This window comes from Gopherus evgoodei, chromosome 2, assembly GCF_007399415.2.
Source record: "Gopherus evgoodei ecotype Sinaloan lineage chromosome 2, rGopEvg1_v1.p, whole genome shotgun sequence".
Taxonomy (NCBI): Eukaryota; Metazoa; Chordata; order Testudines; family Testudinidae; genus Gopherus; species Gopherus evgoodei.
This window is the reverse complement of record NC_044323.1, coordinates 158,609,290-158,896,017: the sequence shown is the minus strand read 5'-3', so window position 1 is coordinate 158,896,017 and position 286,728 is coordinate 158,609,290. Positions and strand designations below refer to the sequence as shown.

Below are 286,728 nucleotides of genomic sequence, written 5' to 3'. Positions count from 1 at the left end.
CAACTGTGTATTTTCTCTGGAGGGTCATGTCCAGAAGGTCTAGCACTGATAGGGCCCCAGCCTCCTCTGCACTAGGATAGAGTCTAGCAGGAGACTCACCAATAGGGTGAATACTATTAATGACATTTTCTGAAAAGAGAAGTGAAACTCCAGGGTAATGGAAAAGCAGAGGCCTGAGGAGTTGATCAGTGACTGATTTTTAGTGGGTGCTCACAGACTTGAAAGCCAAAAGAAAGACTCAACTCTACTCACCCCAACTCAGGCAACGCACTGGATCAGCATCTGAAATTCATTCACTCAGCTCTGGCCCAGTCCTTGGAGAACAACACCTTTGTGTGCTACTGAGAACATGCAAAGGGGCAGCAAATCCCACCACATATGCTCAGATTATCCTGTACCTTAGGGGCTTGGGTGAGGTGGCCAAATTCAGGTGAGACGCATTGTCAATTTAATCTCCAGTAGATCCAGCTCTGAATGCTGCTCTGTGAGCAGTTGCTCCAGGTGAGGAACCTAGAGCTCCCAGCTGTCTTTCCAGCAGGGCAGTGCTCGTTATTAATTATTTGTTTTTAATTAGTGCACTAGGTGCTCTGGCTTCATTGGCACCAAGTTGTCTGGAGAAAATAAGAATATTGCTCCAGACTGAAATGATCTATCTAATGCTTAGGTAGTGTTTGAAATAATTACATAGCAACAACGTGAGCTCAGATTTCCTAAAGCTCTTTTGTTCACCCAAGTGCATAATCCCGGATGTACTGAGTAATAGATATGGCAAACACGCACATGCACACAAACACTGTCTCCTTGTCATCCAGAAACATGCACAGACAGCTGCATCACACCAGCGCCCTCCAGCAAATGCACACGAATGCCCTCACAGTGGCATACTCACCCCTACACAAACACCCTCTTGCATGCACACACTCCCACGTGCAGGGAGATACCTCACACACACACACACAGTCACATGGATACAGATTTGCTCATACTGCTCCACAGACACACATGTTCACACGAGTGAATACCCCCATGTGCACACACCTATCAATACTCACATATGCACATCCTTCCACACACAGGCACATATGCACTGTGTCATAGAGATACCTCAGACACATGCACAAACCTTCTTCCACGGACACGGACATGTGCATGTACGCTCTCACCCACGTACACACAGACCACCCAAACACACACTGCAGCTGTTACACAAATCCTCATGCATACACACAAATACACATGAACCCTTCACCACACATGTCCTCTATGCATACACACCCCTCCTCACACACACACAAGCCTATCAACATACACGTCCCCACAGGTACACATATATTCTTGGGCACACACAAACACCCCCTTCCATACCTGCCAGGAGAGCTCCCACCACCAGCAGAGCCGTGTGCCTGTTAGTAAGTGAAGCCATGCTCTCCTCACCTTCCCTTCCTGCTCCTTCTCCTCATGCTCCTTTTTCAGGCTCAGTTTCCTTTTCCCTCCCTTTAAAGGGCTAGGAGCCAGGCCCTTGCTGCCGGATATGCTGAGTGATGCACCCTGACACCCTATCCGGCGGTGACCTTGTCAAGGAGCTGGGCTTTATGTGAGCGAGCATTCTGCATGGTGCCCGCAGTGTACACACTAATGGTTGTTTGCAGGGAAGGAGGTGAGGGGGGGGGGAGCTCAACCACTCTGGCTGCCCTTGGTCTCTGTCTCTCTTTCTGTCCCTCTCTTTTCTCTGCTCTCTCTGGAGTTCCGGCTAAATTGGCTTCAAACCCCGAGGGCCCGAAAGTCAGCTTAGCTTCCCCCTGCTCTTAATGGGAGAAAACCCCAGGGCAATGCTCAAGACACTTGCTTTTCATCACCCCTCACAGATGCTGAGAGAGCCTGAACCAGGAGGCCAGCTTGGAGCAGGGACAGGCTGACTTTCATCTGGAGACTGAAGAGACCTTGAGACTTTTGCCGGTGACTTTCATGCAGTAGGAATGTGCTCAGCCCAGCCTGTCAGGCTTCTGGCTGATGCATTAGCCTGGTATTTGGGAGCCCTGGAGTCAAGTCCCGTGTTCTGCAACCTGTGTGAACTTGGGCGCATCACTTAGAAATCAGCGTAAGTTAGGAGCCTAAATGCCTTTGAGGGTCTCTCCTCAGTTCCCACTGCCTTTCCTCTCGGGGGGATTGTGAGGAGAGAAGCATTACAGATTGTGAGGTGCTGAAATGCTATGGCAGGGATCAGCAACCTTTGGCCTGTGGCCTGCCATCCAATCGTGGCTCCCACTGGCTGCAGTTCACCACTCCAGGCCAATGGGGGTGGCAGAAAGACATGTCCACCACATCCCTTGGCCCATGCCACTTCCTGCCTCCCCCATTGGCCTGGCGTGGCGAACCGCAGCCAGTGGGAGCCGAGATCGGATGAACCTGTGGACGCAGCAGGTAAATAAACCTGCCCGGCCTGCCAAAGTGCTTACCCTGGCGGACCATGGGCCAAAGGTTGCCGACCTCTGTGCTATGGCAACATGGGGCAGTGTGTGTGGGCGGTTATACATATCACAGATAGGAAGAGGGTCGGAGAACCCAGTGCAAAGTGGGGTTTCAATGCTGACACTGGGGGAGATCCTTGGCAGAGGGCCAGATCCTCAGCAGGTGTAAATCATTGTCATTATATGGAAGTTTGCACAGCTTAGCCTGTAGCTCTGACTCCTTATCAGTGATCATTAGTTATACAGAGCTGCAGCTGTGCACGGGGCTTGGCAGCAGATACATCAAGCGAAATCCTTGCCCTGAAGAGCTCAGGGTAAAGGTACCAGCAGGCATGATACAGGTTACCAAAAGTGACAGCTGGGCATCCATGTTGCTGGGCCTTGGAGACGTAAGAGTGGCGAAGGTCTCCGGAATATTCTGTGTTCCATACTTTGAACCTCTGAGTTACCCCCTTCAAAATCAACATCAAAGAGGAGGGATGTAAAGGGAATTCTATTCTGTCTCCACAGAGGCAGAAGTTTCTGAAAAGGGCCAGAATTAATCTCTGGAGCCACCCCATTGCAGTCACACTAGAGATGTTTCATTTCTATTCCAATATGAATCCAGTCAGCAGACTTGCCACATGGCCTTATACCAACTGAGGAGAAAGCATGGTCTAGTGGTTAGACCTGGGCCCTGGGACTCAGGACACTGGAGTTCTATATTCCGCTGTGGGAAGGTTTAGTTTTAAGGGTTAGAACAGAGAGACGGTTCTGTGGATGCCTGGATCCTACTCCCTTCTCTGGAAGGGAATATGAGCTAGTGGTTAGAGGAGGAGACCAGACATCAGGACACCTGGGGTGTATTCCCATTTAACTTGTTGCTTGACTTCATGCGAGTTACTCTCTCAGTCAGTGCATCAATTTCCCCAGCTAGAATCTGGGGCTAGTGAGCCTCACCTCCCATTCATTCATTCATGTTTATAAAGTGCTTTGAGATCCTGGGATAAAGAGGGCTAGACAAAACCCAAGAATTATCATCTGTATTCATGCTTGGGCCTTTTTGTGGTCCTCATCAGCATCAAGGACTGGAAAGTCTAACGGGAGTACCACAACGTGATGAGCAATTCACCTGCTGGAGTCTGGTGTGTGTGACATTGTCCTAGGATGGGATGCCTTCTCCAGCACAACTCCACCCCTTCCCTCCCACAGGTACCTCCTCTGCCCCAGCTTCCCAGTCAGTGGCCAGATCTCAGGCGCCACCTGCTCCCACATGTAACAAGTTGTTCTCACCTCACCCCTGGAGTCTTGAAGGCAGCTAGCAGCACGCTTGGTATTCCGAGAGCAGAGCTCACACAGAGCAAAAATTGATCCTGCTGGATCAGGGAGGGTGAAATTCTTCAACAGCCGCTGCCTTCTTAGAAGGAGAAGGGAAATAATTCAGAAATCGCTGGCAAGCCCCTTACGTGCCCTTGAAGACTCATCCCCAGAAGCTGTGGCAGGGGAATCATGCTTACCAGCTAGGATGCCAGCAAGGAGGATTAACACATCCCTGTCCGTTAAGGTCAATAACGTTGAGCTGTTACTTGGCAATAAAGAGCCCTTGCCAGGTGTGTGGGAACAATGTGTACAGTGGGGGTGCTGAGAGCCATTGACCCACACTGTAAACGCTGTACGTGATGGGAACCGCTTCAAGCCAGGGGATGTGGCAGCACCCCCAGCACTTCTAGTTCCAGCATTTATGGCCCCTGCTAGGCCCCTGCTCCAGAGAACCTCGGAGACCTGTGTTGGGGGGAGCATGACTGCGGGGGCCATCAGGAGAGGGGAGGTGGGGAAAGACATGCCCAGCAAATAGAAATGCAGCTGGCTGGAGTCTAGGGAAACTAGATGGAACCACTGACTGGTCAGCTGAGTTCTCTGGCTAGGTTAGTGAACAGAACTTTCCTGCCTGCTTCTCAGGCCAGGCATTTTCTAGGAAATAGCATCCTTGCAGCAAGTAGGCTTCGCTGCACTGTCACGGACCATGGTTTGTTGCAATCCACCCTTACAGCTAACCCCTGCTCAGTATGTTAAGCTAAACCAATGGGGCTGTTTCCAAGTGCAGAGAACAGGGACCTGGAAGGCGAGAGTTAGGTAAGTTCCCAGGATGGAAATACTACCCAGAGCTTTGTATAACTGTGACGCATTAACATGCTTTCACCTCTGGCATCCTGGGCAATGTAGCCAAGGTCATCAACAGGTATGAGTTTGCTAGAGTTCAGCCCATTCCTTTGCAAACCAGCTGGGATTTTCAAAGGAGCCTGAGAGTTTGATGCCCAGATCCCAGTGAACTTCAGTGTGATGTGGGCACCTACGTGCCTTTGAACATCCCAGCCTTTGGGCTCTGTCAGTTCCCATTGCTAGTAGAGTTGTGCAATGGGGAGCCAGGGCTGGAGTCACAGGAATTGCTCTAGGGCAGGAATGAGGTGCATCAGCACAGCTTGGGGTAGGGAGCCACTGCTGGAGTAGCAGAGGGTTCGGCAAGCCAGGATTGAGGTGTGTTGGCAGAGCCACAGCTGGAGGTTCCAAAAGTGAAATAGCCTTGGCAGCTGCAGGCCACGACTGAGGTGCATTAGCAGAGACAGCCAGAAGACTCCAGGATTGGAATAGCAGGACAAGACTGGGGTGCATGGACAGAGCTTCTGGAATAGCTTGAGCAGCGCTTGCCCGGGATGTGCTCAACTCTGATCAGCACTATCCAGTATTCATGAACATTAACACTAGGCAATTCCCATACATGAAAAACTTTGTTAGGCTGATCACACTAGCAGTAACTTAAAGGTAAAAATCCTTCTGAGAACACTGCTGTTAGAAGAATAATACCCACTATAAGGGGAGGAAATTTGGAGATCAACTCACAATAAACTCAAACATCTGAAAGAAAGAAACAGCCTCTAGATAAATCCAAGACAACTCATTTTAATTGTCTGCCACTTTCCATTCTCCGGCTAGTGTCTGGCAAAAAGCACGTTAGACACATTTTCTAACTGATGAGCGATGCTTGTCTTAATTCACAAATAGCTTCTCTGACTAATTGCAACATAGATGGAAATTTTCTCCTTTCCCCATTGGCAAGACCTGTAGAGAGTGTGGTCACATTGTGACCTCTATTTCTGCAAGGAAAAAAGCTAGAGATATAAGGCCAGATTTACAAAGGTATTTGGGTACCTAAAGATGCAGATAGCTGCTTACTGGGATTGACAAAAGCATCTAAACTGGGTACATACCTAATTTCCATTGAAGCCAACATGAGTTAGGCACCTAATTTGCTTAAATCTGTTTGTAAATACCACTAGGTGCCTTTCCATGTCTTTAGATTCCTAAATACATCACTAAACTGTAAGTAGGTCCTGGTCCCAGCCAGCTGCACCAGCATGACCCTAGTGTGGACAGCAGAGCTGGTCAAAAACTAGTTGCTGAAAAATGGCTCTTTGGCCAAAATGAAAATTGTCATGGAAAACTGTTCATTTCGGTTGAAAATATTTTGGTTTCTAGTGAAAACCCAAGAAACCAAAAATTGATTTTATTTTTGGGGTGGGATGGTGGAATTAGGGTTTTCTGTACAAAGGCTTGGGTTTGGGTTTTCAAAAAAATTTTACTTTTTTAACTGAACACCAAAAGTTTTTACCAAAAATAATTTGTAAATATTTTTTTAAAAAAATTGGTATGGTTTGGTTTTGAATTATTGTTGCTATGGTTGAAAAAAAAAGTCAAGGGAAAGAAAAATAAAATTAATTCCCCACCAAAAATTAGCTGGCATTTTTTTGACTGGCTTTAGCGGACAGTCAAAGCTGCTATGAACCATAATTTGCTCTGGCTCAACTTCCCTTGGCTTCAGTCAGTGCAAATAGCAGTTCTGCCTGGCTGCACAAGGGCTTCCACTGGTCCAGCTATCTGGCTGGTTGAAACTGGCCTAATAATGGAAAGTGAATTGCAGCCTTAACTGTGGAGTTGCTCCCATCACTCCATAGGGTCGGTTAATGCTTCCTAGAGTTTGGTAGGTGTATCTATGTACCTGCGATTGCTTTGAGTTTTGTTCACAATATATGAGGCTGGCCTACTGTAGTTTGATTGCATATTATGCCTTCCATCAATGGTCCCCCAGAGCCAAAGAAGCTCACCTTTCGTCTTAGCTGCTGCAATAGGAGACCCACTTTTCAAAAGGGCTCAGGGCAATGGGTGGCTGTTGAGTGCTGCTGAGAAGTTTTGAAAATTTGGCCCTGATTGTGAGCGCTGAACCTTTGAAACTATAGCCCTGAGCTCTTTTGGTATAGTTGGCCCATGGAAGAGAATGAGGACTTCCATGGTCTTTAATAGACTTGACAGAAGAGGGATTATTATCAAGACTAGCAAACTCAGCACTAGAATAACCAAGTGAATCAGGTAAGCCCTGATTCCCAGAGTAATGGGTTCTTCTTCAGATCCCACCATCCTGGGGCCAGCCAGCTCCATAGTTATCAAATGCAGCACTTCTGGCTGCGTGATCTTGCGCTTGGCAAGCTGAAAGGGGATGTGAGTTCCTTCCAGGCCCAGCCCCCGTGCTGCACCCCCAAACAATGCTCCCCATTTAGCTAGCCCGGACTAGAATGATAGGCACGGGGGCTCATAGCAGCAGGACATGGACACTGTGCTTGGGGTGACACCAAGTGACATGCTCGTAAGGAAAAGGTTAACCTCGCAGCTTCTTCTCAGAGCATTGGCAACTCCGGCTGTCCAGAGAAATCAGGGCTGGCTCCTGGAAGACCCACATCAGATCTGAGCAGATCTTTTTGCTGGAGGACACGTTTATGAAGGAGTGACAAGAATCCCCATGCAAACGGCTGGGCATGGCGGACAGAGACCTTAAGGCAGCTTTTGACTTTGTAACTGGAAACATGGACTCCCTCCTCTCCAGGGGATGGGTGTCCCAGGCTGTCTCTTTAAATTGATTCGGGTTATTCTTTCGCTAGCACAACACAGGGGCTCGGTGGGCTTGAGAGTGAGTGTGTGAAGGTGGCACATGTAGAGGATTGAGGGTGAAAATACAGGTGCATGAATCTATGTTTCACTGAATATATGCACATGTTCATATATCAGTGGGTGAGTGCCCATGAGTCTGGGTGTCTACGTTAGCGTGTGTGTGTTACAGCCAGTGTGGGCTGGAGGAATCCAGGAGAGCATGCATGTATTCAAACATGGGGGCCGTCTGGGTCTGCAAGGGGGGAGTGCTGAGTGTGAGCATGGACAGGAGTGAGTGTGTATGGGAAAGCGAGTGAGGGGTGTAAAGTTTGTGTGTAGGTGGGGGGGGATGTGTATAACTGAGTGCTGGGGGTTCATGTGTGTGAGCGTGTGTGAAAGCATGAATGAGGGGCATGCCTTTGTGTGGGGTGTTCGTGTGAGCGTGTGGACACGTATGGAGGCTTATGTGTGATGGAGGGGTTGTGAGTGTGGGGAGTCAGCTTGTGTGATGCTGAGGACACGGACACACACACTTGCAAGCTGGATTTGAACTGAGGCTAAGCACTTTCCTGAGCACACTGGTGGGCAGGGCTGGCTTTAGCAAGTGTGGGGCCCGACTTGTGGAGCTTGTACTCATCAGGCGGCACTCCGAGTCTTCAGCCAGGGGGTAGGGGCACAGGACTGGCCACGCTCCGGCCGGGGGAGCCGGGCTGCGGGACTCATCATGCTCTGGCCAGGGCTGTGGGGCCGTGGGACTCGCTGCACTCTGGCCGGGGGAGTGGGGCCGTGGGACTCGCCGTGGTCCAGCGAGGGGAGCAGGGCCACGGGACTCGACGCACTCCAGCCAGTGTTATGGGGCCACGGGACTTGCAGCGCTCTGGCCGGGGCCGTGGTGCTGCAGGACTCACTGCACTCCGGCTAGGGGAGTGGGGCCACGGGACTCGCCATGCTCCAGCCGGGGGAACGGGACTTGCCGTGATCTAGCTGGGGGAGTGGGGCCATGGGACTTGTCGTGCTCTGGCTGGGCAAGGGGCTGTCTTAAGCACGGGGCGTGGGCCGTGATTTGAGGGACTCAGCCTAAAGCCGGCCCTGCTGGTGGGGTGGAGGGGGTGAGAAAGCTGAAGACAGATAAGCTCCACTCTCCCCAGAGAATGACGACATGCAAACTCCAGCCCAGCCCCTTTAACTGACTAATACCAGCTGATAAGCAGAGGCAGAACTCCACTTATTTGTACGTATTCAACTACGGAACCCAAAGGCTAGTGTGATGGACGGGAGTGGCTGGCAGCAGGCAGGAGACACCTTGCCAGCAGTCGGAGCAAAGAGCCCTCTTGCACATTACAAACAGTTACGGCTCATCTGTACAACTGCTGGCCCCAAGTCTGCCTCCCCAGCCCAATGCCTGTGCCTCCTCGCCCCGCACCCACTGCAGAGAGATGGGAACAGGCACTGCCATGGCACTGAGCGTAGAAGGCGGCAGTGGGGCTGAGGAGACACCTGCACCCTGGACATACTTCAGGCTGTAATAATCTTTCCATGTGACTCAGAGCAGCTGAGAGCAGGCCAGGCACATCCTGAAGCATGCAGTCAGGCACCACAACACACCAAGCCAGAAGGTCAGGGCAAGGCTGAGCTGAACAACAAGGCAACAGAGAAATAATAAATCACCGCAGGGAAAGGGAGAAAGGAGCTGCGTTCTGAGCAGCGGTGGAGAACCAGTGAGGTGGTGGCTGCAGAGGAGAAGGCTCATGCCCCAGCCAATTAGCAAAAACAGTGTTCTTGGGTTAAAACAGGATCTTTGCCTACATAGTGTCACCAGAAACAGAGAAAGAGCCAGCACAATCTCAAGAAGCATTTTAACAACGCAGAAGTGTTTTATTGCAATTGCCCTCAGATCAACCAATATTTGTATCATTGCATACATATACATGGGGGCCAGATCGTCAGTGGATGTCCATCGGGGTAGCTTCCTTGACTTCAGTTACACCAGCTGGCCCATGTAGCATATTTGTGCATTTTACTAAACCTGTTTCAGCAGTGGAAATCAGTGGCCTCCACTGCAAAAGTTTCCCAGGGTCACATCAGTTCGAATTAGAAGAGGAAGCCTGGCACAGGCAAAGAAGGAGGATCTTATTTGCCCAGCTATTTGCCCAACTCACCCAGCTTCTTATTTGCCAACTTACCCATCGACGTACCTATGTCTAACACACCTTTTGCCATAGCCACAGCATGCCAAGGAAATGCAAAGCAATGGCAGAGTCAATTCTCCTTGTGGCCGACACCACGTCCCAAGGGAAGGGAAGAGGAGATGAAGGAAGGTGGAGAGGAGTGAACAGGGAAGGAGAACTTTAAAAGTTCCTCAATAACCAGAGACAGAGTGAGACAAGAAAGTGAAAGGAGGGGACATGTTCAAGGGCAAACACATTCCAGCATCTGGAACAGATGCTCTCAGAAACACGAATGGAGCAACAGTACATAAAAAGAGGGTGTGGGTGTGGGTCGGTGGGTGTCCATACATCTCTCTCTTTCTCTCAGGTGGATTGAAAGATATGCTTTGAGGGCAGGCAGCAGCTCCTAGGAGAGTGGAAAGCTTGACGCTTCTCCTGGCAGCTCTGCCATTTTGTCCACAAAGTGGGATGAAGGGACCTGAGTTCAGAGAGGCTATGGAAGCCAGACAGCACAGAAATGCTGACTCTTCTCTCTCTGTCTCTCTCTCTGTCTCACATGCCCTCATGGAAAATGCCTATAGAATGTCACAGAAAATAGTCTCCCTGCCATCTGGGTTTGGAGGCATCCTACAGAACTTAATGAAGCATCCCTTTCCCTGCTAATCAAATTCTGCAAGATGGTCCAAGCAATCTGTATGAAGGGGCTCACCTCTCGAGGGACATACATCTGGCCTGATTCTCACAGATACACAGGTCAGTTTACACCACTCCGGCTGTGTGAAAAGGCCTTCAAACGGGCATGAAGTGTATCAACACTCACCTTCAGTCCCTCTTTACACTGCCAGTGTGGGGTGAACTGCCTTAGCATCCATGATATTCCACCCATAGAATTTCTACTGCACCCTCTTGTTTTCATCCCTGTTACATTCTATGGGGCTTTCCCATATGGGGCTTACTCTCTATTTCAGAAAGGCAGGGACTCAACAGAGTTAAAAGAGTTGTCAATGGCTAAGGCCAGAAGGAACCGGGGCCACTGTCTAGAAGCACCTCCTGCGTAAGGCAAGCCCTGCAATGCCATCCGCTTTACTTGGGCAATTTAGGGAGCTGTAATTGCAGCTGGATCTGGCACAGAGTTGGAAGGGGATGCTCCTCAGGGGCACTGGCTTGTTCTCCCCTTGGCGAGGACAACAACTGAGCCACAGAACAGGAAACGTGCACTATATGTTTAAAGCCAGAGGGGCTGGCAGGCTTAGGAAGTCGCTGGAAGAGGCAGTAACAGAGTGGCCTGCCCCTTTAAGGGACAGAGGCAGCTACAGAGGCACAGGTGTTACCTATAAAGAGTCTGGCTGTGATTAAGGAGAGGGAGTCGGGAGCAGCAGGAAGGTCTCTGAGAGGGGAGGTAGCTGGAGCTACTGGGAGGCTTGCAGAGGTGGGCCCAACATTTGTCCTTTTTTGCCATGCATCACCCAGCCTCCCTCCCCATTCTGGCCCTGTCCATGGTACTGAATGATGGAGCTGGGCCAAGCCCTGTTACAGACCCAGGTTTTATTTCATGCAATTCTCTCCAGCCATAGATTCTATTCCAATCTGTTTTCAAGATACCCGACAGTGCTGGGTCACCCATTCCACGTTATACATTTAACAGTTGTAACAATACATGAATTCAAGCCCCCATCTCTAACTGGGAAACTTGGGAGATCTTAGAACAGCTGTTTCCCCAGAATCATGAACTGCTAAGGCATAGTCCTGCTGGCTCAGCAGATGAAGAGCCCTTCTCCCCCAACCCACTGTGGGACCAGCAGAGAGACTTGCTGATGATGTTCATCCATCGTTGTTGATGAAGACCTCGACGTCTCATTTGTTCGATAACTGGGCTCTGTGCGCCGAAGATGACTGATCAGTCCGATTCGGGCGTGGAACATCCTGTCACACGTCGGGCAGACATGTGATGGCACTGTCGATGATGTGCTGGCAGCTCTGGACTTGCGCAGCTCACAGCCTCAAAGGTATTACTGCCTGTGTAAATGAGGCTGCACCGTGCTGGACAGTTCAGTGCGAGAGTTTCCCATTATCATAACCTAGTCCCAGATTTGGACCTTAGCATCCAAAATATGGGGGTTAGCATGAAAACCTCCAAGCTTAGTTACCAGCTTGGACCTGGTAAAGCTGCCACCACCCAAAAAATTAGAGTGTTTTGGGGCACTCTGGTCCCCCCAAAACCCTTCCCTGGGGACCCCAAGACCCAAATCCCTTGAGTCTCACAACAAAGGGAAATAAACCATTTCCCTTCCCCCCTCCAGGTGTTTCCTCCCTGGGTTCCTGGAGAGATGCACAGAAGCAAGCTCCGTGAATCTAAACAGAGGGATTCCTTCTTCCCCGTTTCCAGCCTTGGAAAACAGAAGCTAATCTCTCTTCCCCCCTCACCCAGAGGGAATGCAAAGTCAGGCTAGTAAATCTAACACACACAGATTTCCCCCTGACTTCTTACTCCCACCAATTCCCTGGTGAGCACAGACTCAGTTCCCTGGAGTTCCCCCCTAAAGAAAAACTCCAACAGGTCTTAAAAAGAAAGCTTTATGTAAAAAGAAAGAAAAATACATAAAAAATGGTCTCTCTGTATTAAGGTGACAAATACAGGGTCATTTGCTTAAAAGAAATATGAATAAACAGCCTTATTAAAAAAGAATACAATTCAAAACACTCCAGCAACTATACCCAGGTAAATACAAAAGAAAAAAACAATAACCCCTATTGTATTATGATCTCTGTACTCACAACTTGGAAACAGAAGATTAGAAAGCAGGAAATAGAGCAATCCTTCCCATAGCTGAGAGGGAGATAGGCAGAAGACAAAGAACAAAGGACTCACACACAAACTTCCCTCCACCCAGACCTGAAAAAGTCTGGTTTCCTGATTGGTCCTCTGGTCAGGTGTTTCAGATTACTTCTTTCCAGGTGCAAGAGACGTTAACCCTTAGCTATCTGTTTATGACACCCATATGGTGATGTTAATCTTGAGGGATTTCAGAGAGGTCTTCAGCGTGCCCTTGAACCGCTTCTTTTGTCCTCCATGGGAGCGCTTTCCCTGGGTGAGTTCTCCATAAAAGAGCTGTTTAGGAATGCGCTCATCTGACATTCTCACAACATGTCCGGCCCATCTGGTCTGGGCTCTCATCAGCAGTGTGTGAACTGACGGTAGACTGGCTCTGGAAAGGACTTCAGTATCGGGCACTTTGTCCTGCCATCTGATTTTTAGAAGCTTTCACAGACAGGAAATGTGGAAGTGATTGAGCCTTCGTGCATGACTCCGGTAGACAGTCCACGTCTAGCAGGCGTACAGCAGAGTTGGAAGCACCACTGCTCGGTAGACCTTCAGCTTCGTTAGTAGGCTGATCCCTTGACGTTCCCAGATGTTGGAGAGCAATCGGCCAAATGCAGAGCTGGCTTTAGCAATTCTGCTGTTTACTTCATCATCGATTGACACTGCTCGGGAAAGGGTACTGCCCAGCTACGTGAAGTGGTCCACTGCCTGAAGTCTCTGTCCATTTACAGTGATGAATGGTTCTGAGTACGGAGCATGGGGAGCTGGCTGGTGCGTGACCTCAGTCTTCTTGGTGTTAATGGTGAGAACAAAGTTGTTACATGCAGATGAAAACTTGTCCATACTGGCTTGCATTTCTGGTTCTGTACTAGCATTCAGAGCACAATCATCGGCAAAGAGAAAGTCTCGAAGTACTGTTTCCTTCACCTTGGTGATGGCACGCAGTCACCTCAGACTGAATAGTTTCCCGTCAGTTCTGTACTTCAGGCCTACTCCATCAGTGCAGTGTTGAAAGGTATCAGTCACAGTGGCAGAGAATATCATGCTGAACAAAGTGGGTGCTAAAACACACCCTTGCTTGACGCCGTTGGTGACTGGGAAGGCCTCGGATGTTTCACCGTCATCCAGGACACGAGTCATCATACCGTGATGAAATTGACGTACCATTCATATCAATCTGTCTGGACAGCCAAATTTCGACATGATCCTCCACAGGCCCTGGCGACTGACAGAGTCAAACGCTTTCACAAGGTCCACAAAAGTGGTGTAGAGTTCACGATTCTGCTCTTGACATTTCTCCTGTAGCTGACGCGCAGCGAAGATCATGTCAATTGTCCCATGTCCCTTGCGAAAGCCGCACTGTGATTCTGGCAGTAAGCCCTGCTCCAGGTGAGTGATCAATCGGTTCAACAGAACCCGTGCAAGAACTTTCCCCGCTGTAGAGAGCAGCGAAATTTCATGGTGGTTGTCGCATACCTGGCGATTGCCCTTCCTCTTATAGAGGTGCACGATGGACGTGTCTCTAAATTCCTGTGGAATAGATCCCTGCTTCCAGAAAGACTGAAACAGCTCAATGAGTTTCTGTAGCAGCACGGGTCCACCGACTTTGTACACCTCTGCTGGTATGGCATCTGACCCTGGGGCTTTGCCACTTGACAGCTGGTTGATGACTTTCTTCACTTCGTCCTCTTCTGGTGAAGCATCCATGGAGTCATTAACTGCAACCTGGGGCATCTCATCAATGGCCTCATCATTGATAACTATGGGGCAGTTGAGAACTGCTTCAAAATGTTCAGCCCATCTCTGGAGAATCTGTGTCTTCTCTGTAAGGAGCACAGTGCCATCAGAGTTCAGGAGGGGAAAGCTCCCAGAAGACTGTGGACCATAGAGTGTGTTGATGGCTTCATAGAATTGATTATTGTCGTTCCTGTCTGCATATGCCTGTATTTCATCTGCTTTGGCACTCAACCACAAGTCCCACATTTTGCACAGTCGATTCTGTACTGTTCTGCGAGCATTGATGAAGGCGATCTTCTTTGCTGCTGAGGATGGGTTGTTCTGATATGCGCAATGCAGGCAGTGCTTCTCAGCAAGTAAGGTCTGGATTTCTGCATCATTTTTGTCAAACCAGTCTTGCAGCCTGCATATGGAGGTCCCCAATACCTTCGATGCAGCTTTATGGACAGTGTTGCGGAATCACTCCCAATCTTTCTCAGCATCATCCTCAATACGAAGATCAGCAAGCTCATTCTCTAGGTCTTCCGCTAGATTTTCAGTAATGCGGCTGTTCTTCAGCTTCAACACATTGATCCTTTTAAGGGCCTTACAGCCTTGTGGTCATCTCTTCGGCATAATACGGAGCTTCATTTTGGATACTATGAGCCTGTGATCCATCCAATAGTCAGTGCCACACATAGCTTTTGTTACCCTGACATCTTGTCTGTCCCTTCTCCTGATGATGACATAGTCAATCAGGTGCCAGTGCTTGGAACAGGGATGCATCCATGAAGTCCTGTTACAGGTAGGGAGGCGGAAGACCGTGTTGGTGATCAGAAGGTCATGTGATGCACAGGTTTCCAGCAGTAACAGGCCATTGCTGTTACACTTTCCCACTCCATTTTTCCCCGATGACTCCTTCCTAGGCTGCGGCATCGCATCCGACTCTTGCGTTAAAATCACCAAGCAGGATCAGCTTGTCTGTGTGGTACACTGATGATAGCAAAGCATCTAGTTCTTCGTAGAATTTATCCTTCACATCCTCTGGATTGGTCACTGTGGAAGCGTATGCGCTGATCAAAGTAGCTTGTTTTCCTTTATGAAGCGGGAGCTGCATTGTCATGAGTCGGTCATTCACACCCTTGGGGAGACTGGCAAGTTTCCGAACAAGATGATTCTTGATGGCAAAGCCAACTCCAAATTTGTGACGCTCATCACTGCTGCGGCCACTCCAGAAGAACGTATAGCCTCCTCCTGACTCGGACAGCTGTCCTTCATTAGCAAGGCGAGTTTCGCTAAGGGCTGCAATGTCAATGTTGTAGCGTGCGAGCTCTCTGGCGACAACTGCTGTTCTTCTCTTCGGTCGGTCTGCCATGATGTTGTCCAGTAGTGTGAACACATTTCATGTGCCAATAGTGATCGGTGTCACTCTAAGTTTTGTTTTTGTTTGACCGCTTTTATGGGATCCCTGCCAGCTGCGGTATGTTGGCCAGGGTAAGGTGAAACAGACAATGTTTAGGGCACCTTTTCTAGCCCCCTCCTCATTCTACGGAGGTGAGCAGTGCAATCCTGAATGGGGCTGCTCAGTCGCTCAGGAAGACGCCGAGCTCCACTGCTTCACTTCCCAGTTCCTATCTGTATCCAGTGGCAGGGCAAGAGTCGAGATGGCTGGAGATAGGGCCGGGCGCAGTGGATGACCAGGATGCCTACATGTCTTGTCGTACTCTGAGCGTTCCACAACGCTTGCTGTCACCGCCTTCCTGACCCGTTGAACCAGTGAGGTTTCCTCTGCTCAGTCAGCTGGATCCAGTCTTCACATGCAATGGGTAGACAGGCCCTAACTCACTGAGGGTCTCAGACCCGTCAGCTACCCTCACCTGGTTTAGCCCGCCAGTCGAGACAGTTTCTGGGGTGTGGTTGCTGTCACATGCTGACAGCTACCTGGAGCCACAGATGAGAGCTGAGTGTCAAGTGGAGACCAAAGTGGATGAGCTACTCCTAAGAGTACAACTGCTTCCCCATCAGAGGTACTACCCCTCCCTGATAACCCCATAAACCCCGAGAGAGACCTGCTGCTGCAAATGAAATAGCATCCAAGCTCAGAATCAAGAGAGGAGAGGAGAGTGTAATGATGTGTGGGTGGACAAGTATGGCAGTGTGTACACTTGGGGAGGGGAGCTGGGGGAGACACATGAGTGGACAGGCAAGGCAGAGGGGCCAGGGTACAGAGAGAGAGAGCAGGAGGGGAAGGCATGGCATCCATCTATCAATCCACATTTAGCATGCGCTAAGTTTCAGAGGGAGGAACAGCTCATGCTGGTGACAGGTTTGTGCAAGATGAGTTATATAAGCCGCACGGAACCAGAGTCAGCAGTAATGAGACGCTTGTGAAATCTTGCACCGATCTGTGTCGGTGCCCTAATCACAGGCGACAGCTGGGCTCTGCGGCTGGTTTGAGATGATAATATTAATGTCAGTAAGCATCAAGCAGCGGATGGGCCCTTTAAAGGGGGGATTACACTCCTTCTGGTAAAAAGGAAACAGCCCTAATCTTTGCTTTGCCACTTTGTGGAGGATCCTGGGGGCTGTGTAGGGAAGGCCCAGCAGAAGCGGCTTCAGATGGCTTGTTGTTTGTGCAGCAGTGACCTGGAAGTAGTTGGCACCATACATGCACATGTGTGTTCATGAACAAGGCTATATGCCTATGTACCCAGAGCATGGGCACATCTCCATAAATCTGCACACATGGACCCATTTGTATATGCATGCACATATATACAGACTTCTGTACCCATACACACACATGAATAGGCATCTCCACAGACACAGGCACATCCACTGATTAACACATGCATACATTTACACACCCATGTGCACACATGGTCATGAACACATCCATATATGTACATGTGACTATGTATTCTCACAGGCATGCATGAACACATCTATTTCCACACACAGCCACTGACTTATAATAAATACAATAATAATAACAAATACATAGATCTTTATACACACACATATTAATACATCTATATGGATACATAACCACCCAGAAAGGCCCCTCCACACTCACTCGGGCGTATCTGTATGCACACACCCATCCATGCACTTAGGCACTAGTGAACATGAATCCATAACCCCCCATCTCAAACTACCCTTGTACACCAATTTACAGCTACATCGGATGGTGGTGAAGGCTGAGCGATAGATGCACACACAAACACACCCCTACACTCTCATGCACACATCCACACACACCCCAGCTCTCTCGGTTTCTCGCTCTCACACATGCACACAGCTAAAAGCTGTTCTAAATTCCAGTCAAGTGCCAATGGGGGTAGCGGGGGAAACCTGTCCTCAGAATAATTAAAGCAAACACCTGACTTTGAGGGTCTCATTGCCTGCTGCTCTTTTATCTGGGTCCCTGATTTCTGTCATTTCACCTCCCCTAACCCACCCCCGTTCTATTTCTCAGGCAATACCCAAGGAAACCACAGTCCCCAGCACACTGGCCTTGGAACAGTGATGTGAAGCCGGCTCCCTCTGGGGTCAGACAGGGAAGGGCCTGGTGGAGACTTGGGCTGTGAAAAAAGACCGAGTTTGGGATTGAAGCTCCCTTTATAATTCAGGCAGCTTGCTCCTTTCTCTGGGAGCGGCTGCCAATCCAGAGTTTATTCGCATGCAATCTGTTCTCAGCTGGGATGCTAGGGAAGGGGGAAGCCAACAGACACAAACAAACAAACAAACAAGAGTAGGGGATGAGATGCTGCAGATCAGGAGGCAGGTTTGCATCGCCTGGAGGGGAAGGAGATAGCAGGGGCTGAGAGAGAGTAAAGAAAACACCACTCGCTCTGATAAAAAACAGCTCTTCGAGGTCACGTTTTTCTTATTTATTCCTCAAGGAGGCATCCTCCCCGCATGGCTCACAGCCCCTGCGCAACCACTGGCCCTTCTGGCCCAGGTGGATTCCATAGGAAAGTCACCCCCACCGCCATGACAATTCCGGCCTCGACATATTGCCACAGAGGAGAACCTGTTATTATTAACACCTACATTCCCGTAGTGCTGAGAGGTCTCAGTCAGGCCAGGATCTCCTTGTGCTAGGTGCTTGTCACTGGGTGACTGGCTCTTTAAGGGGCACAGGGTCCAGCCTCATCTGTGATGTATCAGTGGAGACTGATCAGCTAGGTATCAGGTGATTCTAACAGCCAGCAAGTAGACCAGATAGGGAGAAAGATGCAGGGAATAGGAAGATGGCGGGGGGCCTCCATGGGTAAGTCTACACTGCGATAAAAGACCTACAGCATGGCCCTGGTTGGCCCAGGCCAGCTTACTCAGACTCATGGGGTTCAGGCTGCGGGACTAGAAAATGGCAGGGTAGATGTTCGGGATCTGGCTGGAGTCCCTGCCCAGGCTCTGTAACCCCACAAGGAGGGACGGTTTCAGAGCCCAGTCTCCAGCCCAAGCCTGAACATCTACATCACAATTAAATAGCCCCTTAGCCCAAGCCCCTCGAGCACGTGTCAGCTGGCACGGGCCAGCCGCAGGTGCCTAATTGCAACTTAGGCACACCTAGGGAAGTGTCACTTGGAGAAGTGTTACTGTGGGTCTCTGGGTCAAGTCAGAGGGAGAAGATTTGCAGCCCTTCCTGGGATGGGGTGACAGCCAGCCGCCTACAGTGCTGTGCAAACATACAGTAAATGATTGATCCTGCCCCCAAAAGCTCAGTCTATCTCCCCTTGTTCCAATCTATGCACTGCCCACTGCTGTTCAACTAAATGATTTCACGTGGCTGGCACTTTGAGTCCTCATTCACACCTGTGAAGAGTGGCTGTGAAATGCTGCCATTCTGATCTGGCAGGGCTTGATGCCTGCTTGGCACAGGTGCAAGTGAAAAGCAGGAGAGAAGCCAGTCCTTACTCTGCCTGGCTCAGCCTGCAGAACATGGACATTGCTACAGTGCTCCAAGGCACCCCGCACCAACATGACACTGAACAGTCCGGCAGGACCCACAGGAGCACTTCCAAATGTGCTTTCATTACCAAGCACACGTACTGGTGAGTTATAACTGTGACGTTGCACCCCATAAGGCTTTATGGGAATATGCTTATGAATGTAAATATGACGTAACTGGAATATGTTTTAGGCTATATATGCCATGTAACATATCTCTGTAAATATTATGATCTACTGAATCTATTCATCCTCTTTGTATGCATGTGTTGATGTTGTATTCGAAGTTATGAATATTGGCTGTGTCCTTGCTTGATTTTAAGTAACCTTAGTAAAGCATTTGGTCAGCTTCTTGAGAAAGGAATGTGCAAATTAAGTGCCCAGTCAAGAAACACTTAACGGACAATGGATCTTGGAAGGCTCCAATCCACATAAGAAGTCTACTTAAGGACGTTCAAGGTAGCATGTGAACCATGGCGGCTACTTGTGAGTTCTGAGTCATGCATGGACATGTGACTTGCCCATGTGACTTCAAAACTCCATCTTGTACCTGGGATTCTACACAGGGGGAGGGAGGGGTATCACCCATAAGAGAAAATCTATTTAAACCCCTGGGAGACTCCTCCATTTGGTCTTCAGCTGGCTCAAGAGATAGCCTCTCTACCCCCAAAGATACCTGAAAGAAACTGGAACAAAGGACAATAACTACAGGGGGTGTGACTGATTGCTGGACCAAGACTAGAAGGAGACTAGTCTGTAAAAGGAAGCTTACTGGAGCCCTTCTAACCGTGAGGTTTTATCTGTATTCAGTTTTCTTACTGTATTAGGCATAGACTTGCATGTTCTAATTTATTTTGCATGGTAATTCGCTTTGTTCTGTCTGTTACTACTTGGAACCACTTCAATCCTACTTTCTGTATTTAATAAAATCATTTTTTACTTATTAATTAACCCAGAGTATGTATTAATACCTGGGGGGGGCAAACAGCTGTGCATATCTCTCTATCAGTGTTATAGAGGGCGAACAATTTATGAGTTTACCCTGTATAACCTTTACACTGGGTAAAATGGATTTATTTGGGGTTTAGACCCCATTGGGAGTTCAGTGTCTGTATGTTAAAGACAGGAACACTTCTTCAGCTGCTTTCAGTTAAGCTTGCAGTTTGTGGGACGTGCTCAGACCTGTGTCTGTGTTTGTGGCCAGCGAGCATGGCTGGCACAACCAGGCAGGGTTCTGGAGTCCCAAGCTGGCAGGGAAAGCAGGGGCAGAAGTAGTCTCGGTACATCAGTTGGCAGCCCCAAAGGGGTTTCTGTGATTCAACACGTCACAATACAGTCCCTTGGAGAAACGGACATAGAGTGGTATCTGCCATGCACATCACACACTCATGCCACTTCAGAGCAGGCTGCAGCAGGTGGGTTTGGGCCTGGCCCTCAGGAGGCATGAGATGCAGTCCCTGGGTGGTGGCATTTCTATAAGCCATAGCAATGAAAGGCCCATGGAAGAAAATCACATGGAGAGGTTCCCTTGCCACAAGTAGGGAGGATCTGCTGTGCAGAGGCCAGTGAGACCACTGCAGACAGGAGAGGTTAGACGAGACTAAGGAAAGTGCTTCCCTGAAGGGTGGGCATGCTGGTGTGTTTGGGATCAATAACCCAGGAGGTAGAGAGTGCATTGACTATGAAATTTGCTGATGACAATAATCTGGGGGAAGCACGGAGGAAGCAGCCAGCACAAAGGCGAAAGGGTCATAAAATTCAAGCAGAGCCAGCACAGGAGGTGGGTAAGCAGCAGTGGATAATGGGACTTTGGGGGACAGAAAATAGATGATGGCTGCAGTAATGCTCAATAGGCTACAGCATACTCCAAAGGGCTTGAGGGGAGAGCTGGGAGAAAGGCACTTAGTGGCTAGGACAGACAATCAAATCCTTCGTAATGGATACGAAAATAGAGAAAAGGGACGCCAGCCCTTTATGAGAGGCCAGAGAACGCGACCCCACTGGGGATGCTAGCCAGAGGTCAGATACAGATCTGGTTTTCTGGGAAAGAGAAGTCAAAGAGGAATCTTATCATGGAAATGATCGTGTCCTTCTATAGCCCTTATATCCCGTAGGATCCCAAGAGGCTGTATGGACCAAGGACCAATACAAAGCTGTCATAAGCCCACTGAATCCTACTGGCTGTATCTCTACAGGGATCACAGCACACATCCCTCTGTGAAAATACCTGCCTCTGGGGCAGGAGATGAATTTGATTGAAACTGCAGGAGCAAGGGAGGTTAAGGAGGCAGAAAGTGTTACCCAGCAGCAAATTCAAGGGGACTAAAGAGGAGACTTATTTGAGATGATGTCAATCGAACAAACGACAAAAGGGGCAGGTTCTTAAGGCCTAGAAGGGACGTGTGTCTGTATGGGGACGGAGTGGTATTCAGATAGTAGCATACAGCCAGCTATGGACACACACTCTATTTCCAATGAGAGAAATCAGATCAGATCTGATTCTAAACAGAACTGAGACCCATCAAAAACCCAGCACCATAACAGGCTCTAATCCTAAAGATTCAGAAAGGGACTGGATAGTTATATGGGTACCAAGGGTATCCAGTTATCATAACTACTGACACTGAACATGTTGGAAAGGATATTAACTAGGGCTTCAAGGCCAAGCTAATCTCCGATTATTAGAGATCAGGAGAATTATGTGGGGGCAAATTGTCCCACATTGGCTACTGCGGGGTTCTTACACCTTCCTCTGATACATCTGGTGCTGGGCGCTGACAAAGACAAGATCCTGGGATAAGTGGCCACTGGGTCTAACCCAGTCTGGCAAGTCCTATGGTCCTTACAGCCCTCCCTTGTTGGCGATCAGAGGCCCAGGAGTGAATGGAGACCGACTGCCCCTCCCGCCCCTAGAGGTGTTCACTCCAGGTCAGGGTGGGAACAGCATGTGTGTGGGAAGATTGCCCTGGTGCTCCCTGGACAGAGGTCTGCAATCTGCAGGGCTGTCAATACAGCTCCGCTCAAAGGCATGAAGTTCACACATACCAGCAGCAGCAGCCTTTGTCAACAGCATAGTCTCCCCCGGGGGTAACCAGGAGCCGCAGATGGGTGTGCAGCTCTGGAGGGGGTTCGGTGTCTCCTCACGCTGCTAGAATCACAGCCATCTTGCTGATTAGGGGGGTACATGCACTCTGCAGCCTCCTAATCTGCTGCACCGCATTCAAGCCCACTCTCCCCATCTGTGACACGTGCTCAGGTTTATGCTAAACCTGCCCGCCAGCCACTCTGTCAGTGTGTACAGAGGGATTGTGTGTCAGATGCACTGAGGATCATTCAAGTGACGGCGAGGAGAGCAGCCACCAGGTGTGAGCAACAGGCTTAGTGACACCTGGCTCCGCTGATCCCCTGCGGAGCAGAAGGAGCACGCAGGACACCCACCTCTCCTCTTGCAGAGAGTGGCGAAGTCTACAGACGTGGGTGGAGACTGAGGCTGACATGAGCACTTCAGGGCCCAAACTCGTGGCAGCTGTGATGTTTCTGGAGAAAGACAAATGCAGCCAGAATCCCGCACCCCTCTAATGAGGCCACCCCCTGCCCAGGGCTGAGAGACTCAGCAAAAGATGGGCCGTGTTTCTGATGTTTCAGAGGGTCCCTCTAGGAAAGCATCATTCTCTATTACCCAAAATCCCCCAAGGCCTGCCCAGCCCCAGCATTGCACACTCTGTTGCCCAGAAGTCCTCAGGGTCCTACCCCAGACCAGAGCCATGTTCTCTGTTTGTACAGCACCTAGTACAATAGGGTCCTGGTCAGCGACTAGAGCTCCTGAGTGCTATGGTAATAAAAATAATAATAATAAATAACAGTACCCAGAATCCAGCTGGGCCCTATTTGGCACCAGCACCATTCTCTGTTACCCAGAATCCCTCGGGTCCTTACCCAGCCACAGCCCCGTATCCTCTGTTACACAAAAGAACTGTTTGATATCTCCTAGGCCCTGCTATATATAGAGGGAGGAGATGGGATGCTGAAAGCAGAGAGAGTAAGAACTCCATTTAGATCATCCCTGGCCTGCCCTGCAGGCTGCTGTATCTGCCATGGTTCCCCAGGCACTTGGGATCTCTCCCTCTCAGGAATTGCTGTGTAAATCCAAAGAGCAGCTTAAGAACAACAGCACCAGTGCTACAGATTCATCTCCCCGGGGTCAAAGGCAGTGGGGAGGGAGACTGGCTTCTAGTAACAAAGATCACTGGAACAATAATTGCACATAGTGTTGCCAGAGGAGAATGTGAGGTGGTCTCTGAATCTTGCCAGCAATTGCTTAGCAAAAGCAACCTAGTTGGACATGATCCAGCAGGGCACGAGACAATGCTGTGTATGTGAGGGGTGGGAACATCATGCAGGTGAAGGGAAGGGAACTGCAGACCATGAGCCACAGCCACTGCTGGTGTAAATTAGCCTTGCTCCACTGAAATTTGGGCCTGACCTGAGAGGTAAGGTGGGGTAGAGTCACACACTGCCTTGGGAAAGAGAGTTTCCATTTCCTATGTCAGGAACAGAAGAACCAGGGGAGGGATATGGGTGGAGGCGGAGGTGTGGTTTGAGCTACAGGCAGTTGCATTTTGGATGGACAGGAGGGAAGCAGTAAGGTGTCAGGGCAGCAAGGACAGACGGTCCCCAGGGACGGTCCAGTTACACTGTTGCACATGGCACAGGCAGAAGGGGTCCCTGGAGTCTGCAAGCGGTCAGAAGCCATTAATAGGTTAGTACTTAGCCATGCTAAGATGCAGCCCTTAAGCCCAAAAGGTCAAGCCAGCCCTGCTTCACTCCATAAATCCAGCAGAGTGCTTGCTAAGAGGACAGTTTTGCTTCACCTCCATTATTACTTCCTTATGCATAAATACACTGTATTTAAAGCCATGAATCAAACTTCCTGGCTGGGTCAGCAGGAAAAAGGGACTGCTGTCAGCTCTCATTCTTAGCAGGGGCCCAGGCACTAGTGCTCTGGCCTGGGCTCTTAAAGGGACAGGCTGATGCGGCCCCACTCTGACTATAAGGGGCTTTTTGTCCCTCTCTCAGCCCATTCTCCCTTCCCCTCTTGCCTCACGAGCCAATCCCCTCTCCATATCCCTAATTCCATCCCTCTCCCACTCTTTTTCCCTTCACCCCTTATTCCCACTCCCCCTTCTATCCATTTCTCCATCTCCCATCCATTCCCCTCCCACCTCATTACCTTCTCACCCACATGTCCCCTCCTCGCCCCCCTTTCACCCATTGTCAGAGCAGTTCTCAATGTCCATCACCCTCCCCAGTGCCAATGAAGCAGAGACCTTCCCCTACCATTTCAGACTTTCCTCATTCAGGGGCTCATTCAAACCCGCTATCCTCTCTGGTCAGATTCTTCTGGGTGACAGCACATGGCTGGAAAAGGTCACCATGGCTGCCACAAACTCAGGCTCCCCCGCCACCCCCAGCTCACTCACCGTCGCCTCCCCAATTAGCTTGTCACACTGACATTCTCCCTCTTTCCGTGCACTGCCCAGAGAACTAAAGGTCAAACAATCACAGTGCTAACGCAGTGGGGGACAACTCCGATGCACTGTGGACGGGGGGTGAGTTCAGGGAGTAGTGGAGGGAAATGGAGGGGAAGAGGAGGTGACACAAGTGATTATCCAGTTAAAGCCGGGAACGGGGAATGATTCTCAGTCAGTGGAGCCAGACCCTGAGTGGAACCTCCACATTCTGCAAATTCCAGTGCAGCCTTCAGGCTGCTCTGCAGGGAAGGATTTCATGGCTACATTGAATTTTCAGATTCCCTGCTTGTCCTGCTCTCTCCATCCCTCCCAATGCTCCCTGCCCAAGATAGTATCATCCTGCTTGGAGGAACAGCTCAGAAAGCAGTGTCTAGCACTTGTCCCCTCCCTGACCTCTTGGCTTCAATGGGTTTTATTAGCTGGAAAAGCAAATTATTGCCTGGTGAAACTAAGGGAATTTGAAACCTTCTTCAACCACAGCACTGAGGCAATGGATAAGCTCCCCCAGCACCACTCCCATGCACACCAGAGCAGAAATGCATCAGCAGAGCATGGTGGGGATTCCAGGACTGAAATAGCAGGAAGGGGAGATTCAAAAGCTGTGCCAGAGGAGCCCAGGACTGGAACAGCACAGAGTAAAGCAGGTTGAAATTCAGGGGCATTGGTAGAGCTGGGAGTCCCAGGATGGAAGTTGCAGGGATGAGTGGAATTGAGGGGTCAGAACAGAGCTGTGCAAAGGGCAGCCCAGGACTGGAATACCAGGTAGGGCTGCAGGCTGAGGTTGAAGGATCTTTGCAGAGTTGTTTGAATGGAGTCTCAGGGGGCCCACAGGGTGAGACTGAGGTGCATTGCTAGAGTAGTTGGGGGACCCAGGAGTGAAGTAGCAAGAGTGTCGCAAGTGAGGCATCATCAGAGGCATTGGCAAAGGTAGGGTACAAGCACTGAAGTAGCAGGGAAAGTGCTAGACCAGGATTGAAGTGCATTAGTAGTACCAGGGGCCAGGAAAAGCTGAAACGGTCCTTGCATAAAGTACTAAATTCATTGACAAATGCATAGAGAAAGGAATATATTGATCTTTCCCTGTCTGGTGGGAAAGGAACAGGCATTTGGCCACTCCCACATAAGGCCAGCTGGAAACATATGAGCTAGCCCTTCCGCTGCAGAGTCTGCCCAGTACCATGTCACAATGTGGGAAGACCACCAGGTGACCAGCTCTGTCCATCGGTTAGTTCACATGAACGCTCACTCGCCTAATGTGATTGCAGCTTGACTGGGTTGTGAGAACTGGTTGCTGGAGGGACGTCTACACTCCATTAAAAGACCTGCAGCATGACCGCAGCTGGCCTGGGTCAGCTGACTCAGGCACATGGGGCTCATGCTGCAGGGCTGTAAAACTGCAGTGTAAATATTTGGGCTGGGGCTGGAGCCTGGGCTCTGAGATCCACCCATCTCATGAGATCTCAGAGACCAGACTCCAGCCCCAGCCCATAAATTTACATTGCATTTTTACAGCCCTTCAACTCAGCCCTGCGAACCCAAGTCAGCTGTCCCAAGCTCTGAGACTCAGTGCCACAGGTTTGTTTATTGCAGTGCAGACATACCCTAGGGAGTCAGGAAACCTGGCTTCTAATCCATGACTCTGCCACTGATGCACTGCATAACCTTGGGCAAGCCCCCTTCCTGTGCCTCAGTTTCCCCATCTGTGCAAGGATTTGATACCACTTTGTTAAAAGCTTTTTGGGATACTTGGTTGATAGTGGAATGTGCTGAGTGATGCCAGCCCTGGACTCCCCACCACTCCTGCTCTGCAGAGGATGTTGTTGAGTCCTGGGCTCCCATCGCTCTGCATTCCACTGATGTTTGGATGCCCCTTGCCTCCCTCCATCTGCTGTTGATTAGGAATCAGGATGTATTCACACTTTCCGTCACCTGCTACCTCTACAGTATGGAGCATTACCCATTCTGATTGATTATTCTTCCACCTTTTTTTCCTCCCCCTTTTTTTGCCTTCATTGATGGAGTGGTCAATTTCCCCCAGAATCTCCACGCTGCACTCTCTGGCTCCTGTTCTCCTTGGCGGGCCATGACCATTAATACTGAGGGATTCACAGTCTAGAAACAATAGCGAGAGAGAGAGATGAGCAGCTAATGATGAGTGCAAATTCAAAACACAAACCAAGCAGTGCTTCTCCCCTCCCCCTCTTGACAATGACACGCTGTGTGTATGTCCAAAACTAGACAGCATGCAGACAGAGCAGAGCCGTGCTGGATTTATCTATTTCTGGAGCACCGTGGCTTCTGGGGCTGAGGGCAGTTATGAATTGCAATTATGGAGACAAGTTTCATTATAATTATTTGGATTACAACAGCGCCCGGGGTACCCATCCCAGATCAGGGTCCCGTTCTACTAAGCACTGCACAAATATAGAGCCAGAGATGGTCCCTGCCCCAAAGAGCTTCTAAATAGACAAAGGACGGGAAACTGAGGCACAGAACAGGACAGTTACTTGCCAAACTAATGAAAGATTGTTTGGATTGCTGTAACTCTGTGTGTGTGTGTGTGTGTGTGTGTGTGTGTGTGTGTGTGTGTGTGTGTGTGTGTGTGTGTGTGTGTGTGTGTGTGTGTGTAAAATTGGATTGCCCATCAAACGAGATTGGAGCCTTGGAACTGTAACTGAAGAAACATTCTAACTTCATTGTGTTCAAGGATGGGAAATCCACAGACCCAGTCTGCGTTTAGTCAACAGAAGAAAAACCCATGCTGTGATGGAGACACTAGCCAGGTTGGTTTCTGGGGAAGACCGCTACAAGAGTGGATCCAGGAAGCGATCCTGTATCTCTGAACTGTTTTGGATTCTAACAGGGTGGAATACTGAATAAATGGTCAGAAATCCCCAGAATTACACTAGGTAACCCTGATTACTACACCTCTCAACACTTTGCATTTACAAATTTGGACTCATCTGTTAATGTATTTTACCTGCTTTAACCTCTCAATAACTCTCATTTCTTTTTCTTAGCTAATAAACCATTAGTCAGTTTACTAGAGAAATTGGCTTCAGCGTTATCTTTGGGATCTAGAGTACCAGTTTTACCTCGGGTAAGTGACCAATCCTTTGGGACTAGGAGTAACCTAATGCAAGATGATTTTTTTGGCTTAATAACCTTTCAGCACAAAATCCAGTTTGTCTGGGTGGCAAGGTTGGTTGGAGAACCTAAGGCGGGGATGGGCAAACTTTTTGCCTTCAGGGTCATATCGGGTTTCAAAAATTGTATGGAGGGCCAGTTAGGGGAGGCCCTCACCCCCTATCCGACCCCCCCTGCTTCTCGCCCTCTGAGGCCCCACCCTAGAACCCGTGCCCCATCCACTGCTCCCTGTCCCCTGCCCACCCCTGGACTCCCAGCCCCTGACTGCCCTCCCAGCGCCTCATCCAACCCCTCCTCTCCTTCCTGACTGCCCCCCCCAGGGCCCCTGCCCCCATTCAATCCCCCTGTTCCCTGCCTTCTGACCGCCCTGACCCCTATCCATCCCCTCACCCCCTGACCACCACCCCGAACTCCCCTGCCTTCTATCCAATACCCCCACCCCCCGCTCCCTGCCCCCTTACCGCACTGCCTGGAGCACCGGTGGCTGGCGGCACTATAACCACGCAACCCAGAGCACCAGGACTGACAGCCATGCTGCCTAACTGGAGCCAGCCACGCCACTGTGCAGCATAGAGCACTGGATCAGGCCGCAGCTCTGCAACTGTGCTGCCTGGCAAGAGCTCGAAGCCCCACCGCCCAGAGCATTGCACCAGCGGCGTAGAGAGCTGAGACTGCAGGGGAGGGGGAACAGCAGGGTGGGTTGGGGGCTAGTCTCCTGAGCCAGGAGCTCAGAGGCCAAGCAGGAGGGTCCCACGGGCCGGATGTGGCCTGCAGGTCATAGTTTGCCCACCTCTGACCTAAGGAAACTGTTTGTAAAATGAATATAGTGATCCAGGGATGCACATGTGTTACTGGCATGCTGAAATCTAATTATAGAACATACCACCAGTTTGGGGTGCCTGCCCTGAGACTGGCACTTTCAGTTGTGAGCTATTCCATACAGTGTGACACACCCTAATTAGAAGACACATTCTCTGCTCTTCCTAAAAATCTATTTATGTGCTTATCTGGCCCCTATCACCATATTATCTGAGCACCTCACACTCTGTGACGTATTTATCTCGCCCCCAGCCCAGAAGGCCAGGCAGGGGTATTCTTCCCATTTTACATATGGAGAACTGAGGCCCAGATCTGCAAAGGCTCCTAACTTCCACTGATTTGCTTCAGTGACTCACCCGTGGTGGCAGAGCAGGGAATCAAGCAAGCTTTGCCGAGTCCCAGGCAAGCACCAAACCACGGGGCCATCCTTCCTCACCTTGGCAGCTAAACCCCTAAGATCACCAGAAGGGACGCCAGGGACCTAGAAGAACACACACCTCTGCCCATAGCAGTTGCCTTCACATGCTAGATGCCCCCTCAGTTCGGAAGCAAGGCCCAAGCCTGCCCCATAACTGGCTCCCTGACCTGCCATCTCCTACCAGCTTAATCCATGGGTCTCCTCCCTTCTTTTGACCCCTGGGAAACTGAGTGATGGTGGAAGATGCAGAAAGTGCCATCTATACAGGACCGCAGTGAATAAAGAATCCCTCTTGAGGACAATGAAGCCCTGGGAAAGGACTGTTACGAAGCCAGGCTGTGGACAGCCCCCTACTGCTCTACCCCAAACCCACACCACTCTCCCGGCTCTGAGCCATCCCCTCAATCATCTCTGAGGTTCACCTTCGTGAGGCGGGGAAGCGGGGAATTTATGGCAGGAGAGCCAGCTGTTGGGGGAAAGGGCTCCGCCGCTGCAGTCTTTTCAACAGCTGTAACAGCTTCTGCTGTCTTTTAATGCACCAATATTTCTTTGAGATTACACTCAGTCACTGCTTTCCCCATTATCACTCAAATGCATATTTGGGATTGCAACAAAGACAGGTCATTCCCATTACAGTGCGGAGGCAGCCTGGACTCTGTCCACAGCCCCTGGGATCCAGGGGCTGTCAAGGAGGTGTGAAGACATGGGAGAGGAGGCAAGGGGACCAGGCAACAGAACAGCCTTTCCACAAAAATCCATGAAGGCAAATCATGAGTTCTTGGGGGAGCCAAGCAATTCTGCGTCATTGCTGACCCAAAGCCTTCTGCTGACCCTGCCTCCCAACATCTGTCTAGGTTCTTCCGTGGCACCCCAACCAGAGTCTGCCTCAAACTTCTCCTTTTCCTCTCACATTCATTCCTCTTCTCTTTTTTTCTGCTCTTGTTCTTTCATCATCTCCTCTCTGCCTCTCCCTCATCTCGAGTGCCCCATTCTCTCTCTTCTCATTCTGCCCTCGCAGCCTGAAGTTCTGCCTTTCCTTCTCTCACTCCCTCCTTCCCATCCACCCTCTCTCTGGCTCTCTCTTTCTCACTCGCTCATTCACGCTCTGTCTCTTCTCTTTCAGTTCCCCACTCTCTCTCTCTCTCTCTGACCCTTCTTCCCCCACTCTTTCATCCCCTCTCCTTTTCTTTGCCATTGGCCCTCTCAAGCACTTCTGTAACTCCACCCAACTGAAGGGGAGAGCAGGAGGCCCTATGCATGCTACCAGTGCCATCTTGTCTCTCTTCCCTCGTGACATGGGCTATGGTCCTCACAGCCAGCCACCTGCACAGCGCCTTTCACTAGTGACACAGTGGGGCAAGCATCTGCTGACAAGTCCCATCCCACTTCCCACCGCAGAAATCCCCTTGGTTGTTTCCATCCTTGCGGATGCTTGTCCACCTCTTTGAAGGACAGAAGAAGATATTATAGAAGAGCAGGAAGTTCTATGGGTCAAAACTGCCTTATGGGGCAGCTAGGACAGGACTGCAGGGAGTAGGACATGGGTGTGTTGGGCAGAGTCGTGCATCTGAGGGGCTGCAACTGAAATAACGGGGAGTGTGATACGGCAGGATGGTGGTGCATGGGCAGAGCTGTGTGGGTGGGAACCCAGGGCTGGAGGAGAAGGGGTGGAGTGACAGAGCTGGGCAGAGGGGGCATTTGTACAGTTGCTTCGGAGAGGCCAGGACTGGAATAACGGGCTGGAACTGAGGGGCATGAAAAGAGTGGTGTGGGAAGCTCAGGACTGGGATAGCAGGGCGGGGCCCGAAGCAGGATTGTGAAGCACAAGCAGAGCAGTAAAGGGAAAGTTTGTATAGCACCAGCCTGGCTCTAACCTGCACTATCCATCCTTATATTTAGCTGGAAAGACGGGAGGGGCCCTTACAAGACAAAAAACACTTCTGCCCCTTACCCCCATGACTCAGGCACATTGATTCACCTGGTCTCTACCCAGCTGGAGGGGAAAGGAAAGAGGTGCTGGAAGGGGAGAATGGGTTATGATCATGACCTGTGTCCCCTCCTGCGGATCATGGCAGAAGAGTCTGCCAGGGAAGAGGCCAGTGGCAGGGGATTCCATTGTCTCTGGAGACCGCTCCCCTTCCCTCTCTGCAGCCAGCATGATGGAGCTACAAGAAAACACGCCAGGGAAACAGAAGATAAAAAGCAGCCGCAGCAGCAAGGGCTAAATAAAGACACATGGCTCTGCAGATTTACCAGGCTGCTACAGGCGCACTCGGCAGTCACAAGTGCCTGGCACAGTGGACTGCAGACAGGTACTGGCTGGGCGCTCGGTTGCCTGTCACGCGAGCACGCAGGGAAGGAGTTGAGTCTATTAGTGCCGGGGTGCTTTGCACTGCGTCTCTGGCCACGTCAGCACACGTATGATGGTGGGGAGGGAAAGGAGAGCGTTGAGTGAGCTTATTCCCCCCCCCGACTCCCCACCAAACATCAATCGAGCGCTTGTCTGAGGCATCTCCCAGAGCTGAAATGAGACAAGTGCCTTTGATCTGAAATCAATGGAGGGCGGCATGTCTGAGGTGACAGAACATCAGTCAGGGACTCGCCTCGTCGTGGGTCACAGGAGAGAAGCATTCTTCTCTCCCCTGGCAAATGGCTTCCCAGCCCCATCCTGGGGGAAAGCACCAGGATTACAGGATCTGGTGCTTACCTGAGAGGGGTAGGGGTGGCTTAGTGTGACGAACTGGGAAAGTTCTTAATGTTTTCTCTGAGTACTGTGTTGGTGCCTCAGTGTCCCCATGTCAGTTCTTAAGTCTCTGGCAGAGCCAAGGGCCAGTGCACCTAAATGCCTGACACTCTATCTCTTAGCAACTGATGGCCTGGGCCCCTCCCCTGCAAAGGTGCCAGCTGAAGGTGTTGGAGACAAAGGGATCAGGTGACCTCCTGGCCCGGGAAAGGAGCTGAGCAGAGAGGAGGGGCTGGGAGGGGTTGTTAGTCTGGAGCTGGCTGGGGTCGAGGGTGGAGGGCAGACCTGGGGGTCTGGCTCACTGCCCCCCAGAATGGACCCAGCCGAGGGGTCCGGTTCGCTGTATCTACAAGCTCTGTTTTAGACCCTGTTCCTGTCATCGAATAAACCTCTGTTTTACTGGCTGGCTGAGAGTCACGTCTGACTGCAAAGTGGGGGTGCAGGACCCGGTGGCTTCCCCAGGACCCCGCTGGAGTGGACTCGCTGTGGGAAGCGCACGGAGGGGCAGAGGATGCTGAATGCTCCAAGGAGAGACCCAGGAGGTGAAGCTGTGTGAGCTTCTTGCCCTGAACAAGTCTGCTCCAAGGGAAAGGAGGCTCCCCAAAGTCCTGACTGGCTTGTTGGGGAGCAGTTCCAGAGCATCGCCCGGGGACTCCGTGACACTTAGAAAAGGGAACGCTGTGCCAGTGAGAAGTGCCCTGGAGAGGGAAGCCTTTGTTCAGTGAAGGGCAGCACCAGGGTCTGTTCTCCCCTCCATTCCCTGCTCCACCAATGTGCCTCGCTCACCCTGGGGACCTCTGAGTCCTGGGTTTCTGGTCCCTGCTCCACCACAGCCTCCTGCAGGACCTTTGTCTGCCCTGTGCCTTACTCCTCATCCGGGGGTAACAACGCGTCCCTGCCTCCCGGGGGTGGCGGGAGTGACAGTGAGGGGCTTAGATACATGGGGTGACAGAGGAGTTAGTTCAATGCCCACGGCCCAGCCAGTCCGCAGTCTCTCCGCTGATGCTGCTGGCAATGTAGGTCAGTTAGTGCCAACTATGCTGGAGGATTTTGTGGCACGGGCTCTTGTTTGCGGAGAGCTAGACTGAGATGGACTTAACAGGATTGAAAACAAAGGACTGGACATTTATATGGATAACAAGAACATCCAGGGTTACAGCAGTAAGGGTTTAAAAAACCTGCAAGACAGAGACTCCAAGGAGGTAACTGGCTGATATCAGTGGAGCTGGGCTGATTTACTCCAGCTGAAGACCCGAGTCCAAGTCTTGTGGACGGGGTATAACACTCGTTCTTCAGGGATCCAGCCATTAAGGGGAGCTAGGAAGAAACTTCCCCAATGGGCAGATTCTCTTACTGCTTCTGCAGGGCAACTTGTACCTTCCTCTGAAGCAGCTGGCACTGGCCCCTGCTGGAGACATGACCAGAGGGACATCTACTCGGACCCACTGTGGCAGTCCCCTTGCCCAGCATTAGTGCCCGTCAGACCAGGCCCTATTGTGCTGGGCAGCATACGGACAACTGAGATGAATATGGCTGATTAGCTTACAATCTACACAAACAAGGCAGGCAACAATCGGCAGACAAGGCTCCATCACTCGGCCCCACACTCAGGCCAAGCAGTTACAGGATGGTGGCTGAGTCCCATTGCAAGTTGCTCTCCTACCAGCACAGATCGCAGCTGACATGGCTGCATCCTAGCACAGATCCCCACCTTCCACAGATCTCAGCCACATGCCAAGCAAAACTACAAGTGCTTTACCACCCCAGCCAGCAGGCCAAGACCCTGCAGCACAGCCTTGACAGCGACCACTCCTGCTTACTATCAACCTGGGCTGGATTCATGCGAGCAACCTAGAAGCTAGGGATCCTATGTCTCAATTGCACTTCCTGACACACACACACACACACACACACACACCAAGCTATCCCTGCCCCCACGCTTTGAGCATTTGTCAGGGAGAAGCCCCATTTCCTCAGACCTCGCTCACCCACTTGAGGCAAAACATGACATTTTTTGTGCAGAAAATAGACAGTCACGGTCACAGATTTTAATTAAAAATTAACCGTAGCCAGCGACTCCTGGACAAAATTATTAAGTCACCAGGAATCAACTCTGCTGACAGAGACTGTAATTAAGAACTGGATATTCCTCCTCCTGCAGCCCCTGCCTGGGCCCTAGCAGAAAGCAAAAGTTCTCTGTGGAATGTTAATGCCCACACACCGGAGCAGCTGGGACCCACAGCCCGAGGGAAGCTTATACCAGGTACAGGTTCATGTGCTAAACCCAAGTAGATACCTGTGGAAGTTTACAAGATCCCAGCATCTCTCTGGGACACACATGGGGCAGCTGTTGCAGGAATACAGTACCTGCAGGATCTGTATGCTGGTAGAGTATCTTCACCTACTTCAATCCTGCATTTGTGGTCATTCCAACTCAAGGGCATCACTAAGGGGGTTTCAATAGCTCAGGTGAATCCTCTCCCCCTATGCAGGTACCTTGAGGGCTTATCAAACCAAGGGCATTCAAACCCATCTCACAGACAAGGCAAGGAACTTGCCCAACAGCACAACAGGAGATATCACTCAGGTCCTCTGACTCTTAATCCACTGCCCTAGCTCCTGGAGCGTATGGCAACCCACCTGCACTGTCTCACCATTGCCAGAGCTGTGCTGAGGGGGCTCCAGAAATGGGGAGCCCAGGGTTAGAATGGCGAGAGCGGCAGGTCAGGAGTTAGCATGGATGGCTGGTGGGGAGGGGGTTGTACAGGACTGGAATAGCAGTCAAGGGAATGTTTGAAGACACCAGCAGGTTGAGAGGATTGTTTGAACCATACCTCCCATAGTAGAGTGGCCCTACTGGAGCTGGGATCACAGTTATGCCAGCCAGCCCACCAACCGCCTAATTAACTGATTAATTCAGCTGGGCATGGGGGCCAGCTCTCCCCACTTTCCATGGTTTGGGGCAGCAGTGGATCTTTGCTGCTGGACAGAGGCCAGCCCAATTTCCCAGTCGCACCCACAGCACCACAAGTCAGCCTGGAAAGGTACAGGCTTTGCTTCTTGTGACTCTTTACACCGCAATGAAGCCTCTTCCCTTTCTTCCAAGCAGGGCAGCTCCCCTCTGCCTGGAAATGTCAGAGCGCACAATCCCATGACTTACTGCTAGAGCCTGCCTCTCAGTATCTTCACCCTCATGCACATGGCACCCTGACACAGGGCTTAGCTAGCAACAGGCCACTTCATTACACCAGCTAGAATGTCAAAGAACAACCACGCTGCTTAAAAGCCAGCGCCTGCTGTAGTCATCTCGGCCTTTTGCTTCTCTGAAACCCCAGCACAACTGAGGGCTTGGACAACGGGAATCGCGGTGAAATGAAGCTGAGGCTGAAAAGAGTTGGATGCATCTGCACTGGGTCGCTATCCCTGTGGAAAAGGTTAAATAGAGAGAGATGGGGCAGATGGCATTAATGAGCGTTTAGCAGGGACAGTGAGCGAGGGAGCAATGGCAAGTCTGTGAGAGAATCCCAAGCCTCAGCAGCGGTCACCTTGTAGAAAAGCCTTATTGAATTTAATAGAGAGCCAGTCCCTCTCTAGAGGTCTGTGGATCTTCCTAGACACCCGAATAAAGAATCCTACCCCTGCTCTAGATTTCTATAGGCTGCTCCAACACAACCCCAGTAGACAGGATCTCATTCTCTCCTGAGTTCTCTGGGATCTGGGAGTTATTTCCGTAGCTTTTGAGACAGGGGCTGGGTCTTCCCAAATGTTTGTGCAATGCCTAGCAGAATGGGGCCCCAGCTGCCACCACAATACACACTAAGAAATCTAGAACCCTATCACGTTTCCGTAGGACTCAGCTGGTTCCAGTCTTACTACATTCCCTGAGACTTTCCCATAAGGGTCTAGCCTTGATGCACAAATAGATTTTACACCTATGCTGGGAAGTCTCATCATGAAACCACAATGCCAGTGTCAACTGAAACCCCTTATTAAGTAGCATGCCCCCACTACAGTAATTACTCTTATTTATAGCCAAGTATTTGCAGCTCGCCCTCAGTAAAACTACAGTCTACTCCGCCTCCCAGTTACAGTCACTGATATAGAGAGCAGCTGCTAGTTATACCCCCCAAAAGATTAATTGGCTCTGATTTGAGCCACATGATTTAAACAGCCCATCCCTGCAAGCGAGAGTCAGGGACTGACATTACAATCCAGGATAATGCTGCCTCCTCTATCTAGACTAAATGTTAGTGCCAGGGACCATCCCTTGTGATGTGTTTGTACAGCACCCAGTGCCATGGGGCTCTGACCTCGGCGAGGTCTCCAACACCAGTATTGGACCAGTGGGGAGGTTTGTGCCCAGATCAGAATTCCCCCAAAGCAGCCCATCGCTGCAAGTGAGAATCAGCGATCAACATTACAAACAGTAGCAGTTTGGTATCTGCGATGGCTCAATGCATCAAGAAGGATGCTCTGTGGGTAGCTGAACCCATCACCCAAAGACATGGATACAGTTTTCTGCCTACACACTAGCCATTTGAGAAGCAATGGCAGCATTTCACAGAGGAAACAGCTTCAGACCATATTAACACCCATCCACGTAATTGGAATGATTAAAGAAATAGAAAGGCACTTTGGGCTTCCAGCTTTTCCGTAACTGTGCATGCCAAAGTGCTTGCAAATGGCTCAGGCCCACACAAACCCCCTGGTCACAGCCAGAGCAAGGAGGAAAATGCCTTGCATTCTCTCTGTACAATCAGCCCAGTCCTGCAATAAAAGGGAACAAAGATGGAATGATCCTGCTTCTGCTCAAACACAACTTCACTGGGAGAAACAATGGCCCAGAGTCACTGGGAGCCTTGCCTGAGTGGTGACTAACTGAGGAGCTCAAGATTTTACCCTTAGGCTATAAGCTGCTTGGGTCAAGAAGATCTTCCCTTCTTATTTGTCTGTGAATTATGGTGCGCCGCAACGGTGCTCTGCACGTAATCCTGTAGCTCCAGTTAGTGGCATGTCCTTCATAGGAAGGGTGTCTTCAAAATATTGACAGAGTTAATGTGTGGAAAGATTGAAAAAGGCAAAGGAATTGCTGAGAGAGAGAGAGATTCAGACCTATCAGCACCGCCACCTCACTGACCTCCTCCAAATCCCTCCCTAAAACTCCTTTGCTGGGATGCCTGCAAGAACCCTGACAATGGTTATGCAGCTGGTGTGCTGTGACCACTGCCCATCTTGCTGACCTGTTGTCATAAACAGATAGCTAAGGGTTAATGTCTCTTTCACCTGGAAAGGAGTAACCTGAAACACCTGACCAGAGCACCAATCAGGAAACAAGACTTTTTCAAATCTGGGTGGAGGGAAGTTTGTGTGTGAGTCCTTTGTTCTGGTCTTGTGCCTGTCTCTCTCTCGGCTATGAGAGGATTTCTGTCTCTTGCTTTCTAATCTTCTGTTTCCAAGTTGTAAGTACAAATATAGTAAGGCAGTAAAGTTTATATTGTTTTCTTTTGTATTTACATGTGTGTAGTTGCTGGAATGTTTTGAATTGTATTCTTTTTGAATAAGGCTGTTTATTCATATTTCTTTTAAGCAATTGACCCTGTATTTGTCACCTTAATACAGAGAGACCATTTTTATGTATTTTTTCTTTCTTTTTATATAAAGCTTTCTTTTAAGACTTTTTGGAATTTTTCTTTAGTGGAGAACTCCAGGGAATTGAGTCTGCGCTCACCAGGGAATTGGTGGGAGGAAGAAGTCAGGGGGAAATCTGTGTGTGTTAGATTTACTAGCCTGACTTTGTATTCCCTCTGGGTGAAGAGGGAAGTACTTGTGTTTCCAGGACTGGAAACAGGTAGGGTGGCGTCCCTCTGTTTAGATTCACGGAGCTTGCTTCTGTGTATCTCTCCAGGAACCCAGGGAGGGAACACCTGGAGGGGGGAAGGGAAATGGTTTATTCCCCTTTGTTGTGAGACTCAAGGGATTTGGGTCTTGGGGTCCCCAGGGAAGGTTTTTGGGGGGACCAGAGTGCCCCAAAACACTCTAATTTTTTGGGTGGTGGCAGCTTTACCAGGTCCAAGCTGGTAACTAAGCTTGGAGGTTTTCATGCTAACACCCATATTTTGGACGCTAAGGTCCACATCTGGGAATAGGTTATGACACCTGTATGGTCTCATTATATCTAAGGCCTGGTCTGCACTATGATTTTAGGTCGAATTTAGCAGTGTTACCTCGATTTAAGTCTGGACCCGTCCACACGACTAAGCCCTTTTTTTCAACTCAAAGAGCTCTTTAAATTAATTTCTTTACTCCACCTCAGACAAGGGAAAGGGAATTAGAGCTGAAATCAGCCTTGCTGGGTTGAATTTGGGGTAGTGTGCATGCAATTTGACAGTATTGGCCTCCAGGAGCTATCCCAGAGCGCTCCATTGTGACCGCTCTGGTCAGCGCTCTCAACTCAGATGCACTGGCCAGGTAGACAGGAGAAGGCCCGTGAATTTTTGGATTTTATTTCCTGTTTGGCCAGTGTGGCGAGCTGATCAGCACAGGTGACCACACAGAATTCATGCAGAGCTCATCAGCATGATGTGCACATTGCCAGGGCACATTGCCCGGCCCGTACTTTGTGAGAAGTCTATGTCCATGTCTATGTCCTCATCACACTCGTCACCGCGCTGCCGTCGCCTCCTCTCCTGGTTTTGCTTTTGCAGCTTCTGGTTCTGCACTGAAAAAAGGCACAAAACAATTGTCTGCCATTGCTCTGACGGAGGGAGGGACAACTGATGATATGGCTTACAGGGAATTAAAATCAACAAAAGGGGTGGCTTTGCATCAAAGAGAAACACAAACAACTGTCACACAGAATGGCCCCCTCAAAGATTGAACTCAGAACCCTGGGTTTAGCAGGCCATTGATTTCCACTAAAACTAATGGGGTCAATTTCTTGTTTTGATCCAGTCCATCTATCTTTTACATCTTCGGCTGGCAGCAGACGGTGCAGTATGACTGCTAGCCATTGTCATCTCCTGGGTGCTCGGCTAAAAGAGCACTCAGGAGTATGATGATGATGGCTACCAATCGTAATGCACTGTCTGCTGTCAAAAGGCAATGAGCTGCTGCTGTGTAGCAATGCAGTCCCATGTCTGCCAGCACCCAGGAGACATATGTTAACGGTGAGCTGAGCGGGCTCCATGCTTGCCGTGGTATGGCATCTGCTCAGGTAACCTCAAAAAAAAAAAGGCACGAAACCATTGTCTGCCATTGCTTTCATGGGGGGGCGAGGGGGGCCTGACAACATGTACCCAGCACCACCCACAACACTGTTTTTGCCCCATCAGACATTGGGATCTCAACCCAGAATTCCAATGGGCAGTGGAGACTGCAGGAACTGTGGGATAGCTACCCATGGTTTCACCGCTCTGGAAGTCGACACGAGCCTCAGTACTGTGGATGCAGTCTGCCGACTTAATGCACTTAGAGCATTTTGTGTGGGGACACACACAATTGACTGTATAAAAATGATTTCTAAAAAAATGACTTCTATAAATTCGACCTAATTTCGTAGTGTAGACTAACCCTAAGATAACTATCTGGCCTCCAACACTGGAGCATCTGAGCTCCTCACCAGCTTTAAAGCATGTATCCTCTGTGACAGGCTGAATCATGGAAACCCTCATGGGAGCTACTACCTGATGTGCCAATACTACTTCTATCCCTGCCTTCCCTGCCAGCTCAGGACCCCAGCACCCTGTCTTGCTGAGCCAGACACTCCCATCTGCTCCCACAAAGACCCAGCGTCTGAATTTCCTGCTCCAAAGTTGCAGGTTTACCTGAAAGCAGCTAACAGAAGGGTTCCTGTCTTTAGCACTCAGATACCCAACTCTCAATGGGTTCTAAACCCCAAATAAATCCATTTTACCCTGTATAAAGCTTATGCAGGGTAAACTCATAAATTGTTCGCCCTCTATAACACTGATAGAGAGATATGCACAGTTGTTTGCGCCCCCCAGTATTAATACATATTCTGAGTTAACTAATAAGTAAAAAAGTGATTTTATTAAATACAGAAAGTAGGATTTAAGTCAGGGGTTCTCAAACTTTTGTACTGGTGACCACTTTCATATAGCAAGTCTCTAAGTGCGACCACCCCCCCTTATAAATTAAAAACACTTCAATATATTTAACACCATTATAAATGTTGGAGGAAAAGCAGGGTTTGGGGTGAAGGCTGACAGCTCATGACCCCTAATGTAATAACCTAGCAACCTCTTGAGGGGTCCCAACCCCCAGTTTGAGAACCCCCGATTTAAGTGGTTCCAAGTAGTAACAGACAGAACCAAGTAAGTCACGAAGCAAAATAAAATAAAATGTGCAAATCTATGTCTAATCAAACTGAATACAGATAAGATCCTCCCCAGTTCCAGAATGCTCCCTTTTACAGGCTAATCTCCTTTTAGCCTGGGTCCAGCAATCACTCACATCCCTTGCATACTGTCCTTTGTTCCAGTTTCTTTCAAGTATCCTGGGAGCTAGAGAAGCTCTCTCTTTAGCCAACTGAAGACAAAATGGATGGGTCTCCCAGGGGTTTAAATAGACTTTCTCTTGTGGGTGGAAACCCCTTCCTCACTCCTATGCAAAGTCCAGCCCCAAGATGGAGTTTGGGCAAGTCACAGATCAATGCATGACTCACAGTTTTTACAGGTAGCATCCATTGTTTACATGCTACCTTGAACGTCCTCTGCTAGACTTCTTATGTGGATTGGAGCACTCCAAGATCCATTGTCCTTAAAGTGTTTCTTGATTAGGTACTTAATTTCAACATTCCTTTCTCCAGGAACAGACCAAATGCTCTACTAAGGTTATTTAGAAATCAAGCCAGTACACAGCCAACATTCATAACATTCATAACTTCAAATACAAAAATGATACATGCATACAAATAAGATTAATACATTCAGTAGATCATAACCTTTCCGGAGATATGTTACATGGCATATGTAGCTGTAACGTGCTTGGATGCTCTGCAAGAACAAGGCCCACACACACTGTCAGTTATTTGGCTTTAATGAAGGTAAAGTGACACATCCGCAATGGGGACTCCGAGCATTGCTGTCACTTTGGTGGGGAACCCAGCACTGAAGCTAAGCTCGGCCTGGGTTGAAGTCCAAAGGCGGGACCGGGAGCATACAGCTATATAGACACAATACAAAAGCAACTCATACATATGCAAAAAGGGACTTCCCACAGGCTAGGTCCGCCCCTTGGCCAAAGGCCAGGGACTGTCCACGGGCGGTGTAGGCCCTCTGGCCTAAGGCCATACAAACTAGTTTCAACCAGTTAAAAGTAAGTTATAACTGGCATGCCGTGTCCTACAATGACCAGCTACTTAGCAAGCAGGGGCTTTCCACAAGGCCGCCGAGAAAGCGGAAATACCCTAGCTAGGCCGTGACACAGTCTTCCGCAGTCCCCTACAGTAGCATAAAACACATTCTAAGCATATTTCCATAAAGCCTTATGGGAGGTACCGTCACATCTTCCCTGTGCGGTAGGGCTGTGCTACTGTCCCCTTTCAACAGGCACAGACAGACAAAATGACTTTCCCAGGCTCACACCGGAGGCCTCTAGTAAAGCCAAGCATTGAACCCGGGTAGCCCGAGTCCCATGCAGCATCTGAACACCGGACCACCCTTCCTTTGCATCATTTCCTTCCGATCTCCCCTTCTGTTGCCTCTTGTCTTAGATTATCTACTCCGTATGGATCATCCGTTGTTCTCTTTGTACAGCCCTCAGCACAATGGGATCCTGGTCCATGCTGCAGGCTCCTAGGCTCTACTGCAGTACAAATAATCAACAACAACAACAACTGTAGATGCCAGGAGGAGCCTCAGGACTTAGATCTGGATTTCAAACCCCCTCAAAAGACAGGGATGTTTGGATCAGGCTCATCTCTCATTCTCAGATGAGATTTGGAAAAAGTTTGAGGAGGTGGAAGAATGGGGAGGAGGATTGGTCCAGTCAGCTGGAACTGTAGAGAAGGCTCTTGCACCAGCCAGGGAAGATCACATATATGCAGCTGGCACGTGCAAAGGCAGCAAGTGGACGGAACAAATGGACAAAAGACAGCAGCCGCCCCAGGAAAAGCATTCACTGGAAGGGCAGGGACTATGTGTCTAGCTCTTTTGCACCAGCACATGGTGCAGCGAGTGACATGGAAGGCATAAACAAGATGCTCACAGATTGTGCAATCATGGGCTAATCAGGAGAGCCCCTACTCCACTAATCAGCCTCTGTGATTGCCCTTTCGCCTTTCCAGGAAGTGTGATAGGAAGAGACAGCTGCTGCTGCCACTCTACCTCTCTGCAACTCTCACGCAGCCACCTGTGTGCAGCGGCAGTCAGATGCTGGCTTCTCCGGGGGATTTGAACCCAGGGCTGGGGAGAAGGAATCAAACTGTTCAGACATTTGCTGGCTTAAAGTTAGCCAAGGCATTTAGAGAGGTGATGGTGATTGTGAAAACCTCCAAACTTCCCTCCACCCCAGACAGGCTCAAATCTCATTCCACCTCTCAGCTTGGGAACTGTGCAGCTGGCACCTTGCTGGGGATATTTATAGCTGGACGGGACACAGCCAGGGCCGGCGCTTCCATTAGGCGACCTTAGATGGTCACCTAGGGCTCCAGGATTAAAGGGGGTGACATTTTGTGGGCTCCCCACGGCATGCGCGGGAGCTTCCGGTTCCGCTTCTGTCGCACAGCCGAAGAAGGATCTTCTGCCGACGTGCCGCGGAAAACAGCGGCAGGCAATTGAACAGCTCAATGACTGCCGCTGTCACCTGCGGCATTTCAGCGGAGGGTCCTTCGGCGGTGCAATGGGAGCGGAACTGGAAGCTCCCGCGCGCCCCGTGGGGAGCGCACAAAATGCCACCCCCCGAATTCTGCCTAGGGCACCAGAAACTCTGGTGCCGCTCCAGGACACAGCAGTAGAATATGTGCCTTGGGAGGCAACCCTATATTGGCCTCAGGGAGAGGGACTGGATGTTCTTCTGGTAGGGGGACCAAATGTCCCAATTTCATAGGGACAGTCCCTATTTTTGGGTCTTCTTCTTATATAGCCTCCTATTACCCCCCACCTCTTTCCTGATTTTTCACACTTGCGGTCTGGCCACCCTATCTTCTGGGTCTTTTCTACCTCATACACCTCCGATTCTTAGAGACACACATGCACCCACATTCCAATGCAGAGCTCCACCCTAGCACAGACAGCCACAAAAAATAAAACCTCCTCCTACACAGTGGATATCTGCTCCCTAAATTATGGGACAACTCAGGCCATGTGTATCACAACACTGCTGAGCCATCAGGAACCAGCTAGAGACCAGACTCACGTTGCCAGTCGCCCTACCAGGACTGGAAAAACCCAGAGATGAGCAAGCGTCTGCAGCAGTCACCATTTGCTATGCCAGTCCCCTCCCATCCCGGCTGCAGCTTGGATGCCTCAGCTGATGGAAGTCAATGCACTTTACCTGGTTTGAGCGACTCCCGCCTGCCCATCTCCCCAATCACTTGTTGATGCATGAGAAGAACATTAGTGCAAGTACTTTTTTTTTAATATAAATATGCGATCATTGCCTATTACGCTGAGCGAGCTGAAAACCCTGCACAGTAATTACAACTAATTGCTCCTCCTCTCTGGAAAGTATCTCTCTCCCGTCTGATGGCTGGAGACAGTTTCTCTGATGATACCCAATTGCCAATCTATTCAGACTGACATTTTGACAGTGCCCGCAACATCAAAAATAGACAAGATAAAGACCAGAGACCTGCTCTCCCCACACAGACACATACTCCACATCTGATACTGCAGCTGCCATATCCACTTTGGAGAGATTCAAGAGGTTGCTGTTGGTGTTCCTGGGCCTGCTGGTGCCAAGAGTCCCTGCCTCACACACGCAGCCCGCACCTGCTTGAGTTACCCCCACACCTCAGGATGAGATCATCTGAGATGAATCTTTTGAGTTCCTTAGGACAGGAACTCTCTCATTGTGCACAGTAGGGCCCCACTGTCAGCAGAGGGGTCTAGATTCTACCACTGCTTCTTTTCCCCTGTTCTGTCCATACAGGGTGGAGACTGAGAGGCCAAGACTGCCCTGAGGCCCCCGCCCCCACCCACTGGCCGAGCTATAGGAGAGACTGGCAGTAAGCTGAAGGTATGTGCTGGGCAGTGTTGTCCAGGAGGTAGCATAGCCTAATAGTCTGAGAACAACGCAGGGTATCAGGGACTCCTGAGTTCTAGTCCTGCTTCTTAACATTGCTGCCAAGTGGCTTTGCCTCAGTTTCCCTATCTAGAGTATGGGAATGATCTTTACCTACCTCACTGGAAGAATTAATTGGCTAAAATGCTAAGAGGTTACTGAAACAGGACTGGGATTCAGAAGGCCTGGTTTTTATTCCAGGCTCTGCCATATAACCTTGGGCAAGTCATGCTCTGTGCCTCAGTTTCCCCATCTGGAAAAGGTGGTTAGTGTTGCCCACCAACCTCCCTGTGGGAGGGGAGGGTTTTGTGAGACTGGAATAATTAGTGTTTGTAAAACTCTGAGAACCCCAGTTAAAGGCACCACCAAAGTAGTAATGATTTAGGCAATAGCCATCATTTCCATCAGCAGCTCCCATCTGGGTAGGTGGAGAGAAGCACATGCTTCCGAGCCCAAAGGGAAGTGCTCCTGTTAGACCCCCAACAGGAAACAACCCCATATATGAGAGCATCTCCTCACAGAGGCACTTTGGGATACTCATCAAACATCAGTTCTTGAACCTTCCCTGGCCCCAGTTGCTCCCTTGCTAAGAGCTAATAGGAAAAGGGAGATTAAAGATTTCTCATCATTTTTTCCTGGAAGAAAAGAACCAAACACTTCAGAGAATTGCAGCATTTCCTGACTGTACCTAAAGCATTCTCCTGAGCCAGCTGGCCGGTAGCCCGCTTCTAACTCAGAGCTTTCTCTTGTGGTGCACACAGAACCCTTTCCAGAGGGCACAGAAATCCAGTTCTGGTACTTTTCTTTCCAGGATCTGCACTCAAAGGCCAAGCCTCCAGGGCACCGAATTCAGTTCCTCCACCAGGTCCTAAGTTCAAGGCAGAAATCCACTGATGAAATGGTTGACCTGGTTGCAGTTAAAATGCACACTCCTTTGCATACTCACGCATGTTCCCTTGCACACTGATTTCTTTTCCCTTCTATGTACTGCTGACCAAGAAGAAGCAAATGAATCCCTGGTGCACATGCACTGAAGTCTTTGGAGTAACACCGGTGACCAACTTGATGCTACGAGTTGCATGTCACTCCCGACTCTGAGCCATCCCTTCATACCAGCTGCAGAGCCAAACACTTCCCCAAATTCTCCCTCCCCATCCTTCAGCACACGCGTTCGCTTAGCCAGTTTGCCTGAACTTCCTCCAAACTCAGTTCACATCCCCTCTGATGCTGAGTGAAGCAGCAAAAAACAACCTGCAGTCTGATTTTCTGGGTTATCCAAGTGAGATTAATGAAAGGTGGTGACTGGTCCTATTTCCCTATCAAAAATCTTCCATGGCCTTTATCCATGTAATATCTGAGCACCTCATAGTCTCTCTAGTGTATGTCTCCTGTATTATCCCCATTGTACAGATAGAGAACTGAGGAACAGAGAGGCGAAGGGATTTACCCAAGTCCACACAGGGAATCAGTGGCAGAGACGATAATCAAACCCTGGTTTCCTGAGTCCCAGTCCACTTACTAGACCATCCCTTCAATCTGGAAGCAGTGGTTGGGGTGAGGGGGACACAGAGGGATGGATGAAAAGTAACAAAGGCAAAGACACCTGTGTCTTGTAGCAATTCCTCTAGGACATGACAGTGGATTCCCACCTCCTTCAAGAGCAAGAAATGGTGGGTCCCTGTCAGGTACACAATACCTTGTCTTGTCTTTGTAAATAATACTTGGGAATCTCTCTAGGGACTTCCATGCAAGCATCTCAGAGAGATGTTTATGGTTAAGGCACAAGACTTAGTCTGGAGGCCTGGATTCTATTGCCACAGTCCCGTTGTGTGTCCTGGGAAAGCCATTAAGAGCCAGAGAGCTCCACACTCAGAACCTCACACTTCTGAAAACCTGGCCCTAAAGGCCAAACTGAAGTCAATGGGGTTTCACAGGGCATAAATCAATGCAGGGTCTGGCCCTTATCCTCTTTGTGTCTCTACTTCCTCACCCATACAACAGGGCCACTGCATTCAGCAGGGCATTTATGAGGCTCGATTCACTGTTTGCAACGTGCTTTGAGATCGTCAGATGAAAGGGGCTGGAGAAGAGCCGACAATCAGCACTTAGATCCTAGAGTGATGAGCCCTACAGAAAAAACCTAAGATCAATAACTGGACTGGTTCAGCCTCACCATACTCCTGTGACTTAAATGTCCCTGTGGGGAAACTGAGGCACAAGGCACAGCAGTGCCTTGCCTCCAAGGTCCCACAGCAAGTCAGTGGCAGAAGCAGAATAGATCTCAGGGGTCACCAGAACCCACAGCTCACACTGCTACACCAGGGCCCATTCCCATCGCTGGTTGGGAGGTTCCATGCTGCCATGGAAACGACCCAGGTCTGATTCCCCAAGGTGATTTCTCACTCGGTGCTGGAGAGACCTGAGAGCATGTCTAAGGCACAATCCTTTCCCTGGAAGATAGGGGAGCCATTCATTGCTCTACAGTGACCCCCACCATCAGGTTCCCCACACAGCCCTGCTCAACAGGAGTCCATCCCAGCCCTGGGGATGCTGCCAAGGGAACAGAGGGGGAATTCATAGTGATCCCATAAAGCCAGCAAGTAGCCCAGCCTGCTGCCTCCCCTGCCCTTAGCAAATTGCACCAGGAGAGGAACAGATTCTTCCCAGGCAAGTTTGAGCAGCGCCCCTTGCAGAGGCGTAGCAGGGCCCTTCACCACTCATGCGTTTCACGGCATCTCCACTCCCGTCTTTCTCCCCTCCCTGCCCTCCAGTCCCCTGCAAGAGCTCCCTGATTAGGCTGCAGCGTGATGCATTAATCATTCCCATTGCATGTTGAGCCATCTGGCTGATATTGGCCCTCCTGCCACACCACAGAGGATTGTTAACACAAAGCATATGCTTTGTTAGAAATTAATAATAATTTTAGGCTCTCACCAGCTGCTGGTAATTGGCTCCCCTTTCACACAGATAACTGAGAGCAGCAGGGTGGAAACTCAGCCTCTTCCTGGCTCCCTTTCTAATGAGATGAGTGTGCAGCCCTGGGAAGGAGGCCGTTCTATAGAGGGGAGTGTGATAGAGGCAGGGTAATAGGTTTTTAACAATTGTATACATGCATCCGGCGCTCCGACGGGCGAGAGGAGCAGGGAGACAGGAGCAGCGTGCAGGCCGGCAGTGTGCAGGGGAATTTTAATGCTGCATTAGTATAGCTGCTTCCACCACCCTGTTTATCTGCTGGGCTGCTACCTTTAGAGAGAGGAAAGTTGGGGGGACAGCAGCAGAAGGGATGGGGAAAATAAATGGCATGAACACACGTTTAAGACCCCCAATTGATTTTGAAAGGCCACAGGGCAGATTCCGTGACTGCTAGTTGTCAGAGACATTCTAGCCAGGAACCACTCTCCCCACCTCTCTCCCAAACCTCTATGTGCAAAGCATTACTATCAGTAGCATTGCATGGGGGGCTATGCCCAGGGGCCGCTGGTGGTTCAGGAGACACGTGCATTGCTCTGCAACCTCTCTAGGAGTTCAGTGAAAACCTGAATCCCAGTCAAAATCTCCCCCTCCACACATGGAAAACCCTGACATAAGCCTGTGCTTGCTGAAAAGCCAAGTCTGGTCCGATTTGTGCTGGCTCTGAGGCTCCATTTTGCAAAGGGTGACCCTCAATGGCTACTTTTATTCCCACTGCCTGCACAAGATCTGCCTTTTGTTAGCCCTGCCAGCACTTGTAAATGCAATTCCCCATTTGCATGCACAGTTGTCTGTTTTGCATGTGTGAAAAGGCCCACTCACAAATGCAAACATGGCCTTTCCAGGCACCATTCTGGCAGCATCTGAGAGCACTGATCCATCACAGTATGGGTCAAGGTTTCAGAGTTGCAGCTGTGGTAGACTGTATCTGCAAAAAGAACAGGAGTAATCCTGTTCTTTTAGTATGGTTACAAACTGAATACAGGAAAAAATCAGCTCCTCCTTTCACTCTCTGCCCCTGTCAAGTCCTGAGCCCACGAATCCATGTTGATACTATAAGAATCAACAAGCCTGATTCTCCCCTCACACCGGTGTAAATCTGGATTAGCCCCATTGAAGAGAATAACAGTGGCGCAGATCCAGCGAGAAGAGGAGAATCACACAATGACCCCAGTGCTGACCTGCCACATCTCGCTCTGTAAAGGGACAGCTCCTTTAGTTGTAATTGACTTCAAAGGGAAAAGCTTTAAGGAGCGAGGATTTTGCCGTGCCTCTCACAATGAGACACTCAAAGTCTCATTCGTACTGATTTGGAAATCACCCTGGTATCAACTGCCATGGCTGACAGTCCTGCTGACATCACGGTGATGGATGCGTTAGAAATAACTAGCTAGATAGCTAGACCCACACACAGCTAGGGGCACACCCATCATTTCACTCCATTGCTTTGGTTACTTGCATTATCATTAGCTCCCATAAAGGAAACACAGAACCGTGATTGGGGTCGGAAATGGACCCATTTTAGAAGCCTCATTTACAATGTAATTACTGCTGTCAGCAGCAGATGAACACTGAGAATATATTTTTACTTTTTCTGGCTTACACATCATGGTCTAGGCAGGTGGGTGTAAATGGAGGCTGTTAGAGATATTTATATTCCATTGCTGACAAGTTCTGAACACGGGGGAACTATACGCTATATTATTTTTGTAAAAACAGTGCACATTAAGCAAATGGAAACATACCCAGCATATCTGCCACAACAGAGCCACACACGAGCCAGGTTTTCCAAAGAGCTCAGGCTACCTTTTAGGCACCTCAAGGAAGGCCAGATTTCCCAGGGGGCTCAGCACCCACCATTATGTTACAGCAGCACTCTACCCCAGTATTGCTGTAAATAGTTACTGGGTAATGGGGCCAATAGATGTCTCTCAAAAATAGATAGCGTCGTTTCTGTGTTCCGCAGGACCAACCAAAAGTAGGGGGTAAATGGCTTTCTCTGGCGGCTCTTTACCTCAATTCTTAACTATGCACAGAAGCCTTTTGAAAAACTGGCCAGATTCTGATGAGTGGCATGGCCTTCCAGCCAAGAGATGCCTACATTTAGAAAGTTGGTGCTTACCTCTGAAGTACACTGGGATTTTGCACAACAATTGCACTCATATAGCTCCTTGCTTCCACAACACTCTAATGTACAAAGTTTTCACAGCACCCTATGGAACCCCTTACACTCCTGTTTTACAGATGGAGAAACTGAGACACAGAGGAGCTGACTTGACCAAGGCCAAACAGTGATCGTAAACAGAACCCAAGGACCCTGACTCCTGAACTTCATCTCTAACAGATGTAAGACATTGTTTCCCTGAGCCTGCTTAGCAGAGGTTACAGAATAAGCCTTCCAAGCCATGCAAGCAAGAGGTCTGTGAGGGCAGCCTCTTATAAAATGGTGCCACAGGGATCCATCCTGGACTAGCAGGAGTGGTGGGCTAATGGGCCTCTTCCCTCCCTGACTTGTGTGTGTCTGTGGAGCCCCGTTTCTGTACCTGTTTGTGCTAGTCTGGTGTGCTGAGCTCACTGAAGAACCATTCCGCAGAACAACAAGGAGTCCGGTGGCACCTTAAAGACTAACAGATTTATTTGGGCATAAGCTTTTGTGGGTAAAAAAACCTCACTTCTTCAGATGCAAGTGAAGTTTTTTACCCATGAAAGCTTATGCCCAAATAGTCTTTAAGGTGCCACCGGACTCCTTGTTGTTTTTGTGGGTACAGACTAACACGGCAACCCCTCTTATACTTGACATTCTGTGGAAGGAGTGTCCTGCGAAGGGTAGCTTTGCTGGCACCAGCACTTTTCGCTGCAGTTCATATTCCCAGGGATAAGTCAACGTCAGTGGCTTGGGCTGGCTCTTCCATTAGCATTGCACTCTGAGTTTATCACTCACGCACGCTGGGTGATAACTTGGTAGCGTTTCAGCCTGGGAGCAGAACAGGAAGCAAAACTCCATCTGGAGGGAGAGTGAGCTTCAGAGACAGCCCAGGAGCAAAGGGCTCTGGGACCCCGGTGTCTTACCCACAGAGGCCACGAATCAGTGACATCCATGAGAGACAAGGGGGCTAATGTCCTGGATAAGAATTTCAGGACTGGGCCTAGTGTTTCTTTGCCACTTGCTCCAGGAGAAGCATGGCAATGCCTTTGGCACTGCTGGTTTGCAAAGACATGGGTGAAGTCACGAGGAATGCCTGGACTTTCCCAAGCCAACAGCTGCACACCTTACCCAGAATGAACAGGGTTGGGCAGGAGGCAGGACGGCTTCAGATGATATAAAAATATCTTGGCCAAAACTGGGATCTTCTGCAAAGTAAGAGAATCACAGAAATCAGGAGGATGGAGAAAATCTTGGAGGGATCTAACCAATGCAGAATTGTTCTCCCTGATGTGTTCCCTATGGGTTCATCCAGTCCAGAGTCAAACAGACCTCACTGCAAATCTTTCCTGTTATTCAAGCCTACATTTTCCTCCACTTAATCCCATCCCATTACACTGGGTTATATCCAGGAGGCCAACCCTGTACAATCCCCTCCTTGTTGGTGTATATACCACTCTAAATGCTTGAAGGCGGTTATTGTATTTCCCCCTTAGTCATCATTAGGGTCAGGCTTATACCTTTAATGGTATTTCCATAATGAAAGTGTAGGAGGTTTGTGCAATATCCAGAGAGCTGAAATACTCTCCCGGGCTCCATCCAACACTGCTTTAATACAGCGTATTGTTATTTGATCCTTCGTCAAATATTCAGCAATAGGACAACAACTCGAAAGAAATTCCAGACTAACAGAGCAGTGAAATATGGAAACAATTAGCTGAGAACTCCCTTTATCCCCAAATGATGTTAAATCAGGGCAAGACCACCAACAGTGCAGTCAGTCGCCATTCCCATGCCCTGTTACGCTTAAGATGAACTGGACCGGAACCGGGAAGAACGTGGCTTCTTGGAATGGGTGTAACATACCGCAGACCAAAATTCTGCTTTCCTTCCTCGGGCATGTATTCTCATTGACTGCTGTGAGAGTAAGGCAAGCAAGATGCGCCTCTCATTCTGAGCATTGCATTGAGGTCCCTCTCCAGCTTCTTGCATTCCTAGGGTGGACTGTGCTCTCGGTTACATATGGAGTAACTCCACTAAAGTCAGTAGAGCTATCACAGATCTACAATAGGGCAACAGAGATCAGAATCTGGCCCCTGCCTTCAATTGCTTTGCAGTGATGCTGTGCATGGTTAGAGTCTGATCTCTTACATGGCTGCAAGTCATGGCTTTGGCAAAGCCTAGGGAGCCACAGCAGTGTAAGACAGCATAGGCAGCGAGTTATATGGGCTCGTGGTGCCCCTGCTCCACCAATATTCAGGAACATGGTCCTGGCTCCACCAATGTTTGAGCTTATATTTTCAGAGCCGTCCCGTCCATAGGACAGACTGGGACAACCAAGTTGCTCACTGCTGCAGATGCCAGGCCCCCTGCTAACCTCCCAGGCCACCCTGGATCCCACGTCCCCCTGAACATGGGGCCTCCCAAAGCACTGGGCTCAGGGTGGGACAGCTCTGCATGGACCCATTCTGGGCACCACCAAAAATTTTACAAAGCTGGTGCCCCTGTAAGACAGGGGTGCGTGAAGGCAGAAGCAGGCCCCCCAGTGTGTTTCACCCTCAAAAGTGGTTGCATTTCAGCAGTGAGTAAAGCAATCTCTTTATCTATTGCAGACTGTAAGTCTATAAATACCTTGAAGACTTTAGATCTGTTCAGGTATGTTGTTGCTTTTCATTATCCCCACTTCAGGCTTCGGGGGGCGGAGCAGAAGACTAGCCTAAGAAACAAGGGCAGATTCTGCTTTTACACTGGCGTCAGCCTGGAGCGACTCTGCTAGAAACATGCTGTAATAAATGACGTGTTCCCCCAACTGGGTCACACTAGGAACATTTAGCAGATTCCCTGGGAAAAAAATAATAGCTGACTCCTAGTATTTTTCCTTCCTTTCTCATCTTGTTGAAAAATAAAAAATGTATTTTTTCAGTCTGAGCTGCTTCGGCACTACAATCCAATAGAGAAAGCACTGGGGGAAACTTGCAGTAGACGAGGTCAAACAAATGGACAACAGTCTCTGCACATAGGGCTGGAGGGTCTTTTCCTTGAAACAAACCTTGGGAAGAGGAGCAAAAGGACATGCATGAAGCAGCAGCAGCAGCCAGTAGGATAGTAGAGGATGGGTTGGAAATGGAAGGGTATGAAATCACTCTGGGGTATTCACTAGCACACCAGCAGCCAGGGAAGCTAAGGCCTGCATCAGGCAGTGTTGCCAACTCTTGCAATTTTATCTCACAATATTTGGTACTTTTCTTAAAGTCACATGATTGCACTTCTCCCCCTGTCCCCCAAGGAGGTTTGTAGCCCTTCATGATCATGGAAGCAGTACGTCTTGTGACAGACTCAAACCAGTGGGGTACAGGAGTCTGGTCCTATTGGCATCCAGCGGGGGTGGGCAGGCGAAGCCCGCCCACTTCTCAAGGACCTCCCCCCAGCCTAAGGGGAGGACCCACAGGTCTGGGACAACTAATGAAAAACAGGATCGGGAGTGAGGTCCTAGGGCTAAACTAAGGGAACCTGATGGGGACACCGAGCAGAGAATCCTGGACAACGCCTACTGCTCCTCGAAGGCGTCAAGGGAGCCAGTGGACGCTGCCCAGAGGAACTCTGCCCAGATGCGTGAACAGACGGAGGAACGGAAATAGGCCCTACAGTCGCAGGAAATCTCACCGGCCAACCTCCTCTCCCTGGTGTTGGCCCTGGCCAAACTGGCCATCTACAAGAGGAGGTTGAGAAGGAGATCCCGCGACTTTGTGGGGCCACAGATGGGGAGCATGTAGATAAAAAGGTGAGGGGAAAAGTGCAACCAAAAACGCAAGAAAATATGCAAGAGGAGCCGGAACAGGGGCTGCAACCTGGTGCACTCCAAATAAATGTGCGCCAAGGTCTCCTTCTCACCACAGAAAGGGCAGGTGCTAGGGACAGGGGTGAACCGCGCCAAGTACACGCCCGTGCTCACGGCCCCGTGAAGGAGCCGCCAGCTGATATCCCCAGTGGGCCTCGGGACCAGGGCAGAGTACAAGCTCGCCCACCGGGGCTCCTCACCCTCAAGAGGTGGCAGGAGGTCCCGCCATTTGGTATCGGGGCAGGACGCAAGGGTGAGGTAGTGAAGGGTGTGGAGCACGAGCGTGTACAGATGTTTCCGTGGCACGGTCTGGAACAGAACCAGCTGCAGATCATGCAGCCAGCTGGCAGTGAAAGGGTGAGGGGGCCGATTGGGTCCACGGGGCAAGGGGCCGATAAAAATGTCCACGGGGCCTGGGGTGGAGGGTGGGCGGGGCGTGTCCTCTCGCAGGACCCGGTCGAGGTAAGCCCGAGCAGCAGGCAGTAAAGCGGCCTTCACCTCCTGAAGTACACGCTGGGGAGTACGAGGTCTGGAGAGCCCCATGCGCTGAGCGAGCGTCAGGGGATCCAGCCAGTCTCCCCGGTCATAGTCCAGGAGGTCTCCGACCTTGGTGACTCCCGCCAAGACCAGCCTCTGGCGCACCACAGGGGACTTTGCCACCTGCACACAAAGCTGGGGATTGTGTAGCAGGGGCTCCGCGAGGAGGCCGGCCCCCAAGGTGGCCGCCACAGACCTGGTCGTTGAAAAGAGTTTCCAGGTCCGGAGGAGTTCTTGGTAGAAGACCAGCAGCCTGGAGAGGTCTCGCGGAAGACCCCTCGGATGGAGGTAAAAGAGCTGCCGTTCGTATCGGAGCCCTCGGAAGCGACGGAGGAAGGCGTGCTCCAATATGCTCCACGCCGGACTACCTGCACCGTACAGGAGCCTCTGCAGGGCCTGGAGGCGGAAGACACGGACCTGAGTGCGTAGGCATTTCAGGCCCTGCCCCCCCTCCTCCAGGGGCAGGTGGAGGATCCCTGCAGAGACCCAGTGCGTCCCTGGCCAAAAGAACTCTAGAATCGCCTTCCGGAGGTTGGCCAGGAAATACGGGGCCGGGACCAGGGTGTTGAGCCGGTACCAGAGCATGGACAGCACCAGTTGATTAAGCACCAGTGCCCTGCCCAGAAGGGAGAGGCACCGGAGTAGTCCTGTCCATTTCTGGAGCCACTCCGTCACCCTGCCCTCCAAACCGTGCCAGTTCTCCGGCGGAGACGGATGCGTGACAGAAAGGTAAACGCTGAGATAGAGCAGCGGACCCGCGCTCCACCGGATGGCCTGAAGCGTGGGTGGGAGGGAGCTCGCCAGCCACCCGTCCTCGACCACCAGGCCAGAGCTCTTGACCCAGTTGACCCGGGCGGAGGAGGCCGCCGAGTACACAGCCTGGCAAGCCTCCACCCGCGCCAAGTTGCCCGGGTCCTGGACCACAAGGAGCACATCGTCAGCGTATGCCGACAGCACCAGCCGCAGCCCCAGCTCCTGAAGCACCAACCCCATCAACCTCTTGCGGAGGAGACAGAGGAAGGGCTCGATCACCAGAGTGTACAGCTGGCCCGAGAGGGGGCACCCCTGTCGCACTCCCTGCCCAAAGCTGACCGGCTCGGTCAGGTTCCAGTTGAGCCTGACCAGACACTCCGCAGAAGCGTACAGCACCTGGAGAAAACCCACAAACAGGGGTCCGAAGCCGAACGCTTGCAGAGTGCCCAGGAGATACCTGTGATCCATCCTGTCGAATGCCTTCTCCTGATCCAGGGGCAAGAGGGTGAACGACAGACCATCCCTACACCCCAATTCCAGAAGGTCCCGGACCAGATACAAGTTATCAAAGATGGTGCGGCCCGGGACGATGTAGGTCTGGTCTGGATGGACCACGTGTCATAAACAGATAGCTAAGGGTTAACGTCTCTTTCACCTGGAAAGAAGTATCTGAAGCACCTGACCAGAGGACCAATCAGGAAACAGGATTTTTTCAACTCTGGGTGGAGGGAAGTTTGTGTGCGAGTCCTTTGTTCTTGGGTCTTCTGCCTGTATGCTCTCTCGGCTATGAGAAGTGATTTCTGTTTCCTGCTTTCTAATCTTCTGTTTCCAAGTTGTGAGTACAATATACTAAGACAGTAAGGTTTCCATTGTTTTTCTTTTTGTATTTACATGTCTATAGTTGCTGGAGTGCTTTGAACTGTATTCTTTTTGAATAAGGCTGTTTATTCAATATTCTTTTAAGCAATTGACCCTGTATTTGTCACCTTGATACAGAGAGACCATTTTTATGTACATTTTTATGTACATTTTTAAGACCTGTTGGAGTTTTTCTTTAGTGGGGAACTCCAGGGAATTGAATCTGCACCTCACCAGGGAATTGGTGGGAGGAAGAAGTCAGGGGGAAATCTGTGTGTGTTAGATTTACTAGCCTGATTTTGCATTCCCTCTGGGTGAAGAGGGAAGTAATTCTGTTTTCCAGGACTGGGAACGGGGAGGGTGGAGTCCCTCTGTTTAGATTCACGGAGCTTGCTTCTGTGTGTCTCTCCAGGAACACCTGGAGGGGGGAAGGGAAAAGGTTTATTTCCCTTTGTTGTGAGACTCAAGGGATTTGGGTCTTGGGGTCCCCAGGGAAGGTTTTGGGGGACCAGAGTGCCCCAAAACACTCTAATTTTTTGGGTGGTGGCAGCTTTACCAGGTCCAAGCTGGTAACTAAGCTTGGAGGTTTTCATGCTAACCCCCATATTTTGGACACTAAGGTCCAAATCTGGGACTAGGTTATGATACCACGTCCGCCAGCACGGACCCTAGTCGCATCGAGATGGCCTTCGCAACAATTTTGTAGTCTGTGCTGAGGAGCGAGATGGGACGCCAATTCCGTAAGTCGCGGAGGTCCCCCCTCTTCGGCAATAAGGCGAGAATGGCTCGCCTGCACGAGAGAGGTAGGACCCCGCTCTTCAAAGACTCGGCCCAGACGGTGACCAGGTCTGGGCCGAGGACGTCCCAGAACACATGGTAGAACTCCACGGTCAGCCTATCCAAGCCCGGAGATTTATTGGTGGGCATGCGATGGAGGGCTTCCGAGAACTCGGCCAGAGTGAGAGGCAGCTCTAGCCGGTCCCGGTCACCCGTGCTGACCGTCGGGAGTCCGTCCCAGAGCACTCTGCAAGCGTTAGGATCGGTCGGATCCGGGGAGAAAAGAGTCGCGTAGAAGGCCCTGGCCCTCTCGCACATCTCCGCCGGATCCGTGAGGGGGGTGCCATCCTCCGCCAGGAGGCAGGTGACGTGCTTCTTGGCCCCCCTCCTTTTCTCCAGGACGTAGAAGAAGCGGGAGCCGCAATCCATCTCCCGAAGGAGGTGGATGCGGGATCGAACAAAAGCACCCAGGGCCCGATGGTCTTCAAGGGCCCGGAGCTCCTCCCGCTTCTCCCGGCACACTCCACAGAGGGATGGATCCTCGGGGCTGGCGGCCAGACGCCTCTCCAGCTCCAAGACCTCCCGCTCCAACTGTCCTATCGCCGCATCCCTCCGTCGGCTGGCGCCCCAGGTGTAGTCACGGCAGAAGAGCCGGGCGCGCACCTTCCCCACATCCCACCACCGCTGCGCCGAGGAAAAGGCACGCCTCTGCCCTCGCCAGGCCAGCCAGAACTCCCGGAAGGACGCCACGAAGCCCGCATCCTCCAGCAAACTGTTATTAAAGTGCCAATAGGCTGGCCCCGGCCTCTCCGCGCAGAGAGAGGCCGTCACGGTGGCAAGGTGGTGATCCGAAAAGGGGGCCGGCCGAACGCTGGAGGAGTGGGCCCGTGAAAGGTGGAAACGTGACAGGTAAATACGGTCCAGCTGGGAGTGGCGCGACCGATGGGCCTCCACCCGGACGAAGGTGAACGTCGAGACGTCGTCCGGGTGGTGGTCATGCCAGACGTCCACCGGGGAGTGGCGTTCGACGATCTCCCGGAGGACGTCCGTGGCAGCCGGGCACTGCTCGGTCCCCGAGCGGTCCCATTCCTCGAGGGTGGTGTTAAAGTCCCCTCCCAGGACCAGGCACTCACGAGGATCCAGGGAGCTGAGGAAGGCGGACGCCTCCTGATAAAAACGCAGCCTCTCCGGGCCCGATGTCGGGGCGTAAACCTTGACAAGATTAACCACAAGCCCCTCCATGCGGACCCAGAGGTGCAGCAGGAGACCCGGCACAGCCTCGGTGACCCCCAGCACCTCGGGCCGTAGGTCGGGGGAGAACAGGGTCGCCACTCCAGCTGCGCAAACCGAGAAGTGGCTAAAGTAGACCCCATCGTCCCACTCCAGCCGCCAGCTAGCTTCAGCGGCCGTATCCGTATGGGTCTCCTGCAGGAAAACCACAGAGTACCCCCCCTCCCGGAGGAAGGAGAGCACCTGGCTCCTGCGGAGACCCATCCTACAGCCTCGGGTGTTTAAAGTGGCAAGGATGATCGGCGCCATGAGGAGGGCTGGGGGGGATCCTCGCCAGCAGACACGCCCATGACCTCCGGCAGGCCGCGCAGCAATCCGTGGCCTACCCCATAGGTGAGTAAAGAGTCACGGAAGACACGGACCCGCTGGTAGGCCACAGCGGCCTGTTTCCCGGTCCCCTTACCCTCCCCCATGAGGGCCCTCGCAGCCCGGAGGACCTGATGGAAATCCCCCCACTGCTGGAGCGCAAGATGGACTTTGTTCCGGGAGCCACGGACGTCCTCAAGGAACTCCCACAGCTCCTCCCTCAGCACATAGGGGGGCGGGGTCACTGATCGATGACTGTCCCCCAGTGGGGCCCCCGTCACAGCCCCGTGGCCCACCGAGGCAGGCAGGCAGGGGGCAGACCCCCAACGTGGCAGCAGATGGGCCGATGCCAAGCGACCCGCCCCTCTCCCAGATTCAAGAAGGGGCGGTGGAAGGAGGACAGCAGCCCCTGGGGGGTAAGGACAGGAAAGAACTAGTGAAGCCGCTTCCTGGGGGGTATTCCCAGGGGCAGCACTGGCATCACAGGAGGTGGGGGGGACAAGGACAGGGCTAACGGGAGTAGGGCGGGGATCAGGGAGAGAAGTCGGGAAGGAGGTAGAGGGAGGATCCGGAGCCTCTATATTTGAGCTGCCAGATGGTGGGTCCTCCTGGCCAGGCTCAGGGATCTGGAAAGTGGGAAGGGGACCCCTAACGATGCCGGGCTCAGCCACTGTGGCACGTGCGGCAGCCTCGGCATCCAGAGATAGATGTTGGTCAATGGGGCCCCACTGAGGAAGGAGGGCGGGTCCTCCACACCCAAGAGGGACACCCCTTGGGAAGCGGGGCTCGGCAGCGAGGCACTGGCCATCACCCCAAGGGGCTCGGCAGCCATCAACAGAGTGCCAACCGCAGCCAGGTCGATGGAAGATTCCAGGGGACCCTCAGAGGTGGGAGCAGAAGCAGTGGTCAGGGGAAGGGAACTCAGGGACGGGGGGCCGTGGTGAGGTCGCCCAGATCGAGGCCCGCCGGCAGGGGTCGTCCTCCCCCTGCGTGACCGTGGTCAAACCAAGGGCCTCAATCTCCTCGTAGATGGGAGGGAGATCACCGTCCACCACCCCAGGGCCCTCCCTGCCAGCACCCGAGGCGATACCCACCGTGGCGCTCGCAGAGGCGTCGAGTGGGAAGGGGGCGAGAGAGGCTCCCCTCAGGGGCTTCCAAGGGAAGGGACCCCGGAGGAGGGATGGTGCCACCCTCCGGTGCTGCCACGGCGTCCCCAGCCGGCACCACAAAACGGGAGTCATCACGGGGCAAGGCGGAAGACTCGTCATTGGTGCCCCCCTTCCTACTCTTCCGGGGGGCCTCTGAATCCGAAGGATGTAAGGCAACTCGAGCCTTCCACTTGCCCCGCTTCCCCTGCACTAAGGACCAGCCCTCCATGGCATCATCCAGCAGCTGGCTAACAGGGGTCGGGTCGGGGGGCAAGGGCAATAGCTCAGGGACTCGGGGAGGCAGTGGTGGAACAGCAGAAACCGGGGAGGATTCCCTGTGGGACGAGCCCTCTCCCACGTCCGGCGGTAGCTCCGCCACACCCTCCTCTACAGAGGTGGACCGAGAAAAAGGAGGAGGGACAGCTTCGGGTGCTGGGCAGCCCGGGGTACCGGCGATGACAGGGCTGGCGCCTTGCCGGGGCTCAGGGGTCCCGGATGCTCCTCCATGCTGGGCCAAGGGGCAGTCCCTCTGGACGTGCCCCATCGCTCTGCAGAGGTAGCACGGGCCTCCTCCGTTGAGTAATGCACCCGGTAGTGGGCTCCCTAGTAGGGGACCAGAAAGGACCCCTCGAGCGCCTCTCCGCCACGCGCCGCCGGCGGCAGTTGAAGCTGCAGTTGCCGGCGGAACGAGAGAACATGACGGAGGGCGGAGTCCTTGCAGCCCAAGGGGAGAGGGCTGATGACGGAGATAGGGCGTCCCAGGGCAGAAAGGGCGGGCAGCAGGGCAGCATTGGGCAGGAAGGGAGGGACGGAGGTCAAGATTAAGCAGACCCCCAGATCTTCCAACGGCTCCAGGGGGACGAACACGCGCCCCACAGCCAGGCCTGTCTCTACAGCCTCTTGGGCGGCGGCCTCCAATGCCAGGAAGAAGACCACCTTCCCGTACATTTTGGAGGCCGCCATGATGGCCGTGGGCCCCACCACCCTCGCCAACGCCCACACGTAGGTCTCCACGTGGGTCGAGGCGGGCACCAGGAGGCAACGAACGCTGTGCTTCCTGGTCAAAGTGGGAAAGGGGCCCCGGCCGCTGTAGATGTTGGTGGAAGCGGTGGTCAGAGGAGCAGCGGCAGGCGGGGGGGCCGCCGCCACCTGGGCATACGCCCTGGGGGCCGGGGGAGGAACACCTGCAGAGCTGGTGGAGGGAACAGTGGGGAGGGATGCAGCAGCCGGTAGTGGGGCTGCGGCAGCAGGGGCAGTCTCTGCCATGGAGGGCCTGGCCTTTTTAGCGGGGCCCTTACCCTTCTTCCCACCCCGACCCTTCCCACCGGCTGGGGGGGCTCGCCCCGAATCAGAAGGGGCGAGAGACGTGGCAGCAACGGAGGTCTCCCCAGTACTCGCCACCGCCCGTGCCCCAGCAGGGGCGGTGGTAGGTGGATCAGCAGCGGCGGACGAGGTAGTGGCTTGGGCAGGGGACACAGGGGCAGGTGGAGGAGGGGCAGTGGGAGCATCGCGAGGGGTCTCCCTCGCCGCGTCCCCCACCATAACGAGAGTGGGGAGGGGCACAAACAGCGAGGGGAGGGGAAGGAGAGGAGGCGGCCACCCCTCCTCGCTAGGCTGCAGGCAGGGGAGGAGGGCGCCAGAAAGGGAAGGCTAAAGGGGCGTAGGGAGCAACCAAGGACCTAGGGGCGGTAGGGCTTCAGGGCACCAACGCAGAGGGGAGTTCTGGCTCCTCTAGTCGCACTAGGGGATCAAGGGGGACAAGGGCAGAGGGGGGGTGCAGTGAACAAGGGGAAACCAAATGGGGAAGGGCACAAGCGCATGGGAGGGGGCGTGGGTGCACGAGGGGAGGGACCAATCAGGGCTGGGGGAGCACAGAGTGGGAGGGAAAAAGGGCAAGCTGGGAATGCGGTAGAGGGACCACAGGGACAGCTGCAGGGCTGGGGTAGGACTATCAGGGCCGCAGAGGGAAATAGGCGGGGCGGACAAATGTGGCAAAGGAAAGGGGTCAGTCCAGTGGGAGGGGGAGGTGGTGCGCCCACAGGCTCTTGTGCCAAAAAGTCAATGGTTGGCTGCTGCTGCTGCAGGCCCAAATGATGGAAGTGGGTGTGGTGAGCCAGGCGAGCAGCTCAGTCCCAAAGGCAGGAGGCTGAAGCAGAAGGAAAACAGCCAGCGGCGGTGGTGGAGGGGGCAACGATGGTGGTGGGGGCGAAGGGGGACACGGATGGACCGGGGGCAGGCTCCACGCCACACCCTCGGCGTCCCAACAGACATAGTCCAAACCCCCACCACAAGAGCACAGTTCGAAAAAGACTCAGTCCAGGAATGCCCCCTCCACAGTGGTCTTCACGCGGTCTCCAGCAGCGGGTGGTCCTCTTCTCCTTCCTCTCCTCCTCCGGGCACCAACAGCTCCCTAGCAGCAGCCACAGTAGCCCCAGCAGCTCCAGGTGGTTGTGGTCTGGTGTCCAGGCAGGAGGGACCCCTCTCAGATAGTGGTGTTCTCAGCAACAAGAGCCGGGGTCCCTCACTCCCCCACTTTCTGGGAAGCAGGCCAGCAGCCCCCCCCAAGGGGCTGTAGGTGGAGTAACAGCAGTAACTGAGGTGGGGGGGGAACCACTAGCCAGCCAGCAAACAGACAGCAGAGAGAGGGACTGGTGGTGGTGTCTAGCCCAGCCAGGGGAGCAGCAGGAGCAGCAGTAGAAACAGCAGCAGCAGCAAGGGCCAAGGGCCCAGTGCCCAGCAGGAACAGCAGCAGCCCTCTCCCTCCTTCCTCTACAGCAGAGTGGCAAACAGAGAGCCACTACTGGCCTCAGGAGAAGCAGGCTTCTGCTCCCTGAGTGACCAGAGCAGGGGCTGCACTAGAATAATCAGGAACCTGCTAGAACCAATTAAGGCAGACAGGCTGATTAGAACACCTGCAGCCAATCAAGGCAGGCTAATCAGGGCACCTGGGTTTAAAAAGGAGCTCACTCCAGTCAGGCAAGGAGGAGCCAGAGGAGAGGAAGCGCATGTGAGGAGCTGGGAGCAAGAGGCACAAGGAGCTGAGAGTGAGAGGCTGTGCTGCTGGAGGACTAAGAAGTACAAGCGTTATCAGACACCAGGAGGAAGGTCCTGTGGTGAAGATAAACAAGGTGGTTGGAGGAGGCCATGGGGAAGTAGCCCAGGGAGTTGTAGCTGTCATGCAGCTGTTACAAGAGGCACTATAGACAGCTGCAATCCATGGGGCCCTGGGCTGGAACCTGGATTAGAGGGTGGGCCCGGGTTCCCCCCAAACCTCCCAACTCCTGATCAGACACAGGAGAAGTTGACCCAGACTGTGGGGGAGAGCACTGAGGTGAGCAAATCTGCCAATAAGCGCAGGACCCACCAAGGTAGAGGAGGAACTTTGTCCCAGTCTCCATGGCATCTTGGAGCAAGCCTCCCACCCCAGGTCCACAGACTTAGGCCAGCAGCGCTTGTGCCAGCATGCTGAACAGCTGTGTAGACGTTGTGGCTCTGGCTGGAGCTCAGGGGCCCACACCTAGGGGAGCATACACTGGAGAGCCCAGCTCCATCCTGAATCACACCTTCTACACAGCTCTCTTTAGCAAGCTAGTGCAAGCCCCACCAGCACGTGTCTGTAACTAAACCCCAGAAGCCCTCATGGATGTTTATTATTTTTAACGCATCAGTTTTGAAAACCTGAGATTGCCACTGCTGCTGGCTGCCTGGCTGAAACACATACCGTCTTCCTTGCTTGTGGAGGGGGAGGATTTTGAATCTGTGCTAGGATTTCTATGGTTTCCCCCTGCCCTCGGCTTAATTCCAGCCAAGTGGGTTATTTAGCAGCAGGAGAAGGTTTGGTTCCTAGAGGGATGATCTGCCAGAGATACTGCAGCAATGGGCACAGAAGAAGCAGATGCGAGGGGACAGTTCTCATAGGTGAAGGGAGTAAAAGGCCACTAGGTTACAGGATTAGGCCAAACAAGGCAAAGAACTCCTATAGTTTGTTTCCTCCCTACCCTACCCAGACCCTAGTGACAGAGACCCACTATATACCCAGAACCCTAGAGACACCGACTTCCTTTCTAGGCACGGTTATCATACGAAATACATATGCAGGCTGAGATTTTCAAGGATGACTAGTGATTTTGGCTGCCTAACTCGAGCCACATTCTGGGGCCTGGTTTTCAGAGGGCAGGTACTCAGCACTTACTGAATATCAAACCCCTTTACGGCATCGCCATTGGAGCAAATGCCCCAAGGCACCCCAAATCACGAGTCCTTCTTGAAAATCTTGGCCTTAGCTCTTGGGGGTTCAGGATGCAGCCAGTTGTTCGGTCCTTGCAAGTCCTTGGGAGTTGAAGATTAGGCCACAGAGTCATTGGGAAGGTAATTTCCCCATTGACAGCAATGAATACTTTACACTGCTTGTGCGCCCTCCAAGGATCTCAGAGCAATTTGCAGGCGTTAACTAATTACATTTCACACACTCCCTGAGAGGATGGGAAGGGACCACATCACCCACTGCTGAGGTGGAACACAGCAGCTGTTTAACAGGGCACGGTAGCTGCAGAGGAAGAAGCAAAGAAGAATCCCATATCCCATTAAAACTTCAGGGGGGAAATCTGAGTCACAGTATAACCCTCCTCGGTGGAATCTGGCCAGGACAAGAGCACTAAGACCACCTCTGGTTTATGTCTCTCATGAAAAGGGAACAACTCCACCCCACCCACCCCCAAAACACCATGCTGGGGGAACTAATTTGATACTGTCCCAGAGGGTAGATCTTAAATAGGTTCCTAGCCACATCCTTGCTAAGTTCTAGCCCTGCTTAGCTAATAGGCGCTGCTAGGATTCGCAGCACATCTACAGGGATCAGATGCATCTGAACTAGATTGTAAGGGCAGAGCAGTATCATCCTTTGCACCCAGCCCAGCACCCGATACGTTAGAAAAACAAAACTTCCCTGCACATTTTCCAACTTAAAAATCACAGCATGGGGGGGTGAGACTTGCTAACCACAAGATATCACTGAGGTTAAGAGCTTAGGAGGATTGAAGAAAGGATTAAATGCTTGTAAGGTTAATAAGATCACCTGCAACTGCACCATTGGTGATGCACATTTATAACGGGCATAAACCTTCCTGCTTCAGGGCAAGAGGCAGCCACTGACAGGCAGAGGTCAGGAAGAAACTGCCCCTCTGGCCAGGTTATTCCAGAGCTGTCTATTAGGTGAAGTTTCTTCACTATTTGTCTAAAGCAGCTAGGGCTGGACAGTGTCAGAGACAGGATTCTGGGTTAGATGGAGCCCTGCTCTGATCCAGCCTGGCAGCTCCTAGGTCTGCGTGCTCGTGTACCTCTAACCAGGGCTTGGGAGAGGAGGTCATTACTGCATTTGGGTGCAACTCCTTGTTTTACCTGACCTGGCTGTAGCAAGCGCGGAGGGATTTCCTAACTTCTTCCAGAATCAGAGCATGTGGCAAAAGGCATCTTAGCAACAGCAGCCAGACTTGTTTCTTTAACCCCAATACCGCTGGATGTCTCACACCACTAATTCCCTCTGCTTGTGCCCTTCATGCAGAGGGATGTGGCTCTGGGTCCCCTGGTTATCCCCCGCTCTCGCTGCTCCCTCGCTGATTAACAACCTTTCTATTTCCAGTGCTGACCTCACTCCCCCTAATTGATTCCCAAAGAGCTGATTGCCTGGATTACCAGCTATCCACATATCAATCAGAGCATTACTTAATGTCCTCTCATCAGTCCTGGGCCCTGATCTTATCCGACTTCAGCCCCACTGATTGGTAACCTTGGGGCTCCAGCAATCAGGAGGTATAGGAGTGCTCCTTTTACATTGTCAAAGGAATGTCTCCCTTTCATGGGGAGCGCAGGGGGATGTGAATTGGAGAGAGCATTCTAGAAGCTGCTGTAAAGTTTCTCTGTTTGTCTTAAGTTCCAGGATGCAGGTGGTTCACATTCCTCTCCCCTGTGCTTGAGGAGCCATGACACACCCTTACCAATCACTACAGTACAGTCTGCCCTTGTGGCTCAGAAACACCCGCTCGAAGGGAAGAGACACGGGAGGGAAAGCGGCACCAGGAAGAATCAATTTGGCCATGTAGCAGAGTCTGCTGAGGCCACCGGTCTCAGGAAGCCATTGCCAGTCACCCTGCTGGCAAGTTGCTAGGAAGAGGATGGGCTGACATGCTTATTAAAGGGATACAGCCAGCCCAAGCTGGGACCTTCCCTTGTCTCCTGCTGCAAAAATACAGTGACCTAATGACAGGACCCACCATCACTATCTGGGCAGGGGATAACTCAGAGTGACCAGGACCATTCATTTTACATTGCAGATGGAAAGAGCCGTTAGTTCCCATCTAATCTAGCCCATGCCCCACCTCCAGGAGGGCCAGCACAGGATTGTTCTCCAGGTGTTAGCTCAGACCAGTTTCAAATTATCCAAGAGATGAGTCTTCCACCCCATTTCTTGTACAGTAACATCTAGCTACCCCAACCAAGGTCAGGACCCCCCTGTGCCACATAGCAAGATATGGTCCTGTCCCAAAGAGCTCACAGTCTAACTAGACAAGACAGACAAAGGATTATTAGCCCCACTCTACAGATAGGAAACAGAGATGAGATGAGTCTTGCTTAAGGTCACACAGAGAGTCCAGGGTAGAGCTAGGAATAGCATCCAGGTCTAAGAAGTCCTCCCCCTGTGTCTTATCCCCTCAGTTTTACCCTCTAGAAATGTCTGTAATGCAAACTGTGCTACTCCTTGGAAAAACAGTGCAGGTGACTTTCCAAGCCCAGCCAGCTCCTCACCTCAGGCCCCCATCTAAAGAGCTAGCCAAGCCCCTAGAGAGAGATGACAGCAGATGAGAGAGTGAAGAACCTGTTCCATCTGCAGGCTGAATAGTGGATGCTAGGGAAGGTGCCTACATTACCCTGTGTCCCTAAGTCTTTACAGCAGCTGCCCTGGATCAATAGGTGTTTGTCAGTGACCGAATAATCACACCTCCCAGAGGCTGCTAAATGAGCAGAGGAGGCTGAGGGATCAATGAGAAATGAAGGAAATATGGCTGAGGACGCAGCCTCCTTTCTGAGGAAACTCTTGTCTGGTTTTTATGGAGCTTTGGTAATTGCCAATTAATTTAAGCGAAGCTGATGTAAAGCAGGGACAGGAAATCAGAAAGCACCTGCGTAGGACGCTGAGCACTGGATTGGCATGTTGTGCAAGCTTATGCTGGGTACTGCCAGTCTTATTGACTGAAGACTGGCTTTGCCCAGGAAGCAGAATTCACCCCATACAGATGGGGCAGCATGAGGACCATGCTCCATTTCATGCCCCAAAGAGCTTCAGAGGGACGTATGTGGTGCATGGGCCTTGTGCTAGGGGCACGTCACCAGGAGAGAGTTCTGCAGCCTCCCGGAACTTGGGGAAATGCCCTGTGGGCACGTCCAATGTTTTGCTTTTGGGGTTAGTCTCAGAAGCACCTAGATCCCACTCCAGTCTAGCCGTCTGCACATACATTTCCAGGGGAGACGGAAACCCCACAGAGAAAGAGCCCAAGGCCACACAGAGGCATCAGGTATATTGTTATTTAGACAGACTCAAGTCTGCCTCATCCCAGCATATCTTCCTCCATCCCATCACATCTCTCCCTTACATGCCTTCACCCTTCATCCCACCACATCAGTCCATGTCCACGCCATCCCTTTTCCTGTCTTCTCGTCCTCTGCCCATCCATTTTGTTACTTCTCCATATTTTACTGGGCTAGCAAACAGCATCTGGTGGCCCAGGGAGGTTCAGAGAGTTCAAGGTGCCAGCCTTTCGCTTCAAAGAGGCCCGGTGACAAACACGAATGGCTTTGTGAACCTCTCCACAGCAGGGGGTCCCACTTCACAAAGCCTGGACCCAATGTGCCACAATAAGCAGTTTCCACGTGACATCCTGGTGATGGATGGTACAGAAATACATAGGAAAACCAGACTGGATAGAAAGAAGAGCTGAGTGAGAGAGTCTGCAGGCTGGGACAGAGGGGCCTCAGCAGAGCTGGAAGTGTGGGGACAGATTGCCCAGGGCTGGAAGAGCAAGGGGTGCTGCAGGTCAGGATTTGTATGAACCAAAAGAGTTGTCTGTGGGGAGCCCAGAATTGAAGTAGTAGACAGTGCTGCATGACTGAGGTCGATCAGCAGCTACACATGGGAGGCACTGGGCCCAATGGGCCAGAAGTGCCACAAATCCAGAAGGTGAGCCATGCTCCAAGCCCTGTGGCAGGCCACAACTTGGACAAAGAGCCTGGGCATTTGCTGACTGGCAGGTTTCCCGTGCAGGCCGCTCCAATGCATTGGGAGCTGCCGTGCCTTCCCTAACAAGGCTGTGATTGAGCTGCTGCCCTCGCCTTCCCGAGCGCCATCATCAGCACTGAATCCCAACAGGAACTCATTAAGATGTATCTATTAAAAGACGCAGCAAGCAGAAAATGCCTCCCCACAGGTTTCCCAGCCCCAAAGAGCCGCCTCTAACAGGCTCGTGTGTTGCTGTCAGAAAGTTTGTCAGAGCACAGATGAGTTTGGTTGGGCTTCACAGGCTGCGGAGTAGGGAGGTGTTGCTATATATCACAAGAGCTACTGCATACTAGTCTCGCGGGCTCTTTGATCCATTCCCCCTCTACTCCTACTCATTCATTGACTCTGCCACTCCCCTTCTCCCCTTCCTCCTCCCTTCTGTCTCTCTTCTACCATCCCTCATTCATTCCTTCTCCCGCCCTAGCCATCCCCGGATCTCTCTTCCTCCATCTTCCGCCCTTGGCTGCCCGTTCCCCCGGCTCATGCTGACAACATGGTCCCCTGGGAGAGGGAAGGGGCCGGCGAGATGGAAGAGTTCCTAGGGGCCTGTTCCCACTGCAGGATGAAGCCAATGACGGTGAATAGTTTCCTGCAGCAGAAGAGCCCAGGCCCTGGAGTGCATCATGGCTAGGAACCCTTTGGAAGAGTTCAATACCAAGTCACTTGGATACAAATATAGGAGCTTCTCGAATGCTGCTTCTTCTGATCGGCATCTAGGACTGGTTCCTTATGAATTGGGAAGCTGCCTACTTCCCTCTTATATGGGATGCATGCATGTTCAAAGTCAGGGAGCAAGCCTACACTGAGACGAGTGGGGCTACGGGAACTTGCTAAGGGGTAAGTTTGACATAGGGCTGCTCTGGTAGTTTGATGCTAGTCTGAGCTGTAGGAGCTCTGGGATAAAGTCCCTGTTCTATTCCAAACCAAAGTGTGTGCGACTACCCTGAGGGGTGCCAGACAAGTGACCTAGGTAGATAGCTTGTAGGGAGTAATATCTGAGAGGGGTGCTCTCTCTTCCTTGTTCGGTGGGGTTGCAGTAGGGGTGAATTTGGTGCTTAAGGGGGTCTAAGAAATGCTTGTGCCACTATAACTTCGATCTAGATACTTTCTGAGCAGGTGCTATTAAAAGGCCCTTGCGCTCACCAGAAACGGGCCCTCTTCAATATAGCCCTGATTTCCCTTCACACTAGCTGAGCTAGGGATATCCCTAATGCAGCGGGGCGGCTCTGCCCAGATCCACAGCTGGTTCTGTGCTGTTTCTGCAGCACCCCCAAGTCCAGGACATTCTGTTGTGGGCTCAGAGTTGTTCTCACCACCACAGTATCTGAGTAGGGGAGGCAAAGCTACTTCCCCTCTCTCCCAAGGCGGCAATGGAGTTGAGCAGATGGGTTACCAGCCTGAGAGTCAAAAGACCTGGGTTCTATTGGGGGGATCTGCTCTTGTTCTGTGTGACCCTGCGCAAAGTGCTTCCTCTCCATGTCCTTTGATGGACAATGCTAGAGATATATGAACGATTGCCATTAGAAGCATCCAAAGAGTTTGGAGCTTTTCCAGCTATCCCTTCCCCCAGGAGAGTAGGAGGGATTCTTTCCAGGCTAGAGCCCTCTTGCAAGATTCCCAGCACTTCCCCCAATTAGCAGAGTCTGGGCTGGGTTGGTGCTAGGAGCTGGGCTTGCCCCATGCAGACCTTACGGAGGGCAGAGAGGAGGAAGCCAAGATGCAGAACCTGGGGTTTACCAGGGAAGCACACAGGTGGCGTTTGTTTTTATTGTCTGCTTCTCCCCTTCATCCCTGCCCCCCAGCCAAACTGGTGGAAAGGATGCGATCATGGGGCAGAATGCAAAGAGCCTACCTGCAGAGGCTTCCCCCTGAGATCCCCCCATTACACTCGGATAAGCTTCCTAGCAGCAAACCTTGTTCCACAGAACCAGCTTTGCCCTCACTGGAGTCCCCGTGGCAAAGGGAGGTGACGGTAGGTTCCAAAAGTGGGGGACACCACTCAAAGCACAGGCCCCTGGGTTCTACTCCAGATTGTGCTACTAACTTGGAGCTGTGGCTCTGTGCCTCACTTTCCCCATCTGTAAAAGGAAAGGATCACAACACTTGCGTGGCCCATGGGGATGGTGTGAAACTTGACTTGTGTGTGATGCACTTGATGATCCATTGAGGAAATGGCACAGGGAAGGGATAGCATCAGCATTTGTCACTTCCAGCCCCAGTGGAGAGCTGTGGATACCAGTGCTGACCTGCAGTGGGCTCAGAGTGCAGGCTATGGAAGGAGGTGTCATAGACTCAGTTTAAGGCCAGAAGGGACCAGCTTTTCTGATCTCCTGTAGATCACAGACCATTCAGTTTCACCCATTTACCCCTGTACCAAGCCCAATAACGTGTGTGTGGCTATAGCATCTCTTCCACAAAAGCACCCAGTCTTGATATGAAGACATCAAGATCTGGAGAATCCATCAGCTCCCTTGGTAGCTTGTCCCAATGGCTAATCATCCTCACGTGTGTCTTGTTTCCAGTTGGAATGTGGCTGGCTTTAGCCTGCAGCCATTGATTTCTGTTCTGCCTTACTCTGCTCGATTAAAGAGGTCTACAATAGCTGCTATTTTCTTCCCAGGAAGTTACTTACACACTGTAATCAAGTCACCAGTCAATCTTCCTTTGGATAGGCTGTACAGATCGAGCTCTTTGAGTCTCTCACTGTACAGCATTTTCTCCAGCCCTCGAATCATTCCATGGCTCTTTCCTGCACCCTCTCCAATTTTTCAACATCCTTTTAAAAATGTGGACACCACCATTCCAGTCTCAGTCTCATCAGTGCTGTATACGGAGGTAAAATCACTTCCCTCCTCCTCTATACATCCAAGAACTGCATCAGCCCTTTTTGCTGTAGCATCACATTGGGAGCTCATTTAGTTGCTTGTCCACTATGACCCCTGGATCCTTTCCAGAATCGCTGCTTCCCAGTATACAGTCCCCAGATCTATAGGCACAGCCTGGGTTTCTTGTTCTGAGATCTACTGCTTTGCATTTGTCTGTATTAAAACACATTTTGTATGACTGCCCTGTCCTCATCATTACTTACCACTCTGCCAGGCTTTGTGTTGTCTGCACATTTTATCAGCAGCAATTTTATGTTTACTTCCAGATCATTGAAGAAAATGTTGAATGGCCTCTGGGCTGATATCAGTCCCTGAGGCAGCCTAGGGCTATCCAGATAACCTGGACTGGATTTCTGTGCCCACCTGAAATGGGCTCAGGTTGCAGCCCAGGTGAGGAGGAGAGGAACCTGGACTGGAGGGGAAGCTTGATATCTGGAAGGAAGCTGTGGATGGTTCCAGTAGCCCTACTGATCAGCAGAGCCACCAACCAGTTCCTCCCTCCCAGTGGGTTAATGTGGGCCAGTAGGGAACAATTAACCTTAGCTGCTGCACCTGGAGGGGAGTCAGGACTAGAGAGGGCCTAATAGCCAATAAAGCCCAGCTGTGGGATAGAACTGGGCTATCATGAGAAAGCAAGTGCAGAGAGAGCTCTGCATGACTCCAGAGATGCAAAGGGAGTTAGCTACAGACAAGGAGGATATCCAGGGGGAGAGTAAGCCCTGGGGAGTCTGGCAAGAGGCTGAGAAGGGTGAAGTAGCTATGGGGAGCAGAGGCATTTCCAGTGGTAAACCAGAGACAGACCAGGGGACAGAGAGGGAGGAGCCCAGGGAAATAGCTGGGAACGAGCATACCTAGGTTGCTAATCATAGGGTCCCGGGGCTGGAACCCAGAGCAGCCTCTGGGATAGTGGGCCTGGAGACAGGGAGTGGAAGGCTGACGGAGACAGCACTGGACCGCTTGCAATGGGACTTGAAGAGAGAATCCAGGCCCTTCCACTTGGGTCACATTTCTGAATGGTGTGCTCCTCTCCTCCCCGATGACATAAATCGCAGGGTATTTTAGGGGCTTGTCATTTAGCACCTCTAATGCTTCCTGGGTAACAATGTTATGGCCTCTGTGGCAGGCCACTAATGCAGTTTGCAGCTGTGCCGTGGCTCCTGGGATTCAGCCGCCAAGCGGGGCGCACACTGTAAATGAGGAGATTCCTAATGCAAGGAGACAGTAATGAGAAGAGCGGCTGCCATGATGAGGTAGCTGGGCTGTCAGAGGGGAAGGGGAATATGCTAATACCTAGCACCTTGTGCCTGACAGGTGACAGGGAGACAGCAGCTCCCACTGAGCTCTGTGTTCCTGCTTCCTCAAAGCCTCCTGCCCAGGGCAGGATGCCTGAGGAACCACTTCTCCCTCAGGCCCCATCCTTATGACTTGGCCCTGGGACGTCATGCTGCCTTCTAGACCCATGCCCTGCTTCCCCAGCTCAGCCCTGGCCTGCAACATTACTGGAGACCCCCTGCTCCCCCATTTCTCCCTATGTTTTGCTCCCCTCAGCCCTGCCCTGTGCTTTCCGTGTTGTAGGAGTGCTGAACTGTAGGGATGTACTGTGTCCTTGTCCTACCATACCACACAATATGAAGGAATAACGTCAGCAGGACCCCTGGGGATTCATCGTCCAAAGGGACATTCCTCCGGGTTTGTTTACTGCCCTCTGCCTTGAGGGCCCTTGCCAAAGAAAGTGACCCTTACAGCTTAGAACAAATCTCTGTTTTGATTAGCTGACCTCCTAAATGATTTATAATCAGCATAATACAATAACAGAGAACTCCCTAATCAGATTAAGCCTCTCTGCTCCGTCTGGGGCTTGGGTTTTAATCTCTTCCTCTTCTCTGCCATTGATTTTATTTTCAGGCTCCCATTCCCTCCCAGCCCCTCGCTGAGGCCCCAATTAAAGTGCTCTCCATCCAGCAGGTATACTCTACATGGCTTTATCAACCACACTGCATGGGAGCAGGCCAGATGCTAATGCAGAGTTTAATTCAGTGGTGAAGGTGGCTCCAGTTGCTTCCCAATAGATGAAGCAGCAATGGACTAAAATATAAACCTTGCTTTAGATCGTAAGGCAACCTCTACCTGAGGGGTTGGAAGAGAGCTTGCCCTGATTTGCAGTCCCCCACTATCCTATCCTAGCCCCTGCCTCCCCCCCACTCCACCAGTGCATTGTAATCCCAACCCACAGCCTCACTACTATCCAGACTTGGGCTCCCCACAGCCACCGCAGCATCCCCTGCCCTTCTTTCTAGGTACCCCATGTAAAGTCATAGCAACAAGGGGTGAGGTTCTGCTGGCACTAGAACCCAGGTTGACAGGCTGATCGACTCTTTCATGCTGCTACATGGCAGCCATGATGGAGCTGTCTGCATTATCACACAGATAAACACCACTGGAGGTACCACCTTGGAAGCCTGGACTGACAGCTTCCCTTGTGGCCCCTGATTGGTCCAGGAGCCCTATTTAAGCCCAGGAAGAGTTCCAGAAAATGTCTATGACCTCTGACCATTGGCTCTGACTCCTTGTTCCTGACTTCAGCTCTGCCCTTCAGAGCTGTTCCTGGCTGACACTGCTCTGACCATTAGACATGACTGTCCACAGCTCAGTTGTGGCACAAGGTCTCTTTTCTGGCATGTGCACATCTTGCTGGCCTGTTAGCATTATTATTATTTATTTATTTGTGCTATTGTAGGGTCCAGGGCACCACTGAGTTAAGCACTGAACAAACAGATGGTCTCTGTCCCAAGGAGCTTGCAAGCTCAGATGAGAAATTGGGTGGATACAGACAGACAGGGGAGTCCAAGCAAACAAAGAGACAATATTAGTCAGGGTCTGCATCTGCACGTGAAGCTAATTTATTATTCAAAACATATGCAAATTTCTTCAGAAATTACCACATCCTCTCCCTCTTGGAGAAATTTACCCTAAGACAAGGAACTAGCATCCTACTTATACCCTCTTCCAGAATCTAAGCAGTTCATAGGTCCTGCACTGGTTCCTCCACACAGGTGGGGTGATGCGAGGGAATCTCACCATCTGGGAATTTATCGCAATCAGCTTGCTGTGAATATTTAAAATGTGGACTGCCGTGTTGGTGAGTTGCATGTCACATGACATCTTTTTTTCTGTCCCCTGACTGGAGGATTTAGGTAGCTAAGCAACAGCATGCAAATAGTGAATTTTGAATAGGACAACCGAATGAACAAATTTGCTTTGGGTGAATTCAAAATTTGCTTTGGGTGAATATCGAGGGCTTAAAATGTACTGTTCATGAGGATTCTACCCACTAATGCCCAAGGACTTGCACATTTGGTGACATTTTGAGGTCCCTTCAACCCTACATATGTATGATTCTATATAATTGCTATCTATTCTACAGGTTTTATCCTGCCGCCCATCACAGTGGTATCTGAGTGCCTTCCATATAAAATCGAGAGTAACAGCAATGTGCCTAGTCAAGTTTGTTGAGCTTTTAGCATTTCTCCCTCTTGGGGGGTAGAAATATCTCTGCTTGGGGTATTTTTGTGGTTTGATTGAATGGTTTATTACTAATTTCACTAGGTTTATTAAATGTATTTATTTGGGAGTGAGGGTAGAGAGTAGATGGGGTGTCAATGGGATGAATTGCTATGGTGGAAAGCTTTTCCAAAGAGGAAGGTTTCAATTCAAACAAATAGCTGGAGATCTTGTTCTCCACCATTTACTCGGATGCTCTTGGGTGACAGGGAAAATTTGCCCTTCCTCCTGAACTAAGAACCCTGAATCCTGCATCAGGGCCTACACTTGGGCCTGATTTCCAGTGACACTAAGGCTCTTGGGTAGAAATGGTGCCTTGAGGGTCCCTCCAGCCATTGTAGAGCCCTGAAGTTGCATCAATGAGATCCCAGCCAGTGGCAGAATGTGGAGAAGGCAAAGGTAACTTACAGCTCTGCCTCCCCTTCCCACCCCTTTATCCTCCATCCCTGTCCCAAGCAGAGGCACAGAATCACTAGGAATCAGACTCTTCATTTCTTATCTATTCTAGGACCACTCCCGAAGAGGGAATTGGACAGGGAGTATAAATGCAATCAGCTGTTGGCAGATCCCTCTGAGCAACTATAGAAACAGTGAGCTGGGCCCATCGCCCAGGGACCTAGCGCTGACAGCTATCTCTTTGTGGCATAAATATATGGCTTTCACTCTGGCTCAGTCATGCTCTTAAATAATTAAGCCAAGGAGTTGTGAATTAAGCATGAAATACTTTTTTATAACAAAGAAGCCGTGCAGCTGGTTTTAAATTGGGACTTTTCTTAGGCGGATTACACAGGAGCTACACTTGCAGACAATATTATGCTAACTTTCTTTGGGGGAATGGGGTGGGAAGAGAACAACTTATGCATCAATCACACAGGTGGGGTGGAGGCTGGGGGAAATGGAATCACAGCACTGTTTAATCTGTATTGTATACAGATATGCTATCCACATATGCTCACTCATATGTTGCTTGTACAAACATGGAGCTTAGCACCCCAGTCTCTGGATTCCTACTCCAGAGAGCTGAGTTCTACTCCCAGCTCTGCTACTGTGTGACCTTGGGCGTCTCTTTTCCCCTCCAACCCCTCTGTCTTGTCTACGTAATTTATAAGCTCTTTGGAGCAGGAGCTGCCCCTTACAGCACCCACCATAGCAGACCATTGACTTGCCTGGACCCTCAAGGTATCCCCATAACATAAAAAGAAAGGTGATAGCTGTGGCCACAAGTTAGTAGAGCTCACTGCAGGATCAGGCCACATGCAGGGTGACCAGACATCCCGATAAAATCGGGACTGTCCCAATTTTGAGGAGTTTGTCCAGCGTCCCGAGCAGAGTACGGTCAGGAAGCCATTTGTCCCAATATTTTGTTTCCTGGTCTTCGGCAGCGATTTGGCGGAGAGTCCTTCAGTCGCGGACGGTCTTCGGTGGTATTTTGGCGGTGGCTGCTTCTGTCTTTGGCAGCAAGGTTTATTACCCACTGCTGAAATACCGCTGAAGACTGGCCATGACTGAAGGGCTCTCCGACGAATTGCTGCTGAACTCCCGAACGGGTGAGTGTAAAAAAAAAAAAAAAAAGCCCCCCTGCAGCGGTCCCAATATTTTCCCCTTAACATCTGGTCACCCTAACCCCAGTGACAATTTGCCAGGTGCTAAACCTTTCTAGTCCTTCATGTGGATTTGGTCCACCAATCCATTTCCCTTCTTCTAACAGGCCAAACCCTGAAGCAGCTCAGACTCCTGCCTTTTTTCCTTCTTTTTCCCACCTGGCAGAGCAAACTTTTTCCTCCTCCTTCAAGTTGCTGAATTTTCCCAAAAGAATGTTACCTTGACCTGAGCCTCAGAGCAGGTAAGAAAAGGATTTTTAACCTTAGGATCCCCTCACTTGGACCCCCACCCCATCTCCTTAAGCTTCCATCACAGACCAGTGACAGTTTTCTTCGACACAAAGATGTCCTGGCTTTAACGTCTTAGGGGCAAACCCTGAAGTCAGTTTGCACCAACAGAGGATCTGACCCTTGAGATATCAAGACTAAAGCCAGGAGTCCTATCCCAATGGAAAAAAAAGATTCCCAGCTCCTGGGTGGTCCAGCTTTTAGCCCTGGGATGACTCAAGATAAGACTATAAAACAGTGACATATTTAGGAATTGAAAAGCTAAGGACACAATTGACAGGTCTAATTAGCAGCCTCTCCCCCGGCCCCTATTTCCACCTCAAAAATTGTCAGCATCCCATCTGTCTTGCAATAAGAGCACAAGTGAGTCAGGAAAGTTCCATCTCTGCCTATCACTTCACGAGAGAGGATTGGATCCAGGAGTGAGTCCGGTCCCTGGTTCCTATTTTGGGACAGTAGAGGCACTGGATACAGGAGTCTCTAAGTTGCATTCCTGTGGGAAATCACAGGCCTTGGTAAAACGTCACCTGTGGTTGACCTAAAGCAGCTGGACTCCTGCCACATCAGGTTCTGTACAAAGAGTTTAAATCAGGTTTTTTTAAATTGTTGGTTTGTCCACTCTGCTCTTTCCACCCTGAACCTGGCCAAGGGGACACCTTACTTTGCTGGCATAGAGGGTGTTGGAGGACATGAGGTGACCATCTGGGGAGATGTGCACGGGGAAGATGACATGGCTCAGAGGGCTGGAGACTGCCCCCTTTCTCCTGCATGGCTAATGCTTCTGGCAGAGGAGTCAATGGGCCTTCTCTCTCCAAGGGACTCGGCCAGTTCCTGCAAGGGCACCCTGACCTGCTCTGCTCTGTGGTGAGACTGTAGCCAGCACAGCTGATGAGACAACAACTGTAGTTTCCTTCCTACATTCAGACTGGTAGCTGAACATGTAGGCTTGTCTCAGAATATGCTTCAGGGTCGAACCCATTTCCCTGCTGCAGGGCCACCAGGGCACCCCCAACTGTGTCCTCTAGCCATAGGAGATGGCCTCAGGCAACAGGCGAGATAAGAGCATTGTAGCTTTCCTGCTGCATGTAACAGTAAGCTCTCTGAAACAGGGATTGTCTGTATTCTTCTGTGTGTGTGCAGCGTCTAGCACAGAGGTGGGGAAAGTATGGCCCACGGGACCTTCCTGCCCAGCCCCTGAGCTCCTGGCCTGGGAGGCTCGCCCCTGGCCCCTCCCCCACAGCCTCAGCTTGCTCCGCTGCCAGCGCAATGCTCTGGGCAGTGGAGCTGCGAGCTCTTGGGGCAGCGCAGCTGCAGAGCCTGGCCTGACCCGGTGCTCTGAGTTGTGCAGTGGTGTGGCTGGCTCCCAACGGACGGTGCGGGTGCCTGTCCTGGTGCTCTGGGCAGCATGGAAAGGGGGAAGGGAGTAGGGGAGTTGGATAGAGGGCAGAGGAATTCAGGGTGGTGGTCAGAGAGCAGGGATGTGGATGGTGGTCAGGGGGAACAGGGGAGTTGAATGGGGGTAGGGGCCCCGGGGGGACAGTCAAGAGAGGAGGGAATGGATGGGGTGACGGGGGGGCAGTCAGCGGTGGGAGTTCCAGGGCCAGTCAGGGGACAGGGAACAGGGGGGTGGATGGGTCAGGAGTCCCGGGGGGGCTGTCAGGAGGCAAGAAGCAGGGGGGATCAGATAGGGTGTGGGGGTGGGCTATTTGGGGAGGCACAGCCCTCCTACCCCACCCCTTCGCCCCCACACAACTTTGATGATTAACATCAAACCTTGCTTGTTCCTGCCCTCTTATTCCACACCCAGTACCCACATATACACACACCATAAGCTGTCCCTATGGATTTGTGACAAACAGCAGGGTGGAAGGGCCTGTGAGCATGTCCATGTAAGTGGAACAAATGAGTGTGTGAGTGTGAAAAGGTCTGTGTGTGGCAATTATGGGTATTACAGGATATGGCAAGTGTGCGAGCGCTTGGAGAAGGTGTGGGACTTAGTGTGCAAGGTGTGAGTAGGTGAGCAAAATTGGCTAAGCAAGGAAAAGCCAAGATGCCTTCCAGCTCCATGTAGTTATCTCTGCTCTGTTTGATTAGTGGATTCCCACTGGCTCTGTTAATAGCTTAGCTGGCATTGTACAAATCTCATTAGGCCCACAGGATCTTTATGGCTTTGGACCAAGCACAGTCCGGAAGGCGTTTCCATTTCTTCTGTTAATGAAGAAAAACAACAGCGGAAACTCTCAGAGGAGAAGCACAGTTTGTACATTACACCTGCCAGGAATACGCTGGGGAGAGAAGACGAGCCTGTGAGATGGGCAAAGAGAGGCCTGTGTTAATAGCAATTAATAATAAATAGCCATCATAATTAATGTGAAGTGATAATAGAATATGCTCGGGAGATTAATTAATTACTGATTAATGGTTAATAGCAGAACACCATCACTGTCCCTGTAGCCTAGTCTTACAAACTGAGGATCATTCCTGTTATTAATTTGTATTACAAGGACCCCAGATGCTGTTGTCCTGGGTGCCTCACCAACACAGAACAAAGACAGTCCCTGCCCCAAGGAGTTTACACTACAAGATGAGACAACCAGCGGACTGGGGAGGCACTTTTCCACATGGAAAGCAGGGGCCACAGCACCCCAGTTGCCTAACCATTGTCTTGCTTTTCCAATAAAGCTGCTCGCAAGGAGGTTGGTTATGAGGGTGACAGCAGACAGACGTCACAATTGAGCCGTATCTCTGTTAGGAAACAGACCGAGCCCAGCCACTCAGTCTACACAGGTCACCTGCTCTCAGTTTTTGCTCCCAGCCTACTGCTGGATTTGAACACGTGACTGCCCTTCCCCAGACCCTCCACAGCACCATGCTGTTTTTTTCCTATGGCTTGCTAGAGCCAGGATCTCCCCTTGCTTTGCTTCCCACCACCTGCTGTCCTTGGGTGAGAGAGCAGAGCTCTTGCTTTATAACCCAAATCATATGTCCTCTGGCCAGGACTCCGCAGGCAGAACCAATGTGGTAATTAGCACAGATTATTCCTTGTCCCCATAGAAACAGGACCATGGCGGGGGAGGGTGCGTCAGAGGAAAGAGCATTTCCAAAATTCAGCCTGGCCCCTCCTCAGCCTTGACACAAGCATCCCCAGTGACTCTAAGCTGCCTTCCCAACCTGAGGAAAGCCCAGTCACCCTGTCTCATGTTGCCGAGTGACTAGCAGAATACGAAGGCTGCATCGAGCGTCTGTGTTATTCTGCAGTGCTTAGATACCACCATGATAGGGTACCTTGGATATATCTTAGATGGATAGATGGCCTAATCAATAGAGGATAGATGGCAGGGAGATATATAAGTTGCTTAGAGCTGAGGACTGAGAGGTAGGGCTTCTGGGTTCTACCCTAGCACAGAGGCTGATTCCATGCATAAACTTGGCTGAGATTTCTTTTACTTAGGTTGTAAGCTCTGGGTAAGGAATTGTCTAGTTCATTGTGCTAGGTGCTGTGCAAACCCATGTCCTGGTCTCAACGGGGGTGTCTAGGTGCTATTGCAATGCAAATAATAAATCAGCCACTAACAGGCTGGTTTGAAAATGCCTCAGTTTCTCCATCTGTTCAGTGGAGGCAACTGTAAGAGACCCAGTTCACAGCAAGGTGCTTTGAGAGCCCCCAATGCACAGTACTAGAGAAGGACAACGGATGATCACTCTCTGCCTCTGCTAAGGCTCCCTGGTATATGTCAAGCATTTAACAGGCCCATAGGGGATGCTAGGCAGGAGAAATCAGAGATAGCATCTGTTTATTCTCTTGTCAATGTTTGAGTTAAGGAGCCTTATTGTCATTGTCTGTGAGTTTGTTAGTGCACTAATCTACAAGGTGAATTAGTCCATCCAGCACATGCTGCATCACTTCAGTGAGGTCCACATCTGGGGTGAAATCCTGACCCCATTGAAATTGGCAGGAGATTTGCCTTTGACTCTATGGAGCAAGGATTTTCATGCACAGAGTGGAACTAAAGCGACATTCTACGTCAGTTTTAAATTCCCTTCCCTGCGCTCTGATCACTAACAACAACTGGGCATCTAACCCTAGTAGAAAGAGTTTGATTTTCCTCTTGCTCTCAGCAGATTTTCACCTTGCGCCTCTCAGAGTCCTTTACACCTTTACAGCGCACAATGACTGTAAAGTCCTGATCTATCAATGGTGGCATTTCACACCCACGGCACGCTGGTGTAAATTATTGCACTGTATGCAAGGCAGTGGAGAATTAGGCCCGTTTATTTCAGTGGAGTTACACCGGTGTAAACCAGGGTTAAGCGGAAGCATAATCTGGCCAATGAGTCTAAATTTACTCTTCATGTGTGACTCTGTGGTTTGTTCAGCTGGGCCAATGCAGCTGGATGTGTCAGTTTCGTTTCCCAGTTCTCTGACACTGGCCTGTTAGGATTGTTGGAGTTTCCCACACAGCAGGGGAAGGCTTCTAAATCCTCTACAAAAGTTCTGTTTTCATTGCCCCCTTTACAGCCCTCCACCCAAACATGTCTCTGATTATTAGCCTTCATACAACTTTTCCTTTAAATAAAATAAAACTGGGGTCTGAACTAAACATACTTCTACAGCTGTGTACACATTCAGACATTAACCCAGTGAATATTCATTGCTCTGTCTACTCTAGAATTGTGACTGTGTTTTATCTGATTTCCAGTGAACTGTAGTTACAAAAGACCTTTGTAAATGCTGGTCTAGACATTCACAAAGATTCGTTCCTGCATGCAGGAGTTCACAGAGCATCTGGACTAGCATTTACATCACGCAGCGAACGCCAGTTAGCCACCAATTAACTGGAGTGACAACAGCACCACAGACTCCAGTCTGGGCAAACCGAGGTGCTACTGTGAAGAGGGCCATATAAGCAGATATTTGGCAGGTGAGGAAACAGAGGCACCAGTCGGGGTTTGGGGATTTGCCTAAGGTACCACAGCAAATGGGTGGCAGAGAGTAGAACTGAAGCTCCTGGGCATATTCCCCCAGGCCCAGCTGCTTCTCGACCTGTGTGGCAGTATCATAATTAATGAGCAGTGTCCCCATGCAGAGCGAGAGAGTGAAATATGCCTTTCATGCTACTGCAGCTAAAACTCGCTCTGAGTCCCTGGCAATCCATAGGCAGCTGCTCCACCAGCTGAGTCAGAAAGGGGAGGAGGAGCTGGTCTCAACTGGATGTCGTTCTCTGCGTAACTCGCATGTACCACAAAGGGGGAAAGGGCTTGATCACATTCTCCCAGCGTACTCGGATCAAGGGCTAGCCTCCTTGTGGCTGGTGAGCCTGGCACTCGCTGGCTTTGCCCTGCAGCTGGCAAGAGAACTTGAGGTGGCAAGTGCTGGGCACTGACCTGTGCTGGGGATGAGTTCTCGGGGATATGCGTATGAGATGGTGGATGGGACGCAAGCTCTTGCCATGGGAATGTACTGAGCTGCATGGAGGAGAAGCAGTGGAAGAATTATCACAGAGAAGTGAGCATGCCTGTTGGACAAAACACAGTACCTTCTCCATGCTCTGTGCTGCTCCTGTCTGTGTGTGTGGTGGGGGTCCCCAGGGTCTTCTCTATCGACTGGATATAGGGGAAGGACCTAATCATAGCAATCCCAGGCTGTTCTCTGCTCCTCCTATCTCTGTGGAGACCTTTAGTGCCTCACGGATCCTTCAGTGCCTGCTGCATGTGAGGGAGGAAGCCCTGGCTGCTCTCCAATCCCTTCCATAACCCATCATTATTTTTGAGTATTTACTAATATAACTGGATATTCTCCATATTTCTATAAAAGACCAAGAAAGGGGCCCTCTTCTGCAGAAGGAAACCAGGTCAACCTGCAGGGGTTGGAGAGGACTTCCAGACAACAAGATCCTGTTGCCTGCAGAGAAAGCCTGGCCTCAGGCAACTTATTACTCTTCCACAGTCCCCCGGCACACATTCTTGAGGCCAGATTTGCAAGAGCTCAGCTCCTACTTAGGCACCAAATGGAAGGCCAGATTTTCACATGAGTCCAGGACATTGGATGCAGGTTGAGCACTAACCTCTTTGAAAATTTGATCCAAAGTGTCACAATGGGAGCTGCTGGGTGCAGGTTGGGAAATCTGGCCTTTGTTTAGATACCTAAATAGGGAGTCGGGCTCCCTTGAAACTCTGGCGCTTAATAAAAGGTGCATTTCCCTGTTCTGATCTGGGTTGTTTCCTGCCCGCCACCACCCAGGTTTCTCCTCCACAAGACCATGATTGTTGGGGCTATATTTGTTTTCCAGCCCATTCGATCCAGCTTTGGATAGATTGATACGAAGCTTTAATCAGTGTAATATATAAATCACGTAATTTGCCTTATTAAAACTCTGCACTCTGGATTCTCAGGATCTAGGAAATTAACTTGAGCACCTCAAAGTTTATTTGATTGGAAGAGATTATAAATAATGTAAGCCTTTTTTAAAATCCTGGCTAGGGGATGGAGGAGGATATGCATTTCAGTTTCATTACTACCCACTGGCTGATATCAACGTTGGCGAATTCCTGTGATTCATTGGCTGTGCTCCCTTTAATTATTGTTGACGGGGCCCACTTGCTTATGAGGCAGCGTGGTCTAGCAGTCGGAATGGAATGATGGGCCCCAAAAGCGACTGAAGGCTCTGACACCAACACGCCATGGGCACATCCCTTGTCTGTCTCTGTGCCTTAGGTTAGTCTTGCGGTCACCAGATCAGGATTCAGGAGACTGGGGTTCCATTTCCTATTCTGCTACAGACTTCCGGCATCACCAGGGGCAAGCCACTGCATCTCTCTGGGCCTCTGCTTCCCCATCTGTAAAGCAAGGGTGATAATCCACCCTCTGTCATCTTTACAGTGTGAGCTCAGGGGCAGGGCTGTCTCTCACTCTGCACCTGTAGTGCACCTAGCACAATGGGGCCCTGATCTCCACTGAGGCCTCTAAGTGCTAATGGAAAACAAATAATTAAAAAAATGTTTCTCCTCTCTTTGCCTCAGCTTTCCCACAAGTAAAATGAGGATAATGTTCCTCAGCCTCCTTTGTGAAGTATTTTGAGATCCACCACTGAGTGCCAAGCATGATTAATTACTCCCTCCCCTCTGGGACAAGGCACCAGCTGCTCAGAGGCTCAATTTCAGATCTTCTTGACTCGGAAGATACTGGTTCCTACCGTCCTCCAAACTGCATGGCTGCTGTCCTTCCTCATCTGCTCTTTCCACTTTGGGTTTTTCAACCCAAACGGCCACAACAGTAAAAATGCTACAGCTCAGCCAGCCTGACTCACTGGGTCCCTGAAACAGTGTAGGCCAAGGAAATTGACTCCCTAGGGCTGGACAAAGCATTGAGTTATCAGCATTCAGCACCACAGCTCACAGATGCTGCAGCCTCTACCTGAGGGTGATGATACTGAGCGTACGTCTACACTATGGGATTATTCCGATTTTATATAAACCGGTTTTATAAAACAGATTGTATAAAGTCGAGTGCAAGCTGCCACACTAAGCACATTAATTCGGCGGTGTGCGTCCATGGTCCGAGGCTAGCGTCGATTTCCGGAGCATTGCACTGTGGGTAGCTATTCCGTAGCTATCCCATAGTTCCTGTAGTCTCCCTCGCCCCTTAGAATTCTAGGTTGAGAGCCCAGTGGCTGATGGGGCAAAAATCATTGTCGCGGGTGGTTCTGGATAAATGTCGTCAGTCATTCCTTCTTCCGGGAAAGCAACGGCAGACAATCATTTCGTGCCCTTTTTCCCTGGATTGCCCTGGCAGACACCATAGCACGGCAACCATGGAGCCCGTTCAGCTTTTTTTTTTACAGTCACCGTATGTGTACTGGATGCCGCGGACAGAGGCAATACTCCAGTGCTACACAGCAGCATTCATTTGCTTTTGCATGATAGCAGAGATGGTTACCAGTTGTTCTGTACCATCTGCTGTCAGTGTAATTTGGCAATGAGATGATGGTTATCTGTCGTTCTGTACTGTCTGCTGCTATCATGGGTGCCCCTGGCTGAGATCGGCTGGGGGCACAAAAGCAAAACTGGGAATGACTCCCCAAGTCAACCCTTCCTTTATGGTTTCTAAAAATAGAGTCAGTCCTGCCTAGAATATGGGGCAAATGTACTAGAGAAGCAGTGTATCAGAGAGTACAGCTGCTCTGTGTCAGATCCTGCAGAAATGATGAGCTACATGCCATTCACGGGGGATGCCCCTGCAACAACCCCACCCGTTGCTTCCCTCCTCCCCCAACCTGCCTGGGCTACCGTGGCAGTGTCCCCCCCATTTGTGCCATGAAGTAATAAAGAATGCAGGAATAAGAAACACTGAGTTTTTAGTGACATAAAATGAGGGGGAGGCAGCCTCCTGGTGCTATGATAGTCCAGGCAGGACATTAAGCAGTGTGGGGGAGAGAAGCCCAGCATCCCACTGCTATGATAGTCCAGGCAGTACAGAATCTTTTCTTTTCACATGAAAGGGAGGAGACTGATTGAAGCTCAGCCCCCAGTTGCTATGATGAAGACCAGGAGTCATTCCTATTTTCACCCAGGCACCCCCAACTAGCCTCACCTGAAGCCAGCCAGGAGCACTCACAGGTTGATAAGGACAGTTACCAGTCCTACTGTACCATCTACCACTGGGGAGGGGAAAGAAGCAGATACTGCTCTTCGCTGCTGCAGCATCACGTCTATCAGCAGCATTCAGTAGACATAGGGTGACACTGAAAAAAGTCAAGAAACGATTTCTTTCCCTTTTCTTTCACGGTTGGGGGGGAGGGAGTAAATTGACGAGCTATTCCCTGAACCACACTGGACAATGTGTTTGACCCTACAGGCATTGGGAGCTCAGCCAAGAATGCAAATACTTTTCGGAGACTGCTGTGGACTGTGGGATAGCTGGAGTCCTCAGTACCTCCTCCCTCCCTCCATGAGCATCCGTTTGAGTCTCTGGCTTCCCGTTACGCTTGTCACACAGCACTGTGTAGCCTGTAGATTTTTTTTTCAAACGCTTTGGCATTTTGTCTTCTGTACTGGAGCTCTGATAGAACAGATTTGTCTCCCCATACAGCGATCAGATTCAGTATCTCCCGTACGGTCCATGCTGGAGCTCTTTTTGGATTTGGGACTGCATTGCCACCTGTGCTGATCAGAGCTCCACGCTGGGCAAACAGGAAATGAAAATCAAAATTTCGCGGGGCTTTTCCTGTTTACCTCGCCACTGCATCCGAGCTGAGATTGCTGTCCAGAGTGGTCACAGTGGTGCACTGTGGGATACCACCCGGAGGCCAATACCGTCGATTTGTGGCCACACTAACCCTAATCCAATATGGTAATACCGATTTTAGCGCTATTCCTCTCGTTGGGGAGGAGTACAGAAACTGATTTAAAGAGCCCTTTATATCGATATAAAGGGCCTCGTAGTGTGGACGGGTACAGCGTTAAATCAATTTAACGCTGCTAAAATCGGTTTAAACGCGTAGTGTAGACCAGGCCGGAATTTCCTTGTGTGGTGGGGGTCAAGAGGAATCACTCATTAGTGTCTGGAAAGCCTTTGTGATCCTCAGATGGAAGGAGCTGTTGGAATGTAATGAATTATTACTCACCTACCAGCCTTATGCCAGGTCTTGGCTCCTCCATGTCCTGTCCTTATAGAGAATAGTCTTGGTTGCTATAAGCTGATAGTTGAACTTCTCCAAGCCAGCTGAGCCTCTCGCTCTTTCATCCAGTCATAGCACCGTACAGGAGCGATCCTGCTAGGCATGGGCCAAGAATCCCTTTAGAAAGCCAAGGTGGCCATCAGAGGCTGAAAGGGGGAGACTGCCCCCTAGAGTCCGTTAGCAAGAACTTCAGGCCCTACATGTGGGATCCTGTTTCTATTATGATGAGAAATTGAATCTGGAACTGGTGAGGAGAGATAAGAAAACGTGTAACAAAGGTGTGGAGAGTGAATGCGAGCTCTCGGAGCCCAAGGAACAGAATGGAAAGTTGGGGACCTGCTGATTTCTATAATTTTACCAAATAAACAAAAGAACCTTTGAGGGGGGTAAGTGGTGGTAAATGGCCGTGCTGCTGTGAGGTGCATCAGGCAGTGTAAGGAGCTGGGGCCAGGGTCTCAAGTAAAGAGGGAAGGGACTGAGGACAGAGCTTTGGAGACCTTGAGGGAGGAACAGCAATGAAATCCGGCAGCAAGGCTGCTGCCAACACCATGGGTTAAAGTCTGGATATGGCCAGAAAAGAGCCTGTACCAGAGGCCTCTTTAGATGATCTTTGTCAGATGCCTGCACATTCTCAGCCAAGCAGCTTGCTGGGCAAGCCAGACTCTCCCCTGCCTCTCTCACTACAAGCACTGTCCACTTAGGCCAAACTTTGGAATCTTTATTACCAGTGAGGATGTGAGAGGCAGAAGGAACCGTATTAGATTTTCAGAATCCAGGTTACCTGGTATTTAGAAATAATCCCCTTTTAATTTTTACAAGAGCACTGAGAGAGTGAAATATGGAGCATCGTACAATAGCTTTTCTGCTGAGTGTACCTGCAGCCCATTCCAGGGGGGCATCGAACTCCAGTACCTACTCTTTTTAGCTGGTGGGAATGAACGGAAAGCTGATGTTCTTCTCCATGTCTGCTATTAGCTTGCGCTGGCTTTATGTGCTTGATAGCTTGGAACTTAGCGCGCTGGTTTTGTAAGCCAAGAGTCATGAGTTCAATTTGCAGCGAGACCCAATTATTGTAAGTGCTTAAATTCTGGAGTGATGGACACCACCAGAAGGATCTGGGTGGGTGGCTTCTCATTATCAAAATAGAGGCAGAGGGGGTTGTAACTAGCTAAATCCCTGGAGTGGGACTCAGAAAATTTGGATTCAATTCCCTGCCTGTGTTGCTTCAGGCACCTTGCTTAGGCCTGGCCTACACTAGAGAGTCATACTGCATTAAGGTTACATATGGGTAGCCATGTTAGTCTGTATCAGCAAAAATAACAAGGAGTCCTTGTGGCACCATATAGACCAAGGATAGGCAATCTATGGCATATATGCCGAAGGCGGCACGCGAGCTGATTTTCAGTGGCACTCACACTGCCCGGGTCCTGACCACTGGTCCGGGGGCTCTGCATTTTCATTTAATTTTTAATGAAACTTCTTAAACACTTAAAAAATCTTATTTACCTTATATACAACAATAGTTTAGTTATATATTATAGACTTGTAGAAAGACATTTTAACATTTTTAGAAGGTATTACTGGCACGCAAAACCTTAAATTAGAGTGAATAAATGAAGACTCGGCACACCACTTCTGAAAGGTTGCCGACCCCTGATATAGACTAATAAATGTTTTGGGAATAAGCTTTCATGGGCTAAAACCCACTTCATCAGATGCATGGAGTGGAAAATACAGTAGGCAGGTATAAATACACAGCACATGAAAAGATGGGAGTTGCCTTACCAAGTTAATCACTACAAAAATAATTTTCTCTCTGTTGATACTCACACCTTCTTGTCAACTGTTGGGAATGGGCCACATCCACCCTAACTGAATTGGCCTCGTTAGCACTGACCCCCTACTCAGTAAGGCAACTCCCATATTTTCATGTGCTTTATATTTATACCTGTTACTGTATTTTCCACTCTATGCATCTGATGAAGTGGGTTTTAGCCCACGAAAGCTTATGCCCAAATAAAATTGTTAGTCTCTAAGGTGCCACAAGGATTTCTCATTGCTTATATTGCATTAACTATATCAGTAGAGCTATATATATATATCAGCTCTACCTAACATAGTTATACTGGTATAATTTTCAAGTGTAGACCACGTCTTAATCTTTCTGTGCCTCGCTTCCACATCTGTCAATGGAGATAATAATCTTTCCTTTGTTCTTCCCTTTGTCTGTCTTGTCTACTTAAACTGTAAGTGCCAGATCCTCAAAGGTATTTAGATGTCTAGCTCCCATTGATTTCAGTGGGAACGAGGCACCTAAATACCTCTGAGGATCTGGGCCTGAGCTCCCCAGGAAGGGCTATCTCTTACGATCTTCATGTTCAGCCCCAGCAGAATGGGACCCGAATCTCAGATGAGGCTTCCAGGTGCTGCTGCGACACAACCAGTGATGAAGGCTGAATCCCCTTTGCCAGCTCCAGGGCAATCCCCGTTCAGATTATTTTCCCTGACACGAATGGCTTCTGGCTACGACTCCAGTCTGAGATGAGATTAGAGACAGACTGTGAAGCAAACCCAAGCACATTACTGCTCCTTTAATTGGTTAAAAACAAAAGCCACCCCAAAAAAAATGTTTTTCAACTTGAATTTAAAGAAAAAAAATTGTTTTCCCTAAAGCCCCTTGAAGTTGTGGCACTTGGACGGAAGCAAGGTCTCCTGCTGCGCTGCTCATACACCTGTGAAACAAGCCACTAAAATAACCATGACAATAAAGCAGAGGGTTTCATTTATAATTCAGAGGCAGCTGGAAAGTGGTTTAAAAAAAACTGGCTGAGACAGTAAAAATTGTGTCTCTTTATGTGAATGCGCTTGCAACAAGAGGTCTCCATGTAACGAGTGTGACCTTCAGTAGAACGAGCTATCCCCAGCCACCATCACGGGCCCCGCTAGAGGCCTCTGCTCATGAGAACAGACCCATTTCCAACCAGCATGTTAAAAATACTCTGCTGTGATCTCTCGGAGCCTGACCCAAAAGCCTTTGAAGCCAAAAGGGGAAAAAAGACAACGTCAATGAAGCAATGCTGATTTACACCAACTGAGGATGGAGCCTCTAATGCAGAGGTAGTGTGGCTCAATGGCTAGGACTGGTAATTCAGAAAGCCTGGCTTATATCCCTCACTTTGTCACTGACCTGCTGCATGACCTTGGGCCAGTCACTTGAACCAAGATCCTCAAAGGCATTTAGACACTTAACTCCTGCTGATTTCAGTGAGAATTAGCTGCCTAAATACCTCTGTGCGTCTGGGCCATCCTGTCTCTCTGCTTTTATTTCCTCCTCCTTTATTACTCTCTTGTCTGTTTAGATTGCAAGCTCTTCATGGACTGGTTCTTGCTATGTGTATGTACAGCATCTAGTGCAATGGAGCCCTGATCCCAGCTGGGGTCTCTGGGTGTGAGTGGAATAGAAAGAATAACAGTGGGAGACTTTCAATAGACTTTGTCTCAAACAGGCCCTTAGCCAAATAATATAAAAAGCTAATGTTGTTTGCAGTGGTGTTGTAGCCATATTGGTCCCAGGAAATGAGAGAGACAAGGTAGGTGAAGTAATATCTTCTCCAGACCTGCAGAAGAGCTCTAGATAAGCTCAAAAGTTTGTCCCTTCCACCAGCAGAAATTGGTCCAATAAAAGATATTACCTCCCCCACCTTGTCTTTTTCGTACAAGCTTTTGGTGTCCCTAGCCTCTGTTTGCCAGAAGTTGGGAATGGGTGGCAGCGGATGGATCACTTGATGATGACCTGTTCTGTTCATTCCCTCTGGGGCACCTGGCACCGTCCACTGTCAGAAGACAAGATACTGGACTAGATGGACCTTTGGTCTGACCCAGTATGGCCGTTCTTATGTTCTAAGTCTTTCTGGGCTGGGCTAAACACTGACTATGGTAAGGAGATGAGGAAGAGCTGTAGGGTAGAAATACCTCAGAGGGAGAGGAGTTATTTAGGGCAGGGGGAGGGAGGGAGGAGGATGTTATTAGGGGCCATGGGAGAGGAAAAAATTAGACTGGGAAAACCTCATGCCCGTGAGATCAGTTGTGATACTTGATCCTACAAAACTGCACTAATTGTGAGCTCAGCGGGTGAGACGTGAGTGAAAGTTCATGGAATGTCATAACAACCTCGAGTGACAAATGTTGGTGGGGAAAGTTGCAAAGTGAGACAGAGTGAATTAGTCCAAACCAAAAGGCCTCCTGTTATATATAATTCAAGAACAGTGTTGCTCAGATCATCCCTGGTAAACAAGACCCGCGGGAGACCTAAAATCAGTTAACCAAAATTTGTGGTGGACAAAATAATGAGTGGATGGGCTGTTCCACCCACCATTCCCTTCTGGGGTTATTAAATTTTGGGGGGGGGATACAGAACAGCAGACTGGGGCTACTGCTACACTGGATGAAGAGGAAGGAGCAAGCTTCACCATCATGGCTGCTACTCTCACTGTCTCCTGGGACCCAGCACCTTCTTCATCCTAATCCTGAGAGATGTCCTGACCAGACCAGGCCAGAGAGAGGGAGCCAGATGACATCTCCACCTCCACTAGCTCCAGCTAAAACCTGAGCACCACTTGGGAGGACTGGACACTTATCATCGCCTTCAATACCAACTAAAAGATTATCAAACGATGGGAGTGAGGGAGTTTCTTTCTAAAAACTCTCTCCAGCTACAGGTGAAGGGAACAAGGGCTGTTGTTAAAATGAAAGCCTGATTCATTTCAAATGCTTTCGCTCTTTTTCCTTCTTTTCTACATCTTTAATAAAAGATTGATGTGATAGTTAACTGTGTGTTTGCCAGGGTGCTAAGCAGGCTGAGCTCTCTATACTGAACTCTGAACCTTGTTTGAAACTGGTTAATGTTGGGCAGGGACTGGGTTATGTTAACACCTTTGGCTCTTTGAGCCCATATATTCCACCCAAAATTAAGATAACAGATCTCTCAGGCTGTGGGGTCTTCTTCCCAGGGAAGGCACTTAAAGCTAGAACATACTGAAGTGGTCACAGGGAGATGGATTGGGTGATCATTCTATCTAGCCTATGCTAGGTATTTCTATAGGTATTTCTAAAGGCCTCTAAATGCCGCTTGGATAGGCAGGTCATAATGGTCTCTCCGTTTGCTGACCCTGCAGTGAAACAATGAGCACTGTTGATGTCAATGGCGCTGAACTGGTTTACACCAGCTGAGGATCTGACCTCACTAAGGTAATAGTTGGGTTTGTTCCCATAGACCACTGGAGTTACACGAGCCCCACTTTAACCCAAGAGAAAGAGTAACCCTGTGGACTGAGAGGTGGTAACTCCTGCCTTTGAAGGCTCTGCCCCTGAGTCAGTGTCTAATCATCGGCAAGCCACAGCTCGGCTCTGTGCCTCAGTTTCCCCATCAGTAGAAGGGAGCTCATAAAACTGACCTAGCTCCAGATGGTTGAGGATGAATTAGTTAAGGTGTATGCAATGTAAAGTGTTACAAACATGCCAAATACCATTTTTCTAACAGGATCTGTAAACTACACAAGAGCTGGGCTCCCCAGATGCCTGTCCGCTCTGGCCTGCAGCCAGCCAGGCTAAAGCACATCACAGATCCTTGGAAAGAGAAGGTTTGGCTGAATAATGGATCAAAACAGACAAAGAAACCAAAACTTTAGAAGGAAAAAACACAAAGAAAATTGCAGAGGATTAGAGAACAAACTGGGGGCGGTGGAGGAAGCTGAGTTAAAAACACAAACAATGGAGTGTAAATAGGAAGGCAGGTGTCCCCCGGGAGCACACAATGCAATAAACTCTGAGCACTGCTGACTTCAAAACCATTGTGTCATTAATGTATTTGGGGGAAGTGGAGGCAGCAACTGTGCTTAGCTCAGAAGGGCTGCAGATGGGAGCTTAAAGTAGTGGGCTGGAGAAGGGTCCAGGGCTCAGGACTCCTGGGTTCTATTTCCACTTTGGGGAGGAGAGATTGATGTCTAGTGGTTAGAGCAGGGAGTATCTGGGAGTTAGAACTTCTAGGTTCCATTCACAGCTCTGAGAGCAAAGTGTTATCATGGAGTCAGAGCTCCCAGGTCAGTTACAAAACATCACTCATCAGCAATGTTTCTTTAACTCTGTGGTTGCTGGTACACACCCAACTCCTAATAAAAATGGGCATGTGAGTACTGTACAGATAGACCACATGCTCCAGTGTGAGGCAGATGTGGGTGGAAGGCTCTAATAAGGCTAGGGAGCTTTTCTGTTGACACACCCTGTTCGCAGGTTTTAGAAACCTGCACAATCCTGCTGGGTCACGGTGCCAGGGGCATCTTTTTACCTCCACCAGTGTATAAGAGAGTGGATGGGACCTTCTGCTCAGAGCAAACCAGAGGTAGATGCAGGGACCCATAAGACTAGCTGGGCTTGAGGGGACATCTCTGTGCAGGGTTTATGCTGGGTTGCAGTTTGAGAAAGCCAAATCCTGGAAATGGGTACATCTGACCTTAGCCAGGGTGTGAGGTCTCTGTCTGGCTGCTTGGCATTGCCAGGGGAGTTGGGGAGAGATGCTGCTTCTCAGGTGGAGATTTGGGGGGAAAAACAGCAGTGTCTGGGCGTATTCCTGCTCCCTTTCTGTTTGTTTCCTGGCAAGCTCCCATTCCCTTGCTCTCTTCTGGTCCCCTCCCATAGAGCCCTGCATTAGATGAGGTTTTCACCCTCAATCCTACCTCTGTCTCTATCACCGTTTCCCCCTACTGATCAGCCCATTATGGAGACGGGATCAGACTCCAAGCTCCAGTCTGCAGAGGGCCATCCCCGCTGGCCCACATCCAGGGCCTTGTGTCACACCTGCACTCAGCTGCACTGGCTGCTAACCACTGATGCTCCTCACCCACGGATCCAGCACCATTGACCCATGCTGCCCTTTTAAAGGGAACAGAAATATCCATTCCAATCAGGTTTCATGGATTTTTCCCCCTCCCTCCTTTCTTTTCTCCTGTATGTTCTTTTTCAGAACCTCATGTTTAATCATGTTATCTGAAACACTGCTGCAAAGGCAGTTTCTGCCCTGTTCCCCTTCCCAATGGCGCTAGAGACCTGGCTGAGCATCGTACCACGGGCCAACACTGCCCTCCAGTGGGAGAGAGGCAGGCTGGCTGCCCATATGCTGTCAGCTGAGAAATAAACCTACATCTTAGATGCTCCTGGGCCGAGGTGGGTTGAAGACGGTGGGATTAGTGCCGAAGCCCGGGCAGGTTTGCTTTGCCTGGCTCTCCCCTTTCAGAGGCAGTGAGACAGTCTACTTTGGGGATGAACCCTCCAGGGAGTGGAGCAATGGGGATGCACCCCCTGGGGCAGCTGGCAATCCGGTCCACAGTTGTAATGTCACAGATGAATTATGCCTGGCACCACCTGGGCCAGTGACTCACCAGAGCATCCCTATTGCTGCCACCGCATCTGCCCCCTCCCCAGTTGTCAGTGAACAAGTAGAGTTGGCCCGGCTGGCCTGCTCCATCTGAGTCAGTGTCCCAGCCAAGCTGCCCTGCCTGTGTCAATGGCACGCGTGAGATGTGCCATTGAAATTGCTCTACAGAGACCAATATCACACCTGCCCCTCTGCAGCATGGCCAGTGTCACCAATGGGCTATCCTGCCTGAACCATTGTCTCAGCTTGATGTCCCACTTCTTCAACCAATGTCACACCTGAATCTCCTGCTTGGCCCTAAGCTTTCATCTCCTCCCTTGAGCTCATAAGGACACTGCATATGTCACAGGAAGATGGGATCAGGTGTGCTGGGGAAGGAAGGTTCATAGATTCTCCTTAGATCATCTCTGAGCTCTGCGATACCACAGGCGGTTACATTTCACCCAGTTATACCTGTATTGATCCCCGTAACTCGTGTTGGACTAGAGCTTAACTTCCAGAATGGCATCCCATCTGGATTTGACGACATGAAGAAACAAAGGATCCACCACCGATAATGCTGGGCTAGAGAAACTGATGTAATGGGGAAAGAAGCCACAGGTCACTTCAGCAGCTGATTTAAATGCTGTTTTTAATAGAGATGCCCAGGAATCTCTTCTGGGGATGGGAGAGTAACTCAGACCCTTTGGGACAGCATTATTAGTACTCTCTATATTAACTGCCCTCAAAGTGCTGAGTGCTGTCACACAATACACAGCAACGCATGACCCCTGCCCTAAATCTATAGAGCCTAGGCTAAGGGAGAGGGCACTTGAATTCTATTGTCCCCCCCTCCTGGACAGCCAGGCCCGAACAGGCTTTCAGTCACTAGTGAGATGAGTTTGACAGACTCAGCTTTCACCTTAAGGGACAGCTGAAGAGCAAAGGCTCTTGGAAATGTCCGCTCCAGCCATCTCCAGGGCTAGAGAGCTGGCACAACCGGGGGCCAACACAGACAGTCCTTTCTCTTGTTCTCTCTCCTCTTCCCCCTCCTCCCTTTTACTGCACATTCTTCTTCTTGTTCATGAACCTCAGGGCCACATTGTCGTATTCAGTTTCCCCAATCCAGTCTCTCCCTTGCCTGGCAAGTGGGTGCAGGGTGGGCACGGCCATCTTGGGCACAGAGTAGTCATCCCGCTGGGGGTTGTAGGGGTACTCGTGACCCACTGGGTCCTCTGCAGTGGCCTGTAGCTTCCAGGCCTCCCCTTTGACCTCCTCAGGCTCATCGTACACGGTGTGAGCAGACAGGCCCTCAGGGTCATCATAAATGTGCTCTGGCTTGGTCTGAGTGGGTGGCTGGCTCCTCTTCCTCACGCCCGCTTCATCTATGCTGTCATACAGTGGGTACGGGACCTCTGGCTCCTCAAAGCCCCAGAGAAAGGTGCCAAACTCTGTGGCCATCAGGGACTTGGTGATGGTGTCGAAGGGCACGGCATATTCAGACTCAGGTGCCTCTTTTGCCTCTTTTGCCTGAGCCACCACCTTCCTCGCCTGCTGCAGGGTCTTGGCTCTGCCCTGCAGGGGCAGCCGTAGGGAGTCATGTGGCTCCGCGTAGGGCAACTCGGAGTCAGCAGGGGAGATAAAACTGCTTGTGGGCTCCCCAGACAGGGGGAAGCTGTTGGTGGGCTTCACTGATTTGCCTTTGGCTGGCTTCTCCTCCAAGCTAGACTCCAGGGAGAGGCATTTGGTGCTGGCCATGTGGTGCAGCAGGGATCCCCCAGCTGAGACCCTCTCCTCGCCATCCCTGGCTCGGCTCACAGTCCTCACAGGAACGGGAACCCTGAGGGCATCGTCAGCAGGGCCGACCCACCGCGGCTCTTCTACTCCAAGGCCCCTCTGTACGTTGATGGCTGACTCAATGACCTGGAAGATCTCGTTGCCCTGCGTGGTCTCAAACTCAAAGTTGCCTTCTCCAGAAGTGCATCTTCGACCAGCTTCAAAGGAGAAGGTCACCTAGCAGGGGTGCAAAGCCCAGCAGGGTCATATCCCCAGCACTGTGTGGGTACAGCAGCCCCTGCCACATTGAGGATAACAACATACTACAGCTGCTAACTAACTCTCCTTGCTCTCAAGTGCAAAAGGCCTGTGCTAGCGATTGAAGGCTCTAGAATCAAACCCAGCTGATGACTCATACTGAGGGCTGTTATACCCACTCCCCACATGGCAGTATTTGTGCCCCATGGATAATTTTCTCATCTAGCTAACCCAAGAAAACTCTCCTTGCCTGCCTTGATGTGACCTATGCAAGAGGGACAAGGATGTCCTGACACAAAAGGGGGCTCAGTCTCCCTGCAGGAGCTCTGGCTTGTGCAAGGGGGATGTCACAGCTGCTCCAGTCCCTGCCTCCTCCAGCAGGACAGTGCACATGTATTATCTTGGAGAAGCTCATAAACTACCCCAGTTTTAGCAGGGTGCTGGCTGTGGGGAGAGCTTCCAGCTCCCAGTAGGTGAGGCTCTAATGAGCAGGGCAGGAGCGCTAGCTGTGGGAAGCACTCACCTCCCAGGTACTGGCAGAAGGGGCTGCAGCAAATGGCATGTGAGTGCCAGCTGACAGCTACTCTTGGCCCAGTCCTTCTGACAGAAGGACGCTTGACTTTTAACAGACTTCCTGCTCCGATAGCCCCCATCCCCACCCTTCACATCAGAGGAGCTGTTCCCTCCCTCTGGGTCTGCATTTACCTTATCCCGTCCAAATCTCCGCAGGAACTTATATGGCCAGGTATAGAGCACGCCCCCCGTCTGCAAGTCCTGAAGCTCCAGGGCCTCATCCTCAGCTCGGAGGATGAAGCTGCCCCAGAGGCGGCAGCGCTCGGTGGCCTCCGTGGCCCTCACGGTCACTTGGAACTCCTTAGTGGCCGCGGCTGCAAAGGAACACATGCTAGAGGTGATCCTGCTGGCCACGCTGCAGCTCACAGCCCTTCCACATGGCACCTCGTGAATTTTTCATGAATACATGAGCTCCCCAGGTCTCCCTCACACTGTCAGCCCTGCTGCTGGGAGCCTGCGGCTCAACAGCACGTACCCCAGCAAGCCTGTCATCTGCTAATGTAGCAACGCAGAGGTGGGGGGAGTGCAGTTACCATCAGGCCTGGCTGTGTCCTACATAACCAGCGTGGAGTAGGACATGCCACAGACAATGCAGCTGAGCGCTCAGCCTGAGAGGGATCCAGTACGGCCCAAGTCCATATGGGCCAGTGGCACCATCATACAATGGTTAGACTGGGGATGATGGCATGTGGCATGGTAGGTGGCTTTCCCCACAGGGGGTGAGGGGCAGGTGAGAGGCTAAAGATCAGGGAATCTCCAGCCTTCTTGAGAGCTGATGGGTGTTAGTGAGGTGCTGCCAGGAGTTTCCCTCAGACTCAAGGAGGCTTTGGGACCAATTTATCTGCCTCTGTCTCATCCCTGGGGCTCCTCAAAACCCTCCTAAAAGGCAAATGCTTTTCCCTTGGGATGCACAGCACACGAAAGCTTATGCTCAAATAAATTTGTTAGTCTCTAAGGTGCCACAAGTACTCCTGTTCTTTTTTCAGAAATGTCCCAGAAACTTCCCCTCTCCCCGGGAGGAGGGGCGGAGAACCCCCACAACCCCTGGATTCCCCTGCAAGATCTTCACACGCAGTCACACATGCGCTCCCCGTCCCAGACGCAGACTCATAGTCGTGCACAGACAGACATGCATATGCAGACAGCCTCTTTCACACACAAACCCACTTCCCCCATTTCGAACCGCCCAAGCTGAACGCTACAGTGTGCTCGCCTATCAGCTCCCTGCAGTTTGCTTGCTTGGCATCACAGCTCTGTCCCGTGGCTGTGGATTGGAGACAGCACTGGCATTTCAGTGGGAGATCAGCTGACTCGATTCCTCATCTCCTGTAGCACCCAGGATCTTGGGATGTTGGTAAAGGGCTTTCCAAGAGCCCTTTGTTAAGAGATCAACAGTGCATCAGTGAGGGGATGTGCCCCTAGTCGGAGAACCAGGCCTGCTATCTCTGAACTCCTCCATGCAGCACGCCCACGGATGTAAATTCCCTTCTCTTCCCCCTACTGCACCCTCCTCACACTGGCCCCACGGTGTGACACAGCTGGCACAATGCAAGGTGAACTTTCCTCGAGATGAGCCCACCACATCCTTCCTGTTCCTGCCAGAGCTCCCTCAGCTTAGCAAGTGGAGCCAAGAGATGCAAAAGCTTCCGCTGCCAAGCCACATCCCCCTCCTGCTCAGCACAGGTGCTGTAACAACCACGAGGCCTCACCGGGGCCCTTGTGTCCCCCAGCTCTGCCGGAAGCAGAACATGGAGCATGTCACTTCAGCCGCCTGAAAGGTCCACAGAGCTGGGATCTGCAAGGGCTGTGCCCAGCCTTGCACTCACCGAGATCTTCCAGCAGCCACCATGGGAGCCAAACTCTGATCCAAATGCACCTGAGATTCACATTGTGCTTTCAGCTGCGTGACATAGGCACATGGATGGCAGACTTCCAAAAAGCCCGCAGTGCTGTGATAAGGGGTGCGGGTGACTCAGGAAAGGATGCTTTCTCGGGGTCAGTGCCCTCTGCTCTCGTGTGATGACGGAGGTGATGCGGCAGAGAATAACGTCAGTGACTCAGCAGGGGACACTCTCCCCTTGGAGTCAGTGCTGACTCCATTACCCCAGAAGGATTGGAGGAGGGGTGCGGGAGCTGTCCAATCTGTCTGGACCACACTCACCACCTGAGCATGGGATCTGTTAGAGAGGAGAAGGCTGATTCTTGCCTCCCCCTGGCGCTTTGTGCCATCGTTCACAGCTGGGCACAGTGGGTGCCAGTCTGGAATTCTCCACTCACACCAGAGCTCACGTTTGGCACTCACTTTGCCCAAGTGTAAATGACTCCACCAGGTGAAAGACAGAGGAAAAGCAGACCTATCCTCCATCTTTCAGAGGTGCACAAACCCCAGGTCCTGAGCCCAGGGCACTTCCCCCAAGGACAGGGATATTCTAACCCAGTGTCCTGTCCAAATTCCAGTTTGGCCAATTACATCCTCCATCTCCCTACATGCTCCCTGCAATTTCAGCTGGATCCTGCTTCTTCTCCCCTTCCTGTCCTAAGCTGCCGGGAAGGGTTCCTGGGCCCTATTTACCAGCTGCCAGGTTCCACCCTGGAGGCAGCAGCATTTCAGCGGTTCTTAGGTGATCGGTTTGCAAAGAGCTTTGTGAGGGAAAATCCTAGGCATAGTATTTATTCTTATTACGAAGCCAGCTCCCCACTGAGAATGCAGGTCAGCCTCTCCCCAGGCCATGCCGGATGCCAGCAGTCTTGGGACACGACTTGCACCCCCACTCCATGTAAAACAGCCCTCTGTAGCCAGGCACAGTCCAGCCAGCAGATCTCCCCTGCCGCCCTGCCAAACCAGCAAGACCATTCCCACTTCCCTAGCACCTCACTTGCCCCGAGTTCAGCTCAAGGCAGGCCTGTCTCCTTCAGTAGTTTGCCAAGTGCGATGCAGCTCAGCACAATCTCCCTGTGGCTTATCTGCTCCCTGCAACACGTCCCTTGGCCCTCTCTGAGAGAGGGAGGTGAGTGTACTGCCTTCTCACTGGCTGATAGGAGAGCAGATCAGCACCCTCCAACGGCAGGGACAGGCTATCCCATTCTCCTTTAGAGGGTGGATAAAAAACCGTGACTCACCATCTGAAGAAGCCTGAGACAGACACAGGCTGGAGATGGGACCAAGGGAAAGATGCAGGCTGGATCAAGACACTGGGCCAGACTCACCCCTGGATTTACATCAGTCATGAATTTGGCCCTTTGCTCTCAATTCTCTGCCAATGCTGTTGTTTAATACTGCAGACAAAAGGCTTCCTTGAGTGTGTGTGTGTGTGTGTGTGTGTGTGAGAGAGAGAGAGAGAGAGAGAGAGAGAGACTGCACCTGCTCACACGTATGTATATGCATGTGAGTGTGCCCATGCAAGTGAGTTTGTGTGTGCGTTTGCATGTGAGCATCCCCAGGTATATATTTCCAGGTGGGAAGGTGTGCAAATGTGCAACTGTGTGCATACACATGAGCATGTGAGTTAGCCAGTGTGCTTGGCATGCCTGTCCTCAAGACAGGAGCAATGCCCTGGAGTGGGGGTGATTTTCCTTTGCCAGCCACCCTATGGGTTCCTGTAAGGCAGGGACTGTGCTCTGGGAGGATTAGTCTCTGCTCCTTTCCCAGCAGCCCATGGAGCCTTCCACTCCCCTGAAAGGGTCCCAGATCCATTACTCAGGTTGCCTGTGACCTGAAGAGGTTGCTATGTTGATGATCGAGCAGGATGTTTGCAACAGGCCTACATCCACAGGTCAGTTGGTAAACTAAGCCCAAGCCAAGTATGTGTGACACCAGCTTTATTAGCTCCCCACATGCCTTCCTAGCAGCACTCAGATGGCAGTGAGACACAGAGATGAAGGCAGAGGGAGAAAGTGCCCCTTCTGGCCCCTGCATTTCAACCCTTTCCCTATATAAACATTCCCAATCAGAACACTTGGCCCTCAGATAGGCCCTTTCCTCTGAGGATCCACAAGCTCTGTGCAGCGCTGACTCAGTCACATTACCCTCCTTGCACAAATGGGGAAAGTGAGGCACAGAGAAGTGACTGATCTGCGGTCATCCTGCAAGTCAGCAGCATAGCCAGAGCCTCAATTTCCCTTTCCACGTGGCTGCGAGCTGTCTCATTCCCCCACCCCATGCTCCTCTCCCTTCACTCAGATCACCCAGCCCAGCTGGGCTACTTGGCATGCAGGGTTGATAGCCTGTTCCCGGGGCATCCTGGGAGTGGATGCATGGGCTCTGTGCCTTCAGTCACTCCTCAGACCAGGAGTGCAGGGTTGAGGGGCTCTCATGGGAAATGGTGCAAGACCGACAAGGGTTCTAAGAGCTCTGGACAGTTGTGAAGGGCCGGTTATCAGCATGAGGCACAGTTCTACCAAACCACAAAGCAGGAAGTGCAGGAGGGCTATTTATGAAGCTGATTTTCCATTACACTTCTTGCAAAGAGCAGGGCTGAGTTATTGTTGCAGCCATGTTGCGTTTCAAAATTAGCAGCATCGCTTACCTGGCTCATGGGCTAAGGCTCCAGGTTTAATCTTTAACTTAGCACAATGGGCTCCTGGTCTGTGACTAGGGCTCCTAGGCAACACAAATAATAATAGCCAAGTGATACCGACAAAGGTCTCCTCTGAGCTCACCATTATATTCCCTTCCTTCCTACTTGGGTACAGTGCAGTGCTCTAGCGAGACCGGGGTGGTGGGCCAGGGAATTTCTCCTTCCCGATGTCTGTAGCTGCCTTCCCTCTATCTGTCAGGGTGCAGCTTTGCACACAAGTTCAGCATCACCCCTTTAGTTAAAATAGTGCAATTTTGTGGCCTGGGAAAACTCCCTTTGCTCTCCCACTCCTGGCGGCTCATGGCTCAGAGTGGCTGGGACCCACCACCCTGCATGCAATCTGGTACACGAGTGCAAAGTGAGTGTGAGCATCTGCTACTATGACTGGGTAGGACCAGACCTCCAGCTAGCAGAGAAGAGGAAGTCAAGGGGACTGTGCTGATTTAAACTATATGAGGTTTTGTTGCCATGGCCTGAGACACGCCTGCAAGAACTGTGTTCAGAAACAGTGATCAGGAAGAACGACATGTGTGAATGGGTCTCCAGCACCATTGCTGCTAAAGCAATTCAGATACAGTCTCCCTGGCCTTGGCAAATCCCAGGACTGTGCTCTGAGAACCGTGCTATGGATTCTCTGAACATGGCTGTAATTGTGGCTTCAAATGTGGACACAACCCTGATTCTCTGCAACTAGTTCTGCAACAGTTTCGGGTGTGTTCCCAGTTCGCTGAGGGGCACTTGGACCCAGAGGCTGGCTGCAGGCTTCTGGTGTCTAATGAAGTCACGTTCCCCCATGTGAAGAGTGTCACAAGCAAAAGCTTGATGCCCAAGGGAAGAGGGTGAAGTAGGAGGCAGAAACAGGTTAGGAGACCCCAGAGGATAAAGGTCCCCCAAAAGCCCAAACATGTCACAGGGTGTGAGACTTGGGGAGCATTGCTATATTCAGCCTCATCATTATGTCAATTTGCTGCTTGGTTATGAGTCAGTGGCATGGTGGTGGTAATGTGAATGAGGTGACGCTGATGGTCCCTAGATCTCTAGGCTGCTGGTTTTAGCCCCAGTTAGGTCAACTACCCAAGTAGCAGGAAGTTGTTACTCCATGAGAGCTGGTCAGTAGAGGAGTCTATTTAGAAATGGGACCTGGTGGGTTTAAAAGGCAAAATTTGCCAACATGTGCACTAGGGGGCAGGTCTGGCTGCTGATAGCCTGGAAACTGTGGGGTTAATGTGGGGCAATGCCACTGAGTCTGCCAGTATGCAGGGGAGAGCAAGGAAAAAAGGGGCGTGTGGCAGCCAAGCTGGGGCTGGTGGTGAGAGATAAGGAGCTGATCCAAAGCTCACAGAAATCAATGAGAATCTTTCTATTGATTTCAATGAGCTTTGACTTAGGGCCCTAGGGCTCTGGGATATTAAGCTCCCACCTGTGCATGTGACTGTCCCCCAAAGTAAGTATGGGGCTGGCAGGCAAAGGAGAGGGCATGTCCCTTTTTGGAAAGAGGAGGCATGATCCTACATTTCCCAGCAGCCCCAGCAAGAGCTATCAGAGAGGTCTGCTCTTCTGTAAGCACCCAGCAGGCTCAGGGATCGTGGCTGAGTCACACTTGACTGTGGTTTCGGGTTCCACCAAGGCAAGGAGTTATTACTCCATCACCCTCCTGCTGCCCCCGCCCTCTTCCTTGCTTCCCCTCAGAAAGAAGCAAGCAAATCCACTTGAATCACTTTGCTGGGGGCTTCATCTCTGCTGTGCCATGCCTCTGCCCCTGCTGCGCCCACTCCACCCATCTGGCTGGCTGGTTGGCTTTCGCCACACATCACCTGTCTCTCTACAGACAACATATTCATCCTTTTACCCACACCATGCACATTCAACTATTAGTCTATCCGATTTCTCTCCCTCTCTCTCTCTCTCTCACACACACACACAAAACTGCATCTATTTACCTGCCTGTTCATAGCGGCTCCATCCATGTCTCTAGGTATCTCATCTTCTAGCCTATGAGTTCTACGGAAGTGAACAGACAGGTCCAGTCTCCAGTGCCTGCTGACCCAGCACCTTCCACCAGAACTAGATGCACTTCAAACACACATGCACGCACGCACAAGCAGAGCCAGGCTCTCTCATTCCCACTCTACCTTTGGCCCTGGAGCTGTACAGGGAGTTCTCCTCCATGGATAGCGAAACTGAGTGGCTGTCCTTCCCCACTGCTGCCTTCCGTTCATCCCTGCTCCTCTGGAACCCGCAGGGAAGAGAAAAGGATGAGTGTGGGGCAGCCCAAGTCCAGCTATGCTGATCTGCGCCCATGTGGAGTCTCCTCCCCAGTGCTGAGATCCAGATGCCAGAGCTGATAGAGAGGGTGTCCCCCTTCCTGCAACCTCATCTCCCAGTGCCTGGGGCTCTTTGTTGAACTGCCAAGGCTCCTCTCGCTCCCTAGACCAACAGGGGTTTGGAGACCCTGTGAAGGACACAGGGGATACCAGAGCTGGCCTGAGAGAGCACCCTGAGGACTCTGAGAAACACTTCAACGTATGCCAGACCTCAGTACTAATGGGCAAATCTGGGCCATCCATTCTCCATGGTACCCTCCAACACGCACCTCCATGGAAACCCCCGCTCTTGGAGTCCCTGATCTCTCCAGGGCCCCCTTCCCCTTAGATCCTTGGTGCCCTATCTTTCCAAGTCCCCCACCCCCTGAACAGCCTCCTCCAGATCGTTTGCACCCCCTCACTCCTAAGGACCCCTCCATATGCCCCCATCGCTTTCCACCACCACAGGGAGCACGCCAGCACTCTCACCGCGAAGGCCAGATCGCAGAGGGTGAGGACCCAGTTGGCCACCTCGGTGCTTTCAGCTGCCAGCAGGTAGCGCTTGTCCATCGTCTCCAGGATGAAGGGGACAGTCTCCTTGGGGCTGCTGGTGTCCCCATTAGCCTCAGCCACATGCACACAGTTACTCAACTTGATGAGTTTCTTGCCACTCTCAGCCTTCTTGGGCTTCTCGGAAGTAGGAGGACTGGAGCCCTCAAAGAGCTCCAGATGGGCACAGGAGCAGGCGCTCTCCCGGTGCAGCACTGCCCAGAACTTCCTCCATTTCTGACCGGGGGGAAGGAAGCAAAAGGAACAGAAACATGCGGGTGTTAGTCAGCTCTGCCTTTGGGTTCCTAGGAAGTTTTGCTTCCTGACTCTCATGCACTAGCCCAAGGCTGCAATGTCTGGGCTGTAAATGGTCTCCCGCGGACAGCTGGTTTGTTTTACATGGAAAACGAAAGCCATTCCCATGTCTTCATGGCAAAAAAACAGTTGTGTTTTTACACCAAGACAGACCTAGAGCCATGGACTATTTTCACTGCAATCAGAGGTGTGTTTGCGTTGATAGCTAGCTCGATGCAAACTCTAGGGGAGACAAGCCACCCGCAGTTTTTACCTTGGTGTAACTAGTGGAGTTTAACCTTATATCAGCATACCTGGGTTTAAGCTCCATCACAGTAAAAACTGCAGTGCCTTCTCTCCACTAGAGTTTATCAAAGCAAACACATCTCTTATTGCAGGGATGACATGGTCCGTGTCTCCGCCCTGGGGTGCTGTTTTAAAAAGGGCCATGAGGGTAACAATTTCAAAAGCACCTGTGCCTTAGGAGGCCAAGTTCCACTGCAACAAGTCAACAGGATTTGGGCTCCTAAGTCACTTAGATCCAGATCCTCAAAGGCATTTAGACACTTAACTCCCATTCTGTGACTTAGAGGCTTCTGAAAATTTTCCTTGAGTCTTTACTTTTGATTGGCTCCTATCATAACCTTAGTCCCAGATTTGGACCTTAGCGTCCAAAATATGGGGGTTAGCATGAAAACCTCCAAGCTTAGTTACCAGCTTGGACCTGGTACTTGCTGCCACCACCCAAAAAATTAGAGTGTTTTGGGGCACTCTGGTCCCCCTGAAAAACCTTCCCTGGGGACCCCAAGACCCAAATCCCTTGAGTCTCACAACAAAGGGAAATAATCCTTTTTCCCTTCCCCCCTCCAGGTGCTCCTGGAGAGATACACAGACACAAGCTCTGTGAACCTACCCTCTCCGTTCCCAATCCTGGAAACAAAAAGGACTTTCCTATTCCCCCAGAGGGAATGCAAAATCAGGCTAGCCAATTCAACACACACCGATCTCCCCTGATTTCTTCCTCCCACCAATTCCCTGGTGAGTACAGACTCAATTTCCCTGAAGTAAAGAAAAACTCCAACAGGTCTTAAAAGAAAGCTTTATATAAAAAAAAGAAAGAAAAAATACATACAAATAGTCTCTCTGTATTAAGATGACACAATACAGGGCAATTTCTTAAAAGAATATTGAATAAACAGCCTTATTCAAAAAGAATACAAATCAAAGCACTCCAGCACTTATATTCATGCAAATACCAAAGAAAAGAAACCATATAACTTACTATCTGATCTCTTTGTCCTTACACATAGAAACAGAAGACTAGAAAGTAGAACTACTTCTCCAAAGCTCAGAGAAAGCAGGCAGCCAGAAAACAAAGACCTCAGACACACAATTCCCTCCACCCAAAGTTGAAAAAATCTGGTTTCCTGATTGGTCCTCTGGTCAGGTGCTTTAGGTGAAAGAGACATTAACCCTTAGCTATCTGTTTATGACAGCTCCTGTAAACATCCCAGACAACCCACAAAGACACTGAGACTCAGGATGCATCTACACTACCCGCGGAAGCGAGCCTCCCAGCCCCGGGTGACAGATTTGGGCTTGTGCATCTCACATTAAAAATACCTAGGTTGAGGCTGCAGAGGTCTGAAACCTAGGGAGGGAGGTTGGCAGCAGAGCCCAAGCTCCAGCTCCAGCTGCAACTTCAAACTACTGTCTCCTGTCTTCACAGCTATTCTTAGCACTGAAGCACAAACTCTGTGAGCCTGAGTCTGCTGACCCAGGCTTGGGAGCTTGCTTCTTTGTTGGTTGCTGGCTGTGTAGCGGTACCCTCAAAGGGCTGGTCTAAACACACATATGCTAGACAAAAAACACCAACACTGGTTTTCATTCAAACCTTTTGTTGTGTTGGTGCAGGTTACATTAGCTTGAAGGGCCAGAGACTCCACAAAGTCTGCTAGAGACTTCACTAGCGCTCTTGATTTTATGTGGAAGGAGCTCAGATACTGTAGTGATGTGCAGCAGGATAAAATCCTTTGATAGATAGATTAGATTAGATAGAGGGAGTGTATGGAGATAGATAGATAGATAGACAGATAGATAGATAGATACTCTTAACCTGGACTCAGAATGGCTGTACAGATAGCTATGTGTACATGCCCTGAAATGGCTCTGTCAGAAATACTATTGCCAAATTGACCCGCTGAACTGCTGCCAAGACAGCAATTTCGCCCTGCAAATCATAGAATATCATAGAATCATAGACTATCAGGGCTAGAAGGGATCTCAGGAGGTCATCTAGTCCAATCCCCTGCTCAAAGCAGGACCAATCCCCAGACAGATTTTTGCCCCAGATCCCTGCCATTTGCCAATGTCCTTGCTAAGGGCCAAGACCTGAGTCTACTGAAGTGAATGATGACAGAGCTGTAGTTGAGTTCAAAGGCAACAAACTTGCCCCAGCAGGATTTCTGACCCAAACTGTAAGAGTTAATGGATTAAGTGTTTTTAAGTAATTACCTCCATTCTGAGATATTAGGAAGGGAATAGGGTATGTGTGTTCATTCATAAACAGCCTCCTCTCAGCTGCCTTACTTTTAGGTTCTGCAATTTAAATATCCAGTGTTGATAAGAAATTGCTATTCTTTCAGAAGTGTCCTCATCTCATAGTTTTTATTATGAAAGATTATCCTCTCTAGACAATATAACTACCCAGAAAACAAATTCTGTTTTACAAAAATTTTCTAGGTTTTGAAATCTGTTTTCATGCTGAGGAGGAATAAAAATTAGACCTTTTGAAATTTCTTGGGACAAAATATGAGCTAGAGAGAAACCCACCCCAGAACAGCCAGCAGTGAGGGCACTCACCTGAGCTGTGGGATATACAGGTTCAACTGACTACTCTAAATAATGCTAAGCAGGGACTTGAACCTGAATTTTTCACATCCTAGGAGGGTTTCCTAACTACCACCTGTAGTGTCAGTCTTGCTCTTGGTTTGGTCCAATGAATATTTAGCTATACAAAGTAAAACAGTCCAAACAGAAAAGTGACTGTAGTCTGAATCAGGCAGAGTGCCCATGATGTCTCTCTCTCTCATTTTTTTTATCAGAAATTCCCTTCTGAACTTGACAAAAGCTGTATTAAAAAGTCTGTTTCTGAAAAGTTTAAATTTCAGTGAATTTCTATTTTTGACATGATGTTTGGGCTCATATTTCCTATATTTAGTCTTGGTCTAGAAGCGAGGGTTTCTGGAAAGCAGCTTCCTTGCTTACGGCCCAATTGATGCCTAAGTGCATGACCTAAAGGATCCTGAAGTGAAATGGACTCTTGCCATTGACTATCATGGGCTTTGGATCAGATCCTAGATTGTTTCCAATTCTGTAAAAACAGGCAGACGTCACTGCATCAGGGATGCTTGCGTCATGATTTTGAAGCTAGCTCAAAAACCAGAATAGCTGAAGACTTCCTTTTTGTTACAAAATGAACGTTTAGATTCTGGAGAATAAGTAGGCAGAAGGAAATAGGGTCCAATTTACCTTCCCACTGTGCACTAGCTGAATCAAAGCCCTCACTTTAACTGAGGAGAACCTGACCTTTCTGTGTTCGTGGCTCTAGAGTGATGCCAAGGACAATCAGCAACGTGCATATGTGGTGCACCAAACAGCTTCTCCATCTCCACAGTGTCGCCACAGGCTATTTGCTTGGGTTAAACTTTCATGGGGGGACAGCTGTCACAGGTCAAAGACGATGGTTAGCTGGTATCCTGCCTGCTCTGCTCTAATGTGTTACAACATCACACTCATCTTCCTTGGGAGGGGAGAGGGGGCCAGGATGCTCTGTCTAGCCCAGCCTTGGTGGTGGAGGAGTGTTTCACTGAGTAGGCGGAGAGCTATTGACAGTGACAGAAATAGCAAGGGTTGCAAACATTCATTTGGTTATCTGCTAAGAAGATATGCTCCATCTGTGTTCGTGGCCTGTTAGCTAGGCTCTCACACACAGATCACACACGCAGCACTGACATTTGCAGACGGGGGAGTTACTATTCAATTTCACGTGTACATCTAGCACTGGTGATTGGAATCTGCTGCTTAGCCACGAAACTGAAGCCAAAGCCAGGCAACCTTCCGGACCCTGGCCTAGAGCTGTTGCCAATTTTGGCTCAACATATTCCTGAAGGTTTCATCACATGAGCTAATCTTTAATTAAAGATTCATATTTAATTCCTGGAGACAATCCTGGAGGGCTGGCAACCCTAGGGAGCAACTTGGAAATAGTAGAGGAACTCCAGCCCCCCCTTTAGGCTGCCCACCCCCAGAGGGCTAGTCAGTACCATGATTGTTTTGTGCAATGCAGACTCTTGAGGGCAGGGATCTGGACTGAGATCCTTTCTCTCTGGTGCCCGCAGGCAGCACACGGAAATGCCTTTCGGTTACCACCAACATTGGCTACGTTGATCAGCTGACCAACAGGAGAAAGAACCTGTTTCTGTAAACAACCCCGTGAGTCCTCCCATCTCTAAATGTGGTACAGGGGCCTAACTCCCTTCTCCTTCACGCTGGAGTAAATCAGGAGTCACTCCACAGTTACACCAGTGCAAGAGAAAGGGGAATCTGAGGTTTCTAACCATGGTGCAAAGGAGCATTTCCAAAGAAAAGGTCTGGGGGAAACAATCACCTCTCACTGTTCATTGTAGGCTAAATACTCAGCTGGTGTTAATCAGTGAAGCCCAGGGAGATTAGGCCAGCTGATACCAACGATGATCTGGCCCTAAGTCTTTCTTTGAAAGCTAGGCCTGGGCCTAGGAGCCAACACCTGCACCTGGTTCTGAACTTCCCAGAGTCTAGGGGGATGTTGGACCCAGGAGTCCATTTAGGGCCCATCTCTATTAACAGTGCATCTCCTGCATGCCAGGGCTCATGCCCAGGTATCTAAGGGTACGTCTACCCTGCAATAAAAGACTGTGGCACGGCTGCAGCTGGCCCGGGTCAGCAGACTCAGGATGCAGGGCTCAGACTTCGGAACTACAAAATTGCAGTATAGATGTTCCATGAGACCTCCAGCCCAAGCATGTACACTGCTTTCAGCCCCGCATGTCCAAGTCAGCTGACCCCAGCTCTGAGACTCAGTGCAGTGCGGGGTTTTACGGCAGTGTGGACATATCTTTGGGGGTCTCATTGTGAGTTTCCCCTGACAGCTCAGTTCCCACAGGATATGGTAGGCAGTGCTCTGGGGTTTGAACTCCCATTTTGGTCTGGCTGCAGCATTTCCAGAGGAACTTTCCCAAGAACTAGCATGTGCTGCAAGAAGGTGAAAACTAACTGTGCAGACTTCTGCTTTCAGGGGAGCTCTTTGCAACCTGAGCCCAGCCTGGATCCTTGCAACTGGATCATCTTGAGATCTGCCCAGAAATTGGGCAGGAAGTACGAATGCTCCTAAAATGCTGCAAAGAAGCAGGGGAACAGAGCCAGAGTGGGGGGAGAGCTAGGGGCGCACCTGCAGCAGAGCAGGTGGGTGTGAGCAGGGATGCTGAGCACAGGGGAGGTCCTGTGACACCGTAGATCAGAACTGAGCTGAGGAAGCAGGGGTCTCCTGCAACGTAGGAGCAAGCAGGGAGCGCAGTGTGTCTGGGTGGGGAAACTCCTGCTGCAGTTGCAAAACAGCGGTGCTGGTTTTTTTAAAGCCCAGCCAATGTTTATGCCAATCACTGTCAGGTCCCTGGTAAGTTGCCTGTGTCAGTGCCATGAAGACAAATCCCTGCTGCCCTCCTCTTCCCCTTCCCCAGCGTAGATTGTCCCCATCTCTGTACTGTGAATCTCAGGCCCTATATGCCTTGAGCCAAGGGACAATGAAAGCCAGAGACCTCAGCTTCTGCCTATGCCAGGGCTCTTCTGGAGGGGTGTGACTCATTCCTGGGAGTCACCGAGCATAATGAGGGATTTCTACAAGAGGGAGGAAGATCTGGTGAGCTGTAGCCTGTGCCCAGTTGAGTCACCAAGGCAGCAGATGGGTAGCAGAAGGGGGGATGCTGGAGGGGGCACGTCGCAGTAGGATCAGTGGAGTGAAACTAGGCAAGGGACTGTTTAGGCAGAACATCCGGGGGTTCTTAATGGGGTGGAGAGTGTGAAGCAGGGACTCATCTCCCCAGAGAGGCCCATACATAGGGCATTTAAACCCCTAGGAAACCATCTGGCTCTCTAACCCCACTGCCATTCCCAGCCCGGGTACAGCATAGCAACGAGGCCCTGCCAGGGATAAGGGGCCAACCCTGCAAACCGTCCTGCTTTGCAATAAGGCAAGATGGCGAACTAGGGGCACAGAGGCAGGCGCTGTCTGAGTCCAGGATGGAGGAAGCCCAGGCCCCAGGCAGGGCGTGGGAGACCCCACTCAAGAGCAGCTAGAGGCTTCAGGAACCAGCCTCCAGCCCCGGCAGAGATGCCCAAGTCGGTCCTTACCTTCCCGAAGGTTTGCTGCTGCTGGAGGTACAATAACCCCTGTTTTACAACCATCTCATCCATCTTCTATCAAGGAGCATCCTCTTGCTCTGTTACACGCACTTTCCTCTCCCAACTCTCTCCTCTATCTCTCTCGATCTTTCATACCTCCCACCTCTGACCCATGCTTAGCACCTCTTCCTCACCCAGCCCACCCCACTTCTAGCTCCGGCTCCCTACCCTTGAGTTTAACTCATTCCCTCCCCAGAGCCTTCCTGCTTCTGCCTGCAGGGCTGGGTTTGTTCCTGATCTCACTTCATGAGCATGTGACGTGTGGCCGGGTTGTTGTTTTTTTTCCTAAACATATATGTTTCACACTTCAACTTCCTGTATTTGCGATCTTACCAAAAAGGGCAGCTAAAGACGCTGTTGTTGAGCGCTGCTATGTCCACAGACAGACTGCATACTAACACACTGACATACAGTCAGACTGTACATGCAAACACAGAGATACACACACTGACTCAGAGAGACTGTATGCACTGACAGAGACACACAGACACTGACAAACTGAGGCTGTACGCACTGATACACAGAGACACACAGACACTGACAAACTGAGGCTGTACGCACTGACACACAGACACACACACTGACACACTGAGGCTATACGCACTGACACACAGAGACACACAGACACTGACACACTGAGACTGTATGCACTGACACACAGACACACTGAGGCTGTACGCACTGACACACAGAGACACATAGACACAGACACACTGAGGCTGTACTTACTGACACACAGAGACACACAGAGACTGACACACTGAGGCTGTACACACTGGCACACAGACACTAACACATTGAGACTGTATGCACTGACACACAGAGACACACAGACACGGACACACTGAGGCTGTACGCACTGGCACACAGAAGCACACAGACACTGGCACACTGAGGCTGTACGCACTGACACAGATACACACAGACACTGACACACTGAGGCTGTACGCACTGACACACAGAGACACACAGACACTGACACACTGAGGCTGTATGCACTGGCACACAGAGACACACACACTGACACACTGAGGCTGTACGCACTGACACACAGAGACACACAGACACTGACAAACTGAGGCTATACGCACTGATACACAGAGACACACAGACACTGACAAACTGAGGCTGTACGCACTGATACACAGAGACACACAGACACTGACACACTGAGGCTGTACGCACTGGCACACAGAGACACACAGACACTGACACACTGAGACTGTATGCACTGACACACAGACACACTGAGGCTGTACGCACTGACACACAGAGACACATAGACACTGACACACTGAGGCTGTACACACTGGCACACAGACACTAACACACTGAGACTGTATGCACTGACACACAGACACACTGAGGCTGTACTTACTGACACACAGAGACACACAGAGACTGACACACTGAGGCTGTACACACTGGCACACAGACACTAACACACTGAGACTGTATGCACTGACACACAGAGACACACAGACACGGACACACTGAGGCTGTACGCACTGGCACACAGAAGCACACAGACACTGGCACACTGAGGCTGTACGCACTGACACACAGATACACACAGACACTGACACACTGAGGCTGTACGCACTGACACACAGAGACACACAGACACTGACACACTGAGGCTGTACGCACTGGCACACAGAGACACACACACTGACACACTGAGGCTGTACGCACTGACACACAGAGACACACAGACACTGACACACTGAGGCTGTACGCACTGGCACACAGACACACACACTGACACACTGAGGCTGTACTCACTGGCACACAGAGACACACAGACACTGACACACTGAGACTGTATGCACTGACACACAGAGACACACAGAGGCTGTACGCACTGGCACACAGAAGCACACAGACACTGATATGCTGAGACTGTATGCACTGACACACAGACACTGACACACTGCACCTGCCTCATGCTTTACTTATGAGCTTTAAAGAAACAGCCATCTTGTCCTTGATGCCCGCTCCCCAGAGCAGGTAAATGAGGTGGTTCCAGGGAAATGGGGCAACAGGCAGTCATGCAAAGCAGGAGACAGCAAATGTCCTGGTGCTGAGAGACACTGGCTTCACTTCCTAGAGGCTGGATGACTGTCTTTAACCACAGAGCAGAGCCAGTCAAGCAGTGGCAGGCTAAGCTCATGAGCCTACAGGCAGTGTAGCCAGTCTTTGATATTGGGGGACAGTGGAAACAGGTCACTTACATTTGATGCAATGGAACAAGATTTAACTTGGTGCTGTGTGCTGCTGCTCTGGGAATCCCGGGCTCAAACAGTGTGTGTGAGGGGATCCTGCACCCTCAGAGAATGGGGCTGGAACACATTAGTTACAAGAGAGACCCTAGGGGAGAAAGTGCACACATTAGCTAACTGCATGGGCTTCCCTGCACCCTATTGGCAAATGGGGCTGCAGGGCCGTCCTTAGTATTTATGGTGCCCTAGGCGGGATTATTAAACTGGTGCCCCTGTGCCTGTCTTGCTCTTAGCAACACAAACATAAGCTTACACTAGTGGAAAACTTGCCACATGCATGTTATTAAAACCAGTTTAACTTAGTTAAGCACATTGTAATGCTGATGGACTAGCACTGAAGAAGTAGCACTATAGAAAAAAATTCTGATTTGACAGAATGATGCAAATAATATAATTTTTTTAATTTGTCAACATTTTATTGGAAATTTCTGTGAAGAGGTATTGAAACAAGGATTTGTTTTTAATTAAAAGCAATCTTTCTGGCTTTTTTGGCTGCAAAATCAGTAATAATGTCATTGTATGACAAAGACAAAGTGATGTCTTGTTTGATTGCAAGAATAGCAAGACCAGTCAAGTGTTCCTGACCCCTTGTAGAGTGAAGATAGTTTTTAATGAGCTTTAGTTTTCAGAAAATCCGTTCTCCTGACGCCACTCTTACAGGAATTGTCAGTAGAATACGAGTGGCAATGTACACATTAGAATATATGTCAACAAGTTTGCTGGTATGAGTAAACTGTACAATGTCCATCATCAACTTTGCATGTGGCAGCATTGATGACAGTGTCCTCAATTCTCCATACAGTTCAAGTTCATTTAAATCAAAATGATCGCTGTGCTTCAGGAGGCTCTCAGTGCACCTGCGTACTGGCCAGCAGACAAGCATCCGCCGAAATGCCACCGAATTTCGGTGACATTTCGGCGGATGCTCGTTCACTGCCACAGTCCTTCATCTGGCACCCGCCAGACAAAAAAGGTTGGGGACCACTGCTCTAGGTTCTTGCACTTTGTCATTAGTTGCTCTTGTTTTCCTATTTCGTTGAATTTAGTCCTGCTCAGCCCGCTACCAGCTGAGTGAATGGAACCCCAGGCCGACAGCAAGTTGAGTGGCTCAGTCGGGGTCTCAGCCGCCAGCTTGCTCAGCCCGCTGCCAGCCTGGGGTTCCTTGGGGGTCCCCAGGCCAGCAGCAGGCGCTGAGTGGGGCTGGTGGCCGGGACTCCGGGTGGCAATGGGGCAGCAACCGGAACCCCAGGGCAGCAGCGGGCTGAGCCACTCAGCCCACCACTGTGTGCTATCAAAAATCAGCTCGCTCGCCACCTTTGGCACATGTGCCATAGGTTGCTGACCCCTGCTCTATATACTAGTAAGGAGATGAGCATATTACAGTTGTTGGAGGGCTCTATTTAGCAGTAACAGGGCTATAGGAAAGCCAGTCAATATTTTTTGTTTCTCTGATGAAAACTGGCCCACTCCCTTCCCCATACCAAACTAGTCACAAATAATTATCAACAACTTAATTTTCTGTTTTTTTTTGCTAAGATACTGATTTAAAAAAAAATATTGAAATTAAATTCAGGATTGTTAGCAAGCATTTTTGGCAAACAAATTTGTTAAATGACAATCTAAATGGCAATGCAGTAGTATTTTCATGCTTGGCTCACCCCCAGCCTGCTGGTCCAACAGCTGCAGTAGAGGAGGAGATAGGTGGAAAACTGCAGGACCCCAAAATCCACCTCTTGGGATGCAGAGTGGCAACAGCAGCACCAAACCCTCAGGTCTGTTCACACACCAATGGGCACCACTGCCAGCCCAACGGACCATGGCTTTGTCTTATATAGGTACCAGTTACTCCCACCTAGGGTGACCAGACAGCAAATGTGAAAAATCGGGATGGGGTGGGAGGGAATAGGAGCCTATATAAGAAAAAGACCCAAAAATCGAGACTGTCCCTATAAAATCGGGACATCTGGTCACCCTACAGGTGAGTTCCTTCCTCCACCCCTTCCCAGAGACCCCAGCAGCTAATCCCCTTCCTCAGACTATGCTGCATTTGGCTCTCTCTAGGACCCAGCAGCCCTGCTCTTACATGCTCCACTGCTTCCCATCTGTCGGGGCTCCCAGCAGAGTGGTGCCCCCAGACCTAGTCGTGCCCTAGGCGGCTGCCTGTTCTGCCTATGGCTAAGGACGGCCCTGTGGGGCTGGCTTGGCCCCTCTGGAGAAGTAAGGGAGGGTCTGAGCAGAAGCAGCTGGCATGCGCTTTGCATGAACTAAGCACCCTTCCTACCTGCAAGTGTAGGTCTACATCTGTCGGAGCACCCTCTAGTGGCCAATTCACCCCTCCCGTGTTCTCTTTGTGTCTGACAATAATAATCATAATAATAATAATGACTGTCACTTGTATTTGAATACAACTGCGACTGGAAATCGGTTTCCATGTGTTGGGTTCAGGAAATGCGTCAAGGCAAGTTGGTATCTATGTTCCCTCCTACTGTCAGGCAAGATGGAGCGATGACATTCTGTTGCATGTTCTGCTTCCTTCATAGCAGAGTACCAAGCTCACCTGTCATGGCCTGTATCCTCCCAGGTCACTAAGTATGTGCTGCTTGATGCAACCCTTGTAGCAGAGTTTGGGATGGCCAATCTTCTTACTGCCTTTTTGAAATGCACTGTACAGAACTCTCTTAGGCAGTCGATGGTTCCGACCCAAGTCATTTTCCTCCGTGCTGACATTGTTGCCAGCCGTAGTACTTCATTGTTGGTGATTTTCCCAGGTCATTTGATTCCCATTATGCTGCATAGATGGTGTCGTGGCAGGCAGTTAAGTTTTTGGATATGGCACCAATCAAGGGGACAGATCTCTAACGAGACTGACAATAATGTTGCATAATGTTATATAGCGTTTTTCACCTGTAAGTAACCTATAATACATTGCAAACAAGATGTCCAAGAATCACTTAGCCCACCCCCCACCTCCTCCCACTGAAACACAGCCACCTCTGAGGCAGGAGGCAGCAGCTATGTAATATGGCATCATTACACAGAAATTTTAGGACAGCAAGTGAAGAAGAATTCAAACCCAGTTGAAACAGCCAGGGGGATTTAAAGAAGCAGAATAGAATAACAGATTTGGTCAGAACACCAGGGTTAATGCAAAAGGCCTTATTCTGATTTCAGTTACATCAGTGTAAATCTGGAATGGCTCCATCAAGTTCAGTGGAGCTATTCTGTATTTGCCCTGGTGTAACTGAGGTCAAAGTCTGGCTCCGTGACTCTTAGGGAAAGTGCCATGAGATCTTTAACAGCCCTAACTGCTCAGAACTTCCATCTGAAGATGCCCCAATGATTATTCCATACAGCCCCCACACACACAGCTTTGTTTCTGCAAACAAATTCCAGAGGCGCTGTATTTTACAGGGACAAGAAAACTAACACTGAAATCACCCTACTTGGAGACAGCACACTGAAGGCACTTTGGTTTATTTAGAGAGAGGCTCAGAGATGCTGTTTCTCTTTCCATGGTTTCACTGGTAAACTGAGCACCCTATGAATAGGATCCATATTTCACCAGATGGCTCAGCCAGAGATATCAGAGACATGACATTCCAGATGTCTGTGGACTATCCAACCTGCATCCCTTCCCTGGCATATTGAGCATCCTCAGAATATCCGAGTGGAATCTCTTCCCCATGCTGGGCACCTGGGGGACCAAAGATTTGTACCATTTTGTTAGCAGATTGCACAGCCAGATGCTATCTGAGCTGTATGCTTTTGCTGGCAGATTGGGCAGCTGAGGTAAACTCATCCCATGCCATTGGATTGACACATTAGGCATCTGGTGAATATATCTGGTTCCTTGTTGCTTCAACCACACTGGGGGCATCTGTAATATTTCTGAGCCACACTGATTCTCTGGAAGCATGGGAAACTGGGAAGTATGTGGTCCACATTCCCTCAACATCCGGATGGCTACCCAGCGACTATCAGACCAGAAGCGCTTCATCAGTATATTGCTAAATCCCAAGAATATCTGATCTATACTCCCTTTATTGGGACACAGGGAAGCCTGAATACTGAACATTCCAATTTTCTATCTGCTGGGGTGAAGGAAAGGACTTGCACTGCAGACCTGATGCTTCTTTGGCATATTTCATTTTAACTTGAAACATAGATCGAGCCGCGGGACAAGAGACCATCACCATCAGGCCTGAATCCCAAAGCTTGGTTACAGATCCAAATCTTAGCTTTCCCAAAATTTGAGGATGTGTGAATCCAGTGTCCCCGCTGGGTCCATTGCAGCCTTCAGATCCAGATCCATACGCAAACGTCTCTAACGTTTGGGTAGGTTTGACTCCAGGGTAGCTGTTTGAGCCCATTTCTAGGTAACCTAAACAAAATTAAACCAATCATATTTTATTGTTTCAATCACTTTATTTCTAATAATAATTACAATAATTTTTGCATGATGGTAGAGACCACAATGTGCTCAGTCTACAGAAAAATATAATCCCCGCTGAAATGGGGCACTAACACTTGAAGGTCATGTGAAAGGCTAGTTACTCTGTTCTAGGTATTTGGAATAACAGAAGTAGTCATTGGGCAAGAGGAAAAGGGTTTTGGGGAGCAATCACAAGTGGGAGAGGGAAAGTGGATGGCCATCCCAGACCACTGTCCCTTTAAGCCCAGCTGTGGGTCACACAAAGGCCATAATCTTGATTTGTTGCCATCCTTCCAGAGCTTCCTCCATGAGGCACAGCAGAGGCAGCACACCTGCTCCTGTCCTGCCTGGGGGGTCCTGAGTTGGGATGAAGGGCTGGGGAAAGAGGAGATGGTGCCTGAGATAGGGAAGTGTTATCCAGAGTTTCCAATGAGTTCAGACCAGTGCAAGGGTCTTTGCAAGGGACATTTCATATCTGGGGCTTTTCAGGGGGGCACCAGGCTGTAACTCACACCATCACGCCCTCTTCCCCAAGAACGTGGAAGGGGCCATGATTGCCCAAGAAGTACCTGTGTGGGAGCACCTTGTGCTCATCCTAATATTGTACAGGGGATTTACTGCAAAGACCTTTGGCAAGCGAGCATTCATATACTCTCGCCGTTAGAGCAAGGAACTGGGACCCAGGACTCCTGGGTTCATAGAAAAGACCTATGCAGGATTCTTCCCTATTGCCTGATTTCTAGAGTTTAGTCCTAAATGTCCCAAGTGATGGAGCTCCCAAACCATCTTATAGATCTCACCATTGGGAAGGCTGTCCTGATATTCCCTTTCCTAGTACCATTACTTGTATTCCAAGTTCTTTGGGGCAGGGACTCTCTTTGCTATATACAATGGGACTGCAGGGTATCAGGCTACTGCAAAATAAATAACTAGAATTCCATTCCTCTTAGTTAATCCTCTGTGTCACTATAAATAAGGCTCCTCCTTTCTGGGAGTTCACAGCCTTCCGATATTGTCAGGCTGTTAGCACATCCCCTTTCAGTCATTGCTTAGCTAAACCAGACGGATTTAGCTCTTTTAATCTTTCCTCATCTCCTTGATCATCCTTGTCATTATTCTCTGAACTCCTTCCAGTCTGTCGATGTGCATCTGGGAATGTGGTACCCAGGACTGAACACGATATTCCAGATGTGATTACACCAGAGACATCAGATGCCAGAATTTGCAGCAAGCCTCAGCATCCACAGCTGGGTCCAAGTTTTCAGAAGAGCTTCAGCACCTGCTTAAGCACCTAATTAAAGGGCAAGCTTTTCTGACAATGAAACCTGGCCCACAGAGAGGGACTAATGTCTCTCTGCTCATGACTGCATGACCTTGGGCAAGTCACTTACTTGCCTTCCCTGTAACTCAGTTTCCCCATCTGTAAAATGAAGACAATGATATGCTCCTGTGAGGCTGAATCAGCAAATGTTTGCAATGGGCCCTGATGGAAGGCACCGGAGCCAGGCAAAGTGTTATCACTGCAAGAAACCACAGGAGATCACGTTCCCTCACCAGCTGGACATAACTAGGAATGAAATCCTTTGGAATCATTTAAAATATACATGAGACCCAGGCTCTTCTCTAACCAGAAACAGGCTGTTATTTAAACCCTCGCTGCAGATAGGATATAAACCGTTACAGGTCTCATAGGAAGCATCTTTCACAGCTAATCATTTTCTTTCCTTGAGTGCTTGCAAACCAGATACAGCCTCCTTTCAACTAGGTGCTCCACTCTCCAGTCTGTTCTGTTCCCTCACTCCTACCCCCATCCCTTCCACCCTCTGCATCCTCTGGCAAGAGGAGAGCCCAGGCTGCATTAGTATCCTGCAGCTGCTGGGACAGGCTTGCGTACAGTCCTGCTTCCGATGCACTGCAGGGGGGTGCAGAGAACCTGTGCATCTGCCTAAGGTTCCCCTGAAATGCATCCAGCTCCAATCTTCTCCCTCGTTTCCCCCTGATTAGGTTAGAGGGAAATCATGCCAACTGTACTCCCCAGCACTGCATGCACATCATTTTTTGTTCCCCTACAACTCAGCCCTTACCATCCCTGGAGCACCTTTACAACTGTAACCTCAGCAGCACTCCTCTGTTCCCCAGCAGAATGTGGAGCATTAAAATGAAGGCCCTGAGTGACATTCACCTGTGTACAGAAGGTGAGAGAAAGCCTGTGCTTCTCTTAAGCACGGCCCTCATGCTGGACCTTTGCACAGCAGGGACCAAGTGGGACTGAAGCGATGAGCAGGCTTTGTATTGACCCCGCTACACAGAGTGCAATTTCACTCCTCTGTGGAAGGGTTACGAGTGCAAACACCCGATCCTCCCTTACTGCAAGAGCACCACATTGCACAGTAGCTCTCCAGAGCTCTTTAGAGGACAGCTGTGTTACTGCAGCATTTGGTAGCAGTAAGGGCATCTAGTCAATGTCCATTTGGATCCTTCAGTTGAACGGCCCCTTTGATCTCTTTGAACACCACTGCCTCAATGAAGAGTACGGGGTTAGGGCATGCTAGGATGGGGCACTTCCTAACCCTCAAGAGTCCATTTACCCATTCCCCAGGCAAGCCAGTGGCAGGACAGTCAGCTTCAGAGCTTCTTGCCCATATCCTAATGTCCTTCATGAGAGATCTGGCCCATGGCTGTTGGCATCCAGGATCTGGGGCATCTCAGCACCAGCCAGAGGAAGCTGGAAAAGCCCTGCCCTCCAGGCTCATCTGCTTCCCCTGTCCTGTCATGAGCCATTCTGATTTCTGCAGCAGTCAGTCAGCCGGGGGCAGGATGGCACTACGTTAGTAATAATCAGAGTAATCCTCCTCTTCCTTGCTGGCTATGGGAGCCTCTTCTCCTGGGTTCGCTGGGGAGCTAAACAGGGCAGGGGGAGCAGCTTCTGCAGCAGAACACAGAGGGCAGGAGAGAGGGATAAAGGAAAGGGAGAGGCAGGATCAGTGAAAGGGATAAGAGAAGCCCAGGTGAACTCTGTAGCAATTGTTCCAGTTTCTGCCTCTGCCCATAGTGTAGCATCTTGGGAGGGTGTTTCTGACCTAGGCCTTTCCCCACTGAATGCCATGCAGCAGACCTGAGACTGGCCCCTGCCTCTGGCTCACAGGGGAGCTCTGCAGACTATCTGCACATGGGCTGGCAAATCCTGAATCTCTCTCCCCGCCCCACCTCTCTTCCTCTGGAATGAGTGGGACAGGGGCCCAGCCTCAGATCTTATAATTTCCCCTCCAGTTTCCCCTAAAAATGGGGACAGAGTCAAGGATTTCATTGCAAAAGACCTTCCCTCCCTCCCAATCTCCCTTTCTCCCTCTTTCTGTCCCCCTTCCCTTCATCCTCAATTGCCTTCATCTCCCTCCCCCCTCCTCCTTTCTCCTTGTGTCTACCTTGTCATAAACAGATAGATAAGGGTTAATGTCTCTTTCACCTGGAAAGGAGTAACCTGAAACACCTGACCAGAGGACCAATCAGGAAACAAGACTTTTTCAAATCTGGGTGGAGGGAAGTTTTGGGTGTGAATTCTTTGTTCTTTGTCTTGTGTCTGACCCTCTCAGCTATGAGAGTGATTTTTCTATCTCCAGCTTTTTAATCTTCTGTTTCCAAGTTGTAAGTACAAAGATAGGAAGACCATAGGTTTATATTGTTTTATTTTGTATTTACATGTGTGTAGTTGCTGGAATGTGTTAAATTGTATTCTTTTTGGATAAGGCTGTTTATTCATTTTTTCCTTTTAAGCAAATGACCCTGTATTTGTCACCTTAATACAGAGAGACCATTTTTATGTCCTTTTCTTTCTTTTTATATAAAGCTTTCTTTTTAAGACCTGTTGGAGTTTTTCTTTAGGGGGGACTCCAGGGAATTGAGTCTGCAGCTCACCAGGGAATTGGTGGGAGGAAGAAGTCAGGGGGAAAATCTCTTTGTGTTAGATTTACTAAGTCTGACTTTGCATACCCTCTGGGTGAAAGGGGGGTGGGATTAGACCTCTCCGTACTTCTGTTTCCAGGACTGGAAATAGGGAGGGTGGAGTCCCTCTGTTTAGATTCACGGAGCTTGCTTCTGTGTATCTCTCCAGGAACCCAGGGAGGGAACACCTGGAAGGGAGGGGGGGGAAATGGTTTACTCCCCTTTGTTGTAAGACTCAAGGAATTTGGGTCTTGGGGTCCCCAGGGAAGGGTTTTGGGGGGACCAGAGTGCCCCAAAACACTCTAATTTTTTGGGTGGTGGCAGGTTTACCAGGTCCAAGCTGGTAACTAAGCTTGGAGGTTTTCATGCTAACACCCATATTTTGGACGCTAAGGTCCAAATCTGGGAAATATGTTATGACATACCTCTCCCCTCTCCAGCAACTCTGCTGGCGTAACACGGTGTTTTCCAGTGAATACATAAAATCTCCAGACTGAATCCCACTTGATGGTTACATGGATGCAACTCAGTTTAAGTCAGCAAAGCTACCCAGGTATAACCAAGGGCAGCTTAAACCTGCCCTGGCATACGAAGCCATGACAACCAACATTTCATTGCAGCCAGGCCTGCCTTTGATTCTCTGGGTCAAGGATGGAGCTTGGGCCCTTCAGGAGGCCTCATACTGAGAGTGCGAGACTGTTTCTTTTGTCTCTTGTTTCCTTGCATGCACACAAAGCAGGCAGGGACACAGGTACCTGCACTGGTGACAAGAAGAGTAGCTTTGGCAGTGGCATTGCCCAGCTTGTTGTGTGCAATGCAGAAGTAGGTGCCTCCGTCCGCCTTCCTCACCCCTTCAATCTGCAGACAGCTGGACAGCTCATATCTCAAAGGGCCACCTCTGGACTGAGAGCAGGAAGAGAGTTAGGGCAAATGAGTTCCACAGTCGATCGCCAAACTGGGCCGGTCAGAAAAATGCACATACCCAGAGGGCCTCCAAGATCTCACTGAGCATGGAAGAGACTCACTGAGATGGAGATAAGTGTGTGATGCACCTGGAGAGAGGTGCATGTAAGGGTCACTCATGAGGGCCGAGCTGAGTTGGGTTCATTCACCTGAGTGGAGCTAAGTCAGGGTCATTCTCCTGCATGGAGCTGCCTCAAGGACCCTCACCTGGGTGGAGCTGAGCTGGGAGACCCTTTGCCTAGGCGGGTCTATGACGGTGTCACTCACCTGGATGGAGATGTGAGGATCATCTCCAGGTAGACCAAATTCTTCTTCATCCTTCCTCCATTCCACGAGGGCCATGGGGTAGGCAAAGACCTCACACATGAAGATCACATCATGGCCCGACACATTCACCTGGTCCTGGGGATGGTGCTTGATCTGGGGAACTGCGCAGAATCCAGACAAAAGGCCAAGGATTTTAGAAGCTCAGGAAGTCAGAACCTAATCCGCCTCCATCACCAGACAGAAATGAACCTCCCTTAACAAGAATCATACAGGCCGCTGCAGTTAGCATGGCAGAGATTTAAACAATCAAAGCATCTTATTAAGCAGCAGCTACTCCTATCCTATCTAGCCACCACTCTGCCTGGTCAGCCTACACAGCTAGGAGACAACACAAGTCACCTTATATTGTAACGAGTGCGGCAATGAACCACACCTTCTGCCTGATTCCAGTCCACCGTATCAGAGGAAACAAACAATGTGAGAAATACACTGAATTCATTGTTGATTTTAGGTGTCACTGATGGGTCTGAGCCACAGAGTTCGGATTCGGATGCAGGTTGGAATTTCCCTGAAATCTAGGAGCGATCAGATCTGCGATTTGGCTTTTGGCCCATCTCTAGCCATTAATAATAATCACTACCATTAGCTTGCATTTCTCTAGAGCCTTTCATCCCAAAGGAGCCCTGTGTTATAGGCAACTCTTACACACAGAAGAAGCCCCAGGGAAGCCAATGGTAAAACTTGCATGTGTAAGGGCTACTGCTGGTGTGAGTAAGGGTTGCAGAATTGGGCCTTCTGTCTCTAATCACCACATATGATACATATGGAGCAAATACACATGTGGCACATACATAACCACATTTTAAAGTGCCATATCTCCAGGTGGGGTAAAGCAACACTGCTGCATTGACTTATCTCAGATGAGGATCTGGCCCCATATACTTATGTACAGTACATATGTATGTTATGTACTTATGGTACACACAGATATACCCAGTACATACATTCACATATGGTACATACATATAGTACTAATACAATATACCTATGGTACATGCACATATACAATAACATGGTACATAAGACACTGTGTACATATATCCATATGGTACTTGCATACAATATGTATATATACAAAGAATACATATAGACCATATATATGGTACACATGCACGGTACATACATAAATCATAACTGCAGTGCAGCTGCCTTTGGATGGGATGATGAATGGATGTGTTTGTTTTTAATGTACACATGCACCTGAATATTCTCTCTGCCCAACTTCCTTTCATTATAAATCAGCACCTGAAGGAATCCGGCTCTGGCTTTTAAGGCACGCCTGGGAGGGGGTTGGGGAGCTAGCTCACAGGGAAGCCCAGTGCACAAGGAAACTCGATTTGCAGGACAGCTCTGAAAGCCCTTTAGGGCATTCAAGTCCCCTGATCTCTTGTATGGATTGATCAAGGAAGGAGGTGAAAGGGTTTGCTGGCAGAAAGAGATTGAGATGCTCCACCTGCTCAATAACAGCCTTGCTGAGAGACCCAGAATGCTAAAGACTTCCCTGAAGGGCCCTCCCAGCCATCCAAGCTGTCCGATGATAGACACCTGGCCAATGAAATCTGCCCATGGCTTGGAGGATTAGATACCTCCTGTGCCATTCTTCACCTCACCCCAGGTATGCTGGAAAAGTGGCTGGATCTCTCGTCTATCCCTGGGCCACTTCTCCCTCCCAGTCTCTCTCCAAGCAGCAGAGGGCAAACAAGGAGGTGGGCCATTACCTGCTAGGCAGGGCCTATTGCTGGTGATGCTGAGGTTCCGCCCCTCTCTCTCACGCACGGCCTCCTGGAACTTGCAGATGTTCTGGTAGGTGATGTGATCGGAGCCACACACAGCCGCCTGGGACCTGCACACACATTGTGGCTCAGGGATCCCCCCATAGCCTATCTCCTGAATGTCCAGCTGGCACTCTAGATTCTCTCCGCACCGCCCATAGAAGGTGCCACTGCCATCCAGGTCGCAGAGCTGCCCCTCAGCATTCCCGCACTCCAAGCAGCAGCCACAGTGGTCACACACCAAGCCTGCTGAGCAGGTTGTGGCTCTAGGGCACAGCTGTGGCACACACTGACACTGTCCTTCTGCACCCTCTTCTGCCCATGTGAGTCCGGTGGGATGCGGCAAGCAGGAGGCTCCATGGAAGGACCAAGCCAGACCCATCACCAGCAGTAGCAACATCCTGCAGATTATCTCTGGGTGCCTCTTCTTCCCTGCAAGGAACAGGGCACCAAGTCTCTTCTGACCCACTGGGAAGCGTGAGCTGGGTTCAGATGGAGCCCCATGTCCCGATCCTCTAGTTTCCACTCAAAGCCGAACACTAATAACTCCAGCAGCATGAGCTGCCCTCCTCTCCCCGCCCTCTTCTCACACTCCCATGGCAGGCAGGCTCTGGTTTCGATCAACAGACAGGACAGAGCAAGAGGAAAGAGGAGGTCTTTGGAGGGATCCAATCCAGCCCTGGCTGGGCTCCTCCAGAAACCATCTGTGTCCCACAGATGCTTCCCATTAAGAGTTGCATTGCAAAGGAAGATAAATGCAAAAGGATCTTGCCTTGTCTTTGTCGTTGGCTGGGTGGGTTTGTGAGGAGGAAGCACATAGAAAGGCCTGCTTTCTCCTCGGTCTCTCCTCCTCTCCAGTTCTCTCCATTTAGCTTTTTGCTCTTTCACCCTCACTCGTATCCTGTCATCCTCTTTATCTATAAATTTATGGCAATAAGCGCTATATATAGATAAAGCTCCTTGTAGACTTTGTCTGGGTTTTTCAGCCATCCTATAGACTTCTCTAGCAGGGACAGAATTAGCTATTCAGTCCTAGCAGAGGGATTCACAGCACCTATAGAAAGGTGATCTATTCAGTTCTTGTGGGGCTTTCCCCTAAGGGTTCTCTGTAAGGGTATGCCTACCCTTGGAGCTGGGGGCGGAATTCCCACCCTAAAGAGACATGCTCACGCTAGCTCTGAAAAGAGAGTGTAGCCAACGTGGATGAGCAGCTGGACAGGCTAGCTGCCCCAAGTATGCGCCTAGGGGCTGGGCTGGGGATGTACTCGGGGCAGCTAATCCATCCTGCCACCCATGCTGCCATGGCTACACTCTGTTTTTAGCGTTCTAGCCATATGAGAGCTCACACAAGTGTGTCTCCCAGCTCCAAGTGAGGCCAGACCCTAAAAGTATTGCCGCATTCTCCTGTAAGCTCCCAAAACATGTAAGTCTCCTACCTGTCTCATTCTAGTATAAATCAGGAGCAGTGCCACTGGGATCAAGGGAGTTACACTGGTGTAAGGGAGATCAGGACTAGGCATCAGCTCTTGCATTAGTGACAGAATGTGGCTGGTGAAACACTGGAGTATTTTAAAAAAGCAGTGGGGTTTTCTCTTTCTGTCTCCACCCTTTATGTTTCTCCTCTCACCCTCCTCTCTTTCCTTCAGATCTCTTCCTTCTCCCTCACACTCCTATGGCCTGATTGTGATTCACTACCACACTGATTAGTACCTTACTCCACAAGCAGTGTCACTGGCTCCAAAGGGGCTATTCCTGGCTCAAGGTATTCCTTGTGCATAAGGGCAACCTGTTTTCTTTCTTTTCTCCAATCTCCTTCCTCACTGATTCTTTCTTTCTCAGCTGTCCCTATTTTGCTGAGATCTCCCCGAGCTCCAGGAGTCTCCGTAGCCCATCTTGTCTTTGCAGATGCTAAGCCCAAGGTTGATCCACTGCTGCATGCAGTCGCAGAGCAATCCTGGACCTTCCACCTTCAAACACAGCCCAGCATAGTCCCTGCAGGGAAGGGAGAAAAATCCTCCCTCCGCTTATATTTGTCTCTGCTGATAAGTTGTGCAGGTGGCACCCTCAGAGACAGCAGGTGTGATTGTGACAGCTTGCTTGATGGACACTAGCAAGCAGCTGTTCTTCCTTTCCTGGGGGCAGCACTGTGTGTTCAGCCCCTGGCCTCCATTCTAGCTTTTGTTTGGAATGAGACTTGATAATTGAGGCCAGACTCCTTCCTGCTGAGCTGCTCAGATCAGAGGGGAAATTTACTTGCCCTTCACTTTGCTTTGACTTTCCCAGATTCCTTTTCAAGTTCCTGCTGGCCCCAGATCAAGGTCATTTGGGCAGTTTGAGTGATCATAGAGCTCTTTCAAGAAGGAAAGACAGCTGGATGTGGGGCTGTTCTGTTCTTTGGAGAAGTTTCCAGGAAGAAAGCGTAGGGAAAGGAGATAAAAAAATTGGTGGAAGGGAACTACTCTCTGTGTCAGTTGAGGCAAGGATTGTAGGCACAGGCATGCTGGGTGGTATAGAAGTTAAAGGTGTTGAGATCTTTCATTGTTGGTGGGCTATGTTCAGAGCTAGGAATATTTCTGGGGCTGGCAAGAATGCAAAAGGTCAGAGCTTATTGTTGAGGGGGTACCACAGACCACATGTGAGATCTACAAGCTCTGATGATCAAAGTCTTCATCTCACCTTTGCCCACATACATCATATACCTATACTCACTGCTTCCAAGCTCCTATTCTGCCCACGCATGCCTTGTAAACTGACATGAGACAGAAAAGAGATACCAGGAAGGAAGTTAAAATAGAGATGCAACTACTGCTGTCTATTTGCAGGGTGCCTGCCGCGATGGGTCTATAAATGCCATGCAATGAAGAGCAAATAGAAAGCATTTCAAACCAAAAAAGCCAGCCAGACAAATAAAGCACATGGCTATATAGCAAAATCATACCACAACCCAGCAACAAAAGGACTGACTCTCAACTCTGTAGAAGGAGGGGAAGGGGTGAAATTCTGATCCTTTGCTGTACCTCTGAGTTGTGTATGTGGCATCTGGATATTGTGTTGATGGGATAGATAGATAAATAGATAATCTGTTCCTAGGACATGAGGCTAGGATTTGTTTTGTTTGCCTTTTGCTTTAAAAATGTAAGACTTAGCTAAAGCTGCATGCAGCTCAGAGTTGGGGGCTACAGGGCCATACATACTGTAGGGTAAAGCCGACATTTTCAGCAATGGCCTCTGATCTGGAATGCCGATGTGAAATACCTCCCGGACTCCAGTTTTGATGAGTACCCACAGCTCTGACTCAAATGATTGTGGGTTGTAAAGACTCAGTCCCTCTGCAGCTCAGGCCCAAGATGTCTCAGGCTAGGCACCCAAAATTAGTCACCTAAACTTAGAGGCTGTGTGTGAAAATTTGGCTGCAAGCAGCCACTCCCCAACATCTTCCCTGAGCTCCTTTCCCCAGCGAGTCCTGTGCTGGCACCATGGGCTTCTGCACTCTTGAACATGGTCGCCTGGAATTTCCTGATGTTAATTCATTTATCGGGAACCATATAATTTTCTACATATTGTTGCATCTTGGTCACTGCATGAGACAGTGCCTCTATTCAAAAGTACAAAGGTTGGTTTAAAAGTAATACAATATATATAGTACATAATCAGCAATAACCCAAATATGATTAATACATTTAACAATACAATTTAGATATTAGCAGCCAAGCATTTGGTTACATCACTCATGGAATGTTATACAGGGAGTTGGTTCTGGAAAGCAAATATATGAATGAGTGAAGATTGTTCCACAGTAACTGAGAATTTAGGATATGTTGTCCGTTAGAAAATACAATCCATCAGGGAAGTGTTTCCATCCACCGCTGTCATCTATTCCTTCCCCAGGTGAGAATGTTGACTGAACAATACAAACATCTTGCGTCATAGCCGATATTCAATCTGGAACCATGAGGGGGCACCAAAGTTTACATCATCCCTGTCTGTGGAGTCATGATTTGCTTGAAACTAGCGAATGTGTGTGTGTTGGGCAAGGGGGAAATGGGGAGGAGAATAGGGCAAATTAAAAAGTAAAAATCCCCTTTCCTTCCATGCATGCAGTCTCTGGTGCTGATAAAGATCCTGAAATGCTTGGCATGGTGATGCCATGTGCTTAAATGAATAGACAGAGAGATGATGTCAGCCAGTCTAGGTTCACAACCAGAATGGCAGAGGTAATGTCTCTTGGATTTATAATGACTTCATAAACGAAACAGCCCGGTGATCACGTCTGATTTTAGTAGAGGAACCGTTCTTAGGGGTGTAGATGTATGGTACTATATAAATAAACAGCAACCAACAAAACAACAATAATACTAGAGATGTTTCTGTATAAATGAATATGTAGTTTGGACTGGAAATTGCCAGTCACAATTAAGGTGGGTCCTGCAAGTCAGGACAGAGGAGCAGTGTAGGTCTGAATAGCAAGGAATTGTACTGTATAGCTTGGTAAAGTGCATTAAACAAATTGTGGTATGAAGGATTGGAATAGTGTGTGTGGAAGGTACAGATCAGAGTGCAAATATTTCAATGTTGCTGAGTGAAGAAGCAAGGGAATAGGATAGTACATAGGTGAGGACTGAGGTACATTACAAGAGCCATGTATGTGAGGAGGGTGTCTCAGCTCTGGGCTGGGGTAGGCAGTGCAGTGCATGTTCAGATACAGTGGTACAGCAGTACCCCAGGCACACACCCGGTGGGGAGTGCAGGACAGAGCCAGATGCAGTAGCAGGGCAGTGCCCCTGGCACGGGGCAGGGGGAGGGTCCAGGGCAGGTCCAGATGCAGTGTCAGGGCAGTGCCCCCAGCACGGAGCTAGCTGGGGATGCAATGCATGGTCAGATGCAGTTGAGGATGCTGTGCACAGTCAGATGCAGTGGCAGAGCAGTGACACTGGCACACGGCTGGGGGGGGTGCAGGACAAGGCCAAATGCAGTGGGAGGGCAGTCCTCCTGGCACGAGGCAGGTGGGCAGCACAGTGCAGGACCAGATGCAGTAGCAGAGCAGTGACCCTGGCACACAGCTGGGGTGGCGGTGGACAAGGCCAGATGCAGTGGCAGGGCATTGTCCCCAGATGCAGTGCCCGGTCAGATGCAGTGCTAGGACAGTGCTCCCGGCACAGGGCAAGCGGAGGGTGCAGGGCAGGCTGCCCCTTTGGCTCACAGCCAGGTCCCGGCCTGTTGCTCCGGCGCTGCCTTTCCAGTGCGTGGCCCCTTTAAGAGCCATGTAAACAAAGCCTAGTCCCCGTCCCTCCCCCCGCGCCTCTCTTAGCCGCCGACGTTACTGCGTCGCTTACGCCGCCGCAGCAGACTGCGCCATTCTCTAAACCCCACCGCCCCAGGGCTGGCGGCGGGGTCCTTTACGTAAAGTGCGGGAGCTGGAAGGTGCAGCGCGCAGGCGCGGCGGCCCGGCCGGGGGGAGGAGAGAGGAGCATGAATGGAGCAAAATGGCGGATCATGTGCAGGTGAGGAGGGAGCGCGCGGGGGAGGGGACAGCCGGGCAGCTCGGCTCCGGGCCGGAGGCGGGGGAGACCGGCCCGCGGGAGCTGCTGGGGCTGAGGGGCCCGGCTCCCTCCGGGGCAGCGGGCACCTCCGGGGGTGTGGCTCGGATCTGGGTTGCGGGGCCCCGCTGCGAGCGGAGCCCCCCCCGCGCCCCGTCAGGCGTGGCGCCCCCAGCGTGGGGCGCCGGTGCCAGCACTGTGTGTGGGGCGGGTTACGGGCAGCCCAGGAGACTGAGCACCTCCCCCTAGGCCCGGGCCGCCTCCTGCTAGGGCAGCTCTCCTCGGATAAAGGGGGGGGGCTTCCCCCCCCCAGTCTGGGGCACCTGGAAGTCAAGGGGGGCATAGACCCCCCCCCCCCCGACTGAGTGGTGCTTGTGCATTGCTACCCCCGACGCGCGCACACACGTGCTCTGTGCAGACTGGTGGGAGCCAGGGGAGAGGCCTTGCAGACCAAGGGGCAGCTGGGTGCTGGGCCCTTCAGGAGCAAGGGGTGCCTGAGCACAGACTACACCCAAGGCAGCAGCTGGTGGGGAGAGCATGGGCTGCATTATGTTACCTGCATGCAGCTTTTGCTCACTTGAGTTTCCCAGGTGCCAGCAATTAGCAGCAGCCCAAGAGTGGTGGGAAACAGGCTAGGGTGGGCAGCAGCATTGGAGGGAGCCTATCACTGCAAAGCTGGTGGCGAGAAGGGGAATTTGAGGCACAGTTGTCCAGGATTGGAGCCTTCAATCTGCCATCAGCTACTACAGCTGGGCACTTTACTCCAGGAAATAATGCCTGAAAGCACTGTAGAGTCAGCGTTACCTAGAGTACCTGGTCACTCTTAGCATCAGAGGGCTTTGAAGGTCTTCCTGGGTTATTTTATAGGCAGAGACGATTGGAAACTTTTGCCTGTACTCTGCTAAGCCCTTCTGGTGGTCATCCACTTTCGTGTTAAGCCTAGTAAGGGGCTGCCAACCCCAAAGTGAGAAGAACTGAGGGAGCTTCAAAATTGACATGGCAGAAGTCTTGGCTTTGGGTCTGACACCATGGCCTGGATTATTTGTCTCCCATAACCAGGTAAATAAAATATCTGCTGATGTGACGTTCATATGGTTTGAGACAGTCGGATTCTGGGCCCTATTGCCAGGATCCGTGGGGTGAAATTAAGAAAGGGAAAATGCAGCTAGAATATCAGAAAGAAACTTTCTGCCTTTGATATATGCCATATGGTGGTATGGTCTTGCAAGGGAAGCAGTGAAAATACCTTTATTTGTATGTTGTACGGATTGGACGAGTCTCTGAGATGTGTCAGCAGTCGAGAACAATGGCCAGGGATTGGAGGAGCTGACCTGATAGTTAACTTTCCATCTTGAACTTCAGTGATACTTTATTGAAGGGCATAGCAGTGGTTGGTAGTGGTAGTGTTAACTAACATCAAGGTTTTTTTAACTGGATCAGTGGTCCCCAACCTTTTTCGTCTGGCAGGCGCCAGATGAAGGACCATGGCAGAGGTCTAGCATCTGCTGAAATGCTGCTGAAATTCGGTGGCATTTCGGCAGTGACGCCTCTCAATGATGCTGCTTGTCAGTGGCAAGAGGCATCATCCAGAGGCAATGCCACCAAATTTTGGTGGCATTTTGGCGGATGCTCGACCGCCGGCCAGGACGCAGGTGCACCGCATTGGGGACCCCTGAACTAGATGGTATTGGTGATCTTTTTCTGAAGGCTTTCAAAGCAAGCTTTAAAGTGGCTATTATTAAACATTTCATTAAGAGACATTGTCAAATTAAAAATTGTATGTAAAGTTATCGTCTATCACTAATAACATCATAAGGTATTAAAAATGAAAGCTTCAAAATTCCATTTCACATGATATGTGTGTCCTTCAGTTTTTTTATTTCTCTTTGCTTGGACATCTAAAATCAATGTAGTCAGTTTCACTTTTATGTAAGAGTCAGTTTCTTTTTCAGGGTCTTACTTTTGCAGTGTTTACATTTGAAACACTAAATGGGAACTATTTATTTAAAAACAACTGTTTCAGTTGGATTCAAAATAACAGCTTGTGGAGATAAATTTTGTAAGATCTCTAAATGTAAACTTTGAGCCAAATCTAAGTTGATAGTGTCCCTGTTAACAATTTATACAGCCACACTTTCATGAAGAACATTGTAAAGGACTCATCCTGGAATTAGAAATATTGCAGCAGAATGATAGTATAGAGGAAATAATGTTTTCCCAATATAGTGATGATTTAATTTGTGATTATATGTATGATATCAGAATACAAAAAAAAGTTTTTATAGTTACTTATTATTCAGGTAACTGTTAAATATATTCTGCATCTGGTACCTCTGTGAACCACAAGGGTGAGTAGTTTATTAACTCAGAATATAGCCCGTGTAATTCTCGGGTTGAGTATAATCTTGTGAGGTTGAAATAATCTTATCAAATGCAGCCAAGATAATCTGTTGGGGATTGCTGTGTTACTAAACAATTTACGTGCCATAAAAACACTGGAGAATGGCTGTATTCTTTGCTTTGTCATTAGTGACACATCAGCTTCACAACTTAACGTGACTTTACAGATAGACTCACAGAATCCGGTGACACAGTGTCTCTTGCTATCCTTGTCGTTTTAAAACAGGCTTTTTCTTTTTTAAATATTGGGTCAAGCAAATGGAATTTGGGGCCTCAAGAACATAATTCATATTGCTAGCTTTGGGTGCACTAGTTAAACTTTAACATAAGAAGCTTGAAGATGTTCCACTCCAATGGAGATTTATTGCAAGTACTGTTAACCTGTCACTAAGCTACAGGAGACTTATCAGAAGGCATCAGTGCAATCTTTACAACTAGTGCTAATGAACAAGTTACGTATCTGTAATGGAGTTTTTTATTTTTGTCTTTTTATTTTGCTTTGAGACAAAAAAGTATAGCACTACCTCTAAAGAGGCTCTTCTAGCTTCCTTCAAAACTGCCTCAGGATTTCTGGATTTTTATGGCTAGGGGAAAATCACTGATTAGATGAGTGGATTCAATTCCTGTTTGTTATAGTGGTTTTTTGTTTTGTTTTGTTTTAAACAAAACAAACCAACACACTATTTCTAATGCTGATCCAGTTGTTTGGATATTTTGTGAGTAGGCTGTCTGGGGCTCTGTTATAAACTATGCTTGTTTAAAAAAAACTGGAACACCCCTGATACAGGGAGACATTGAATATAAGTTTGGATGAGTGAGCATATAACTTGAGACTTGATTCTGTTTTGGATAATAGGGTGTTTCAGATAACTGATATCTAGATGATATAGTATATAAGACTAGCAGCAGAATGGCCATATTTTGTCAAACTTCCAGTCCAGTTATTAAATATTGACTCCACAGAGTTACTGTCATTAGAACTTGCATGTTATACTTAACAAAGTACAAAAGTGTAGATTTATTTATAATTATTATGAGTTATGGAGTTTACAATATGATGCAAGTTGATGAAAGTGGAAGCAGAGTTGAGTTCTTCGAGACCACAGCTGAAGGACTATAGCATCATGTTATGTAGCTTTTTAAAAGATGGAACTCTATGAATGTAGAAAATCCCACTTCTTTTCTGAGTGCAATCCACGTAGTCAAAGCCAGTTGGGATAGTTTTCTGCTGGACAGCTCTTCAGAATTACTGTGCAGGGTCTAGGAATGAAAAGGACTGTAACAGAGAATTCTATATCATTGTGTGTGGCTCTGGACAGCTGTGCGGTCCTAAGACGACTGGTATAGATGCTCTTCCCTTCCTGTCTTTGATTAAGTTAATGTTTCTACCTGCTTTTTTCACTCTGTGAATGTCATTCCAACTGCAATATCTGCGATGGAAACAGGAGATGAAGGAGATATCATTAGAAAAAAATTTGTGGGGAAAGTAGTGATAAGTTTTTTCTTCTCCTTGGAAACAGATTTACTATACAGTATTTCTCTTTCTTAGATCTAGGATTTGATGTCATACTGTAACCTAAAATGGGTAAACTTATTGGGAGATACCTGATGAGTTGGAATATGCTTTTAGGGAAACTGTTGATGGTAGGGCAAGGGTAACAACGTGCTTCTGTGACTTTGTGTGCTGAGTTATACCTGAAGATTCCCCTGGACCTGAATATAAGACCTAATTACATCAATTAAAAATTGTTGCCTCACTTTTATCGGTGATCATGTTATTTTTACCTGTTCTGAGTAACCTGACTTGTAGGTTTATCCTGCAAGATCTTTTGAAATGTAACAGGCCAGGTGCTGTAGGAGTACCTTCATAGATACAGTATGTAGTCTGAGAGAACTTAAGTGACTGCTTGCATATGAAAAACCTAGGTTCAAGTGATATGGCAAAAGTAAAGGGATGTTAGCCATCTGATTGTAACTTCTAATTAAACTGGCAGCAGTTAATTCAAATCAGCAAACTTCCAACTCAGAAGAAGCCTATATTTGTGCCGTAAGATCGATTCAGATGTGGAGCCAGGTCCTTGAAGTTCTTTGGTGGGAAGCAAATGAAGAGGCAGGATGAAATATTTTCTTTCATTGTAAATTAAAGCCCTCTCACCTCAGAGCTATTGTATTGGAAACAGTGGAAAAATGTGGTTGGAGACATTCTAATAACATCTGTCCTTGGATGAATGGAGAAGCAGAGTTAAGAATGGAAAACTTGAGACTGAAATCAAGAGAAATGACAGTTTTTCCCATAAATATATTGGCATGTAGTGCATATAACCTGAAGCATGAAATTGAAATAAGTGTTTAAAAAAAAACAAAAAATACCTGTGTGCATGCATGCTAATAGCCTCTTATGTGTGATTCTTAGGGTACTGTTTGTTTGTGTTTTTTTAATGAATGTCTTGCAGGGCCAATCCCCTGCCACTCCCAAACCCTAATACATCAACAAAATTCAGGAGCTATTTCTGTATTCCAAAAGGACATTGTCTTGGATCAAACACAAAATCATTTGGCTCTGGGAACAAGTAACACATTTTGCCCCAAGGGAAACCCTGAAGACTAGATGTGTATTTCCTATTTGCTATCTCTGTAGCCTCATGTTTGCTTGGTAAAAGAATCACAATTTAGCCCACTGCCCAACTATAAATTTGCGTAGAATACTGCATTGTTTGTTTTTGTTTTTAGTCCATGCTTTTATTTTACCGTTGGCATGTCATTGGGCTGTCTGACAGCTCTTGTGAAGGACTTTTCCCAGAATAGTCTGAGATCTGCTCAAGAACCAGGGGAAAAATACACAGTGCAACTTAAAATAGTGTTACCAGCTTTTCTTTCACAAACTAGATTTTTATTTTACTGTCCAGCCACAGAGCAACAGAATTACTGAATAACTTGTGGCAAGTGGATCAGAATGGCTTTTTAAACGGAACCCAGGAATACATGGATTTAGATACATAAATTTTTGGTATTGTGATTATCGTCATTTCAATGTCAAAAGTCTGAAAGTAAAACAAGGGGAAGCTCAAGCTCCAGCTCCTTTTCAGCTTGGGGGATGAAATCACTGCAGTTGGTTAGCTGTTTCCATTCTTCCTCTTAGCCTGCCCAGGTGGCTTGTCTTATAGAATGTGCTACTCTTCTAGGAAGCAGGTAAAACACCTTTTGTAAGAGACTGCTGATCTCAGAGGCACCACATATAAAGGCATGTACTCCCTCTATCCTCTATTCAGAGATGATTGTGTCATGAAACAGTTATGTCTGAGAGGAGAGTGGAGGAAAATGTGTTGGCTTCTTCAAAGTTTTTCACACTCATTAGTAACTCGTTGAGACAAAAAGGATTTCAGTGAAATCCTATCCTCCATCAAAATCAGTGGGAGGTTTTACCACTGATTTCAAAGGGTTCAGAATCTTGCCCTCAGTTCCTAGGTAGGAATACCTTCTGTAGTTCATCTAAAGATTTCAAAGCACTTTACAAGATTAAGTCTTGCCTCCCTTCCCCCCCATGACATTGAGGCCCATATTACAGAGAAAAAAGGCACAGTGTAGTGAAATGACAAGGTCATACAATGAGTGTCAGAGTTGAGACTAGGGCTACGTCCAGACTACCCGCCGTATCGGCGGGTTAAAATCGATTGCTCGGGGATCGATATATCACGTCTCATCTAGACGCGAGATATCGATCCCCGAGTGCGCTTATATCGATTCCGGAACTCCATCAACCCCAACGGAGTTGCGGAATCGACAGGGAGAGCCGCGAACATCGATCCCGCGCGGTGAGGATGGGTGAGTAATCCGATCTTAGATATTCGACTTCAGCTACGTTATTCACGTAGCTGAAGTTGTGTATCTAAGATCGATTTCCCTCCATAGTGTGGACCAGCCCTTAGCTGTGTCTGTGATGTGATGGGCGATCACTCGTTACCGAGTATGCTCATCTTCCATGAGAGTAATGGGTCCTCAGGTGGCTAATAAGGCCAATCCTGCATCTACGCTGCCATTTTCAGTGCTAAAACTTTAGTCGTTCAGAAGTGTGAAAAAACACCCCCCTGAGCGACAGAAGTTTTAGCACTGAAAAGCGCCAGTATAGACAACGATGGCTCCCGGCGATACAGCTACCACTGCTCATTAGGGGTCTTTTTTTAAATCACTGGGAGAGCTCTCCCCCAGCGATAAAGCTTGTCTACACTGCCCATGTCACAGCATGACTGCGCTGTAATGTGGGCAGTATAAACATACCCTAGAACGCAGGAGTCTGGGACTCCTAGCCCCCGTTCTAACAGACTGTGTTCCCTCCAATACTAACACCAGTAGAGAAGTATTAAGAGAACGCTGAACCCTCTGTAATACAGCAAATCACTTCCTTTACTGTTCATATTGTCCTGTTGCCCTTGGTTTTGGGCAGTGTCTTGCTATGAACTGCAGTTGGTCTGATGCTCAGACCAACTATAGCAAAGTACAAAAAAGTCCAGACTTAAGAGGTAAAATGTTGTTTGCTGTTTTGATTCAGCTGTGTGATTCAAGGAGACACTTGTAAATCATTTGTGATGCTCTTTGAGACTAAATCGTTTGTGTGTCTTAGTTGCCTGCATTTCCTTTTCAAGTCAACAGAAGGGAATACTTAACCTTAGAACTTTGAATTTAGCCATGTATGCTGTGGACAGGGGCTATGCAATTCTCCAAACACAGCTTAGCCAGTACAGATCTGGAGGATCTATACAGTTCTCACTGTACCTCATGCTTGACCTCCAACAGGCTCTCTGCGTTTCCCTATGCCATCTAACTGTGGCACTGTTAGATTTTTTTTTTTTGTCTAAATTAAATGGTGGTTTTGTGCTTTGAGGGAAATAATTCTTGAAGAATTGCATAATTGTGACCCCAATCAGACTTGAATAAGATCTTTAGAGGCAGTGTAGTAGGGCCATTGTATAAAGTACTAAGTTAATCCAGCAAATGTGGCTGTACAGTGCAACCATAAATATGTGCTCCCTGTACTGGCCTTCACTGAAACATGCAAAGTGAACCCATATAGTGGTGCCTCATAAATGGTTATGGTAGTACATTCTGAGGTTTGGTTGTGTTAAATGGATATTTAGTATGCAGTTACAGGTGCTTGCTGGCTATGTTTTTATTTGTTAATGCTCACCGTGTTCATGATTGCCTACGGGGCTTAAGCAAGCTTGTTATGAAGAAAATATTACTCAGGGAGTTGGAATATAGTACAAGGATAACTCCACCTGTGTCTTTTGGCTTGCATTATTCTGAGTGCATGTGGTACTCCTGGGGGAACTCTGCATCTCTACACATGTGCAGAATTCATGGGCCCTGCAGATTTCTTTGCTTCCCCGCAGAAAAATGACTTCTGTTGGGGAAGCAAAGGTAAGCCACAAGAGTGGTCATGCGCCCCTGCCCGGCAATGCAGGAAGATCGGTTTGGGTGTCCAGAGCAGCCGGTAGAGACGTAAATCACCACCAGAGGGTATGGAGGGGGAGCTGGGTAGTCGTGTGTGTGAGAGAGAGAGAGATGCTGTCCCTCTTGCTCACTATTGCAACACATTTGGCATGGAGGGGCAGGACTTTGGGGTGTTTCTGAGGAGGGCGCAGGGCAAGCTCCATCCCCTCAGGCAGAGCAGTGTGTAGCACTCTGCCTGCTTAGTGAATTGTTCCTATTGTTCTTAGAGAATTCCCCCCAGGAGTATAAAATGGGTGTAAAAATGTTAAGGCTCCTTTACATTGCGAGTGGATAGTTGTAAAGGACAGTGTGGCCTTATAAATGCTTATGGTGCTTTAGTGATTAGAACTGGTCTACATTTTTGAACTGAGAAAATTTCCTATCAAAATATGCTCCATGAACTGTTTGCTACTGACCTTTTTGGAGATGGTCAGGAGCCAATATAAATTGTGAGTTTGAGTCCCCAAGCCTCGTTTGCTCTTCAGTTGTGTATGATGTAACACGAAATGTATGGCTGCATATATTTGTTGACTAAACTAGAAGTAAAGGGTCAATACTAGCTACATTACTTTTAGATGGGGGGGCAGTCCTCCAATGCTCCCCACTCCCATTCTCCATCCATTGTATTGTAGTTCAAATATGTTACCAAAATAAATTGAAACCAGTGTGATTATATTGCTTTATTTTGACAAAATATGCAGAATTTTTCAGAATTATTAATTTTTTGGTGCAGAATTCCCCCAGGAGTAATGTGGTGAGAGATCCTCAGATTTGCATGAAGATAGGTGATAAGATTTCTGGTTGTTGCTTTTCTCTGCCCCACCCCTCCTCCTCAAGTGCACACTGGTCCCTAGAACTTTTGGTGAAAGGTAGTTAGTAACCACTCACTTAGAAAGCATCTCTGCCAATGTCAGGACTGCAGCTTGATATGGAAGCAAACGTTATATCTGAAGTCTGTTCCATGCTCCCTATAACTAATGTGGTAATTTTGTGAAATATTGTGGGGCTGTGTTTGTCCCTTCGTTATCAGAACCAGGGCATCAGCCTCACATTTAAATAGTCTGTTTCAAAACATGAATCTTTCACGTGATTTGACAGTGGACTTGATTTTTGGGTTAAGTTGGGCATCCTTAAGTCCGATTGTCCCCAGTGGGAACTGAAGCTCATTAGCACCTTGCTGGAGGCATTCAGTACCTTTCAGGATTGGGCCCAAGAACCTTTCTCTCCTCCCTCCCCCCCCATGGTAAAGCATTTTGGGAAGTAAAGGTAGGGTTCTGCATCTGCTCTTTAAGGCACTCAGCCCCTTCACTGTGCTGTGAATGTGTATATAGAATGGGGATAGCAATTGTACCTGCTCAGTTTTTTTTAGAAAGAAGATAATCAGTTACTGCATTTTAGAAAAATGAGTTGATGTCACAGAGTAAAAAGTGGGCTTGAGGGTCATTCACATAGCAGAGCTAACAGATTCCAATCGATTATGCAGGCACTACAAAACAGAAAATATGCTTTAGCAACTAATTGACAGTTTCAGCATTTTAGGGTGCACTTGTCAGTGACAAAGTGGGGGTAAGTATGTCTGCACTGCAATAAAACACCCACGGCTGGCCCAGGTCAGCTGACTTGGTCTGGGGCTATAAAGTGGCAGTGTAGATGCTCGATCTGGAGCCCAGGCGCTGAGACGTCCGCAAGGAGGGAAGGACCCATAGCTCTAACCCTCATGGGGCAGAGCATCTATACTGCAGTTTTAGGCCATGCAGCCTAAGCCCTGTGAGCCTGGCTCAGCTGATCTGGGCCAGCTGTGGGTTTTTCGTTGCAGTGTAGTCATACTCACTGTGTCTAACAGGGTATCTTGTTGTTTGTCCCTGGTCTGGGTTGCATCACATCAGCTGCAAACTTGGCTAATTACAGCTGGGCATGGAATGAAGTACACTGCTTTACATCACTTTTTGTATCCGGAATGCAACACTTGTTTTACATCACAGCTTTCTGTTGACACTGTGCCATTTTAATTAGGGTTATATTGTGTGCCCGCATAATACTCTGGCTGCAGAATTCCAGAGAACTGAAAACTTACCCTGTGTGTGGCATACACCTAAACCAACAGCCGGCTTGTAGTAATAAAAGCCATAAAATTGCATTTCAGTACTGTAATTTCTGCGGATGAGAAGTGTGGCTCTGAACTCCCTTCCCATGCCCTTGTTTCTGAGGTGACTTGGGCTGCTCATGTGTAGAGCATTTTACCTTGTCTCCCTTTTAACTTTTTTTATTTAAAGATTAATTGTTACTCCAGTCCAAGACCTCTTAAAATTAGCATCTAGCCCCTCTTCTCTCCCTGCCCCATATTGCTAAAGAAGTTTTTTTAAAATAAATATTTTATTAAAAACCCAGGAACAACATAAATCGAACAAGAAGTTGTATGCAAGAGCAGGACAGGCAGAATGTGTAATTGGCTAGCTATCTAAATCGGGTAGATTGAAGTTGTTTGAATGCAAGTTGATCTTCATTTGATTTCTAGTGATGGAGAACCGGTCACTAGTAGCACATCTGTATAAGGGGAGACTTTTCAAATGGGAGTTGGGTATCTTTGAAAATCCCATCTTGTCAAGTTCGAGGCATCGATAAGACAATGTACATGTGTTTAGCTAGACAAGCAGGAAGATAATGACAATGTGGTCAGTAACAATGACACTATTCCCTACTCCATTTCATGCTTCAACTGCCCAAGTACAAATCTCTAATTATCAGTTTGTTTTTCTAAATACATGGAATAGTCATGCACTTTCACAAGGTAAGCGATTGACTTTCTATAGCCACTCCCATTCCCCAAGGTTGTCCTTTTTTTAAAAAAGCTTTTCTTAGATTAAAAATCTTCCTGCTCCCTTCATCACACCTTGTGTCATCATGGAATTCTTCTGCTCTCTTTTCTTTTCTCCTCATAATACTTCGTGCACTCAAAGTGCTGTACATATTCCAGGTTCTTTACAAAGAGGGAGGGAGATGTTACAATCTCCATCTTACAGAAGAGAAAAACTGAGAGTGGCCAAGGGACTAGTCCAAGACTCCGCAATGATTTAGTGTAAAACCTGGAGTGAAAACAAGGAGCTGCACCTCCTCTCCTGAGTCCTTTTGAGCCACATTTCCTTTTGTGCCTCCTTATGAAGTCAGGTATATGCATGTTGAGAATGTACTCACTAACATCTTTAATCGCTTGTACAGTCTTGGGTTTAATTGGCTGATCATTCAAGCAGCCACTGGCTGGCCTGTGACATGCTTTATAAAGGTGCAAGGTTGCCTTATAAATTGAAACTATTAAGTCCAGTTCGCAGCCAGGTGTCCTCTTTGTTTAACAAAAAAAATAATAATAATAATCAAATCTGAATAATCCATTGTGACTGGACTGGAAGGCATTTGCAATCAAAGCTTTCTGTGCAATTCTGTGTTAAATTCTTGAAAATTGATGAAAAAGTGTAAAGCTCTTTGAAATATTTTATGATCATTTCTATGGTGCTCACTAATGTGAAATCTTTTTAATTCACAAATGCCAGAAAATGTATATTGACCTTGTAATTCTCAACACTTATTAGAGGAGAGAACTTTAATCTGCTATATTCAAACTGTATTCCTATATATTTTTAAGTCTTATCAAAATTATTTTCCCCAGGTGGAGGTAAATATTGGGTAACAGGTAAAATGCATTCTTCAGATTTCTTCAAAATACAATATTGACTCTGATTTTCCATTTATAAGATGATTTCTCAGCATAAATTGTAGTGCTCCCCGTATCTGCTATCCAGTAAATCATTGGATGGAAGGGAGGGCTAGAATTTTTTTCTAGGTCAGCCTCTCTTCATTAAGCAGGAAGTGACCCATATTGTTTTCCATAACTTTTTAAAACCTTTTCCAAAGCCCAGGATGGGATGGTATTTACCAGTGGTGATTTTTACCAGGTAAAATCATGGGGCTTTCTTACTGCCCCAGGAAAAACTAGTTAGTCCCATGTTTTAAAAACTTTGTTAATGCACTCCACTTTACGTTTATCTTTAGCTACTGTATTCAAATTGTGGTTACATAAGGCTGTAGATGTGCAGATTTAATGTACAAGTAAAATTGGAGTGGATGTTATACTAATATATGTAACTATAAATACTGAGCATCAGAATGTCTATGTTTTGGTTCACTATTTTCTCAAGGAAGTTATACATGTCATGACTCATTTCATTTTTCAGTATTATATAAACCAGTGGTTCTCAAACTTTTTTGTACTGGTGACCCTTTCACGTAGCAAGCCTCTGAGTGTGACACCCTCTTCCCCACCCCAAATATATAAAGTTTTTTTTAATTTATAACACCATTATAAATGCTGGATGTAAAGTGGGGTTTGGGGTATAGGCTGACAGCTCGTCCCCCCCATGTAATAACTTCACGACCCCCTGGGGGTCCCGACCCCTGGTTTGAGAACCTCTGATATAATCCAAAAAAAAATTGACATTTGTTTATATGAAAACAACATAATACGGAGTTGTAGGCTTTGAAGCACTAAGCAGTCGGGATCATGCAGAGTTGCAGACTTCCAGGCCAGGTCCATTTGGCCACGCAGCATTCTGTAGGAGAAGACCAACTTTGATGTAGCAGAGAGACCAAGCCTATTCCTCAGTTTTGAATGGAAGTATCTGAAGTTTGAAAAGATTCATTTTATGCTTGCTGAACTTGCTAGACACTGATGTGATTATTTTCCCCAGTTTTCCTGTCTAAACAGGTATTTACCAGTGCTCTGTTCTAAACTAGTTTTTCCTGGGAAATTGCCAAACCTACCAAAGCCACCCATGTATAGGGTCGTAACTACAGTAACTCCTTGCTTAATGTTGTAGTTATGTTCCTGAAAAAAATGCAACTTTAAGCAAAAGGATGTTAAGTAAATCCAATTTCCCCATAAGGATTAATATAAATGGGTGTGGGGGGGAGGGTAGGTTCAAGGGAATTTTTTTTTCACCATATATATGTACACACACACACAGTATAAGTTTTAAACAATTTAATACTGGTACACAGTGATGATGATTGTGAAGCTTGGTTGAGGTGGTGAAGTCAGAGGGTGGGATATTTCCCAGGGAATGACTTACTGCTAAATGAGGAACTAGCAATCTGCCGAGCCCTCAAGGGTTAACATGTTGTTAATGTGGCCTCACACTCTACAAGGTAGCAGGAATGGAGGGAGTCGAGACAGCATGGCAGAGACAGAGAGACACACCATGTATATGAGAGAGAGATGTGCACTGCCCCTTTAAGTATGCTGACCCCATTCTAAGCACCCTGCCTTTTTAAATAGATCAGCAAGTTGAGACAGCAGCTCCTGCCAGCAAGCTCCCTCCATCCTGAGCCCTATGGTGTGTCCCCTCTGCTCTATGGAAATGAAGTAAGCGGGGTGCAGGAGCAGGGGGGAAGGGGTCACCCTGACTTTAGCCCCTCCACTCCCTTGCACAGCAAGCAAGAGGCTGTGGAGAGCAGCTCCAAGGCAGAGGGCAGGAGCAGCATATCACCATGGGGGGAGGGACAGCTGAACTGATGGCAATTGATAGCCTGCTGGGTAGCTGCCGCACGGGGAATTTAAGGGAACAGGGAGCTGATGGCAGGGGTTGCCAGTCCACCCTGGTTACAAGCCCCCTACCAGCTAACTGCGCCAGGCTGTTCTTTCTGCAAGCAGTGAACAAAGCAGGTGGCTGCCAAATGATGTTATAAGGGAACATTGCACAACTTTAAATGAGCATGTTCTCTAATTGATCAGCAATGAAACAATGTTAACTGGGATGACTTTAAGTGAGCAGTTACTGTACACCAGTGCCCAGCAAATCTATCCTATGAGTAGATAAGTTCATAAAAATATCTTATTCAAGAAGATAAATGTATCCTTTTAATAACTTATTGTAGTTATCCGTGGACCACACACTTTCACCTCTTAATAAGGTCACTATAAAAACAACAGACACCATTTTCCTATTAGTGAAATGCAGCCACTTCACAGCCATCTCTTAATCTCTCCATCCTATTCATCTGTTGCCAGTAAAATGAGCTCTTCATTGGTATACCTTCTACACTGTGCTTTCAGATATGTGAAGGATTAATTTTTCTCCTGCAGTGGTATTTTCTGCATGGTTCTCAAATATATCTCTTTACTGGTCTATCCAGTAACCTGTCACTTTGAATTAATAGTATTGTTTTCTGTGTTCACATTAGGTAGAAGTGAATTGTTGTTTCTATATCATCCAAGTGTTTTGGCTTAACTTCCTATTTGAATGCTCTGTGCTTTTGTATCATTAGCTGGGTGTGTTTGTGAACTTGGTGATTGCAGGAGTTATAGTCCTTGGATGTTGTACTTGAGAACACTGCTAAAGAAGAAATATCAGTAGAGGATAATGTTCTAAAGTGCCTTTAGTTAAATCAGTAAGTTAAAGATAAGTTTGCAAGCTTTGCTGAGCTTCTGCAGTCTTATGGATGAAGAGGTACAGCAGTTCATAGAGGCTTTACACCTCCAGGGTGTTCACTGGTTATGGAACTCGGCACACATCTCAGGGGTGGCTTTTTTTGTTTTTGTTTTTTAAAATCTGGATGAGAGGGGAGCTCTGGACCCCTAAGGAATCTGCATAGTGCATGGCTTCGGCTTGTCAATGCAGAGTGCTTGATTTAAATGTTGGCTTCTTTGTAATGTGTTCCTATTTAGGTAAAATATTACTTCTGCGGTATCTGGAACATACTGTCATTCACCAGTGTGACTGTGAAATGTATAGCAGGGGGAGACTCTGCACTTTTGATTGTTGCACCTGAAGGCTGGCTTTTGTTTGCACAGCTAAAGCCCCAAATGTTGTCTGTAGCTCGTGTTAGTTGAGGAGGAAATATGATCCAGGAATTTGAAAGCCAGCTTGTTTCTTCATGGCAGCAAGATTTACAAGTACTGTAGTTGACTCATCTTATTTTCCCATTGCAAATACCAAAGCCCAATGAAATTCCTTATCTTCCATTCCTGTCTGTGTCCCAAACACAGTGGAAGAGATTACAAAATGTTTTTCCCCCTCTTTATAACAAAATGCAAGTTTGTATGGGAAAATTGATCTGTGACTTTAGAAGCAGTTCACTCTTAAGGTAAGGTAATTGGTACATCTCCAATTATTACCTATCTCCTAGAACTGAAAGGGACCTTGAAAGGTCATTGAGTCCAGCCCCCTGCCTTCACTAGCAGAACCAATTTTTGCTCCAGATCCCAAAGTGGCCCCCTTAAGGATTGAACTCACAACCCTGGGTTTAGCAGGCCAATGCTCAAACCACTGAGCTATCCCTCCCCCTCTTATAAGACTTCTTGTTAAGTTTACAAAAGAAATCTTATTTAGTTAAAAACTAAGTTTTTTGGAACTGCAGTATTCTCAGATGATGCACTCCAGGGATTATTTTGCCAATTTACCAATCAGAGTATTATCTTCCCTAACTCTTGATTTGTTTAGGGCACTGTGTGTGTGGTTTCAATCCATGTCAACCAAGATAACCCATTGTTTCACAGCTGCTCCTTGTGCTTGCAAATGAATGGTGATGATTCTGTCCAAGCCTGTGATGTGTTAATGGTTCTGTGGTTCTTCACCAGAAGTGAAGAACCACAATGAGCGTTTGCTGTATTTGTCCAATTTTTAGTTATGAAAACAAAGGTTGCACATCTTCCAGCCCTGCCACTCAATGTGTCTAAAAAGCAATATGTATTTGGATTTTTCTAAAAATCAAACTTCTTTTCTAAAATGCTTTTAACAGCTAGATGTCTCAGGAATAGATTTTTGTAATAGGAAAATCTGAAAAGTATTTCCGACTACTTTACAAATGTGTGTAGTTAAATATTGGTAGTAACTGTAGAAGTAGCCTCTGTGCTTAGGAATGTCTCATGAGTAGAGCCCTACCAGATTCACAGCCATGAAAAACACGTCCTGGACTGTGAAAGGTGTGTTCTCTCCCCCCACCTCCCCTTCCCGAAAATCTGGTCTCTTGTGTGTTTTTACCCTATACTATACAGATTTCACAGGGGAGACCAGCATTTCTCAAATTGGGGGTCCTGACCCAAAAGGGAGTTGCAGGGGGGGGGTCACCAGGTTATTTTAGGGGGGTTGCGATATTGCCACCTTTACATCTGCACTGCCTTCAGAGCTGGGCTCCCAACCAACAGCAGTCACTCTCCAGCTGCTCAGCTCTGTAGGCAGTAGCGCAGAAATAAGGGTGGCAATACCATGCCATGCCATTCTTACTTCCACGCTGCTGCTGGCAGAGGCTTTGTATCCCGTCCAGCAGCTGCCATACTCCAGATGCCCAGCTCTGAAGACAGCACTGTTGCCTGTAGCAGCGCAGAAGTAAGTGTAGCAATACCACAGCCCCCCTATAATAACCTTGCAGCACCCCTCCACACAACTCCCTTTTGGGTCAGGACCCTACAATTACAGCATCTTGAAATTTCAGATTTAAATACAGCTCTACCCCGATATAACGCTTTCCTTGGGAGCCAAAAAATCGTACCACGTTATAGATGAAACCACACTATATCGAACTTGCTTTGATCCGCTGGAGTGCGCAGCCCTGTGCCGCTTCTCCTCGCTTCCCTGGAGCAGTGCTTTACTGCATTATATTCGAATTTGTGTTATATCGGGTCACATTATATTGGGGTAGAGGTGTAGCTGAAATCATGAAATTTACTATTTATAAAATCCTCTGACTGTGAACTGGACTCTGAATTTGATAGGGCCCTACTCATGAGTAGCCTGGATCTTAGCACCTGATTTACTGAAATGGGGAACATTTAGTTGGATTACATAGGACTATATTCCCTGTTTTCATAAAATACTATGGAGTTATTAACTTGTGGTTAAAAAGACTCCAGAGACTTAAAAAAAGGAGCTTGACTTGTCCAGATGATGGCATCTTTCATCTGATCACCCTATACTGTATATCCGGCAAAGTGGTTTCACTCCTGCATAAACAAGTGATGCTCACAATGGCTTCACTACTTGCCTTGTTCCAGTTCAGTTGGAAATGGTGGTTGACCTTCATCAAATGTAGTGGGCAGGAATACAGGGGAAGTGCTAACTTCTACAGGAATTAATTAGTTAAAATCAATTTTATTAAATAAGGTAGTGTCTCACTTTCATGTAATGAGAGGCACCAAAAGGTTTCTTAAAGTGGGGAAAATAACTAGAGACCCTGGACCAACATCATTCTTGTGAAGGAGCTTACTACAAGAAAGAAACCAACAGAACTCCACTGGCCATTGCCTACAGTCTTCAGCTTAAACCTCTCCAATGCATCATCAGTGATCTACAGCCCATCCTGGACAATGATCCCTCGCTTTCACAGACCTTGGGAGGCAGGCCAGTCCTCACCCACAGACAACCCGCCAACCTTAAGCATATTCTCACCAGCAACCACACACCACACCATAGCACCTCTAGCTCAGGAACCAATCCATGCAACAAACCTCAATGCCAACTCTGTCCACATATCTACGCCAGCAACACCATCACAGGGCCTAACCAGATCACCTACGCTATCACCGGTTCATTCACCTGCACGTCCACCAATGTTATATATGCTATCATTTGCCAGCAGTGCCCCTCTGCTATGTACATCGGCCAAACTGGACAGTCCCTACGTAAAAGGATAAATGGACACAAGTCAGATATTAGGAATGGCAATATACAAAAACCTGTAGGAGAACACTTCAACCTTCCTGGCCACACAATAGCAGATTTAAAGGTAGCCATCCTGCAGCAAAAAAAAAACTTCAGGACCAGACTTCAAAGAGAAACTGCTGATTTTCAGTTCATTTGCAAGTTTGACACCACCAGCTCAGGATTAAACAAAGACTGTGAATGTCTAGCCAACTACAAAAGCAGTTTCTCCTCCCTTGATGTTCACATCTCAACTGCAAGAAGAGGGCCTCATCCTCCCTGATTGAACTAACCTCATTCTCTCCAGACTGATTCTGGCCTGCATATTTATACCTGCCTCTGGAAATTTCTATTACATGCATCTGACAAAGTGGGTATTCACCCATGAAAGCTTATGCTCCAATATATCTGTTAGTCTATAAAGTGCCACAGGACTCTTTATTGCTTTTTACAGAGCCATTCTAACATGGCTACCCCTCTGATACTACTGTCTGAACGTCTAAGTGCCTTGCAGTGAGGTATATTTTTAGTATGAATTATGTGGATTGATAATCTAAATTTTAGTTAAGAGTCAGGACTTTCAGACTTGCTTCATGTAAAACTTTTAGCTAGATTAAGCTCCTAGTCTATGTAAGTGCAACTAAGAATTGTTCTCATTATACATAGTTCTTGCTTCATAAGGTTCTAAAACAGGGTAAGTTGCAAAGGCTTCTTTTCGTCTTATAAATTCTTATAGTACTTATGCATAGAGCCTTGCATGGATACAAAATTTGTATCCGCATACGGTCTGCGATGTGCAAACATGGTCCACAGAGATCTGCAAATGTGGATATAAAGCAGGTATCTGCAGATTTGCAGGTGTCAAGGTTCCTTCCCCACTCTGAACTTTAGGGTACAGATGTGGGGACCTGCATGGACACTTCTAAGCTTAATTACTAGCTTAGATCTGGTATCGCGGCCACCATCCAGAATTTCAGTGTTTGGATCACTCCCTGTCCCCCCAAAACTTTCCCCTCCCTGGGTAGCCTTGAGGGACTTCACCAATTCCCTGGTGAACACAGATCCAAACCCCTTGGATCTTAAAACAAGGAGAAATTAACCATCCCCCTTCTTTTTCCCCCCACCAATCCCTGTTGAGTCCAGATCCAATCCTCTTGGTTCTAAAAACAAGGAAAAATCAATCAGGTATTAAGGAAAAAAAAGGCTTTTAATTAAAGAAAGAAAGAGAGGTAAAAATCATCTCTGTAAAATCAAGATGGAAAATACTTTACAAAGTAATCAGATTTATATAACCCAGAGGAACCCCTTTTAGCCTTAGGTGCAAAGTTACAGCAAACAGAGGTAAAATCCTCTCAGCAAAAAGGAACATTTACAAGTTGAGAAAACAAAAATAAGACTAACATGCCTTGCCTGGCTGTTACTTACAAGTTTGAAACATGAAAGACTGGTTCAGAAAGATTTGGAGAGCCTGGATTGACGTCTGGTCCCTCTTAGTCCCAAGAGCGAACAACCCCCAAAACAAAGAGCACAAACAAAAGACTTCCCCCCACCAAGATCTGAAAGTATCTTGTCCTCTTATTGGTCCTCTGGTCAGTTGTCAGCCAGGTTTACTGAGCTTCTTAACCCTTTACAGGCAAAAGAGGCATTAACCCTTAACTATCTGTTTATGACAGCAGGGCTCTACTTATGCAATGGATCAGGTTACTGCTCCATTAAAGCACTATGATTTGAGTCGAGCTTGCAAAGTCTCTGCTGTGTTTATTTGGATCTTGCTATTTCTAAGTGTGTCACAAAACTGCAAACCCAGAACACAACTGGTTGAAATACATGTTGTTTCCAGCTGATCAGACAGAACTGGAAGTCAGTTGATCTGCTCCTTCATAGGAGGGTTTCTTTATCCATTTCATTCTGTGGGACTAAATGGGCCTTTGCAATGCCTCTCTTTTTTTTATTATTTTTCATTATTTTTTACACTTGCAAATTGGGATGCAAATTACTACATATGTAAGTGCCACTAGCATAAGCATCACATACTCACTGAAGGCACGCTTTTATATTACTGAACTAGGCACATGCTTATCATTCCTCCTTTTAATACCCTGTAACCAACTGTCGTCCTTGTTGGAGAAACGGAGCTGAGCCTCAGTGAAATTATGCTGCGATGTTTGTTTCCTTCTGAGTAGTTTATTAAATAGTTCTGCTGTTGCATGTCAGCAGTTTCACCTCCTACTCACACTCTTTCATTCTTGTTCTTAGATTATAAGCTCCGTGGTGCTGGGATTGCCTCTGTTTATGAGCAGTGTAGAGTGTTGAGTGCCTTTTTGGTCCTAAAGAAGTGATAAACTGTGGTAGCTCATTTATGGTAGGTGTGGGTGAAGGAGGACCGGTCTTGCAGCATGTTAAAAACTAGATATGTACCTTTTTGTCAGTTTTTATGAGTGATCTGCCCTGGAAACACTACACATTTTACCACTCATAAGGAAACTCATCCGCTGAGTTTGCATCTCAGGAAAATCTGTGCACAGCACAATCCCATGCTAAATCAGAAATGATGCCACAAATCATTGCTGGATTCCCAAGTCTGGTATTTGCTTCTCTGGGTCAGCAAGTGCTGAGAATTTTGTATAGGAATTATGTTCATCACCTTGTAACAGGTGCCTCGAGTTGTTCTACAGTACCTGAGTAGGAGTGGCATTGCTAGACTCTCTAAAAGAAAGCCCATCCAGCTCACCTTGGTTAGAAGAATGTTTGCTTTAGGGGAGAAAATGGGGAATTTTTTATTGATTCCCTGAAAGATGCAAGGAGATGCCTATGGATACTACTGCAATAAATAATTGTGATGTGCTGGAAGTGCATAAATAGTAGGGCTGGCAGGTGATTTTAAAAAATTAATCACAATCTTGCGCTTAAACAATAATAGAATACCATTTACTTAAATATTTTTGGATGTTTTCTACATTTTCAAATATATTGATTTAAATTACAACACAATACAAAGTGTACAGTGCTCATTTTGTATTTTTTTATTACAAATATTTTCACAGTAAAAAACAAAAGAAATAGTATTTTTCAACTCATCTAATAAGTACTGTACTGCAATCTCTTTATCATGACAGTTGAGCTTACAAATGTAGAATTATGTACCAAAAAAAACTGCATTGTTTTATTTTTTAATGTAACACTTTAGCGCCTACAAGTTCACTCAGTCCTCCTTCAGCCATCGCTCAGACAAACAAGTTTGGTTACAATTTGCAGGCGATAATGTTGCCCGCTTCTTGTTTACAATGTCAGCTGACAGTGAGAACAGGAGTTCGCATGGCTCTGTTCTAGCTGGCATCACAAGATAGTTACATGCCAGTTGCGCTGAAGATTCATATGCCCCTTCATGCTTCAACCACCATTCCAGAAGTGCCAAATGCAGCATACGTTTCCTCAATTATCTCAAACGGGAACTGTCAGCGTGGCTAAGTCAGAATCTATTGAACTAAACCTGCTTAAAGCTTATTGCAGTCCTTGTATGCAAAGAGTGTTTCTTAAGCAACCATGTAATATAAGATCAATTCCACAGCCGTTTCCTGAAACCTCCTTTTTCAGTAGCTGTGTTTTTGAGGGTATTTATCATTTGAAGATGATCACACACTGTTAATATTTGATGTGTGGAAAACACTGGTGACAATTTTACTTTTATGCTTTCTGTCTTAACTTTTTTTTCAGTCTCCTGTTTATGCTTTATTACTCTGTCAGCTCCACAGATATTCATTCTCACTGGGAAAGCACCAAAGCCGAGACGTTTTAAAGAACGGGTGCCAGAGTAAGGCCTCCAAGTCAGTGGCTGATATTTCAAAAGTGCTGAGAACCAGCAGCTCCCACTGAAGTCAACAGAGGCTACTGGATACTCAGAATTTTTGAAGATCAGATTTGGGTGCCTAACGTGAGACCCCTGAATAGTATGGTGGGTGTTTTGTTTTGTTTGGGCTTTTTTTTTTTTTTTTTTTTTTTTTTTTTTTTTTTTTTTTTTAAATCTTGGCCTAAAACTTTTGGCTTTTCATCAGTACTGAGGCAATTCTCACGAATGTTAGCAGCTCTGTTAAAAACAAAAAAAAAGACACACAAACCCCATCATACTCTTCAGAAATGGATGACCTGGGTGGAAAAAACCTGGAAACTATATCTACCTATAATTTGCTTAGGGCTAAAACTGTATGCAGTTGTAAGCAGATGCCTTTCCCTAACCGTTCTCAAACAAAGTTCACACACTGTAGGATAAAAAAGCTCATTCCTTTCCTGGAGTTTGGCGTGTTAACAAAGAAGGAAACAAAGAACATAAAAACAATAAGGAGTCCGGTGGTACCTTAAAGACTAACAAATTTATTCAGGCATAAGCTTTTGTTGGTGAAAAACCCACTTCTTCAGATGCACACAAAGTTCATCCCAGGCCTTCAAAGGTTTGGTGTTTCCTAGCTGAGGAATGCTCAGCCCACACTCTAGATCAGGAGCAGGCAACCTGTGGCACGGGTGCTGAAGGCAGCACGCAAGCTGATTTTCAGTGGCACTCACACTGCCTAGGTCCTGGCTACCAGTCCGGGGGTCTCCGCATTTTAATTTAATTTTAAATGAAGCTGCTTAAACATTTTTAAAGCCTTATTTACTTTACATATAACAATAGTTTACTTATATATTATAGACTTATAGAAAGAGACCTTCTAAAAACATTAATATTTTTACTGACACGCGAAACCTTAAACTACAGTGAATAAATGAAGACTCGGCACACCGCTTCTGAAAGATTGCCGACCCCTACTCTAGATCACCTGTAGAACTCCTCCCTTAATCTCGTTAAGATGATGAACTACCTTCCTCAGTCAGTCAACAGTATCCCCTTAGCTATTACCCTACAAGACATTTGCCCCCCCTCCTCCCCCTGGCCTGCTAACATGATAAGGTGTTTCAAAACACTAAGAGCATGTTACAATGGTCTTGGCCCAAGAGAGAACTTCTATACCCATTTTTGGGGAGGGAAATGTATCTGCTCATTTGTTTCTCAAGTTTGTTGGTTTCATGCTTTGTTCTTCCTTAATGAGAAGATTTATACAACAGATGGAATGATGTCTTTTAATAGGCAGCAGGTTTAAAACAAATAAAAGGAAGTTCTTCACACAGCGCACAGTCAGCTTGTGGAACTCCTTACCTGAGGAGGTTGCAAAGGCTAGGACTATAACAAGGTTTAAAAGAGAACTGGATAAATTCATGGAGGTTAAGTCCATTAATGGCTATTAGCCACGGTGGATAAGGAATGGTGTCCCTAGCCTCTGTTTGTCAGGGGATGGAGATGGATAGCAGGAAAGAGATGACTTGATCATTACCTGTTAGGTTCACTCCCTCTGGGGCACCTGGCATTGGCCACTGTTGGTAGACAGGATACTGGGCTAGATGGACCTTTGGTCTCATCCAGTACGGCAGTTCTTATGTTCTTATGTATGTTGTCTTTGAATCAAGAAATTTGCGATTTCAAACAGTGCCATAGTGTGCTGCACTTGTGTAATACCTTTCATCAGAGGATCTCAAAGCACTTTGCAGCCATGATGGGGGATCCTGACCATTAAAATTCAACACTTAAATTTTATTTAGCTTAATGGGAGCATAGGAGGGTAGAGGAAAAAAATGTTTGTTCTTTTATCTCTGCATATTTGTAAGGTTTTTAGGTGTACAAACAAACCTGTTAAAATTGTATGACTCGTACAGAATCCCACATGGCTTCTGTTTATATCTGGGTGATGAGCTAGTAAGGAATAGATACTGTCAAATGGGGGAAGGAGCTACAGTCAACTTTCTTTTCAGCTGTTTCTGCTCTGAGTCTATTCCTCTTTAGATGTAGGTCAGGCCTGAGGAGTGTGAATAGCTACTGACTCAATACACTATTGTTAAATTTGACTTGTGAGTCTTAGAATAATCAGTTTCACCCCACATTTAGAAAATATCATCCATGTAACATGGCAAGGCTTCAGCATGCATCCAATGTGTGCTATAAAATGTTTGTTTACAAATAAATTGTAATCCTGATCATTTGTGTGCGGCAAAGATAAAAAGAAGGCTAGGGGAGGAAAACTTAAACATAATTTACTGAAAAATGGAAATGCTAAATGAGTTAAGTATTTAATCAGAGAAACTAAGCGTGCAGAACTGTTAGCAAGTGTGTATGTGATAGTGGTTTGCTTTTTCATCTAGTGTTGTATGTTGTCACTATGTGTGGCTATATGAAAAATTCATTCCTAGATCAGATACGTTTACACATGAGGTTATAACAAATACTTCATCTGAGAAATGACTGAAGTTTCAGGCTATCTTATGGCCTTACTTTTCACAGTGTGAAATATAAGAGAAACTTGACATTTTACCACTTTTACATAGGATACTTTAGGCCTCTAAGTAGAGTGTTTACAACAGAGTATTTTACACTACTGTATTAGAATTTCAATATTAACATGCTAGGAGTGCAAAATAACTTTTTGGGAACAATGCTGCATTGGCAGGGGAGAGAGTTGATGACCTCCTCACTACTTTGAGTGACTCAGTTTCTTTCTTCCTTGTGTCCAAATTGGCAACCTAAGTTGCTGTGGCACTGTTGCAAAGTAGTGTTACTAAGGGTATGGCTACACTTGAAATGTCAAAGCGCTGCCGCGGCAGCGCTTTGAAGTGTGTGTATGGTCGGAGCGCCAGCGCTGGGGGAGAGCTGCGCCAGCGCTGCATGTAAACCACATCCTCTACGGGTGTAGCTTGCAGCGCTGGGAGCCATGCTGCGGCACTGATTACACTGTATCTCGCAGTGCTCAGGGGGATGTTTTTTCACACCCCTGAGCGCAAAAGTTGCAGCACTGTAAAGCGCCAGTGTAGCCAAGGCCTAAGTAGAAATGTCGTATAGTGTCATCCGCAGCCAGGATTGCTGGATGCTCGTCCATTTGACACTGTCAGTTAACTGCTCTGTTTCTGTTTCCATACATGTTAAATGGATCGTTTCCAGTCTCAAGTGTGTTATGAGGTTTAGTGTTTTACAAAGAGCATTTATTGAATGAAAGCTGTTATGGACATAAGTGTGCTTTTGTAACTTTTTGACATCCTCTCTCCTTTGGGTCCTCTTCTACTTAGGTGCCTTCCACTCATTTTAGTAGTGTTTGTGTTTAAATTGCAGAACTCAACTAGCATTTTAACATTTGAATACTTTGCTGTCTCATGCTTTAACCCTTATCTAGTATATACAGGGTTCCTGCTCTACATAATCACTATACTTCATGGTATTTTAATCTTGGTAAAAACAGTAGATATTGCCTAGTCTCTGAAGTTAAATAATCCCCACCTATTTGTTACTCCTAACAGCAGATCATGTGACATTCAGAAAATTAGTCACTGCTAGAGGAAAGCTAGTCTGATTTTTCTCTTGCTCTCTGCTAGAGGAGGGAGAAGAAACTCCTATGTTCTTCCAGGGTAACTTTGGTAGAGTATGCTGAAGGCTTAGCATTGCAAATTTGGTTTACAGCATTGGGACAGTTGAAGTATTCTGCCTATTAATGGAATAGGTGATCTAGTTAAGGCACACAAGGAGAGAAATATCCATCAGTGAAGATCTCCCTAAAATGGCACCTAAAAAGATTTTCATCAGAGACTGTCATCTGATTGGATTACAGTGTGTAGTGCAAATGTTTTCTTGCTGTTGAGCACATTCAATTAAAACATGATATTGCCATTCATGGACTGAATCTGACAAATACAAGGAAATTCCAAGTTCAGCCATCCACTCCATGCTTCACTTGCCCTATTGTGCTTTGGTATTTCTGTATATGTGCCATAAAAGATTCCTTTACGTGATGTCCCTTCTGCACCTGGATACTTTGGGCAAGCTAAGGGAATGTCAGGCTAATTTTCACATGAGGCTCAAAGTTAAGATGAATTAACTAAAGATGTGAAGCTACTGTGCACTAAACCCCCATGTGGAGGTTGTCGTTTGGAAGTAAAGTGGCCTTAGTCTGGTTTAGTTTAATGCACATTGGTTAAATTGGATTAAATTATCAGTTAGTTAAATCACTTTGCACAGACACACTCAGGAAAGTTAGACAAGTCCTGAGACTTAATGGCACTATCTTCTAATGTTGTATACTGTATATGATGATGAACCTCAACAGCAACATCATTGTGACTCAAAATTAAAATAAAGCTCTCCAGAGAAATGGGCTGGAATAGTTTCAGTCTTTGAATTTGGTGCTTGTGAAAGTAGTGAACTGATGATGCTTCTGAGATCATAGGCATAGGAACTTCAAGCACATGCTTCTATGCTTTTCTGAATGGGGGCCATTGAGAATAGGGGCTATGCAAGATCCCCATCCTCTCCACAACTTTACCAGGGCTCTGCACGCTTTCTCATACACCTCCTGTTTCTCCTGAGTAGATTGCTAATTCCTCTGCATTGTTCCCAACTGCACTGTGAATTTATAGATATGGACCTATTGCCCTTCAGAGGCTAAAACAACTTCACCTTGTGGCTTATGCTGCAGTTGGAACTTAGGCTTCCAAAGTGGAAAGGAAGGCTTGTATGTTAAATGGCATGACAGTGTGTTAACCTTCATCCCCAAAGAGGACAGTTTTTTGCAGACTCTTCTGGGGTTGGATAGCAGTAATATTTCTGCCTGTTGATTGAGTTTTAAATTAATCAAATCTTCATCTTTCTTTGCTCTGTTCACCTCTGCTTGTACATTTGTTATACATCACAGCATATGCTCAGGAATTGTAGATTGTGTGTATGTCTCCACTAAAGCTGGAAGGTGTAATTTCCAGCTCAAGTAGATATACTCACACGAGCTCAGTCTCTGGTTAGTGTGGTAGCTCTGAAGTGTAGCTACCCTGAATAGTCCTAGGGTCACAGATGGGATCATACTCAGGCAGCTAGCCCCTTGCGCCATACAGCAACCATTCTGTTTTTAGTGCACTAGCTGGATCAGAGCAAAAGCAAGCCTGTCTGCTTTAGCTGGCGCTCACACCTTCCAGCTCCATTGTAGACCTACCCAAAATCTTTTCCCCCTCAGCTCCAGCTGGCCTACATTTCTACCTGCTAAGCAGTGAACAATCACTAAAAACAGGAATTTCAGTGCTGCTGCTTGCAAGACTGGTGCTAGTAATAGCTTGGCAGGCTGTTGTTGTGGTTTAGTGTATCTTAAATTAAAAGGGCATCGGTAGTCCAACGTGAAACTTTCCTTAAAAGTTCAAGATCTTGGAGGTCCTCATTCTATATCGTTTTCTTCTATTTCATTGCTGAGAAACTTTTTAAAGAATGAAAGCAGATGGAATAACTGATTTTTTTTTTCCCATCCTCTCATGTATGTATGTTATGGTTCTGAAGCAGTTAACTAACAAACCTTATTCTGAGTGCTAGGCTGACACTGATCATGTTTTGTGTACAAACAAGGATGATTTGTCATGACAAGTGGAAAATGATGTTAAACAAAAGGAGCTGTGTTTATTTCAACAAAGTTCAGAACACTGGTGGAGAAGAATCAGTGTTTGCCAGAAGGCAGAGAGGCCGTTCATTAGGAGGAAAATGTTATAGCCAAGCCTCTAACAAAATATTAAAGAATGGACAGTAGTGTGAAACTATGTACAGTTGGTTGTAAATCTTTTTTTGTGTGTGTATCCTTTTGTTTTTAACTTTGGAAGTATAACATTAGATCATTGTTTAGTAATTCATATATAGGGCCGGTCCTTCTGATCGTGTACATTGTCATAGCTCTATTGAAACCAGTGGAGCTATGCTGACTTACAGCAGCTGAGAATCTGGTCCATTGTCATTGTGAAAATAACTGGTATGTTATTAAGATCTTGCAGAAAAGCTAAGGCACAAAAATGAGTTAAACCTAGCTAGGGACATAAAAGGCGATAAGAAAATGTTATTTAAATATATTAGAAGCAAGAGAAAGATGGAGGAAAGTGTAGACCCTCTACTTAGCGGCAAAGAAGATCTAATAACTGGTGATATCAAGAACACTGGAGTGTTTAATGCCTACTTTGCTTCAGTCTTCGCTAAAAAGATGAGTGGTGATTAGATGCTCAACACAGTTAATATTAACAACTCAGGGGGAAGGAACACAAGCCAAAATAGGGAAAGAACCAGTTAAACAATACTTACATAAGTTAGATGTATTCAAAGGAGCCGGGCCTGGTGAAATTCATCCTCGGATAGTTGAGAGCTAGCTGAATCTAACTCAGAACCGTTAGCAATTATCTTTGAGAACTCCTGGAGGTTGGTTGAGGTCCCAGAAACTGAAGAAGAGCAAGCATACTACTTAACTTTAAAAAGGGGAACAAAGAGGACCTCGGAATTATAGACCAGTCAGCCTAACTTGGATACCTGAAAAAATACTGGAACAAATTACTTAACGATCAGTTTGTAAGCACCTGGCAGATACTAGGGCTAAAAGGAATAGTTAGTACGGCTTTAAGAACAAATCATGCCAAACCAACCTAATTTTCTTCTTTGGCAGGAAAGTAGTAGATATATCACATCTTGATATTTTTAGTAAGACTTTTGGCACAGTTCCACATGACGGTGTCATAAGCAAGTTAGGGAAATGTGGTCTAGATGAAATTTATTATAAGATGGGTTCAGAACTGGTTGAAAGACCATACTCAGAGTAGTTATCAATGGTTCACTATCAAATAGGGAAGATGTATCTAGTGGGACCTGTGGGGGTCAATCCAGGACTCGTCAATATTTTCATTAATAACTTCGGTAATGGAGTAGAGAGTATGCTTATAAAATTTGCAGATGACACCAAGGTGGGAGAGGCAAGCACTTTGGAGGTTTGGATTCAAATTCAAAACAACCTTGAGAAACTGGAGAATTAGTCTGAAATCACAAAGGCCTGGTCTACACTACGCGTTTAAACCGAATTTAGCAGTGTTAAACCTATTTAACCCTGCACCCATCCACACAACAAGGCCCTTTATATCGATATAAAGAGCTCTTTAAACCGGTGTCTATACTCCTCCCCAACAAGAGGAGTAGCACTGAAATCGGTATTGCCATGTCGGATTAGGGTTAGTATGGCCGCAAATCGACGGTATTGACCTCTGGGCGGTATCCCACAGTGCACCACTGTGAACGCTCTGTAAAGCAATCTGAACTCGGATGCACTGGCCAGGTAGACAGGAATAGCCCCGCGAACTTTTGAATTTCGTTTCCTGTTTGCCCAGCGTGGAGCTCTGATCAGCACAGGTGGCGATGCAGTCCCAAATCCAAAAAGAGCTCCAGCATGGACCGTTCGGGAGATACTGGATCTGATGGCTGTATGGGGAGACAAATCTGTTCTATCAGAGCTCTGTTACAGAAGACGAAATGCCAAAGCATTTGAAAAAATCTCCAGGCTATGATAGACAGAGGCCACAGCAGGGACTCAGCATAGTGCTGTGTGACAAGTGTAACGGAAAGCCAAAGAATCAAATGGACGCGCATGGAGGGAGGGAGGGTGTACTGAGGATTCCAGCTATCCCACAGTCTCTGCAGTCTCTGAAAAGCATTTGCATTCTTGGCTGAGCTCCCAGTGCCTGAAGGGTCAAAAATATTGTCGCCAGTAGTTCAGGGAATATGTCGTCAATTTAACCCTCCCTCTCTCCCCCCCCCCGAAAGAAAAGGGAAAAAAAACGTTTCTCGCCTTTTTTCATTGTCACCCTATGTCTACTGCATGCTGCTGGTAGACGGGGTGCTGCAGCACTGAACACCAGCATCCCCTTCCCGATGGCAGACGGTACAATATGACTGCTATCCATCATCAGCAGCAGCCCGTGAGTGCTTCTGGCTGGCCTCGGTGAGGTCGGCCTGGGTAAAAATGGGAATGACTCCTGGTCATCCCCGGCAGATGGTACAGAACGGCTGGTAACCATCTTCATCATAGCAACTGGAGGCTGAGCTCTGTCAGGCTCCCCACCCCTGCTTCATGTCTAAAGAAGATTCTGTACTGCCTGGACTATCATAGCAGCGGGAGGCTGGGCTCCTCTCCCTCGCCACCCTTTAATGTCCTGCCTGGACTATCATGGCAGCTGGAGGGTTCCTCCCCCTCATTTTATCTCACTAAAAAGTCAGTGTTTTTTATTCCTGCATTCTTTATTAGTTCATCACACACATGGGAGGACACTGCCACGGTAGCCCAGGAGGGTTGGGGGAGGAGGGAAGCAATGGGTGAGGTTGTTGCAGGGGCACCCCCTAGAATGGCATGCAGCTCATCATTTCTGCGGGATCTGACGTGGAGCAGCTGTGCTCTCTGGTTCTCTAGTACACTTGCCCCATGTTCTAGGCAGGACTGACTCTATTTTTAGACAGAACATAAAGAAGGGAATGACCTGGGGAGTCATTCCCATTTTTGTCCATGCGCCCCCGGCCGACCTCAGTGAGGCCAGCAGGAGCATCCATGACAGCAGCAGACGATATAGAACGACTGATAACCGTCATCTCATCGCCAATTTATAATGGCATGGCAGACGGTGCAATAGGGATGGTAACCGTCTCTGCTACCTTGCAAAGGCAAATGAATGCTGCTGTGTAGCACTGCAGTACCGCATCTGTCAGCAGCATCCAGTACACATATGGTGACGGTGACAAAAGGCAAAACGGGCTCCATGGTTGCCATGCTATGGCATCTGCCAGAGCAATCCAGGGAAAAAGGGCGCAAAATGATTGTCTGCCATTGCTTTCACGGAGGAAGGATTGAGTGACGACATTTACCCAGAATCACCCGCGACACTGTTTTTGCATTGGGATCTCAACCCAGAATTCCAATGGGCGGGGGAGACTGCGGGAACTATGGGATAGCTACGGGATAGCTACCCACAGTGCTACGCTCTGGAAATCGACGCTAGCCTCGGTACATTGACGCACGCTGCCGAATTAATGTGCTGAGTGTGGCCGTGTGCACTCGACTTTGTACAATCTGTTTTACAAAACCGGTTTATGTAAAATTGGAATAATCCCGTAGTGTAGACATACCCAAAAATTAAATTCAATAGACAAGGGCAAAGTACTTCACTTAGGAAGCAAAAATCAAATACACAACTACAAAATGGGGAATAATGGGCTTATGTGGTAGTACTTATGAAAAAGATCCAAGCTTTATAGTGAATCACAGATTGAATATGAGTTGTCAACATGATGCAGCTGCGAAAAAAGCAAATATCGTTCTGGGATGTATTAACAGGAGAGCTGTATGTAAGACACGGCAAGTAATTGTCCCTCTCTATTTGGCACTGGAGAGACTGCAGCTGGACTAATGTATCCAATTCTGGGCACCATACTTCAGGAAAGATGTTGACAAAATGGAGAGAGTCTAGAGGAGAATAAAAAAAAAAATGATAGAAGGTTTAGAAAACCTGACCTGGGAGGATTGGGGCAGAGGGGGCATGTGTAGTCTTGAGAGGCTAAGACTGAGGAGAGACCTGGTAACAGTCTACAGATATGTTAAGAACTGTTATAAAGAGCACAATTGTTCTGTTTCTTCTGAAGGTAGGACAAGAAGTAATGGGCTTAATCTGCAGCAAGGGAGATTTGAGGTTCTATATTAAGAAAAACTTTCTTAACTATAAGGATAGTTTAAGCTCTGGAATAGGCTTTCAAGGGAAGTTGTAGAATCCCCATCAGTTGAGGTTTTTAGAACACAGGTTGGACAAACAACTGTGAGGGATAGTCTAGGTTTACTTGATCCTGGCACAGCACAAGGGACTGAACTGGATGACTTCTCAAGGTCCTTTCCAGGTCTACATTTCTGTGATTCTGTGTACAGGTGGTAGATTTTAACAGGCAACTACATTATTAAGATCTTGCTTAATGGGTAATGGAATTGCTTGTGTGATTTCTCCAGTCTTTGTAGGTGCTTATCTTGCATATTCATTCATTAAGAACCTAAAAACATAGCAAATAAAGAATATGAATATTGAATACGCACCACGGTATTGCTTAGAAGATTGAAAAAGATGCCTAATGACTAAGGCTGTTCAGAAGAATGACTATTCTAAATTGTCCTAGAAGTGTGTCTGTTTCTTAGAAAAGACTTACAGACTTTTTCATCCCTGTGTGCCCTCAGCTCCATGTTGCTGGTGTTGGCATTTCTAATGGGCTATATGATGTTCTGGGGAGGGCAAAGCAGAATTATTGTGGATTTGCTTGCCTCAGCAGCATGCTAGAAGAGATATGCACAGAAGACTGGCTCCTCGGGAACAGAGTAATACAGCAGAACAGAACTACCACTTCATAGTACCTCTTGCTATTTTACAATCAACTTGATCATTTATAAACAGTATATTTGCTTCTGGACTGAACTTATATGGTCAGACTTCTCTACAAAGTCAGTTTTGCCAGGCCAGTTACAAATGACTGAAAATAGGCTTGTAGTGGAAAAATGACAGATACAAATGTTTAACATCTTGGTCATGTGAACAGTGTTACTGGAATACAGTATATAGTAAAGTCATGGACAGGTCATGGGCCATGAATTTTTGTTTACTGTCCGTGACTTTTACTAAAAATACTCATGACTAAAACATAGCCTTAAACATTAGCAGAGAAGCTCATTTGAAAAACTAGTGGAACCGACGGATGAGGTATTAAGGAAGGGTGTATGGATAACTTGTTGCACCTTAAATAGCATGGTTGTTTCAGGAATTTGTCTCTTTAGAATGTCTTTTTGATTCGACTTTCTGCCGCTGGATTCAGAGAAGGATGTCTTGCATTTTAGGCCAAAGAGGAATCCATGATTATGTCCTCTGACTTCCCTGTTATTAATTTAGTTACATCTTTAATCTGTTCTGCTTTCAGACTTAGTAAGGGAGGAAAGTGTGATATCAGCACAAAAGTGCCTCAAATCTGAGGGATTAAAAATTATTTGTTTATGGAGCTGAAGTGTAAATGCTAACTTTTTAAATTCTAACTTGAGCCTTGTTTGAGGAGCTCAAGCCTTGGGGTTTTCAGATTGTTTTATTTTTATCAATGTATCCCAGACTGATAAAGCAGTTTTCTGTATAACCTATTAGTTGGCAAAAAGTTTACAGGTAATTGTCTAAAACTCGCTAGTGATCCAATATGCTACTGGACCTAGAGTAAGAGATCTCTGGATTCAGGGCTCTGGCTAGAACTTCACAACCAACTCCAGCATTGTGTGCTCCTTTTCCTGATCTCCAGGCAGTTTGCCTGGATTATAGCTGAGCTAGTGGATTTTATGATGGAAATTTATCTGCTGGACTGTAGCTTCCCAAAACAAGATACGAGGCCTGGTTTGAGAGGTGAGTCCTTCCACTGCAGAGAACATGTGTAATACATGCTTGGAAATCAGAGGGCAAGCTCCTGTTAGCGAGCATTCTATCTGCTGGCATGAGGGCATTCAACAACTGAATGTAGCAGCTGTATGCTGCCCTTAACTGATTTGTTTTGCATTCCATATAGCAAGGTGCACCTTGCTATGATGAGAGCAAGAAGATTAAGTGTACGCCAGCTCAGTCCCTTTCAGCCACTTCCACATTCCCATTCCTTTGGAATTAACGCAAAGATGGAATCACAGGGCTTTGTTTTGAAGTCTTCCTACTTTTGTATAAAGTTTCTTTTGTGCTATGATTGTTTTGTCAGTTTCTCAAGAAGCTGAATTGAGGAGACAAAATCTTCAGTGCAGCAAAAAGTTCCAATGAACATAATGTGGGACAGGGAAGAACAACTTGCACAAAGTTCCTCCTTATTTGTTGCTGGTAGTGACATCCTAATGGTTTCACCCATTTCAACAGCAGAGCATCAGAAATTTCTGTTATGACTGTTGTATGGCATTGCTCTATTTGTGCAAGAGAACATGTCCACCTATACTCTATTGTGATGGCTGAACTAGCTAACAGGGTTAATTTGGTCTTGCAATCTATACTCACCTAACTTGTTTTGGAGAGAAATATGATGCTCATTTTCCAAATGAGGACATTATAAGGTACAAAGATTGAGGTTCACTTACAATTCACCACTGCAAACCTAGAATGCAGCATAAGGGCTGTTGAGAGAGTCCATTTATTCATGTAATTACTTTACCAGTGTGAGGGCATAAATATCCATCAGTGAAACTTCTAAAATTAGAATCAATAAGATTTTCATCAAAGAGAATGATCTGATTGGAGTACTGCGTTCTGTGGATGTTTTCTGGGTATTTGAGCCTATTAACAGTAAAACTACTGTTCAGGCATTGCTTCTAACCAACAAATGGAAGGAAATGCCAAATAAAAGCATCTCCTTCATCCTTCACTTGCCTATTCTGCACTGGTTATTTTGGTGCACATTAATGTATAATATCTAATCCAATACATGGATATGTTACAGGTGATCTACAAAGCAGGAAAAAATGGTTGCTTTGATGTGTATATACAATAGGCCAGAAGGCTATCTCTTCAAAATCTGGGGAGAAGCAAGGTTTTGGGGCTGTCTAGACACGAGGCAAGCTGCACTTTAGATCCCTTTTAGATCCTCTCCAGTGCACCCCTTTGACATATTTCACTACCTTCACCTCTCTGGGTGGAACCATGCAATCCTTCCACTCCTAGACTGGGTCTCTGATCTGCAGTCCCCTGTTTACCAACTTTACATCCAGTCCAACGCCTGTTTGGCATCCATAAACCCTTTCCGTCTGGGAGCTTGGGACTAGCAACCTATTAAAGTGACTCACACGGCTTCTTCACAGCCAAGTATTTATCTACCCAAGGATGCACAGCCGAGAGATGGGTTAAAACAAAGACTTGTGCATGTATTTCCTCTTACCTTAGCCTTAATCTTTTCTTGCAAGCTTTGGTAAGCCCCTGCTACTTCCATCTCTAGCTGCGGATAGTCAGTTTGCTTGCCCCCAGGCAACTGCAGACAATCCGTATCCCCATCCTGGTTTCAGGTGGTCGTCTTAACTGTAGTCTCTTTTTCTGTCTCTATGCTTTCAGCACTGGTATCCCCCAACTGTGCCTGTCATCTGGAAAATAGCACCTTCCCACTCACTGGCCCCGCCATTGTTGTCTTAACTCCCTCGTAGTTTACCATCGGTGTTTTATCTCATTGTTTAGGTTCCTGCTTTGTTCCACCTAACTGCCTCCTTTGACTTAAACCGCATGCAGAGAGACAGGCGAATATCAGAGGTAAACTGAAGTACATAGCGGTTTCTTAACAAATAACTGAGCCATCTCCCTCATTCTCCACAGGGTGTTTTTGTTTACTGTTTTAAAAGCCCTTGTCCTTGTCTAGGTTGGAAGACTATGATGTTTGCAGAGCCGGTGCAAATGATAACACCTATTTTAACTTCATTGACTTAATAACACGTTTAATAAAGGAATCCTGTGTTTAAAGACTGAACATCTGTTCCCCTAAAATTAAGATATTAACACAAAAATAAACTTCTTTTCTTACTCCCACTGGGCCTCCCACAAAACTAGGGAAGACCAGATTCTGCATTCCTGATGCTTCTAAATTTGAAAGAACGCGTAACTTTCAGATCTGCCTCATTCATCATAAAAAAACAAACAAGCACTCACCAAGACTGTAATTCTGTCTCCATGGAAGTCGCTGGCAGAACTCTTATTGATTTTAATGGGGCTAGAATTTCATCCCAGATTTTTACATCCTTTGCAAGAGTCCCATTTAATAAGTGGCAACCTAATGACTTTCATTTCATTTAAATGAGACCTTTCACTTAATGGTAATGTTTTCTAATGTTGCATACTTTCTGTAGTGATGGACCCCTAAACAACGTTACTATGACTTACAAGTAAATTAAACCACATTTGAAATTTTGCAGTTGCAGGGACCTCAAGAATTGGTGCAGCTACATCTCTCTGCCTATGGCACATGATAGTCTAGTCTTCTGAGGGCTGCAATACTTTGGTCTAATTTCAGTGGTTGGGTTTAGTGGAATGGAGAGGCCTGTCCTCTGTAGGAGGTCAGACTAGGTATAGTGGACTCCTCTAGTCTTGAACTCTGACTAACTTGGTGCTTGTGAAAGTGGCCTATTGAGAGTGCTCTCACAGGCAAGGCATTGGCAAGCTCTCCCCATACAGCTGTACTCTACACTGCTACTCCATTGCTAGATTTCTCTTGAGCCAAGATTACTGATTCTTATGCATTGTTCCAAAGCACACTGTAGATTTAGCCATATGAGACTAAAACGATCTAACTCATTACACTTGTGACTTTTGTCACTACCTGAACCCAGGTTTCCAAAGTGGGAAGAAGGGCGTGTGTGTTAATCCAGTAATGTTCACCCCCAGAATGGAGAGGTTGTTACTGGCCTACTTTGGTTTGAACATCAGTGGTATGAGTGTCCTGCCTAAAGTCCTGCAGTAAGCTTGTTTTGTTGTAATACTTCAGTGCTGTGGACATTAATTGTTTATAAAGTAATTCATGGAAATAAGTGAACATCTTCCAGAATGACACATTCCCAATGAGCCTTTGATTGCTTAATTGGTACATTCTTTTTTCCATTGGGATATACCAATTGGATTGTACTGTAATAAAGCTGTCTTCATTGCTCCTTACCTTTATCTTTTATTGCAATATGTTCTCACTGAGCACAGCAGTGTTCATTTTAAACTCTATGCCAATATATCCTTGGCTTCTCATTTGGTGAGATGCTGGGATTTGTGTGATTCTCTTGCTCAGTAGGTCCCTTGGGCAGAACTGTGTCTCTTGAGTTAAATGTCTTGAACTGATGCGTTTGGGTATGAGGTTAAAAAGAGCCACTTAAAACTTGAAAACCAAAGTAGATTTCACGAGATTCAAAATACTTTCTTGGATTTGATTACTGGAAATTTTCCTCTTGATTATTTGAGAAGGTGTTAAACCGATCTCTGAGTTTGCATGAGAGTGTGCCTGTGAAGGGAGCCAGTGGTCTCCTACTTGATGAGAGCAGGCTCAAATCTTAATCTTGATCTGAGACATGGGAGTGAGGTAAGCGATTTTACAGCAGACACAGCATTGCACATGCCCACGTGTTTGAGAGCACAGTGGCAGCTTTTGTTTCAAGGAAACTAAGGACTTGTCTACACTTATATTTTATAGCGCTCAAACTTGCTGCGCTCAGGGGGGTGAAAAATCACCCTCCTGAGCACAGCAAGTTTGAGCACTTTAAAGTGCTAGTGTGGACAGGCTCCAAGTGCTGGGAGCCATTCCCCTCGTGGAGGTGGATTACCAGGAGTCCCATCGCTCACGCGTGACCACAGTCACACTTCAAAGTGCTGCCGTGGGAGCAGTTTGAAGTTTCTAGTGTAGACGTAGCCTTAATTTAGACTGTTAAATGAAACAACAATCTTTTGCTCAACTACAGGTAACAGATTTATTTTAAAAACAAAAGGTCACTACTTATAAATACAAACTGAAGTCACTGTAGATGTGTATATTAGACAAGTTGCACCCAGAGAATTAAATGGATTTAAAATTAATGTAATTCCCCTATGCAAACCTCTATAGATGCACATAAACCAGTTTAAACCTTCCTTAAGATAAATCAGTATAAATTGGTAAATTTAGTGAATTAAGCTAAATCAATGTAAGTAAGGTTTAAACCCATTTAAGTACTTAAATGTTAGGGGTATGCATTGAAAATTTTTAAAAATTGATTTAGTCACACCAGTGCAACTTTTCTACAGTAGACTAGATGATAGATTTACATTCTCAAGAATGTAGCTGATCTGAGACAAAATCCTCCAACAAACAAGTGTGTCCCCACCTTTGCATAACAATGGAGGGTAACAGCGATAAACATAGTTGGGGTGGAAGAGAAATTATATTCTCCAGAAATTTGAAATAATAATATAAATAGTCAGAGGCCACCTTCACAAGGAAACTGTATTGAAATATATAATCCCATATCAGCTCTAGATAGCGCTTACTTCAGTTAAAATAGTCTAAGAATTGATAAATAATCTCCTCTAGAACCAGAGAGAAAATCAAACTCGAAACACCCTATTTCACCCACAAATGTCAGCTGTCTTTCGTTCCACAGGAACCTGAGTAAATGGATGGGACTTGCACAGATATAATCCATTTTGGATTATGCGATGGAGGGAAGAGGAATAAATTCTGAAATTAGAGTATTTGAAGGCCTTTCTTAGAGAATTATCTTGCTGGCAACTGTTAAACAGAGGAGGGGGTACTCTAGTTGAAGTGCTTCTGCTAACCTCAGTCTGTCAGTATTGATTGAGAAGGGAGGGTCTCTCCAGCAAGCAGGTCTCAAGCCCAATAGGGCTGTCATAGGTCAAAATCAAGACCTTAAACTAATCATGCAGCTCAGAGATTCATTGCTTACTAAGAGTCATCTGGGATGGAGAGGTGTTAAGAGACACTACCTAAGGCTATATAAATATACTTGGAATAATGCACTGGGTTTTCGTTCTTAAGCATTCAGCCTTTTTTTACTGATCCCATCTCATCTCTAGTCCCTCCAAGAAGTTCTTTCTCTCTTCCTCTATCCTATTGAGTTCCTCCCCTGATAAAACGTCTTTGTAATGCAGTGTTCTATGTTCCTGATCCTTCAGTCCCAGGCACAAACACTTGGAACTTAAGGGAGGAAAACAAGTTGAAAATTTAATATTAGAAATCCTTTGGTAGCAAATAAATTTAAAATGTTTACGAAGCACAGAATACTTCCAGTCCCACTCTGAGGAGGACGACATGTATGGTGGAGGGGAAGCTGTGCTAATAATCTGTACTTTTAAATAACTTCAGCATAATTCTAAGGACCTTCTTAGTAGAGGTTTTAGTGTGCGTGCAGAGAGTAGTTTATTCTGAGAGCAAAGACTGCAGTTTAGAGGCAAGAATGACAGTAAAGAGTTGGGGGATAGGAAGGGCACCAGCTCAAAAGGTATATTCATGGCTATGTTCAGGCTGGCAAGCTGTCTTGGCAGAAATACATGATGCTATTACATGGTAGCCACCTGTTCAAGCAGACACTTGGTTACTCCTGCTCCCTGGCCACTAGTGGATTGGGTATAATAATGGAAAGCTTGTTGTGTGTAGTCTGAAAGCAAAAGCAGCAGCAAAAATGATTGTGAAAATGCCCCTGGGATAGTTGGTATTTAGAACTATGTTAGTGATTCTCCTGGAGGAAGCTCTGTAACTTGTTATATCTTGAAGGGCTGATGTGATGGGAATATCAGTAACTGAAGGAATTGGTGGGGTTTTTGGAGTGGAAAGGAAAAGGTATGTTGGCCGCAGAAGAGCAATTAGCATCCCATGGTGATACAGGCTTCTTTACTTTTCAAGATAGAATATCGCAGAATTGGTTCAACTTGCCCCTCTTTCTCCCCTCACCCTCAAATCCGTATCCTACTTTTATTATTATAACAGAGAACCATAGGTGTGCATAGTGACGGTATAACTCCTTCTATAAAAAGATCTATGACTTACAAGCTAATGGCTTTAGCCTCCTGGTAACCCTGCATCATAGGTAAGTGTTGTATCCCCATTTTACAGGTGAGGAAACTCCGACTCTGATCCTGTCATTGCTAGGTGAGCAGACCCCATTGAAGTCAGAGGGGTTCCATGCAGGCATATGACCTCATCTGCATGGAGCTGATTGCGGGATTGGGGCCAGAGATACAAAGGTGTGACTTATTAAAATTCACTCAAGAAGCATGTGGTAGAGTTGGAAATAGAACCCAGGCTCCTGACCATCCTCAATACATTACGAAAAAGGCCACACTCTGGGTAAAAGTTGAACTCATGGGAGTGAGCGGCATTTGCTCTCTTTCAATATGCTAGGGAGGGGTAGGAAGATAGTGCAAGAGACATTCTTAGGTAGGGGGTGTCATAAACAGATAAATAAGAGTTAATAGAACAGGAGTACTTCATGTCTCTTTTGGCTGTAAAGGGTTAACAAGTTCAGTGAGCCTGGCTGTCACCTGACCAGAGGACCAATCAGGGGACAGGATACTTGCAAATCTTGAGGGAGGGAAGCTTTTGTGTGTGCTGTTAGTTTTTGGTGGTGGTTCTCTCTGGGTTCTGAGAGTGACCAGATGTGCAACCAGGTTTCTCTCCAATCTCCCTGATACAGGTTCTTATAGATTCAAAATAGTAAGTACTAGGTGATAAGGCGAGTTAGGCTTATGTTTGTTTTCTTTATTTGCAAAGGTGTATTTGGCAGGGAGGAGTTCAAATGTGTATTTGGCTGGAAGGAGTTCAAGTTTGTATTTTCCTGAAAGGATTTTAATTTGTACTTAGGCTTGGAGGGTATTCCCAGTGTCTATAGCTGAAAGACCCTGTACCTATTCTATTTTAAATTTACAAAGATAATTTTAACTGTTTTTTCTTTCTTTAATTAAAAGCTTTTCTTGTTTAAGAACCTGATTATTTTTTATTCTGGTGAGACCCCAGGGGACTGGGTCTGGATCCACCAGGGAATTAGTGGGGAGAAAGGAGGGAAGGGGGGGAGAGAGGTTAATTTCTCTGTGTTAGGATTACTTTCTCTCTCAGGGAGAGTCTGGGAGGGGGAGAGAGAAGGAGGGAGGAAGGTGAATTTTCCTCTCTGTTTTAAGATTCAAGGAGTTTGAATCACAGTGATCTTCCAGAGTAACCCAGGGAGGGGACGCCTGGAAGAGGCAACGGTTAGGGAAAGGGTTTACTTTCCTTGTGTTAAGATCCAGAGGGACTGGGTCTTGGGGGTCCCTGGGCAAGGTTTTGGGGGGACCAGAGTGTACCAGGCACTGGAATTCCTGGTTGATGGCAGCACTACAAGTACTAGGCTGGTAATTGAGCTTAGAGGAATTCATGCTGGTACCCCATCTTTTGGACGCTAAGGTTCAGAGTGGGGAATTATACCATGACACGGGGTCTGGCAAGCTGTCTGTTACTCTTGGCCAGGCTGGTGGTGTGAGGGGGATTTCTCATGTGCCCATCAAGCAGCAATTGTTTTGTGCCTAATTCAGGTGAAGATGGCCATGAAACATCTAAAAAAGTAGCATAGGCTGAAAAGCCAGGTATAATTTCAACATACTCATTCCTTAAAGATGTGCTGGGTTGCATGGCTGAGTCACTACCTGACAAAACTGTAAAAAATTGTTTTAACTGATTTTTTTTTTTCTTTCCTGTGGTCATTCCATTACAGAGCCTAGCCCAGCTAGAGAACCTGTGCAAGCAGCTGTATGAAACTACAGACACCGCGACACGGCTCCAGGCAGAAAAAGCCTTGGTCGAGTTTACCAACAGCGCAGACTGTCTGAACAAGTGCCAGCTCCTCCTTGAAAGAGGAAGTGTACGTAGAAAATAATAATAGATTCAAACAAACTGGCATTCAAATTTGGCATTTTGGGTGAATGCTCTGAATGAAAGAGGGAAGCACATTAGGTACTGCATACCCAGTAAGCTGGAATGTGTCTCATTCATGAATGTCTTCTGCATACCAGAATTAAACCTGCAGTTGGTTCTGCATTTTCTGTTGGTTTAGAAAAAATTGGAGTGTACCCACTAAGAGATTTCCCTTTTTGAGGAATTCTGCTTAGATCATAAAGCACATCTAATCTACAAAGATAAGTACGCTTAAACACAGTTATGAAGTGTGGTCCAGACTTGATATAGCATAGTTGTTAGTTTTGGGGAGGAGTGGGGGGAGAAGAGGTGTGGAAGGGGTTATTGTGATTAGGAACACAGAGTATGGCTCTATAACCATGCTAGGAAACTGTGTGTGAATTTGGGCTAAAGTGTCACTAACACTTCTAGCAGGAGAGCTACTGTTGCACAATCATTCTGGTTTTGTCCATGTGTCTGTTTATGCCAGTAGTGTGAATCACATGAAAAGAACCTGTCCTTTGATTGGCTGGTTCTTGATTAATCTTATGGGTCAATCCATTATGCAGCCTGATCTAAGAATACGACGTTCATTCTGAAAGGCAAATTCTCTTATTTCCACTGCTTTAGGAGTTCTAAAATAGCTTGGAAGACATGATCAAAGATTAAAATCCCAGCGTGAGATCTGAGACTCAGATGGGATTAAAACAGAGTTTGCTTTGGGCCATTTTAGCTTACTACTAAGAATCTCTTAAAGCAAAGGTTAGCCTCTCCAATAATGTCCTCAAAGCAATCTAGCAACAATTTCAACCATGGGAAATAAGAAAAATTTTTATCTTTACAGTACTTTTTTTTTTTCCCCAAGTGGTCACTTGATTCACTTTGTGGCAAGATAAATCATGCTTAAAATTGCTTGGTCACAGGACCTTTGAGTCTATTAGATCAGTGCCTTGCTCACAAAAATCAGGAAACATTAGCCACCACATCTCAAAGGATCAAGGAACCAGACTGAGATTGGGCACTGTACAGTGCTGTTCTAGCTGAACACATGAGCTGAATTTTTGATCTCTTGGTGTTGTAAGTTGGGGGGGGGGTGGACTCCTTAATTTCTTTGGAATAAAAAATAAATTAGCCTCTGGGTTTCAAATTGCATTTGTGTCTACCATGGAGGAACCAGCAACTAGCACAGGGGAAAAGGGATGGGTCAGTTTTAATGGTAAGTCTCTAATGCACAGTTTTATTACTTTGAATATAACCCATTATGTATGTGTAGTCTGTGTCAGATTGCCATTTTGCAAAGCTGATGCACAAATTGGATGGCCTGACTCACTTACATTAAACTCTCTTTGGGCATATTACTATAAATGGGTTTCTGGTCTCTTGGATTCTTGGGCTAAGTTATAGAGGCAAATCCTTTTTATAGTACTGGGTATTATTTAACACAAGAAACACTTGCAGTTATACTGCCTACAATTCATAGAATCTCATACTGCCTAGGATTTCTGATGGTTCACTCACATTATCTGTATCCTATTCCCTGGATTAAATTAGTTAGTAATGTCCATTGGTCCAAGTGCTATTCTGTATGATATATAAATAAAATATGAAGGGGGAGGGAAAACTAACCTGTTTTGTAGTTAAGTGGAAGAAGCGTTTGTATTAAATCTAGGACTGAGCGTGCAGGAACACTAGCCTATAGCATATTGCTATTGGCACTTGTTTCTTCCTGCTTGTCATAATTCTCTCCACCCCTACGTGGGGGCACACAGGTGGAGGGTATGTTATGCTTCTGCTGTTGTCATCCTGTTACCTTTTGCATCTAGATGCTCTTTTTAAAATATTTTGGATAAACTTGGTGTATACAGAAACAAGGAACTAAGACGGTCCAGAGCATTTAGACTTGTGAACTAAGCTAATATTGAAGCCCAAGTTTCCAGAGACCTGAAAGTTATTGGGTTAACGTAGTGCACAACCACCTTGTCTTCAGCTGTGGCCTCTTTTGTACTGAAACTTGATTAAACCACTGCTTGTTGTGTTTTTTCTTTACAGTCATCCTACTCCCAATTATTGGCAGCTACATGCCTTACAAAACTTGTGTCACGCACAAACAACCCTCTGCCATTGGAACAGCGAATAGACATTCGTAAGTAGAAAGCTTTTCTTTTCTCTAGCCAAGCCACTGGCATAGCCAGCAACTACTATGGATGATGACTAATAGTGCTACATTTGACAGGAAATCTTTCTGCAAGCTACTAAGATGTATGGACGTTGGTAGCCTAAAACGTATAGTGAAAAGGCAATTTTGCTATCGGACAATATCTTTTCCTAGCCCAGAGACTACTGGGTTTGAATGCCAGATAGATAGGAGTTATCCAGGTCCAAAGTAATCACAAATTTGTGGCCTTATGAATGGACAAATTTTAAGATAGTAACTCAATTCTTTATGAATTAGGTTATTCATCCCCTAATTCCTTTCCCTTCCCTACCTGTTCCTTAATAGCAAGGGGTGTCTTAATGAATCCAGTTATTAGGAAAGGTGATTATTTTGTATTTGCCCTTCTTTGTTCTACTTTGCCAGGTGGGGAGAGAAAGGAGGGGTTTCTTTCTGTTCATTATCTCCCAAGTCATTGAAGACAAATACTGGTTAAAATCTGCTTTTTGCCTGTGACCCAGTGCAGGGATAACATGGTGATTGTTCCCTGTGTTTCGGTGTAAGCTTTGTAAAGAGATTTTTCCTAATGCAGATCCACAACCTTATGTCCAGCTTAGCGGTCTCTTTGTCTAGGAATTTCGTTATTTTTATTTTTATTTTTTGTCTTGCAGGGAACTATGTGCTCAACTACCTTGCCACCAGGCCAAAGTTGGCAACTTTTGTAACGCAAGCACTAATTCAGTTATATGCCAGGATCACAAAGTTGGGCTGGTTTGACTGTCAGAAGGATGAATATGTCTTCAGAAATGTGATCACAGATGTCACAAGGTTTTTACAGGTCAGGGACACCTTTAAAAAACGGGAAGGAGGGTGGAGACCAAAACCTGGTATGATTGGAGTGTTCTTGTTGCGCACAGTTGCCATATAATGTTCTGAGGGGAAGTGTGCAGCTATTCTTCCACTTCTGCTGCATTAGCTATTGCTACTCAAGAGCTCTGGTATTTATGGCCTGTCAAAGTTGATAAATCTAAAAATTGACCTGTCTTGATAACTCTCCCATATGAGATTGTAAGCCCTTCAGGATAAGGACACTCATTTTGATTTCTGTAGAGTGCCTGGAACTCATGGTATGCTATAAGTTGTTAACAATGTGGCAGAACTTTAAGATTCCAAGTATGTAATTCCTTTCTCAAAGCCCCAAATCCAAATGATCCATCCAAAATGAAAAGCAGGATGACTTCCCATTAAACTGAGGAGACGTGCACCTCACCTCACTTGCAGCTTTGTGACAAATTGCTTGGTTTGTTTAAATACTGATCTTTTAGTATTAAGCCAGAACCATCAGGGCTTTCAGTTTTGAATTTGGACACTTTAGTAAGGGAAAACTATCAATCAGTTTGGATGCATCTTTTTTTAGGTCATTAATTTTGGCTGTACCGACCTCGAGAGCCTTTAAAATTCTAACGTGCAGTGCCAGAGGGGAGAAGGGGTTGCCTGGGCAGCCATCAGAGTAGTACTGCTAAGAAAAGAGACTAAGCATGGGGGAACCTCTCATTGCTCTGGCTGACCAACATAGCTTCAGTGAAAAAAGACTGGCTACAACTCATTGGCTGCAGAGTGCAAGATTTGTGTTGGGGGTGTGCCAGAGGAAGGTTTTTAAAGTGTGTATGTGACCGGGGGAGGGGGGTGGTGGTTGGTTGTCGAAGATCATTATAGATATTGTGTGGGACATCGTGGCTAGACATATCTGTAGAAACATCCCATCTCGTCCCATAACATGATGATTATTAGCAGATATTTACACTAGGTTCTCAGGGTGCTATTGCAGTCAGAATCAGAGACCCGTTGGGCTAGAAGCTGTATAAACACAGTCAAAAGACAGCCCCTGCCCATAAGAGCGTAGCTTTACAGGCAGAAGACTGAACTTTTTCAGCAGATGGCCTCAAATTGTGGGACTCTTTTCCCGAGGAGGCTAGCATGACATAAAATTGCACTGTTCTCAAAACACTCAACTTCCTTTTTTTTTTTTTTTTTAATTTAACATTTTTAACAACTTAACTTCCACAAGTTAGAGGAGAATGGAAGAGTAATAGTGAATAATCCCAGAGTCCATGACTGCAGTGGGAGAAGAGGAAAGGAACTAAAGTGGGACTTTTGTATTGTGATGGTGGGATTTATTTATTTGGATAGGCAGTTGAATAGTATGATGAGCGTGGGGATCTCTGCACTTAAATGGCTGCAGAACAGTAAAATTCAAGAAGTGGTATCTAGAAAATATTACACTGCTGGAGGATTACACCTTTCCATAAACAGCTCAAATGATTTCTAGCTTTTTGAGACAATCCTGTTGCTTTTCACTTAATTCTCAACTCAGACTCCTGAGACCTGTTGAAGGCTGTATTTGGTTTTAGGTCATAGGTTCAGCAAAGATTCCTGGCTATAGGCACATAGTATCATGTTAATGCTTGAGACCATTGTTCGAAACAGAGGCCTGTGATCATAGCCTCTTCCCCACTAAGACTGCAGTGTGTTTTGATTCCTGCAAAGGGGATGAACTTAGACTCGGATCAGAGAAAAAATTGGGACAGTTAGTGCAGGCGGGTGCAAACCAAAGTGGAGCCGGAGAAGGGAACCCCATCAAGTTACAGGAAGGGAACTCCTTGTGGCAAAAGAGGAGACCAGGGTAGCTCTTATGTGAAGTTAGTTGGTATGAAAAGTCTCATTACCAGTGAGCAGGTATTTTGTATCAAGACTGTCAACAATGTGTCAGTCTATAAAAGAGAAGCCACAGTAAGGGCCACAGAGAATGAACTTTTTTGACTGCTAGAGGTAGGGCCTCATTGTCAGGAGTGAGATATTGATTGGGTGGTAGTTGGGGAAAATTTAACTGCCACTTCTCATGCTGCACAAGTTCTGTGGCTCTAAGACTTCAATTTTCAGAGCTGTCAATTGACAGCTTTCATGAACACTAAGGTCCCAGTCCTGCAAAGATTTATGCACTTACTTAACTTTACCATTGATTTCAGTGGAACTAAGTACTTAAAATTTAAGCTCATATGTAAATCTTTGAAGAATATGGGGTAAGTAGGCACCAAAAATGTGATTTGGAATAGACAGATGAGCCATTAAATAACACATGTATTTTTGTTTGAGCGTTCCATAGAAATTGTTAGCTGCTGAGAAGTCTGGCAAATGTATCAAATAGTAAATAATGTGAATAGTGTGGTTTTTTTAATGCATCTAAATATAGAACTTCTGCTTTTTTAAAAAACATTGTGCTTAAACATTTTTCTTTCACTGTTCTACGAGGACATGGTATATCTAGCCAAATATATCTGATTTATGGTATGCAAGTACTTCCTTCTGCATGGCAGAAGGATTTTGGAATTACAGTGAAAACTGGCAGGGACAACTTGACATGAGTAATTTCTCCTCTTCTCCCCTCCAATCTTTCTCATCAGGATAGCGTAGAACACTGCATCATAGGAGTAACAATCCTGTCTCAGCTAACGAATGAAATTAATCAAGTAAGTGCTACAGCCTTCTTCAGTGAAGTAAGTGTCCAATTTTCTCATTTGTATTGTTCTGTTGTGTGTGTTTGTGCACTGATTTCTATTTTTTCATGCTATCATGCGCTTTTGCGGTAAGATATTGATATTTCCTCTGATCTAAGGATTTCTTTGCCATCTCCTGCTCTTTTAGCATCTCTCATCTTCTCCAGTACCTGGATGTAATGTTCCATGATAAAAATGAAGCAACACTAATATAGCAAATGGGTTCATGCCCAGTACTATCTTGCCTGTGAAGATAAAGCCCCACAGCATGAATTAGCAAAGCATCATTAGCATCTTTTGTCCTCCATTCCTATACATACTTCTAACTTTATGCAGTTTCTAATGTCATAACTTTTTTGCATTGTCAGTCATTACAATAACTTCTTCATGGGGATGTAAATATAAGGTATAATCATAGCAAATCTGGTAAATATTTTGAATTTCTTTTCCGAATACATAGCATGTTACATGTTCAGTACTCCTTACAGATACTGACTGATCCTATTTTGTGCACTTTTGTTTTTGTTTTGGGTTTTGTGGGAGGCGCTGGCAGGGCAAAAAGGGACACAGGTTAAGTAACTTGACCAAGCCTACATTTGAGTCAATGACATAAGCAGGACTAGGACTCAGGATTTCTTGTCTTTCAGTCCCATGATCTGATTTCTGCTAGCTCTTGCTTCCTCTCTGTTTTTTGAAAAACAGAGACTAGAGACATTAATTGGTCACATCTAAGCATGAAGGAAATAATCATATGCTCCTAAAGCCCAATTTATTTTCTAGCTATGACTCCTTCAAACAGATTTTAATAGTGTATTTCAGACTGCCACCAGTCACCCCAAGTAGCAATTTTCCTTGAGGACCCTTCTAGTTTAGATGATAAATTATCTAGACTTTTGCTGAAAGGACCAATACTAATTAGTTTTGTTTTAGCCTTTTAAGTTTTCATTAATATGGAAACTAACTTTGCTTTTGCTAATACATGTGCAAACACTTGAAAATAACCCAGGCTTTGAAACTCTACCATGGCAGTGAATAACTTAATAAAAAATGATTGCTTGCAGTCTGTTAGGTACAGCGACACTTTTTCCCATTTTGGTGTCTAAAGCTGTGCAAAGCACCCCCAGCTCACACTGAAGTAAGTGAAGTTCAGCTTCTCTAAAAATTGGGACACTTTTTGTTTAGGAGCCTGCAAGCTCCCACCTTGCTCTGAACAGAATCTATTCCCACCCATTGTGTTAATCCAGACTTACCTCACTTCTTGGGATTTGGCTTCAGTGGTTACTCAGACAACAAAGTAACTGTAAACCTGTGGCTGGACTTTCTCCTCAGCCTTGGATGCTTCTGTAGTTTCCCTGCAGGAGACCTCTCTGTCCCAGACCTTAGTTCCCTGTGCCAGAGAACCACTCCCACCTCCCTAATATCAAGGGCAAAACTAACAAGCCAGCAAGACCCAGTGAATCAGTATGTACTGATCAGCATCTCCCTGCAGGGTTTGAATACCTAACAGGGGATGAGATAAACAGAAAAGTTCTGTCACCAGTTGTTTCCTAAATCCATATTTAAGTGCCTAGCTGTAAGCAACAAAGTTAGAAAATTTTGTCCATGAATCATGAATCTCTTGTTTAAATACGTGAAAGAATAATTCTACCACAAAATATTACGCCTCTACCCCGATATAACGCGACCCAATATAACACAAATTCGGATATAAAGCGGTAAAATAGCGCTCCGAGGAGGCGGGGCTGCGCGCCCCTGTGGATCAAAGCAAATTCAATATAACGTGGTTTCACCTATAACATGGTAAGACTTTTTGGCTCCCAAGGACAGCGTTATATTGGGGTAGAGGTGTATCTAAATACATTTTGGTTTAAAGCCCCCCTCCTAAAATTGCCACCACTTGTATTGCTAAAAGCACTCTCGCTTGCTAGCAGTCACTGTGTTGGTATGTGACAAATACAGTGGATGGTGATTTACTTGGGGGTTTCATAACTATGTGAATTTCAGATTCATTACCATGTAATTTGTATGGGTCTTTTTTCTTAAAGTGAATTTTTGGTCACTTTTGTATATAAAAATATCTACACTAATGTAGCATGTTTTGTCCCAAAGAGCTGTACAAACAATAGACATACTGAAATACTGCCTTCTCTAGTATGGGGAGAGTAGCAGCCAACTGGCTTGTAGCATGTGGCACAATGCTGGAGAGCTGGGAAACTTTCCAGCAACAGTGAAGCAAATTCTGACTCTTGCAAAAAATGCATGAGATCAGCAATGGACATGTAGAGACTACTGGATGCCTGTTTTCCAGACCTTATCTAATAGATAACTGATAGGGGAGAGATGAGAGGAATATCCGTTTAGTGGTTAGGACACTACCCTGGGACGGGGAGAGCTAGGTTCAATTCTCCCCTCTTCCACAAACTTTGTGCCCTTGGGTGGGTGACTGACTCTCTCTCTGCCTCTGTTCCCCATCTGCACAATGGGGATAATGGCACTATCCTGCCTCACAAGGGTGTTGAGGATAAATACAGTAAAGGTTGTGAGATGCTTGGATCCTACAGTAACAGGGGCCATATAAGATGGATGGTATTAAGTAGTGTATATAAACGAGGGTAAGAAGCAGCATTCTAGGAATGAAACTCTGAATGGAGAGGCAGTTTCAGGTTAATTATGTTTCTGTGGTAGGCATTTAAGCTGTCTTTACCTGTGTACCATGAGTGATGGTGAGGGTGGGGGTAAGAACGTTTTATTTGCACATCAAAAAGTAATTCACCATGCGCCACCAGGGGAATAAATCATTTATTTTAATCCAGCCTTACAATATTCAGAATTTAAAAAAATCTCTAGTGACAATACACTAGGTTACAAGATGATATATAGCATGCTGTCATCATCACCTGTATTATATTCAGAGTTTAGAGCACATTTCTCAAATTAATGTGTGGTTGTGGTATCCTGTATTGAACAGCATCCACTTACTTCTCCTCCTAACACACGTGGCATACTTAATTGTCATACAGCCACAAGTCACGTACATGAGTTTAAAAACAAATGTGGCCAGATCCAAAGTGATGCACACCAATGCTTAGGGCTTTTTGTAATTTTCTGTTCATCCATGTATCTTGTCACTTGGCTCTCACCGTGACTGCGGTTCACTGGTGGTAGAGGACTCTGTATCTGGCCAGCACTTTCATATATGGGAGTGGAAAGAGTAATGAGCTATCAGGAATGATTTAGTGGATCTAGTTTAAGTAAATCAAGAATTGTTACCCAAACTAGATATTGGGGACTTCTGAACATTTTACCTACATTCCATTTTCAGAAATGATTTAGACATTAACAGCTTAAATTGTTTTTGAAAATGGGCTTTAGCCTCCTAAATCACCTGAGTGCTGTTGAAAATGTTATCCTTAATCCTGCTTTAAAACCAGCTCAAGTAAACTTGGTTTTTTTGCTTGAGATGAAACTGTGTGTTTAAGCAGTTTAGGAACATTGTTCTTACGTAGTACCCTAGACAGGTAATATAGTTTTATCAGCAGCTCAATAAAAACTTAATGGCAGTACAGGAACCATTATTTTATGTTAATAGAATGTAATACAATGGAGAACGTCCCTTCAGTTTAATCAACTGATGCAATGCAATTATGGGGGAGGAATGCCTTGGCGTGCCACTAATGTTTTATTAGCAACATTCCTGTGAATTCTACTTGCCTTGTTTCCTTCCTATAAACTAGTTCTAAAAGTTGCTTGTTTCTCTATCCAGGCAGACACCACCCATCCCCTGACCAAGCACAGGAAAATAGCCTCTTCATTCCGAGACTCGTCTTTATTTGATATCTTCACGCTTTCGTGTAACTTACTGAAACAGGTAGGGAGACTGCAGTTCTTGTCAAATGCCTTTATCAAACTTAGGCGTAAACTCCTTCCTGCTGTACCTCCATTGAAACTAGTCCTTTCTTTCCAGATTTGGCAGCTTTTCCGCACATCTGCCTTTAAGGAGATTTTCAGATTAGATTCCTACCTTTCACTTCATAACAGCTCAGTACTGCAAAAGTGCTTAGTTGTTCATTTACAGGCAAGGTTATAGAACAGCCTGATTTTCCTATAGGTAAGTCAGGCCCTGATTTAGGTTTTGTGTATTCACTTTGTTTAATACAAACTCAAGATAGAAGTGTCATGACCTTTTTAAAAATTTCAAATGAAAACACCTCAGATAGCTTATTTCACCCATTCCATATCAGGAGAACTATTCCTATGTAAAGCACTGTTATAGTGATCTAATTGCGTTCCCACTAGGGGAATTTTACCACTTTTACTATACCGGTATAATTAAAGCAGGTACAACATTCTAATATAGACAAGGCCTTTGGATTGTTGGGTATTGCCAAAATTCCTTGGTGCTGCTGAGCAGCTGCATGAAAGGAATGTTAATGGCCCTGCCACCTTTTCCAGTCCATGCAGTCTGAAGGAAGCCTTGAATTAGTGATTTCCCAGGTATAAAGTGAGGAAAGAAAAGGTGCACAGGTGTGTGCAGTTTGGTGTGAATTCTAGAGGCGGAGGCCCAAGGTGAGTGCTTTTTGCAACAGGGCACCAGTGCCTTCCCAAAGGTTTTTCTGCAAGAGAAAGTTGCCTTATGCAGTTTACCATCTCAGTTCAAGAGCACAGCAATTGTGCATGTTTTTGTAAGAAAGGAAATTACACTGATAAAATCCTGACTCCACACCTGGTTTCTGTTCCAAACAAGAAATGGATCTACAGGATCCCCAGATCCACTCAAAGTGGCAACATCACATTGGACTGTCATCACAGCTAGTGCTGTGCCAGTGTGTGAAAATCGAGAAATGACACTGAATAGAAACAGCATGAAATTCATCAGTTTAGTTTTACTCTTCAAATTGAGTGAAATATTAAAAGTAAACAAATTGCATAAAGAGTGAAAAGCAAGTTTCACTTGGAAAAACCATTCAGACTGTATAATCTCTGGTTGTGCTAGTCATACAAGTAGAGTTTGAGTTTGACAAGATTTGTTTCTCTTGCCGTTGTCCTCTCTGTTACCATGGACTCACAACTGAAACTAAAATGTTTCCTAGAACTTTCTTGCATGTGCCATATGCCTGCGTGATTTATTTGTGATTTGGCCCTCAAGGTGAAATGAAATTTGGAGGCTTAAATGACGTGACTCATTGGGGGGATAGCCTCCAGTTTTGTGTCTTTATCTCTCCATCATCCTGCTTTTGTTTCCCAGGATTCCCCAATTTTAAGGACAACTTGTGATGTTTTCTGTTGTCCCATTTAGTGTCCTTATTTTCCTGTCACTAACGCCCACCACCCCAGTTATTCCTTTATCAGTTTGGCAGCTTGCACAAGCTTCTGTGTATAAAACTAGATGTTTCCAACGTGATCCTCCAATGACTCTAGTTGTTTTCCCTTGGAGGGAGCAAGGGATTGGGCTGCTAGGAACTAATGATTGTCTATATCACTGTCATAAAACAGTGCAATTAGGCAGTCATTTAAGAACAATGCCGTCTGGTAGACATTCTGGAGTGGTTGTGGCAGACAGTTCCAACAATCAGTGAAACAGTATACAGGTCCCATTGCAACTGCCCAGATCAGTCTGTGGCAGATTTAGGGTAGAAGAAGTTTAGTTTCTCTATGAAAAGCATAGAGCGACTGTGCAAAGCGCAGGCCTTCTGGTTTGTCTGCAGATCCATGTGCTGCTATAACACAGTTATGAGCTGATCTAGCATCACAAACCCACTAATCACCTTGTGTTGCTTCAGAATCCTTCTGTCTAGTCCCTGAGCTTTGACTCTGGAGTAGAGTTTATCCAGATCGTTTGCATAACAAAGTGAATGCACTTGTTTCCCTACTCGGAGGGCATGGTGGAGTAACAGGAGACTCTGCTGCTAAATGCATGTCAAGCAGATAGTATTTTCCTGTGTTCTACCCAACTGAGAATTTCCTAATCTGATGGACCTTCCAGAATAATTACTGGGTGGCAATCATTGCTGCTCTCCTATTGCACAAGGAGAACTGAGTGAAAAGGAAGCACTGTCCACCCTCTTTATGTAAGGACTAAAATGCCAAATACAGATTATTTGTTGTAAAAGCGTGAGGCACCAGGGATATTAAGGGTGTTGTCTCAGCCTTAACATGAAGGTGGCATGTGATACCTACAAATGTCACCTCCTGTTGAAATGGAATTCTGCTCCTGCCTCAGTCACTGCATTGTTCTTGTTATCCACTGTGTTCTGTAGGCTTCGGGGAAGAACCTGAACTTGAATGATGAAAGCCAGCACGGCCTGCTCATGCAGCTACTCAAGCTCACACACAACTGCTTGAACTTTGATTTCATTGGCACATCAACAGATGAGTCCTCAGATGATCTCTGCACAGTGCAGATTCCAACCAGTTGGAGATCAGGTAATGCTCCAGGGGGGAGAGGGAAGCAGGCTTATCTTCTTCAGTGTACCAGATGAAAATACGCTGGCTGGCCGGCCAAGGCTCTGTCCACAGTATATAAATAGACCTTTGTGTCAGGGAACCAGGTGTATAGCCCTGTTGTCCCCTAACCTGATTACAGATGTGATCGCTGGCCCGAAACCACACAAGCACTGTTCCTCCTGGCCATTCAGTCCTACACTATGTGAACTTCAGAAATCACAAATTTGGCTTACGTGAACAGCTCAATTTTTTTTTAGTACACTTCTTGTAGAAGGGAAGAAAATAAGCCAGAAAGGAGCCCAGTCAGTTCTGAAATCCAGAGCTTCTCTCATGCTACTCACCTTTAGAATGGGATTCCCTAACTAGGCAATTGTTAAGACAACATTGCAGTATTTGGCAGTACTTCTGCACTTGTCACTTAAGGATATAACGGTTGTACTGTGTCAGACCAATGGTCTATCTAGCCTAGCATCCTGTCTCTGATAGTGGCCAGTGCCAGATGCTTCAGAAGGAATTAAAAGAACAGGGCTACTTTGGGTGATAACGTGCGCTGTCATCCAGTCCCAGCTTCTGGCGGAGGTGATTAGGGACACCTGGAGCACAGCGTCCATCCTTGACATCCTCATGGCCCATAGCAGTCATTCTGCAGTCACAGATTGCTTCATCTGAATGCCCTGCTATATTTCTTTAGCTTAATATGTGTATTCTGGAAGAGGAGGCTCTGGAGTATAGCACTATAATTCTTTGAAAACATTTGCATCATGTAATCTTTTCTAGCGGAAAGAGTATGCATGCCCTTGTAGTTTTGGGCAGACAAGCATAGAAGTGTCTTTTTGTAAACAAAGTACTCCACAGAATGCAATAATGCAGATGTCCACAGTAAGGTGCTCCTTTCTGTCTGTTTCAGCATTCTTGGATTCCTCGACCCTACAGTTGTTTTTTGACCTGTATCATTCCATCCCTCCATCGTTTTCACCTCTGGTGAGTTCAGAGTTCATGGTTCTTATGACATCTAATATCAGAAATCATTTACAGCGCCGGGAGAGCCATATGTAAGGACTCCATTGGTATATGGGCCTGAGATACTGGCCTTTTGATTAAAATGATGTAGAATACGTTCCGAACAGTTGCTTATTTTGATGATAATGTATTATCCCATAAAGACCAAAGGGAGGCTGTGCCAAGCTCCTTAGTATTGATAGTTTTGGGAGCTCCAGTGTTTTTGGAATGGATTATGGAGCAGTCCCCATTCGTTTGAAATATTGCTACTCTGCCCTTTTTTTGCCCCTTCTGTTTGAGAATCTCAAAGTGCTCTAAGTGAATGAAGCCTCTCAACTGCCCGTGAGGGAGCTCTGCAATGGTATGCCCATTTTGTAATCTGGGAAAGCTAAGCAGAGAGTTGAAATGACTTGTCCAAAATCACACTGCAAGTCCATGGCAAATCTGAGAGTACAATCCAAGAGCCTGACCCCTAGTCCCAATCTCTATCCATTACCTAGTCCCAATCTCTGTTCACTGGAGAGGATTGTGTTCCCACATGGTGAAAAGGCCAATAGCATCAGCCCAAGGAAAGGATTCACGTGACTGGATGTTTTCTTTTAAAATAGTGTCTGCCTACCAGCAACCAGGTGATCCAATAATTCTGTCAGTGCATGGAGTTGTTCACTCTGGCTGGACTCTGTGTGCGTAAAGCATTCAAATCCAGGAAACGTCTCTCATGCTGGCTCAGTCAGCAAGTCACACGCTAAGATTTTTCTCAGTTGGAAGTTGCTCTGATCTGTGTGCGTCTGTGATATGGTAGGAAGCAGAATCTGCAAATGCCCTTCAGGTGCTGTTCAGGAAGAAGCCCAGCAAAGCATTAAACATCTTTGCTCCAGAAACCTTAAAAATTAATTATCAACAAGGCCAGTCACCACAGGCAAAGAAAGGAAGGGAGGGGAGAAACTTACATAATTGCCCTATTGGTAGATTGTTTCCCTTAATATATTTCTAAATATTTCAGCATGGGGTAGAACTGGACCAGTTGCTTATATAGGCACTTAAATATTGTGGGCTAAATATTTCTCCTAGTTAATGTAGATGCATGCTGCAATGGAAACACTTCTTAACTCAGGCTGGAGAAGGGAGGCTCTTTCTTCAAAAGGATGTTTCTAGGAGAGGTAGGACAGAGCTGGTCACTTCATTATATAGTGCTAGCCAAGTCTGAGATTTAAGCTTCAGTTATTCAAGAGAGTTTAAAAAGCAACACACTGTTAAGCAGAAATTTAAAACAAGCCAGTAATTGCTCTGAGCTTTGATCATTAAAAGTGTGAGCTAGCAAGAATCAGAGGGGCTTTAACAGCAGAGTCGGTAGCTCTTAGACTGGTTGGGGGAATCGAGGCTCGCCTCAGTGCGAAGAGTCTATAATTAATTTGCTTCTAATGTTCATAATCCCGTTCAGCAGTGTGGTAATGAATTCACTTGCATAACTGCATCCCTGGAATCTACCTTCAGCTTAAATGTAATAGAGGCTGAGATGGGAGCACTTTAACTTAAACAAATGTGCATCTTGCCATTCTGCCTTCTCTCATATTTTCCCTAGACCATGGTAAGCTCTTGTATGGAGAGGCTGGCAGGCTTTCCTCCCACTGCCAGTATTTTTCAAGTCAAATCAAGTCATGGTTACACACAATGACAGATGACACGAGTCAGATGAGAGGGCACAACCTGCATTTTTGCTTTCACTGTTTGGGGACATCGTTTTTTTTTTCTGTCACCACATGACAACACAGTGAAGACTGTAACATAGTAATGGAGTTTAAGGCTTGAAGGGCCTTCCTAAAGCTGGGTGTTCATTGAGCCCTGAAGCTGGAGAGATGATCCCTGTATAATGTAGTCTCTCAATCCCGGCTGCATGTTTCCACTGGATTTCTCCTATTTTTCTCTTTTCATAGAGAGAATGTTTGGAGGTGGTTGTTTCGTTTTAAAACCATCCTTTGAACTATAGCAGCTGAGTTTGATTGCTAAGGAGTATGGTGAACACTTGAATGAACTACTCTCTCGGGAAAGGGAAACAACTCAGACCATTCCCTTCAGTTTGAATAACGTCTTTCCACTTTATTCCTTTTGCTTCCTTTAGGTCTTGTCCTGCTTAGTCCAGATAGCTTCTGTCCGCAGATCCCTTTTTAACAATGCGGAGAGAGCAAAGTTCCTGTCTCATCTCGTTGATGGCGTTAAACGAATACTGGAAAACCCCCAGGTGAGCATATCGGAAGCCAGGTATTTCTTAGAGTACTCCTTGTCCAATTTACTGCATTTGCTTCCATAAACTACTCTTCTGTTAGGGAACTCTCTGACGCACCCTGGCACTCCAGTATTCACCACTGTCATGTAATTAGAATATATTTTGTACAAAGGCTGCCTTGTGAACTTTCATTCTAAATGTCTTGATCTGCTAGACATAAATATTTCGTTGGATTGTATGTACCCCAGTTCCAGGTGGCACCTCCGGGGGAACCTCTCTCATCCTTGTTACAAGAAAAATGTAGAAGAAGAAGATGGGAGATCAGAGAAGAGCAACTAAAATGTTTAATGAACTAAATATGTATAGTTCATTTAAGTAGGAGACTAAAAGGTAGAGGAGAGAGCGGTCAGAGGTGAAGGTTTAAAAAGTGTAAACCCCAGGGGGATGGAAGAGAATTGTTTGGTATGGTATGTAGGACTAGAACCAGACAAAGTGGGATGAAATTTAGGCTAAATATATGGTAAACTTAACAGCACTGAGATCAATAAGGCTTGGGAGACTAATGGTGGGGTTTACCCCACTATAGAACAGAGAGGTGAGACTTTCACTGGACAAAACTGCTGAAAATATGCTTAGGGGAACAATCTTGCACTGGCCAAGGAAGAAAGACTAGATGATTTTAATGTCTGTTGTCTTTAACTTCTTTCCTCTAGTTTCCTGCTCCAGTCACTTAAATAACACTTCTCTATATTGGAAGATTACTTTTCCTTTTATCAAGAACAAAACTTGAGTCTTGTGGTTTAAACCTTGTGTAATTTGCTACTGGGAATTAAGTGTGTTGCAGGCTGGTGTTTTGAATGCCAGACACTAAACGTGTTCCAAGGTCTGCCATAAATGGTAGAGTTTCATTTTAGCTAGTGATCTGTACTACGTGGCTTTGAGAGATCCTACTTTGCACTTGCATGTAAAGATCTCCGAGCAATTTAGAGGTGGGCAAACAGTACCTCTTTTTTAGAAATGGGGGAGCTGAGGCACGGAGTGATAAAATAACTTGCTAAATCAAGCAGTAAGTCAGTGGCAGAGCTGGGAATAAAAACCAGGTCTCCAACTCCCATTCGTATGCTCTAAAACACTAGACAGTGCTACCTGTCTCATGATTTGACAGACTGTTTGTTCTCTTCCTCCCCAGAGTTTGTCAGACCCAAACAATTACCATGAGTTCTGCAGATTGCTGGCTCGATTAAAAAGCAACTATCAACTGGGAGAGCTGGTGAAGGTGGAAAACTACCCTGAGGTCATCCGACTCATTGCCAACTTCACCGTGACCAGCCTACAGGTGGGAACTCATTGCATTTGGCCTTGTTGGTGCCTCTGAAAATGGAGCAGTTCCCCTCCTTGCATTTACTTTGTAGTGGCTATGCCAATTTGTGAGGCCCAATGGCAAGAAGACTGCAGCATCCACACAGGCTTTGTAACAGGAGAATCTGACAGTGCAATATTGATCATACTATGAACTCTGGCTGAAAAACACGAGGGGAGCGTTGTAGTTACAGCTCTGAAGTTTTTCCCATGTCCCATCAGTAACAACTGCTGATTCAAGATTATTTTTATGTAATGCATCAACCCATTATTAAAATGTATTTTAGAGGGTGGTTCTACTGCTAATACCATCAATATCATGCAGAGATTGCCTCTGTATTTGCTGCTGCTGTGCAGCATACAACTACATCTCTGTACAAAATAAAATGGTATTTTAAAAATTCTTCCATGATAGCTACTGCAAATTGGCAGGCGTGATCTGTAGACAGTTGGGGTGTATGTAGCTTTTAGAAATATCAAGTGTTGTTCAGATGACTTGTGAATTCAGGGGTTTAGTGGGAGGCAAACAGGAGCATTGGAATTTTACAGCTTAAGTTAGGATTGGGCGTGTTTAATAGAACAATAGAGATTTCTAAGAGCTCTGAATAAAACAGTTTAGGATATTAAAAAGCAGGAAAGCTGTGTGTGCATGGCCCCAGGTGAGGGACTAAATTGTATTACTGGTGCTTCATCAAACCAGAACTGTGTGTTGCTGTATTGCCTTTATGTAATGTAAATGTCAGTAATTATGCATATTACTGTGCAGCTGCGTAACTCCCCTTTAGGACAGAATTGGTTTTCTTATGTAAGAGTCCAGCAGGAGTGGCTGGACCAGGCCACCCAAATGACATCAAGAAAAACCTGTTTTAACCTAGGTCTCCAGAATTGGAAGTCTAGTGCAGCAAAGTTTGACAGTCCTTCTCTTGGGGCTTTCCCTGAGCTGTGGAAGGTGTATACCACTGAAGGGGCTGCATTAGAGAAGCTATTCATAGTGAGTCATGATAGAGATGGAGCTCAGCAGATGATGATTCTTGTACTGCCTGTATCCTTGCAATATCAATGCATGTTTTCGTCACTATGCTACAATGCTAAGATGAATGAGGAGAGAAAGCAGCAAGACTGTTAGGTTTGAGGGAGGGCACCAAGGTTCTCTATCTAATCCTGCAAGCTTGTATTTTCAGACCTGCACTGGGAGCTGAAGGCTTCAGCTCAGCTACATCTCATGAAAGTTATTTTGGAGTATCCCTGGCTCTTTTGCTGAACAGTTCTCTTCCTTAGGCACTCCTGGAATTTGGATGCTGACTTAAATTCAATGCTATATAGGAAAATGAAGCATCAAGGCATCCTGTGTAAAGCCTCTGAATGTCTGCTCTCCTACGGCAAACCATTCAAGACAAACGTGACATTCTGCAAGATCCTAAATTCACTGGCTTCCTTTCCTTTCTCTATCTTGGTACCTGTAGCATTGGGAGTTTGCACCGAACAGCGTACATTATCTGCTAAGCCTGTGGCAGCGGCTGGCAGCATCAGTGCCATATGTTAAAGCCACAGAGCCTCATATGCTAGAAACATACACTCCAGAGGTCACAAAAGCTTACATCACATCCAGGCTGGAGTCTGTGCACATCATACTGAGGTAAGGGAAGCCTAGAAATGCATGAACACTTCTACCACAGTGCTTGCAGCACATAAGGGAAAATCTTGCAAGGGTCTTTGGCATTAGATGTATAGGCAAATAGAGTATTGACTCTGACCCCAGGATGTTTTTGCTTTGGTTGTCAATGGAGTATCTTGGTAGGGATGTCAGAATCAGATGTGCCATCCTTGTATATTTTAATTAAAGTTAATTTATTAGATGGAAGAAAACCAAAATATGAAAGATGGAAATCACTAAAGCACAACGACAACCAGATGCCTTAATACTTGGCACTTCTTAAACACGTAAAGTGCTGTGTTCTATCTAAAGCCCTGGACAAATATTGTCTTAAGCCTGCAATAAGAACTTACTCATTGCAGGTTGTAATGGCCCTGCCAGTTCTGTTAGTTATTTCTGTGCCCATAAAACAAGAGGACACTAGTGATGATTGCTTGGTTATATTACATCAGTCTCTGCAATACTCCACCATGACGGCTACTAGAGGCAAAGGATCAGATGATGATCAGATTTAAAGAATAGCCATGTGCCTAGGAGAGGTGTCTTCCATGCTAGAAATAAGCTTGTGTTATGGGTTAGGCTAGCACTGGTATTAAAGTTCCTTTATAATGCTGCTTCCTCCCCATGCAGAGACGGGTTGGAAGATCCACTAGACGACACTGGCCTTGTGCAACAGCAGCTAGATCAGCTGTCCACCATTGGCCGGTGTGAGTATGAAAAGACCTGTGCTCTCCTCGTACAGCTCTTTGACCAGTCAGCCCAGACTTATCAGGAGCTACTACAGAGTGCCACTGCCAGCCCCATGGACATCGCAGTGCAGGAAGGTGAGTGCACTCTCAAGAACAGTGGCCAGGGAGCCTTGACCAGTTTGCCCCTTCCAAAAACTACAGCTCCAGAAGCCCTGATAGTATCATATCAGGAGAGATCCAGTCCAACAAGTATTCCCTTGGGAAAATGGACATTCAGCCTGGTCTGTGCGCAGCTTTTGTACAGGTATAACTATTTCAGTTAGAGGGGTGGGGTTTTTACCTATTATAGTTATACAGGTATAACCCCTCGACCCAATATAAATTTATCCACACTGGGCGGGCCTTGGGCTGCTTTACTGGGCTGCTTTACTATACTGCTGTAATTAAATCAGTACAACTTCAGATGGTTGGGGCTTGAGTATCTGTCATATCAGCCTTGTGTGCTTTCAGAAAATGAGTGCTCCTCTTTGCACATGCAATAATGTTTCCAAAAGTCTACAGAATCTGGTCTGGTCTTAAAGGAATTTCCTGGGGTGAAGGTGATCTTAAATTGTGAGCACACTATAGTTTGAAATGATGCTCTGAAGCAAACAGACTACAGTTCTGATCCTGGAAATTGTACATAATTTCCACTAAGTGGAAAAACAAGTAACACTGGCGTAACATTAGCTTCTTGATCCAGAGGAATAAAATATGCTCTTAAGAAATCTTTCTTCGTGAACCCTGGCTTTGCCAGAGGAAAAACCCGAAGAATCCCTTTCTCTCTACCATGGGGCCTGTGAGTGTTTGTTTCTGATGTCATCTGTTGGCTTCAGGGCGCCTGACATGGCTCGTTTATATCATCGGGGCAGTGATTGGTGGCAGGGTTTCGTTCGCCAGCACAGATGAGCAGGATGCGATGGACGGCGAGTTGGTTTGTCGGTAGGAATGTTGAATGCTTTCTAGCTGCGCTATGTTCCGTTCTTGTGGCTGCCTTGTAGTAATTCTCTTTGGGGCTTTAAGTGTTCTCCCTTCCCTCTTCTCTTGCTAAAAATAACTGGATGGAATTGGCCCTCGAACAAAGACATTGATAGCGCTGGCTAGACCCACTGAGCAAACTTCTGTTGGGATTTGTCTAAACCTGGATGTCTGCATAGGTGTTTGGCAAGAGATCTAAATAAACAGGGGGAACAGTATGTATGGGTGGAATTTTTCCTATATTTAATGCCCACTGCAGAGTAGAATCCAGTGCATGCTGGTTCTTTTTGGGAAAAGATGTTTTTTCTGATATCACCCAAACTGGCTTTGACAGTAAATATCATGAATATCGCAGTTCCCTACAGCGGATGGAATTCTTATACAGGGTGGCACTGGTACATTTTTATAGTTTCAGAACTGTTTACGCCTTCTATTAGCACAGTTACTGCTTTATTTGGTATAGGTAATTAATATGCAGTTTATGGCTCTTAAATAACGCAAAGCTGAGCAAAATTCTGTGTAGAACATAAGCTAATTCTGCTTCTCCGGGATCAAGAGGACTGAATCTGAGAATTTATGGAAGGTGGCCATGTGATAACTGTTGTTAATGAGGAACTGTAAATCAGGCACTAGCTCCTCCTGCAGCTGGAGCATTACTGGAGGGAAGATATAAGATCTAAAACATTTATATTATACACAAGAGACTTTCTCATATTAGTCTGTTTACTTTGATCTTTTCTCTCCCTATTAGTTTTGGGCCACCTCGCAAAAAAGAGTTGACCTTTGCTTTGCCCCCCACCACGTGTTTATAACCTCCAGTCAGCAAAACCGTTTCTTACCCCAATAGATCATTCATGGGCATTCTCCACAAGCCCCACGTGGCCATAACAAAAATCGGTGGGGGGGGGAATGGACCCCCTTAAATGCCTCTTCAGTCTTGTAATGAGAGCTAGAGGCTTCTGCTCAGGGGATAGCTCAGAGAATGTACTGAACCTTGGCATTTGATAGGCTCTGTAGGGGGTGAAAATTCCCCTCTGTGTGGAGGGCAGACACCAAGGCCTCTCTCTTTCCCTTTGCCCTTCCCACCCCCTGCCCATATCTTAAGTTGGACTTAAGTGGTACATAGGCCTTCTGCTGGCTCCTCTGCATGGGAGAGTGGGGGACTTGACTCTTGGTCATCTTCTTTAGTTTAACGTAATGTCATTCCTGTGTTTCAATCACTCTTGGCCCACTACGCCACCTCCTAAAGAGCAAAAAGAGTTCTCAGCCGTACACAGCTTCGAAATGATACCAACTGCCTGACGTCACTTTTCTGTTCACCCTTGCCAGTGTTCAGGCAGGCTGGTATTTCTTGTCCTCCTGGAGTGGTTGGTAGATCTGTTGCTGCTTCTTTCCCTCCCTTTAGGGTATTGCAGTTGATGAACCTGACGGACTCTCGCCTGGCACAGGCTGGGAACGAGAAACTGGAGCTTGCCATGCTGAGCTTCTTTGAGCAGTTCCGAAAGATCTACATTGGAGACCAAGTGCAGAAATCCTCCAAGGTAATTCCCTCCACCATGCAGCCTTGAGGCATTGCTGGCTACCATAATGTCTTCACATCTTTTGGTATATGAGCTGCTCGATCTTAATCTGCGCTTGTCTTATAAGAAAAAGCTTATTAGAAGCTCCCATCCTTCCTGCTTTCTTCATACCCAGTCTGACAATTATAGCTTCAGCAGTGCAGCTTTGGCACTGCTTTTCAGTAAGATAACTTCTGATTAGGGGCACTAACCTAGAACTTAGGAAACCTGGGTTCATATCCCTGATCCACTGCAGGCTTCCTGTGTGACCTTGGGCAAGTCACTTAGCTTCTCGGTGCCTCAGTGCCCCATCTGTATAATGGGAGTTAATAGCCCTGCCCTACTTCTGAGGGATGACGTGAGGGGGGAAATGCATTGGGATCTCAGTGCCTCTCAGTGTTTAGAGTAATGGGGAGCCATATAAGTTCCCAAAAGAGGTGTTAGGTCTGGGGTGGAGTTCAGATACTTCAGTGGTCCCCAAACTTTTTGTGGCCAGTAGCACATTCATGTTTTCAGAAGAGCGTGGCAGGCGCCAAAAATTTGGCAAGGCTTATTTTGTACATTAAATAATATGGAAAACATCATATTTAATATTATATGAATCTATAAGATAAGAGTAATTTTACATGTAAAAGGTATTAATTAAATTATTTGGCAATTACTCTTTCACCTTACCACGTGAATTTGCTCTTTGTTATCTACCTGTAAGAAAAATTAAGGAGTTTTTACAAAATAAATATCATAAACAGTTTTCACCTTATGTATTTTTAAAAAGTAAAACATTGTTGAATTGCTGGTCCAAATATATTTATTATTCTTACTTTAACATAGAATGAAGCCTACAGCCCTGGAGTTCTTTGTCTCCGGCAAGCGCGGGGCCGCGGCTTCTCTCCAGCTTAAGCCACAGGCCCTTGCCTGCCAGGGACTGAGAACACCGGCACCCACAGCCCTGGAGTTCTGTCCCCAGCAGGGGCAGGGCCGAGGCTTCGAAGCTGGAGAGAAGCCGCAGCCCGGCGCCTGCCGGGGACCGAGAACGCCTGCAGCTCCAGAGAAGCTGGAGAGAAGCCACAGCCCGGCGCCTGCTGGGCACAGAGAACACTGGTGCCCACAGCCTGCAGCCCCGGAGAAGCCGGAGAGAAGCCGAAGCCCTGTGCCTGCCAGGGACAGAGAACGCCCGCGCCCTGCGGGCCCCGGAGTTCTCTGTCCCCAGGCATGGGGCTGCAGCTTCTCTCTCCTCCTGGGCACTAGGCGGGCGCACATAAATGCCCCGGCAGGTGCCATGGCGCCCATGGGCACCGCATTAGGGACCACTGGGATATTTCGTTAAAACTTACTGGAATTTTTTCCAGACATTCTGAAAACCCCCACGGCCTTTGCGCTGAGGTGAAACATGACACATTGGCTGCCTAAAAAGGCAGTTTGTGCAGACAAGAAAGGGTTTGTGGAAGCGGGCCTTTCTCACTTTTCTCTCGCAAGATACACTGGACGTTAACACTGGTGTACTTGGAGCTTAAAGTAGCCCAGGAAATGGGAATTGAGCGAAACTATGCCATCTTTATTCCAAAAACTGACTCTCAGCCATTCTGATAACCCATAATTAACTATCAGAGGGGTAGCCATGTTAGTCTGGATTTGTAAAAAGTGACAGAGTCCTGCGGCACCTTATAGACTAACAGATGTATTGGAGCATGAGCTTTCGTGGGTGAATACCCACTTAGTTAATTATGCATCCGACGATCGCCCAGGGACACAGATTGAAGCACCAGGGTGACACTCTTGCTTCTGAAGGTGCAGAGGGCTTAAGAGTGTTTGAGAGTGGGGCTAGATCACAGGGATATGAGTGCAGAGTTCATTGCTTCATTGTACTCATAGCTGTCAGTAGAAGAACCACATTACTGTTGAGTTATGGGAATTCCCCTTCTCAGAAAGAAAGTGAATGCCTGCACTTTGTATACAGCATCTGTAGCTGCTGTGAGCCTGGCTGGGGATGAACTTCGCTAGAATGAAAAGGAGGATGGGAAAATCGTACAGGTCAACAACATTTCTTTTCGTTTGACCTGTTACCCCACGTAGCGTATCAGTCTGAGTTAGAATGTGAGTGCCTCAGGGCAGGAACCTTCTCTTGATGGTCTTGAAAAGCATGGACTAGATAGATCCCTGGGTCAGTGCTGCATGGAGCGGGGAAGAAAATGAAAGAGCTATCATGCCACTTCATAAATGTGGGTCATGGATCAAACGCTCTCCATGCTTAACGGCTTGGAGCCCTACTGCTCAGGGAAATGAAATAGCTATTTTTTAAACTCAGGGTGCATCCCCAGTAGAATCCCACCCTCTTACCACAAAAGTATCACTAATTCCATTGGCTTCTTTTTAACTTGTGTTGCTCTCTTTTCCTTCCAGCTGTACCGCCGTCTCTCTGAGGTTCTGGGATTGAATGACGAGACCATGGTCCTGAGCGTCTTCATAGGGAAAATGTAAGTATTCCTGCTTGCAGTCATCAAGTGTAACTGGGACAACCTCAATATAAGACAGTGTTGTTCAGACTGAGAAAGTAACCTCTGGCTGTTTGAGAGAATTATAGGCTGTGGCCAGGGGTTTAGGTCCTGTGCAGCATCCAGGATTATTTATCCACCATGGAATCTAGCTTGCGCCATGGAGACACACCAATGTAATCCCCTGCTAGCTACACCAGAATGATGGATTCTTATTCCAGCGCCCACTTAATCCGCTGTCTGACATCATTGTTACAAGGAGCAGTCTCCGCTATCGTGCACTGCCACACCATTATTGCCAATCACAAGCCAAGAAAGCACTGTGGGGAGAGGACTGCTCTCTCAAAGGATTTCTTTTCAAATAGCAGAACTCAATACAAAAGTAGTGCCAGTACCATTCTTAAAACTCTTCCACTTTAGTAGGCTGCTCCCTACTTGGCCAGTTGCTTGGCAGCTGCTTCCAGATTGAACACATCAATTGGGTTTTGTCATGTCTTTTTGGCAGTCACCATTAGAATTTTAACCTCTTCAGTAGCTCCAAGGCTGAAGCCCAGTGCCGTGCGCCTGGATGCACATGGCCACCGGCTTTCCACACACCATTTTTGCCTTGGTGTGCATGGTGCCTGTCCACTCTTGCGCACCTGAGCTGCACATCCACAAGGGGTTAAATGGCTCTCCTGGAAGAAGCAAGGGCTACTAGAATTCTGCAGCTGACAGTGGATGGTGCAGGTGCAGAATTGCATACGTCTGCATGTTGTCACTGCCGCAGAATTCTCTTACCCTTGCTGCAGAAATCAGCCCTGGAGTGCCACAGAATTCCAAGGGCCTGGGTATGGGCCAGTGTAGCTTGAGACCCAAGTAGTGAAGATTATCTGAAGGATAATTTTCTAGTCAACCAAATGTAAGTACAGTAATTTTATACCAATATTTTGTGGCTTGTGATGTCTGTGACTTTTTGGAGGGTGGAGATGGTATTGGGTGACGTTTGATGGAAGATTTCACCTTGTAACAAAAGAAATCTAAGCTGTCCCTCTGACCTGTTCTTATTCTCCTCTTCTCTAGCATCACCAACTTGAAGTACTGGGGTCGATGCGAACCTATCACCTCCAAGACACTGCAGCTTCTCAATGACCTCTCCATTGGATATCCTTTTCTGTAGAGAGCCCTGGGTGTGTAGAACACACTTACACGGTGGAATTTGGGGAGCACTACACCAGTGTGTTCAGATGAAATGGGAGCATTTTGGACAAGTTCATTAGTTATTGCCATCCACTGAGCTCATCTCAATGCATCTTTAATGGATGCTCCGGTAGGTCTGTCAGTTCACCAGGAACTTCCTAGAGCTGGAGAGAGGCATCTCCCACCACAAATTCCAACCACATAATATTGAGCCTGATTTTATCATCATCCACTCTCCCAGTTCTTCGCTATCTCTCCATGTAAACTTGGCTTATCTAAAAGGAAAAAAACACCCCTTCCACCACTCACCCACCAATTTGCAATTTCCCATATCTCCCAAACATCTTAGTAGCCAAGAGAGCATAGACACTTGGTATCCATTTCACCTGGTTGCAAAGAATCCCAGTAGATGGCTATAGTATTGTAGGCTTTGTAACTGTGGGTCATGGCTACTTCCTAGCTTATTGCCCACAGCCTTCATTTGTGTGCTGCTGAGGTGCTGAAGAGCATAGTACAGGTTGGGGTTACGTCTTCCTTCCAAAATAAGATGAAAATGGATTCTGCAATAGGATAAAATGTGCAGCTTCCTCTTTCAAAGCAGAATAGATCCCAGCGCATTCCAGAACTTGTAATGCACAATAGCAGGGTCCACACAGACACTTATTGCGTGGAAGATTGTGCACTGTAGATATACACTCCAGCTTGCTGCGCACCAACTGTTCATATAGACGAGTCCTTGGTAACAGAATTTGGTCCCAAAAAAAAGTGGCTGAGAAACGAAACAATTCAGAAGGCCAGAAAGCATTATGTAAAACTTGTACGTACTCTGGAAGGTATTCCTTTGTATGTGCTTTGCAGGCACTTGGAACCGTCCAGTGACTGACTGGTTCTGCTTGCTGTTTCCTTAACACCCTTTCTACATACAGTAGTGTTAGGAAATTGGTGAAACTGAGCGCAGTACAGTTCATGCTGAACAATCACACGGTAAGTCTTTCATTCCCTTCCAGCCTCTCTCATGTAACAAACCCTCACATGCAGGTGTCTGCATGCAGGCTAAAGCAAGAACCAGTCCTGTGTGTTTTCACACACAGACACACTTCTGCAGTGTAACTGCAAGTCTCCCGAATACTTGCTTCATAATAGAGACTGCTTTATGATCTCTATTCTCTTTGCCTCTTTCCAAAGCCTGCACTTAATTCTGACGTCCTAGATTTATATAGTCCCTCTCATCCAAATGATTCCTGCTTGTTTACAAACGTAATACAGGACTCTCACTCTGTCACTCCCCTCACTGAAATGCAGCCAACTCTGGGGAGGAATGTATGGCATTGGGATGCACTGCTACAGCCTAAAGGCAGAAAGTGAAGAATGCTGTGTCCAGTTGGAACTACTTTGGGAATTCAGGGAGATGAAATGGAATAGCATTCTAGCATCCTAATCACATTCCTATCTAATAGACAGTCCTACCTTTGGGGGGAAAGGGCCAAAGGATGTTTAACTGCTGCAGAGGCCAGGACCTGGGACATACAGGTCTGCCAATAGGTAGTTCTCCAGCAATGCAGTATGTTCTCATACTGTTCTGGGGTGTTGACTCAAAAGATAATTTTCAGAATCAACACCTGTTACAACAGCACTCAATGGTTTTCCTTGGAGGTTTCCTGTACTTGTGTAGGCCCTGGATCTGATCTTCTACTGTTTGCAGAGCTACTAGAAATTAATAAATAACATTGCATTAAATTGTTTTCCTGGCTTTCACTGGGAGGAAATATCAACCACAGGTGCTTGGATATGGTAATGACTCCTAGAGATACCTATATGATAGACAGATCTAATGATTGGATCAATGGCCTGGAAATCCAGACTCCTGGGTCTGTCACCTACTTGCTGTGTGACCTTGGGCAATTCTCCTAACCTCTTACCATCCCTATCTTACACATGGGGAAATTCATTGCCCTCATTGGAGGTGCAGCAAGACTTAATTGTTTATATAGCACTTAAAAATCCTCAGACTAAAGGTAAAGGGCCAAGTATCCTTGCCAAAGAACATGTGTTAATGTTATCTCTGTAATACAGGCAGCACTGGGGAGAATGGCCCTCTAATGATTTATTCTTTGAGGTTAGCTGCAGAAGTAAAGTGGATAGCAAAGTAAACAGAGTGGTTCAGTCCTGCCAAGGCCCTTGAGTATGAGTCAAAACTATCAGAGGCCCCTAAATGCCCATGAACCTCTAATATTATAAGCCTTGTCTAAACCTGCCACTCACTGTTAACTTTGCTTTTTCATTGACAGAGTGAGCACTTTTCATTCCTGGGTATTAACAATCAGTCCAACCTGACTGACATGAGATGTCGGACTACTTTCTACACTGCACTTGGGCGCCTCCTCATGGTGGACTTAGGTACTGCAACCCATTCTTACAGACCTAAGAGGAATGGGGAAATTGGGTTGCTAATTTGTACACAGGGCTCTTAAATGTTCTAGTCCCCTTGGCTGTGGAAGGTGATGACTTAGCCAGTAAAAGCTATTGGAAACAGCAGAAGCCCCACCAGGAAGGGAGAGAACTCTTGAGGGGGGAGGGATTGCTGTGATAGTCTGTACTAGCAGAAGAGAGATGCATGCCACTAATATTTAGGGCTAAGTTTTCCTTCACAAACTGAATCTTACAGACAAACCCATATGCAGTCTTGATTCCACAAAGTTCTCTCTGCATCCCTAGTCTTTTCTCCCTGTTAAGGATTGATAAAGGCACCATCTTTATTCAGAGGAACACAGGCTCCCTAAAAGTAGCACACTCAGTGCCTGTCTCTCACCTGCACACACACTGCTGTGGGAAGTGGAGTCTGGCTGGAAGGTGTCAATTCCCCTTGCTTCTCTTTCAGGGGAAGATGAGGATCAATATGAACAGTTCATGCTGCCCCTCACCGCTGCATTCGAGGCTGTGGCACAAATGTTCAGCACAAACACTTTCAATGAACAAGAGGCGAAAGTAAGTCTGAATTGTGCAAGACAAACTTTCTAGTTAATCGGTGCCTGGGGACTTTGCATCCATTCTTATTCCAACAGGGGCCTTGTCGTCCATGACTTAATCAAAACTTCCTTTGTAGTGCTTTACTCCCAATGTTTGGGAAGTGGTAGCCAAGGTCAGGGAGATCCTGATCTCTTAGAGACGGGGCAAATGATTGCTAGAAGGGGTCCAGGCATTTGGGGAAGGGAGGTGTCTCATTTACCCAGGGTAGCTCAGACACAGTGCGCGGCTTTAACCAGTGACACCTCTCAGTACCTTTTCTGCCTTGGCTTAACTTAGGTGCATTCCTGTTGCTTAAGGAGAAGGAGTGTCCAGTTTTTGAGACTGAAGGCCACCAAAGAAACACTCCATTGCTCTTGGTTGAAAGGATGGCGGGCTAGTGAGGCCGGGAGAGGGAAATATCAGGAAGTATGTCACTCAACATGTAATGTGTGTCTCCCTTCCCAATTCAGAGGACCTTGGTCGGCCTTGTGAGAGACCTGAGGGGAATAGCCTTTGCCTTCAATGCCAAGACCAGCTTTATGATGCTCTTTGAGTGGATGTATCCTCACCCTAAAATCCCACTGGCCACAACACAACTGAAGACTAAAGCTGCCTATACATTAGAATTGAGGGATCTGTGGTTCAGGGATGTTGCTCCCAAAATAATAGGGCAAAAAGGCACGATAAGGGTCATCTAGTCTAGTCCCCTGCCAAGATGCAGGATTTGAACCCCTTGAGCACCCAGTTAATTTTGTATTCAGTTAACTCTTCGTTTGTAGTTCTCCTCTTTACAGTCAAGAGAATTTGCAGCTCCTGGTGCACCTCTCTCAAGCTTTAAGAAAAAACTCCTTTTGGGAGCCCTGCTTGTGGTTTCGTATTACATTCTGCCACAAAGGAGACTAGAAATCAGTTCTAAGGTTTAGGGTTGAATTCCAAATGGGCCTAAAGGATTTAGGCACCCAAATTCCCCTGGGTTTTAATGGGAGTTAGACACCCAACTCCTTTAGGCTCCTCTAAAAATGCCACCCTACATCTCTTGCTCCCTAGGGCTGGCAGTAGTTGGGAAGTAGCCTGTTCACCTTGGTGACCCCCAAATAAGGCTGATTAAGGAGCAACACCTGTGGACTTCAGGTGTTGTCTGTAGTCTTCTGCTTGGTGGAGGCCACATGCCCATAACATGGGGCAGGCTGCTTGGAAAAGGTGAACGTAAAACGATCATGGCTGGCTTTGGCAGCAGTGGATGCGGGCGTAGAGATACCCCATTATCTCCCTTTGCCCCGAGATTTTTCAGCCATGGATTGCAGTTATTGTACTATGTAGATAAATATTACCAGCCAAATGATGGTTTAAATGGAAACACATGATGCTTCTCCAGGAGAGTAAGCCCCAGGCAGCACCAATGATTGTGTTTAGTGCCCAGGGGGAGGCCAGGAGGAAGAGAGCCTCTCTCCAAAGGCAGGGCAAGACCTTTGACTTAAGTTTAAACTGCTGACCTTTTCTTCATAATTGAAACAACAAAGTTCCTTAGCTTCTGAGTTGCAGCTATCCATCCTACATGCCAATTCTACAGCGGGCAATTGAATTGTGGTACCACGACCCAGCCTGCACTACACCTGTGCTCAAACTGATGGCAGAGTTGGTGCATAACAGGTATGAGACTCAACATCCAAAAGCAGATGGTAATTCCTGTCTTTTCACTCTCACCCATTAGTTTGAGGCTTGATGATGTTCTCTGCTGCCAAGCCATGTCTCTTCCATTTCCCTCTGTGTATGCTTTGCAAGTTGCCAGCGAAAAAAGCAGCCACTTTTTCGGTAGGGAAGCAAATATAATAGTTCACACATTAATCCTGCGTCATGACCCAGTTAAACCAAAGTGCTGTCCTTCTGTAAGCTCTTAATGGGAGAGAATGTATGGAGACACTAGATCAGAAACCAGTGTGTTTATTCGAGTACCTGTTTCTGGGCCCATTGCCATAACAGCTGAGAAATTTACATTAATTTAAAAACATGCAGTTAAAATGAGTGCTGCTCCATCTGGTGGTCAGATGACTAGTGGTTCTTTTTGCTAGCAGATATATCTCTGCCACTGTTCAGATAATTGGGAAGCTGCCTAACATGTGAGTGAAAGATTGCCCAACCTTTAGCTCTGGAGTACTGCCAGGTGAACAGAACTCTGTATGCGAGAGCACTGCTAAGTGTTATAGCCATGCAAGAAGGAAACTAGACTTGAACAGACATGGGGCTTTATTGCTCTTGAGGATCCATATTGTGCTGTTGACCAAAGACACAAGATATATTTGTGAAAGTACAAACCCTCATAGACTAAAGCCAGAAGGAACCATCATGATCATCTGCACATTGCAGGCTACAGAACCCTGCCCACCCACTCGTGTAGTAGGCCCATAACCTCTGGCTGAGTTACTGAAGTCCTCAAAGCTACTGAATCTCCCCCTTATTTGTTGAGGTGTAGGCTAGAAAAAAGATTCCCTTACTACACTTAAACTTGAAAATGTTTTCATCCGTAAGGTAGCAAACTACCTAATTGCCAAGTGCCTACATCGCAGTATGGCTAGGCGTTAGTCTCAGCACTGCCAGACCTTGCTGGAAGGCTGCCTACCAAGACGTTTCTTGGGTTTCGGTGACGGTAACATAGCAGTTATTGCTGAAGTGGGATTTCTGGCATATGTGAATTTTAATATTCTTAAACCATGTGAAACACAGGCCTTGTCTTTGGAGACAGCAGCTCTCTTGTGTCCTTCTCTGAGCTGTCTGGTTAGATAGTGCCATTATTGCCACCAGACTGGGGCAACTGCTTCTGACCTCCCACAAATGGCTCTTAAGATCAAGGATGCCACAACGTAAATCAGCAGGGCCGATGATCACTCTTTTCTCCTTCGCACAGCTGTGTGAGCAGCTGTGTATTTACTTGGTTCTGTTCTCCCTTCTAGGTCCCAAAGGCTGCAGTTTGATGTGTCCTCACCAAATGGCATCCTGCTCTTCCGGGAAACTAGTAAAATGATAACTACATATGGTGAGTCCACAGCATCTGTCCTGACTTAGCTCCTGACTGCTGGTCTCTTGGTGAGCAGGGGCTGGTGCCCTGGTCAGTGCTGCCTGGGGTTTTGAGGAGGAGACTGGGGTGGGATGCAGGATGAAGTAACTTGCCAAGTTCTTACTGGCCTTGCTTGTATAAAGGGGAAGGATTCTCTCCGAGACCTGATGCCAGACAGACGGAGTGAGAGCTTTGGGATTTTTCATGGGATTGAGAAAAGGACAGGGTAGCTCATGGCTGTTCTGGTGGAGGCCAAGCAGCAGCTGTGCTGAGCTCCACATGAGCAAATGCCTTTCTGTATGGAGTTGGGGGTTACTTGGGGACTGGATCCTACCACTAAGGGAAGCCATTAACACTGCCCTGTTCCATCAGCAAAGCCACATGCTTGCGTTCAGCCAGGCAGACCAATTCTCTCATGGGCTCTAACAGCGTGGTGTGTAGGTGAAGAGCCCGGCTACTAACCAGTTCCTGTTGGGATGTATCACATCATAGAACAGGACAAGTCATTGCTGTAAGCTTTGTTCATGAAACCAGCCCAGAGATTCAGCACCAAGTGTCCATTTTCTCCATGGTCACTCAGCCAGCTTTGCTGCTTTTTCCCCACACTGAGCAACACGCTGAGATGGGGGCTGGAAGCAGTGCTGCGATACTGAGTCTCCTTCTGTGCTTGTGCAGGAAATCGTATCCTAACACTAGGGGAAGTTCCAAAGGATCAAGTCTATGCCTTGAAGCTCAAGGGGATTTCCATCTGCTTCTCTATGCTGAAGGCTGCGCTAAGCGGCAGCTACGTCAACTTCGGTGTCTTCCGTCTGTATGGGGACGATGCACTCGACAATGCCTTGCAAACCTTTATTAAGCTTTTGCTCTCCATCCCGCACAGTGATCTTCTGGTAAGCCAACACACCTGTGATTAACCACTAGCTCTCATCTAATCACAAGCTATGTGCCAACTGCAGAGCACCCATTCCCTGTGGGCTGATTCCGACTGACACCTATACCTGAGTCGCAGACTTAGCTAGGATGTTGATATATGTACTTCTGCTGGAACATCTGCTTTTCTCTCTCCAAAGGGCAATTGCAGGTCGTGTTCGGTGCTTCATGCCCACAGGCCCACACAATTAGATATGCCAGATTCAGCAATGAAAATGCTATGACTTTGATATAGTGCCAATGTGTGTGTTCCTAGGAAGTAATTCTTCATATCTTGCTGCTTAGAAGGCTACTCCTCACTCTGACAAACAGGAGTTGTACTTGTCCTGTCCCCTCCCCATATGCTGCTGCTTGCAATAACGTATTTGGAGACCAGAGTTACAAACCAAGCTGGACTGTAGTAACGGAGACGTTGGACCTTTGGTGTTCATTGAAGGGATTTCCTAATGCCAAGTGCCATTAGCGCTAATACTGAGCCCGAGTTGCTGAGCTTTAAAGTGTTAATTCAACAACAGGGCAGCTACAGCCTTCTAGGGGGTCTTCCCCTTTTCCAAATGTGTCTAATTTCCCTCCCATCTGCCCCAGCACCAGCCAATCCTGCCAGGTCCCAGTACACACTACGATCTCCCTCTGCTCCTGAAAAGCAGGCAGTGCAGCCTCGTATGAGCTGGGACAAATGCAGGGGATTCTGACGGGCTGGGATCTATTGCATATCATCTGTCTCTGTTCTACAGTAGAGCTGCTCAGACTCCAAGTTGCAGTAAGATCTGCCTTGAAGGGAGGCACTATTAAAAAGGTGAAGAGTGCAGGGTGGGATATTAAACAGTGGCTTTTCAAGGAATAGGAGAACCGTACAGATGAATGAGCTTGTGCGTTTCCTACCTGGGATTCTGGGCGAGACAGAACTACTGCATATTCAGCACAGTCTGCCACATGCCCAGAGTCCTGTCTGAAAACAGCCCCATTCCTCCTCACAACCCCATTTACCTAAGGCTTATGCATTACACTGCAGCTCCTCTCTTCCCTTCTCTCATCGACCCAAATAATCCCTTCCTTCTCTGAAAAACACTTCATGCAAATAGAGACTTTTCCTTACCTTGTGAGGCTGTGGGCAGAGCTCTCAGCACATCAGCAATCAATGCAGTCTTGTTAGAGGCCAGCCTGACATCTGTCTTCTATACAAGCCTGTAGTACAATATTCTCTGCCCACTGCCGGCCTGTGCTGACATGCTTGGCCAGAATCTCTGCAGGGTTGGTGAGAGTTTGCATCATTATCTCACTAGACTTCCTACCATGGCAGAACCTGACCCTAGTGCCCTAAGGGCTCACACACAAGGTTGTTTGTCTGACAGGTTGTCACTCACCCATCAAAGTAGAAAGCTGCACGTCCAGCACTGGAGTTAGCTGACTAAGCCACCAAGCCGAAAACTGGATGGAAAAGATATTCCAGTATTACACTAATGAAGGAAAGGTGGCTGGATAATGTTTTGTGACACTGAGCACATAAAAGTGATGAGCTAAAAAATGTAAATGTAGCGCACATAAGATGTCTGTGGGGAATGTTTTCATAAGCATTAGTCAAGTAGACTCTCTCAATGAGCAGCTTCCAATTGGTTGAAAAGTGGGTTGAAAGGGAAGTGACTAGACTTGCTCTGTTCTGCAGGAAATCCTGTGCTTGATTCTAAATTAACTGTTAGACCCTAAAATCTCTTCCTTCTTTCCCTCTCTCTCTTTCTCTCTCTGCAGGATTACCCCAAACTCAGCCAGTCATACTATTCCTTACTGGAAGTTCTTACGCAGGACCACATGAACTTTATAGCCAGTCTAGAGCCCCATGTAATCATGTATATTCTTTCTTCCATTTCAGAAGGTCTGACTGCACTAGGTAACCATCTATATTCTTTTGGGGGTACATGCAGTGGGCTCTTTTGGGAATGAGGAGAACATTAAGGATTTTAGTATAAATTTATTTAAACCATTAATGAACTAGAGTTGAGAACTATTTATGATGTAGATTGGGGGGAGTTTGTTTAATTTTCATGGCACACCTTTTTTTGTCTATGGTAGTACCTAGAGGCCACCAGAGATGGCTGCCCCCAGCCTGGCACTGTACGTACGTACACACATGTATGTACACACACGTACACACACCCCTAAGGAACTAACAATTTAAATAGACGAGATTATAGAGCTTGTTTTGTCCCCATTTTAGAGCTGGGGAACTGAAGCACAGAGAGGTTAAGTGACTTACCTAAGAAGGTAGAGCCAGGAATTGCACTCAGTGTCCCAGACCAGGGAAGAAGAGACCCATGGTCTATAAAGATGGCTGAAATGAGTCCATGGAGGAGCAAGTGAGGACGACAACTCTGAACTCTACTGTGCATGGCAATCATCCCTAAATTAATGCCCCATATGGAAGGGGAATTCTGTTTAATCCCTTAAATTTGCAATAGAGCAGTGGGTAAAGTAATAGAAAAGTCTAGCTGTGGAGAATGGAGCTCTATAGATGAACAGGCTGAGTGTTGTTTTAGCTCAGTGAGTATTCCTGGTGCTCTACACACAAGATAGTCCCAAATAACTTGTGACCTCAGGACTCTTCCCAGCCAACACACACAGGCAGGAATAGCACTTACTGCAATGTTTCCCATTACCAGCCGTATGGTCACACCTAACATGACATGTGGTGATGATGCACAGGGAGGACATCAGTAAGATCATGTGTTACTTTGGGAAGTTAGCTGCCTGTCTTGGTGTGTCTAGTTTTATATTGCTAATGGTAACTGTACCCACATGGATGTGTGGTACTAAGATTTACCTTCATAACAACATTTTTAAACTACTATGTTGTGGGCCCAACAAAAATGACCCCCGCATCAATGGTGTCTGCTCCCTCCAAAGGAGCGTGTTAAAGGGAAATAGCTGCTTATATACCACAGAGGAAGTTGTAATGTGCTTAGCCTTCCTAAAAAGGCACTGCAGTTCCCACAACCCAAACTGTGACCGCAGGCAGCTGAGAGCATCACATGCCTGATATCTGCTGGTTACATGACAAACTGGGAAGCTGTACTGGGTTACCCTAGCTACATGCAAACACAAGTGAACACTTATGCCTTCCTGTATCCTGCACACATGAACAGGGCACAGTGAGCTAATGCAGGGTACTATGTTGTTTCACCTCCAGTTACTGTGGGCTTGCATGCTGGAGAATCATTAGAGTGTCAACCTGGCTGCTGCTGGCTGGTTTAGGATAAATTTTGGTAGGCCTCAGAGGGGAGAAGGGCTGGCCAGGTGGTGATGGGCTTGTTAGAGTGAGTCTTTCCCAGCTGTGTCTCATGGAGGGAAATGCTCGTATTGTCCCACTCTTTTTTCCCTTTTTCTTATCCTCATAGACACCATGGTTTGCACGGGCTGCTGTTCCTGTTTGGACCACATTGTCACGTATCTCTTCAAGCAGCTGTCCCGCAGTACCAAGAAGAGGACCACTCCCCTGACCCAAGAGAGTGATCGGTTCCTGCACATCATGCAGCAGCACCCAGAGATGATTCAACAGGTAAAGAGGGAAGGGGATCAGTAAGGGGGATATGCTGCTTGTTGCAGTGTGCTGTCCCATCTGGTGGTCAAAGACAGGATTATGCTGGACTCTTATCTGTGCTTTTCATCTTCTCTCTGTCACTAATTCTCAGTCCCCAGCACAGCTTCCCCGACTCTATAGCTGAAGTCCAGAGGAGCTACGGGACTTACCAGAAGCCAGCTGGGATTGGCGTAATCTGAGGAATCAGCAGGTTGTGCCTTCCCACCATGCGTTGGATGCACTGTTTTTTAAACTTAAATTTGAAAAAAAAAATAGCCAAAACCTTCTAAACTTTTTAAATATAATTTTAAAGATACCCCAATAGGTATAGCATATGTTGTGGGATTTACTGGTAGCTAGTAAAGCTGAAACCAGAAAATATCTGCCAGCAGCAAGCATGTAATCTCCTTACTCTATTTTAACGCAAGAGCCAATTCAAAAGAGGCTAGAAAGCGTCAGGAGGTTATAGAACTGTTCACAACAGAACAGAAACAGCACAGTCCTGCTGCTTAATGAGGCAATGACCAGGTTCTCCCCGTGGGGATCAACACTCTGCCTTGAGCCTTTTGCTTTATCTACTTAAGCTGTGTTTATTACCTTGTACAGCAAACAATACCTTGGTGCCATTCTGCTGCAGTTCATAATCACCTCTGCAGGATAAATTTAATTTGGTTTTGTTCCTGCAGTCGTGTTAGCACTTCTGTCATCTTCCTCTTACCGCTCTTTCCAGAACCCATGGTGAACACAGAACTGGCCAGTTTCCTTTGCTGGGTCGTGAATATAGAGTGTAAGATCTGTAATAGGAGTTGCGAAACCAGTCCTAGTCCTTTCTTCTTCGAGTGATTGCTCACATCCATTCCAGTTAGGTGTGCGCGCCGCGCGTGCACGTTCGTCGGAAACTTTTTACCCTAGCAACTCCAGTGGGCCGGCAGGTCGCCCCCTGGAGTGGCGCCGCCATGGCGCCCAATATATATCCCTGCCGGCCCGCCCGCTCCTCAGTTCCTTCTTACCGCCGTGTCGGTCGTTGGAACTGTGGAGCGCGGCATAGCTGTCCTCCACGTCCCTAGCTCTCCTAGTTATCTATCGTTATCTATCGTTATCTCTAGTTTCATTATAGTTGTTAATTAGTTTGTTAAGTTGATAGTTAAGTTAATTAGTTGTAAAGTACTTCTTCGCCGGGGGCTTAGCCCTTCCCGGCACCCGGCACCGGGCTCATGCCTGGTTCGCCGGGCTTCAAGCAGTGTGCGGCCTGCAAGAAGCCCATGCCTACCAGCGATCCCCACGAAGCGTGCCTGAAGTGCCTCGGGGAATCGCACAGATCCGACAAGTGCCGCATCTGTAAGGCCTTTAAGCCGAGGACAAAGAAGGAGAGGGATCAAAGGCTCCGAACTCTCCTAATGGAGGCGGCACTTGACCCGACGGCTTCGCAGGCCGTGGTATCGGCACCGGCACCGGATCGCTCCGGCACCGAGAAGACTCCTCGGCACCGACCCTCTCCGGCACTGGAGCCAGAGCCAAGGCCGTCGAAGTCTAATACTCCGGCCAGGCAGACCCGGCTAGAGCGCCCGGCCTCGACATCGGCCGCGGCGCCGCCGGCACCGTCAGCACCGTTGACTCCGGGCCCGGCGGGTCCGTTGAGTCCGGTGCCGCCGAGCTCCCCCATGAGATCTGGGGTTGAGATAGTGGTCCCGTCCACACCGGAGACCTTCGCCTCGGCTCGGGACCTTATTGCCCTGACTGAGCCTACTCGGCTGCCACCCCCGGTACCTCCGGTGCGGGTCGTATCCAGAGGCAAGCCCATGATGTCGGCACCGCCCAGAGACAGTCGTTCCCGATCCAGGTCCCGACGTCTTGGGCGCTCCAGATCCCGACGCCGCTCGCAGTCCCGGCACCGCTCCCCTCAGCGGTACCGGTCGCACTCGCGGCACCGGTCGGCATCGAGACGGTCGCGGTCAGGCTCCAGTCGACACCGGCACCGCGACTCCAGGAGCAGGTCCCGACGCTACTCGCCGCACCGGTCGACCTCCCGGCACCGAGCTGGTGGCAGGTCCCGGTCCCGGTCTCGCTCGACCTCCCGGCACCGAGCTGGTGGCAGGTCCCGGTCGACCTCCCGGCACCGAGCTGGTAGCAGGTCCCGGCACCGAAGCGGCGCCCGGCACCGATCAGGATCACGGCACCGTGACAGATCCCGGTCCCGGTCCCGATCCCGGCACCGATATGACTCCCGGCACCGGTCCCCGGCACCGAGACGATCCTCCGTGCCGGCCCGCGCAGACCCGTACCATCCAGGGTCGGCCCCACCGTGGCCCTCGAGACAGCCGTCCGTATCCTCCCAGACGGACAGCGGCTATGCGCTGGGCACCGACCGGCAGGCGGCGCTGTTTGGTGATCCGCCGCTGCAGGACCAAGGCCCACAACAGTGGGGATTCTGGACACCCTGGGCGTACCATCAGGCCCAGGGCCCCCAGCAGCTCCCTGCTAGGCCGGCGACTGCGGAGCGTAGGGCCCCGGAAGCCTCGTTGTCTCGCCCCCCTCCCTCCCCGGAGGGGGAGGAAGGGTCCAAGCAGCAGGACTCCGCTGTGGCTCCGGAGGCAGAGGCGAGGGCTGAGGAAGACCCTCAGTTAGACACTCTCGTGCCGGGGGTCTCATCATCCTCCTCCCCGGATGAGGCGGTGGCGGGTACCTCCTCCAACAGTCCCCCCCCCCGCTGGATCTCAGGGCTCACCAAGACCTCCTCAGGCGATTGGCTCAAAATCTGAGTCTGCAGGCGGAGGAGGTCTCGGAGATAGAGGATCCAATTGTAACCATCATCTCTTCTGATGCTCCCACCAGGGTCGCCCTGCCCTTTATACGAACCATCCAGGCCAACGCCAACACCATCTGGCAGTCTCCGGCCTCCATCCCTCCGACAGCAAAAGGCGTCGAGAGGAAGTACATGGCCCCTTCTAGGGGATACGAATATCTCCATGTACACCCGACTCCGTGTTCACTGGTGGTTCAATCAGTGAACGATAGGGAGCGTCATGGCCAGGAGGCTCCAGCCCCCAAATCAAGAGAGGCCAGGCGGATGGACCTCCTTGGCCATAAGGTGTATTCGGCTGGGGCGCTGCAGCTCAGGGTCTCCAACCAGCAGGCCCTGCTGAGCAGATATGCCTTTGATTCCTGGGTGGCAGTGGACAAATTTAAGGAGCTGCTGCCACAGGATGCTCGCCAAGAGTTTACGGCCATCTTGGACGAAGGCAAGAAGGTCGCACGCACGGCCTTGCAAGCCTCCTTGGACGCTGCGGACTCGGCTGCCCGTACCCTTGCGTCAGGAGTTACGATGCGTCGCATCTCCTGGCTGCAGGTTTCCGGCCTTCCGCCGGAGCTCCAGCATACTATACAGGACCTTCCTTTCGAAGGCCAGGGCCTGTTTTCTGACAAAACAGACCCCAGACTCAAGAGTCTAAAAGATAACCGAGTCGTTATGCGGTCCCTCGGGATGCACACTCCCGTGACGCAGCGTAGACCCTTCCGGCCGCAACAACAACAACAACAACAACGCAGGCCGTTTTCCCAGTTCCGCCAGCGGCAGGACCTTTACAGGCGCCGCGGCAGGAACGGGAGGCGCAGGCAGTCGGGGAACCAAGGGGGGCAGAACCAAGGCTCCTCAAAACCCCCGCCTGGTCCTAAGCCTTCATTTTGAAGGTGCGCTCGAGGGCGCAGTAACAGTTTCCCCTATGGATCCTTCCCCCCCCGTTTTCCAACCGCCTTTCGTTTTTCCTCCCGGCGTGGTCCCAAATAACATCGGACCGCTGGGTCTTAAGCGTGGTGCAGACGGGATACCGCCTGCAGTTTGTTTCGTTTCCTCCTTCCCGCCCTCCTTCCTCGTCCCTCTTCAGGGACCCCTCTCACGAGCAATTCCTTCGGCAGGAGGTGCAGACGCTCCTCAGCAAAGGAGCTATAGAGGCGGTTCCGGAAAACGAGAAAGGCAAGGGGTTTTATTCCCGCTACTTTCTGATCCCCAAGGCCAAGGGGGGCCTCAGGCCTATCCTCGACCTGCGAGAGCTCAACAAATACCTCGTGAAGTTGAAGTTCCGCATGGTATCCCTGGGGACCATTATTCCATCCCTGGATCCGGGAGACTGGTACGCCGCCCTCGACATGCAGGACGCGTATTTCCACATTGCCATTTGGCCGCGCCACAGACGCTTTCTCCGCTTCGTTGTGGGGGCTCTTCATTATCAATTTGCAGTCCTCCCGTTCGGCCTGTCCACGGCCCCGAGGGTGTTTACAAAATGCATGGCAGTTGTCATGGCGCATCTTCGGCGCAACCGTGTCCACGTGTTCCCTTATCTGGACGATTGGTTGATTCGGGGCACGTCGGAACATCAGGTGAACAGCCATGTCCGCGTGATCACCGGCATGTTTGCGAGTCTGGGCCTCTTGATAAACACAGACAAGTCCACCCTGAGGCCCACTCAGAAGGTGGAATTTATCGGGGCCGTCCTGGACGCCACTGTGGGCAGGGCCTCGCTGCCTCTGCAGCGGTTCCAGACCATGGTGGCGATCGTTCAACGCTTGCGGTCAGCCCCGTTGACGTCAGTGAGGACATGTCTAACCCTGTTAGGCCACATGGCGGCGTGCACCTTTGTGACCGACTACGCTCGCTCCGCATGAGGCCTCTCCAGCTGTGGCTTATCAGTCATTACAGGCCGGCAAGGCAACCGTTAGACATGTTAATCACAATCCCCCAGAAGGTCTTAGATTCCCTCGGCTGGTGGTTGGACCAGTCCGTATTGTGTGCGGGTCTTCCCTTTCACCCATCTCAGCCCTCGGTATCCCTGACAACGGATGCCTCAGATCTAGGCTGGGGGGCCCACCTAGGGACCCTGCGGACGCAGGGCCTGTGGTCCCAGGAGGAGGTGGGGCTACACATCAACATGAGGGAGTTGAGAGCGGTCCGCCTTGCTTGCCAAACGTTTTGTCATCAGCTTCAGGGTCGTTGTGTAGCCGTGTTCACGGACAACACGACGACCATGTATTATATCAACAAACAGGGCGGCACCAGGTCCTCCTCCCTGTGCCTCGAGGCGATACGACTCTGGGACTTTTGCGTAGCCCACTCCATTCACCTCAGGGCTTCCTTCCTTCCCGGAGTACGGAACACGCTGGCGGATCGATTGAGCAGATCCTTCCTGTCACACGAGTGGTCCCTTCGCCCGGACGTCGCTCTCTCCATTTTCCGGAGGTGGGGTTATCCCCGGGTGGACCTCTTTGCGTCCAAGGGGAACAGGAAGTGCCAAGCGTTCTGCTCCTTTCAGGGCAGGGAGCCGGGGTCGATAGCGGATGCCTTCCTCATCCAGTGGTCGACCCACCTGTACTATGCGTTTCCTCCGTTCCCTCTGGTTCACAAGGTCCTCCTGAAGGTGCGCAGAGACAGGGCTCGTGTGATCATGGTGGCCCCGGCATGGCCCAGACAGCACTGGTACACCATGCTGCTGGACTTGGCCGTAGCCGACCCAGTTCCCCTGCCCCTTCATCCGGACCTGATTACCCAGGACCACGGGTCTCTCTGTCACCCAGACCTGCAGTCGCTGCACCTAGCGGCGTGGCTCCTGCGTGGCTAACTGGTTCCGAGCTGCGCTGCTCCACGCCTGTGAGAGAGGTGCTCTTGAGCAGCAGGAAACCGTCCACAAGAGCCACATATTCGGCGAAATGGAAACGCTTCTCCTGTTGGTGCGTAGAGAGAAATCTCCGCCCTATGGAAGTTTCGGTAACTGAAATCTTAGACTATGTTTGGTCCCTCAAAGAGCAAGGTCTGGCCTTATCGTCGTTGCGAGTCCATCTAGCAGCTATCTCCACCTTTCACCCGGGTGCGGACGGTCGCTCCGTTTTTTCTCACCCGACGGTGTCGAGATTCCTTAAAGGGCTGGAACGGTTATTCCCTAACGTCCGTCCCCCTGCTCCAACCTGGGATCTTAACCTGGTGTTGTCCCGGCTCATGGGGCCCCCCTTTGAGCCGTTAGCTACTTGCTCCCTGCTTTACCTCTCTTGGAAGGCTGCCTTTCTAGTAGCTATCACCTCAGCTAGACGGGTGTCGGAACTCCGAGCCCTTGTGGTAGACCCCCCATACACGGTCTTCCACAAAGACAAGGTGCAGCTTAGACCACACCCTGCCTTTCTACCCAAGGTGGTCTCAGCCTTCCACGTCAACCAAGAGATTTTCCTCCCGGTTTTTTTCCCAAAACCTCACTCCTCAGGCAGGGAGCAGCAGCTCCACTCGCTGGATGTCCGTAGAGCTCTCGCGTTCTACATAGAGAGGACCAAACCCTTCCGCAAATCCCCCCAGCTTTTCGTGGCGGTAGCGGACCGTATGAAAGGGCTTCCTATCTCCTCCCAGAGGTTATCCTCGTGGGTTACGTCCTGTATCAGGACCTGTTATGACTTGGCCCATGTCCCTACGGGCTGTGTGACTGCGCATTCTACCAGGGCGCAGGCGTCGGCGCTGGCTTTCCTTGCCCGTGTGCCCATCCAGGAAATCTGTCGGGCAGCGACCTGGTCATCGGTCCACACCTTTGCTTCCCACTACGCCCTGGTACAGCAGTCGAGAGAGGATGCGGCCTTCGGAACTGCAGTGCTCCATGCCGCGACTTCTCACTCCGACCCCACCGCCTAGGTATGGCTTGGGAGTCACCTAACTGGAATGGATGTGAGCAATCACTCGAAGAAGAAAAGACGGTTACTCACCTTTGTAACTGTTGTTCTTCGAGATGTGTTGCTCACATCCATTCCACACCCGCCCTCCTTCCCCACTGTCGGAGTAGCCGGCAAGAAGGAACTGAGGAGCGGGCGGGCCGGCAGGGATATATATTGGGCGCCATGGCGGCGCCACTCCAGGGGGCGACCTGCCGGCCCACTGGAGTTGCTAGGGTAAAAAGTTTCCGACGAACGTGCACGCGCGGCGCGCACACCTAACTGGAATGGATGTGAGCAACACATCTCGAAGAACAACAGTTACAAAGGTGAGTAACCGTCTTTTTCCTTGCCTGAATCAATCCCAGCTCACTTGTAGACTGACTTCCTCTCTCTGTCATTCAGTTAATCTGCCAGGTGTATTGCAGCATATCTGCTGGGGCTGCCCCTTTTTCACCAAAGTTCCATTACTGGGATCTGTTCCTTCACCCCTTTTGGTGAAACACTTGTCCTACTCTCATGCTGCCCCCTCCTGGCAGATCTGGTTGAAAAAAGGAGCAGGGTTTGTGTTTGGTTAGAGGAAGTTGCTACAGCATGAACTGGAGCCTTAGTCTGACACAGGAAAAGACTGGAAAGTGCTTGTGTAAACCAACAATGTTAAGACCTTGGGCTTACCTTTGAGTCTAGTTCTGACTTGACCTGGAAGACCATGGAGGGGAAGACAGAGTGTGGAGAAGAGGCTTTCCAATGGACTGAAGGGCATGCTTACTTGCATGCACTCCACTTCGAGTCTTGCATGTATCTAGTTTGAGGTGGTTCCTAGACAGGGATTCCTTTGGGACAATAGAGGGAGTTTCTGCCATGGAGCCCCAACTGGCTTTTAGCTGCTGCACACATGCCTACATAGGTGTTTGTTGTAATCTGTTGGGAGCATCCATGGTCTCTCCTGATACTACTGCCTACTGCAGGATTAAGAGGCAACCTGCTGAGGCTCAAACAGGGGACATGTCAATAGTCCAGGAAGCTCTGCGCAGAGTGGAGTTAATCTCTATAGCCTCAACATCTAGGGTCAGCTTCTGACCTCCAGTTAAAGTAATGAAAGTGAGACCACCCAGGACTAGTGGAAGACACAGGCAAACCTGAGTTTCAAATAAGAGTCACCTGAAAAGAGAGTATGCTATTGGTAACACACAGTCAGCTCCAATGGCACAGGAGGGGGATGGGATGGGATGGTAAATACTGACATGCTCCCAGGGCAAGAGGTGGGTTTGAAGGAACTGCCTAACTCTGCGGACCTCCCTCTATCTTTCTTTCAGATGCTGTCAACTGTGTTGAATATCATCATCTTTGAGGACTGCAGGAATCAGTGGTCCATGTCTCGACCTCTGCTGGGCTTGATATTGCTCAATGAAAAGGTAGGCAGGCCCAACCCCTCTGGCTGGGTTAAGCTGACTTTAATCAGGAGTGACCCAAGAACTTGAGCCCAGTCTCATATCCTACAAATGAACAAGGGGTACTCAGGCAGAGCTGGGGTGTGGGGACCCAGGCCTGGCATGGCTGTGGATTGCATGAGGAAGCTTGCATGGCACTTGCCTGCACCATGATTAATTCGAAGTCCTGTGGCCTGCTCATTTTCCCAAGTCCTAGAATCTATCCAAAATATACAATGCACTCTCTGCCCTGCCCAGACGAGATGAGCTGGTGCCATTCAGCACTCTCTGAAGGCTGATCTTCCTTCTCTTGTCTCCTCCCAGTATTTCTCTGACTTACGGAACAGTATAGTGAACAGCCAGCCCCCTGAGAAGCAACAGGCAATGCACCTCTGCTTCGAGAACCTCATGGAAGGCATTGAACGCAACCTGCTAACCAAGAATAGAGACAGGTCAGTATGGAAAAATCCCTTGGCCAAAGAATCTGGTTCATGACCAAGCAGTGCAACTGACAGCTTCCCTCAAGGGGTGGCATTGCATGGTTAGTCAACCTGCTCCATGTGGCAAGGCCCCCACAACATCACGGGAAAGGGCTAGGCACCATGGACATATCAGGCATTTGTGCACAGGGAGCCAAGTGCTGCATCTCTGGGGAGTAACTCTTAAATTCCTTGGTGTAACACCAGCTCCCAGGGCCTAAAAGCCTGAACACCTGCTCAGGAACTATATGGCACTAAGGTGGGTCTCACACACTGTGTATCTGTTAGAATTGTTCCAAAGGCAAACTGGCTTCATAGTGCTGATGTGCAGGAATAATAGAGCTGTCCCTGGCTCCCCTTTCACTCTTGCACTCAGGCATGACAGCTTCCTACAAGCTGCAGTGTCCCCCTGCATCTCACATGCAGAAAGCAGCGGTGCAGGATCTTAACCTGTGCAGCTGCTCAGTGGAATGGAGCAGGGGCAAAGAGCTGCTGACCCTTCCCTTTCCCTCACCGAAAACCACCTCTATAGCATCTTATCTTGTACGTGGTTCCAACTGGCAGGCCCCTCTGTGTGCGCCCTGTTGTGGAGGGAATGGCTGAGTAGTCACACTGGCTGATGTGTCCACTGCTCCTCTGCTGCCTTCTCACTATTCACTGAAACCTGCAGGGCCAACACTGCCTGACCTGAAAGGTCCCTGACCAGATACCCTTCAGTGGAAATGCTGAGCCTGATGCATCTGAGTGGCCAAAATGCAGTCCTATAGCCCAAGGCCTTCTGCAGTAGCCTGTAGCTACTCTCCTGCTTCATGCATGATCAGACACTACGGATCCCAGCATGCACTGCTCCATCTTTGTCCCAGAATTAACATTATAGGCTGGGAGTTGGAGCCTCCTGACTATAGCAAAGTTTTAAAGGGGAGAGCAAGGGTCAGCTAGCCCTTGTAAGTGCTGCCAAGCTGCCCGCAAGGCCTCCTGCTCTAGCATGCTGGTCTGTGTTCCCTGCAGGTTCACTCAGAACCTGTCTGCGTTCCGACGAGAGGTTAACGACTCTATGAAGAACTCCACCTACGGCGTGAACAGCAATGACATGATGAGCTGACACCTTCCCCTGACTCCGCCTGTACAGAGCATCTCCTCTTTGGCCTGGACCAGAGGGGTTAACATTTCCGATGGAAAGATAAGAGGGCGTTTCTGATCCCTGCTCTTCCCTAGGGTGGGACTGCGGTGCTGTTTGGCTGCACTCCATGTCCAAGGGAGGAGGGAACAGGAGCAGTGTTAACTCACCAGGGCAGGGTGCTTCTGTTTCCTTGGGAGGGGGTGGAGGGGCATAGCCCAGGGGTGAGAATCCAACATCTCCCTACCAGAATGTCTGGGTGGAACCCTAGCACTCTGCTGCAGCCTGCCTTGTATAAACATGTACATTTTTTCATAACATTTTGAACAAGGTTTATATTGACTCAGTTTAAAAAAGTATGATTGAAATTTTTACAGAGTCTAGTGCACCAATGCTGAAGTGAGGGTTGTGTATGTGAGTGAGGAAGGTGTGTCTCATGCTGGCCTGAAGCTTTCCTGGGCAAGGGGGTGTGAAAGTGCAGAGATATATTTAGTGACAAGTTTAGAGAGAAGCAAAAAAAAATGTAAAATTCCAAATGTATATTTTTTCTTATAAGCCCCTTTAAATCACAACTTCCTGTTACCGTTTCCCCCTTGTTATTAGGAACTCTAAGCCATGCTGTATGATTATCCAGCTGTGCTAGCCCATGGGTGTCTCCCCTCTACCCTGTAACAGTAGAGGCTGTCCAGTTGTCATTCAGCTTAGGGCCCTTGCCACTCAATGTGGGGGTTGGGATGCTTCTCCCCCTGCCTGTCCCCAGAAGCCCCACAACGTTTTCCTTTTAATTGTAAATTGTCCCTTTGTTTCCTCTCTGTAAAGCTGGAAGTGCAGGTGGAACAAGAGCCCTCTAAAGGTTGAGCTTGTCCATAGTACTTGTAAAAAATCACAGCCCTTTGTTAAAGGACACAAGTGCGCTCCCACTGAGCAAAAGAACTGCCGTGTCTTCCCTCGAGGTAGTGCACTCCTGAATATATGGTACAGCCAAGAACATAGGATTTTTGTGTTCAATCTACCACCATGGGGGGTTCTTAATAACAAGGTCTGCATAGCATGAAGTACCTAACATCCCCCTTAAAACAAATACATTTTTCTAAACCACCATATTAAATGTTTTGGATATAAAATTTACTTACAGAAGAAAGTTAAGGGGGGGAGGGGACAACCTGTTTGCCTTGTACTTTTCCACTATTGTTGCTGCTAGTTGTGTGCATCTCTAGCTCAGCTCTAACCCACCGACACTGTCCTTAGGTTTTATTTCAATTTCTCTTCCCTGACACCCACTCAACTTTTTTTTTTTTTTGTTCTTTCCTCTGGCGATTGTGTGTTGGGTCCTTTTTTGTGTGAGCAGATTGCTGGTTGACTTGTAAGGGTGTTTGCTGCATACAGTGTAAGCATTGTGACTGCAAATAAACTTCAATGGTTTCTACTGAGCAGTGTCTTTTTGGATCTTGACTGCTGTGTATAGATCACCACCTCTACTCTCCCCTGAAGGGAGCTGCTATTAGAGAGTGATTGCGTCCCTCAATCTGATCTGCCTGCCAGGGACTGAGGTATTTTAACAGCTTTGCAGCCATTGGTTTAGTTCCACTTTTTAAATAAAACATATGATTTTTAGCCTGTTAGAGCAGGGCTGCCACAGCCAAGGTGAGACTAGTAGCCATTATACAATCTTCTGTTGTACTTCATGCTGCCACTCCCAGGGGAGGAGTGTTCCATATCAAGTCAACTGTGGGCTAGTATCTGGTCTTCAATCTGTGAAACCTGCCCTTTGTGCCCTAAACTCACTTGTTAAAGCTAATGACAGCTATGTAATAGAGATGAAGGTAAGAGCTCATTCATTTGGTTTTGCCATGATAGCTGGATAAAAGCTTGTCAGTATTTTATCCTGTAAAATAGCTTACAGTTTCATCTAGAACTTACCTATAGAAGATAGTCTCGCTCAGCTAGATTCCCACACTGCTTTCATGAACTCATGCCGAATCAAGCCATTACAGCACACACACATTTATTTACAGGGTGCTTGGTAGTTAACATGGCAAAAATGCTGCCGTTAAGAGCACCACAAACAAATTCTCACATTGACGCCAAGTTGTCCAGGCCTGGAGTCTTGCTTTGTTCTTTATCCCTCCACCACACATCCCTGGGTAAAAGTCCACTTTAAACAGGTTATAGGAATGCTCCTAGCACCAGGGACTCTTCCTCCTCACCTTTCCTGTCCATCTCCATGTGTGGCTAGTAAAGTGACAAAGTATTTCCATCCCTGTCCTCATGCAGATATTCCTCTCTCTGCAGCAACAGACTTTGTTTCCATGGCATGGCTGTAAACAGCATTGTTATACCCCTCTCTGTTACGAGCTGTTTCAATAGCAAAGAACTGGATCCTGGTGACTGAAAGGGGGGGAAAAAAAATGTTTACCTAACAGACCCCAGCATCCACAAAGAAGCAGAGACTTACTCAAATATAAGCTTTATTCAAGACACCAGGCTTCTGACCCAAAAGTCTGGAAGCTAGGATTTCCCAGCACTATAGCAGAGACTGTGGATGCAGCCAGAGATCCTGATCCAGCCAAAAGCTCTGGGGGTGGGCAGGCTCCTTGGCACAGAGCAGTTTCAGCACCAAGCAAACCTCAATGTCTATACTGCCCAGGTCTGAGAAGAGGGAGTACGCAGGTGCCTACTCACCAAATATTGTGTTCTCTTCCGTGTAGTCCTTAGTACAGTCCAGACGGAGCAAGGTGCCATAGTTGAAGTCTTCAACTACCCCATCAAACTGCATACAGAAGGGGCGCCATTTCTGGGGAGAGCAAAGAGCTTTCAGCCTTCTTCCTGGGAGGCAGATAAACTGTGTCCTCTAGTCTCCCTACAATGGCCTGGGGAGCTCCCCTGTAGGGGCAAAGCCACTCAACTCAACTAGAGAGAACAGAGGCGTCCTGCCCAAGGGATGATCTCCATGCTTCCTCAATGACTAGAGGTGGATTGTAGGGGGCTTCAGTTTGGGAAAGTCTCTCTGAATAGTGCAAGCCCAGCTGGAAGCAAGAGATCCATAGGTACAAATCTAAGACACAGTAGCGTACAGGCAGACTAACCAAGGGGCCTCAAAAGGATGGGTAACAGAGAGCACTTAGCAAGCTTGTTGCTTGCACTACACAGCAGCCAGAAAGCAACACCCAATAGGAGACTGGACTCGAAACATTTGGCAGCTATGGAAAGCACCTTACCTTTTGTTTTACTCTTGAGTTAAAATACCACAATACCCTATCCAGTCACCCTCTGGCCAGACAAATGCTCTCCACTGAGAGGGGGACCTTCCCTCTCACACCCACTCAGATCCAGAAGCTCACCAGTATCTCATGGGCAGTTTGAGTCCCAAAGGGTGATGATACACAAAGCACTGACCGCTTTGGCTGGTTCCGATTTGAGCTTCTCTGGGTCAAGCACATCGATCCTGAGGTCACCAAAGCTTTTCCTAAACTCAGCATAGATCTGGTCATCAACTTTTGTAAGTTTCAGGAACTTGGGGTCAACAGAAGAAATAAGCTATAAAGGAAACATGAGAATCAGATTAAATGAGACAAGGCAAGCAGCAGAGGGGTAGGTCACCACAGCATTCATGTTGAATGAGAGGAAAAATATATAGGGCTTTTAAACACAGTGGTAACTGAGTTACCACTCCCTCCCCATCATGAACCACCACCAGACAGTGACACCTCTCTCAAAGCAGGTGTTACCAGCTCTTAACAAAAGCCCTTCACCTGACAATCTGGCCTTGACTATCTATCACTTACAGCTCTCTGTCCCATGCTGTCACCTCGTAGTGGTTTACTTTCTCAGTGGGCCCTGGGCTGCAGTCCCCCACATGTCAACCACGATTACCTCAGCAGGCCTGATTTAGGTCCATACCCTCCAGGAGCAGTAACAGTGATGTCCAGTAACCAAGCAGCCTTCTTCAAGCAAAGCATTTTTTTTTTATTTTTTTTTTAGCACAGAAGCATTTCAGAGCAAACTGCTGGGAGCTAAAATGGGAAGGACTGCAAATGGTTCACGTGATTTTAAAACGATCAGCAGTCTATATGCATGTGCAGCCTGATGCTGGGGAAGGCAAAAGTTTCATCTGACCTGGACCTGTCCATGTTAGAGCGACCGACCACTCTCCCCTGCTTTAGGCTCTGTCACTAATCTTACCCAGTCCTTTGATCACTCCCTTTTTTAAAGAACCCATCACTTTAACCATTTACAGCCCTTCCCTCTTCAGTGCTCAGCACTGCCCACCTTCAGTTTGGAGTGAGTCCTGTAATTCCCCATACACAGTGTTTATTAAGAGATTGCTTATCTATACATAGTGTTGCTTTCCCCACAGCCCCCTCATTAGACCAATACATTCATAAGGGAAAAATCTTACAAGCCAATACACAATCCCTTCCCCTCACCAACCAAGTCACATTCACAAAGTTACCACATCTGTCTTCATTTCCAGTGTCCATGGAAATGAGAACTCAGTGACTAGAAACCAACTTGCTTCCGATGTCTACAGCACTCCTTACTATTCCAGCCCTGGGCTCCCCACACACAGCTGTGCTAAAGCCCCTCAATCCTGACCTTGAGCCCCCTTCTGCTATTTTAGTCTGAGGCGCCTCTCCAGAGAGACTGAAATATACCAGTTGGGTAGTGACTTATTACAAGGATAATATCAGTGGGTTATTTTTATTAAAATAAAATAAAAAGCTTGAGAAGCAATTCTCCAGGGACTTACATTAAAATAGACTTCAGCGTGCTGATATGCTTTCATGGCCCAGATCATTTCAATATTGGGCTGCAGAGAAAGAGAGAAAAAGCTGTGACATCACCTTAAATGCTGACTTGGCTCTGTGTCCATTACCTAAGCATTTGTAGTTGTTTTTGTAACATTGATAGGGCTTAGGTTTCCACTACCCTTTCATGTCTATGTTCTTTTCTACTTCTGATCTAAAACAGGAAAAGGCTTGTGAGCATATGAAGAAAGCTGCAAGAGTAGCATCAGTCTGAGAAGATACAATTCACTGACATTCTAGAGCTGCTTTTATGCTAAAGTGCCTTATCAATTTAAGGTGCAATTCAAACTACACATCACTTACTTACATTTTCTCACCACTGAAATGCAACCACCTCTGGGTGGAACATGGAAGTATGGTAGTTGTACAGTATTGTCAGACAAGAAGGGGAAAAGAATACAGACAAATGAAACCATAGGGAAACCTAAGCCCCATCTACATTACAAAAATGGAACGTTTACATGTTTCAGCCCAAATCATGTCTGAATGTGTCCGTCCCGTTCCCCCCCCCCCATCCCCTTGCCTACAGGGACTACATTATAACTGGGTTAGAGAACAATGTTATAAGCAGATACATCTAGGCTAGAACATATTTCCCTAACATGGGTAGCAGTTTTTTCTTGTCCACCCAGGCAAGAATAAGCTACTTTATACCAGGTTTTAGCCACCTCTGTGTTTCACAACCATATTTCAACATGGTTAAATTTGTAGTAGAGGTAGACTTTAGTTATTCATGTTGGAATTTAGATGGGACACTAAACTAACAAATAGGACGGGGATGGTCTCTCATGAATGCAGCACTGGTGAGAAGTGTCCATTTGACAGCTTTGGAGACAGAAATACTGTGTATATCCAAATGGGCATTGACAGTGCAAGAGTTCCCCTGACTACCCACCAAACACACTGCCAAGCTCTGGGATTCTTTGTATTCTTTGTTTTTGAGATAGCACCAAAACAAGGACTGGGAAGTTTAAAAAACCTGGAGTATGCACTTTCAGGCAACAGCTCGGAACAACTCTTGAGGTCAAATACTCCTGAGGTCTCAGTTTCATGATGTAACAACTAAGTGCTGCTCCTATTCAACACCTTTCTTGGACCCACAGAAAGACGGCCCTATTAGTTCCTCACCAGTGCCCTCTCTGGCCCTTCTGGGGATACTCACATCATTGCCATAGGCTTCAACCGGCAGAGACAACGCATGGGCTGCTGCCATGGCTTCACCGGCTCCCTGCACATGAAACAAAGAGAGATGGCTGCTATTAGAGCCACAACTGGAACCACACAGAGAAATAAAGAGAATGTGGGTCGGGTCTGAATTGTATTGAAACAAATCAGCACAACCAAATGTCAAATTTATACCCCAAAGGAGTCAAACACGCATATCAGGGTGCAGAAAACTGTACAGAATCCTTGCTCCGAAGAGTGTATAATTCACAAAGGGTTGTAACGTAACAGCAAAGAGCAATTGTACAGGACATGCACTCCTGAATGTGCAGAGACCCTTTTACTCCTCACTGCAAAGAGCAGCTCCCCAAGACCGCCACATACATGCAAGGCTAGTCTATGGCTGGCTGACATCACAGAGGGAGGGGGGCAGCTGGAAGTACACATTATGCTCTCTCTTCTAGTGCCTGAGGGGTTACAGGACACTGTAGGCTCAGCCCCAGTTAGACACAATGAAAATTCACCTACAGAGAAAATTTCTGCCTTTGGAAGGCAGCAAACAGGGATGTGACGTAAGGACAGCGTCCTAGGACACAACTCCACTCTAGGTGCTCCTGTGAGGCATCACACCCTCCGTTCTGCCCTTCCAAGGGTTCTATCCCCCCATACTTTGTTTCGCCATGATCCCTACTTCCAAGGGCTCTGCAGTCCCTGCAGATCAGCCCCATGCACCCCCAAAACCAGGACTATGTCCCCCTCCTTTCAAGGGCTACAGAATCACCAGGACTGTAAATCCATCCCCAGGGCTTTTCCCTGACTTGGCATCTGCTAACTCCGCCCCCCACACATACACTTTAAACTTCCCCCAACATAACCCCCCAAACCTCAGACACCCCTCCAAACCTCCCCCCCAACACCCCCCCTGCCCGGAGCTCGACCCCCGCATCAAACCTCACCCCCAACCCACCCCCCTGCCCGGAGCTCGACCCCCCTCATCAAACCTCCCCCCCAACACCCTCCCGTGCCCAGAGCTCGACCCCCCCATCAAACCTCCCCCCCAACACCCTCCCGTGCCCAGGGCTCGACCCCCCCATCAAACCTCCCCCCAACCCCCCCTGCCCAGAGCTCGACCCCCCCCATCAAACCTCCCCAACCCCCCCCCCGTGCCCAGGGCTCGACCTCCCCCCAACCCGGAGCTCTAGGACCCACTTTTCCTCACCAGCGCTCCCAGGCCGCCCCCAGCAGCGGCCATGCTGCCTGTGACCTCTGACCCTCCACCGTTCCCCTTCCGCCCGCAGCGGAAGCTGCCCAGCCAGTGTGGTCACTGAGCATGCGCACAGCCGCGCTCGCAGGACTCGAACCGTTACGGGAAATGGCGCATGCGCAGGAGGGGTGCTGCCTGATGCGCTTCTTGCTTGGCCAATGGCGGCGCAGTATTGCGGCGCCCCCTGGCGGCAGCTGCCCAGGATCACAGCCTGACCCCCTCCACGCTGTCCCTAGGACATCAAGGTCCCTCTGCCACCTTAATAGAATAATAGCACCCAGCTGGGGGTAGCATTTTTCAGCAGTCACACTGAGAGCACTCAGCACAAAGGAGGCTGTCCCATTATCCCCATTTTACAGATGGGGAAACTGAGACAAAGGGCTGAGAATTGACTTGCCCAAAGTTACCCAGCCACAGAGACTGGTCAAGAACTTGGCTCTCTTAAATCCTAAGCCAGTACACTAGCCACAGCACCTCTTCAAACCTACTTTGTTTTCTATCCCAATACTTCTGATCCCCAAATGCTAGCCTGTACCAGGCGGGCTACATCTGACTCTCAGTACCTGCAGTTTTATTAATTGCAATGACTTCCTTTGAATTGCAGAAGGAGATCATGCACCCGCGGGCAGGGCTCTCTCATACACAGATACCGGTAAACTACAAAGCCAGTATTTCTTCCCTAATGTGGCTGGGCCTTTTGCGAATTACAGAGCCATATGCTGTCAAAATTAAGGCTCAAATTCCACAATCTTCTCAAATTTTTATGGGCAAAAAATATTCCCTTGTGTTCCCCTCTGCTGCTGAGAACTAAACAAAAGGAAGCATAGCAAAGGCTCCCAACAACAGTGCTTAATTTGTGCCAGGACATGCCAAGCCCCGGCACCTCTAAAGCCTGGCAGTCCGCAGCCCCGGCACCTCTAAAGCTCAGGGCCACCGGGGGGGGAGGGGCAAGTGGGGCAATTTGCTCCAGGCCCCGAGCCCTGCAGGGGCCCCCACGAGAGTTTTTTGGGGTCCCTGGAGTGGGGTCCTTCACTCACTCCAGGAGCCACGGAAAACTCTCGCAGGGCCCAGGCCCCCGGAGCATCTTCTGCTCTGGGTCTTCGGCGGCAGAGGGTCCTCCTGCCCCAGGGCGAAAGGACCCCCCACCACCAAATTACGGCCGAAGACCCGGCACTTCAGTGCAGGGGACTCCACTTCGGCAGTAATTCGGCGGCAGGGGGGGCCCCGCTGCGGGTCTTCAGGGCACTTCGGCAGCGGGTCCCAGAGCGGAAGGATCCCCCCTTCCGAATTACCGCCAAAGTGGGGGCCCCCAGCCGCCAAAGACCCCAGGCCCTGTGAATCCTCTGGGCTGCCCTGCTAAATTTTGGCAGTCCGTAGCCCCGGCACCTCTAAAGCTTGGCAGTCCGCAGCCCTGGCACCTCTAAAGCTTGGCAGTTTGGAGCCCCGGCACCTTGGCTTGCTGCGTCAGTTATGAAAGTAAAAAAAACTTGCTTGAGCCCCAGCAGCTCTTTCATTACAAATTAAGCACTGCCCAACAGCCATTGTTTTTGTGGGACCTACAAAAATCATGTCATAATTCCCATGCTATCTCTGTAATCACACTATACAAAGCTATGCTGGTTCTGTCCAAGCAATTCCCATACCAAACCCTATTCTTAGGCAGAGTGATGACCATTATGTCCTTTTTTGGCTGGGACAGTCCTCTTTTTAAGCTGTGTTCTGGGCATCCCCCATAGGGGGACATGGAAGAACATTCGGGGGGGTCTTGGGTGAGCGGCATCATGGTGGGGTCCCCTGGGGCCAGCCCTGTGCAGGGGGTGGAGGGAGAAGTGAGTTATCTTACGGGTCTATACACAAATGCAAGAAGCCTGGGAAACAAGCAGGGAGAACTAGAAGTCCTGGCACAGTCAAGGAACTATGATGCTGTCAAGATATTATTCCTACTTTGAACTTCAGTGTCAAAACAGTGGGGACCTGCATGTACCCTTCTAAGCTTAATTCCTAGCTTAGATTTGATAGCGCTGCCACCAATCAAAAATATAGTGTTTTGGTACACTTTCTGTCCCCCAAAAACCTTCCCTGGGGGACCCAAGACCCAAACCCCTTGGGTCTTAAAACAAAGAGAAATAAACCATTCCCCCTCCTTTCCCCCTCCCAGATTTTCCCCTCCCTGGGTTACCCTGAGAGATCACTGTGATTCAAACTCCTTGAATCTTAAAACAGAGAGGAATTAACCTTCCCCCCCCCCCGTTTTTCCCCCCACCACTCCCTGGTGAGTTCAGACCCAATCCCTTGGGTCTTACACAAGGAAAAAAATTAATCAGGTTCTTAAAAAGGAAAGCTTTTAATTAAAGAAAGAAAAAATAAAAATTATCTCTGTAAAATCAAGATGGAAAATGTTTACAGGGTCTTCAGCTTATATAGACTAGAGGGACTCTCTCCCCGCTAGCCTAAGATACAAGTTACAGCAAACAGAGGTAAAATATCCATCCAGCAAAATACACATTTGCAAATTAAGAAAACAAACATAAAACTAATCCGCCTTTTCTAGCTAGTACTTACTATTATGAACATGAGAGACTGTGTTAGAAAGATTGGAGAAAGCTGGTTGCATGTCTGGTCCCTCTTACCCCCAAGAGCGAACAAAGAACAAAACAAAGAGCACAAACAAAGACTTCCCTCCACCAAGATTTGAAAGTATCTTGTCCCCCGATTGGTCCTTTGGTCAGGTGTCAGCCAGATTCACTGAGCTTGTTAACCCTTTACAGGTAAAAGAGACATTAACCCTTAACTATCTGTTTATGACAGATGCGATTGGAATAACAGAGACTTGGTGGGATTACTCACGTGACTGGAGCACTGTCATGGATGGATATAAACTGTTCAGGAAGGACAGGCAGGCCAGAAAAGATGGGGGAGTTGCATTGTGTGTAAGAGAGCAGTATGACTGCTCAGAGTTCCAGTCTGAAACTGCAGAAAAACCTAAGAGTCTCTAGATTAAGTTTAGAAGTGTGAGCAACAAGGGTGATGTCATGGTGGGAGTCTGCTATAGACCACCAGACGAGGGTGGGTGAGGTGGACGAGGCTTTCTTCCGGCAACTAACAGAAGTTACTAGATCGCAGGCCCTGTTTCTCATGGGAGACTTTAATCACCCTGATATCTGCTGGGAGAGCAATACAGTGGTGCACAGACAATGCAGGAAGCTTTTGGAAAGTGTAGGGGACAATTTCCTGGTGCAACTGCTCAGGGCCGGCTTTAGGCTGATTCAACCGATTTCCAGGAATCGGGCCCCGCGCCTAAGAGGGCCCCGCACCGAGAGCCGGAGCCTCGGCCAGAGCGCGGCAAGCAGCCCCGCTGTCCCGGCTGGAGCCATGGCTGGAGCGTGGAAAGCCGCCCCGCAGCCCCTCTCTCCCAGCTGGAGCCCCAGCCGGAGCGCGGCAAGCCGCCCCGCAGCCCACTCTCCCGACTGGAGCCGCGGCTGGAGCGCGGCAAGCCGACCTGCAGCCCCGCTCTCCCAGCTGGAGCTCCGGCCGGAGCGCGGCAAGCTGCCCCGCAGCCCCGCTCTCCCGGCTGGAGCTCCAGGCCCTTTAAATAGCCCCCATAGCCCTGGGATAGCGGGGGGCTCCTGGGGCTATTTAAAGGGCCGGGGCTCCAGCTGCCTCTGCCACCCCGTCCTTTAAATAGCCGCCAGAGCCCCGCCACCCCCATGTATTTGCCAGGGCTCTCGCCGCTATTTAAAAGGTACGGGGCGGGGTAGAAGCAGGGGAGCCCCGGGCCCTTTAAATAACCCTCAGAGCCCTGGGATAGCGGGAGGCTTGGGGGCTATTTAAAGGGCCGGGGCTCCAGCTGCCTCTGCTGCCCCCAGCCAGCTCTGCACTCCGTGCCCACAGCCAGCCCCTGCCAAACCCTCTGCCCTGTCTCCAGCCACCCCCTGCCACACACCCCTGTGGCCCTGCCCAAAGCCAGCCAGCCCCCACACACCCCTGCCCGCACCAGCCCTGCACATCCTGCCCACACCCAGCCCCAACCCCCCTGCCCTGTCTCCAGCCAACCCTACTGCACTCCCCTGCCTGAAGCCAGCCAGTTCTGCACTCCTCTGTCTCCAGCCCTCCCAGCCCCTGCTGCATCCCCCTGCAGCCCTGCCTGAAGCCAGCCCACCCCACACCCCCCTGTCTCCAGCCAGCCCTGCACCCCTTTCCCTGCCTGCAGCTAGACCCTACCTCCAGTCAGCCCCTGCCCTGCCTCCAACCAGCCCCATGTCCACTGCTGCCCTGCAGTTCCCAGGGCAGTAACCCTGCACACCTGCTTCAATGAGGGGGGCAGGGAGTGGCAGGGACCCACACATGTGAAATGGCAGTCATTAATAAGCAATCAACAGCATATATGATGCAATGTACATAATATATAATTGTATTATTTATATAGTTATGGAAAGTAAATAATACATGGAAGAAATGAAAGGCTTTCTTTTACACATTTTTTTTTAAGTCATCCCTGCCAGGGCCCCGCCGAAAATGTTCGAATTGGGCCCCGCACTTCCTAAAGCCGGCCCTGCAAGTGCTGGAGGAACCAACTAGGGGCAGAACTCTTCTTGACCTGCTGCTCACAAACCAGGAAGAATTAGTAGGGGAAGCAAAAGTGGATGGGAACCTGGGAGGCAGTGACCATGAGATGATCGAGTTCAGGATCGTGACACAAGGAAGAAAGGAGAGCAGGAGAATATGGGCCCTGGACTTCAGAAAAGCAGACTTTGACTCCTTCAGGGAACTGACGGACAGGATCCCCTGGGAGAATAACATGAGGGGAAAAGGAGTCCAGGAGAGCTGGCTGTATTTTAAAGACTCCTTATTGAGGTTGCAGGAACAAACCATCCCAATGTGCAGAAAGAATAGTAAATATGGCAGCTTGACTTAACAGTGAAATCCTTGCTGATCTTAAATGCAAAAAAAGAAGCTTATAAGAAGTGGAAGATTGGACAAATGACCAGGCAGGAGTATAAAAATATTGCTCAGGCATGCAGGAGTGAAATCAGGAAGGCCAAATCACACTTGGAATTGCAGCTAGCAAGAGATGTTAAGAGTAACAAGAAGGGTTTCTTCAGGTATGTTAGCCAACAAGAAGAAAGTCAAGGAAAGTGTGGGCCCCTTACTGAATAAGGGAGGCAACCTAGTGACAGAGGATGTGGAAAAAGCTAATGTACTCAGTGCTTTTTTTGCCTCTGTCTTCATAAACAAGATCAGCTCCCAGACTGCTGCACTGGGGAGCACAGCATGGGGAGGAGCAGGACCGGCACCAGGGTTTCTCACGGCCTAGGCACACGGCCATTTCACCGCCTCCCGTGCTGATCCCACGGCTCCGGTGGAGCTGCCGCAGGCATTCCTGTGGAGGGTCCGTTGGTCCGTGGCTCCGGTGAAGCTGCCGCAGGCGTGCCATCCGCAGGCATGACTGCGGCAGCTCCACCAGAGCCGCGGACCAACGGACCCTCCGCAGGAATGCCTGCGGCAGGTCAACCAGAGCTGCCTGCCGCCCCTCCCCCCGGGCAAAATGCCGCCCCCTCAATAATCCTGGCGCCCTAGGCGATTGCCTAGGCTGCCTAAATGGTAGCGCTGGCCCTGGGGAAGAGGTGACCATCCCTCTGTGGAGAAAGAAGTGGTTCGGGACTATTTAGAAAAACTGGACTAGTACAAGTCCATGGGGCCGGATGCACTACATCCGAGGGTGCTAAAGCAGTTGTCGGATGTGATTGCAGAGCCAATGGTGTTATCTTTGAAAACTCATGGCAATCAGGGGAGGTCCCGGATGACTGGAAAAAGGCTACTGTAGTGCCCATCGTTAAAAGAGGGGAGGAGGAGGATCCGGGGAACTACAGGCCAGTCAGCCTCTCCTCAGTCCCTGGAAAAATCTTGGAGCAGGTCCTCAAGGAATCAATTCTGAAGCACTTAGAGGAGAGCAAAGTGATCAGGAACAGTCAGCATGGATTCACCATGGGCAAATCATGCCTGACCAACCTGATTGCCTTCTATGAGGAGATAGAAGGCTTTCCCCTCATCCATGCTCTGTGGATGAGGGGAAAGCAGTGGACATGTTATTCCTTGATTTTAGCAAAGCTAAAGCAAAGCTTTTGATACAGTCTCCCACAGTATTCTTGCTGGCAAGTTAAAGACGTATGGGCTGGATGAATGGACTATAAGCCGGGAGTTCAACTAGATTAATCTATGATTCTATGATAAGAGAGTGGGGAGTCTCTCAGGCCAGCTGGTCACATTTCACTTGGGGAAATATGGTCACCCTATTCCTAGGGCTTTGCTCACATCATCAATGTAGCTCCCATAAGGTGCTGTTTTGACCAAACTCTTGGACACAGCATCTAGTGAGGTTTTTTAATCAAATAAAATTGCCCTAAATAAAGTCAGCCACATGCGTAAGGAAATAAAAATCAGTGACAGGTCCGTGTGCAGAGCAAAGCCAGCGAGGGAGCGAACTGTTATTTTCCAGCTACCAAGCAGGTTTACAAATAGTAGAAACTAACCGGAAAAACAGTCACACAACAGGATCCTTTTATAAACAATTATTATTATTCCTATGTGGTGTTTGGTGCCACTCAATAAAAATAAAAACAGCCCCTGACTCAGTGACTTTACAATCTCATTTGTATTATTGTCACCTGTTAGTTGTTTTACAGTGGAGCTTAGGGGCTCCAACCCAGAACATTACGCTTGCAGCTGTAAAAATGCTTTGTATGAAACAGTTACTGCCCTGAAGAGCTCAGACTCTAAATAAACAAGACAGGCAACTGGTAGGAGAGACAAAAAGTGACTTACCTACGCTCACACAGCACCAGAATCAGGATTAGAACTCAAGTCTTCTAGTCCATCATCATAACTACTAGACTACAAAGGTCACAGCACTACAAACAGCCTAGAGTCCCTCTGACTATCTGCATATCAGATTCTGGACTCATTTTCTAAATGAGGAAAGAACGGACTTACTGGCCTGGATCTTGCAAACTTCTCCACACAAACAGACTCTTGCTCACATGAAGATCAGTTTACAGGGCTGAGGCCTTGATTGATTTTTATCAATTCCCTTCTTGTGAGAGACCTGGGATTTTGATCAGTGGGTTTCTTTCACTCATTAGTATCTGTAACGCATTTGCAACATGAAAAGTGCTGTAGATGTGCTAGATGCTAATGATCAAGATTTGATTTCCACGGTTGCATTCTGCCAGGGCAAGCTTGTGGAACTCTCTCTCTTTGGAGAGGGCTGTTCCTCCTTAAGGCCACATTTCAGCTTCTAGCAACAAGACTGAGGCTGATTGGGTGAAGTATTGACCCCACTCACCTGATCTGACTTTATAAGTGGCTTGAGGTGGGGCAGGGAGGGCTCTGTTTGCAGGGGGTGCTAGTGCCAGTCCTTTTAGCAGACTGTTTTAAGTTGTGTAAGTGAGGTGAGTTATCAAATACAAGTTAACAAACACTTATTTTTCCTTTAAAGCTTCCTCTTGCAGTTAGCAAGGTCTGTGTCCTTGGGAGAGATGTAATCTGAGGGTACTGTACTGTGTGTCCTAAATGTCTCCTGGAAGGCAGAGATTTGCTGCCCTCTTACGTGTGGCTAGTGCTAAGAATGTAGTGGTAGGATTGCGGTAGGAGCTCAAAGGGATTAGGCTCACAACACCATTGATGGTCAGGGGATTTGGACTTGAAAACTGCAGCTGTGCTGTTTGGAGAGGGTACCCCCCTAGGAATAACTAGGGACACAACAGTGATGCTATGAAACTGTAACTTGCCTTATCTTGCCAGTGCTGGGGAAAAACAGGGCTCTGATTTCATTGGACCAGCAGAGCAACTCCCTCTTAGCAAGCAATGAAAGAGACAAGTATCTTGCTGTCTCACAGTAGCTGTGATCAATGCTGGCCAGGGTGAGCAGTCTTGCTGAAGTCAATAGCAATGCTCTTGATGATGAGGATCTGACTTCTAAGGGTGCTGAGCACCCTCTAGTCTGCTTGAAAGCCACTAGCTCTAGAGTTGCTTGGCACCACTTACAATCAGACCCTAAGTGTTTGGGATTGGGGCCCTTTGTTGCTCTTGTTTTACTCAGCTAATAAACAATGGCCACTACAGTTTGGAGTGATCTTGCTGCAAAGAATTACTGGTGCCCTTGCTAAACTCCAATGTGTTTAAGTGTCCAGTTCTGGTGTTAAAAAGGTGCATATAGAGATTTTGCTCAGTTTAATAAAATCACTAGAAATGACCTGGATGTAATGATGCTCATTCTATAATATGGCAACCCCCTGTTATAGATTGATCTGATGACTCTATCCATGTATTCTATCTCGCTAAACAAAAGTTCACTTTTACAAGGATTGATTTTGTTTCTGATAGTTACCAGGCAAGGATTTGTAAACTTGTTTTAACTTCCAAAATAAATGGGGGGAGGGGTTCTTGAAAAAACTAGAAATAGTGCAGAAAAGCACCATACAGATGTGAGGGCTGGAAAATCTCTCCTTGTGCTCTTTGAGTCTCTCAATCTCTTTAGTTTACCAAAAAGAAGATTGAGAGGTAACTTGATTAGCATTTAAGTAGCTTCATACAGAGAAAATACTAGGTCCTCAGAGTCTGTAATCCTGTGGAGAAAGGTATAACCGGAGCCAATGGCTGGAAGCTGAAGCCAGAAAAATTCCAGTTGGAAACAAGGCCCAAATGAACAGTGAGGGTGTTAACTATTGGAAAAAAAACTGTGATGGGAATGGTGGATTCTTCGGATCCAAACAGAGTTTAGTCAAACCCAAATTATTGGGTTCAACACTGGGGTAGATGGGTGAAAACTTAATGGCCTGTAAGATACAGGGGGTCAGACTAAAAGATCTAATGCTTCTTTCTGGCCTAAACTCTGTGGAAAACTTAAATCCTATATCAGTGGGGCTGTTGTGAAGTTTTCTAGCTTAGTAAAGACTCCACTCTAAGGAATGTCTTCTTCCTTCCCAGGAAAGTAAATCCTAGGAACCATGGCTCTTAACAGTAGTGCCAACAGCAACAGTAAATCTGAGAAGCCAGTGTCTCTAATCTGGGGTAAGAACCTGTGTCTCATGACTGTTTCTGGGGATATAATTTCTGTGTATACTGTGACTAAGAGCCATGAATGCAGCTGAAACAAGTTTCCATTGACTTGTCCTCCCTCCCATCTGCTTGTTTGCCTGTCCACCTGTTGCATCTTGTTGTCTAAACCAGTGGTTCTCAACCAGGGCTATCCGCAGGTCTTCCAGGGGTACATGAACTCATGTAAATATTTGCCTGGTTTTGCAGTAGGCTATGCAGAAAGCCCTAGCAAAGTCCGTACAAACTAAAATATCATCCAGACAATGACTTTATACTGCTCTGTATACTATACACTGAAATGTAAGTACAATAGTTATATTCCAATCAATTTGTTGAATTCTATGGTAAAAATGAGAAGGCCAGCAATTTCTCAGTACTCATGTTCCGTGACACTTTTCTTTTATTACATTTGATTTTGTAAGCAAGTAGTTTTAAAGTGAGGTGAAACTTAGGGTAGGCAAGACAAATCAAATGCCCGAAAGGGGTACGGTAGGCTGGAAAGGTTGAGAACCGTACAAACACAGGAGGGCAGGGAGGACCATATGTCTTCCTGTCCAGTGCCTAGCACAACAGGGTCCCAACCTGACTATGGCCTCTGTACTATTGCAATATAAGCTGTAATAACTAGGTGGCTTCGGGCTACTTCAGGAAGTGTCTTGCAAGGCTCCTCTGACAATCACAGCCCTCAACTGAAATGAAACCACTCTTCCAAGGGGCAGAGAGGCTCTGCCTCTCAGTGACAAACCAAATAACTGGAACCCTTGAGAACCCACGCTCCAGTGGTAGGTATCTGGAGAGCACTCTCATATAGAGGTCAGGATGTGCCTAGGTTGTCTGACAGCCATCTGCCTGAAAATCATCTCAGTACAGTCTCCTCTTTAGTCTATCTCTGAGTTGAGCAGTCAAATTACTTCATACCTCCTTAAACTGCCACCTGATTCTTCTTCTCTCCCTAATCTCTTAGGAAGTGAACTCTTCCCCTGTGTCTTAAGCATCTCTTGGCTCCCATTGATCAATACCTGTGGCGGCTCCATGGGACAATGTTTTGGCTCTAATATCAACCTGCCTGACAGGTGCAGGAAGCAGAGAGGAGCTTTGGGGAGCCAAACTGCTGCCTCTAGTTGGGAGGCAATTATGTATTGGTGGTTTCTCTGATGTCTCTTCTCCTACCACCCCTCCTTACCAAAAAGGAGGTGTGGTGGAAGCACCATCTCTGACATTTCAGTCTATACGTCACTCAGCCGAGAATTGGGCGGGCAGTAGGCTGAGCTGACCTGATTGGGCTTTTACCTCACCCACAGGATGTGAACTAAACCATGAGAAACAAACCTATACATTCAAGATCCCAGATGAGTGGAAGTATGAGCAGCAGCTGGCCCTGCGAACAGTGAGTACCTGGCCTATCTTTGCCCATAGAGGTTATGGGGCAGGGTGTGGGCACTGGTGTTTGAAGTGGGTAGCTGAGCACAGGCTGGTCTTGGAAGCTAATATAAGGATCTGGAGAGGAAAAGAAAACCCCTAATCTAGGTAGCGTGATGTTCAGAGATGGCCATTCCCACTGCTAGAACCATCTGGCATGCAAACCTTGCAGGAAGAGAAGAGAATGGCCTCATTACTCCCTTATCTGGGGTCATGCACTCATTCATTCTTGTTGACACTACTCGCCTTAGGGCACCTGTAACATGGGTCTCTGCATGGCAGTTCAAAGGGCACTGCCACCAGACCAGCCTGCCCAAGTCCATTCAGTACAACCATTTCCTGCAACGCTGGCCTGCTCCAGCCATGGAAGGGAGGGGCATGTTTTGCAGAGGAGTATCTATGCTCCATGTCCCACTGTCTGCTCCTGTGCTTATGTTCACAAGGGCTGCCATGGAAGAACAACCTGTGCGGGGTGATAGGCCCTAATTCTCCCACCCCTGATCTCTGCCAGGGTAAATGGCTGCCCTGATCAGTCAGTCGAGGAAGTCCCGTCACCCTTGGGACTGGCAGAAAGTGTGGTGGAGCTCTAATGAGCAGTGGCAGGGTCTTCCTTACTGGCTTATAGGCTTTAGTAGGGTTGCCACCTCTGAGGCATAAAATACCAAGACCTTTCCTGAACCCATAAAACTAGACAGCTGGCAGTGTGTATGGAGCACCCTCCCAGATTTCCTGGAACAGCGACCCCAAAGGGATGGTCCTGAGAACCTGGATGGGACCAACCCTAGGCTAGGGCCCTATAGACTTGTCTGGAACTCTCCTTCCCAGGTCTGGAGTTTGGTGGGGGGAGAAATCTAGAGCTGGAGCCTTCACAGATGTTGCTGGAGTTCTGCCACTAAAGGGGTATTGATGACTCATGCTTTCACCCAAAGATCTGCCTAGGAGAAAAAGCCAAAGATGAGTTCAATGTTGTGGAGATTGTACCCTCCGAAGACAGCCAGGATACCACGCCTGTGCCCCTAGCAACTCTGAAACCTTCAGTACTGCCAATGGTGAGCACCAGCTCATCAGTCTCTTAAAGGACTCTGGTGGGGGACAATGACACTGAACTGGAGTTAGCTCAGATCAGGCATAAAGTCTAACCAGACATGGGCCTGAACAAAAACGCAAGATCTGAATGGCTTGTGGACAGAACCCTGTAGTTTGGCTCAGCTCACTAGAAAAGGCCAGACTTGGAGCAAACCCGAATGCAAAGGGAATAGCAAAGGGAAGCTTGATGTGGCCACAGCCCCTTAGGGAGGGGAAAATGCATGAGCTGAAGGCTGAGTGCACCCATCTAGACTTCAGCTCCTGGCCAAAATAAGAGTGCCTTCATTTTCCTCTTCCTCCAAAAGACTTGCTCTAGGATCCTGTCAGCCCTCAGTGTACACCTGCTTTCGAGATATAGCTTCTAATTGAGTACACAGCATAACCTGTTATCAACCAGACACTGCTGCTTCACTGCTGCCCAGTGAGGCAGCAATGCATGCATGGCTCTTCCAGCTAACAGCCCTTCTAGACAGTTCAGTCCTTGCCCTGAAGAGCTTACAAAGACCATCACTGGGGAGATGGGTAGCTCACCCAACAGGCCAGGACACTGAAAATCCAGCACTGATAATGCTCAGCTGTGCATAAACCAACTCCTGTGTTGTCTCTAAATTAACTAGCCCTAGACTCTCGTAGGAGGGAAATGCATGGGGGAACCTCCTTCCAGGCTCTGGCACTTGTCTGCAGGCAGTGCAGGAGGATGTGGGGGAAAGATGAAGGCCCAAATAACCTGTGACATTAATCTCTTCCAGGCCACCATGGTAGGGGTTGAGCTGACTCCTCCTGTCACCTTCAGGTTGAGAGCTGGCTCTGGCCCAGTCTACATCACTGGACAACACGTTACATGTAAGCGAACAGAGCGAGGTGGGAAGAGGGGATCTGAGCCCAAGTCAACCCAGGTGTAAATGTAATGCAATGCCCATTGGCTCCAATGGGAACTGCATTTGCTGGATCTACTCTGTCCCCTAGAGGATGTCCAAGGCCTACCCAAGTGTCAGCACTTTGGGAATTCAGTGACTTTCCACCATCTCCAGGCACAGGAAGGCCACAACCTCGGCACAATGTCCCACTGTCAGAGCAGGGGCACTGCATGGCTCTTAACCAAAGGTTCTCTTCCCTATCCTTTCCTCCAGGCAGGATGGCTAGCAGGTGTGCTCTGGGGATAGTGGCTAGTTCTAAAGACTCCCACTCCTACCAAGGAGCCACTAACCTCAGCAACACATCTAGGTAACCTCAGCTGTGCTGCAGCCTAAGTTCTCGGTGGGGCCAAACTTGGCTCAAGTTAGCATCTCTTTGGAATGGGGAGCATCTCTGCCATAACTAACTGCAGCTTGTCGGGCTTGCTCTAATCAGGGCCTAGAATAAAACCAAGTGTGTAAGTCCCCAAGATGGGCAGCAGGTCATTAACAGGCTCCAGCATGTCTAGCCGCTCTAAGGGTGCATAAACAGCTCTGAGCCAAGGCTGCTCTGCTTTGCAGTGGTACCGGATCTCTCCTGGGATGAGGAGGAGGAGGAGGAAGAGGAGGAGGTGGCTGAGGAAGAAGAATCTCAGGAGGATTCTCCCCCCAAAGCCATCAAGCATCCAGCTTCCAACAAGCGGGGTAGCATTGCCAAGGTACTGCAAGAACTGTCAAGCAAGGAGCACCCACTGCCAGTCGCATGTCCCAATTCCTCCCACGGCAGCGCCACTAATTCCCTGGTGTACCTGCTGGTTCTGAATCTGTCCCCGGGTATGGAGGTGACTAGTGAGAGAGTAGAGTGAACTAGCTATCTAGTCTCCTGGGCCTTGCAGAATCTTGCTGGCTCACCCAATGAACCCGGAGAAGTGGCTGATGTTCTGCTGGAGGTGATCTCTCCAGCATGAGACTCCTGAGTGCTTGTGACCACTGAAGACTGTATTGCTGTCCCCAAGAGTCCTGAGGGTAACGAGTGTCTTGGCTAAATTCCAGTATAGCTAACTGTACGTAATGTTCTGCTCCCTAACCTCTCCTTCCCCCACCCTGCTCCACCGTCAAATGAACACCGCATCCTCCAATGCATAGTATTGCTAAGGATTTAACAGCTATGCTCTAGCCCAGAGGTGTCTGCATTTCAGTGGTGGGCATAGAGCTTCCAAGTCACGGCTATCTCTGGAATGTATTCTATGGTGCTTCGACCCCTCTCTTCACCGGGGAAAGTCCCACATGGACGGACAGTTCTCTTGCTGCTACAGCGGATCTAGGCCTGTGCAATAACCCATTTTCCTGCTATAGGGACAAGCTACACAATTCTTCCTACTTTGGAGAATTATGCTCAGGCAGTTCCAAAAAATGCCCTCTCCCAACCTGTGACTTAGAACTTGTGCTAGCCTTGTCAAATTTAACTCAAGCTTTCTTCTTCCCAGAAGAAGAAGATGGAGAAAGAGGAAGAGAAGTGAGTATAATCAATGGTGCAGTGCAGGGCAGTCAAACAGTCTGGATAGCACCCTCTAAATGAGATGGTGGGAATACTGCCTGACTGATCTCTGTCACAGGTGGAAGCTAAGGATCTCATGGCAAGAGGGGACTAGAATTCCATAGGCGAGGAAATACAGTGACATTGACATTTGGGGGAGGGATAGCTCAGTGGTTTGAGCATTGGCCTGCTAAACCCAGGGTCGTGAATTCAATTCTTGAGGGGGCGATTTGGGGCAAAAATCTGTCTGGGGATTGGTCCTGCTTTGAGCAAGGGGTTGGACTAGATGACCTCCTGAGGTCCCTTCTAACCCTGGCATTCTATGATTCTATACTAACCTCCGGGTCTATTGGAGATAACAGCCTTTTGGCTAGTCCTGGCAGTGCTGCGCTGGTGCCTAACTCTGGGAAAGAGCAAAGGGATAACTGTCCTGTGAACTGCTGTGGGAAATCCCAGAGGAATGCTGGCATGCCCTTATCCCCATCACATCTGCCCAAAGCCACCAATTAGGTTTAAATAACTTCATGCTAAAAACCTAAATACTAACAGTTGGATTGACTCAGGGAAAGGCGCAAGCTCAGTACCTGTCGTTAGATCTGTGAACGTCTGGCATGAGTTTTCAGGAGTGAATCTAATCTCGACTCTCCTCTTCCCTTCTCTTCCGAGCAGCAGCGTTCCTTCTGATGATGATGTCATTCCCAGCAAGGTAAGAAGCCAAACAGTGATGTCTGTGCCCCTTGGGACAGACTGAGGGAGAAACATGAATCACATTAATGCTGGCTTGAGAAATGTTTCGCTGTGGAAGTCTTTTCTGAAGCAAACATGGCTTTTAAAGCTGTTCCTCTGTTCCGCATGAGGCTCGTGTTTCCATTTCATCTGTGGCTGCTTTATCTCTGCTTCACTGTCTCTAGAGCTGAATAACTAGTACTAGTCAAAGGTAGACTGACTCATTTGCAGAGTGTCTTTTTATCTAAATCACTTGCTGAAAAAATGAGTACCAGATATTCTAGCAGCTGGTGGGTGTCTGTCACACGCCACTATCTGCTTCTAATTAGCTCACAAACCCTGAAATAGGGCAGACAGTCAAACATGAAAACACCACCCTGACAGGAAAAATAACCAACAGGCATATGGATAACTAAACCTGGGCTTAGATCTGCATGCTCGTGAATTGGGCTCTTGCTGTCTAGTTCTAATGTCTAATCACTTTCCATATGCTATTGTGGGAGCACTGCAGAGCCGTTCTGCATTAACATCTTGGCCTAGCGAGTGGGGCCATCAAATGTGCAGGTGCCTAGCCGCTGGCCTGCGCTACTCTAAAGCCATAGCCTCACTTTGCTCCCTTTGCAGGGAAAAGGAGCTGGCAGAGGGAGAAAGCCAGCAGTGAAGAAATAGACTGATCTGCGGCAAGGTATCTACGAGGTAAGGCTGTTCTGCAAACCACAGGCTGGCTGAGTGGAGCAAGCCACCAAGATGGAGGCCTTGCCAAAGAGATGAGCTGATGGCTGTATTGTCATGGAGGGACCAATATTGTGTCCCAAGTTCCCCATGCATGTAGCAACTAGGGGAACCATAACTGTCTGGCCACTCCATTGTCCTCCCTTGGGCAAATGGTGGATGCACCATGCTATATCTAGTGGTACTATGTAGGAAAATGGTAATTGGGGAAGGGTATTTAAGGAGAGGACTAAGGATTACAACACAATGGGATAATCCACAAACTAGAATCCTTCAGGCAGGAAGCTACTGGCATAGTATTTAGCTGCCAGCAAAATGGTCTAGCAGCCTATGCATGGAGCTTAGAGGTAGGACTCCCAGGTTCTGACTTACTGTGTCGTTCACTGGTCTGAAGCTATACAAATACTCGTACCGTGCACTGGCCCTAAACCAACTGGAATCCATCTGTGGGGAAGGTACCTTTGTGGGAGGTACAAACTAGTGACTTGTCTCTGGAGAAGTGCTCTAGGACTTTGCCTTTATACCATGTGAAAATCTGACTTCTGTTTCCCCTTGCCTTCTAGAGCCTGGTACAGAAGAGACCAGAGATTTTTGTGCTGTTTTCTGTAAATGCCCTTAGAAAAAATAAAGGGCCTTTTATTTTGCACCCTGGGTTTCACTTCTTCCTTAAGCCTGGAAGAAGGTGGGGCACCTCTGGACAGAGCAAGAGACTCCAAGGAGCCAAAGCCAGAATTTCAGGATGGACTCAGGCCCCACAACTAGGGTCAGATATTTTTTTTCCTTCAGCAGCTTCAAATTCTAGCCATAGTCTAGTCTTGGCTGTGCACCTTAGACCAGTCCATGTTCCACTATCTTCCCCATAGCCTGGGATTTGCAGGCATAGTTGGTAAGAGGTTTTCAGACACACTGACAGCAGGGTGAGGCCTTAATGCTCCAGCTGCAGATCATCTACCAAACAGGCAACAGCAGTGGGTGTTATGCTCTAGGGACAATTGCCCAGCTTGTATGGGGTCATGTGATGAGAATACCTAAGACTTCCCCCCTTCAAATCAAGTGGAGGGGGCATGATCTGCATGAACAACAGCAGGTCATGCTGTAAGACACCTTGAACACCCAAGAGAAACCTCTGATTAGTCCTTCACTGCTCTCCTGCTGCATGCTCAAAGCCCTAGCTAAATCTGCTAGACCCTTCCTCTTCAGGAGGAGAAATAGCTTCCAACCTCCTGGGCTGGAGTCCTGACTTTCTCAGCAGCTTGATCGGATGTGCCAAAAGGCTCCTCTGCTGGAGTGAACGCCCGCCCTGTAGTCCAAAAGGCTGCATCTCTCGCAGTGTAGTACCGCTCTGGTGCTATAGAGGACAGCACTGCAAAAGGAAAGAGCTCAGCAGCCTTCTGGTTTGCTGGAGGCCGGGCTCCCAGCTCCCGGGGGAGTATGGGATGCAGTTTCACGGGCAGATGTCTGACAGGTCTTTCTGAGCCCAGAGAGAGTGGAACAGCATCTCCGGCTGGGCAGGGATGCTGTCTAAGTGAGCCACTGTATATATCTCATTTTCCATAGAGATACCATATGCTTTGGTAATGATGCGTAGCCTCAAACTCAGTCTGGTCCCGATCCTCAACCAGTTCATGGCAGGGAGCCAGCCTTGTTCACAGAGGTGCTGGGAGCCATTGAACCAAACTGTATATAAACCCTGTATATGATGGAAACCACTTCAAGCCAGGAGTGCAGCAGTACTCTCCAGTACCAATCGTTCCAGCACCTCTGCTTGTTCAGTAATGTCACCCCACACTGCTAGACTAAAGCCCCAGAAATGGCCCTGGTCTCTGCTCAGATGGTGACTGGAGGCTGCTAGGGCAGACTCCCCTATCTCTCCTAGTCTGCCAGCTTTCTTCTACCCCCTTGAGCCAGCTCAGACTATTAATAACCTAGATTTTCTCACCTGTGTACCTTTGTCAGGACCTGGGGCAGCATCTGCTACAGCCGTAGACTGAGGTCCGTATGGGGTATGCTAGCCTTTCCCATGGGCTGTCTGGTCTGTAGCTGTGCGGCTAGGAAGTGCGACACCTAGAACTGGGAACATGGAAGTGAGGAGACAGGACAGCCTCTGCTGCTTGGCATGCACCGGAGGCCAGTCTGTGCACAGGGCCATGGGGCTGCACTGGCAGCCAGCAGACATGACATAATTGGGAGTGGTACAAAGAGAAGGGACTGCAGAGTGAGCAATGTGCTCACTGGGCTATGCTGGCTGCAGCAGCACAGCACTGGCTGGGTGCCATCTGCCTAATGCAAGGGCTTCTCCTCCCGGGGATGGGGACCCCACAAGAGGGCAGCCTGCTTCGCTGCCATCCCTGGCCTACTTCTGACCCCATTGTCCATGCACAAACCCCCCTGCTCAGCCTGACTGAGACCCCTTGCTGTCCTGCATGCAATGTCTAGCAGATGCTCTGTGAGGAGGAGGCTGCCTAAAGCAGGGGTAGGCAACCTATGGCATGTGTGCCGAAGGCGGCACACAAGCTCATTTTCAGTGGCACTCACGCTGCCCGGGTCCTGTTCACCGTTCTCGTGGGCTCTGCATTTTAATTTAATTTTAAATGAAGCTTCTTAAACATTTGAAAAACCTTATTTACTTTACAAACAACAATAGTTTAGTTATGTATTATAGACATAGAAAGAGACCTTCTTAAATGTATTATTTTAAAATGTATGACTGGCACGCGAAATCTTAAATCAGAGTGAATAAATGAAGACTGAGCACACCACTTCTGAAAGGCTGCTGACCCCTGGTCTAAAGGGTGGTCTCTGCCCAGCTGCTCCTGCAGTAGCTGGGTCTTTCCCCATCCCCCTCTGCACTGCATCTGCAGGAGGGCAGCTAAATAGGGGCCACTTAACAGGTGAGCTGGGGCCTGACTGCAGAGAGCCTGATGGAGGTGGTGACAGGTTTAGTGCTGAGGGGTGGGAAGCAGGAACAGAGGCTTCTGCTACTGAATCCAACTGCTGCTCTGCTGGCCAGGCTCCCAATTTGTCCAGGGCTATAAAAACTCTGCAGTCCCAGAGCTGGATAGCCACGGATGCTGGGTAGTCTTCAGCTTGCAGTGCTAGGCCACCCCATCTCTGCTTGGAACAGGGGCCTGGGAGTGCTGCTGTGCCAGGGTGAGAGTAAGGAGCAGGGAATTCCGCTCACTCACAGAGGCCTTTCTTGGGGATGGTGATGCTTCACTAAAAGATCCCATGGTGCCCACTCCCAGAGGCTGGGTCAGCTGAGTGGGGCACAGCCTAGAGCCTGGGCTCTGACACCCGACCCCCAGAGGGCCTCCGGCCCAAGCTCGAATGTCTGCACTCCCATGTTCTAGTGCCACATCCCAAGACTGAGCTAAGCCGTCTCTTATCATAGTGCAGATGGACCCATGATGTCCCCTCAGGCCTGACTTACAGCCACCACTGATCTTCCGCTGCTGGCTCCTAGGGCCCTAAGCCTGACCCCTACTCTCAGTTCCACCCCTGCCCCTCGCGGCAGGGGAGTGGAGCTATCTGACCATTCAAAATAGGCAATGAAGAATCCACTGCCCCTGCCTGGAATCACTGGTGACTTTGGCTAGAACAGCGAGTTAACGTTCAACTCTCAGCCAAGGTGCCATGGGATCTTTAATAAGCAAGATTGGCCAGGGTCTTGTTTTGCTAACCCCAACTTGTACCCCCAGCAGCACCTGGCCCCTTATGCCAGCTGGGGCATCATGTGCTCCCCTAATTACCAGGTCACCCAGAGAGGCAAACCCAGCTGCTGCACTTAAGGGAAGCATTAAAGTGGGTTGCTGGTTCTAGGAGTGCTGGGCTCCAGCATGGCCGCAGCATCTGCCTTCCGTGCTAAACAGATCTGACAGCCCCTTCCTATTGACCCCAAAGCCATGCTCGGACAAGCTTTCACTCTACAGAGGCAGAAACTGACACATACCCTGTGTGAGACCCTCACTGTGCTATCTAGAACCCAGGAGTCCAGCCTTCTGCTTTGGCTACAAGACCATCCAACCCCGACATTAAGCTCCCCTCCCACGCTTTCCCAAACTGTAGATGTTTACCCTACCATCCTTGGCCAACATGTCCCTTGCTGCCCCCTTCCTGTGTGTGGCTTGGTTGTGATGCTGCATCCCAGATGCAGTTGCATTTCAGTGAAGGAGCCTTTTATTGGTGCAGTTTGTGAAGTGCTTTGGGATAACTGGCATTCCTGACACTGTAAAACATTCATCTTCATTGCCATTAGCAGTGCAGCCTGCACAGATCACCCCCACAATGCTCTGGAGTTTCTTTCTCTGAAACAGTAGATGCCCCTCTCTTAAAAGCTCATACCTTAGCAGACAGCTCAAAAGTCGTTATAGAAGAACCCCCTTCACCCACCCCCAAACACACACACACAGTCTGTCCCCAGAGTAACAAGGGTGGCTGTGAATAGGAGACAATAGAGGATTACCAAGCAGCAGGAGAGACAATTATAACCCATTGACCTGGCCTTGGTCTGGAGTTAGCAGGTATTTGTGGCAGGTCTGCCACCCCTCGGAGCATATTGGGAGACTGCTGTGCTGTGAGATTGGCTCCAAGAGGGGAGCAAAACCTTCCACAATGGCCAGCTTTAATTTTCTTCCAGGTGTGTGGCAGGGAGACTGGACCTGGGGGAGGGGGATGAACCAAAAGGGATTGCTGCTATCCCTAGGGAGGAGAGGGGGGCAAGTGGGGGAGGGAGGGAGAGAGAGAGAATGAATGAGAGGGTTAGGGGTGCAGAAGGGAATATCTGATCCACACACACACACACACACACACACACACACACACACACTGTACCCCCTCCAGCCCCAGGCATTGCCATGAGACTCAGCCCATCATTCTCCCTGGGGAGATGAAACTGAGGAAAGCTGGAGTCTCAGAGAAAAGCATTTCAGCAGCATGATCTCCCAGGCTGCAGAGTCAGCCTCCTGAGAAAGGCTGGGATCCCCCCATCCCTTGGAGCCCATAACGCTAGCTTAGGTGGAGAATGCACTGGAGGGGATGCGCCTGCCCTGGTTTCTGAGACGAGATGGGGCTTAATGGGGCTGTTTCCTCTCCACAGTCTGATCCCAGCAGATCTTGCTGTTTAATACTCATCCCTCATCTCATTGCACTCCCTGGCCTGAGCTGGGTAGCTATGTAAATTACCAAGACAAAGGGCACCTGCATTCCCTATCCAGGTCGCTTCTTACAGGAGAAACCGAGGCAGTGTTGTTTAGACTGGGCAATACAAGCCAGGTCCCAGCATGGGCCGGGGAGAGGTGACAGTTTGAACTAAAGCATATTCTTCCCACCTCCGCTGAAGTGCCAAGGCCTTGGGCAACAGTCCATGAGCCAGAAGATGGAGAGCTAGACAGAGTTGCAGGGCAAGGTGATTGTCTCTTAGGATGGCCCTCCTCTCTGGACTGGAGGGACAATCATGAATTGATGTGGCCCTCCTGCTCCCTGCTGTCCACTGGCAGCAGCCCCAAACTATCTGGGGGACTGGTGCAGCATAGGGATGCCACAGTGGGGGACAAAGCCTACACAGTGCCTGCACCCTGTATGGGTACCTCCTACCCTGCACTGGCACTGCCTCTCAACAGGGGAGCTGGTGTGTCAGCAGGTCCCTGTTCAGCCAGAAGATGTCCCAGCATGGTCCATCCAGGCATGAGCCCTGGCTGGCACGTTCTAGGGACCCAGTGCCCCACTGGCATTGCCCTGCTGTTAACGATCTATTTTGGCCCCAGCATGCAAGGGGAGATCAAAGGCTGGAAGTGACGGGGCTGTGTGAAGGGCTTGGCCCCTGTGAAAATGGAGCCCACCTGTTGAGGGCTGGAGTCACACATCCAGCAGCAGACAAATGGGGACGCCATAAACACTGGAAGCCACCGTCGGGTAGCTGCCGGCCAGGCCGCAGTGCAGGGTGAGTCACAGCAGCTGCCCCTGCAGGTCCAGTGCCTGGCTTCTTTCCAAGGGGGGCCTCCTGGCTACTCAGGCCCCTCCCCTGAAACAGCTCTTTGGAGCACCGAGCCTGAAGGCTTTGCGAGAGGAGAGGCAGCTGGAGGAAGCCAGCAGGGAGAAGCGAGGGATACAGCAGCAGCCCTGTCTCCAGTAGGTCACGAGAGGAGCCCAGGAGTGGTAACCAGGTGTCACTGTGGGACACTGCTGGATGGCCAGCATGGGCAGGGTATTGCTGTAGGGAAGCTAGCTCTGCCTGACAGCCTCCAGGTCCCTTCCTGTCACAGACCACTTCTCCGGGCAGGCAGAGCAGCTGGAGGAAGCTGAGCCCCTCATTCCTGCCGAGCTGCCTGTGATCCAGTTCCTTGTGGCAGCTGCAGGCCCGGGAGGGTTGTGATGTGCCGAGAGATCCCCTCCCTCGCAGCCGGGCGGGTGTGGCGGCTCCCCACAGGCCATCACTGCAGGTTTTGATAGGAGGCACGACCCCACATAGGCTCTCATCTCCCTGCACAGCCCGCTTCCACAAACAGGCCCCTCCTCGCTTTGCTCTCCGGCACCTCGATGGCTCCTGGCCATATGTTGCGCCCACAGCACCTTGGAGATGTCCGCACCACAGGGAGGGACCACCCCTCCCTGCCTGCGCGATGAGAACTGAGAAGCCCATGGGATGAAGAAGGGAGATACAGGACCTGTCCAGAGATCTGTGCAGAGAGCTCCAGGGCTACCCAGAGGCCCGGTGCTGGGGGTGCCGGAGCTGAGGAATAATCCCAGAGACTGGCCTGTAGGGAACAGAGCCTTTATTAGAAAGGCTGCCCCATTCTATTGAGCTTAGTGCTGGCCTGGAGACCACAGGAGGAGATGGTGAGGGATCTCTCTTTTGATCTGTTTGACCTCAATTATACGCAAGGTCTGAGAACAAACTTTTGAAAGACAGAGCAATTAAGGACATAGAGGTAAATGGTAATTGGGATAAAATACAACATGGTTTTACAAAAGGTAGATCATGCCAGACCAACCTGATCCCTTTCTTTGAGAAGATAGACAAAGGAAATGAAGTAGATCGAATCTACCTCGATTTCAGTAAGGTTTGGGATATGATTCCACATGGGAAATTATTAGTTACATTGGAGAAAATGGGGATTAAGATGAGAATTGAAAGGTGGATAAGGAACTGGTTAAAGGGGAAACTACAACGGGTCGTACTGAAAGGTGAACTGTCAGGCTGGAGGGAGGTTACTAGTGGAGTTCCTCAGGGGTCAGTCTTGGAACCAGTTTTATTTAACATTTTCATTAATGACTTTGGCACAAAAAGTGGGAGTGTGCTAATAAAGTGTGTGGATGACACAAAATTGGGAGGTACTGCCAATATGAAGGAGGACCGGAATATCATACAGGAAGATTTGCATGACCTTGAGAACTGGAGTAACAGAAATGAGATGAAATTTAATAGTGCAAAGTACAAGATCATGCACTTCAGGACCAACAACAAGAATTTTGCTATAAGATGGGAACTTATCAGTTGGAAACAACATAGGAGGAGAAAGACCTGGGTATATTGGTCAATCACAGGATGAGTATGTGATGCCAACGTGATGTGGCCAAGGAAAAGTCTAATGCAGTCCTGGGATACATGAGGCGAGGAAGTTCCAGTAGAGCCAGGGAAGAGTTATTACCATTATGCAGGCACTGATGAGACCTCATATGAACTACTGTGTGCAATTCTGGTCTTCTGTGTTTAAGATAGATACATTTAGATTGGAACAGGTGCAGAGAAGGGTTACTAGGATGATCAGAGACATGGAGAACCTACTTTAGGAGAGGAGACTTAAGGGGCTTGGCTTCATTAGCCTAACAAAATGATGTCTGAATGGAGATATGATTGCTCTCTATCAATACATCAGAGGGATAAATTCCAGGATGGGAGAGGTAAAGGCCAGTCTTGGCACAAGAACAAATGGATCTAACTGGGCATCAATAAGTTTAGACTTGAAATTAGATAAGAGTGAAGTTCTGGAACAGCCTTCCCAGGGGAATAATGGGAGGAAACAGTCTAACTTGTTTCGAGATTGAACTTGATATGTTTCGGGGGGGGGGGGGGGAGTCCTACAGTGTCACATGGCCCATCCATGATGGCTATTAGCAAATGTCTCCAACGACCGGAAATGGGACACTGGATGGGGAGGGCTCTGAGTTACTACAGAGAATTCTTGCCCAGGTGTCTGGCTGGTGGGTCTTGCCCACAACCTCAGGGTCTAACTGATGGTTTATGGCCAGGCAGGAATTTTTCCCCAGATCAGGTTGGCAGAGACCCTGGGGTTTTTTTGCCTTCCTCTGCAGCATGGGGCATGATTCACTTGAAGGTTTAAACTAGTGTAAATGGTGGACTCCCTGTAACTTGACATCTTTAAATTAGTATTTGAGTTCAGTAATGCAGCCAGAGATTAGGAGTGGGTGAGGTTCTGTGACCTGTGATGTGCAGGAGGTCAGTCTAGATGATCATGATGGTCTCTTCTGGCCTTGAAGTCTATGATTCCATTATTGGTCATATTGAGCAATTCGGTCCTTGGTTCACTCCTTTGACTGGTTGCATTGAGAATTTTGGCCCTGGGCTCTCTCCTTTGATTGGTCACATTGAACAATACAGCACTTGGCTCTCTTCTCTGGTTGTGCTGAGAGGGTCAGTGCTCTGCCCTTTAACTCCCTCTGGCCTTTGTTATCAGCCCAGCTGACTCGTGCATGCTGGCCTCCCCCTGCACTGCCCGGCAAGCACGCCAGCCACCGATAAGGGCCCCCACGTGCTCAGAGGATCCACACGAACGGCAGCCTTGAGCAGCAACTCCCCCAGCCCTGCCTATCGCTCCGAGGTCTCATCAGCAAGATGAGCGTCAGCCTGCAGGCACAATCTCACCCAGCTCTTTATTGTCCGCCTCCAATTCACTCCTTGGCTGTACAGCTCTGGAGGATGGCTCTGAGCCAGTGTCTCCAGAGACTGACAGGGATAGTGCTACCAGCATGTGCAGCACCAGATCCCTGCTTCATGGCAAGGGGCCCCCGGCTACTCTGGAGGGACTCTGCTATGGGGTCCCCAGAGAGACCTCTCTGAGCTACCGTCAGCTCAGATAGAGACCCTGTGCAGTGAGCAGGCTAGAAGGCAAACAGCAGAGGCAGAAACATACATGCCTCTACATACATGCCACGGAGCACAGGGTTTCGTGTCACTTCTGGCCTAACAGCAGAGGTGATGGCACAGACAACGAGATGGTCATCTAATACCGCATCAGGTGTCCTATGAGCCGAGAGGGCATCACATGCCCACAGTAGCATCATGTGATCACATAACAGGGCATGTGACTGGACCACTAGAGCATTGTGGGACCATGGAGCATCAAGTAAGCGGATATGTAGACAGACGTACCTGCCTGATCAGTACGCCTTGTCAGCCACTGAGCCAAGTGAGATGTGATTGCACAGGCACTGAGCGACCACATGCACTACCGCTCCAGAGGACCATGTGGTCCTCTCAGCCAAGGACTGAGCACGGAACATCATGGGACCATGCCATGCTGAACCATTCATCTATGCAACCAACTGGGCCCTCATGATCACACAGCACCATACCGCTCACTCTGTCATGCACTGGCCCCGTGACATATGATTGCACATAGGAGGTCATGTGATCACCATGTACTCTGAAGAAGTGAGGTTTCTTTACCCGTGAAAGCTTATGCTCAAAAATCTGTTAGTCTTTAAGGTGCCACCGGATTCCTTGTTATTTTTGTGGATACAGATGAACATGGCTACCCCCAATACTGTGTACTATGCCAACCAAGAGGACATGTGACCTCTCTGAAACCCCCTCTCCTTTAGGAAATCATTCCAGGTAGTTCCCCCAGCTCCAGACCGTGCTGATGCTCCTCTGCCAGCTGTGGCTACATGGCAACATTAGGCCCGCACAAGCATGCCCCCATTAGTCATCCTGGGTTACATGGCCACTGGTTATAATGGGCAGGGACACAGCAGCCCCTTTGATGGCTGCTCCTGAGTGGGTGTGAATAAATTAATCCCCGCCTCTGCTGAGATGCACTCAGCCCCTGGAGAGAATGCCAGCTGCTTCTGGGAAAGGGGCCTCCCAGGTGAAGGGCAGGGGTCCCCCTGCCTCCCATGTCCGACAGAGTAAACAGAGCTGCCTCCTTATCTTATTGACCTTGGCGTTCCAGCATCTCAGCCCAACTCAACTTCAGAGCAGCCCCTCTGCTCCTCTGGGTGGGTCCCATTCACAGCCCATTTGCCATGGATGCAGACAGACAAGGGAAGGAACAAGGGGCCGGGCGAGGCAGGGGAGAGGAGCTAGCAAGAAGTGCAAAGGAGAGCACATTTCACTGCCTGTGAGGACTTTTGACTGTCATGCTTGGCCATCCCTAGCATCTATCTTGTTGGCATGGTGGGGAGTCCCACTGAGAGTGGGGACAGGGCAGCAGCGAGCTCAGGGCAGCGGCAACACAGCTGGAGGACAACAACGTCCCTGTGGAGACCAGTGAGCATTGTCTGAGCATCCTGCATCCAGGGACGGCTCGAGGGGTTTTGTCGCCCCAAGCAGTCAAAAAAAAAAAAAAAGCCGCGATTGCGATCTGCGGCAATTCAGAGGGAGGTCCTTCACTCCAAGCGGCAGTGAGGGACCCTCTGCCGAATTGCCACCAAATACCTGAAAATGCCTCCCCGCTCTGGAGTTGCTGCCCCAAGCACCTGCTTGATAAGCTGGTGCCTGGAGCCAGCCCTGCCTGCATCATCCGGATAGATGGACACATGAGCCTCAAGGATACATCAGCAAACACTGGACGTGGAAACAAATGGTGAGGACAGAAGCTGATAGTACTAGTATGTTGGCCCTTCCTCCATCCGTTTGCTGTGTCCATCTGTCCCTCCTGCTCTGTGACTATATCTTCCCTTCTTTTTTTCTCACTCATTTCCTATTTTTCCCTGGTTTCTCTCTCTCTCCGCATCTCGGAGTTGTTGTCCGAGAGAGGGAGAGAGGATAGAGGGGGACTCCTGCCGCACCTCTCCTGGACTGAGCCCTCCTGCTATCTATCCATCCTTGCTCCTTGGCTTGAAAGCTCCATCCACCAGTGTGCCAAGGTCCTTCTCACAATCCTGCCATCACCTCTGCTCCCCTACTTCCTGCACGGCTGGTTCCTCTGCCGGCTGCTTTCCCCCTCTGCCCCAGGCCTTCTCTGGAGGACCCCTGGAAGCCCGTAGTGATGATGGAAGGACCACTTGAGAGTGCCAAGGACTTTGTTTACAATCATCAGCTATACAAACACATCGTTTCTGTGCGAGAAGCTGCCAGGCTAAGGTGTGCGGGGGGAGGATAGTGGACTGGGGAGAGCTCTTGCCCCCTCCCTGCTCATCAGCCAGGAGCTGTTGACATCTGTTTTCATTGGGGATGCTTTGATGCCGGCTGTGCTTGATTGAAGGCAAACAGAACCCTGGAGGCGAGTGAGAACAGGTTTCCAACCCTCAGGGGCTCCGGTGGCGTCTCGGCACAGCCATCAATAATGGTCTGAGGGGCCTCAGCTTCATTCTGGGCCTTGCAGGGGGCCCCAACTCCTACAGATAGCTATTTGTGCTGTGTTGGAAAGACCCAAGTACCCAGATGGACTTGCTGACTGAACAGCAACGCTGCAGGAGTAGGTAGGGGACATGGGTATGTGAGGTCAGGACAATGGGCCCATCTAGGCCAGGGTAGCCCCCTTTCTGTCATGCCAAATCAGATTCCTGGCCCATTGAGCCCAGAATCTCCACTGCCCAAGGGTCCCCCTACTCCACCATCCCTTCTCTGACAGTGACCACTGCTGGATACTGCAAAGCAGAGTGTAATACCCCCATCCTACGCCAAACAATGCTCCATGCATGACACCCTGGGCAGGCATTTCTTACTGACCTCAGCTGGTGCCACCTCTATCTGCTGTATGACCTTCAGTGCTCAGATACCATGGAGAAGGGCTTAGTGTAAGAACCTATGTGGGCTTTTGGTGCCTTGGGTTCTCCCCCCTGATTGATGCTGAGATTCTCAGGTGGGAGAGCCCATTAGTATGGTCATGACAGTATATAGCAATACAATTATGCGGCGAGTGTCTGCATGGAGGCAGGCTCAGAGCCATTTCTTGCTTAACCTTCAGAGTCTCCGGAACTCCTGACCTTAAACGCTTTTCGGCAGAACCAAATGCACCTGGCTCAGGCGCCCTGGGCTTCTGATCATCCCATAACAGCGTCTCACTGCTTGTTTTCCTCTGGAGAGACCCATTGCCCTCTATGCAGTGCAACTGCTCAAGCCAGGAGCTCAGAGACTGGGGAAGCTGTGGGCATGATCCAACAGGGACATTTAGCCCTGCCAGCAGCGCCTTTAAATCAGTGCTGCATAGAGAGTATATTGGGGGTCAAATGGGCCCCCTGGTTTGCCTACAGGCTCTGCCATGCTCCCACATGCGTGGCTTAGCCAGTGGGGATATCTAGAGTTACTGGCCCCTTCTGCCCAGAATGGACATTCCACAAAGGCTGAGACGTTTGAAGGAAGAGGCAGCAGGAAATCAAGTGCATTCCATGCTCTTGCAGGGAAAGGCACCGGTATGTGCACAACTGTATTGCATACACCCCGTCATGTGTACAAATGTACATGCAACAGGAGATCATGTATTGCATCCACCGTTCAAACCAGGATCCAAAGTGTCAGTTGTGGGAGGTCCTGGGAGAGATGTTCCTGACCTGCTCAGGTGAATTCTGAAAGTCATGGGTCTGGGTAACAATAGATGGGAAGCAACTGCTTTGTGGCTGTTACTTGTGCCCCAGCACTGTCCAACTGGAGGTTAAAGGTTCTCAAACCCTGAAGCGCACTCCAGTGATAGAAGTGATGATAAAATCCTTTGTGCCTCTATGGTTCCCTCCATCTGAGCATCTCAACACACTTTGCACATACTATTGAAATAACCCCTCGGGTAGTAGGTCAGGATCAGCACCCCCATTTTACAGATGTGAAAACTGAGGCACAGAGCATGGAAGGGACTTGCCCAAGGGTCCACAGAGAGTCAGTGGCAGAGCCAGGAAGCCTGAGTACCTGCTGTAACCACTAGACAATACTTTCTCCTAAAGAAATGAACAGAATCCAGGTGTTCTGTCTCCCAGTCCCCTGCTCTTACCTCAGTATCCATTCCTCCTTCCCTGGATTTCCAGATGAAGCTTTCCCCCTGGGAGTGAGGGAGAGACACAGCCATGTCTACCACTTTGCCCTTTCCCCAGGATCCCTATATGGGCCATTTGTTCCCTTCCTTGTCCGAGTCCATCCCATGCAGTTGATGTGCACATCAGGGAGGATTGGGGGTGGGGTGGAGAAGCTGATCCTTGATAAGCTGCTGCTAGCCAGTTCCCTAGGTGATATTAGCACCTCTTCCCAGGGCAATCATCACATGAGACAAAGCATTCCCATAGGAGAAGCCTAGGGAAAGAGGAAGCCATGGGAGCTGGCACTCCCCCATTACACACACAAGCCAGAGGGAAGATCAACACTTTTGTTTATTTTAAGCTGCATTTTGTGGTTTGGGGGAAACTTCCTGAATGGGGGAGGTGAGAAAGTACCAGGTGAGGCTTAATTTGGGTTGTTAGCACCAAATCACATCTTCCCCCCAATACTAAAACTTCAAAAGGGGGAGGGTGTCTGCATGCTCCCAGCCCTGCTCAGCACCCTCTGCTGGGCTCCTTCATCATGAGGGGGGGGGAAGAACCCAAGAAAATCCTATGCCCTCACTAGCCCTTTCCACCCATGGAACCATTGTATGGCCTGCTCTGCACTGCAGGTTTCGGACACTGATGTTCAGGTACCCACATGACTGCCCTAATGCAAACCCCTAGTGGAGCCAGGGAAACCTGGGAAGGCAGTGTTACCTAGTGGATATAACACAGTATTCGCACTCAGGAGACCTGGGTTCTATACTCACTTCAGTCACTAGCCTAGTGAATGACCGCGAGCAAGTCACTTCCCCCCATGCCTCAGTTTCCCCACCTGCAAAATGAGGCTAATGATACTGATGCCCTTTGTAAAGTGCTTGAGATCTACTAGTGAAAAGAACTAGGGATCATTATTTGCAGCTGCATTGTTTATCCCTGCTTGAAACCAGGATAAGCTGCATGGTTCAGAACAGGGCTTGAAGCAGCTTTTGTCTGTCTGCACTAGGGGTTAGGGAGTGGGGCAGCTACCGCAAATGGGTCACAGCCCCACTGTCAACAAGGACTACGTTAGTCTCTTCTATAGGGGTTCTTATATGGAGCAGAGTATCGTCATCTCCATTTTGCACATGGGGAAACTGAGGTACAGAGTGTGAAAGCAACTTCTTATCATCTATATTACAGCAATGCCTAGAAACCCTGATCAGGGCCCATTGCACTCAGCGCTGTATCAACATACATGAAGGAAAGGTCCCTGCCCCGAAGATCTGAATAAAGAGTAAATGGACACAAATCAGACGTCAAGAATTGTAACATTAAAAAACCAGTCGGCAGGGCCGGCGCTACCATTTGGGCAACCTAGGCAATGGCCTAGGGCGCCAGAATTTTTGGGGGGTGCTATTTTTCCAGGGGAGCAGCACGTGGGTCCAGCAGACCTACCGCAGTCATGCTGGCGGAGGGTGCGCTGATCTAAAGGCTCCGTCAGACCTACCGCAGTCATGCCTGCGGCAGGTCCACTGGAGCCTTTAGACCAGCGGACTGCCCGCCGGCGTCACTGCGGCAGCTCCACCAGAGCCTTTCCAGCAGCGGAATGTCCGCCGGCATCACTGCAGTAAGTCCACCGGACCCGCGGGGGATGGCGAAATGGCCGTCCGCCTAGGGCATCAGAAACCCTGGCGCCGCTCCTGCCAGTCAGAGAACACTTCAACCTCCCTGGACGCTCAGTTACAGACCTAAAAGTCACAATTCTTCAACAAAAAAAAGTCAATAACAGACTCCAATGAGAAACTGCAGAACTGGAATTAATTTGCAAACTGGACACCATTAAATTAGGCTTGACTAAAGATGGGGAGTGGATGGGTCATTACACAAACTAAGAACTATTTCCCCATGTCAATTTTTCCCCTGCTGTTACCCACACCTTCTTGTCAACTGTTTGAAATGGGCCATCCTGATTATCTCTACAAAATTTTTTTTTCTCCTACTGATAATAGCCCACCTTAATTGATTAGTCTTGTTATAGTTGGTATGACAACCCCCATTTTTTCATGTTCTCTGTATATATATATATATATATATATCTTCCTACTATATTTTCCACTGCCTGCCTCTGATGAAGTGGGTTTTAGCCCATGAAAGCTTATGCCCAAATACATTTGTTCGTCTCTAAGGTGCACCAAGTATCCCTCGTTCTTTTTCCAAAGACCTGAGAATCCATTAGAAGGCAATAAGTGTAACAAGCAATACAGGCTTGTCTACACACAAAATGTCTTGGTGTTTGGGAAGAATGGAGTTAGGTGAAGTGAGACTGAATGTGATTTGTCCTGGTCTGCGCTCTGCACTGTCAGCTCCTCATCATCCTATTCAGACATGATCTGAACTGCAGAACAGGCAAGCTGTGGGAGGCCAGAAGGGGAGCATGGGGAATAGTGAGAGTCACCCAAGTCACTCAGAGCCTAATCTCCTTCTTTGGCCACCAGCCCCCCCCCCCCCCCGCTTCAGCAGCTGACTGCTTTGCTTTAACACCTATTTCTGGGATATGGTAGGTCACCTTTGAAGTACACAATAATACATTCGTTTCTGTAGCACCTTTCATGCCGAAGTGTTTAGTAAACCGAGGGCAGGTCCACCAGTGAAATGGAGCCATCTCTGGGGCAAAAGGCAGCAGTAGTTTAATAGTGCATAGCAACACTAGGCAGCACTTTGGGACTTAATAAGGGGCATTATCTAGATAACTGTCAAAGGTATTTATAAGGCACTTATCACCTTAGTATCCAAGGGCTGAAGCAAATGGACCATGAAGAGATGCAAGCCCTTAGTCTTCTGATGTGAAGTCAGATACCCGATCCATTAGGCCACATGGTCACACAGCATGCTAGGGGGTATTTTATGCCTTTCTCTGAAGTATCTGTTGTCGATCACTGCAGGAAACTGAAAGGGAAGGTGTGGAGCTGTTAGTACAGGACTGACTGTGCCCATGAGTGGGTGTCATGCCAGCATGGAAGTGACTATGCTAATGCCTTGCATTAAGCACCTGATGTTTCCAGAGGCCCAAGCAGACTCCAAATGAGCTGAGCTCTCATGCAATTGATTACAAGTGTTACAGTTTCTTTTCTGACAAGGCTGACTCTGTGTGGAGTGCTTGGCAAACCTAGAAGGACCATTGCTCCGGTCTGAGGCGGTGTGTCGTTACCAGTGCTCCAGAAGGGGTATATTTGATCATAAAGGACAAAGGTGACGGTGCTCGGGAAGCCAATCACACTTTATAATCAGGACATTCCAATGGCAATATAATTATAGTGCAGTCACAGGGTGGTTATGCTTTTTGATACGTAATTCATATAGCTAGAAAGTTCATTACATGACTGGGAATGACAAGAGTGTATTAATATACATGGATTCTACTAGTATATATGAATTAGAGGGGTAATAAGAAGTAACTCAGCCATGAAGATAAAGTCACATAACTGGAAGGTTATGATAATTGCACACTGAGAGCCAAAACTGCCATGTAACTTTCCTGTAATTGTAATAACCTTATTAGAAAGGGTGACTGAGATATCTAGCTCTAAAGGAACCCTTGGTTAGAAAGGCCCAGGTTTGCTTTAGAGATACATTTCTCAAGCAGTGGCTTCAATTAATACAGTGGCTTCTGACCAAAGATCCAAAAGCAGTCACCACATATTAGCCAATGAAGTCTCATAAGCCTCCTGTTTGGTAGGTCCGTATCATATCCCCATTTAAGAGTACCAAAGCACAGGGAGGTGAAGGGACTTGCCTGAGGTCTCGCAGCGAGCCAGTTGCAGAGCAGCTAGATATGGCACTTAGGAGAGTTCTGACTTGCAGCCCCCTGCTCTTACCACTACACACACTCCCTCCTGGAGCCAGGTATGAGCCCAGGAGCCCTGGGTCCCAGTCTCATGATCTGCTGTTAGAGATGCTCCCTTCCAGAGATGGCCATAGAAACAAGGAGCCATGACTCCCAGAAACAAGTGCCAACCACTGGAAATAACCCTGCAGGCCGGTGCATGTGGTTGATGTGTAGCTGAACTGGGGGGCACTGAGCGTGATTGGGGGTACACTGTAGAGTTTCTGAGTTGAATGGGGGCACAGCTACTTCTCCTGAGACTTTCAGAGCATGAGATGGTCTGGTCTAAAGGGGTGTTTCAGTTCCAGTCTCAGTCCTGGATTTGAGCTCCTTTTATGGGAGCTTTTGTAGCTCGGAGCTCCCTTCTGGGTCCCTTTCAGCACTGCCTGAGTGTGGCAAAACCCCAGACCAGCGCCTGGGCTCAGTAGTGCCGGCAAAGAGCATTCAGAGGGGGACAACCGAATTCCAGTGGCAGAGGGCCTGGGCAGGCGCTGGCTTGGTTTCCCAGATTGTCCCCCCTTCCGCTATGATCTCCGCTTCCAGAAAGCGCCACTTACGCCAACCACGCAATGGCAGCTCAGTGCCTCCACCCCCCGCCTTCACATTCCAGGGGAGCGGAGAGTGTCCGTGACGGGGGGTTGAGTGGGGGCAGCAAGGACTCCCAGGGAGGGAGTGTGGAGAGAAGGGAGTACACCTTTCATTTGCCAGGCGAACACAGTGGCTTGATTCTCACAATAAATGGCAGGCGGCCACCGAGTTGGCCTGGGGCAGTGATACCAATTGGACACACTGTATCAAAGCCCATCGCCTCTGGAGAACACTGCTCTGGACACAGATAAACAAAGTATTGGCTATTGGCCCACGTCTGTCTGCTGTCAGCCTCCTCCCCATGTAGGTTTTAGCCTGACTTCTACTGAGAGATGCCTGGGCTCTTCTTTGGCACAATCCCAGGGCCAGGGTGGGAGAGTGCCCAAGGTCACCTGTGGTTGGGAGTGTGTTAGGCCACTAGCTAGAGCTGCAAGCTAGCCCATCACCTCCCACTGCAAGGAACCAGGGAACCTGCGACCCCCTCTGCAGTGGGTTGCTAGCCATTCATCTTTGCAAGGGGAGGCACACACCTCCTGGGGCATCACTACATGCAGGCTGGGAGGAGAGTAACTGTATTCCTTCCCCCAAAAGACATAAGTTACCAGCCACCTGATGCTATTGTATGATGCTGGCCAAGGAGCCCCCCTTGTTCCCAGCTCCCATGCTCTGCACCCCAGCTGAGCTGTTGAACTCCAGGGCTTGTGGCTTTCCTGCACAGATGCCCCAGCACGGTAAGTTAAAAGCAGCAGGTAGCCACTACCATAGGCGCATGTCCCTCCTATGCCAGGTGTGTGCTGCTTGGAGTAGTGGATCGGATGAGTCAATCAGCTTCTCCCCACTTCTGTTAATTCAGGTTGGTTTCTCCAACTTGGGGACACAACAAGCGCTCTACTAAGCTGCCTCCCCCACCCTCTTTCTCCTCCCTCACAGGCTCCTGCTAGGTAAGGTTCCTCCTTCCTTCTCCAGCTGCTGACTTGCAGAGAAACCAGAAGGGAAGGTTCTGCCCCTGTCTGCAGAGACTCTTCCAAGCTTTCAGGGCTGACACATGGGAAGTGCTAGCAATAGCCTGAAAGCAAGCCCCTGCTCCCTCACGTAATCTCTCTGTTGGATCCAACCTTGGAATTTATTGGAGCCTGAGCCTCTCAAGTGTCTTCTCCTCCCCAGATGGGAGCACCTTGCCTTGAGCCACCTTCCCATGTAGGAGGAAGCAGCTACCAGGCTGCAGGAGGGATGCAACCCAGTGAATAATCTGAGGAAAGCAGCAAGTTTCTATTTTGGGGAAGGGTGTGGTGGGGAGGAAAGGGGAAATGGATGAAACAAACTTGGATGCTATGAAGGTTCTTCAAGCACGGCAAGGACCCTGGTAAAGATTAAAAAAGAAAGGAAGATAGAAGACGGATGCGCTGCTCCAGTCATCTCCATGCACTGCATCAATTCTTGTTCCAGGCACTTTATGATCACATGTGGTCTTAAATGCAAGAAGTGGGGTTGTTTTTTTCTGACACCTCCTTTCCTGCTGTTACTGGGGGTTTCACCCCCAGGAATGTGCCAGCGTTAACAGATCTTTGCAGCTTTGGGAGATTTTGAGAGCACTCAGCTCTGAGCTGATTTAGTTCATTTTATGTATTTATCTCTTTTTTTTTCTTTTGGCAAGCGACATGCAGCAGTACGTCAGCCTCCAAAACCTTTCCATGTAAGCGCTTTCTTCTTTCCTCCCAGCTAGCTTTGTTCCAATTATTTGCAACAAGGTTTAATCAATAGTGTATTAGTAGTAGACAGAATAACCCCCAAACAAAACCCTGTGTATTTTTTTCCTCTCTCTCTTTTGTTTCCAAATACAGATGTTTCCAGCTCTTAATGCTCTCCTGTCAAACCCAGGTACGTTTCCAACAGACTGTCTATTTTACTAACCAATCCCACCCCCCACCCCCTCAAAATGCAAAAAGTCAGCTTATGTTTTTTTCGATTTACTTGTGGAGTTCTTTCTTTACAACAAAACCAAATTGTTTAAAGACACCGGGCTGCAATAGCTTTCAAGCCCAAAGCTCTTTTGGAAACTAGAGTAATTGCTTTTTTTTCCCTGTGGTGCATTGCTTTAATCCTAAAGGTGGCATGTATCAGTTTGTGAGGTGCTTGAAAATAAATTGGCTACTGTTGTACTCTCAACAAATCAAAATGTTACCTGTGCATTCTGTTTTGCTAATGCTGACAATACTGATTTATTATTCTTATTAAAGTTATTAAACATAGTACAGTTTTAAAAGGTAAGGAGCTCTCTCCTGCAAATACCTATGCACATGGGTAACTTTACTTATATGAGTAAAGCTAGGGGGTAGATTCTAATCGCAGACTAGCATCGCTCAGGAGTAACTGTACTGACAGTTCAGAATCTTGCCCAAGGAACTCAAATGGCACTACTCAGGTGAGTAAAATTACTTATGTGCATGTTTGAAGGTTCAGGACCAATTGTAGGACTGGATAATCATGGAGGTAAGACTAATTATTTTAATTGTTTCAGAAATGAAATTGTGTCTATCTAGGAGTAGATGTAATAGACAATTAAGGTTAAAGGGATTGCTCCTCTGTGTAACCGCTCACAGGATTGGGCCTTAACCCCTAGATAACAGGTATGTTGTCCTGTATAGGAACCCAGTGTCTTTCATTAGAATACTGCTAATTGAGGGGAAATGCTCCATTCCAGAAATACATAAAGTTGAGATTTTTGGGACCTAAGTCTCCTCTCACACCAGTTTCACACCAATGTGACTCCATCAGGCCAGATCTGCAGCTGGTGTAAATCAGCATTGATTTCAGTGGAGCTATCCCAATTTACACCAGCTGGGGATCTGTCCCAATCACTTCAGTGGAGTTACTTCTGATTTACACCAGCATGATATGTGAAAGCAGAACCAGGCCCATTGGTTTTAAATCCAAAGTCAGAGCAGCTTCCTGTGGCTCGGGGTTTAACCCCCCCCCGCCACCCCTCATTCCTTTTAAAGATGCAGTGTCCCTTTTTGTGATCTCAATAAAAGCCGGGGCTATTAAAATGCACTGTTCCATACCAGCACCCTCTCAGCTAGACTCCAAACCGTTTTAACAGGCCAGCCTTGGATTCCTTAACATGCACTCCGGACCTTTTTAAGGTAAATGCCTTTGAAAACAAGAGGGGAACGGAGGTGCCTTTGATGGGGACAGAAACACTCCCAAAGCCTCTAAAGCTAATTGAGACCCTAGACCCTTCCCCACCCCCCCAACACACACACGCACACACAAAGGCTCAGGGATGCAGCCTGTTATGGAGCAGAAATTAGCACAATGGTGTTGGGCCTGGTTTATTGCCCCCTTGGGGGCGGGGGGCTCATTTGATGGCACTGTGAAAGGTGGTGTGGAGCTCTCCCTTGAACTGCTTGCCTTTCCCCCACTGAGGGTGTAAGGCAGGCGGGGCAGGAGTGGGGGCAAGCTGGCAAAGGCCAGAGCCATGCTTGAGCTCCTGTGTGATGAGCAGCTGTCTCTGGGAGGCTGATCACCAGTTCCTTTGGCAGCAGCAAGGGGTCGATCCCCCCCAGCGGCCGCACTAAAGACCTGTGAAGATTCCACATAGATAATGTTTGCTGTGATCTCTGCTAGACCCTCTCTGTTCTCCTTTGTGAGGGAGGTGGGGAAGAGGTGGGGAGGGGAGAGAGAGAGAGAGGGAGATAGGTTTTGCCCTGTGATCTGAAATGAGCGGAGGCTGCTGAATGCTGAAGGAAAAGGTGGGAAAGATCACTCAAGGAGAGAATGAAGCAGAAGCCAAGAAAAAAAAAATAGGCAAGAGGATTTTCGATTAATTAAAAGGAAGCAGCTCCAGGAACTCACGGAGAGGAGATTTCTACCTGGCTTCTTCCCTGCATTCATCCCTCCCCCAGAGGAACGCACAAGTCCCCTGTTGTCAGGGTTCACAGGTCCAACATGATGCTATGAGTCCTGATGAATGAGGACAGACAGCAGCCGGTCTAGGAAGAGTCCCCATTGAGCTCAGTTGAGTTGAGACCCAGCTGAATTGAGGCAGATCGGGGGAGGGACGGCGCAGGAGAGCCCTGCTCCAGAAGCCAGCCTGAGTCGAAAGGAGACAATTGCCCTCTTTGCCAAAGGGTCTGGTCCTGTGAGGTGCTGAGTGCCTGGGACCCCTAGAGAAGTTTACAGGATCTGTGAGGGCTCGGCCTCTGGGCAGGACTAAACCATTCACCTGATCACAGCCGTGCAAGACCAAACTCTTCAGAAGTGACTCTGGGTGCCCTGCTTGGGAAACCTTAAAGGCTCCTGATTTCCAGACCATGCTGAACATCCACCATCTGAAAATCAGGGCCCTTTAAAGTGTCTCATGTTGCACTCCGATAAATGGAGGCATCCAAAATCACTAGTCTCTTCTTAGACTCTGTTGGTCTCATCCTTCATAGGGCTCGTTGGGCCACCCTCATTCATGCTGGTGAGCACTCGCACAAGCATGCATGGAGTCAGCGAGGCTTCTCATCTAAGGGTGCACAAGCATGAGTTAGTGTTGTACAATCGAGTCTGTTGTGAATGTCCTGCCTTTCATGCTTCACCATAAATATAATAGAAGTACTTGTGGCACCTTAGAGACTAACAAATTTATTTGATCATAAGCTTTCGTGGGCTACAGCCCACTTCATTGGATGCGTCATGCTGTAGCCCATGAAAGCTTATGCTCAAATAAATTTGTTAGTCTCTAAGGTGCCACAAGTACTCCTGTTCTTTTTGCGGATACAGACTAACACAGCTGCGACTCTGAAACCTGACAAATATAATAGTCACTTTTTAAGGGTCCATTCAGAAATTGTTTATAAAGGATTAATACATGATTAACAGCTGTTACAAGCATGTGACAGGTATGAGCAGCCTACAGCATGGATGTTTATAAGCACGTCAGTAGAAGGTGTAATAGACGGTTGTAAGCCTGTCATCCCACTGGACTCTGAAAACCCATTTATTAAAGCATCTATTAACCATCTTGATAGAAAGTGTGACCATAATATAAAATAACAGAGGATAGCTCCCACTTATGGCCAGATTTGCAAAACTGCTCAGCACGTAATGGAATCTGAGCTTTTTGGAAAATCTGGGCCTGATGGTGTGTTCTGAGCCTGTCTGAAAAATCTGGTAATAATGTCACAAGTAGGTCTATGAAACATACCCTAGCACACGGATTTACTGTAGAGAGGCTATTAATACAGGGAGAGCCAATCTGTGTTTAAGTTACCAGTTTTTATTATTATTATTATGTGTAGTGCTGTGGAAGACCTGATCACAAACAGGAACCCCATTGCTGCCTTTCCTTTTATAGCAAGAAGTTCTGAGCCAGCCCAGTGGCCCATGTCACTGCTTTGTGAATGTTTCCGATGAGCTGAAGTTGGTGCTGTAGATAATCTCTGACCAGCACTCAAATTCCCAGAGAAATTTGGGACAGATTAAAGTGGTCCATAGACAGGGCCTGATCCTGCTTCAGCTGAAGTCAATGGCAAAATGCTCAGTGACCGGAATGGGAGCAGGGTTGTACACTATTTAGCGATAGGCCTTTAAGATCTCAGTTCTGCTATGGTAATAGCTGGGTGAAATCCTGGCCTCACTGAAGTCAGCTGGGGTAAATCACTGGTGTTCCATTTAAGGCAATGGAGCAACTTTACACAGCTGAGCATGGATTTACCTATGTGTCATGCACAAGCTAAAGATCTACATTCTAGCTGAGATTTTTAAAGATGGCTAAGTGATATGGACTACAGCGGTTTAAAAAATCCAAGTATTTCAACATTTTTTTCCTAATATTCTCACAGAAATATTTTGGTTTTCAAGCAACAACAAAAGATATTGTCCAGCTTTCGATGACCAATGTTTGTAATTTTTTCTGCTGTTGGTAAAAAGTTCAGGTTTTGAAAACTTTATTCTGAAAATTTTTGCTGCAAACAAAAAAAAACATTCTAAACATTTTTTAACCAAAAACTGAATATTTTTACAAAAAAGTATTTCAGTTTCTGTGTTTTAAAATGAAAAATTCTGTCATTTTGACCAAACTAAAATGTTTCCACAAACATTTGTATTTTGGTCAAAAAGCTATTTCTTTCCCCTCCCCCACCCCTCAAAAAGTTAAATTTAAAAAATTCGACCACCCGAATTGCGTGTCCAAATCTCTTAAGGAGCTTTGAAAATCTCGGTCTTAGCTCTTAAAATCAGGGCTTCCTACTCCACTTGGCTTCATTTAATCTCTATGCTTCTCATACCAATAAAATGCATAGTTAAAGACATTGATTGAAGTTTAACTGCTCCGTGATAGCTCTGTATAGTCATAGGGATTGAGGATTATCAGCATTGTAGTCAACCAGCATGTCTGTAGTAATTAGCTGGTATTTACCATACAATAACTCTTCTGTTGGGGAGCATGTGTTTCTGCTAGGGCATTAGCATAAGTCACAAAGCCTGTTTGGGTACAATACACACTTTATTTAGTAGCCTTTTGGAGTGCTCTGAACCACTCCAGGCTGATTCTGCTGTGAATTATACTGGTGTAAATCAGGAGTAATGCCACTGACGTTAATGGAATTATGCCAGTGTAAGTCTGAAAGGCTGAGCTTGAAATTCTGCTCTCACATCATCAGAATCTATAGTAGCTCCTGGCCAGCGGGGAGCAGAATTTGGCCCTCTCCTTTTAGTGTATCTTTGAGGAGAAGAGGGGGCAATTTGGTCGATATGCTGAGAGACACACACATGTTGGGAGGGTTACAGCACATAGTGTTTGCACGGAGATCCACAAACACATCCGTCTTCTCTGGTTTCCTGGAAGCTGAACCGGGGGTATTTACTGTTTAGCTGCTTTACCATACTGTGATTTGTAAGGCCTGACTAAGAAAGAGGCCCCTGCTCCTATACACGAAAGAGTGTGTGGATCGCTCAAGGTGATGTATGTTTTGTTGTTAGCCTGGGTTTTGAAGCCTTGATGTTCTTTAGCATTTCTGTCCCTCCCAGCCAGTAGTTCTTGTGCACGATTGTATGACAGGATTGCTTATGATAGGGGCAGGACTCAGGGACCTGGGGTTCACTTCCGGTTTATGTCTTATGTTCCTAAAAGTTCATGCTTCAGGGTTTCAGCCTGCTGCCTGCAGGGGTCAAGAAGGGATTCCTTCCCCCTCTCTCAATTCTTTCTGGGGTTTGTTTTTTTTATTATTGATCTCCTTCTTCTGTAGCATCAGGGATGGCCACAGCTGGAGATGGGACACTGGACAGGGAGGACCAGGGCTCTGAGGTGGCACTGAGCATTCTCTCTCCCAGGTGCTTGGCTGGCTGGTTCTTACTCACATGCTCACTGATTGCCAGATGTGAAGTCTGGAAGGAAGGTTGGCAGTGACCTTGGGCAGGGGCATTTGCCTGCATCTTCAGCATGCGGGTGCGGGTCCCTTGCCAGGGTTATCTGGGTCTCTTTCACTTAACCATTTCCCTCCCTCGGACACTGACACACCTCGATTCCTTCTGTTCTCTGCGTGTGGCACATCACAGTCTAGTCTCTGGCAGGCTGTCATACTTTGGTCGAGTTTCAGTTGTTGGGTTTAGTGTGCAGGTAACTGGGTGGTGCTGGTGGCCTGTGATATACAGGAGATCAGACTAAATAGTCTTGTCATCTCTTCTGGCCTTAAACTCTAGGTCATCAGTAGCTCAAACAATGGGCAGTAATACTATTGGTCCTTTGCTCTCTGAGACTCTGATATAACATCTGCTTCGGGATCCTGGAGGCACCTGGGAGGCTCTGGGTTCCAGGGGCACTGGGGTCCAGGGGCAGCCGGGAGGTTCTACAGTGCAGTAGGATCCAGGGGGTAGCTGGGAGGTTCTTGGTTGCACTGGGGTCCAGGGACAGCTGGGAGGCTCTGGGTTGCAGTAGGATCCAGGGGGCAGCTGGGAGGTTCTTGGTTGCACTGGGGTCCGGGGGCAGCTGCAAGGCTCTGGGTTGCAGTAGGATTCAGGGGGCAACTGTGAGGCTCTGGTTGCACAGGGGTTCTGGAGCCTAGGGCCAGCAGTGGTTTGCCGTTCACTTCTGGCATGAGTGTTGGCACCCATCAGCAACAGTGGTGGTGCCAGCGCATCAGCAGGCCCCTTTAATTCAGGTTCAGCTAACGTGGATCCGAAGCGTTGGCCATAGACTTTGAGTGCTACAGCTAACTTGCCATTCACTGATTTTCAGCCCCCCTTTTCTAGTATTTGTCAATACTGAGGATGAGCCTGGCTCCCAGCAAGGGTCCTGAGGCACGCAGAGAAATGTGTGAGACATGTAGCAGCAGGCTTTGTGTGCTGATGGCACAATGAGGTTGTGGAAGTAGTGTTTTCTGTGACATACGGCTGCAGTTTGCATGTGCATAATCTTCCAGGAAGACCTTTGAATACACATTACTCCAGGGCCCCCGGCAATACAGCAGGGACAGGACAAGCCAATCCTTTAGTCTATGATCACAGTCATGATAACTTCATGGGGGCACCAGGGACTCATTCTTTGGGAAGAATTTAGCTTCTTTCCCACAGTCGTATTTCGCTCTTGTTCTGTTGTTACTAACGACAATAAGAGTTGGGGTGGAGGGGAGGAAGGGCGACACCTTTACTACTTCATCTGTTCTACTTTCTCCCCAGCTCCGCTAACAAGTCCTGGGCTTGAAGAATCACACTCACAAGGTGGCCAGATGCCAGGATGATGGAATAGATAGAGATTTAGATTGGAAGCTCTTTAGGGTGGGGATTGTCTTTTTGTTCAATGTTGGTACAGCACCTTGTACAATGGGGTCCTGCTCCAGGACTAGGATTCCTATGTGCTCCAATAATACAAGTAAATAAATAATAGAGTGTTATAGTGGACATATGGATGATGATTATTTATGGTAGATGGAAGGTTTATATTAGATAGAGCATTATACTGGATGAATGGATGATAGTTATATATGGAAGATAGAAGGTTCTGTTAGAAAAGCAGATATGTATATCTGATAGAGAGTAATATTACACATAACATATGGAGAGACTGCCGAACCAGCAGAGAGAGGGTTATGATGAATGGATGGATATATTTCTATAGACACAGAAAGAGAATCGTCTTCCCTTTAGCAATCAATTTTGCTGTCCCAGAGGACTAGGACTTTGTGGGTAATAAGGCACAGGAGACCATGACTCATAACAATCCCAAGTAACAAAGAAATAAGAGAAACAAGTGGAATTGTTTCTCAACAGGACGGGTCTCTGAGTTTCCAGGAGATGTGGGTGGGTCTTGCTTAGGTAGGTATATTGCTAGAGAAAGGCACCAGATTATCCCTTCTTAGAAGATAGCCATCTGTGTATCACCAGAAAAGGAGCAGGATGGGGAGTAGCAGTGCAAGCTTTTACACAAACACAGCCTCTCACCCCTTGATCCACCCACCCACCCACGCAGCCTCTCATCCCTTGATCCAGCACCTCTACTAGCTGAGGGGAGCTGGGTCTCCAAGCCTCATTCAGTCCTCTGTTGAGCCTGCCAGCTAGTTCCATTTGTGGTGGCAGGTGTTATGAGCACTGGACTGAGACTCATCTCACCTAGGTCAGCTAACAGCCATCAGGCGGCAATGGCTTTGGTCACTGTCTATTCGAAATGGGGCCAAACCAGAGATGAAAAGCTCCGTATCCCATCTCTGCCCTCCAGGATGTCCTGGAATCTAGAATGTATACACAGGTTTGCATGGAATGCAATGAAACTGCATGAGGACTCCGGCCTGGGGTGCCTCTAATTTTAAGCTAGGTCCCATCATGTATGTGAACTCCTCTCCAGAGTACCAAACTCCATCCCCTGTCATCTATGTCTTCTGACCAGGATGTCCCTTTGTTGGTTCCCGACTATATCCTAGCCACCTTCTTGGCATGCTCCTCAGGGTCCCAGACCCCATCCCACCACCTTTTGTGAGCAATCCTGCCCAGGATGGCCTAGTGATGGCTCCCGACTCCATATCCTCGCCATGTCTGTGGGGCTGTCCAAAACAAATTGATTTTATTTTTCCCTTTGTAAACAAAGGGGGAGAATCAACCGTCTCCTAATTTTAACCAGTACGTGAGGGACCAGGGCGCCATGACAGACCAGCTGAGCCGAAGGCAGATCAGGGAGTACCAGCTCTACAGCCGGACCAGTGGCAAGCATGTCCAGGTGAACGGCAAAAGGATCACCGCCACAGCAGAGGATGGCAACAAATTCGGTAAGAAGTTGGAGGTGCCCCCATCCTGCCAGAGCACATGGCCAGATCTCAGCCATCTGTGATAGAAAGAGACTGGCTGGTGGGGAATGCACTTTAATTCTGAGCAATTAACCTGTGGCTATATCAGCCACATCTGGAAATGGTTGTCGGCCCTACAGAGATTCCACATCTGGGACCTGGTCAGAGAGGCCAGTGCCAAACAGGGATGAGTCACACTGCTTGGATTAGATTGTGAACTCCTTGGGGCAGGGACCGCCTCTTTGTTCTATGTCTGCGTGGCACCTAGGACACCAGGGCTTTGATCCATATCTGGGGCTCCTAGGTGCTATCACAATAGGGGATTATACACCTGCTGGGTTCTATTACCAACTCAGGGAAGGGAGTGGGATTTAGTGTTTAGAGCAGGGTTGCGTTGGGCATTAGGACTGTTCCCGGTTCAAAGAGGGAATGAGACCTCGTGTCTAAAACAGGGATGCCCGGAGTCATGACTCCCAGGTTTTATTCCCACCATTGCCTGTGAATCACTGTACCACATCCCTGCTCCATGCCTCAGTTTCTCGGTCTGTAAAGCAGGGATAATGGTACTGCCCCCATCCCTGGGAGCACTTTGAGACACTTGACTGAGACAGATAACTAGCATCCCTGGTACGGGGTAAGAAGGGTCACAAGGGTTGCTTTTGTATATATCCCCAAGGAAGAGACATAGACCAGGAGACCTTCCTGTTTCATAGCCACAGCTTCATTGGCAGTGCAACCAGCTGAAGATTGGTATGTATTAGAAACCGAAAGATGACTTCCTGGCAATTGAGAATATCCAGGAACCTGTGGCCAGCATTTTAAAAGGTATTCTGGTCTAATATACAAAACAGCCTTGCTAAAGTCACTCCAGTCCATCCCTAGTATGTTTGGGACTGAATTGCTAGGTGAAATCTTGACCCCATTCTTTTCAAAAGTCCCTTTGACTTGAGGATTTCATCTTTCATGTGAGAATCCAGCAAAATGTATGGATTGTTGTTTACATTTCCCTTTGTGGAAATATCTCTTGTAAAGGCAAAGTCCTGACTATCATCAGAGACTGTGATGCTTCAAACGTACAATGGCTTGTTATGGTAACAATCCAGCACTACTTTAGGGTCAATAGTCCCAGATTCTCCTAGGGGGTGAAGTTACATGCAACTCACTCAATTTATATTCTGATCAGTTTATTTGGGGGTTAAACCTAAATCTGATCTGAAAGTCATGGCTCTGAGATCTTGTTTGGACTTCAGTTATGCACATGCTGGCAACTGGAAGATTAATACATCATCTTCAACTACCAGGTTAAATCAAAGATAAAAGCTTTAACTGGATTTAAAATACACCTAGGTCCTGCTCCCTTCCACTTCCGTGGGAGCAGGAATCAGACTGTATTGATAGTCTGTTAGGATATAAAATAGGATGGTTCACAGTTTGTTCTGAACATCAAATGAAGATTTAAAGATTCAGGGTTACAAAAAGTACAAAACAGGTCCATTTGTTTGGGGGTTTTGTAATTATTTTAAGGATTGACATAGATATTAATGGTTTTCAAAGGATGTTTTTTTCAAAAGCCAGAAGATAAAAAGAACAGTTTAAAGCATAATGATTAAAATTTATCCCAGAGGGGGAAAGTCTTCTGTTTATTGAGGAATTGTTCAAGATCAGTTAAACATGACAATAAAGCTTGATCAAAAAACTAGTGGCAGGACAGCTGTAGCCAAATCAAGGAGAGGTGCTAAAAACTTAATTGCTCCATTTGATTCAAAGGTCTCATTATAAACAAAAAGGTGAATGTTTTCCCCCTGGAGTGCAGCAGATAAGAGAATTTGCAAAGAAACCTTAGTGTGAGCTTCCAATGGACCATGTGCCAATTCCTGCACTTGCTTAGGAATCAGTCCAACTCCTGTTAAAGCCAGTGGCCTATTAGCTCCTCTGGGAGCTGGATTGTGGTCTTTATACCTGGAGCCAACCCCACTTAAGTCAAGGGAGTTTCATTCTTGTAACTGAGAGCAGGATTTGGTCCATAACTCCCCATCGTCCAAGCGAAACTATGGCTCCCCTAATTCGCTTGATTTAGCAGCTGTAACAGACTAGTGCTAGGAGGCAGGCATAATGTTTTGCTGCATTAGAATTAGATTCTGTTACTCATCCAAGTGTGGATAGAGGTTTTTCCTTAGAGGTTGTGACCAGAGATGGGCTAACGGCACAAAAATTTAGATTGGGATTTTGATCCCTCTTAAGGCAGGGGGTTTCAGCAGGGGGATTTTGGCTAGAGGCCCATCAGTAATTGGAACAAATAGAGTATTGGTCATAGGGACATAGGACAGGAAGGGACCTCGTGAGTCATCGTATGCCATTCCATTGTATAATCCTATTCATAAACGTATCAAGCTCCATCCCAGTTAGGTTCCTGACCCTGGTTACTCCTGTTGGGAGGCTGGTCTAGAACCTCACTCCTCCGATTAGGAACCTGCTGATTTCCAGCCTGAATTTATTTGTGGCCAGTTTATCCCCATGGTTGTTCTGCCCATGTGGATTTTACATGGAAAGGAGGATGAAAGCCAAGATGCCTGAATACAAAACTGGCGGGACCCAGAACCTGAGAGATCTAGTTGTTTTATCACTGTAACTGGGCCATGTTCACTGTCCTGCACATCTATAACTGTACAGTTCACATCACTGTAACTGATACCTGGAGGGAAAGGCACCTGCAAAGACAAGCAGCACAATTGAATTTTTATGGCTAGGGACGATAGTCTGGGGTTTTCACCTCTCTGCAGAGGGCTTAACCCAGAAACCATGCACTGCTTGAGTCCCACTTAAGATCATTTTTGAGGGCTTAAGTGCAGTGTGCCCACCCCTCAAGCATTTGTAAATATTTCCCACCCCTAGAGGGTTCAAAAATTAAAAAGCATTCAAAATTTTGGAGGGTGGTGCTTCCCGGGCCCTCCAGAAATCATGAGATTGGCTTAAAAATCACATTTAAAAATTTTTTTGAGGCTTTAGGATGCACACAGGTCATGTTTTCAAGCTTTTCCGTATAGCCAGGAGGGCTAGACTTTTTTTTTTTCTTTTTAAATGAAAGCTGAGAGTCTCATCTTGCAAGTTAATCCTTATACAGCACCTGGCACAATGGGGTCCTGCTCCATGAGCGGGGCTCCTAAGCACTACAGTAATACTAGTGCTACTGTACATACGCATTATTCTGGCCCTTTGCACAGGGCTGAATTTCAACCTAGAACAGCATTATATTTTGCAGAAGCTGAAGCCCTCCTGCAGTAAATTATACTTGCTCACAGGCTATTTTGCTACTGAAATCTGCTATTCCCCATTGCTCTGGCATTAGGCTTTAGAAACTGTCATGTGTTAAAGACTCCCAAAGATACCTCTGAATTTCCTTAATAAAAATACTTAATTTCTATTTAAAAAAAAAAAAAGGCTGTTCTAAGCAGCTTGGAATTTAAAATAGCTCAACTCACCAGCTTCCAGGTACTACTGCTTTGCCCTTTCCAGATCTTTCTCCAGACAAACACAGATGCAGGCTATAGTTAATTAAACACAGGTGCAGGCTAGATTGTTCATTGCAACAATATAGGTATTCTTGTCTGTTCACAGAGGGTTCTAGTCAATAAGAACACATCAGGCTCCAGGTGTTTCTAATTAAAGAATGCACGGGGGGGGGGGGGGGGGGGGGGGGGGAAGAGAGAATGGATGGATGCTCAGACAATTAACTCTTGACTGACTGGTCAAGAGTCTAACACAGCAAAACACATACAGTGTGCAATGGTAATAATACTGTGCATAATCCCATGCTTTGTGCGACTTTAACCTTCTCTTTACCGTATGTTTTGATGATATTGAATACTGCCAGTGGCCATTTTTCCTCACATGCCATGTGAAGGGTTTGTTCATTGTTACCTGGGACAGAGACATAATTGCAATGTTATATTTACTATATTACTTCTGTCCTTGCCCCTAACAGCTTATACTATAACACACAATGGGTGGGAGAGGAAACAGAGAAAGAAGTTACTTGCCTGAAGACATACACTTGGGCCAGGAGTCAACCCTGGGCCCCAATTTCTAATCCAATACCTTAGCCACTAGACCATGCTGCTTTTTGTAAATAGGTGCTTCCTTTATTTCCTGATTTGATCAAAGCAGCAGCCCTGGCTGCAGACTTGGCTTTCACCCTGTCCTCATAGATCCTTGAGGTAAATGGGCAAGTTATCTGTGCTGGGTATGTGCTTCCATTTGCTTCTCAGATGAAAGGGATGGTGGATTGCTGGAGACCTAAGGACAGAACTGCAAACCAGAGGCTTAGACACTCCAGCCATCCCCTCTGGCAGCTTTCCTGCTGGGTTGCTCTCTAACTCTTATTTCTGTATCACAGCCCCGTTAGCTGGGGAGTGGAAAGCACCATGTGCTGGGACAATTCAATGAGATTTGTCCCCACAGCCCCCCTCTGAGGCTGGGCACTGCTGTTATCCCCCTGATACAATGGGGACCTGAGGCACACAGAGAGCGAGGGTGTGCCTACACTTTGACACTAATCTCCAGCTCAAGGAGACCTATGCACCCTAGCCACATGCCTGTTGTTTGAGAGGCATGCATATGCAGGGCTGTTAGCCCCTCCACTGCAGCATGCACCCTCAGGTCCGTCTCCTTGAGCTGGGAATCCTACTGCAGCTCCAAGTGTAGATGTGCCCTGTGTATCTTGCCCAAGATCACCTGGGGAGTTTGTGGTAGAGCGAAGAAGTACTAGCCAGGTGCCCTAACCACTGGGTTATCTGTCTTCTAGAGCCAAGATAATGTAACTGCTGGTAGCGCAGTCTGTGTGTGCCGTTTGGTGTCATTTGTTTTTAACACACTCCCTATGCTCTTCTGGATCTCTGTGGGCCTGAGTGCACACAATGACCCCCGGCACGCAGACTGGCTGGCACTCAACTCTAGCATCGGTGGAAGGAGTTTTGTTTTGTTTTCTCCCTCTCTCTCTTTCTCTCATCCTTGCAGCAAAGCTGATTGTGGAGACGGACACCTTTGGGAGCCGTGTGCGCATCAAGGGAGCTGAGAGTGAGAAATACATCTGCATGAGCAAGAGGGGGAAGCTCATTGGAAAAGTGAGTCACAGCAAGGGACACCCCCACGCCCCACCCCCTGTCCCCTCAGTGCTTCCCCCCTCCTCCGTCAAGGAACGTGGCCTTCAAACTTTATAAAGTGTTGGGATGCTGCCAGGGGAAGTGGTGGTGTCTCCATCTCTTGATGTCTTCAGATCAAGACTGGATGCCTTTCTGGATGAGATGCTTTAGCCGAACACAAGTGATTGAGCCCAGTACCTGGGTAATGGGGTGAAATCAATGTGATCTACAAGGGGTCAGACGATGATCTAAAGGTCCCTTCTGGCCTCCAGGGCCTGAATCTATAACATCTCTCTTCTTTATCGGGATCCATTTCTGAGACGATAGAACCTGGCAAGCCCCCGCTGCTGTTTTTGTAGGAGCTGTATAAAAACAATGGGCTGGAACTTCAGCAGGTGTCAGTCAGAATAGCTCCATTAAAGTCAATGCAGCTAAGCTGGTTCATTCCAGCTCTGGAGCTGGTTCACTCCAGCTGTGCTCATGCAGTCGCCCTACAGGCTGTGCCAGAGAACAGGCAAGTCATGCTTGGTCCCGCTGGTCTCATCGATGCTGCAGAAAATCAGCCCTTCCCTGCACACAAACACTAGCGCCTCTGCACTGCTCCGTAGATGCGCATTGCTCCATTGCTGCCCCATCTGGATGCTTCCTCAGACACTTTTCTTTCCACTTTGGAACAGGTGATTGGAAACTTTAGGCATCAGAGGCCCAGGTACTACCAAGGGCCATTCTCATTCTGCTGGAGACCTTGCTGGCATGGACAGGGCCCTGCTGTGGGGAAGTTCATGCTGCTGGAGTCCTGGTTAGCCCAGATAAGCGTTACAGTGAGACAGAAAGACTGTAGGGTGCTCTGCCACTGCATCATATTGTCTCCCTGTTAATTGGAAGCTCCTTAAAAGAAGGCCCTGGGATTCGATAGCAAGCTACAGGAGGGAGCTTTATTGATGTTCGTGCTATTTCTAGAGAACCCTGAGTAAACTCTCAAAGCCCCACATCATCAGGCTGTGGGCTTGGGATAGATACTCTGGGGTCTGGTTGTTCTTTGATTCTTCCATCATGCTGAGGAGAAAACAGAAGCTCTGCCCTAGGATGATATGTGGAGTGGGAGATCTATCTCAAGTAGCTGTCTGAGCAAAACTGCAAGTCAAAGAGGGACTGAATGACTGATGGGATTGAAAAGGGAGCAGAGGACATCAGTTCCAGTCCAGCTCTGGCTGGCAGGGGTTATAAGCCATCCCTGGTTGGTGGCTTGGGTGCCATGAATGTTCTACATGTCTGCTGCAGGTGGGACAAGAAGCAATGGGCTTAATCCGCAGCAGGGGAGATGTAGGTTAGATATTAGGAAAAACTTTCTAACTTAGGGGTAGTTAAGCTCTGGAACAGGTTACCAAGGAAGGTTGTGGAATCCCTGTTATTGGAGGCTTTTAACAGCAGGTCATAGAAGTAGTCTAGGTTTGCTTGGTCCTGCCTCAGATTGGGGGTTAGACTGGATGACCTCTCAAGGTCCCTTCCAGCTCGATGATTCTATGAACCTAGTGAGTCTTAGTCCAGTTCCCACTGGATCCCAGAAAGCACCCCCCCATTAGCACTATACAGCCCCGTTGTTGGGAGCCCCAGAACAGCAGCCAAGGACTGAATGGGACAGAGTGACTGGACTCCCCTCTTACCCCTGAGAGGTGGGGTTCCCTGCCTGGCAGGGGCCTGGGAAGCCTGCCTGGCTTCCATAGGTCTGGCAACCCGGCACCTTCTATTGGCACTCAATCCTCTCAGGCCTTAATTCTGCTCCCATCAAGTCCAGTGGCAAAACCAGTGGCCCAGGATCAGACCCAGCCTAACAACACTTAACCCTTTCCCTGCTGGATTAACCCACTCTCTCCCTCTTCCTTCCCTCCAGCCCAATGGCAAGAGCAAAGACTGCATCTTCACTGAGATCGTTCTGGAGAACAACTACACAGCTTTCCAGAACGCCCGCCACGAGGGCTGGTACATGGCCTTCACGCGCAAGGGCCGTCCTCGGAAAGCCACCAAGAGCCGCCAGAACCAGCGGGAGGCACACTTCATCAAGCGCCTCTACCGTGGCCAGCTGCCCTTCCCCAACAACGCCGAGCGGCAGAAGCAGTTTGAGTTTGTGGGATCCTCCTCCCCGACGCGCCGGACGAAGCGCACCCGCACCCCTCGGCCCCGCACGTAGGGCCCTGCGCTTTGGATAGTGCCACTCAACCCTGCTGTGCGGAGGGCTGGGCCGTCTCCGCTCCCCACACACAGACCCAGGCTGCTGCCCCATGCTGTATGTAGGGCTGGGCCGTCTGCCTCTCCGCACACAGATTCACTCTGCTCCCCCATTCCATACCTAGGACTGTGTGTCACTTGCATGCCCGGTGCCCACCACTACCCCATGCTGCACGTTGCTGTGCATCCTGCCTTCCAAACGTGCCCATACCCATGCACACCCATTGCCCCAGCTGTACATGAGACTGTGCCCCCCAGCACCTTGCCACTCCATATTTTTTTTTTACAAAGATGCTCTATTTTTATACTTTGATTCTGTTAGGCACAAAGAAATATTGACTCGAGAAGCAAGCATCAGGTGTGGGGGGGATAATTTTTTGTAAATAGATGTAACCCCAGGCAGGATTTCCCTTTGTTCTAGAGCGCCCCTATAACGACTCCCAAGATTCAACACCCATTGCTTTGTCTGCCCTTCTGTACAGCGACCCCTGCTGGGAGGGCAGCAGACAGCAACTGGTTTTGGAGACTTTTCCTTTTGACCCTGTTCTTGGCATGAAAGGTGCTAACTCCACCCTGACAGCCAAGTTCCTGAGGGACCAATCCTGGCAGCTGGTTGGGTTTTTTTATTCCACTACATGGGCTAAGCTCAAAACTTCTGACTGGTGCAATGTTTTAGACTGTGGGCCAGTCTCCCCTTGTGGACGCAGTGGAACAAGACTGTCAACTGGACTGTAGGGAAGAATCCTGCCTTGGGATAGGGATGAACTACAGGACTTTTTTCTCCAGTGTGCATGGATGTATCTAGCAAACAGACAGCCGATATGCAGGAGACTGTCTGTGTGGGTCCTAGGGCCAACAAATCCAAGTGACTTGGAAGCCTGTAGAGCAGCAGAAGGGTTGAGATCATCCTGCCTTCCCAGAAGGGTGGTAGATGTCTGTCTGTCTATGGTACTTAGCTGGTCCCATTACTATAGTCCCTCACAATCTGTACTATATTTATCCTCGCAACATTCCTGGAAGGCAGGGCAGTGCTATTATCCCCTTTGTACAGAGGGGGAACGGAGACACAGAGAGATTAAGGCCTGGTCTATACTTAAAATTTAGATTGACCCATCTACGTCACTCAGGGGAATGAAAATATTTGCACCCCTGAGTGCTGTAGTTAAACTGATCTAGGCCCTAGTATAGATGTGGCTAAGCCAGTGGAAGAATTCTTCCATCATCCTAGGAGGTGGATTATCTAGATGGAGGGGGAAAAAGCACCCAGTGACTGCCATATAGGTCACACAGGAAAGTCAGAGAAAGACCAGGGAATTGAGCGTAGGTCTTAGCACTCTAACCACCGGGCCATCTTTCCCCTCCTGGTTGGTTATTACCCAGAAGGAAGAGGGTTCTGGGACTGAGGGGTGGGCGTTCCAGCATGGAAAAGGTTGAGCACCACCACAGTTGCAAAGGCAAGATCCCAGCACTTGTTTTCAGCTTGTCACAAGCCTCTTTATTTTATTTATTTTATTGTAGGGTTTTGACTTCCCTTCTTCCCTCAGTCAGGGGCTTTCCTGTTGCTTCCAGAGACCAAATTCCCAACCACACTCCTACTTTGGAATAGAAATAAAATGAGGAACCCCCGTTTGACTAGCCAGCCTAGTGTCTATGGTTCCCTATCAAGTAAAGAGAAACCATTTTAAAGGTTTTTTAATACATTCCAATATTTCCTTAAAGAGTTGACTGTTGTCGCTTTAGGCCTAACATTTAGACTTTGGGATCTTTAAAAAAACAAAAAACAACCTGAAATGAATAAAAATTAATGTATTGGGTGTTTTTTTAATTTCAAGCACAGCATGTTTTGGGGGCTTGTCTGTATGTTTCTTTTGAGATGTAAGCATTGCTCTGCTGTACTGGAGACCCAAATGCCGCAGCAGCAGAGGGCTGATCTAGCTGCACTTCCCAAGTTGAGCAAAGTACAAAGAGTTAACTAAACTGCACACGTGGCAAAAAGCAAATGATTTTCCCTCCCCGGTGATTTCAGGCAGAGTAATCTTTGGCTCTATTTAAAGGGCTGTCTACACAACAGACGCTGTGCACAGGCCAGCCTATACAATCTAAGCTTTCGTTTAGCTACTATTGGTAACAATATGAAGTCAGCAGAGCGGGCTGGCAAATCGAGTATGTTCCCAACATCTATGCCAGGCTCGCCTCATACTATCAGAGCTGAAGCCCACACTGTGCTGTCTTCACTGCTACTGTTACCCACACTATCTGGATTCAAGCTGGCTCAGTAGGCTGGCCCCTGCATCGCTTTTGCCCTAACTCAGGCACGGATGTTTGAATTTGTTTAATGCCTTAGAATTGTTATCTTGATGGGTATTCCAGTGCCAGCCCCAGAGTCCACTGTGCTGGAGGCTGCACAGAGGGATAGTAGGAGACAATCCTTGTGCCAAAGAGATTAGGGTATAATTTTCAAAATTGCCTGAGTGACTTTGGGAGCCACAGTCCCATTTTCAAAAGTAACTTAGGCCTTTAGGAGCCTGTGTTGTTTGAAAGTTAATGGGACTGAACATAAGAACGGCCGAACTGGGTCAGACCAATGGTCCATCTAGCCCAATATCCTGTCTTCTGACAGTAGCCAATGGCAAGTGCTTTAGACGGAATGAACAGAACAGGCAATTATCGAATAATCCATCCCTGTCGTCTACTCCCAGCTTCTGGCAGTCAGAAGCTAGGGAAAGCCCAAGAATGGGGTTGCATCCCTGACCATCTTGGCTAATAGTCATTGACACTGCTACATCACTTAGGTGCTTTTGAAAATTTTACCACTACAGCCCAAATAGCCAAATCATAAGAAGGGCAGGGCAGGGTTGGGCGAGGGGGGAGGGGAAACTGAAGCACAGAAAAGTGAAGAGTCTTGTCCAAGATCACCCTGCATGTCAGCAGCAGACCTGGCAATAGAAGCCAGATCTCTCTATTCCCACAACTGGCACTATAACCACTAGCCCACACTGCCTTTTGAGAAGCTAGAACCTGGTTAACTCTATTTGTTAATCAATTAATCCTATCAGTTTTCCAACACGCCTTCCCCCTGTCACTCTCACCCCATTTCTCAGCACGGTTCCAAGCAGAGTGCCACGGTGAGGTCTTATACTACTAGAGAGGAACAGTGGTTTTGTGATTCGAACTGTTAAGAGGCCTGGCTTCTACTCCTGGCTCTCTCCCGGTCTTGCTCCGTGACCTTGGGTGAGCATTTACAGGAGAGATCATTGATTTGAAGTGCCAAGGGGTGGGGGAAATCTTCCATAGTATGGAGTCCTTAAATCAAGACCAGGGCTCTGATTCCGCTGTCTCTTACACCAGAGCAAATCCACTGACTTCAGAGGGTTGCTCCTGTCTTACACCTGTCTAAGTGAGCACAGAGTCAGGCTGTAAAGGGCTCTTTCTCAGATGCACTAGCATCTCTGCACTGACTGAGTTTGACTGAGTGGAATTTTCTGGCTCATCTTGATGCAGGGACCAGACTGGATGATCACAGCAGTCCCTTAAAGAGCCTTAAAATCCATAACCTTGAGTCACCATTGCCTAGTTTCCGGAGGTGCTGAGCACCTGCAGCTCCTATTGAAGTGAATCATGCCCCCTGGTTTAGTTGTGATCAGAAGCTAGTCCTAGCCTGGCAGAAGCGCATTACATTCTAGCAAGCCGTGCTTGTCAGAAAGAACCACAGAGATTTTTCTACTGCTGCATCCTTGGTTATTTTTATCAGGTTTTCCCCTGATGGACCTAGCATGACTGAGGGGCTAATCACTGAAGTCCCTGGAAAGGCCTCCAAATGGTTTCAACATGCTCTGGATCAGGTCCCAATTAGCAAAGCACTTTTAGTGCATGCCTCAAGTTGAGCGTGTGCTAAAGTGCTGTTGAAGTCGACAAGACCTCAGTCTGTGCTGCAAGTGAAACGTGTGCTTTGCTGTGCATGGACAGTAAAGCTCCAGCTCCCAGACTCACGTGATCACACCATGTTGGGGGGTTTAAGTAAATATCTAACTTTTGCAGCTGTGGATAAAAGCACAAAAATGTAACCCCCCTAAAGGCTCAAAAAAGCCAAGGAAATTAAAAAACAAACAATTATTTTTAAAAAGTCTCATGATTTTTAAGCCAATCCTGTGATTTTTTTTTATTTTATTTTTTGGAGTGGGAAAGAGCTGGCTCATAATGTTTGAACCGGAGCCTCAGCAAGGTTCTATGTGATAGTGTCTCTTTAAGGCAAGAAAATGGGGAAAGCCCCTTCCTGGCACTGAGCTGTAGCTGGGTCAGGCTGAATACCTGGCTACTCTTTAGACACAGAGGGATTTCTGTGAGATCAAAGGGCCGCAGGGGCTGATTGAAAGCAGGGGCCTTGGGGAAAGAGCAGAGAGGAGTGGAGCTGGGGCCAGAAGAGGACCAGCCCGCCCGTCCAAAGGTGATAATGCCTCTTCTTGTTCCTTGGCTGGAAACTGGCTCCAGCCCCTGGGAATGAGGCGAGAGGGGCCATGTCTGGGGAGACAGCACCTGAAAGGGAAACATTAGACTCCAATCAATCAGTGGCAAATTAGGAGCAAAGCAAGGTGGCTTCCGTGCACACACAAAAGGGAGCTTTGCTGTGCCTCTTGTCCATCCGTTCCTCCCTACCCCCAATCGAAGCATGAAGGGCCCAGTGTGTGCTATCAAGGTGACACTGCCAGGCCTTAATCCCAAGGGGTGGATGCCATTAGAGGGGATTTGCATGCCATGTGTGTCTGTGCATGGTCAGGGCACTGGAGACCGGCAATTTGAAATGAGACTCACAGGGAGGGGGCATCCTTCAATCAAACGGGGGGTTAATTTGTTCTTGGGAAAGAGGCTTCGATGCCATGCTCTGGGGGCTGATGCAACGCTCCTATCTCCAGCTTCCCCTGCAGAGATACCGTCCGCTTTCCCTCACCTTGCTGCCCAGGATTGCCAGGTGCACGCTGCTCTCTTCCCTGCTGTGACCAGAGAGGGTGGAATGCAAGCCCAGCTGGGGTTGTTGGAAGCAAACCTATTTCCAGAAGCCAATTAGCAGCATCTCCTCCAAGATTCTAACAGCAGAGGAGAGAGAATGTGTTCAAAGGGGTGGACAAGGACTGGGACTGTCCTTTGCGGACAAGGACTGTCTTTTTGTTCTGTGTCTGTACAATGCTGACTACAATGGGACTGGACTGGAGTTCAGAGGGACTACAATAATAATAATGATTATAATGAAAACTCTTTATCTTAAATGTCCATTTCCTGTTAAATTAACCAAAGAAAGCAGCACAAGCAGAGCCCACTTCTAGCAAACTTGGAAGTTTCCTGCTTTCAGATGGGAGCTGGGTGGTTTGAGCACAGCTCCAGATTACCAAGACCAGGTCTGCTGTTGGGAAGTACTGGTGAAATGGTAGTTCCCACCAACTGGCATTGGCTATGCTAGGGCAATGAGGCCACATGTCACCACTGCTGCAGTCCTTGCAATGGTGGAAGCTGTAGTGAAAAAGCTTCTGTTGGTTTTACCACCTGGCGATCTAGCCCTTCTGTGAGTAGCAAAATTACTTTCTGGGGTTCTGGCTTCTTCTGGTTTCTGGCATCATAAAGTCATAGAGTTTAGGGCCAGAAGGGATCATTGGATCAAGTCTAACCTCCTGTATATCACAGGTCACTGAATTTCACCCCGTTACACTTGTATTCAGCCTATGTCCCCAGTGCTCCACACCAAGGGAATTATACCCTGGCATTTTATGGCAGCTTTCCTAATGTTCTGTTAATGTTGCCAGCTCTGGAGCTTTTCTGAAAGCACCAGTTCCAGGAGTCATGTGATTACATGAGAACCTCAGCTTTCATTTTCAAAAATAGCATGTATCTAGCACTCCCAGTTGGGGAGAAAACATAGAAAAGGAGATCCCTGCGGGTGCTGGTTTCAAAAGGTCAGTAAACAGATCCTATCATACATTGGTATTTTAAATCTCATGACTTCTAAACCAACTTAATGAATTTGGGAGCCCTGATTCATGGTTTCTGAATGCTTGGAGTTGGCAATACTGCATACAGCAGAGCAGAGTCCACTTGACAGGCTGAGTTGGTGCGGTGACATGGCCATGAAGAAAGGTATAGGCTTCGGGCAAGGATCTGCTCTTAGAGACACCAACATGAATCCAGAGCAGCTCCTTTGACTTAGTGAGATTACTCCAGCATAACTGAGCTCAGAGAAATCTGATTCTCCTAACATAACATGCTTGCTACTGCCAGTCAGGGCTAATTGTTCTCCATGTCTACTGAAAGTAGGACAAGAAGTTATCAGCTTAATCTGCAGCCAGGGAGATTTGGGTTAGATATGAGGAATAGGAACAACTTTCTAACCATAATGGGAGTTAAGCTCTGGAGCAGGCTGCCCAGGGAGGTGGTGGAATCCTCGTCACTGGAGGTTTTCAAGAACAGGTTGGACAAACACCTGTCAGGGATGTTCTAGGTTTACTTGGTCCTGCCTCAGCACAAGTAGATGGACTGGGTGACTTCTTGGGGTCCCTTCCTGCCCTAAATTTCTATGATTTCAGGACTGCTTTGAATGCTGCTAAGCCCCCAAGATTCCCTTTGAAGTCAGTGGCAGCCATCAGACCCTTAAGAGGCCTAGTCCCTGAGGTGGCTTGCAGTGAGTTCCACGGACACCCCAAATCCACTTCTGCAGTAACATTGCCTCTTCCACCACCACCCGACCCGCGCCGTCCGACCGCTCCCTGTAATTGCTTTTCCTTCTCACAATGACGGGGCGGACGGGGTTGAAGAATCTTAATCCTTTAACTGGGACTAAAAAGAGCCGTTTACAAAGCTACACAAATATAATGCGGCAGGGATGCCGCTGAGGTAGGGTGCGGGGGAGGGAGGGAGGGTGGAAAAAAGGAAAATTATAACAGTTTGAGTTAAATGAAGCTTTAAAGCAGGAGGGAAATGCAACACCCAGTAATTACTGGCTAACAATAAGGCCAGGAGTCCGCTCCCAGGTGTGACAGTCAGAGAATTAGCACAGGGGCTGTTTTAGGGGCTGGTTATTTTTTTTCCCTTCGGCCTCATAGAGTTTGGTTCTTGTTTCCACAGGAATTCGAGACATTCTTTAAACTCAGAAGGCTTTAAAAGGGCCGGTTTTGCCTCCCCATTCCCTCCCTCTCCCCCCCCCCCATTTAGCCAGAGCTTCAAAGGTGGAGGAGTTCCCTTTGTGTAATCTCTGCTTTAATTTTTTTCCTTCTTTCCATCCCCTTCCCCCCTTTTATTTTATTCCCCCCCTCCCTTCTCATTCTTCTTGACCTCCACATATAGAATGGAGTCTGAAGGGTGAGTCCGTTTTAATTATGGCTGGGGAAGAAAAAACTCACACTGTTTCTTTCTTGTTTTTTGAGGTGAGACTTGGAGAGGGGGGGGGTGGGGGCTGGAGGGGAGGGGACTGGAATGTCTTTCTGTGCAAAAAGTGCAGTCAAGGATATCCCACCCCAGCTGCATCCTGCAAAGCATGATGGCCCCCATGTTAAAAGCAAAATGTCTTTCCCAAGGCTTTTCTCATCGGGCCGCTTAGTTCCTCACCGACTCTGGCTGGTAGCTTGAAAGGTCTTGTGTGTATGTATGTGTGCGTGTGTGTGTGTGTGTGTGTGTGTGTGTGCAGGGAGGGGTGTATGGAGTGGGAGGTGCATTGGGACCCAGCTGGGGATGGAAGGGTCTCAATGCTGGTGAGATTAACTCGCTGGAAGGGGAAGTAATAATGGCACCTCTCATGCAATTAATAAAGTTAGTGGGGCAGGGAGTCTGGGAATGCGAGTCGGGGAGGCCGGCGCGGTCGGAATGAAAGAGCAGATGCCGGCGAGGCAAATTAGAGATGAGCCAGAACCCCGGGAGCGTCTCTCCTGAGGCCACCCACCCCGAGCATTGGGGGCGGAGAGGGGGCTGGAACAAATGGACCCCATTTCTGAACCTGCCCCAGTTCAGGGTTCACAAAAACCAGGGCTGACTGACGAGAGTTTGCAAAGCATAACCTGCCTCTTGTTTTGCCCCGCTTGCTCCAAGCAATTGCAGCATTGGAGGAAAGGCAATTCTGGCAAGGAGATGTCTAGCTCCAGGCACTGGTCCCAGGAACCCTGGAGAGTCCGTATCAGGGCACTTTGGCCTAGGGTGACCAGACAGCGTGAAAAATTGGGACGGGGTGGGGGGTAATAGGAGCCTATGTAAGAAAAAGGCACAAAAATCAGGACTGTCCCTATAAAATCAGGACATCTGGTCCCCCTACTTTGGTCTGGTCGGTAACTGAATTTGGTGGGGGCAGAGAAGAGGTATTCAATTAGATCAGGGCAGTTTGCCTTAGTCAGTCACAGGGAAGCTAGATTCCCAGGGCCCAATTCCCCACTGCACTGCACCTCGTGAGGTCATCTGCACCAGTGAAAAGTGCGTGAGGAGGGAGTGGAAAGTACCACCCGAGCGGCATGTTTTGTATTTGTTTGCACTGGTGTAAAGGCTGCACATGGTACAATCCCCTCCGCTTGTATCGCTATCTACCATGGACTCAGCATCAGAGGCATCAGCAGCACCAGGGGTAGGGAGCTAATGCTAAAGGTGGAGCAGGAATGGAAATAGTTTTGGACACAACAGAGTCACTGGCTTCCAGAAGGATCCAAACTGCAATCCCACTCTGCTCCCAATGAAATGCCAGCTGGGACTGGTTCCAGAGAGGGCTGTGTGCCCTGCCCTGAGAGTGGAACGATGATGTTCGAGTGATTCGATTAGAGAGAAGGACAAGGGGAGGGGAGAGGGAGAGGCTCAGACTGGGTCCTCCAGACTCTCTGGGAACTGGGTTTATCCTGTCCAGCCCTTTGCCTCTGAGCATGAATGTGGGGGATAGGAAAAGTCAGTTCCAAGCATCCCTGAACTTTGGGAGCTTGAAATGTGGGTCTTCACTCTTGTACCTTGGCCCATGGCCAATTGTCACTGCAATTATTTGGTGCGATTAACACTGCTTCATTGGGACTGTGATATGCTGGGATCTTGTATCACTCTGGGCTTCCGAGTGCTTCTCAGCCTTGTGTACCTGACAGCCTGTCTGCACTAGGGACATTTGCACTGGGGTAACTATACCAGCTCTCTGTGCCTCAGCTGCTTTCTCCCATCTTTGCCCTTCTCTGCGCATTAATAACTATGTTAATGTTTAGGCTGGCTCGGCAGTGCCCGGCTCTATCCAAACCAAACAGGTTTGTGACTGAGAAGAGGGAAGTAGGAGCTTGCTTCCGCTCTGGCCCAGGAAAGATTCCCACTGCCTGAGTTTGCTGGCAGATTCCAGCGGGCAGGGCAGCCAGGGTAAGCCAAACCATTTGCCAGGGTTCCCTGGGCAAGGAGAAGATCCTAAAGCAAAGAAGGTGGGTGCTCATCCATGACAGAGTCCCAGGGGCACTGCCTAACCAAGGCCCCACAGAACTAGGAGATCTGGTGGAGGACGTAAGTGCTGCTGTAATGCTCTTTAATGCATATTGGTAACTTGATGCTGGGAGCTGAAAGACACCTTACTCCTGTGCAGAACAAGCACTCTGTGAGTGTGACACGTTACTAAATCCAAATGATGGCGTTTCACACTCGCTTTGCACAGGTGTAAACAACTGCACAAGGTACAGGGCAATGGGGAATCAGGCCTGAGAGTCCAGTGATGCTGGCAGGACTCCTGGGTTCCATTCCTGACTCTGCCTTTGGCTCCCACACTCACTGTGAGCCAAGCCCTAGGACTACACCCGATTTGGAGAGACCTTTAAAATGATCAAAGATGAATGCAAAGAGCCACAGATCAGATGTGTTCTGGGAACTGGATAGAAATTATTATACAGACAAGAAACCTCAGGCTTCCCTGGGGGCCTCTGTGGGGTTCTGATGGGTCCATTCATCCCTGTGAATTGCCCCTGTACACTGCATGGCAATTGCCTGCTGCATGTTTGCATCCCTGTTGGCACCTGGAGTACCTCACCCCTACATCAGGCCACTGCAGCAGCAACCACCAGGATGGACTGCATGGCCCACCCATCTCAGGCAACAGGGGGCACCAGCGTTTTGCAATCTCCCTGGGTTGGAGTGGAAAAGGCGACTAATTCCATCATGTGTTTGGCTGGTTGTCAAGGGAAAGTGTCTGGGATTTTTCCCTTCGTGCTCAGATCAGGAACTTCCCAGAGCATCTGTGTCAGTCTGTCCAGCTCAGGGCCCTTGGCAGGGACAGGGAATTCCAGGCATGTTGTTTGGACAGTGCACACAGAGGGGTCCTAAGGTTTCCAGTCACTGTTGCTTTTTGTTTCCCATGCACTAACCTAATGGTACAATGACAAGGCAGCAAACACGCTGCAGAGAACCCAAAGAGATGTTTGTATTGACAATTAAAACAATATTCAAGGCAGGAGGCAGTGAAACCAGCACAGAGAAAAGGAGCTGCTGGTGGGCACAGGGAGTTAGATCAGCAGAGGGGCTAGGCGTCGAGGGTCTGGTGGGGACTCGGGAATGAAACCAGCACAGGCCATGCGCTTGTGGTATTGGGGACTGTGCCTTTAATGGCTGAGCGTCCCATGCAGAGAGTCTGGGTGTAGCTTGCAGTGCTGGGAGCCGCACTCCCAGCGCTGCAGCACTGATTACACTGAGGCTTTACAGCGCTGTATCTTGCAGCACTCAGGGGGGTGTTTTTTCACACCCCTGAGCGCGAAAGTTGCAGCGCTGTAAAATGCCAGTGTAGCCTGAAGTTTGCCAGGAACAGTCTTGAAAGCTTGTTGCACACTTACCCAGCATTCATTCTGCAGTGTCCCCTCTGGCCCCTCACACAGGCTCTTGCCGCGACTGGGGGAAGGGGAAAAGAGAGGGAGATGAAATACTGACCAGGCAGCACTACTGCTACCGACGCCATGGTGTGTACACATGCGTGTGTGCCTAGGGGTCACTCCTGTGTAAATGGTGTGAGAGAGACACACCCAAGGCCTGTGCCACAGTGAATAACTGGGGGTGGGGCAGGGAGGAAAACCCCCACAAATAATCCTCTGTGCGTGTCATATCTGCACGGCAGTGTGGGTGTCAGCACTATGACAGATAGACAGATACCCACAATGGAGAAATTGTGTGAGTGGATGGGTGAGAGAGAGAGAATGGGTGTACCTGGGCCTCCTTGTGTCTTTCTGTCTCTGGGTTTACATAGGACACTTCTGTCCAAATTAGGCCCTGAAGTGCATCCTATCACAATCCTCCCCATGGCAACATCACGTGGCCTGGTGCCAAGTTGGGCTCATCCTGATTACAGGGCGTGGTGGGGAAGGTGTGCTGGGGAGGCTCCTTTTAGGCCACTTCAGGGAGCCCCAAGCCTAGATTGGCAGCTCTGACAGGTGCAAGGGGCTGTGGGACAGGGAGCGTGAAGGGGGAAAGATCTCATTTCCCAGCCACTCCTAGGGACAGGGAATAACTTGCCCCCTTCCAAAGAGCCCATGGGCCCTCACTGAATTCTTTCCCTGGCCCTTCCACGGCCACTCACATGCCAAGCAACCGGGGAGTCTAAGAGAGGAATAAGGAGCTGCTGCTGCAAATTATCCCTTGTCTTCAGCACTGCTGCTGCTGCTCACTCAAGCCCTGGGTTGCTGAGAGAGGCGGTCGCCTTAGCAACGTGCAGTGGAGGGGAGGAGATGCTCAGAGCAGGGATGGCTCCCCATGGAAGAGCGAACCTGCCTGCAGCTAGGGACAGGCTCCCTTGAAGGTAGGTCCAATTTGCTGCTGTCCCGCTCCTCTGCCTCTCCCATTGCCATCCCCCACTCTCTACCCAATACCCACGGTCACTGCGCTTGTCAAGTGAAGAAGACTGCATTTCTGGCTGGCTGTTCCTGCTTGCGCAGGGGAGGCCAGAGTTGGGTGTGGGTGGCAGAGGTCCCAAGCGTAGGGATACAGAGGGCTCCATCGTGCTGAGCTGTGGGTGGCCCCCATCACTGGGGTCGGTAGGGAACACACGCAGTGTCTGTTAATCCAGTTACAAGGGTGGCACAGTCACAGGGGAAGGTGAGACTGACGATGTGTCATTGATGGTCTAAGTGTGGTGCTGGGACTGTGTGTGCATGGATCTGAGTGACATTGTATGTTAGGGCAGGCGACAGTGTGTCTGCCTCTCCCTCTACTGTACATATCTATTTAATAACGCCTCCCAGCCCCAGACCTCGACTGCGAATCCACTGCTAAGAATCCATCTCTCCCCAGAAGGGCTTGGGTGACTTCCATCCCTGTTTCGGCGACTGCACAGAACCCATACCCATTCCCCGGGGGCCCCACAAAGCTCTGACAGCCCAGACGAGGTGATGGGTGTGGAGATGAGGCTGTCTGAACAGATACATCACCTGGAATATTTCCGCTGATAGACGAAGCTGCATTGGTTTCATTGCTTAGTCCTCTGAGGCCCTGTGGCTCCTCCTTGGCAACCCCCAGGGCTCTCTGAGAGAAGGAGAGTCTGAGCCTTCAGCACCCTGCACCCACAGAGGGGACTGCGTGTGAGGTTGCACTGCCCATCACAGGAATGGTAAGGAACCCTAGAATTACACCCCTGGGGAGGGCAGCTCCAAAACAGGGCCATTCCTGGCCTTGATCCTGGCCCGATGGATTAAGAGCCCCTGCAGGGAATCTGGTTTGTTAATCGATGGAACAGGAGGGGCTGGGTTGACGTTTCCAACCTCTGATTTCTGGGCTGATTTCATTAGCTCCTCTTATTGACTATCATATTCTGAGGCGTTAGACATTAGTGGACTTCGCAGCATTCTTAGTGCTTAGGGAAACAGGGTTCGCATGAGTACATTGGCCATGCGACGGATGACTGTTGATCTCATATGGGGCGCCTGGCTTCTACTCCTGGCTGTGGCTGGGGTCTGTGGTTAGAGCAGCAGCGTGTGAGTCAGGACAGCAGTGTTATCCCTGTCCCTGGGAGGCATGGGGTCCAGTTCTATGCCCATACGGTAGAGCTGGGAAAAGCTGTACCTCAACAGGGCTGATGATAATTTCTCCCCTTTGCAGAGGGCTCTGGATAAAAGGTGCCAGAGAAATGCCAAGTGGTGCTGTCGTCATAACTGGCCCCCTCTTGCTATACCTGCTTCCCTGCACATCCTGAGTGTCTGTGGAGGGCTGGGATACTGCTGGAAACAGAGAGAGGCCCAATCCATCTCCCATACTCTCCATTTCACATGGAGGTCTCTGGAGGTGGCCTGCTCCCTGACAGCTGGTTCTCTTAGAGTCAGATCAGGAATGCCTGGGACCGTGCCCAGCAGCAGAATTGTCAGTGACTATTTAGTCTCTGAGCCACTTCCTCCCTGCCCCCACCAGTTCTGTGCTGTTCTGTTCTAGCTGTGTGGGGAGAAAGGATACTGCTCTGTGCTCTCCCCAGCTGTGTTTCTCCAGTGCACTTGCAACCCGATGGTGATTAAGCAGTTGTTGCAAAGGAACTCCTGAAGGGGGCGCCCTTGGATTTACTTGGGAACATGGCACTGCAAGAATGCCCAGGTTGGGAAGTCACAGGCTCAGGAAGGTCAGAGGACAGGTTCCCTTGCGGGGCATAGCAGCCCCTGTTTCCTGGCTCAGTGAAGCTACAAGGGGTATTCTGGAGAGCTTAGGGCCTGGTTTTCATAGTCGACGAGCATCCATAAACACCACCTGCAATGGATGGGAGCTATGAGTGCCTCTGAAAATGAGGCCATTCATGTTTCCACCCATCAGGGCCTACCTGCAGGATCCCCAGCCCTTTGCATGTGATCTGAAATAGCAAGCCCCTGTCCTGCATCCATAGGAAACCTGCATTCTGGCATCTCAAGCCAGAG

At 48.2% G+C, this 286,728-nt stretch overlaps 6 protein-coding genes across 9 annotated transcripts; 3 read left to right on the top strand and 3 right to left on the bottom strand.

The window, feature by feature from the left end:
- Positions 1-92,990: 92,990 nt before the first annotated feature.
- On the bottom strand, positions 92,991-109,426 carry DOK2 (docking protein 2). Its single transcript, XM_030552126.1, has 5 exons — positions 109,133-109,426; positions 102,332-102,628; positions 101,672-101,768; positions 95,095-95,276; positions 92,991-94,368 (listed from the first exon to the last, which is right to left on the bottom strand). Exons 1-5 carry the CDS (start codon positions 109,193-109,195, stop codon positions 93,415-93,417), a joined length of 1,593 nt encoding a protein of 530 aa, XP_030407986.1. The 5' UTR covers positions 109,196-109,426; the 3' UTR covers positions 92,991-93,414.
- Positions 109,427-118,725: 9,299 nt separating this feature from the next.
- LOC115645016 (kazal-type serine protease inhibitor domain-containing protein 1-like) lies at positions 118,726-123,707 on the bottom strand. The gene is made up of 4 exons (XM_030549427.1): positions 122,845-123,707; positions 121,067-121,227; positions 120,592-120,739; positions 118,726-118,823 (listed from the first exon to the last, which is right to left on the bottom strand). The coding sequence occupies exons 1-4, from the start codon at positions 123,296-123,298 to the stop codon at positions 118,726-118,728; spliced, it is 861 nt and encodes a 286-aa protein (XP_030405287.1). The 5' UTR covers positions 123,299-123,707.
- Positions 123,708-128,203: 4,496 nt separating this feature from the next.
- On the top strand, positions 128,204-216,325 carry XPO7 (exportin 7). 3 transcript variants are annotated; one of them, XM_030552119.1, is made up of 29 exons: positions 128,206-128,399; positions 163,106-163,177; positions 169,135-169,281; positions 171,363-171,456; positions 172,137-172,303; positions 174,927-175,019; positions 178,783-178,887; positions 181,277-181,442; positions 182,371-182,444; positions 184,582-184,701; positions 185,876-186,022; positions 187,509-187,681; positions 188,330-188,523; positions 189,264-189,369; positions 190,811-190,946; positions 193,365-193,438; positions 194,519-194,599; positions 195,556-195,619; positions 196,924-197,032; positions 197,514-197,620; positions 198,112-198,200; positions 199,184-199,291; positions 200,590-200,672; positions 201,369-201,583; positions 203,370-203,508; positions 205,013-205,173; positions 213,186-213,284; positions 213,624-213,751; positions 214,787-216,325. In XM_030552119.1, the coding sequence occupies exons 1-29, from the start codon at positions 128,382-128,384 to the stop codon at positions 214,878-214,880; spliced, it is 3,363 nt and encodes a 1,120-aa protein (XP_030407979.1). In that variant the 5' UTR covers positions 128,206-128,381; the 3' UTR covers positions 214,881-216,325. The 3 variants fall into 3 exon arrangements, with proteins under 3 accessions (XP_030407981.1, XP_030407979.1, XP_030407980.1); XM_030552120.1 differs by having other exon boundaries at positions 128,207-128,399; positions 174,927-174,992; XM_030552121.1 differs by lacking the exons at positions 201,369-201,583; positions 213,624-213,751; positions 214,787-216,325 and having other exon boundaries at positions 128,204-128,399; positions 213,186-213,272.
- A 43-nt stretch (positions 216,326-216,368) lies between these two features.
- Positions 216,369-238,226, top strand: NPM2 (nucleophosmin/nucleoplasmin 2). Its single transcript, XM_030552124.1, has 9 exons — positions 216,369-216,445; positions 231,117-231,200; positions 232,529-232,614; positions 233,576-233,695; positions 234,482-234,575; positions 235,208-235,344; positions 236,113-236,141; positions 237,485-237,584; positions 238,184-238,226. Exons 2-8 carry the CDS (start codon positions 231,137-231,139, stop codon positions 237,555-237,557), a joined length of 603 nt encoding a protein of 200 aa, XP_030407984.1. The 5' UTR covers positions 216,369-216,445; positions 231,117-231,136; the 3' UTR covers positions 237,558-237,584; positions 238,184-238,226.
- PBDC1 (polysaccharide biosynthesis domain containing 1) lies at positions 216,884-222,175 on the bottom strand. Of its 2 annotated transcripts, none has more exons than XM_030552122.1 (6): positions 222,087-222,175; positions 220,866-220,931; positions 219,646-219,705; positions 218,292-218,432; positions 217,578-217,689; positions 216,884-217,283 (listed from the first exon to the last, which is right to left on the bottom strand). In XM_030552122.1, exons 1-6 carry the CDS (start codon positions 222,117-222,119, stop codon positions 217,162-217,164), a joined length of 534 nt encoding a protein of 177 aa, XP_030407982.1. In that variant the 5' UTR covers positions 222,120-222,175; the 3' UTR covers positions 216,884-217,161. The 2 variants fall into 2 exon arrangements, with proteins under 2 accessions (XP_030407982.1, XP_030407983.1); XM_030552123.1 differs by having other exon boundaries at positions 222,077-222,146.
- An 18,693-nt stretch (positions 238,227-256,919) lies between the features above and the next one.
- On the top strand, positions 256,920-272,846 carry FGF17 (fibroblast growth factor 17). The gene is made up of 5 exons (XM_030549522.1): positions 256,920-256,954; positions 257,103-257,139; positions 265,325-265,502; positions 270,534-270,640; positions 272,550-272,846. Exons 1-5 carry the CDS (start codon positions 256,920-256,922, stop codon positions 272,844-272,846), a joined length of 654 nt encoding a protein of 217 aa, XP_030405382.1.
- Positions 272,847-286,728: the final 13,882 nt, after the last annotated feature.

Excerpts from the sequence above, each read along its gene's own strand:
- LOC115645016 (XM_030549427.1), bottom strand. The coding sequence starts at position 123,298 with ATGTTGCTACTGCTGGTGATGGGTCTGGCTTGGTCCTTCCATGGAGCC. Across the intron at positions 121,228-122,844 it reads CAATAGGCCCTGCCTAGCAG|TTCCCCAGATCAAGCACCAT; the intron begins GTAATGGCCCAC and ends GATTCTGCGCAG. Across the intron at positions 118,824-120,591 it reads TCTTCTTGTCACCAGTGCAG|AAGCTGCTCCCCCTGCCCTG; the intron begins GTACCTGTGTCC and ends GTTCTGCTGCAG.
- NPM2 (XM_030552124.1), top strand. The coding sequence starts at position 231,137 with ATGGCTCTTAACAGTAGTGCCAACAGCAACAGTAAATCTGAGAAGCCA. Across the intron at positions 231,201-232,528 it reads GCCAGTGTCTCTAATCTGGG|GATGTGAACTAAACCATGAG; the intron begins GTAAGAACCTGT and ends CCTCACCCACAG. Across the intron at positions 235,345-236,112 it reads AGCGGGGTAGCATTGCCAAG|AAGAAGAAGATGGAGAAAGA; the intron begins GTACTGCAAGAA and ends TCTTCTTCCCAG.
- XPO7 (XM_030552119.1), top strand. Across the intron at positions 178,888-181,276 it reads CGTGTAACTTACTGAAACAG|GCTTCGGGGAAGAACCTGAA; the intron begins GTAGGGAGACTG and ends TGTGTTCTGTAG. Across the intron at positions 197,621-198,111 it reads TCAATGAACAAGAGGCGAAA|AGGACCTTGGTCGGCCTTGT; the intron begins GTAAGTCTGAAT and ends TTCCCAATTCAG.
- DOK2 (XM_030552126.1), bottom strand. The coding sequence starts at position 109,195 with ATGGATGAGATGGTTGTAAAACAGGGGTTATTGTACCTCCAGCAGCAG. Across the intron at positions 102,629-109,132 it reads AGCAGCAAACCTTCGGGAAG|AAATGGAGGAAGTTCTGGGC; the intron begins GTAAGGACCGAC and ends CCCCCCGGTCAG. Across the intron at positions 95,277-101,671 it reads GTACAGCTCCAGGGCCAAAG|CCGCGGCCACTAAGGAGTTC; the intron begins GTAGAGTGGGAA and ends GTTCCTTTGCAG.
- PBDC1 (XM_030552122.1), bottom strand. The coding sequence starts at position 222,119 with ATGGCCGCTGCTGGGGGCGGCCTGGGAGCGCTG. Across the intron at positions 218,433-219,645 it reads ACGCTGAAGTCTATTTTAAT|CTTATTTCTTCTGTTGACCC; the intron begins GTAAGTCCCTGG and ends TTTCCTTTATAG. Across the intron at positions 217,690-218,291 it reads AATCGGAACCAGCCAAAGCG|AAATGGCGCCCCTTCTGTAT; the intron begins GTCAGTGCTTTG and ends TGCTCTCCCCAG.
- FGF17 (XM_030549522.1), top strand. The coding sequence starts at position 256,920 with ATGCAGCAGTACGTCAGCCTCCAAAACCTTTCCAT. Across the intron at positions 256,955-257,102 it reads AGCCTCCAAAACCTTTCCAT|ATGTTTCCAGCTCTTAATGC; the intron begins GTAAGCGCTTTC and ends TTCCAAATACAG. Across the intron at positions 265,503-270,533 it reads AGAGGATGGCAACAAATTCG|CAAAGCTGATTGTGGAGACG; the intron begins GTAAGAAGTTGG and ends TCATCCTTGCAG.